This window comes from Macrosteles quadrilineatus, unplaced genomic scaffold (genome assembly GCF_028750875.1).
Source record: "Macrosteles quadrilineatus isolate MER2022 unplaced genomic scaffold, UCM_ALF_1.0 Scaffold_1__1_contigs__length_201487025, whole genome shotgun sequence".
NCBI classification, from domain to species: domain Eukaryota; kingdom Metazoa; phylum Arthropoda; class Insecta; order Hemiptera; family Cicadellidae; genus Macrosteles; species Macrosteles quadrilineatus.
Window position 1 is genome coordinate 66,833,728 of NW_026542594.1, and position 268,701 is coordinate 67,102,428.

At 36.1% G+C, this 268,701-nt stretch overlaps 3 protein-coding genes across 3 annotated transcripts; 1 reads left to right on the plus strand and 2 right to left on the minus strand.

Moving 5' to 3' along the window:
- Window positions 1-14,437: 14,437 nt before the first annotated feature.
- Window positions 14,438-90,069, plus strand: LOC128983467 (cell division cycle 5-like protein). Its single transcript, XM_054402764.1, has 15 exons — window positions 14,438-14,769; window positions 22,550-22,815; window positions 23,226-23,356; window positions 37,206-37,534; window positions 37,694-37,828; window positions 38,618-38,791; window positions 39,112-39,280; window positions 40,295-40,437; window positions 42,582-42,756; window positions 43,822-43,940; window positions 44,890-45,054; window positions 50,603-50,710; window positions 52,605-52,778; window positions 86,326-86,454; window positions 89,595-90,069. Exons 1-15 carry the CDS (start codon window positions 14,725-14,727, stop codon window positions 89,715-89,717), a joined length of 2,385 nt encoding a protein of 794 aa, XP_054258739.1. The 5' UTR covers window positions 14,438-14,724; the 3' UTR covers window positions 89,718-90,069.
- A 15,515-nt stretch (window positions 90,070-105,584) lies between these two features.
- On the minus strand, window positions 105,585-132,957 carry LOC128983472 (dnaJ homolog subfamily C member 8). The gene is made up of 6 exons (XM_054402770.1): window positions 132,804-132,957; window positions 127,621-127,779; window positions 125,874-125,940; window positions 115,480-115,574; window positions 112,011-112,250; window positions 105,585-106,416 (listed from the first exon to the last, which is right to left on the minus strand). Exons 1-6 carry the CDS (start codon window positions 132,870-132,872, stop codon window positions 106,288-106,290), a joined length of 759 nt encoding a protein of 252 aa, XP_054258745.1. The 5' UTR covers window positions 132,873-132,957; the 3' UTR covers window positions 105,585-106,287.
- A 26,459-nt stretch (window positions 132,958-159,416) lies between these two features.
- LOC128983475 (forkhead box protein O) lies at window positions 159,417-266,015 on the minus strand. The gene is made up of 5 exons (XM_054402771.1): window positions 265,245-266,015; window positions 185,110-185,399; window positions 181,379-181,655; window positions 180,814-181,082; window positions 159,417-161,784 (listed from the first exon to the last, which is right to left on the minus strand). Exons 1-4 carry the CDS (start codon window positions 265,620-265,622, stop codon window positions 180,816-180,818), a joined length of 1,212 nt encoding a protein of 403 aa, XP_054258746.1. The 5' UTR covers window positions 265,623-266,015; the 3' UTR covers window positions 159,417-161,784; window positions 180,814-180,815.
- Between the last annotated feature and the right edge of the window lie 2,686 nt (window positions 266,016-268,701).

A 268,701-nucleotide genomic window follows, 5' to 3' on the forward strand; every position in this document is an offset into this window, starting at 1 on the left:
ATTTTCTTTTTGCATCTATACCATAGATAAAACATACTCCCTTTAGTAGATTTCTTATTCTTATAGAACAGCTGAAGCACATTTTATTGTTAGTTCTGTCCAAGAAGCGAGCTGGTGTAGTGATTTGAGCTTGGCACTTCGGTCCCTGAGGTCCCGGGTTCAAATCCTGCCAAATCACCAATAATTGGATTTGATCTAGAAGTGATATTGCCGCAACCCCTATGTCTAGCCTGAAGTAATGTGAAAAACAATCCCGGGCTCGTGCTTAGCGTCCTAGGAAAAAAACAACAACAAAAAACTGATCTAATCATAAATAAGAACTCGTCCTTTAGTTATATAACCGAACAGTAAAGCACAAATCATAAAATTAACCCTAAAATAATATAAACAAAATTTCATCACTAATGATCAGTGTCACTAGACAATCAACATTTACAATGGAATGAGAAGTCTACTTGTTTGAGTAGGCCTACTTCACTGATCTACTTCTTCTAATTGCATGAGAAGCTCATGCATTGAAATTTACAGTTCTCTCAAGTTAAGTGGCTGTGCCCATTTAAGAAATGAATACAATCGCCTTAGGCGCATGTATAAGTTTAAACTGCAAATTCTATCATTATGGGTATTACGAATAGCCAATCTTTAGATGTACATGGTTATTTGAATGCAATGAATTTTTTCTCAAACAGACATCTCAGTTCATATATGTGAACCCTTAGCCTATGTTATTTACTTATGGGATGTATGCATATGTTTTCCCAAGATCATTAAAATATGTGAAAGTAGTAAACCTGTATTTAAGAAAGGGAAAAAAGACAATTATGACAACTATAGGCCTATAGTATTGTATCTTAAAAGGTCTTTGAGATTGTTCTCAACCAACAAATCGTAGCCTACTTTGAATCAAATAAGATATTTTCTTCTTGTCAGTTTGGTTCAAGAGATTTGAGAGAGGTTGGATTTTGAGCCAAAAATAGTACATTCTTGTCAGTTTGGACCTAGAGCCAAACATAGTACCGGTACAATTGAGGCAGTGCTGTCACTTGTTCAGAATTGTTCTGAGGGTCTTGGAAAAAAAACAAAGTGTTGGTTGTAGATTGTTTGAACTCACCAATGCGTTCGACACAGTGTCCCATTCCATACTACCAAGTAAACTTTCCTTCTATGATGTCCAAAACCTGAGCCTATCTCTCATTGAATGCTATCTTATATCTTAGTGATAGACATCAGGCTGTAGTTGTAAATGGGATTACAGCAAGACATACTGTAATCCCATTTACAACTACAGCCTGATGTCTATCACTAAGATATAGAGATGTAAGATATAGAGTTTTAAGTTAGTTGAGTATGGCCATGGTGGAAGTAAGACAGGTGTGCTACTGCGCATCGTAGCTGTGCGATGTCGGTGCGGGGCGGGGTATCGTGACGTCACCTTGGGGACAAACAGCCTCACGACCATATCGAGCAGTGACGCTGCTCTAATAATATCGTAATTTTAAATATTTAGAATCGATACAAAAATCCTGAAACTTTGCATAGTCATGGACCATTATCATATGGTGCTTATGATTTAAATGTGATTAATTTATTTCAAATTAAACCCATTAAACCACAAACCACCGAACAAATTTTAAATTTTTTATACTAACACGAAAAAGTTAGTTGGCTACCAAATCACGTATTATTTGGTCAGGTTTGTCGGATCTGTGGGAAAGGTTCTAATTTAACTGTAGTATCAATTAGATTCCATAAAAGAATGACTTAGCTACGAAGAAGTACATCAAGCGGCAACGGAGCGCGCGCTCAGCCGAGGCTGCCATTTATTGGATAATAATTCATAAATAAAAAACTTGTTTAAAACAAAACGTTTTTAAACGCACCAAAAAGTAGAAAATTATTTATAATTATGTGGAGAGTATAAATACTTGTAAGATTTAAAACAAAAAACGTGGGGTGCATGCAATAGATCATTTACAATTACCTTCACCTATTGAACTAATGTATAATTATCAATTGCATGCACCCCACGTATTTCATTTTAAACTTACAAGTATTTATACTCTCCACATATTTATAAATTATTTTCTACTTTTTAGTGCGTTTAAAAACGTTTTGCTTTTAAAAAGTTTTTTATTTATAAATCTTACTAATATTATAAATGTGAAAGTTTGTGTGTTTGTTTGTTTGTGTGTTTGAAGGTCAGTCACGCATAAAACATTGGATGGATTGGGCTGAAATTTGGCATGATGATAGCTCACATTCCCGATTAACATATAGGCACATTCTTATCTCAAAAATCCCTTCGGGCTCCGCCCCAGTGGCTCTGTAGTTCCCCATGTTAACCTTATGAGTATTCATATTTAAAGGGAATTAAAGAATTTAGTTAGCTGTTTCAACTAAAAAAGTTGGTTCTATGATATACAAAAGCATTAAAAAGTTATAAGATTTACCAACAGGGTGCAGCACTATATTTTTTTTGCATTTATGTTTTAAACAGCTAATTTGAACTAAGCAGCAACAAACAACTGTGATACGCAATGAGAACTGCCAAAGTAGGATTGTTTACAGTTATGTTTATGCTTTTAATGTCATGAATAATTTGTGATTTTAGCGAATTTCCCTATAGGAAAGTAGCTATTACCGTATATATATATATATGTATATATTTATATATGTGTCCGTTAGCGCGATAACTCAAGCAAAAATGATCCGATTTTGATGAAATTTGGTACGAACATGTAAACCTACGTTTATTCGAACGAGTTCGCGAACCAGCACGATCGGACTATGGGAACGGGGGTTTATGGGGTAAAAATGGGGTTTTCCCATTTTTGACCCTAAAAACAAAATATTTTGCAATTTCTTTTTAAACCGTTTTGTAGAGCATAAAAAAGTAAATAATTTAGTATATTGAAGCGCTGTTGTATGCCTAACAGTCACGGAGAAAATTCAAAAATAGTGTAATTTAAAATTCCCATGTTATTCTTATGGAGAAAATGAAAATTGTTGTAGTTTACTTGTTTATGGATATATATTGATAAAATTTGGCAAATTTATTTATTTCATCCTATACTATTGACATATGGTCAAAAAACACTTTTTACCTTCCCCGTAGCAGCAAACCTAAGCACTCGTTAAATCTAATGTTATTTAAATCTTACTAATATTATAAATGTGAAAGTTTGTTTGTTTGAAGTTCAATCACGCATTAATTACTGGACGGATTGGGCTGAAATTTGGCATGATGATAGCTTACGTTCCCGATTAACATATAGGCATATTCTTATCTTAAAACTCCTTTCGGGCTCTGCCCCAGTGGCTCTAGAGTTTCCCATGTTAACCTTATGAGTACTCATATTTAAATGGAATTAAAGAATTTAGTCAACTGTTGCAACTAAAATTTTTAGTTCTATGGTATGCAAAAGCATTAAAAGTTATAAGATTTACCAACAGGGCGCAGCCCAATTTTTTTTAATTTATGAAACAGCTAAATTGAATTAAGCAGCAACAAAAAACTGTGATACCCAATGAGAACCTTCTGTTTACAGTTTTGTTTATATTTTTAATTTCACGAATAATTTGTGATATTTTGTGAATCTTTAATAATTAATGTTTTTCTATTGTTTGGGTGAAGTGGTAAAACATTATAGCTATGGTAGGCCTAGATGTGTAATACTATAGTATACCGTAAATTTAAAGAAGCAAATTTTTATAATATTGTGTCCTCCCCCATTGCAAACACAAATGTTGAGTATAACTGTACTAAGCATTTTATACTTATATGCCGATTCCGTACGAAGGACGGGTGCTCTGCTAGTAGGGAATAAAAATATATCTTATTTATGGAAATATTTGAGCAAAAATGTAATAAGACAAGTTGAAATTCGCTTAGTCTGCAGGTTTGCTGCGGCGGGGGTATTTTAAATTTGTAATACTTTATTTTTATTTATTGTTTAGGTGAAGAGGTAGAACATTATGGCTATGGTAGATGTGTAATACCATAGTATACCGTCAATTTAAAGAAGCAAATTTCATCAAACTTTGTCCTCCCCCATTGCAAACGCAAAGCTTGAGTATAACTGCAATAAGCAATTTAAACTTATATGCCAACCCCGTATGAAGGACGGGTACTCTGCTAGTTATTTTATACTTTTTAGTTTTTAATGTGTGTGGATGTTCAATCTATTTCAAGCATCTATCAGATTAAGACAGAGGCTAGGCATTTGGGAAATCTAAGGTTTTTATTATAATTATGTATTTGATTGAATGCATGGCCTACCTACTAACTTTATATCAATCTATTTAATTTATTGTTTAGGTACTTTTTAGAATACTAAATAAATAACAATTGACATTATTAACAAACACCTTAATATCTGCAATCAGATTGTTTATCTTTATTTTGAAATGTTTGTTTGTACCTCTTTTTTTTTACAGCATTTATTTCTGGTTCAATGTAGACATTATACCTATATTGTATAGATATTGTACCTCTTAACCACTGCTCTTTGAACTGTCAAATTTAAGTATTTACAGCTGACTTAATTTTTTTTTTCTTCACAATTTTATTTACAATCTGTTCATTTTTAGAACAATTTAGCAAATACAATAACAACTTTTAATAAAACGTTAGTTAAATCTCTGTCCATTGACAGAGCTAACTTAAAAGTATTTCAATGAAAAAATAAATATGTAAATAAACAAGGGAAAATTAAATTGTTCAAACAAAACGTGTGCTTAGATCCAAAACATGAATCCTTTTTAGCCTGTATATACTGGTACTGTTGTCCAAGAGGTTTAGAGCCAGGTGATTAGGGTGATTTTCAAGTTTCTTTAGATATTTTGCACTAAATTTGGTTATTTCCTCTTCAACCGTAGGAATTCCACTGTCCTTGTGAAGGATATTGTTTTATATATATTTACATTTTTTCAAAATGTAAACATGGAAAATTTTGAAGCCCATAGGGCGTAGCCCAAGGAAAATATGAAAATTAAATTATATAATATTGCATGTCATCCATTTGTCATAATGAAATTCGTTTAAAATTGATATAAAAATTTGTAGGTGTAGGAAAGGGAGTTAATAAAAACAAGCCAATGGGGCGTAGCCCAAGGGAAATATGAAAATACTAAAAGCATAGTTTACATCAAAATTTACGACCTGGGGCCCATTTCATAATAAACTACAAGTTACAAGTTACAACTTGTAACTTGTAATTTCCATTAGATTTGCATTGGGTGATCAGCTGATTTACTAATAATATTAGTTTGTACTTTATTATGAAATAGGCCCCAGAAAGTAAACATGTAAAACATTTTATCAGCTCTGGATTTGTTTAAACCTTTTTAAGTTACTTCAGAAATTTTCTTTTTTCACCACTCGCAAAATTACGTTGTTTTAGATTTCTGTTTATTTGCTTGATTTTGAGGTTCCTACCCATTGCAAAACGGATACAGTACAGTATCTACTGACAAGCGTCTAGGCATCCAGCGCAACTCCGAGGATCGTGGATCAGGACATCCCCTGCCACCGCACCATGTCGTACGCTTCTGAATCATACCGGCGCATCAGCATAGCCTAACTTTTTGTGGAAAATTGTTATCTCTATCACTATCGCTGTCAAAACTATGCCGTTATACCGTTACCGTATTTTAACTATGCCGTTAGAGGCGTTATTTCCTGAGATATGCGTAGCTATATGAGCGTGTGATCGGAGCGCGCGCTGCGAGTCGAGTCAGTTGCGATGTATTAAGTTTGTTACTAACTTATTTTTTCACAACACGCATCGTCCACTTATAATTGAGAAATAAAAACCACGAGTCACTTATGAGAGAACAGGAATAAGTCTTTGATAAGAGAAAGGTCTAAAGATGAAAAAATAAAACATGATGAGTGACAAGGAAACAATTGAGACGTTTATGAAAGTAGCTAGGGAAATAGGAAAAACTAGGGATACATACAGGCTTTTAAATTAAAAAAAAAAGAAACAAACAAAAACTAAGAAAGAAAAGGAATGAAAACTTGCCCATGATCAGGGGAGAGCGATCTCAATGATCCCTATATCTCAGGGTGGTATGGGGAAGGGAGTCGTGATGTTCGGCTTTTGGACACATAATGTGTCTGGAAACCTAATGCGGCTATGAGTAAGGCTATTTGTACAAAATACTATTTACAAGAAATGTTTATTACATCGATCTGTTATGTACATCTTGAGTATTTCCATAATCTTTAAATTGAGTAGAATCTTTTAAAGCCATTAGAAATTATGACTTATTCGTTTTAAAATAATGCCTGTAATACTTCGCAATTGCTCGAATTCGAGCAACAGGTACACTAGTTTTTAGCGAATTTCCCCTATAGGGAACAAGCTATTACCGTTGTACTCATGGAGAGACCTGGACCCGGGACCGATTTACTGTTTCGTTTTGAGGTCCCTAGAGGCCAAAAACACCATCTGTTCAAATTCCGGAGCGAGCGAAGCTCTTATACGTCGACTTTTATGCATATCGTAATACGCAAACTCCTCCTAGACGGCTGAATCAATCGTTTTCAAATTTTGCATGGTGATAAAGACCATATCGGTGAGTGCCAACATCTATATGGCGTTAAAAAAGTCTCTCAGGAATCCGCCCCACTGGGTCTCAAAGTTTCAATGTAATCCTTATGGAAGCAGTATTTGACACATAAAAAAAGACATATAAGCTGTTGACTTTTGAATGCAGTAGATAAATAAATAGCTGATAGCATTATTCCACAGATATAAGAACATAAACGGTGGTATGGATCATAAATATAATCAAATGACGACACTAGCTTGAGGTCCGTGACGTAGGAAGTGGTGAAGGAAGTAGTAAAGGTGAGCAGTCTGAAGTGTGGAAACTGTTTAAGACGATTAGATTTAGGTAGGTATCTGCATTCCTAAAATTCTATGGGAAGGGAGGAAAACGGGTCCGTGATGTAGGAAGTGGTGAAGGAAGTAGTCAAGGCGAGCTGCCCGGAGTGTGGGAACTGTTTATGACGATTAGATTAAGGTATCTGCATTCCTAAAATTCTATGGGAAGGGAGGAAAACGGGTCCGCGACGTAGGAAGTGGTGAAGGAAGTAGTCAAGGTGAGCTGTCCGGAGTGTGGAAACTGTTTATGACGATTAGATTTTGGTATCTGCATTCCTAAAATTCTATGGGAAGGGAAGAAAACGGGTCCGTGACGTAGGAAGTGGTGAAGGAAGTAGTCAAGGCAAGCTGTCCGGAGTTAGCTCGCCACCCAGGGTTCGGTCCTGGGTCCACTTTTGTTTTTAATATGCATTAATGATCTCCCAAATTCAGTTAATTCCTCAACTATTCTTTATGCAGATGATACAACCTTTTTCCACAGTAATGATGATTTTGAACAGCTAAATTTATTATCAAAAAATACCCTCACCACATCATCAGACTGGTTCAAAGCAAATGGGTTTCTCTTAAATGAAAGTAAAACACAGAATGTTGTTTTCAGCCTAAGACCCCTCCCTAATAGCGGGACTGATATTAATATCGCAGTTAATTCGGTGAAATTTTTGGGCATAAAAATAGATAGTACTCTTACCTGGGGATCTCACATTGATTATATAACACCAAAACTATCAAGAACAATATTTCTCCTAAGACGCCTGGTTCATTGCTTGGAAACAAATTCTGTTAGAACTGCCTATTTTGCCTACTTTCAATCAATAATTAGATATGGATTAATTCTCTGGGGTAACTGCAGTAGAGTGGATGAAATCTTAATTCTCCAAAAAAGAGCCGTTAGGGTTATCGCTGAAACTGAACTTGATGAACATTGTAAACCTCTTTTTGTTTCAATGAAAATTCCTACTATTATTAATCTGTATATCTTTGATTTAACTGTATATGTAATAAATAACACACAAATACTAAAATTCCATGAACACAGATATAATACTAGAAATAAAAATCATACTTCCATTGACTACCACAGGCTCTCAAAATCTATAAATAGCCATGTTGTTGTAGCTCCAAAGGTTTACAATAAACTCATTGGCCTTATCTCAAAATATGATGTCAAACAATTCAAGAGAAAGTTTTATAACTGGTTATTAATAAACCCACTTTATTCACTTAATGAGTTTTTTTCTTGCCAAATTGCTTTCTAGATCGTTCTATACACTTAAATACAAATCCCCACGCTCTATTAATTAATAGTCTCTATAAATCATTCTACACATTAAAACTATTATTGAAAACTAATCCTCTCTTTTTTTTATTAAGATATGATGTTATCAGAAATTATTTTTTATTTTATCTGTTATTGATGTTCCAGGCCAGCTTGAAGGAGAAATTGTTTGTTTAATTGTTTTGTTCTATATACTATATAATTTAAGTTTAATTTTATATTTACATCTACTTTAATTTGCTTCATGACAATTTGTAAAATGCAATCTGACCTATCCTATTGTACTTTATTGTACCGAATGGAAATAAATATATTTGATTTGATTTGATTTGAGTGTGGGAACTGCTTATGACAATTTAGATTAAGGTATCTGCAATCCTAATAAAATGCTATTGGAAGGGAGGAAAACAGATCCGCGATGTACGAAGTGGTGAAGGATGTAGTCAAGGCGAGCTGTCCGGAGTGTGGGATCTGTTTATGACCAATAGATTAAGGTATTTGCATTCCAATAATGCTAAGAGAAGGGAGGTAAACAGGTCCGTGACGTAGGAAGTGATGAAGGAAGCAGTAAAGAAGAGTTTTTCGGAGTGTGGGAACTGTTTATGACGATTAGATTAAGGTATCTGCAATCCTAAAATGCTTTGGAAAGGGAGGGAAACAGGTCCGCGACGTAGGAAGTGGTGAAGGAAGTAGTAAAGGCGAGTTGTCCGGAGTGTGGGATCTGTTTATGACCAATAGATTAAGGTATTTGCAATCAAATAATGCTAAGGTAAAGGAGGTAAACAGGTCCGTGACGTAGGAAGAGATAAAGGAAGTAGTAAAGGCGAGTTTTTCGGAGTGCGGGAACTGTTTATGACGATTAGATTAAGGTATCTTGGCATCTACAATCTTAAAATTCTATGGGAAGAGAGGGAAACAGGTCTGCGACGTAAGAAGAGGTGAAGGAAGTAGTAAGGTGAGCAGTGTGGAGTTTGGGAACTGGAAACCATTTGTAGCAGTTAGATTAATGTATCTGCAATGCTGAAATGCTATGAGAAGGGATGGAAGCATGCCCACGACATAGAAAATGGTGAAAGAAGTATTAAAGGCTAGCAGTGCGGAGTGTGGGCAATGTCCTATATACAGGGTGATCAACTCAAGGAGGCCACCATTGGGATATCGGAAACGGTAAGAATTAGAGAAAACTTTAAAAGGGGGACATTCCTTTATTTTTTGTGGTAGTTAAAAATATAATTTTATTTTTTTTTAATTCAGCCTCCATTTTCCAAAATGGCGGCCAACTTTGAAATTTCTTATGGAACACCTTATATTTTATCATGTTTTTGGATAGAACAGGCAATTTAAAAACTTTTTTATTCTTGACATTTTTTCGATAAACCCACTCGTTTAGGAGTTACAGCCTATGGAAAAATGACTTCCGGTGTACATTTTACATCATGTAGCTCCTAAACAAGTAGGTTTATAGCGAAAATTCGAAAAGTAAATAAGTCAAATAAGTCTTAAAATTGCATCCACATTCCAAAAGGACCATAAAATTCGTTAAAACTATTAATTCTATTATTTTAAAAATGGCGGCCATTTTCCAAAATGGCGGAAAACCTGAAAAGTGGAAAACTGTGTATTTTATGGTCTTTATGGAATGTGGATGCAATATTAAGACTTCTTTGACTTATTTACTCATCGCATTTTCACTATAAACCTACTTGTATAGGAGCTACATGATGTAAAATGTACACCGGAAGTCATTTTTCCATAGGCTGTAACTCCTAAACGAGTGGGTTTATCGAAAAAATGTCAAGAATAAAAAAGTTTTTAAATTGCCTGTTCTATCCGAAAACATGATAAAATATAGGGTGTTCCATAAGAAATTTCAAAGTTGGCCACCATTTTGGAAAATGGAGGCTGAATTTAAAAAAAATAAAATCATATTTTTAACTGCCACAAAAAATAAAGGAATGTCCCGCATTTAAAGTTTTCTCTAATTCTTACCGTTTTCGATATCCCAATGGTGGCATCCTTGAGTTGATCACCCTGTATACCGTCACTACTCACTAACTATGGGATCGTTGTCGTAGTATTTATCTTATTAGATTTTTCATATTTAAAGGCCTATCTGCCAACTTCCCATCTCGAGGTCAAAAAATTAATTTAAAATGTTAATTCAGTATGAATTTTAGTTTGTTGAATGTTAAAATTTATTTTCAGTTTTATTTAAACAAAAATTAAAATACTCGATAGAATATAATGTGCCTTAGCCATACTGAAAAATGAATCCTAGATCTCCTTTAACATGTTGACTATTACCGAGTCATAAGAAAAGGTTGTATTACCAAATTACTTATATTTATGTTATGTTCATATAATTAGTACACCAATAAACTGTTTACTATTACTATGGGCCTAGCTTGTTTGTTTCTTTGTATTTATGTTATGTTCATATAATTAGTTCATCAATAAAATTGTTACTGTTGCGAAGTATAACTTGTTTGTTTCTTTGTACACCATAGTAATAAAATTACACATAATTTTAAGCTACAATAATAATTGGGATAGGCCTACCAAAATATAAATATTTTTGGTTCAGAATGATTGTTCTTTATTTGTGACAGTTTGCTGGTAATTAACTTATTTCAGGTTACAAATTAACATTGTTCTTAGAAGTCCTAATATAATTGGAGATGGGGAGTGAGCTGGTCTAGTGGTTAGAGTGCGAGACTTCATTCCCTGAGTTCCGGGTTCAAATCCCGCCAAATTACCATAATGGATGTTATCCAAGAGATAATGCCGCAACGCGTAGGTCTAACCTGAAGTAATGTGAAAAACAATCTCAGGCTCTTGCCTAGCATCTTAGCAAAAAATATATATTATTGGAGGGTGATTGTACCTTTTATAGTAGTAGTCGCTTAATTATGGGCGTCTATGATTCTCACTTATTTGTACCTAATTTTCAATACGCATTTTGGCTTGCCATTGTCAAATATTTTTACTATTGAAATAGGTAGATGGGCGATAACACAGTAATGGGTATAAAGTTACTTGTTTAATTATAAAAACAAAGGAGGATTAAATTATCTCACTAAGTTTAATATATTAAACTTAGTGAGATAATTTAATCCTACCTACACTATAGTGAATAGGTATGTTAATTACTGTATTGAAACAGGTCTATCGGTAGTCGGTCTAAGTTATTTATTTGTGTATAAGCAAGATAACTAATATTGGCAACGTATAAGAAATTTTAAATGTTCAACAAGGAAAGGCCAATAAAATAATTTGTTTTATTCACTAGCGCTTTTGAATGGAAACCTAGTTTCTGAAAGCGCTAGTGAATAAAATTAATTATTATGTATTAGCCTTGTAGAACATTTACATTTAGTTATAATTTCATTATAAGCAAGATGCCAATAATTATTCTCAAAAAGCTTAGACCATTAAAAATTAAATGAGAATTGGGATCTTCTCTTTTGGAAAACATGTTTGGGTACAATTGAAGATAGATAAATAGATGATAACGGTAACGTAGCCCACAGAAGTTACTTAAAATTTATTTTATAAAATAAAGGAGGTGCCAGAGGTTACAGTAAGTAAAGTAACACATACATGAACATAATCTGTAAAATTCTTCATTCAGTTACAGTAAAGTTTAGCGCGGGAGAACCGTTCCAGTTTCAAGTAGATTGTTGCAAGAGTTGCAGTGAAGATACTATAGGTCGGCCGCTTAGAAAGCGTCCTCCTCGTAGCATTGGTGCGAGAGAGAGATACCGAGCTGTGGGAGTGAGACAGAATATGGCTCTTCCCCCACTCCGCTACCACCCCACCATCACCCATTATTTTATTTTAACAAATCATATGTTTTCTTGTAATTTTCCAAAGACTTTCGAATGACAATCATTAGGAATCAGCATTGAATATATAACACTATTTAGTTTTATATATCCAATATAGCGTTGTATTCAACATTGAATGAATATACTGTAGTAGTGTTATACAATATAACACTACTATAGTTAGTTGTATTGTACAGTTATATGGTACCATTTAACCGAAAAACAGTAAAGCAGTAAATACTTGATTGGCTGATTGGAGCCCATTGGAGGGGTGGGGGATGTGCGTGCACACACCTTCTTCTATACGCCTAGCCATCCTGGGTCCAGAGGTATTACCGTACTACGGTAATAGCTTATACCCTTTATAGGAAATTCACTAAAAGGCCGTCACTAAGATGTGTGATCGTTGGTGGCAACGCCATTATAATTGCAATCACGTTATATGCGTCTTACACAATCGTGGCAACATCAGCGATAATCTCCTGCGATTATCTCAGCTTTCATGACTCTTTGTGATTGCGGCCATATCTTAATCGCGGCGAGATTCGTGATGATTGTCCCTATCGCGGCAACAGCCATTGCGGTGGGTCCTGTATTCGTGATTGTTTGCTGTGGTCATGATTTTCCACTTCTTAAAGCGAAGAGAAGCTTCTTATTCGGTAAGCGTCTAGTAAATCTTTGAAGTTATTAAGAAAAACCATAGTCCGAGGGGATCCTATGGGTTTAGTAGTTTAGTGCTTGGGTTTAGTGTATGTCATTTTAGTGTAATAAAATCTCGACAACTTACGCTATATGTCGTTTTGTGCTGTTTTTGTTAAATATTTGTAACTATTTATTTTCCACTAAGGCTACTTAAATGAGAGATTTTCAATTATATAAAACATAAGTAGGAGCTGCAAAAAAGGTTCCGTCGTGATTATCTGTATGGATAACACCATTAAACAGATTATTATTCTAACTAATCTGTAGGGATGAAAATTAACCTTAAAATTCGTGTAACTGAGCAGTCAGACATTTTCGGCAAGCCTCTTGTTTTCGGGCGGGCCTGCGAGGGACTGTTTTCCACAGCAGTACGAACTCTGTCGAATGTTCATTGTCTGGCATCCGATCTGACTTTGGTCGGCCTTTCAGCTTCCTTTTCAACGCAGAAGCCGTTGTTCTAAAGTTAGTAACCCACCGCATTATTGTTATACGCAACGGAACTTCTCCATGTCGCCTTACGTTCCCTACCGACCGTCACACTACTCTGTTACTGAGGGATGAGTATAGTTGGTATACTAGTGTATAGTAGTGTTAATTGAAAGAACGCACGAAACTGCTTATGCTGCTGAGTTGCAATGAATGAATTCAATACTTTTTAAAAACAACTCCATAACAACCTCACGTAGCTCAGGCGACCACTGCTCTGTGACTAGAAAAAATGGCAAATAGTGTTATATATTCAATGCTAGTTCGTAATGATTGTCATTCGAAAGTCTTTGGGAAACTACAAGAAAACATATGATTTGGTAAAATAAAACACGTTCAGCTAGCACGTGACGTCACTATGCACACATTTTGTGAAAACAGCAATTGGCGGAGAGGGGGAACGTACCCTCCCTCGCCATTACCTCCAAAAATTTCGCGCAGGTCGTTTTCTAAACGGCCGACCTATAGTGTGATTTTCTGAAACAGCTGCAGCTGTTACAAGTGCTACGAATAACGCTTACTTGCGCATGCGCAAACGCGCGACATTTTCCGGTCTTGAAAGGCTGCACAATTTGTTTTTCAGGATTAATTTTGCCAACAGTGTCATTTAGAGGCTTCTGATTGACTATAATATATGTTTACTAATTGAAAAATTAGTTTTGTTCATAGAATAAAATTATAAATGCCTCAAATTCAATTTTATATATTTTTTTTTGTGAAATTAAATCGTCATAACCTAACCAAACCAACCAAACGTGCTGACAATGAAAAAATCTAATGAAGGTTTATTAATCGAAAAAAATAGTTGTGTTCATAAAATAAAATTATAAATGCCTCAAATCCTATTTTATAATTTTTTAATTTAAAATTAAAATATCATAACCTAACCAAACCAACCAAACGTGTTGATAATGAAAAAGTCCAATACAAAAAATAGTGCTACGGGTGGGATTCGAACCCAGGTACTTCGGATTTTCAGCCCAGCACTCTATCCACTACACCACCGAGGCCGATGACATCAATCGTATCGTCGCGGTAATGATGTTCCCTCAGCCAATCAGAAGCCTCAAAATAATACTGTAGGCAACACTAAACCTGAAATAAAAATTCAGCTGAAAGGCTCGCTGCTTGACGTGTTTTAAAAGAGTCAGTAAACGGAGTGAGAGTGACTATTGAACTGAACTGACTCTGACTCAATGAATCACTGACTGACGACTGGACTGACTGTTATGTCAGTGTGAGTGGTGAGTCGTTTTGTTTGAGGTTAATTTTGCGAAACTCAATTTATTATCGTAGGTTTAATGTTAGTTTCATATTTTATTGTTAAGATTATCTTCAGCATTTAATTTAGGTGTAAGAATGAATGTATTCGAAATTTTCAAGCGATTTTATACGCTTATAATTGCCTAAATCTAGGCCAAAGTGAAAGTGATAGCAAGAAGTAAAGCCTACTCGTCCTATCTAGGCTTAGGCCAGTCTGTTTCCAGGTCCTTAAAACATTGCATATTTCCAATTAGTGTCCACATAACTTGCCATCATGCCGAGGATTATGATAAAAGGTGGTGTTTGGAGAAACACAGAGGTAAGTACCTAGTTTTTATTAGCCCTAGGTACTGTTAGTATATTTAAACTCGGTTCGTCTGCAATTAGGCCTAAGTTAAGTGTTGATTGAGCTATGGGGGGTACAGTTTCTTATCTGGGCTACGTTAATATCGATTGAAACTATCGATCGATTAAGTTAGTAAACCTTCATGCGATTTTTTCACCATCAGCAAGTTTGGTTGGTTAGGTTAGGTTATGATAGTTTTAATTTTATAATAGATATATTTTAAAATATCAATTATTAATCAATATTTTCAATTCAATAGTTTCAATCGATATTAGCGTAGCCCAGTTAAGAAACTGTACCCAGTTATTGGTTGCACTTTAGTTTACCTCTTTACCTTTTACCTTCGATCGATGTCTTCACCACAATCCATAGATCAGGCAATCATCATAGTTCTTCAGTCTGGACACCCTTTCGCTATATTTTCACGAAGTGAGCTGACATAACGTATGTGTGTGTATGAATGTTCTTCATGTACTCATTGATATTGTAATAAGTTATGGTCTAAACTTCATTTGTGCAACTAGTGAGCAAAGTGAGCAATTGACTCACTCAAGAGAAATACTTACTCTCGAGCCATAGGCGAGTGAGGAATGGTTTCTCGAGTGAGGCAATTGCAATTTGCACTCGAGTTGCACATTATATTTTTCCTACAGATAAGTTACCATAAAACAAATAATTTGGTAAAAAAAAACATAACATATTTTTACACAGAAATGAACTTTTATGACATTTAATGATACAACAGTACAATAGCTGACCAGCAGATTTACAGCCAGTGCTGCCAACGTATTTCGCGCGCATAAAAACTTGTCTGCACGTTACGCCCTCACTATTTCGTTCCTTCACAAATTTTTCACAAAAGATGATTCCGACTGAGATTCTGAATGGAAAAGACGGCAAGGGCCTCAAAAAACTGCACATTTGCTTTCAGAGTAGAAGAGCCATGCTCTATTTTGATTTTCCCCATTTTCTAAATGTCTATAAAAATGTGCACTTGAAAGACTCCAAAAACGGTTGCCATATTCCTTCTTTGCCTTTGAGAAATTTCCTTCTTTATTTTGAATTATCCCATGTTGAGACACGTAATCACGTAGGCCTAGTTCATTATTTACAACCCAGTTTGCTGGATCGGGATCAAAACAAAATGGTTCTAGTGGTGTTGGCTTATCAATGCTATTGGAAGGGCTCTCAGGGTCGGGGTCTCTCTGTGGTTCGGATTCAAATGTTAAAGATCTTGTGTCCGGTTCCGTTTCTGTTCCTGTAGTAAAATACTGCATATGAACAGAGGTACTAGTAGTACTAGGAGTACTGGTACCTATCCAAAAATAAACCGTCATCTTTTTTGGTTTGGATCTTATCTTGTTCTTTAGATAGCCAATTTTTCATTGTCCCAGAGAACTTCTTGCTCTCTTCTGTTTTCAATTTAGCTCTTTTTCTGAATTCAGCCCCAGATGGGCGTTTTTTTGGTTGGCTCATTTTAATACCTGCATAAAAACCACAACATTATTAGTACCACATATAACAAGGAATTGGATGTGATTTGGCTTTAATTTATTCTTTGATTCAATGATTTTTTTAAACTAGGTATAGACTACGGTAAGCAATAAAATGCTTAAACATACGCTTGTAAATTTAGTTACACATACTTCGTGATGTAATGACATATTTAATGTGTATAATAATACTTAAATGCCAGAAACTCAGTATCTAAATCCCGTAAACTGATGCCTATTATAGCTGGCCAGCCCCTTGCGCCAATGCCGCGCCAAGCGATTTTAGGCCTATTTTTAATCGCTTAAAAATTATACAAGCAAACTCCGTATGAAAAAAAAACTTCAAATAAAAATAAAATTCATACTTTAATCTAAAACTTTGCCACAGGAATTTTTTCCTGACCAAAAAATAAAAAAGTTCCTCGCTTACTACATTTTTAATGTTTTTAGTGGTGTTAAAAAACGATCATCAGTTTTAATTTGCCTAAATAAATTATAAAAATATGTTAAATAAGGTTAAAACTAACTACATAGTAATAATCACTGGGTTTTCCAGAAAAATAACATATCAATTTGAAATTTTTATGTTAACAAATAAGTGTAGGAGAGCAGGTTGAGTGAATGTATGTTTGTGCAAAACAGATAGGTTCATTCGGCCCGTCCGCCTCAGTATCCCGCCAATTCGACTGGTGGGCACGGACCGTTTATCCACCACACTCCATGCAGCACGCTATCCAGTAGAGTATTATACATCGAACTTCGATCTCATCACTCAATAACCAAATTATATTGGGTATTTTTTTAATTGTTTTACAAACTTACCTTAGCGGTTTGGAAATGGGTAGAATCCAACAAGAAGAATACTTCGTAATGCACAACAAAATTACACGATAACCTAACCTCACACCACGTCACCACACGCACTTGATAGCTTGTTACTGTTCACACTCACAGAGGGCGCGGGTTCGGCGGTGTGATGTGTACCTGTACTAAAGGAGGGAGGGACGATCTATTATTAGCAGTGACTTGTGATCGTGAGTCATTCACCGGGCACCCCCCCCCCCCTCCCCCCACCTACACTTCACTTATCTTTCGAGGCAGCGCCCGACGCTCGCTACTGACGCTCGTCTAGGAAAATAAAAATATACAAAATTTTTTTTGCCATCCCTTGCCCTGCGCCCCCCGCAAGCTTGCGCCCTAGGCCATGGCCTAGGTTGGCCTTATGGGTAATCCGGGCCTGAGAACCCCATGCTGCAATGCCATATCTCAAGTGTGCGAAGATGGAGTGGTAGGCTATCATTGTAGTGTCCAGATCGGTGGTGTTTCGGATTCTACGGAGTAGGCTACAAAGAGTGCGGTAGACAGTTGTTTACTAAGGTAAGTTTATCAGTATGGATCTGTCAGCTTAGGTTTTCATCAATGTAGATTCCCAGGAATTTTTGTGAGTTGAGCGTGGGAATGCACAGTCCGGACCAATCTTCTGTTCTTTTATCGTTATTATTTATTCGAAAGTTGATATGTGTACTGTTTTGTTCTTATTAATTCTGAGGTTTATTATCTTCACAGGCTGTTGTTGCTTGATCCATTGTTGATTTTACTAGATTAATATTGTCCGCTTGACTATTTGTTGGAACAACAATAGTGGTGTCGTCGGCAAAAAGTATGCCCTGTCAAAACTGGAGGGGAGGCTGATAATGTAACCTATATGATGAAGAGGAGGGGGCCCAATATAGTTTTAGTGATGTGTCAAAACCGAATCTCTAATCTCAAAACCATCAAAACTTAGGAAAAGTTTCGGTTTCGAGATTCGATCACCAAGTTTCGAGATTCAAAAGTTTCGAAATTGAAGATTTTGGCAGTTTTATTTTTGAAACTGCTGACATTTTTTTGTTCCATTGTTATTGTTTTTAACACTGTTTCCAAACAAGCTGGTAGCAACAGAGCAAACATCACCATTAACAGTAATGAAACATATTTTATCCTGAACTTCAAAAGGTATCTTAAATACTATAACTGGTACAATTCAGTTTCACATCAATATTTACTAAACGCAAAGAAATATTGACCTTTAAATGTTCTAATTAATCTAATTCATGTTTATGTTGGTGTTAGAAGTTTAATTTATTTTTTTTGTTGGTTGTTTATGAAAAATTATGTTGTATTGGGTTTTAAGATTATCAGTCACATTCACATATTTATGTTATGTCACGGTCAGGAGTCAATCTCTTTTAGTTTTGATTGCATACTTAACATTTTATGATTATGTGTATTTTTTGTAACCTTGACCTTTGTAACCAGCTAAGTAAAAAAGTTTCGCGTTTAGGTTTTGAGATTCGAGATTCGGGATTCGATTTTTAAAGTTTCAGTTTTGGTTTTGAGATTCGAAATTTCTGGTTTTGACCATCACTACAATATAGACCCTTGGGGAATTCCTCTTGATGTGTTTCTAAGAGATGATTTGGTGGTGTAGGCCTAAATGGTGTTGTTGTGTTGACTTTCAATTTCTCAAGCAGCATAACCTATGTTATTTAATGATGAATAAAGATTTGATTTGATAACTGCCGATCCATTCCAGGGCATTGCCTTGGATATTTATGCTGATTAATTTTATTCTGAGGATATCCCAGTCAAGTGTGTCGAATGCTTTCTGTAGATCAAGGAAGATTCCAGAGGCATTTTTTCTTTCTTCCCAGATATCGGTGATATGAGTGACTAATTTTGAGATTGCAGTAGTGGTGCTGAGGGTCTTCCTGGAGCCATGTTGGCATACGGAGAGGAGGTTGTTGGAGTCCAGGTGCGTGATGATTTGGTTGTATATTGCTCTCTCCAGGAGTTTGGAGATAACCGGCAGATTAGAAATGAGTCTGTAATTGTTTGGGTCTCTAGCTTCACCTTTCTTATATATAATGGATAAATTTTAGAAATTTTGAGTTTTTTAGGGATTTTAGCCAGTAGGCCTACCGTACGGTAGGCCTACTTTTAATATTGTCTCATTTATTATGTAGGTATCTAATTGGTTTCTTTAATTCTTCCTAATAAAACTTCAACATTTTTCCTGTTATTGTGTCAAAGCCTGATGAGTTATTTGCCTTTAGGCTCTTGAAGAGATTGTCCAGTTCTTTTTCAGTTATGGGCCGAAAGGAATGCAATGCTGGTATTTTGTTGGTGTGGTCAGGTATTTGTGTTAGATCTGGTGTTCTATCCAGGTTTGGAGTGGAGAGGGCAAACTGTTTGTTTAAAAATGTTACTATTATTTGTTAAAATATGGTAATGATCAGAAATGGTTTCATTGTTAATATGTAGGTTGATGTTGCTTTTTCATGCAGTCGTTTAAGGCGCTCTGTATTGAGTATTGATGATTCCAGATTTCTTTGCTCTTATTATCACTACTATTTGTTGTTAACATCTTCTTTAGTATCTTAGGCATGGTTTCATCAATAATAAGTTGAAAAGTTGTTAGAAAATTGTTGTCTATTGTTGTTTCCCTCGTCATACTGCTCTAATAAATCTTATGCAGCTTGGTTTTTAGTCTATTTAAATTTTGATTTGAATAACTGTGTATAGGCCTAGATTTGTATGTGGCACCTGAGTATTCCAATTTACTATTAATTTCACCGGTTAGGAGGTAGTGATCTGATATAGGCTATCATGTTATGTGCGTTTACTTTGATGTCCGCTCTTTGGATATTTGTATAACATCCGTCAATGCTAGTGACTGTAGTAGGGGTGACTCGTGTGGCTGCAAGGGGATAGACATAGCATCCATGTTGAAGTAGGCCCTAATAAGTCGTTGAGTTCCTTTACGTGTGGGTCGTCAGCTCTCAGAATATTAAAACTTGTATCACCTAAAATGACAATTTAGCTTTTTTTTTACTATAAGAATGCAGAAAATTTTCAAGTTTGTTGAGGAAGCTATAAGTGCTTGAGGCAGGGGATCTGTAGGCACTCAATCTTACTAATATTGCTCTTTTTATTTTAATTTTGACTGCAATTGTTTCTAATTCCAATTCTGTTGGCCGGCAGAGGCCCAGCTCGAATAAGTTTGTCTCTTCTATTTCAGTCTTAAGGTTATTCTTTCTAAAAAGCGCTATACCCCCCCCCCCACATATAATGGGTTCGACAGAAGCTGCCACACAAAGTGTAGCCCCTAATATTTACAACAGTAATTTCATTAGCTTTTAGCACATACTCCGATATGATAAGGAGATCATGTGCATGCGTGTGAAGTTCTACCATTAGAAGGTCAATTTTGTTTAGAAGACCTCTTTGTATGTTTAAATGTAGTATTTTGAGATTGCCTGTTTGCTTGAGTCTATTCTGGTTTTCTATTGTAATAGGATGGTGGGTGGGGTAGTGGACTGTTGGTTTGGTCTATTGATATGACTATATTCAATGTTCAGATGAGGAGCTGCTACACCGTTTGGGTGGAGGTCTTAGTCTTGTTGGGCAAGTCCCTATGTTAAGAATTCCTTTTATTTTTGTGCGCCATCTTTGTTTAGGGGAAATCCGTCCTAGTCCAAATGTGTTTTTTTATCAATGGCTTTTGTATTATGAATTTAAGTTTGAGTTGGTTACACTTGAATTTGATCGCTTTGTTGGTCTTGACAATGAATAGCTTACAGCCATCCCTGTGCCATTCAGTAGTTGGGAAACATTTTTGAGCTACCCCCTACCCCCGCTTCCCCTAAGGGCAAAATTTTCAAAACTGACCATGCAGCCCTTCATATCCAAACTAAGTTAGTTGCCGCAAACCGATTTCAAATATCTCAAATAGTTAAAAAGTTAAAGGGGGTGCAAGTTAGTTTTGAGCCACCCTCATGGTTATTTGGATTTGAAACGTTTTAGGGCGCCATTTCGTTAATAGTGGGCCGATTTTGGTTTTCTTTATGTCAATGTTTATGTTTCATCAAGACCTGTAAAATTATACCAAACTCGACTATACTTGTTATTTGAAAATTTTGAGCTACCCCCTACCCCCACCCCAAGGGCAAAATTTTCAAAATTGACCATAATTTATTATTGTAGCCCCTCATATCTAAGAAGGTTGCCGCAAACAGATTTCAAATATCTCAAATGGTTGAAAAGTTAAGGGGGGGTGTAAGTTACTTTTCAGCCACCCTGTATATATGTATAGATATACAGGGTGACAAAAAAGTCTGGAAATGGCTAGATATCTTTTTAACTAAATTCGTTAGAAAATTCAAACCTTTCACATCAACTTATATGTATGAAAACTACTTTTTGCAAGCATTTACCATTTTTTTACCTTCACCAGGGGACGACCCATGAGGAGCAGGTACATAATCTTTAATGTAAGCATAGGTTGATATGCACATAATTTTAAAGGGTTAGTCAAGTAGAGTTCATTGCCGGAAACCGCGTCAAAAAGGTTCATCCGTTACAAAATGGCGGCAGTCCAAAGTTCTTGCGGAGTATACCTGCACAGGCCTTAGTATTGGTAAATACTCTTAGTCAAAATTAGCCGGGAAATCTGAAACCCGGTTAAATTTGTTTTGAAGATTGAATAAACTTAGTCTATGAGCTAGTTGACTTTAAAATACAGTTTCAGCTCTCAATCTAATGTTAAATTAGATCTAATGTTAAGGGTTTCAGATTTCCCGGCTAATTTTGACTATGAGTTTTTACCAATACTAAGGCCTGTGCAGGTATATTCCGCAAGAACTTTGGACTGCCGCCATTTTGTAGCGGATGAACCTTTTTTGACGCGGTTTCCGGCAATGAACTCTACTTGACTAACCCTTTAAAATTATGTGCATATCAACCTATGCTTACATTAAAGATTATGTACCTACTCCTCATGGGCCGTCCCCTGGTGAAGGTAAAAAAATGGTAATGCTTGCAAAAAGAAGTTTTCATACATATAAGTTGATGTGAACGGTTTGAATTTTCTAACGAATTTAGTTAAAAAGATATAAAGCTGTTTCCAGACTTTTGTCACCCTGTATATATATAGCCGTGAACACGATGATAACTTGAGTCATTTTTGTCCGATTTTGATGAAATTTGGTCTGAAGGTGTAAGGCGGGATAAACTTGAATGAGTTCGCGAATCAGCATGATCGGACCATGAGAGCGGGGTTTTATGGGGTATAAATTGATTTTTCTAATTTTTTACCCTTTATACACAAAATTTCCCAATTTCTCTCCAGACCTTTTTGAAGAGCTTAAAAAGCAAATAATTTAGTATATCAAAGTGTTTTTGTACAATTATTGGTACAAATCCTCATGCTTCTCTTTCAGGATGAAATACTCAAGGCTGCTGTTATGAAATATGGCAAAAATCAGTGGTCGCGTATCGCTTCCCTGCTACACAGAAAATCAGCCAAGCAGTGCAAGGCCCGTTGGTTTGAGTGGCTTGACCCAAGTATCAAGAAAACTGAGTGGAGTCGAGAAGAAGATGAAAAATTGTTGCATTTAGCCAAACTGATGCCCACACAATGGCGCACCATTGCACCAATTATTGGTAGAACTGCAGCTCAGTGTTTGGAACGCTATGAGTATTTACTGTAAGTCTTGTTCTTTGAATTTCAGTTTTAACATATGAGTACCTACGTTTTAAAAATATTGGCAAGATGATCAACAAAATCTAAAGTAGCCTAATTAAAATCCTTTTTCTTCTATAGGCCTAGAGGTAGTTTACAATTATATTTACAGTCTGTTCTTAAAATTAATTAAATTTGGTTTATTGTTGTTTATGATATTTTATTTATTAATTTGTTATGAGTAAGGATTTATTGTTATATAAAAGCCTAAATATTTGTAAAAAAATATATATAGGCCTATATTTATAATATTTTTTCTATATTTGTTTTAGCTTTAAACAATTTATCCTTAAAAATAAGTGGGTATAAAACTTGTTTAGTTGGTCAACCGATGATGTGTATAATATCTATTTAGGTCTACTGTGTTGTTACAGAGATCAAGCTCAGAAGAAGGAAGAAGGAGAAGATGGTGCTGATGATCCTAGAAAACTTAAGCCTGGAGAAATTGATCCAAACCCAGAAACCAAACCTGCACGTCCAGATCCCAAGGATATGGATGAAGACGGTAGGCCTAAAATGGAATACTTTAAGGTTTCATTTTTTTTTTTCAAGATGACTTTTGTTGTTGGCTAACAATTTACACTTAAATACTGAATCATTAAAATAGTAGCCTCTCTAAGTTTTTAGTGTTCCGTATCTGGGACAAGTAGGGCAATGGTCATTGTAGAAGTAAGCAAATTTTATTTTTTTAATCGTTGTGATTTGAATACAAATAAAAGGTTTGTTCCATTCATTAAATCAATAAATCCATTAATCTATACATAATCATTGACAAAAATAATTAAATATAGGCCGAGAGCCGTGCTGCGGTTAGCATACGTTCTGGCATCCACCACTAGGAGTGCCGTGTAGTTACGGCACACACTGCTGTAGCGCCTGCTGGTAGCATACGCCGAGGAGCCGACGACGGCAGCGAATCAAACCCTGAGCACGCTCTAGTGGTCGACAGTCTATATATTTATTCTATTTGTCTATGACATTAACTATTTGGAAAGGGTTATTTTGTAAACAAAACTTCTACACTTTTTAACAAATTTTGGAGTTTTTGGTGTAATTTTAAAGAAATTACTCTGAAATTATGCAACCCTTAAAATGAGCTAAATGTGTGGTAAGGTCTTTGCCTCATTGGCGACAAAGTTGCCGTGTTAATCATATGGAATAACCAGCTTTTTTGCACGCTCTTTGCTTAGGTAGAATTTTTAATAAAAAAATATATTTACCACTTTTGAAATAGCCTATAGCAGTAAAAATTTTGATTTAAAATTCAATGAGGAAAATTAACTACCAAGTAAATGGTATTCTGTATATACTTTTTTGTCCTAATGCCTTTAAAGGTGGAAATGAAACCATAGGTGGGGTAATGGGTAGGGGGGGGGGGGTAATGGGTAGGGGGGGGGGCAATGCCAAGATTTGTCCTATGATTTATTTTTTCACCTGATGGTAAAATAGCTATTTAAATTACAAGTATAGTAAGAGCGTTTTTACATCACGCAGGTGAATGTTGAATTCTCCTAAGTGATGTAAACAAGCTCTTGCGTAACGTGTAATGTACAAGATTTTACCTGACCCGGCAATATACAGGAGGTTACGAAAAATATTTTTCACTATCCATTTCACTCATCTTCTAACAGTAACGTTAATTTACAAACAAAAGCTAGGTTAGGAAAATTCTTCAAAGCATAACAATAAAATTTAAGCGCACAGCTGGTTTCTAGCGTTGAACGTCGTTGACTCCATCATAGAGGTATATTTTTTTAAGTTAAGCACTCAATGTTATTTAAATGGGTTTTATTACCTCACCGAGTGAGTTTTTTCAACTTTACATCACTCGTGAAGTAAAGAAGTAGTATACATCACGCTTGGGATAGGGAAGTTTAACATGGGTTAGGTAAAGAATATTTTTATTCACAAATCAAAAAATAAATTAATTGTCAAAATATAAAGTAAGGTTAAATCACATTTTTGAAGGAGTGTGTTGGGCCTTTTTGGTTTTGTTTCATATTCTGGTTAAGAGAGTAGAATGACTGTTCCATGCATGACTTATAACTTTTGCGTCCTATGTGAGTCCTAGTTGTTGTAAGAAGCACAGCACCGTCTGGCCAATGATAACGCACTGTGGTTGCTATACAACCATTTAAGTTACTTACAACGTACAGTAATCCGATAGCCGGTCCCATCATCCTACCACTGTGTCTCCGTTACTTCATCTGTCTTCATTACATCATTGACGTAGTGTTTATATTGGAGCACATACTAAATTATACTGTTTGAGTTTGATGGATAACTGTAGGATGGTTAGATTTCACTTGTTGTATTAATGAAGTTTATAAAATGGAATGTGATAGGCTATAAATTGAATTGAATTTCAGAATTGATAAAGTCAAGAAAGGTTGGAACACGTAATCCATCTCCACCAAACAGGATAACTAACTGGATCTCTCTTTGTCTATAAGAGGCCAAAACTTGTTGACAATTACTCATTTGGTCTCACTCAATTAAAAGAAACTTTCCACAAAATTATGGTTAGGATGAAAAATCATAGTATTGCCACCAATTATAAGAAATAGAGCTACCCGCCATATAAGAACTTATCATCGTTCCTATATGAGAAACTAGATTGTGTAACATCTATATAAACCTATATATGTAACAGATTGTGTCTAACAGAAGCTAACCAAATCTTACGTACCGGTATTGAAAGAAAGGTTAAAAATCCTTCTCTCGTCATTTATAGGACCACCACAACCTAAGAACCCAAACTACCAGGATGCAACGGTTTGTAAAACTCTTTATTCATGGCAAATACATGTTATCCTGGGTGATACAACCAAGAATTTCAATTTGTCACCTGAAGAGTCGGCATATTTCAGACTTGATCTATATAATTAATATGCAAACACGAAGTTTGTCGGTTGAACTCCTCCGCCATTTCCTAACCGATTTTATCCATTGTCGTCTCATTGGAAAGAGCGTGTCGCATAGATTTGCAAACTGACCTCACATTTTTGAAAAAGACCCTTGGGCTCTGCCCCGGTGGCTTTTAAATTTCCCATGTTATCCTTATGAAGAACATATTTGTTTACATTATGATCAGCTGGACATTTAATTGCTGTTAATATTTCAGCTGCAATTCAAAGAAATGCGTCCTACGAAAATTAAATCTTTAAACATTAAATCATTGAAAGAACCCACTTGCAAATTATGGAAACATAAAAAGTCATAGAACACCACCAAGTAGAAGAAATAGAGATAATATTTTTTAAAGAACTTATATTGTTGTACAGTGATACAGACAGCTTTGTGTTAGTAAACAAATCGGGGTTGTACAGTGATACAGACTCCTTTGTGTTAGTAAAAAAATCGGGGGGAAATCGGTCCCTTACATGGATACAGACAGCTTTGTGTTAGGAAAAAAATCGGGGTTGTACAGTGATAGACTCCTTTGTGTTAGTAAACAAATCGGGGTTTTACAGTGATACAGACTCCTTTGTGTTAGTAAAAAATCGGTGTTGTACAGTGATACAGACTCCTTTGTGTTAGTAAAAAAATCGGTCTCTTACATGGATACAGGCAGCTTTGTGTTAGGAAAAAAATTTGAAAAAATCGGATCCATCAAAACCGGATCCAGCCCAAGATCCGGAATGTTTTGGATCCGATCTGGTGCTGGTTCTAGCTCGGATCTGGCGGATCCGGTAGTCCGATATCCGGATCCGACTATCACTAGTTATTAGCCTTTATATTGTAGAACACCTACAAGATTCAAATTCCTACAAACAATGAATGAGGATGTTACCCGAAGTGCTACAATTTTAAGGATGAAACATGGACTTAACTTTGTGATCATTGCAGAGGAAAGCCCTCTAAGGGCAAATAAATCTGGTATGTCAATGACATCAATCAATGTTTCCATAAAAGTAAAGTGATTTTAGAATAATAGCTATAATAGCCTATGAAAATATCCAAGAAACCCTGACTAACATTTTTATTGAAGGCACTAGCAGAGTACCCGTCCTTCGAGGGGTTGCAATATAAGTATAAAATGCTTATTGCAGTTATACTCAAGCTTTGCGTTTTCAATAAGGGAGGACACAGTTTGATAAAATTTGCTTTTTTAAATTTACAGTATTCTATAGTATTAAGCTATGGTTCCACAGAATGCGGAATCTCCGCCATGCGGTGCGATTTTTTCCACTGCGGAATTAAAACGACACTGGTTTAATGGAGTTCCTATGTGTGCGGTTCCACTGACGTGCGTTTCCGCATCCATTTTTGTTGTAATGTCTAACTTACATATTCACATTGCCTGCCTAATTTGTTGTAACATATGGTTTATGTTATATTTCTATATTGTTATGAGTTTGTTTATAGTTGACCTGTTTACATTCAGTATTCTATCTTATTCCCAATTAAATTAGTTTCATGTTAACTAAACTAATTATTTTATATAATCAGAGTAATTACCGCTGCAGCTCAACTCTGCTATTTCTACAACATCAGGTTATGGGCCTCCTGTTTGCTGAATTTTAATTTCTCTGATTATTTTGTCCAAGTTCACCAACTTTGAAAATGTATCAACCTCCTTCAATAGAGAAATTGAAAGGCCGTGAAAACTATGATACATGGAAAGTTGCCGTTCAAGCATATTTGGAAGATTGTGAGCTCTGGGACTGTATTTTGGGAACTGAAGAAGATGGAAAGAAAGTGACAAAATATAAATCCAAAATTATCTTGCTAATTGATTCAGCTAACTATATCCATGTTCAATCAGCAGAAACAACCAAGGAATCCTGGGAAAATTTTGAAAAGGCATTTTCTGACAGGGGTTTGACCCGAAGAGTTGGTTTGCTGCGATTGTTAACAACAACAAGGCTAGAAAATTTGTAAGTCCATAGAAGATTATGTTAATCAAATTGTGTCAACGGCCCACAAGCTAACCAACATTGGACTGAAAGTGGATGATGAGTGGGTAGGAACAATTTTACTTGCTGGACTACTGGATCAATTCCAACCAATGATCATGGGTATTGAAAGCTCTGGTGTCAAGATAACGGCCGATTCAATCAAAACTAAACTACTTCAAGATGTATCCGTGGAAAATGAATCTTCCAAATGCATTGCGATGTACGGTTATGGTCGAAGAGAAAATTCAAAACCAAGTTTTCAGAACAGCCAAAGACACAACACTTCAAGTCAAAAGAAACCCACTGATGACAAGAAACGTCAAGATAGCAAAGGTTACAAGGGTCCTCGATGTTTCTAATGCAACGGTTATGGTCACATATCAAGGAACTGTGACAAATCCAGGAACATCAGCACGAGAAATGAAAGAGACAGTTGTAAGTCTAAACAGGACAATTCACTCTTTGCTGCCTTCTAAATGCAAACAGATGTAAGTAGTGATTGGTATCTAGATTCAGGAGCTAGTGCTCATTTATGTGTTGACAGTGTGATACTTGAAAATAAAAGGAAATCTCCACAATTGAGTACTACCACCGCTAATCATTCCAGTATGGTAACTGACACAATTGGAGATACAAACATTTCTGTACATATTTCAGGTATTTCATCAGATGTTAAAGTTCAAAATGTATATTATGTTCCTCAGTTGAATGTAAATTTACTATCTGTCAGTCAAATTGTGAGCAAAGGGAACACTGTGATTTTTGACAACGAAGGAGATCAGATTTTCAATAGTGACAATGAAGTAATTGCCACAGCTTCTAAGGTCAACAACTTGTTTAAATTAGATGTTCAATCCTCTTCAGGCACAGCCATGACTGCAAAATGCAATGATCAAATTCTCTGGCATAAACGTATGGCTCACCTAAACTATGATGATCTGACAAAATTGTCGAATGGCTTGGTGCATGGAATTAATCTTTCTGATAAAAAGCCTAATATTCCTTGTGAATCATGTGTACAGACCGTTTCAATGTGCTTGGCGTGTAGGGGAGGCACTGCGAGAGAGACAGAAAAATAAAAAAAACGTAAACATAAAGCAAACTAATTTGACAGCTGATGCTAGTTCACAACTTCAGTATTTGAACGTGACTGTACCGTACATCGAGGCGTAGTGGGGGAAAGCTCTCAGTGCGCATGCTCCAGCGAGGCGCCACGCACCGTGACACTATCTGTACTTGGCAAAAGCCACCGACTACCTTTCCAACCAAGTAGCAGTAAAAGTAGTGAACTGCTAGAATTGGTACACTCTGACTTGGTTGGACCGATGGAAGTAAATTCTCTTGCTGGTTCTAAGTATATTCTTACTTTCCTAGATGATTTTAGCCATAAAACATTTGTTTATTTCTTGAAGACAAAGGATCAGGTTTATGAAACATTCAAATCTTTCAAACATCTGGTAGAAAATCAAACTGGGAAGAAAATCAAAACTCTGAGGACAGATGGAGGTGGTGAGTATTGTAACAAGAAGTTTTCTGAGTTCTATGAGAAAACAGGTATTGTGCATCAGACTAGCTGCAGTTATACGCCACAACAAAATGGTAAAGCTGAGCGATTGAACTTGATAATGGTTGAGAATAACTAATGGATCGTGCCCGATGTTTATTGCTCGACTCCGAGCTGCCTAAATGTTTTTGGGCTGAAGCAGTTAATACTGTAACTTACCTGTTAAATCGCTCACCAAGTAGGACAATTTCTTTGACTCCTGAAGAATTATGGTCAGGCCGAAAACCAACCCTCTCTCATGTGAAGACATTTGGTTGCAAAGCTTATGCACATGTTCCAGCACCAAATCGTAGGAAACTTGATGCAAGATCGACACCATGTATTTTAGTAGGATATTGCTCTACAACAAAAGGCTACCGTCTCTATAATCCGAGGACAAAAACAGTACTAATTTCAAGAGACGTTACATTTTCTGTACGTGAAAAAGGCAGTATTTTGCTGAAAAATGACCAGGAACAAGAGGATTACATGTTTTACATTCCTCCAGAAGATTTAGATTTTCCTGCAGTAGTACCCGAAGAATCTGAATATGACTCAGCAGATTCTGACTTTGAAGTCAATGAAAGTTCTGAACTTCAAGAAAATCCGCTGCCAGTATCCAGTGATTGACCTCAGAGAGTCCGTCAACCTCCCAAATCTCTTTAGGATTATGTAACTTTTTATGTTGAGAATGAAGAATCTAGCAACGATCCAACAACCCTGAAAGAAGCGATGGAAAGCCCTGATAGGGAATTGTGGGTACAAGCCATGAATCAAGAACTTTCATCCCAGATACAAAATAATAGTTGGGAGCTTACAGACCTTCCACCAGGAAGGAAGGCTTTAAACTCTAAATGGGTATTTAAAACCAAGAGAGATGCAGATGGAAACATCATATGCCACAAAGCAAGACTCGTTGTAAAAGGATGTGCTCAACGCAAAGGCATAGAGTATGATGAAGTATACTCTCCTGTTGTGCGTTTCAGCTCTGTACGCTATTTATTAGCATTAGCTGCTGAAAATGACCTTGAAATAGACCAAGTGGATGCTGTCTCTGCATTTCTTCAAGGAGATCTCACCGAAGAAATATATATGAATCAACCTGAAGGATCTAATCAAGAACCAAACAAAGTTTGCCGATTAAGAAAAAGCATATATGGTCTAAAACAAGCCAGTCGTGTGTGGAATAAGAAACTTCACTCATGTTTGACAAAAATAGGACTGGCTCAGTCAAACTTTGTGACACACATGTGACACACATGGTGAAAAATGGGAGGATGTTAATCGCTACAGCCTGGGAGGACAATTTAGTAGTTTTTTACAATGATAAACATCTCAAAGAAATCCTTAAGACACGACTAATAAAAGAATTCAAAATAAAAGATATGGGGACAACCAAAGTTTATTCTGGGATTTAGAATAACCCGGGATAGGAAAAACAAGAAGATTTTCATCGATCAACGAGCCTACCTTGAAAGTGTATTGAAACGATTCAACATGGATCAATGCAACCCTGTTTCTATTCCAATAAATGTTGGAGAAAGACTTTCCAAAGAGCAATCATCCAAAACTGTAGAAGAAGCGGAAAAAATGAAGAATGTACCATATCAAGAAGCAGTTGGAAGTTTATTATTTGCTGCTCAAGTTTCCCGTCCAGATCTCTCATATGCCGTCAGCTGTGTGAGTAGGTTTAACAAGAATCCTGGAGTGCCTCACTGGGAAGCAGTAAAAAGAATTCTTTGATACTTGAAAGGAACGTTGGACAAAGGTATAACGTTTGATGGCAACGAACATGAAGATATAATTGGTTATAGTGATTCGGACTGGGCTAGTGACTCTGATGATAGAAGATCAACTACAGGCTACGTTTTTGTCAAATGTAAAGGTGCTATTTCCTGGTGTACAAAAAAGCAACCTACAATAGCTTTGTCAACAACTGAGGCTGAGTACATGGCTATGTCAGCAGCAACTCAAGAAGCTCTATGGCTTAAAGGATTGTCTAATGAAATAATCTCATTATCAAGTTCTATCACAATTTATTTGGACAATCAAGCAGCAAAAAACCTCGCTATGAACGGTGCTTATCAGTCAAGAACAAAACACATTGATGTGCGTCATCATTTTATACGTGAAAAGGTTCAAATGAAGAAAGTTAAGTTTGTTTACACATCCACAACTAGTATGGTGGCTGATTCTCTGACTAAGGCACTCAATAAAGACAAGCTCATGAAATGTATCAAGGAGCAAGGAATATGCAAGTTGGGAGGATGTTGTAATGTTTAACTTACATATTCACATTGCCTGCCTAATTTGTTATAACATATGGTTTATGTTATATTTCTATATTGTTATGAGTTTGTTTATAGTTGACCTGTTTACATTCAGTATTCTATCTTATTCCCAATTAAATTAGTTTCATGTTGTAAGATATCATGAGTAAGATATCTAGTTGACTTCCCTACCAGAGTCACAAAAACTAGTGTTAGTGCAATAGATAATTGCATAACAAACATTGTAAAAAGTAAAATTGCGGTATCAGGTATTATTACAGAGATATCTGATCATGATGGACAGATAATTACACTGTTAGATTCAAAATCACAGAAAGAAAAAACAGTTAAAAAAGAGGTAAGAAAATTATCAGATCAAAATATAAAGGCATTTAAAAGAGATCTAATGTTGGAAAATTGGGCTGATATTTATAACGCATCTCCTGAATATAAATTTGATACTTTTCACTCAATTTTTATGTTTTATTTTAATGTTCACTTTCCAAAATTAATCATACCTTGCAAAAAAAAACTACTCTGGCTGGATTTCTCAGGATATTAAAAATAAAAATAATGAAATTATAAAGAATGGCAAAATATCAAGGGAAGGCAACTATGTATCACAAGAAAATGTATCACAAGAAAATGCATCACAAGAAAATGTAAATAGTATTAAATCTAGTTTTAGAAAAATGATTATTCAGGCAAAAAGTAAATATTTCAATGATAAAGTAAAAACCTCTGACAATGTAATCAAAACAACTTGGAGTTTAATTAACAGTGAAGTAGGTGGTAGGCCTACTGCTATAGCTCATGTCCCAAAAATTGAACTAACAAATAAATCAGGGAAACTGGTTAGAGAACCATTGGAAGTAGTGATGTAAAATACCCAGGTATTTAAAACTCGGGGTAAATACCCTGGGTATTTACCCGGGTAAATACCCAAAATCCATAAATACCCGGGTATTTTGGGTATTTATGAAATCAATTGAAATTCATTTATATATACCCCTAAATATGTTATTATTATCATTACATGATAAATTAGGATAGTCTATAACACCTTTTAGGCCTACAGTAGCTTGAAGCTTTGCTAGTACCTTTTATTTAATGATTTAGCACCTTTTTTTGAAGAATACATACATTTTCTAAATAAGCATGGGGTTTCGTGTCTTAAATCAAGTAACATCAGTTAAAATTTAACTTACTAAAAAATAGCCCATTAAAAAAGGCTGTGGCTATTTCAATTTTTATCATTTTATAAATTTATAACCAATTAAATAACATAAACATAATTATTTTAATTTATAAATATCCAGAAATTGTTGAAAGATTTACTGGGCCTATAGATTCAAATGTTTTGTATCACAAGTTTATGAAATTAGTTTTTTTTATTTTGATACCATTGATACCAACAAAAGATCTAGAACAAAAATATTATTAAATTCTGCCATCCTACAGATTGAATTTTAATTATTTTCTTAAGTTGTTTACACATAGGCCACTACTATGTTAAATTTTCCTGTCTTTCTAAATAATAATTATTACTTTAAAAATCATTTTTTATTCATTTTCAATATAATTTTTTTTGTAAAAAAATACAACCGACTTCAAACGCTCTAAAAAGAATGAAATAATTTCAATAAAGTAAACTTTGTATTAGGCAAGCTCACGTATTTTAAGTCGGCGCGGCTTTATGATGATTTTTTATACAAAATTGAAAGAGGGTGTCCATATTGCAGGTGACTATCTATAACTAAAGGTGTTAATCTGCATGTCTTTTTCATAGTTATGCGTTAAGTGTTATTTTATTACCGTAATCAGAGATCGGCTTTATAGTTGTATTAACGTGTATCTTTAAAAAGATTATAACGCATTGAAATTTTTCTAACTTGGAAAAGTAACGTTTTAATACTAAACTAGCTTCTTTTCCCTATCATAATATCAAACTAAATTATTTTCCTATTCATATAGAACATTTGTGTGTGTTATTTTCATAATGCATTTATTCTGAAGTAAACATAAAATACAAGAAAATATTCCCTTTAATATATCAACAAAACAGTTCAGTATGTTTTTGATATATTTATGTTATCCAGCTACAATTTATTGATTTTCAAAATACACACACAATATTTAATTTCAATCATATTTGCAGTTTGAGCCGCGCCGACTTAAAAAATCATAAGTAGTCAGGACCAGTGCAACCATGCGACCAGGGTATTTATGCCGATTATGCTTTATGCTCAGACGGGTATTTATGGCGAGTATACACAGAAGTAAAATGCTAGTAGTGACCATATGAAATTTTGTTTAACACATTTTATCATCATTTTACTATCCTTACAGGGTAATAATTGCAAAAAAACATCTCAATCTTCTCTAACTTTAATAAAAATTATAAATACCCAGTTTTTGGGTATTTACCCAGGCCTGGGGTAAATACCCGGGTAAATACCCAATTTATATTTACCTACCCACTGGGTATTTACCCGGCCCACATCACTAATTGGAAGTATCTAATATTTTTAATGACATTTTTATTAATGCTGTTGAAAGTCAAGTTATTCCTCACTTATCTCAAAACACAATTTATTCAACTCCTACTTCTTTTTCTGACAGTACTTTCAAGTTTAGGACAGTGACTGAAGATGAAATAATTAAAGTAATTTCAAGTAGGCCAAATAAAACTTCTTCAGGATTTGATGAGGTCCCAATGTCTTTGTTAAAATCAATCAAACATGAAATTTCAAAACCGTTAACACATCTAGTAAATTCTTCTTTAATCTGCGGTATATTTCCCAACAAATAAAAATAGCAAAAGTTATTCCAATTTTTAAAAAAAGGGTTAGAAACCAATCCTCTCAATTATCGTCCAGTTTCCCTACTATCAAATTTTTCTAAAATTTTAGAAAAAGTTGTGTACGATCAATTAGTGGATTTTTTAGAGAAAAATAAATTATTTGATGAAGATCAGCATGGGTTTAGAGCTGGAAGGTCAACGACAACCGCTAGTGTAGATTTTGTGACATCAATAATTGAAAGCATAGATAAAAAAAATAAAACTTTGGGGATCTTTCTAGATCTTACTCGCGCTTTTGATAGTGTAAATCATTCAGAATTAATAAAAACATTACAATCCTTAGGAATAAAAAATCGCCAGATAGATTGGTTTAAATCATATCTTAATGATAGGAAACAATATACTGTCACAAAAGGGCTTAGTACAAAAAATGTTATACAATTTCATAATTCAACAATACAATCTATCAAATACGGAGTACCCCAAGGATCTATCCTAGGACCGCTTCTGTTTTTGTGCTATATCAAGGGGTTACCTAGTATTATTTCAGGAACAGATGGCAAAGTTTGCCTATATGCAGACGATACAAGCCTTTTGGTGACAGGTAAAACTCTCGAGGCTGTACAAAATTCTTATTCTCACTCTATTAACAAGATTAAAAACTTTTTTAACAGCAAAAATTTACTTTTAAATGAAAATAAAAGTAGTTACATTTCTTTCTGTACAAATAAAAATAAAAATAATGAGACAATTTTAAAGACTAATGCTAAAATTAATAAAGTAAATGATTTAAAATTTTTAGGAATTATTATTGATAACAATTTAAGTTGGGACTCTCATGTCCAGCATTTTGTAGGCAAAATTTCATCAGGCTTGTATGCTCTTCGAAGGATGTCATATGTCTGTGATCTTTCGGCTCTAAAACTGGTGTATTATGCTTTTGTACATTCATTTATATCATACGGAATTAGTGTGTACGGAGGGACCTCAAAATCAAACCTTAATCAAATACTTCTGTTACAAAAGAAAGCTATTAGATTAATGCTAAGTTTAAATTGGATTGAAAGTGTAAAGTATCATTTTTCTAATTTGGAAATCCTAACAGTGTTTGGAATTTATATATACGAGACAATAAAATATACTAAGCAGCACCATTTACCAAAAATACAGTTAGAACTAAGTAGGCCTACCAGTAATATATATAATACCAGAAATGCACAATATGTTATACAAAACAGACATAATTTAGAATTTTATAAAAAAAACACAGTGTATAGAGGCCTTAGATATATAAGTTTTTTACCAAAAGATATAAAAAATGAATGTAATAGTAGGAAATTTTACTTTAAACTAAAAAAAAAACCTAGTAGAAAAAGCAATTTACTCCTTTGAGGAATTTTACAATTTAAAATATTGTGAATAGACAATAAGTACTCACTGACTCTATTCTTTGTACTTGTACATTCATGAATAAAGGAGATTTTGATTTGATTTGATTTGATTTGATTTGATTTGATGTTAACTAACTGTCTAATTATTTTATATAATCAGAGTAATTACCGCTGCAGCTCAACTCTGCTATTTCTACAACATCAATTTTCGGTTCCGCATGGTGGACAAATCATACTGGTCTGAGAGCAGTGGCAGTGCGGATTCCGCCAGCGAAGAGCCATAAATTAATTATTGTGAGCTATCCTATAAGTTATTGTGATAATTTAGTTTCCTAATATTATTTCAATAACCTTATTCTTTTCGGGGCTTGTATTTTTTATTCGTGAATCAATGAAACTACAATTTAAGTTCAAATTGTTATTTTATTAATGTTTACTACCACCATCCTCATAAAAATTAATAAGGCGATTTTTAAGAACAGCTCTAACATCAGTTGACAATAAAAGTAACCACAATTAAAAATAATTAAGTCTGAATATTACCTAATATTGTTTTATGGTATTATATTTGTGCTCCATACTCGTCGCTAGTTTGGACAGAACTGAATTTCCGCAACGTTATTTCCGCAGTCAGTGGAACCACCCCTCCAGATTTACGCTACATATTTTTCCGCAGTGGAAAATTACGCACCGCACAGCGGAAGTTCCGCAGTCTGTGGAACCATAGCTTTACACATCTGCCATAGCCATAATGTTCTACCACTTCACCTAAACAATATAGAAAAATAAACTATCAACAATTCGCAAAATATCACAAACTATTCATGAAATGAAAAACATAAACATAACTGTAAACAATCCTCCTATATGAGTTGCTTATCTGATTTAAGTAATTAGCTCTTAGTTAACTATTCATATGACAAATTAAATCAATTGGAAGACAACAAATAATTTTAATAATTATGTTTTGCCTCACAAATTACTATATCTTATTTGTAGAACACGTACAATAAGACTACTAAGGGGTCTGGGAATTTTTTACAACAGGCTAAAGAAAAATATTTTTCCCTAATATTTTGATAATTTGCTACTGAAATGGGTTTTTTAAAGCTAAGTAGTCCTAATCTGTGGGACAAATTACAACAACAAATGGTTTAAATGACCTGTATCCGTCAAGTGATCCTAGATTGTAGTTGGTTGACGGATACAGGTAATTTAAACCTTTTGTTGTAAAAATCAGAGATCCAGAGGCTATACCATAAAAATAAAATTACAACACTATTCATGTTCAACTAATGTGTTCTGAAAAATAAAACTTTGAATCTTGTTTACAGATAATATACACTAACCCATTAAGTACCTTGAAATATTGAGATTCTACCAAACTGTCCTGTCACTTACTTAATGTAAGTTTACCATGATTTTATATAAATAAACATTTTTTAGAGTTGGAAATGCTCTCCGAGGCCAGGGCGCGTCTTGCTAATACACAAGGCAAGAAAGCCAAGCGCAAGGCAAGGGAGAAGCAGCTAGAGGAGGCCAGACGGTTGGCAGCTCTGCAGAAACGAAGGGAGCTGAGAGCTGCCGGCATTGAGCTTGCGCCTCGGCACAAACGCAAGCGAGGGGTGGACTACAACGCTGAGATACCGTTTGAGAAGCGACCTGCCGCAGGCTTCTACGATACCTCTCAAGAGGTCATTGACCCCCTGGCTCCAGATTTTGGCCGCCTCAGGCAGCAACATCTGGACGGAGAACTGAGAAGTGAAAAAGAAGAGGTAGGCTACGATCTAAACTGTTTACTCTTGATATAAAAGCTCAAAGTTAACTAGCCTAGTAATAGGCTGAATAAACTACGCTTTGTTTTTTTAAATGTATAGTAATTTTAAAAGAAACTAATAACGCCTACTTACATGTCTATATTTGAATATTTTCAGAAAGAAAGACGAAAAGACAAACAGAAGCTGAAGCAGAGGAAGGAGAATGACGTTCCAACGGCAATGCTACAGAATCAGGAACCTGCAAAGAAGCGAAGTAAACTAGTACTCCCTGAACCTCAGATTTCTGATGCTGTAAGTATGAATGCTAAGTTTTGTAAAAATTATTCTTTATGTTCTTTCTTTACATGTTTGTTTACGGTAGTGTAATAGTAATTTTAAGCTATTCTGGATTTTATGTTGGTTCATATTTTATGATATTTTTCAATATAGACAATTTTTATTCAGCTTATTCTAAATTCATAAAAATTTTAAAATAATAATTTACCTGATTGTAACAAATCTTAATTTGTTTACGATGGTATTATAGACCTGATAGTTGTTCTGGATATTCCTCCCGTCAGAGCTATCTTAAATTGTTGTTGTATTCATTGGGGTACAATTAATATATAATGATATAATTGACTTTGAACTGGAAGTTAAATGAATGGGATTTGTACTTTATGTTTGGGAAAGGATTTTTATTTCCTTCCTTATTTTCAAGACAGGAACTGGAAGGCAATTTTCTTCCCATTCAACAAGGGAAACTTAAGTTTTTTCCCCCTTAGGCAAAAGTGTGAACATCTGTGATTATGGCAAAAGTGGTAACATCTTGAATGATCATAACGAAAGTCTGAACATCTCCCACGATCACAGTGAAAGTGTGAACATCTCCCACTATCCTGGCAAAATCGTGAACATCTCCCGTGGTCATGGAGACGCCTGTGGTCACACAGACATCATCATTGTCTTCCTTGTTTGAGCGCCATCTTGAACATCTTGAAAGTGGTTACAGTACAACTTGAACATAAAAATAGAATGTCTAGATCTATTCATATTTAAAGTTTTATTATTAACTTGATAGTGAGTATTTATGTGTTGCAGGAACTACAACAAGTGGTCAAGTTAGGCAGAGCCAGTGAAGCAGCGAGGGAGGCAGCCACTGAGGGAGGTGTACAAGGAGCGTCAGACGCATTGTTAGCTGACTACTCAGTAGCTCCCAACATAGCTGGACGCACACCTCGCACACCTGCCCCTACCACTGACAGAGTACTGCAGGTAAACTGCACCAAGGGCTAGTTGTCAAATATTTCAAACATACTGTAGTAGGTATCTTGAAAATATCATTGTGTTTCACAGGACAAAAAGTTTTTTTTTACAGCCACATCTCATCCATACTCAGTCTATTCATCATTATAAGATTGTTAAACTTAGGACATGTTTTGACAAACATACAACACACATTAAATAAAAATTAAATATACAAGCCGCAAGGACAGGCAGTCTGAAATATATAATCATAATATGATCTCTGTCCTCTCTTCTTTCTGTCCCTAAAGAATTCATTTTCGTTGTAGACATTGTTTGTTGTGTTTCAGGAAGCACAAAATATGATGGCCTTGAGTCACGTGGATACACCACTCAAGGGAGGTCTGAACACTCCTTTGCACAACTCAGACTTCAGTGGCGTAACACCACAGCGAGAGGCTATCTCCACGCCCAATACTGTTCTGACTACCCCGTACTCACTGCGGGCTATTACTGATGGTAAGCATCGTAATGTTGTTGCCACTAGTGGCTGCACACAATGGTTACAAACTACTTGTAGGTTGTCTTTTAAAAAAAGGTTTTATTGTACAGAAACGATTGATTACTTAATCACTATTATGTCAATTGTATACAGTGTATTATTTGGTTATGTTGGACCTACCAATAATATAATTGTATAATCAGACTGTTGTCACCTGAAGTTGTAAAACTGGTAGCCCTGATTGCTTGAAGAGGGACAAAAGTATTTGATTATGCATGCACAATGAGGCCTGGTTGTTGATGTTTGGTATTGTATAGGTAGCACGCCTGGGTTCCAGACCCCCAGGACAGGTAGTCCAATGGCTACTCCAATCCCACTGAGAGACAAACTCAGTATCAATCCTAAGGACTGGTTGTTGATGTTTGGTATTGTATAGGTAGCACGCCTGGGTTCTAGACCCCCAGGACAGGTAGTCCAATGGCTACTCCAATCCCACTGAGAGACAAACTCAGTATCAATCCTAAGGACTGGTTGTTGATGTTTGGTATTGTATAGGTAGCACGCCTGGGTTCTAGACCCCCAGGACAGGTAGTCCAATGGCTACTCCAATCCCACTGAGAGACAAACTCAGTATCAATCCTAAGGACTGGTTGTTGATGTTTGGTATTGTATAGGTAGCACGCCTGGGTTCTAGACCCCCAGGACAGGTAGTCCAATGGCTACTCCAATCCCACTGAGAGACAAACTCAGTATCAATCCTAAGGACTGGTTGTTGATGTTTGGTATTGTATAGAAAGTATGCCTGGGTTCCAGACCCCCAGGACAGGTAGTCCAATGGCTACTCCAATCCCACTGAGAGACAAACTCAGTATCAACCCTAAGGACTGGTTGTTGATGTTTGGTATTGTATAGGTAGCACGCCTGGGTTCCAGACCCCCAGGACAGGTAGTCCAATGGCTACTCCAATCCCACTGAGAGACAAACTCAGTATCAACCCTAAGGACTGGTTGTTGATGTTTGGTATTGTATAGGTAGCACGCCTGGTTTCCAGACCCCCAGGACAGGCAGTGCAATGGCTACTCCAACCCCACTGAGAGACAAACTCAGTATCAACCCTGAGGAGCAACTGGATGTACCTGACACTCCTGCAGCAATGCGCAACTACCAGCACCTGGTAAGTACACTGGAGAACTGCCCATTTGTAGGATCTTAATTAATGAAAATATATATTTCTTAGTTATGACTGTTAATGTATGTAGATGAAATCTTTAAAAAACTTAGATTTAAAGCCCTATTTTATGTTTGAACTGTTATTGATCTGGTAAGGATCTTGCTAAAGTATAAGGATGTATGTTGGGTATCTGCGTTGCGTTGAATTAAAGGTTGAAAATAAACTTATAATAAAAAAATGACTAAAGAGCTTTGTGGACTGTAAAATTGTGTATATTTTATTTTCATAAGAAACAATGAATATAGGTAACAGATGTTAATTAAATCAGCACAAAACAAATGTTATAGAGAAAACAAGCAATATGATAATTTGACAAAGAGTATCAAACAATGTATATAAATAATTCTGGCCAACAAGTTAGGTCTCGTTCATAAGAAAGTGGAAAATGCCGATTGTCGTGCCTTTGGAACAAGGATGTGGTATGGTGTCATAAAAACTATTTTGCATTGGCATATATGGGGGCCTACTTGGTCCTCAGCCTGGCTCTACAGCTTATACAAACATCTTGGTAAGAGACTATTGTAATAATTTTTTTGCCAAAATACGCTATTTTAATGTACTTTAATGAGTTTTACCAGACACCAATCAGCTGGTTATTATATTTTTAGTTATTGAGAAGGCCTAGTGTTTGTTGCAATTGTCAGTGACTTATAAGGTGTACGTCATTAAGTAAGTGTTACAATGAGCTAATTAATGGCCTAAAATGCATTTTGATGAGTTAGAAATAGACATACAAGAGGAAGCAAATCTAGTTACGCTAAACCTACTGCCTGAAAAATCTAAGGATAGGTATGAAAAGGAGTAAATTTTTGTAAGGAAAACAACGTGAGGATAGTAAATGACGATTGCATGCTAGTTTATATATCTCATCAAAATCTATGAATCCTTCAAGTCTTTGGTCAAAATTTTCCATGATAAAAAGCTCTTTGTTAATTAAAGATAATTTAGACTGTGATAAATTCTCTAAAACAATCGCTTTCCTTAAGCGTGTTTCTACTGGTTACAAACCTAAAAAGTCCAAAACATTACCTTATTACCATCTTCTTGGCCGTTGACCCATCGTATAATGGGAATAGGCTGTGTCTGCGTAAAAACTACTTATTTTATTTCCGCACATATGTATATGACTCACAAGTTTAAAATATGTAAAAAAACATAATTTTAGTATGTACTCATGGCGGTCGCTATGTTCTACTTCAGCTCATCCAAACTACCTTCCAGGAATTCCTTTATTGAGAAGTAGGGATTTTTACGGAAAAAATTTCCTGTGGTGGTTTTAAACTTTCTGCTGGCGAGGGTCTTAATGGCAGCTGGGAGTTTGTTGAAGAAACGGATGGCGCTTCCAGGGAATGAGTCCCTATTTCTACTGAGGCGAGTGCGAGGTACATCGAGTTGATTTCGGCCTCTTGTATTGAATGTCAGCCCTGTCCACCAGGCCCAGTTCATTGTTCTTGATTTCCTGCATGCATGCCCATATGCAGTGGCTATAGATGTTCAAGATGCCCAGGTTTTTGAAGATGGGTTTGCTATGCTCATGGCGATGGCTGCTTGTTATAATGCGCACAGCTTTCTTCTGGAGCTTCAAAACTCTAGCTGCTCCAGCAGCGTGTCCCCAGAGATGTATGCCATAAGAGATATGACAATGAAACATAGCATAGTACACCATAACCAGGTAGGAACCTGTAACACACTTCTTCAATCTCCTCAGTAGAAATATGACACGAGCCAGCTTAGTGCATACATGTTTGACGTGATCGCTCCAGTCCAGTGTTGAGTCAAGGTAGAAACCCAATAGTTTAACACTCCCACCGATGTTGTTTGGGGTGCGTGACAGAGTGCAAGTCAACCAGTTTGTCTTGGTCTCATTTAGTTGCAGTTTGTTTGCCCTGAACCACAGCTCCACATCTTTCAGATTATTTTTCACTAGTTCCTCTGCAAGGAGCGGTGTTTTTCCTCTGATATACAAGGTAGTATCGTCAGCAAACAGCACAAGATTTCCATGCTACCCCAAGTCGTTAATGGCAATCAGGAAGAGAAGTGGCCCGAGAACTGAGCCCTGAGGGACACTGATGTTGATGTATTTTCAGGTAAAGGAGCAGCTAAGGGTAGGACTGAGCACTTTGCCAGTGCCTAGGAATGACTATGAGATTGTAGTGCCAGAGGATGACATGGACACTGATGCTAAGCCTCAGAGTAGCCAACTCTCTATTGAGGACCAGGCGGATGTTGATCTAAGAGCACTACAGACTCTCCAAGCTCAGAGTATGTACATACTTAAAGTAGAAAATAATTTTGTTTATCTATGAAGGGATATTTTGACTTGTTTGGTATGTTTTTTTTTTTAGTTTGGCAGGTCTTATATATTAATAGGCATGCATGTTTTCTTTAAAACTTTTTTCTCAGCTTGTGTGCACTGCAGGGAAAATCTACGCATACTGTTAGAAAGATATTTTCCCCTAGATGTGCAGAATCCCTTTATAAATTGAAATAGGCTAAAAAAAAAACACAAAATATGAATAAAAAATAACATGGGCCTTATGGGTTGCCTTGCTGGTGACAAAATAACAACAAAATATTAACAGAAAATCAAACAAATGGAAGAAATCCCAATCACATATTTTATTTACAGCGTGGAGTGAAAATAGATAAGTCTGTACAGTACATATTTTTGGTCGAGTTTTCAACCACTGGACGACCTCTACTCAATATAAATTTTAGGTACCTACTGTTTACGCAATTCATATTTGTAATTGCACTACAGCCGTTTCGTAGATTACATCATCGTCGGATGCGTAGTGGTACACTAAAGTATTAAAATTTTTCCTGAGATTTCTTGATTTTCATTGCATTAACGGTTAATAAATAATACATACACAAGACACAACATGAAAACATTAACACGTGCACACCTTAAAAGATAAGTCTTCTAGTCTTCCACCTCACTGCAAGAGTTAGGTGGAAGACTGGAACAGATAATAACACATGTACCAACATAGCTGCTCAAATTATTCCGTGTCCTGTTTAATTTAATTATTTTCTGAAAACATTGATATGGCTGCTGAATTTGTCTGGGAGTTAGTTAATGATCAAGCAGGGTTCTTTGGCTGTACTGGTATCTATGTGAAATTTTCCATACAAGTTTGTGACATTTTCTGCCAATTTGAAGTATTTCTAAACAGTTGATTTTGGAATAGTGTAACTTTTAAACTGTTTAGAGTGTTAATACACAGTCAATTTGTCATGAGATTAGTGTAAGATTTGTTTTGCTCAAATTAAATCGATCAATGCTCCTAGAAATAGGAATTACCAACGTAATGTTATTTACAGAAGAAGAAGAGCTACGAAGGAGATCACAAGTTATCCAACGTAGTCTACCCAGGCCATCAGAGATAAATATTGTGCTTCGTCCTCCCAACACTGATCCTCCCCTCACAGAACTACAGAAGGTTTTACATGTCTTATCTATATATATATTATAATATAATTTAACTTAATAGCAAAAATTACAACAGATAAAATTATCTTACAAATAGGAGTTGTTAACAATGATACTATTTTTACTACTACTTAGTGTATGTATACCTTACCCCTAACAAGGCTATCTGTGACTTCCATGAGAAGATAGAACCCAGCTAATGACACAAGATTATTTTCATAGGCATTAAAGGTTTTTGCATTGCTGTAGCGGTTTTAGTTAAAATTGCCATCTTAAGGGTGTAGTAAATGTGTAATTGTTTAATCAGTGTGATGTTGTTAAATATAGCATTGTTTTAAACTTTTTAAATTGATTTTATTTCTATTCTTATTTTTGTAAGTTAAATCTCTTTTTTTATAGGTCTACATATTTTTTGTAGTTTACTGCCTGCCAAGTAAGAAAAAAAATCTTGTTTATTTGACCACACTTGTGTTATTGTGAGCGGCAATCTGATAACAAATATAATTTATACCTACTATTATATAAAAAAAGTCTTATCTTGAAAAAAGTATATTTCATAAGATTTTCAGATGTATGAGGAACTCAAATGTTTCATGTTACTTGTAACCACTTAGCTTAATTATTTCTTGATTTCTTTGTATAAAAAATAAAAATAGTACAACAATCCTTACTTTTTCTCCGTGTCATCTGCATCTCAACAACAACTTATTTGCTGTGTAGTGATTGTAAAGGGGGGAGTGAGAATCACGGGCTCAGGCGGTATTTATTACTAGTGTGGCATGATCAAACCGCTTCATATGTTCTGTCCGTCATAAACCTAGGAAATATGTTCACTTATCCCGTAAGTTGGCCAACTACAAGTGTATTCCTGGCCTTAGATTTTCTTCTAGTGTTATTCTGTGTCATTTATATTTTATTTAAATAGAATTAAAGATGGTTGAATCAGTAAAATATTGCAGGCTGAAGAGCTAATCAAGCAAGAGATGATCACGATGCTGCATTACGATGCTCTACACAACCCCACAGATGTGAAGAAACAGGCTAGTGTGGTAGGCCAGGCTCAGCACATGGCTTACCTGGAGCAGAGGCCATACCAAGTGTACACTCCTGAGGATATGGCCAAGGTATTGATAGCATATACATTGTAAGAGTATACATTGGAAGAGGGGTTTAATTACCTTTGCAACTTGTAGATCTTTCAATCTAAGGTGAATTGTTGTCAGTCAGTTATGCAGCTATACTGTGTGTCTCACTAACATGTCGGCACTTGTTTTTCTTGTACCCACAGGTAGTTAGTTTTTGCTACTTTGTGATGGTTACCTTCTTAAAAAAATGTAATAAACATTTAATTTGAATAGAAAGTTTATAAAAAGGGTATTTTGTTGAAACCGACAATGTCATAGCAATTAGAGATTTGTCGATTTCTCAATACCACCGATACTTGGCGGCCATAGATATCGGTATCTGGTCAAAAGTTAATGCCAAAACCTCACACGCCTGCTCGTACAATTGAAAAATTGCTGTGACTCTGCATGACAATGATGACTTTTCCATGACTGCGGGAGAGGATGAATATGTCAAGATGATCAAAATGTTGCTGTGATAGCAGAAGACGACTGCGGTAGATGATCACTATATTACCCCGAGTTTAGTTTGATCCAACATCTCAGGCTGGCACACCTCTAGTTATGCTAACAAAATTTGATATTTTTTGTAATATCTTCATTTATTTTTATATGGTTTTTTTATTATGTGTTTAGAAGATTTTTAACTTAAATTGGCTAGTAATAATATTTTGTTAATGCGTTAATTTTTTTCTTTACTTGAAAAACATCTCATTACTCCAAAATTACTTTATAGAAGGGTATAAAGAGAGGGGTTGGTGTAGTTGTAGTATAACAAATACAGAAATACTAAAATATCATACAGAAATATTGGTAAAATAAAATAAATGGCCTCGAGAATTGGTTTTCCAGTTATCGGTGTAGAGAATCCATAAGTTTTGGTATCGGCAAATCCCTAATTGCAATGTTTAATCTATAATTTCCAGGCAAATTAGTTGTATCTTTTGGCCATGATTTAAAATTTGCAATCCACATTGATGCAAAATTACATTTAAACATGGTCCACGTTTAGCAAGACTGCCAGTGCAACTCCAAGGAACGAGGATCAGAGGCGCTAAAATTGTTATCTCTATCACTGTTGCTGTCAAAACGTATCATTTGTAGGTTAAATTTAAATTAAATATAATTAAACTGTCATAACCTAACCAAACTAACCAAACTTGCTAATAATGAAAAACTCGGATGAAGGTTTACTAATCGAAAAAATAGTTCTGTTCTAAAAATAAAATTATAAAATAAATGTCTCAAATTCAATTTTATAATTTTTAAATTATAAAATTAAACTGTCATAACCTAACCAAACCAACCAAACTTGCTGATATGAAAAAAAATTGTTGACAAAAAGTTAGTGCTATCAGTGGGATTCGAACCCGGCACCTTCCGATTATCAGCCCGACACGCTATCCACTACACCACCAAGGCTCATGACTCAGTTCCGTATCGTTGCGGTAATGGTTGACGTCACGCCATCGGCACGGAGCAGTGGTGGGGGGTTTTCTGATCTGATCCTCGTTCCTAGAAGTTGCACTGGCAGTCTAGACGCTTATGCCACATACTGTTTGCAGGCAAGATCAAAACAACAGCTGATACAAATTTATACACCCAAATTTTAGTCATAAACTTTTGATTCGAACAGTTCCTTCTCAGTATTTAATTTAATCTTAACCCATTGACAACGATTTTTTTATTCCTCTATTAATAGTTTTTTTTAGGTTATAACCTTTGAAGTTCTTCACCATAATATATCTATTTTTAAAACCTTGCTAATACCATTGTGACCTCGCAAATATAACATTGTAACAGCTTTTAAATCACATAACACCGTAAGACAATTCGTTTGAAAAAAAAACCAACGAACCAAGAACAAGCCTCTAAAAATGTTATTTACAGTACTGTATCCAATTGGCCAATGTGAGTGTGATAGGGAATATATAGGTGGAACTAAATGCCCACTTCAGGTGCACATAAAACTAGCATAAGAACAACACCAAAAAAGGAGACACGGCCAACTCTAGACTAGTTAAACATGGGAGCGTTTCATAATCTCCAAATTCCATAAGCTCCAAAACTATAACATCCAAATAATCACTGTTCACAATGTCCAAATTTCACAAACTCCAACGATTATTTCACAAAGTCCAACGTTAATAATAAATAAACAGAGCGTTTCACAATGTCCAAATTTCACAAACTCCAACGTTTAAATATCAAATAAACAGAGCGGTTCATAATGTCCATATTTCATAATCTCCAACTGTACAATCTGGGTCAGAAGTCTCTACAGTGGTTGCCACGGTCAGATAGCAGGCACCGTCCGCCGGGGCTTAACTACTGATTATACGTGCATTTTAATGACTGAAGAACACTTAGCTGTGTGACTCAACTATGTGTTAACACATAATGTGCAAATCAAATTTACTTTTTTATATTTTTAATAGCACACAAAAATATTCTCTGTTTATATATATTCACAAATATATATTTCTGTTTGAAATTCAAGCATTCAGCTGAGTTTCTTAACTGTTCCGTCTCTCAATTAACACGTTGACTGCTGAAAACTGATGTGAAACTTCTGTTTATTTGATGTTTAAACGTTGGAGTTTGTGAAATTTGGACATTGTGAATCAGTGATTATTTGAAAGTAGGGATGGACGAGATTGGATTTTTAGTTCGAGACGAGACGAGACGAGATTTTTTATTTCTCATAAAATTTCGAGACGAGATCGAGACGGGATTTCCCTTCTCATACACAACGGGAAATGCACGTTCAAAATTTTTACCTGATTTTGTAACATTGTTAGATGACTGTTTAAATACAAAAATAATGATAATAGGCAAGAATATTTACAATCTTTTATTAAAAAACATCAGCATGATATTTTTTTACTAATCACGCCTAACTTATTAAAAATGCCTACGATTAGGAAACATAGTGATATCAGTTAGGATAGAGTTCAACTTATCCTAAAATAAAATAAATCATAAAATAAAAGCAATATTAATTTTTATAAAATAGTTACTTGTTTTGACTTTTTATAGTAATAAAACATTCCTCACACTGCTTACACTTAACAAAACTTCTCAAATGTTATTAAAGTAATATTATTAAAATAATTAAAGTAATATTTACATTTAAAGAATTAATTAAATAAGAACGCCTTCGCAAAGGAAACGCAACTACAACACGCTCCTGTATTGCGGGTATTGCATTGACTTTCTGCAGGCGTTTTTAATTTTTTTTTTTATTCTTGTCTTGATAAAAATCTCGGCCAAAAAGAAATCTCGTCTCGTGTAACGAGATTTAAAATTTCCCGAAAATTTCCCGAAATTTCGAGACTTGACCATCCCTATTTGAAAGTTATAGTTTTGGAGCTTATGAAATTTGGACATTATGAAACACACTGTTAATTTAATATTTTAACAGTTGGAGTATGTGAAATTTGGACATTATGAACCTCACCCCTAAACATGCTTGGGATAATTATCACAAATTAAAATTCACAGAAGCAGCTCTTATTAAAATAAATAAAGATCCAATCAGTTTAAACAGCATAGAAGTTAGGCCCCTATGGCTTCCTTTTCTATCTGAACATTTTAAAAATAAAAATAAAAATCCCGCCCCAACAACTAATATTTTAGATAGGATAGGAACCTGCAAGAACCCATCACATGACGCTACGCTGCTAGTGCTCCTAGTGGGCGCTTGTAGGAAGTTTCACTTTGCATGGCCAGGGGCGGGTCAGTACTGGCCTTGCCTCTTTGACGTCAAGTTGTTACCTGGTTCCTGGGCCGGCTAGCTTGGTGGCGGAGTGTAGCGTCAGTTCAGTGTTTTGATTGTGTCTGTGTTTAGCTGTAAGGTTGTAAGTATAGCAATATATTAACAGTTCTTCTTTTCAGCGTGTTTATTTTTTTCAACTCTTGTTTCATTATGTACTTGATCTTTTTATTGTTGCATATATGTTGTAAACAGTTGTTTTTTCAGCAAGAAGTTTTTGTGACTGGCCACCTTTTGAAGGTCAATTTAATTTAGTTTAATGTAACATTAGTATACTTTCACTTGATAACGGGAGAAGTGTATCCACCTCCAGAAACGTTGTGTAGTTTAAAACACAAGACACATTGGAAAAGTCCAATTAAATAATATAACATGTTAAAACTAACATCATTATGAATTTTTAAAACTCTGCAATACCATCAACTTCCACCCAAGCCGTACACTGTTTATTTAAGTTGAACACTCCTCTCCAACTAAGCCACACATTACCGAGCTCAATATGGATTGCATATTTACGAGATTTGAACCTGGGCATGTAGAAAGGCCACAAGACTACACTTGTCAGTACAACGCCCTAGCCAACTGAGCTACCATGCCACCGTTGGTTGAACAAGTCGATTGCCAATATAAGCATCTTATGACACTACCGCTCGTAGGTTGGATTCAACTTACTACTTGAGGGCCAGTGGATTAGCTGTACGACTATCCAGTGGTAAAATGCTACACTTGTGAGTCGTTGTCAATGGGTTAAACAATTCTTAATGATAAAACATAATTTAAGATGATAACGCCACTATAATTATTATTAGTCAAACTCATAACATGGAATTTATTTGCCCCTTTCTTAGACCCCTTTTTAACCGACCTCGTATCAACCAATGATCAGATTATACACCCTCGCTCGTAAAATATTACAGTTTGTTTTAACCGACCTTGTTTTGAGAGCAGTTTGGTTTAACCGCTGATTTCTATAAATCTCGGCATTTTCGCTCCCACGCTCGGTAAACGGCGATGGGAACAACTCGCTTAACTCTGCAGGATGTTACAGGCTATAAATAAACATCCTGTTTCGTAAAAAAATGGTTGCTTGTATCTTTAATTTCCACGATAAGTTCTGTACTGTATTACAATGGATTTGAAAAGCATCAATTAATATTACTAGACAAATTAAAATAAGAATATTTATAGACTCTTGACTACGACTGTAATTTATTCCACTTAAAGTATTTGTGACCATTACCGTGATTTGGGTTTATTTGTGACTTTTCTATTGTCAATACTTAAAAAATAAAGGAGATAAGTTTAGATTCTTTTGTACATAATGCACACACAACTTTAGAATAATGATTATATCATTCTAAATGAAAAGCACTTCATTTTTTTTTTTAAGTTATTTTTCGGATTGCCCGTTTTAACCAACCTTTTGAGTTGTTTGACCTAGGTCCGGAACCGTTATGGTCGGTTAAGAGGGGCTCTACTGTATTTGGAATATGGAGTTTATCTGTGTAATTTAGATCACCTTTATAAACCTTTACAGATGACTTTGATAAGCACTTGATCCCTCCTTTCCTCCCCCCTCACATTGCCCATAACATTACTTTAAATGTTTGTGTGTTGGATGAGAGCTTGTTTTTTCCGTTGCTAAATTTTTAGCTAAACTGATTCGTGGATAGCAACAAATCAGGTAACCTTTGCTATGAACATTCAATTTTTTGTTCTTTCAATTTATTGTCAATACACTGAGTTGAATATCACTAGCAATGTTTGTGTCAGGCTGAAGAACTGCTGAAGAAGGAGATGGATGTGGTAAAGCAAGGAATGGGCCATGGGGATCTCTCCTTAGAGTCGTTCACACAAGTATGGGAAGAATGTTTGAGTCAAGTGAGTTTATTTTTTACCCAATTTATGCTAATGAGATTATGGAAAGTATTTAAAATTCAAATTATGGAAGTTTGTGTGTTTAGATCCTCTCACAATATGTCGGCTTGATGAGAAACATTTAGCTAAATGAATATAATTATTGTTAAACTTACATTCAGTGTAAGATGTCTAACACCTTGGTTGAAAGCACTGACAAGTTTAATTCTAACGGTTTGGCTCTTAACAATAATAAAACTCAAAGTTTGCTTTTATCTTTGTGTAAAGTTACCCCCAGCTTTGAACACTGTAACATAGGCCATGCTAAACGTTTAGGCATTGTTCTTGAGTCCACGTTAAACTGGAGCCCACACATCCAATGCGTCTGTATTAGGCTTAATAGGGTAATTTGCTTGTTGAGGCATTTACGATATTTGTTACCTAAACGCTTTCTCAGGAGTGCCTACTTTGCTTTTTTCACAGTATTTTGTTGTATGGAATTAGTTTGTGGGGTAATTGTGGTCATGTTTCATGTGTCTTAAAACTGCAAAAAAAGGCTATTAGAGTTATGAACAGACCATCTCGCAATGCACACTGTAGACCTATATTTGTTGTTGAGTAAATCTTGACTGTTGTAAATGTATACTTCTATGTTCCTAAAATTTTGTAAATCATCAGGGCAAGATTACATTTGATTTTGGATTTTCTCGAAACAGGATTCGTTCTGATCGTCCCCAATTTTACCTTGTCGCAACTCGTGAGAGTGACAATGATGACGTCTCCTTAATCGCGGGAAATGTAACCGATATGGCAGGTGAGGTTGATGATGATCTCTCTGCAATTGCGAGAGATATTCACTATGGTCCCGGGAACCCAGGAGACGATGATAATGTCTCCGTGATCTGGGAGATCTTCACGCTGGCACCGTGTCTACAATACATGTCGATGATGGTGCCGTGTCTACAATACATGTTGATGATGGGGCCGTGAATGTGGGGTTAACGATGATTGAGGGAGATGTTAACAATGGTGCCGCTATCGCGGATTATAGTCATTATAATAATGTGATAGGTACAAATTAGAAAAGTTATGACTACTAAAGCTTGCACTGCTTATGTACAGGTATATCACACCATATCAGGCCTCAAACAATCCCAACTCAGTTTTTTAAAAGTAGTTATGGTTGGCTTAAATTCCTGATTGTGGTTTGCTAGCACTGTTTTATTATTAATTAGATTGGTGTTTTACAGTTAAATTGCACCAAAATATGAAAATGTTTGAGTCAATAGTTTTTGTTATCGTACATGTGTACTTTTACCCATTGTTGTATTTTTTTTAAGAACACTGCAAATTTATTTTATTTGTCATTATTGCTATCTGCAAGAATATTTGATCAATATTATTATAGAAACAATCCCTTTTATGTTAGGGGGGAGGGGGAAATTCTGATTTTGTCTCGTCTCATAATGAACTAAAATACAATCCTGTCCATCTATTCCTAGCATACTACTTATGGTATAAAAATTAAATCTTTAAGCAATAAATCTTAGAAAGAGAGAAAATGTTGTAGGAACGTATTCAAATTAATTGTTATATTAATTAATTTAAAGAAAGTTAATTAAGTCTATTAAATTTGTTTCTTCCTATTGAACATCAAAGTTAAAAGAGCACTAACAGCCCATCTGCTTCATATGGATTCTGACCCCCAAGCTATTAAAAGTTTAATAGCTTTTGGGAGAGGGGAAAAATAGTTATAGAAAGGCACCAAGTCCACTTGGAAATTGTAAAGTGTTATGTGGGGTGGGTTTTCACAAATGCTTATGAGGGCAGTGAGCTTGTATTTTATTCCCGACATGCAAGCGTAAAATATTTTTATACAGGTTTCTTTTTTACTAATATATTTAAAATTCTGTTTCAGGTATTGTTTCTTGCAAATCAAAACAGGTACACCAGAGCTAATCTGGCTAGTAAGAAAGATAGATTGGAGTCCTTAGAAAAGCGATTAGAGCAAAATAGAACTCACATGACAAAAGAAGCTAAAAGAGCAGCAAAAATGGAACGGAAAATCAAAATCATAACAGGAGGTTATCAGGTTTGTGTTTGATTTATTTTTAGCCTATTGTTGCTAATAAAACCCGCGCCGCAGCAAACTTGCAGACCTAAAGAATTAAATTTGCATTTTTTCCTAATTTGATTTTCAATTAATTCTATTTAAATAACATTAGGTTAAACGAGTACCTATGTTCACTGCTACAGGGAGGCTAATAATATTTTTTGTAGAATATTAATAGCTTAATATAAAATAAATAAATTTATGAGTTTTATCAAAATAATATCCATAAACAAGCAAACTTAAACAGTTTACAATATCAGGGTTCCCAAAAACATATTTTAATTGAATTCTCACAGTTTTCTGTTAATTTCCCTGACCATACAGCATATTTTAGGTACTGTGAGTTTTCTTGATATTTATGTTAAGTATTTATTGCTTAAAAACATAATTTTCTATTTAACACGGCCTCAGGGGCGGACTGGGTACTCCATTAGGGCGTAAACCTTGACCAGCCTGAGGGCGCATACCGGGGGGTCTCGCATACCCCCCAGGACACGGGGGGGGGTCCGCCCCCGGAAAATTTTTTAAAAATTATACCTGTAAACTCGCATTTTTAGGCAATCTAGATGCATTAACAGTGGAAAATCAGAAATCAGATAACTGACACTTGACCCATGTTTGGATTACAAAATTTAGACTATTTACCCACACGACTTGGTGCTACTCTGACAGTAAATATCCAAACAAAATCACAAATGATTTTCTAAGGTTCTTTTGTATTATATTTGCGTATTTTCACTATTTTCCCTCGCATGATTTGGCTGCATACATAGGCCTACAATATAAATCATGTGCTTCCTGTTTACAACCTGAACCTGCAGCTGCTGTACAATGGCACTCTAAATAACAGAAGTTACATATTTTAGATTTCTATGATATTATTTTAACCCAAACAATATGCTTTTATCGTTAACAAAACAAATGTATTGACTGAAACTGTTTTAGCATGACATTAAGTCAAAACTGTAACCCTAAAAAGGTGTTTTATTATTTTGATTTAACTGCCAACTACAAAAATGAAATAAACTATAATTTGTTAATTTGTTTTAAATTTATATTTGTTCTCATCATGTTTAAGATTAACTTTATTAAGGTTGGTTTTGTTTAGGCTTATAACTTAGTCAGATTTTGTATTGACGAGACGGAAATGAAAGTATGAGTTAGTTTTGAAAAAAGTCAATTTTATTAACAACTAAACTAATTACACAAAAATTACAGTCTATTCAACTATTCAATAGATCAAGAGCCTCTTCATTTCATCGCTCTTTTCACATAGCTTAGCTATTACAACATCGTTGTCTATGGAAGTGACCCTCTCTCTTTCTATTTGCATCATAATAAGAGCCTCTAAATTATCTTGGTTCAATGTTGCCCGAAGTCTTGATTTTACAAATTTGAGTGTTGAGAATGTTCTCTCACAGCTAACTTGTGTCAAAGGGATGGTCAAGATAAATTTATAGACTTTGTATAGTTCAGGAAATGATACTGAGTACATGTTGTACTCATATATCACATTGAAAACACACTTGATACACTGCTTGCATTCTGATGTGTAAGAGCAAGTCTTATATTCCTCCTCATCTTCGCATGTCTTAGTTTCATCTTCATCTTCAGTGGATTCATCATTGCTCGACTCACTTTTAGATTTCAACTCTGAAAATCTTTCTTCGATTGTCAAGTTTAAATCAGACCATACTCTGAACAAGTATTGGAGTTCTTCTTTCAGTTTTTCTCTGTCTACATCTTGCACCAACGTGCAAATTTTCTCCAAGGCATTTGGGGGCAGTCCATTTTTCTTAAACTCGGGAAATCTTCTAGGGTCGAAGCAAGACAGGTCCAAATATAAGTGTTTTTGGTCAGAAAATCTTGAGTTCAACGTTCCATTTATTTTGTCCATTATGACATTATAAACTTTTATCCTGAACTGGTCTTCTTCAGTTGATTTGACAAAGGCATCTTCAGTTGAGTCACCATGTACTCTCTTGGCGGTTCGTTTCCTTTTTTTGGGCAATTCTGTCTCAATGCACAGTTTGTCTGCATCTAAAGAAGGGTCTTCATCTAACTTTTTGTCGATGGATGCAGTCATGTAAGACACAAATCTGTCAGCAGCCTTCTTAACATTTTCAAATTCAAACTCGTTACGAAGTTTTCCCAAAGACTTTTGTGCTGCGGCAACTAATGCCCATGCTTGGGTGAAGTCAAGATTTTGGGTTTGTAAGTAGTCCGACAATGGCGTGGTGGAACTGAAGATTTTAAGAAAAGTCATAGAAATCAAAATGGTTTCATAGGAAAGGAACTTTGACAGAAGTGCGTTGGCCTCATTTCTAGTCTTTGGATTGAATTCAGATGAATTGCTGATTATACAGAGAGTGATAACGAGGTCAGGATAAACCAGTTTTGTCATATCTTTGTTTTCTGTTCCATCATCTGAGAACCAGCAAGAAGAGAACCCAAAAATCTTAGTTGCAGCATCACTTCTTGATCGCCATCTTGTTGCTCCAATTGATGTCAATCGAATCTTTGGATTTCTCTCCAAGTAAACGTTCAGCCTCTTACAAGATTCCTTTATGAAAACTTGGGTCTCTTGTAAAAGTCCAAAAAATGAGATGGTTACTGGTAAACATTGAACAGTATCTGTCATAACTAGGTTTAAAACATGTGCGTAACACCATGTGTGTGTGTGGTTGGGAACCAGTTGTTTCAATTTAGCGGCAAGTCCATTATACTCTCCACTCATGTTAGATGCTCCATCAAAGGCATCAGCAACACAGTGCTTTACATTCAGTCCATTAGCCTCCAACAGAGTCAGCAAAGTTTGTAATAGTCCTTCTGCAGTAGTTGACTGTACAGTAACCAATCCTAACAGCTTTTCTTTCACTTCTTTTCCATGAACATACCTCAATACAATTGCACATTGGTCATACCCTGATACGTCTATGGTTGTATCCATGAGAACAGAAAAGATTACAGATTGCTTTATTTCCTTCACGAGGTCAGCTACCATAACTTCTTTGATAATTGAAACAATATTCATTACTGTAGTCTTACTTAAAAATGTTGTTTGACTCCCTCTTCCACCTCTTTGTCTTGCTCCCTTTCTCCCTTTTTCTCTTTCTTTATCTTTTTCTTGTTCCCTTTTGTTTTGCCTCTTCTCTAAAGCAGCGGTACTAGTACTGATAACATTTTTAACATGTTTTCCTAATGAATCATCATAGCTAGAAAGTAAAAGAAAGATTTCTAGAAAATTTCCATGATTGAAAGAGGGGTTACCAAGGCTATAACCTTCTTCGTGCCTTTTACCTCTCAAAGCAAGGCCCTGTTTACCAATCAACTTAATCACATCAATGACTCCATTCACAACCTTTCTTCTTTCGGCCACTTCATGTTTTCGTTTATCCAACTGTTTTTCAAACAACAAAAAATCTATAGACCTTTTTTGATTATGAGCTACAAAACATTTTACAGACTCTAAATGAGACTTGGACTTCTCATGTTCTCCTACTGTTTGCATTACATGTCTATACCTGTCAAATCCTTTACAAAAAATAGAGGAATTGTCAGAGAAAGCCAGACATACACTACAATACAACTTTTTATCTTTTTGATTGTATGAGAGCCAATTGCGTTTGAACCATTCATTAGAATTGCTTTTAAACTTATATACACATTTGTCAAATGGCAAAGGTGATGAGTTTTCATCTTCTGTAAGTTGTTGAGGATGATATTTAAAAAACGCACTGACATCTCTTGGTGTGGGCTTTTGGAAAAAATTTAATGCATTGCATTCATCGTCTTGACTAGGAGTGGCAACTATTTGAGTTGAAGTAATGTGAGAGTGAGAATCTGCTTTCTCGGACTCTTCATTGTCATCATGTCCATCAATAGTCAAAATGTTGGAAGTTGCAACTGAGGTTTTATCTTTGATGGTGACAACAGTTGGAGTTGGACAGTTTTCTTCATTTTCATCAATAGTCAAAATGTTGGAAGTTGCAACTGAGGTTTTATCTTTGATGGTGACAACAGTTGGAGTTGGACAGTTTTCTTCATTTTCATCAATAGTCAAAATGTTGGAAGCTGCAACTGAGGTTTTATCTTTGATGGTGACAACAGTTGGAGTTGGACAGTTTTCTTCATTTTCATCAATAGTCAAAATGTTGGATGTTGCAACTGACGTTTCATCACTGATGGTGACAGCAGTTGTAGTTGGACAGTTTTCTTCATTTTCATTAGGCTTCCTTTGAGAAGTCTGGACCCAAAATGATGTAAGTTTTGTGCAAGATGATGCAGCCTCTTTCCGCTGAGAAGCCTCTTTCTCTTTTTTATACTCATGGCCAGACTTCCGCTTTTTTCTTGGTTTGTCATCCATATCAATCCAACAAATATCTGTAACAACTTATATTGATAGCTCTAATACAGATACATTTTACGTAGGTTGATTTTGTGTGCTGTTAAAACTAGGGATGGACGGGTCCCGAAATTTCGGGAATTTTTCGGGAAAAAAATATTCCCGATTATCGGGACGGGATTACATTTGACTCGGGAATTTTTCGGGACGGGATTTGGTCCGATCGTCGGCGATTTTTCCGCTTCGCGAGTGCCGATAACGCCGTTATTGCAAGCGATAGGTCCGCGAACGCAGGAGACGAAGTCATACCGACGATCGCGCCGTGACCGCGGAGTCCTACGGACGATCGCGCCGTGACCGCGAGTCATACCGACGATCGCGCCGTGACCGCGAGTCATGACGACGATCGCGCCGTGACCGCGGAGTCATACCGACGATCGCGCCATGACCGCGAGGTCCTACCGACGATCGCGCCGTGACCGCAAGTCATACCGACGATCATGCCGTGACCGCGAGTCATAACGACGATCGCGCCGTGATCGCGGAGTCATACCGACGATCATGCCGTGACCGCGAGTCATACCAACGATAACCCCGTGACCGCGGAGTCATACCGACGATCGCGCCGTGACCGCGGAGTCCTACCGACGATCGCGCCGTGACCGCGAGTCATGACGACGATCGCGTCGTGACCGCGAGTCATACCGACGATCGCGCCGTGATCGCGAGTCATGACGACGATCTCGCCGTGACCGTGAGTCATACAGACGATAACCCCGTGACCCGCGAGTCACAAGTTACTATAGGTACCTGGAAATTGTTACCCATTTTTTGGTTTTTATAGATCAGTGCCACAAATGGTAAAAATTGATTTCGTATGTCTTTTTTTGGTAACTGCAATACAGTACTTTCTTTTTATGCACGGAAAAAAATCCCGTCCCGTCCCGTCCCGAAAATCGGGAAGGAAATAAAAATCCCGTCCCGTCCCGTCCCGAACTAAAAATTCAATCCCGTCCATCCCTAGTTAAAACCAATTGCGCGTTACTTTTTTTAAGTAAATTGGTGAAGATTGATAGATATATATTCAACGGTACATAATCAAACTAGCCAATGAAAGACATAATGAAAAAGCATAAATGACTGACTCAATGGATTACTAGCTGTAATAATGAAAAAATAAATTTACTACCAGTGTTAAATCAATAATAAATGATAAATCGAGTTTACAATCAACGCTTAAACAGATAATATAGCTTGGAGGAAAAATCTTACTTCAACAAAACAGGAGTTTTTGACAATCCATATGACGTAGTCGGCCTTAGTCACTAACAAGACTACAAGATCGCGCCACTCATCCTACACTCATCTCCATTCATACTTGGCTTAAAATACTTACTTTGTATGGTCGCCATTTCATAGAACAGTATGAACAGTATTAACAGTATTAACAGACGGCTGAAGTGGTCAATTTCATATTGGGAGAGTTTAACAAGCTCATCCCTAGGCGCTCTGTCATTGGCACAGTTGAAGGCTACGATAAACTGTACCAATCACTAGCCGCCAGTTCAGTGCCCATTTTCAACTTTAATTACTAATTGTAACATAATTAAGATCCATAGGCCTGCGGTAAGAGAAAACTATTCAAACTTGTTTATGAACTAAGTATCCAAAACATTCCACCATAAGTTTGAACACCATCAATAACTTATTTGCTGGGACGAAACGAACATTCGCAAGAATTAAGGTTAATACGGTAAGCCCAATAAATAGTTAATAAACCTTATCTGCTAAGCAATATAAAGTGGCTTCTGAGACTTGTTTTACCAAAGGCTAAAAAATAAAAGATCGCTGATACTTTTTATCTCAAAAATAACATTAGGTCTTCAAATTATTTTATTTCACTAATCAAAATGCTTAAGTGTAATGCATAAAAGGTATTGGTAGGGCAAGCACCAGGGGCAATTAGCACTATCCAGGCTTTAGTATAACTAAAGAAATAAGTTACTTGGCCTAACTTACAAATAAGGGTGATGTTTTAAATTGTTATTTAAAAACAATTTAAAGTTCAGGATATTTTCGGCAGTGAAGTAGGCCTACCTAACCTATTTCTACAAACGAAAAGGAAACTATAGCCTAGATAGAACTGGGAAGATATTTTTGGCTGGCTAAGTGTACCAAAATATAACAAATTTGATCCAATTAATAGTTCATATAGATCCTATTTAAATCATTAATTAATAGGCCTTAGCCACAAATAAAATACTGTTTAACTCATATAATGTAATAGTAAAGTCTACAAATACACGAGAATAGGGTAGGCTTACCTAACCTATTTTTACAAACGATATGAAATTATAGCCTAGATCTAGATAGAACTACGAAGAAATTTAGGGCTGGCTATATGAACTTAAAAATATGAAAGTTTACCCAATTATTGCCATAGTGCATATTAAAATCATCAATTAATAGGCGGTAGCAACATATTAAAATACTGTTTAACCTTCACTGTGTACTGGTTAAGTCTACAAATACACTAAATCTAGTTTAAATTTTGTAAGAGTAGTGATTCTACAAAACTACTTACGTTCATGTATCCTGTGTAGGTAATGAATATAAAACTAAACTGAAGCTTTCGACACAGAGACAAAAATCAGACACTAAACAGAGACACAATTGGCAGCTCACACTCTTCACTAGTTGTTTACAACAGACGACGACACCGTGAGTCGCCGACAGATGCCGGTTGCAGCGCAGTTTTTTCGGGTTCGGCGTAAAATTACGCGGGAAGCGGACAGCTGTTTTTAAGTCGCTCGACCACAGAGCAATGTGTCATCCACTCGGAGTATGCCTACACGTACGAGAGAGAACAGTTGCTTTGCTCTCGCTTGTCGACAGTGTCTATTCAGGTCTCACCACACCCGACTTATGTTTTGCTATTCACTGCTGAAACTATTACTCCTAAGTTTTTCCTCTTGCTTTCTAGAAATACATCTCGGCTCATTGTTTTTAATTTAAAAAAATTTTTCCTTAAACGAGGGCGCAAATATTGGAACGTTGAGAAGGCGCATCGGCCCACCGGCCGGTGGGCCGGCGGGCCAGTCCGCCCCTGCACGGCCTCCACCATCCCAATAGCCGCCCTTACAACTCATTTTAGCAAATTTCCCATATAAGAAATAAGCTATTACCGCAGGTCTCATGGTAAGACCTAGACCCAGGACCTGTTTATTTTTTTACTCTTGTTTTAGCGAATTTGTTTATTTCATACTAAGCTATTAAGATTTCAATAAAAAACACTCTCCTTATTACATTCCCTGTAGCAGCAAACCAAAGTAATTATTAAAATTAATGTTTTTTTAATAGGAAATAAATCTGAAAATTATAAAGGAATATTTTAGTAGAAATCCTTTCAGGTAAATGGAAGTTTGGTTAGTCTGTGAGTTTGCCGTAGCAGGGGTAGGCCATTTATTAATACAATACCAAATCAAATTCTAAATACTTACAGCTCAAAGTAAAACAAAAAGATTGTTATAAAATGACACACCACAGATTTTCAGAACTTTAGTAACTATCTCATTTCATAAACTATAAAAGTTTTTAGTAAATTTCCCTGACTAAGCATTATTTTAAAAACTTTCCCTAAACTTCCCTGGCCCTATCCGTTTCCCTGAGTTTCCAGGTCTGTAGGAACCCTGAATATTCTTTATAAGAATAACATAAGAATTTTGAATTCTTTATAAGAATAACATAAGAATTTTGAATTTACAATTTTTTGAATTTTCTTTGTAACCTATAAGCATACAAAAAAAAAACTGATATACTAAATTATTGGGTTTTAACTCTTCAAAAAGGTATAGAGAAAAATTGGGAAATTTTGTGTTATGAGGGTCAAAAATAATGAAAACCAATTTTTACCCCTTAATACCCCTGCTGCAGCAAACCTGCTGACTAAATGAATTTCCATTTGTAAAATGAATAAATTTGACAAGTTTTATCAAAAGATATCCATTATGAACCAAACTACATTTCACATAATAGAAATAGGGCCGTTTACAGGAGCCCTAATTCTAATCTTCAATTGTTTCTTGATGGTGTTTATAACTATTATAATTCCACTTCCCATCCAGAGTATGTACGTATTTTCTCTGGTGATATAAATTGCAATATTTTAAACCCATCACTTAACTCAGCTGAAGAAAAATATGTTGACATCCTTAGTGATTTTGATTTAATACAATGCATTGACAAAGTAACTCGCCCTGATAGTAATGCATGTCTTGACCACTTCTTTTTGAAATTAAAACCATGTCATTCAGCATATCCGGCGGTTATTGAAACTAATATAACGGACCACTATCCTATTGTTCTAGAAATTTCTAAACCTAGTAAACGACATCCTATCTCGAAAGATTCATTTAAAATAAAAATTGATTGGAATAAAATTGATGTAAAACTAAAAGAATCTGATTGGCAGAATATTACCAATTGTAGAGAAATCAATACCTGTACTTCTAATCTAATTGAAACTATCCAAACTATTATTCATGATGCTTCCAAGGAAGTCAAAGTAAACGCAAAAAGTAGAAAACTTAAACCTTGGATTACGGCAGGATTGCTGACATCAATAAGGAGACGGGATATACTCTTTAATACAGTAAAAAAGAATCCATACAACAGGCAATTAAAAAATAGATATAACCAATACCGCAACATGCTGCATTCACTAATTAAACGCACCAAATTCAATTATTACAAGAATAAAATCGAAGAAGCAGCCGGAGATGCTAGGAAATTTTGGACAACTATCAAAGAGGTGTCAGGTAGACCTCACATTCCCGCACCGTTCCCGGTGGAGGCCTTCTGTGACGGAGGCACTGCTGCTCCTGACATAAAAAATATCAGCCAACAATTCAATGACTACTTTGCTAATGTAGGCTACAACCTAGCTAGCGCTATTAATCCAGTGGGGCCACCCGAGGTGGAGGATCATCACCATGCCTGTCATTCTGTATTTGAGCTGAAGCCGATCAATCAAGAACAACTAATAAATATAATTAATAGTATAAAAGGATGCTCTGCTCCAGGATGGGATAACATCCCTGCAAAACTTGTTAAGACCTTCTCAAATTATCTTGTTCAACCCCTATTACATCTGATAAACCTAAGTATCCGTTCAGGAGTGTTTCCTGACCTATTCAAAATTGCAAAAGTCATCCCTATCTACAAATCTGGTGTCAAAGCTGAAATGAGTAATTTTAGACCAATATCTTTACGTACCACCATAGATAAAATTCTAGTAAAATGTGTAAAGATCCAATTAACTAATTATCTTGAAACAAATAAAATTTTATCTGAATCACAATATGGATTTAGGAAAGGGAAAAATACTTCCGATGTTTTATTTGACTTAACCAAATTAGTAAATGAGAAAATCAATGGAAAAATAAAATTATTTTAACTTTCCTAGACTTAGCAAAAGCATTTGATTCTGTAAATAGATCCAAATTATTACAAAAACTTGAATTAATAGGGGCAAAAAATAACACACTAAATTGGTTTTCTTCCTATTTCAAAAATCGTAAACAATATGTTTGTATTAAGGGAATAAATTGTGACCCAACGATTGTTGACTATGGCGTGGTTCAAGGAAGTACACTTGGACCTCTGCTTTTTCTGGTATACATTAACAACATATCCAAATTAAATATAAATGGAAGCATATTTCTGTTTGCTGACGACACGGCTTTGGTATCATACGGAAGCACCTGGAATGAGGTTTACAATAAGGCATCCTCTGACCTCATCAAAATAAAAAACTGGTTTGATCACAATCTACTTTCTGTTAACGTACAAAAAACTAAAAGTTTACCAATTATCCTTAGAGATAATTATGGTCCAGGACAGAGGATCCTAAAAATGCACTCTTGTGGCGATCCGGAGTCCGTCAACTGTGGATGTGAAATAATTGAAAAGGTTTTAACTTATAAATATCTAGGCGTAGTCATAGATCAAAAATATCATGGGTACCACACATACAGTATTTAAAACAAAAATTAAGAAAAATGATATATGCTTTTGGGCAGTTGAGCCATGTGCTCACTCCGGATCACTGCAGGAGTGTGTACCTCGCCTATGTGCAATCTATAATGCAATACGGGGTTCTGGCGTGGGGTGGTGCCTCCTCCGCCGTGCTGGAGCCACTGGGGGTGACACAGCGCTCGATAATAAAAACCATTCTAAAAAAAGGACAAAGATATTCTACTGATCTGCTATTCCACGATTTTCCTGTACTCAATATTAGACAATTATTTATTAAAACCCTTCTAATCTACATTAAAGACAACAAACACAAAATTTTCACACAGCCAACTCACACATATATAACAAGAAACCGATTAAACTTTGGATACACAATACCCAGATTAGGTTACAGAATAGAGCTTTCTAATCCATTTTATATTGCACATCAATTATACCGAAATCTTCCAAATAATATCATTCAGGCAGAGAGTAGCAGTGCAGCCGTTTTCGGGAGAATAGTTGGAGAGTGGCTGTTACACGTCGGCCCCACGGCTGCTGAAAATTTAATTCATTCACCATACGTTTGAATAAAAAAATAATAAAAAATCTATCAAATCTCCAACTTATCAGCCAACCCATGCCTATGTCAAAATTTTTAGACCGGATTGATTTTTGTTTTTAATTTGTAATTATTATTTTATTTTATTTTGAGGGGTATTTTTAATGTTTAATTTGCTTTAACTTAACAAGTGTTTAGAACGTATATTCTGATGGTTCTATGTTGGCCAGGACTAAGATATTTGATTTTATTTTTAATTTTAATGAATAAGTTATATTATTGTTAACTAGAAAAGTTGTTTTATGTAATTGTATATATTTTTTAAGAGTGACCAGCGAGTGCCATGGACTCTTCCTCACGCACAGACGTGTAGTCTTGTGAGGAATATTTTTTCCCTTTATAAAATATGTCACTTTTATGTATTGTACATTATTGGAAAATAAAGAATCTTGAATCTTGAATCTTGAACAATATTCTCCATAAGAATAAACAGGGGAATTTAAATTAAATGCACTATTGTTTGGATTTTTTCCGTTACCAATAACCGTACAAAAACACTTTGACATACTAAATTATTTGTTTTTAAGCTCTTTTAAAAGGTCTAGAGAGAAATTGGGAAATTTTATGTTTTGAGGGTCAAAAATGAGAAAAACCAATTTTTACCCCATAAAAACCCTGCTGCAGCAAACCTGCTGACTAAGCTAATTTCCATTTGTCTAAATTGATTTTAAAATCTATTTAAATAACATTAGATTTAACGAATACCTAGGTTTGCTGCTACAAGGAAACTAATAAAGTGTGTTTTTTAGTAATATAATAATAGCTTAGCATAAAATGAAAATGAATGTATATAAAATAATGTTTTTATAATTTAGCGGTTTTGTGAGAAAAGAAAATTCACAGTATTTGGTATACAACTTTTGTAGCAAATTTTTTTACTTCAAACCAACATAATAATCTTGTAGTGTATTCAATTACCTACATAAAAATGTATAACATGTCAACCAGGACGTGTGAGCGCAGCGAACGTGCTCCAACCTAAAGGTGAGTGAGCGTAGCGAACGAACTTCAACCAGGACGTGATTGAGCCATGCGAACGAGCTCACATATGAAGTTAAACGGGGCAAAGCCCGCGGGTACAGCTAGTAATCCAATAACCGCAAATCCGCAAAACAGTGTAAACTATACAGTGTTTGTTTTTGTTGTGAAACATCATGTAATATATGTATAAACTAATGATGATATGTACATATTTCTAAAGCTAATGAAGTAAGGAATCCAAAAAAGTTATAAGTATAATGGTAAAAAGTTATTTTCACCTATGATTATGTGTCAATTTGAGAATGTTTTAAACTTTTTGCGCATTTTGAGAAAATGGAGTGTACAGTATTTAGTATATAACTTTTTTACCAAATTTTTTACCCCCAAACCAATATAAACATGTTGTAGTGTATTCATTTACCTTTATAAAAATGTATATATCATTATATACAGTGTTGGGAAGTAGCGCGCTACAAGTAGCGACGCTACAGTAGCGCGCTACTTTTTTTGTAGCGTTAGCTGTAGCTACGCTACTTTTAAGATTTTGTAGCTTTAGCTGTAGCTAGCTACATTTTTAAAGTAGTTGTAGCGGAATTTTAGCTACTTTTCTCGCTACATTAACATTTGTTTGAGATAGTGATTTTTATCATAACCTCAACCTTACGTGCAACAACCTCTTTCAAACTGAGATAAAAAAAAAAATACGCCTACTTTCTTGGCTTCAAACAGCTGGTTGCAGCCGTTTCATTCCCTATTACAACGTTGTGTGGACATAGAGGTCATTAAATTAGTGTTATCCACATTTTTGGCTCTCATTTCCTTAATTTACTACTCTATGATTACTGTCAGATAAAATAAAATCGCTAGATGCAGACGACGTTTAAACGGTACCGGTGACAAGAGAAGCTATTGAATTGAATGCTTGCAAGTGATTGACAGGACAGGGGAATTAGTAATCAATTTAGTTTCTTTATTATATCGATAATGCTTCAACTTGGGGTTTAATGGAATCCAACACACCTTGAAATAATGAGAAAGCTGGTCTATCAACATTTGCTTCAGCTGTTGATTGTGGTTTATCACAAGCCCTTCCTTGGTTAGATTACGAAGATTTTTCAAAGGTTTACTAAATTAGCAAAGAGGAAATTACCTGATGAGATTTAAGATATGCCTAGACTACATGATAATTGTAATGAAAAAATCTCCATATAACATGAAACTTACATTGAAAAAATAGCATAGTTTGCTCCTGCTAACAGCTCTTGTATAGGACTGAGGCTATGGTTTTATTATTTACTAGCTGTACCCGCGGGCTTTGCCCCGTTTAACTTCTTAATTTTGAAGATGAGCTCGTTCGCATGGCTCAATCACGTCCTGGTTGAAGTTTGTTCGCTACGCTCACTCACTTTTAGGTTGGAGCTCGTTCGCTGCGCTCACTTGCCTTCAGGTTAGCTCGTTCGCTTCGCTAACTCGCCTCCAGGTTGAAGTTCGTTCGCTACGCTCACTCACCTTTTGGTTGCAAATTAGCTGTTGTCATAAATTTAAAAAAATAATAGTGCTGCACCCTGTTGGTAATCCTTGTAACTTTAATTCTTTTGCACATCATAGAACAGAACCAACTTGTTTAATTGAAACAGCTGTTAAGATTCATTAATTCCATTTAAATATGAGTACTCATAAGGTTAACATGGGAAACTCCAGAGCCACTTGGGCGGAGCCCGAGGGTCCGATCAGAATAAAAACAACTTAGTTTTCCTATTTAATGCCTAAAGAATCAGTGTACAAAATTTCAGCCTCCTAGGTAATGGGAAGTGGGAGAATTAGTGATGAGTGAGTGAGTGAGTCAGTCAGTCAGTCAGTCAGTGAGGGCTTTGCCTTTTATATATATAGATTTTATTATTTTGCTTCCAACGGTCCAAACAAACCAATTTACAATTATTTTTTTTATATAATGTTTAAGACGAATACCAAGTTCAATTATTATGAATATATCTGTTTAGTCCTTGCAAGAACAAGCCTACTATAGCCAACTTGTTACATAGCCAAGTAGGCCTACATGTTATTTTTACTTTACAAATTTCATCATGTTTAAATTAAAAGCCGATTTCAGGATAAGTTGCTGAATACTGTTTTCTCTACCAACTTAGGTTGAAGCACAATTTGCCCTATGCATAATGACAATAAAGGACGATTTCTTGACATTGAAAAGTGTTATTCGTAGAATAAGTAATTTATCACTTTAAAAGTTATAGCATAGATAAAACATACTCCCTTTGTAGATTTCTCATCCTCATGGAACAGCTGAAGACAATTTTATTGTTAGTTCTGTACGGTTTTCTGTAGAGGTCGTGTTTTGTTTACAATTTGTTTCCCGTTATTACAGCCATTTAAAACCTCTTTTAACCAAATAATACGATCTAATCATAAACAATAACCTGTCCCCTAGTTATATAACCAAACAGTAAAGCACAAATCAAGAAATTAACCCTAAAATAATAGAAACAAAGTTTCGTCGACACTAGCGCCCATGTGTCACGTACATGAACTAGACACGAAAAACGTGCTTCAAAATTTACAATGGGATGAGAAGTCTACTTGTGTTGGTTAGTCTATGGTTATATCAATGTTGTTTTTAACATTAAAAGAAAGGCAATAAACTCCAATTTCAGTAGGCTAGGCTCTGTAACACAAAAAGTATTTTTAAATAATCTTTTTGCAGTTTTATTGATCTTAATTGTTGATATAAAACATCTATAAATGAATCTATATTTAATTAATAAAATTAGCTTTTAAAATATAGTTTGGTTGTATGTCCTTTGAACTTAATGAAAATTACATTTTAAGATGCTTAAAAATAATGCAATATTTAAAAATAATTACTAAATATGATGGGACATCCAACTATTTGGTTCTGTTGTTGTAATGTTATGTTTATAATGCCAACAAATTAAATACAATCTAGGAATAATTTGTTTTCCAAGTAATGTTAGATACAATACTGATATTTTTTTTATGTTTGTTCAATAAAAATGTAGTTGCAATTAATTTTACATTTGCCTAATGTGCGTGGAATAAAAATTAACGTCTTTGGAAAAGTAGCTAAAATTGCAGCTGTAGCTACATTTCATTGTAGTTGTAGTTGTAGCTAGCTACTTTTTCGGAACTGTAGCTGTAGCTGTAGCTAAGCTACTTTTTTGGAAATGTAGCAGTAGTTGTAGCTAGCTACATTTTAAAAGTAGCTTCCCCAACACTGAAATAGCATATATAGCACGGCGAACTAAGGTCCGTCTCGTAGGCCTACAACAATCTCGGAATGTCAGAACCGTCAATTTTGGACATGATGCTAACAAAATACAACCTTTTATGAACACTATTTCACACAATTCAGTAATATTTATGCATAATAAAATGCATGAAGATTACTGTTATACATACACACAAACTTCACTAACACTAACACTACGAACTAATAACGTATTTAGTAATAAATTGCGGATAACACGAGAACGTACACTTACCGGCAACAACACAAACAAACAATGGCGAATACAAGACAGCTGACAGACTGTAGCAGTAATGACTTACTTCCGTCGTCTTCATGCGAGCATACAGAAATAACCCTGAGTGCAGGGCTGCCACTCTCTGAATCTATATTTCTTCCCCTTCAAAATGACATACTATATGACTAGTAATAATAAATTACACTGTATGTAATTCGTATTTTCCACATCGTCACCTGACGACCATTGGCCATTTGTTAAAAATTTCAAAAACAGCTGTTTTCATAAAATCGTACCGGTTGTGCAATCAATATTTCGTTCTAAATATTACTACCACAATGAAGATAAAATCAATGGCTATCCAGTGGTACCACCCGCAACATCCCACGACGAAAATTACCTGAGCAGGGTAATGCCAAACAAGACGTGTTTTGCCAGTTCCCAAGTGTCGGCTGCAAAAGTCGTGCCGCGCGAAAAATTAATTTGATTTCTAATCGTTGTGACATTGTTATATACCTGCTACAGGGTTTGTTTATGTAATAAAATGAAAGTTCAGAATGTGATCTTTCGAATGGTATATATATAATTCAATTCTCATCTGAGTTGATTGTAAGTGTTTTTTTTAACGCTAAAAAAATTTCGGCCCAGATCGTCACCAGACGACTTTGGCCATTCTAAGCATCAACGACAGATCGTCACCAGACGACGATCGGCCACAGCTAGGGTTAAGGCAATTTAATTACATATCGATTGACATCTTATTTTTGAAGATTGCACGAATATTAACTGAAATATGGCAGCTTTAGTGATAAGTGCCCGCTGGAGGTTAGTTGCAGTGCATGCCGAGGCATGCGGCTCAAGTCTTCCACAACAATGCAACAGTCTCCGTCCACAATGCAAAATATTTTTAAGCGATTTTAGATAATTTCAATCAATAATAAAATATTACATAACCCTAAAAATATCTTTTTGATCAATTATCTAGAGGATGGCTTAACAATTACACACATTTTTACTATCTTTAAAATTTACACTAAACACCCAAACTTTTTATAAAGTGTACACTCAGTGTCAAAAATTTGAGGAACTGACTACTATACATTGAATAAATTCATATGGCGTCCATCCATGTTAAGATACATATCTATGAGATTGGATTTTTAGTTCAAGACGAGACGAGACGAGATTTTTTATTTCTCATAAAATTTCGAGACGAGATCGAGACGGGATTTCCCTTCTCATACACAACAGGAAATGCACGTTCAAAACTTTTACCTGATTTTGTAACATTGTTAGATGACTGTTTAAATACAAAAATAATGATATTAGGCAAGAATATTTACAATCTTTTATTAAAAAACATCAGCATAACATTTTTTTATTAATCACGCCTAACTTATTAAAAATGCCTACGATAAGAAAAACATAGTGATATCAGTTAGGATAGACTTAAACTTATCCTAAAATAAAATAAATCATAAAATAAAGCAATATTAATTTTTATAAAATAGTTAAGTACTTGTTTTGGCTTTTTATAGTATTAAAACATTCCTCACACTGCTTACACTTAACAAAACTTCTCAAATGTTTTAAAGTAATATTATAAAAATAATAAAAGTAATATTTACATTTAAAGAATTAATTAAATAAGAAAGCCTTCGCAAAGGAAACGCAACTTTAACACGCTCCTGTATTGCGGGTATTGCATTGACTTTCTGCAGGGGTTTTAATTTTTTTTTTTTTTTTTATTCTCGTCCCGATAAAAATCTCGGCCAAAAAGAAATCTCGACTCGTGTAACGAGATTTAAAATTTCCCGAAATTTCGAGACTTGACCATCCCTAATATATATGAATTTGAACGAATAGTGTTTTTGGCCTTTTGGGACATCAAGACAAGAAAAGTAAATCAGTGTCTGTTTTTTAGTTTGCTGGAGTGTTGGTTTTAAATCAAATTATTGTTATTTATATTCAACTAGCTGTAACCTGCGGGCTTTGCCCCGTTTAACTTCTTAATTTTCAAGATGATCTCGTTGGCATGGCTCAATCACATCCTGGTTGAAGTTCGTTTGATCACAATCTACTTTCTGTTAACGTACAAAAAACTAAAAGTTTACCAATTATCCTTAGAGATAATTATGGTCCAGGACAGAGGATCCTAAAAATGCACTCTTGTGGCGATCCGGAGTCCGTCAACTGTGGATGTGAAATAATTGAAAAGGTTTTAACTTATAAATATCTAGGCGTAGTCATAGATCAAAAATATCATGGGTACCACACATACAGTATTTAAAACAAAAATTAAGAAAAATGATATATGCTTTTGGGCAGTTGAGCCATGTGCTCACTCCGGATCACTGCAGGAGTGTGTACCTCGCCTATGTGCAATCTATAATGCAATACGGGGTTCTGGCGTGGGGTGGTGCCTCCTCCGCCGTGCTGGAGCCACTGGGGGTGACACAGCGCTCGATAATAAAAACCATTCTAAAAAAAGGACAAAGATATTCTACTGATCTGCTATTCCACGATTTTCCTGTACTCAATATTAGACAATTATTTATTAAAACCCTTCTAATCTACATTAAAGACAACAAACACAAAATTTTCACACAGCCAACTCACACATATATAACAAGAAACCGATTAAACTTTGGATACACAATACCCAGATTAGGTTACAGAATAGAGCTTTCTAATCCATTTTATATTGCACATCAATTATACCGAAATCTTCCAAATAATATCATTCAGGCAGAGAGTAGCAGTGCAGCCGTTTTCGGGAGAATAGTTGGAGAGTGGCTGTTACACGTCGGCCCCACGGCTGCTGAAAATTTAATTCATTCACCATACGTTTGAATAAAAAAATAATAAAAAATCTATCAAATCTCCAACTTATCAGCCAACCCATGCCTATGTCAAAATTTTTAGACCGGATTGATTTTTGTTTTTAATTTGTAATTATTATTTTATTTTATTTTGAGGGGTATTTTTAATGTTTAATTTGCTTTAACTTAACAAGTGTTTAGAACGTATATTCTGATGGTTCTATGTTGGCCAGGACTAAGATATTTGATTTTATTTTTAATTTTAATGAATAAGTTATATTATTGTTAACTAGAAAAGTTGTTTTATGTAATTGTATATATTTTTTAAGAGTGACCAGCGAGTGCCATGGACTCTTCCTCACGCACAGACGTGTAGTCTTGTGAGGAATATTTTTTCCCTTTATAAAATATGTCACTTTTATGTATTGTACATTATTGGAAAATAAAGAATCTTGAATCTTGAATCTTGAACAATATTCTCCATAAGAATAAACAGGGGAATTTAAATTAAATGCACTATTGTTTGGATTTTTTCCGTTACCAATAACCGTACAAAAACACTTTGACATACTAAATTATTTGTTTTTAAGCTCTTTTAAAAGGTCTAGAGAGAAATTGGGAAATTTTATGTTTTGAGGGTCAAAAATGAGAAAAACCAATTTTTACCCCATAAAAACCCTGCTGCAGCAAACCTGCTGACTAAGCTAATTTCCATTTGTCTAAATTGATTTTAAAATCTATTTAAATAACATTAGATTTAACGAATACCTAGGTTTGCTGCTACAAGGAAACTAATAAAGTGTGTTTTTTAGTAATATAATAATAGCTTAGCATAAAATGAAAATGAATGTATATAAAATAATGTTTTTATAATTTAGCGGTTTTGTGAGAAAAGAAAATTCACAGTATTTGGTATACAACTTTTGTAGCAAATTTTTTTACTTCAAACCAACATAATAATCTTGTAGTGTATTCAATTACCTACATAAAAATGTATAACATGTCAACCAGGACGTGTGAGCGCAGCGAACGTGCTCCAACCTAAAGGTGAGTGAGCGTAGCGAACGAACTTCAACCAGGACGTGATTGAGCCATGCGAACGAGCTCACATATGAAGTTAAACGGGGCAAAGCCCGCGGGTACAGCTAGTAATCCAATAACCGCAAATCCGCAAAACAGTGTAAACTATACAGTGTTTGTTTTTGTTGTGAAACATCATGTAATATATGTATAAACTAATGATGATATGTACATATTTCTAAAGCTAATGAAGTAAGGAATCCAAAAAAGTTATAAGTATAATGGTAAAAAGTTATTTTCACCTATGATTATGTGTCAATTTGAGAATGTTTTAAACTTTTTGCGCATTTTGAGAAAATGGAGTGTACAGTATTTAGTATATAACTTTTTTACCAAATTTTTTACCCCCAAACCAATATAAACATGTTGTAGTGTATTCATTTACCTTTATAAAAATGTATATATCATTATATACAGTGTTGGGAAGTAGCGCGCTACAAGTAGCGACGCTACAGTAGCGCGCTACTTTTTTTGTAGCGTTAGCTGTAGCTACGCTACTTTTAAGATTTTGTAGCTTTAGCTGTAGCTAGCTACATTTTTAAAGTAGTTGTAGCGGAATTTTAGCTACTTTTCTCGCTACATTAACATTTGTTTGAGATAGTGATTTTTATCATAACCTCAACCTTACGTGCAACAACCTCTTTCAAACTGAGATAAAAAAAAAAATACGCCTACTTTCTTGGCTTCAAACAGCTGGTTGCAGCCGTTTCATTCCCTATTACAACGTTGTGTGGACATAGAGGTCATTAAATTAGTGTTATCCACATTTTTGGCTCTCATTTCCTTAATTTACTACTCTATGATTACTGTCAGATAAAATAAAATCGCTAGATGCAGACGACGTTTAAACGGTACCGGTGACAAGAGAAGCTATTGAATTGAATGCTTGCAAGTGATTGACAGGACAGGGGAATTAGTAATCAATTTAGTTTCTTTATTATATCGATAATGCTTCAACTTGGGGTTTAATGGAATCCAACACACCTTGAAATAATGAGAAAGCTGGTCTATCAACATTTGCTTCAGCTGTTGATTGTGGTTTATCACAAGCCCTTCCTTGGTTAGATTACGAAGATTTTTCAAAGGTTTACTAAATTAGCAAAGAGGAAATTACCTGATGAGATTTAAGATATGCCTAGACTACATGATAATTGTAATGAAAAAATCTCCATATAACATGAAACTTACATTGAAAAAATAGCATAGTTTGCTCCTGCTAACAGCTCTTGTATAGGACTGAGGCTATGGTTTTATTATTTACTAGCTGTACCCGCGGGCTTTGCCCCGTTTAACTTCTTAATTTTGAAGATGAGCTCGTTCGCATGGCTCAATCACGTCCTGGTTGAAGTTTGTTCGCTACGCTCACTCACTTTTAGGTTGGAGCTCGTTCGCTGCGCTCACTTGCCTTCAGGTTAGCTCGTTCGCTTCGCTAACTCGCCTCCAGGTTGAAGTTCGTTCGCTACGCTCACTCACCTTTTGGTTGCAAATTAGCTGTTGTCATAAATTTAAAAAAATAATAGTGCTGCACCCTGTTGGTAATCCTTGTAACTTTAATTCTTTTGCACATCATAGAACAGAACCAACTTGTTTAATTGAAACAGCTGTTAAGATTCATTAATTCCATTTAAATATGAGTACTCATAAGGTTAACATGGGAAACTCCAGAGCCACTTGGGCGGAGCCCGAGGGTCCGATCAGAATAAAAACAACTTAGTTTTCCTATTTAATGCCTAAAGAATCAGTGTACAAAATTTCAGCCTCCTAGGTAATGGGAAGTGGGAGAATTAGTGATGAGTGAGTGAGTGAGTCAGTCAGTCAGTCAGTCAGTGAGGGCTTTGCCTTTTATATATATAGATTTTATTATTTTGCTTCCAACGGTCCAAACAAACCAATTTACAATTATTTTTTTTATATAATGTTTAAGACGAATACCAAGTTCAATTATTATGAATATATCTGTTTAGTCCTTGCAAGAACAAGCCTACTATAGCCAACTTGTTACATAGCCAAGTAGGCCTACATGTTATTTTTACTTTACAAATTTCATCATGTTTAAATTAAAAGCCGATTTCAGGATAAGTTGCTGAATACTGTTTTCTCTACCAACTTAGGTTGAAGCACAATTTGCCCTATGCATAATGACAATAAAGGACGATTTCTTGACATTGAAAAGTGTTATTCGTAGAATAAGTAATTTATCACTTTAAAAGTTATAGCATAGATAAAACATACTCCCTTTGTAGATTTCTCATCCTCATGGAACAGCTGAAGACAATTTTATTGTTAGTTCTGTACGGTTTTCTGTAGAGGTCGTGTTTTGTTTACAATTTGTTTCCCGTTATTACAGCCATTTAAAACCTCTTTTAACCAAATAATACGATCTAATCATAAACAATAACCTGTCCCCTAGTTATATAACCAAACAGTAAAGCACAAATCAAGAAATTAACCCTAAAATAATAGAAACAAAGTTTCGTCGACACTAGCGCCCATGTGTCACGTACATGAACTAGACACGAAAAACGTGCTTCAAAATTTACAATGGGATGAGAAGTCTACTTGTGTTGGTTAGTCTATGGTTATATCAATGTTGTTTTTAACATTAAAAGAAAGGCAATAAACTCCAATTTCAGTAGGCTAGGCTCTGTAACACAAAAAGTATTTTTAAATAATCTTTTTGCAGTTTTATTGATCTTAATTGTTGATATAAAACATCTATAAATGAATCTATATTTAATTAATAAAATTAGCTTTTAAAATATAGTTTGGTTGTATGTCCTTTGAACTTAATGAAAATTACATTTTAAGATGCTTAAAAATAATGCAATATTTAAAAATAATTACTAAATATGATGGGACATCCAACTATTTGGTTCTGTTGTTGTAATGTTATGTTTATAATGCCAACAAATTAAATACAATCTAGGAATAATTTGTTTTCCAAGTAATGTTAGATACAATACTGATATTTTTTTTATGTTTGTTCAATAAAAATGTAGTTGCAATTAATTTTACATTTGCCTAATGTGCGTGGAATAAAAATTAACGTCTTTGGAAAAGTAGCTAAAATTGCAGCTGTAGCTACATTTCATTGTAGTTGTAGTTGTAGCTAGCTACTTTTTCGGAACTGTAGCTGTAGCTGTAGCTAAGCTACTTTTTTGGAAATGTAGCAGTAGTTGTAGCTAGCTACATTTTAAAAGTAGCTTCCCCAACACTGAAATAGCATATATAGCACGGCGAACTAAGGTCCGTCTCGTAGGCCTACAACAATCTCGGAATGTCAGAACCGTCAATTTTGGACATGATGCTAACAAAATACAACCTTTTATGAACACTATTTCACACAATTCAGTAATATTTATGCATAATAAAATGCATGAAGATTACTGTTATACATACACACAAACTTCACTAACACTAACACTACGAACTAATAACGTATTTAGTAATAAATTGCGGATAACACGAGAACGTACACTTACCGGCAACAACACAAACAAACAATGGCGAATACAAGACAGCTGACAGACTGTAGCAGTAATGACTTACTTCCGTCGTCTTCATGCGAGCATACAGAAATAACCCTGAGTGCAGGGCTGCCACTCTCTGAATCTATATTTCTTCCCCTTCAAAATGACATACTATATGACTAGTAATAATAAATTACACTGTATGTAATTCGTATTTTCCACATCGTCACCTGACGACCATTGGCCATTTGTTAAAAATTTCAAAAACAGCTGTTTTCATAAAATCGTACCGGTTGTGCAATCAATATTTCGTTCTAAATATTACTACCACAATGAAGATAAAATCAATGGCTATCCAGTGGTACCACCCGCAACATCCCACGACGAAAATTACCTGAGCAGGGTAATGCCAAACAAGACGTGTTTTGCCAGTTCCCAAGTGTCGGCTGCAAAAGTCGTGCCGCGCGAAAAATTAATTTGATTTCTAATCGTTGTGACATTGTTATATACCTGCTACAGGGTTTGTTTATGTAATAAAATGAAAGTTCAGAATGTGATCTTTCGAATGGTATATATATAATTCAATTCTCATCTGAGTTGATTGTAAGTGTTTTTTTTAACGCTAAAAAAATTTCGGCCCAGATCGTCACCAGACGACTTTGGCCATTCTAAGCATCAACGACAGATCGTCACCAGACGACGATCGGCCACAGCTAGGGTTAAGGCAATTTAATTACATATCGATTGACATCTTATTTTTGAAGATTGCACGAATATTAACTGAAATATGGCAGCTTTAGTGATAAGTGCCCGCTGGAGGTTAGTTGCAGTGCATGCCGAGGCATGCGGCTCAAGTCTTCCACAACAATGCAACAGTCTCCGTCCACAATGCAAAATATTTTTAAGCGATTTTAGATAATTTCAATCAATAATAAAATATTACATAACCCTAAAAATATCTTTTTGATCAATTATCTAGAGGATGGCTTAACAATTACACACATTTTTACTATCTTTAAAATTTACACTAAACACCCAAACTTTTTATAAAGTGTACACTCAGTGTCAAAAATTTGAGGAACTGACTACTATACATTGAATAAATTCATATGGCGTCCATCCATGTTAAGATACATATCTATGAGATTGGATTTTTAGTTCAAGACGAGACGAGACGAGATTTTTTATTTCTCATAAAATTTCGAGACGAGATCGAGACGGGATTTCCCTTCTCATACACAACAGGAAATGCACGTTCAAAACTTTTACCTGATTTTGTAACATTGTTAGATGACTGTTTAAATACAAAAATAATGATATTAGGCAAGAATATTTACAATCTTTTATTAAAAAACATCAGCATAACATTTTTTTATTAATCACGCCTAACTTATTAAAAATGCCTACGATAAGAAAAACATAGTGATATCAGTTAGGATAGACTTAAACTTATCCTAAAATAAAATAAATCATAAAATAAAGCAATATTAATTTTTATAAAATAGTTAAGTACTTGTTTTGGCTTTTTATAGTATTAAAACATTCCTCACACTGCTTACACTTAACAAAACTTCTCAAATGTTTTAAAGTAATATTATAAAAATAATAAAAGTAATATTTACATTTAAAGAATTAATTAAATAAGAAAGCCTTCGCAAAGGAAACGCAACTTTAACACGCTCCTGTATTGCGGGTATTGCATTGACTTTCTGCAGGGGTTTTAATTTTTTTTTTTTTTTTTATTCTCGTCCCGATAAAAATCTCGGCCAAAAAGAAATCTCGACTCGTGTAACGAGATTTAAAATTTCCCGAAATTTCGAGACTTGACCATCCCTAATATATATGAATTTGAACGAATAGTGTTTTTGGCCTTTTGGGACATCAAGACAAGAAAAGTAAATCAGTGTCTGTTTTTTAGTTTGCTGGAGTGTTGGTTTTAAATCAAATTATTGTTATTTATATTCAACTAGCTGTAACCTGCGGGCTTTGCCCCGTTTAACTTCTTAATTTTCAAGATGATCTCGTTGGCATGGCTCAATCACATCCTGGTTGAAGTTCGTTTGATCACAATCTACTTTCTGTTAACGTACAAAAAACTAAAAGTTTACCAATTATCCTTAGAGATAATTATGGTCCAGGACAGAGGATCCTAAAAATGCACTCTTGTGGCGATCCGGAGTCCGTCAACTGTGGATGTGAAATAATTGAAAAGGTTTTAACTTATAAATATCTAGGCGTAGTCATAGATCAAAAATATCATGGGTACCACACATACAGTATTTAAAACAAAAATTAAGAAAAATGATATATGCTTTTGGGCAGTTGAGCCATGTGCTCACTCCGGATCACTGCAGGAGTGTGTACCTCGCCTATGTGCAATCTATAATGCAATACGGGGTTCTGGCGTGGGGTGGTGCCTCCTCCGCCGTGCTGGAGCCACTGGGGGTGACACAGCGCTCGATAATAAAAACCATTCTAAAAAAAGGACAAAGATATTCTACTGATCTGCTATTCCACGATTTTCCTGTACTCAATATTAGACAATTATTTATTAAAACCCTTCTAATCTACATTAAAGACAACAAACACAAAATTTTCACACAGCCAACTCACACATATATAACAAGAAACCGATTAAACTTTGGATACACAATACCCAGATTAGGTTACAGAATAGAGCTTTCTAATCCATTTTATATTGCACATCAATTATACCGAAATCTTCCAAATAATATCATTCAGGCAGAGAGTAGCAGTGCAGCCGTTTTCGGGAGAATAGTTGGAGAGTGGCTGTTACACGTCGGCCCCACGGCTGCTGAAAATTTAATTCATTCACCATACGTTTGAATAAAAAAATAATAAAAAATCTATCAAATCTCCAACTTATCAGCCAACCCATGCCTATGTCAAAATTTTTAGACCGGATTGATTTTTGTTTTTAATTTGTAATTATTATTTTATTTTATTTTGAGGGGTATTTTTAATGTTTAATTTGCTTTAACTTAACAAGTGTTTAGAACGTATATTCTGATGGTTCTATGTTGGCCAGGACTAAGATATTTGATTTTATTTTTAATTTTAATGAATAAGTTATATTATTGTTAACTAGAAAAGTTGTTTTATGTAATTGTATATATTTTTTAAGAGTGACCAGCGAGTGCCATGGACTCTTCCTCACGCACAGACGTGTAGTCTTGTGAGGAATATTTTTTCCCTTTATAAAATATGTCACTTTTATGTATTGTACATTATTGGAAAATAAAGAATCTTGAATCTTGAATCTTGAACAATATTCTCCATAAGAATAAACAGGGGAATTTAAATTAAATGCACTATTGTTTGGATTTTTTCCGTTACCAATAACCGTACAAAAACACTTTGACATACTAAATTATTTGTTTTTAAGCTCTTTTAAAAGGTCTAGAGAGAAATTGGGAAATTTTATGTTTTGAGGGTCAAAAATGAGAAAAACCAATTTTTACCCCATAAAAACCCTGCTGCAGCAAACCTGCTGACTAAGCTAATTTCCATTTGTCTAAATTGATTTTAAAATCTATTTAAATAACATTAGATTTAACGAATACCTAGGTTTGCTGCTACAAGGAAACTAATAAAGTGTGTTTTTTAGTAATATAATAATAGCTTAGCATAAAATGAAAATGAATGTATATAAAATAATGTTTTTATAATTTAGCGGTTTTGTGAGAAAAGAAAATTCACAGTATTTGGTATACAACTTTTGTAGCAAATTTTTTTTCTTCAAACCAACATAATAATCTTGTAGTGTATTCAATTACCTACATAAAAATGTATAACATGTCAACCAGGACGTGTGAGCGCAGCGAACGTGCTCCAACCTAAAGGTGAGTGAGCGTAGCGAACGAACTTCAACCAGGACGTGATTGAGCCATGCGAACGAGCTCACATATGAAGTTAAACGGGGCAAAGCCCGCGGGTACAGCTAGTAATCCAATAACCGCAAATCCGCAAAACAGTGTAAACTATACAGTGTTTGTTTTTGTTGTGAAACATCATGTAATATATGTATAAACTAATGATGATATGTACATATTTCTAAAGCTAATGAAGTAAGGAATCCAAAAAAGTTATAAGTATAATGGTAAAAAGTTATTTTCACCTATGATTATGTGTCAATTTGAGAATGTTTTAAACTTTTTGCGCATTTTGAGAAAATGGAGTGTACAGTATTTAGTATATAACTTTTTTACCAAATTTTTTACCCCCAAACCAATATAAACATGTTGTAGTGTATTCATTTACCTTTATAAAAATGTATATATCATTATATACAGTGTTGGGAAGTAGCGCGCTACAAGTAGCGACGCTACAGTAGCGCGCTACTTTTTTTGTAGCGTTAGCTGTAGCTACGCTACTTTTAAGATTTTGTAGCTTTAGCTGTAGCTAGCTACATTTTTAAAGTAGTTGTAGCGGAATTTTAGCTACTTTTCTCGCTACATTAACATTTGTTTGAGATAGTGATTTTTATCATAACCTCAACCTTACGTGCAACAACCTCTTTCAAACTGAGATAAAAAAAAAAATACGCCTACTTTCTTGGCTTCAAACAGCTGGTTGCAGCCGTTTCATTCCCTATTACAACGTTGTGTGGACATAGAGGTCATTAAATTAGTGTTATCCACATTTTTGGCTCTCATTTCCTTAATTTACTACTCTATGATTACTGTCAGATAAAATAAAATCGCTAGATGCAGACGACGTTTAAACGGTACCGGTGACAAGAGAAGCTATTGAATTGAATGCTTGCAAGTGATTGACAGGACAGGGGAATTAGTAATCAATTTAGTTTCTTTATTATATCGATAATGCTTCAACTTGGGGTTTAATGGAATCCAACACACCTTGAAATAATGAGAAAGCTGGTCTATCAACATTTGCTTCAGCTGTTGATTGTGGTTTATCACAAGCCCTTCCTTGGTTAGATTACGAAGATTTTTCAAAGGTTTACTAAATTAGCAAAGAGGAAATTACCTGATGAGATTTAAGATATGCCTAGACTACATGATAATTGTAATGAAAAAATCTCCATATAACATGAAACTTACATTGAAAAAATAGCATAGTTTGCTCCTGCTAACAGCTCTTGTATAGGACTGAGGCTATGGTTTTATTATTTACTAGCTGTACCCGCGGGCTTTGCCCCGTTTAACTTCTTAATTTTGAAGATGAGCTCGTTCGCATGGCTCAATCACGTCCTGGTTGAAGTTTGTTCGCTACGCTCACTCACTTTTAGGTTGGAGCTCGTTCGCTGCGCTCACTTGCCTTCAGGTTAGCTCGTTCGCTTCGCTAACTCGCCTCCAGGTTGAAGTTCGTTCGCTACGCTCACTCACCTTTTGGTTGCAAATTAGCTGTTGTCATAAATTTAAAAAAATAATAGTGCTGCACCCTGTTGGTAATCCTTGTAACTTTAATTCTTTTGCACATCATAGAACAGAACCAACTTGTTTAATTGAAACAGCTGTTAAGATTCATTAATTCCATTTAAATATGAGTACTCATAAGGTTAACATGGGAAACTCCAGAGCCACTTGGGCGGAGCCCGAGGGTCCGATCAGAATAAAAACAACTTAGTTTTCCTATTTAATGCCTAAAGAATCAGTGTACAAAATTTCAGCCTCCTAGGTAATGGGAAGTGGGAGAATTAGTGATGAGTGAGTGAGTGAGTCAGTCAGTCAGTCAGTCAGTGAGGGCTTTGCCTTTTATATATATAGATTTTATTATTTTGCTTCCAACGGTCCAAACAAACCAATTTACAATTATTTTTTTTATATAATGTTTAAGACGAATACCAAGTTCAATTATTATGAATATATCTGTTTAGTCCTTGCAAGAACAAGCCTACTATAGCCAACTTGTTACATAGCCAAGTAGGCCTACATGTTATTTTTACTTTACAAATTTCATCATGTTTAAATTAAAAGCCGATTTCAGGATAAGTTGCTGAATACTGTTTTCTCTACCAACTTAGGTTGAAGCACAATTTGCCCTATGCATAATGACAATAAAGGACGATTTCTTGACATTGAAAAGTGTTATTCGTAGAATAAGTAATTTATCACTTTAAAAGTTATAGCATAGATAAAACATACTCCCTTTGTAGATTTCTCATCCTCATGGAACAGCTGAAGACAATTTTATTGTTAGTTCTGTACGGTTTTCTGTAGAGGTCGTGTTTTGTTTACAATTTGTTTCCCGTTATTACAGCCATTTAAAACCTCTTTTAACCAAATAATACGATCTAATCATAAACAATAACCTGTCCCCTAGTTATATAACCAAACAGTAAAGCACAAATCAAGAAATTAACCCTAAAATAATAGAAACAAAGTTTCGTCGACACTAGCGCCCATGTGTCACGTACATGAACTAGACACGAAAAACGTGCTTCAAAATTTACAATGGGATGAGAAGTCTACTTGTGTTGGTTAGTCTATGGTTATATCAATGTTGTTTTTAACATTAAAAGAAAGGCAATAAACTCCAATTTCAGTAGGCTAGGCTCTGTAACACAAAAAGTATTTTTAAATAATCTTTTTGCAGTTTTATTGATCTTAATTGTTGATATAAAACATCTATAAATGAATCTATATTTAATTAATAAAATTAGCTTTTAAAATATAGTTTGGTTGTATGTCCTTTGAACTTAATGAAAATTACATTTTAAGATGCTTAAAAATAATGCAATATTTAAAAATAATTACTAAATATGATGGGACATCCAACTATTTGGTTCTGTTGTTGTAATGTTATGTTTATAATGCCAACAAATTAAATACAATCTAGGAATAATTTGTTTTCCAAGTAATGTTAGATACAATACTGATATTTTTTTTATGTTTGTTCAATAAAAATGTAGTTGCAATTAATTTTACATTTGCCTAATGTGCGTGGAATAAAAATTAACGTCTTTGGAAAAGTAGCTAAAATTGCAGCTGTAGCTACATTTCATTGTAGTTGTAGTTGTAGCTAGCTACTTTTTCGGAACTGTAGCTGTAGCTGTAGCTAAGCTACTTTTTTGGAAATGTAGCAGTAGTTGTAGCTAGCTACATTTTAAAAGTAGCTTCCCCAACACTGAAATAGCATATATAGCACGGCGAACTAAGGTCCGTCTCGTAGGCCTACAACAATCTCGGAATGTCAGAACCGTCAATTTTGGACATGATGCTAACAAAATACAACCTTTTATGAACACTATTTCACACAATTCAGTAATATTTATGCATAATAAAATGCATGAAGATTACTGTTATACATACACACAAACTTCACTAACACTAACACTACGAACTAATAACGTATTTAGTAATAAATTGCGGATAACACGAGAACGTACACTTACCGGCAACAACACAAACAAACAATGGCGAATACAAGACAGCTGACAGACTGTAGCAGTAATGACTTACTTCCGTCGTCTTCATGCGAGCATACAGAAATAACCCTGAGTGCAGGGCTGCCACTCTCTGAATCTATATTTCTTCCCCTTCAAAATGACATACTATATGACTAGTAATAATAAATTACACTGTATGTAATTCGTATTTTCCACATCGTCACCTGACGACCATTGGCCATTTGTTAAAAATTTCAAAAACAGCTGTTTTCATAAAATCGTACCGGTTGTGCAATCAATATTTCGTTCTAAATATTACTACCACAATGAAGATAAAATCAATGGCTATCCAGTGGTACCACCCGCAACATCCCACGACGAAAATTACCTGAGCAGGGTAATGCCAAACAAGACGTGTTTTGCCAGTTCCCAAGTGTCGGCTGCAAAAGTCGTGCCGCGCGAAAAATTAATTTGATTTCTAATCGTTGTGACATTGTTATATACCTGCTACAGGGTTTGTTTATGTAATAAAATGAAAGTTCAGAATGTGATCTTTCGAATGGTATATATATAATTCAATTCTCATCTGAGTTGATTGTAAGTGTTTTTTTTAACGCTAAAAAAATTTCGGCCCAGATCGTCACCAGACGACTTTGGCCATTCTAAGCATCAACGACAGATCGTCACCAGACGACGATCGGCCACAGCTAGGGTTAAGGCAATTTAATTACATATCGATTGACATCTTATTTTTGAAGATTGCACGAATATTAACTGAAATATGGCAGCTTTAGTGATAAGTGCCCGCTGGAGGTTAGTTGCAGTGCATGCCGAGGCATGCGGCTCAAGTCTTCCACAACAATGCAACAGTCTCCGTCCACAATGCAAAATATTTTTAAGCGATTTTAGATAATTTCAATCAATAATAAAATATTACATAACCCTAAAAATATCTTTTTGATCAATTATCTAGAGGATGGCTTAACAATTACACACATTTTTACTATCTTTAAAATTTACACTAAACACCCAAACTTTTTATAAAGTGTACACTCAGTGTCAAAAATTTGAGGAACTGACTACTATACATTGAATAAATTCATATGGCGTCCATCCATGTTAAGATACATATCTATGAGATTGGATTTTTAGTTCAAGACGAGACGAGACGAGATTTTTTATTTCTCATAAAATTTCGAGACGAGATCGAGACGGGATTTCCCTTCTCATACACAACAGGAAATGCACGTTCAAAACTTTTACCTGATTTTGTAACATTGTTAGATGACTGTTTAAATACAAAAATAATGATATTAGGCAAGAATATTTACAATCTTTTATTAAAAAACATCAGCATAACATTTTTTTATTAATCACGCCTAACTTATTAAAAATGCCTACGATAAGAAAAACATAGTGATATCAGTTAGGATAGACTTAAACTTATCCTAAAATAAAATAAATCATAAAATAAAGCAATATTAATTTTTATAAAATAGTTAAGTACTTGTTTTGGCTTTTTATAGTATTAAAACATTCCTCACACTGCTTACACTTAACAAAACTTCTCAAATGTTTTAAAGTAATATTATAAAAATAATAAAAGTAATATTTACATTTAAAGAATTAATTAAATAAGAAAGCCTTCGCAAAGGAAACGCAACTTTAACACGCTCCTGTATTGCGGGTATTGCATTGACTTTCTGCAGGGGTTTTAATTTTTTTTTTTTTTTTTATTCTCGTCCCGATAAAAATCTCGGCCAAAAAGAAATCTCGACTCGTGTAACGAGATTTAAAATTTCCCGAAATTTCGAGACTTGACCATCCCTAATATATATGAATTTGAACGAATAGTGTTTTTGGCCTTTTGGGACATCAAGACAAGAAAAGTAAATCAGTGTCTGTTTTTTAGTTTGCTGGAGTGTTGGTTTTAAATCAAATTATTGTTATTTATATTCAACTAGCTGTAACCTGCGGGCTTTGCCCCGTTTAACTTCTTAATTTTCAAGATGATCTCGTTGGCATGGCTCAATCACATCCTGGTTGAAGTTCGTTCGCTACGCTCACTCACCTTTGGGTTGGAGTTCGTTCGCTACGCTCACTCACCTTTGGGTTGGAGCTCGTTCGCTACGCTCACTCACCTTTAGGTTGGAGCTTGTTCGCTGCGCTCACTTGCCTTCAGGTTAGCTCGTTCGCTACGCTCACTAGCCTTCAGGGTAGCTCGTTAGCTACGCTAACTCGCCTACAGGTTAAAGTTCGTTCGCTACGCTCACTCATCTTTTGGTTGCAAATTAGCTGTTGTCATAAATGTAAAAGAAATAATAATGCTGCACCCTGTTGGTAATCCTTGTAACTTTAATGCTATTGAACATCATAGAACAGAACCAAATTGTTTAATTGAAACAGCTGTTAAGATTCATTAATTCCATTTCTCATAAGGTTAACATGGGAAACCCCAGAGCCACTGGGGCGGAGCCGATTGGACGAATCACGAAATTGATGGTGTATAAACCTATTCCATGAAATTCTACACGTATGTACCAAGTTTCGTGGCAATCGGTTCAGCGGTGTCTGAGTTTATCACTGCCAAACAAATATATATATATATATATATATATATATATATATATATATATATATACAAACATCCTCTTTTATACTTATAGATGAATTTGTAGCCCTGTGCTCGTTTGTGCTATGGTCTCTGAAGCTTTTGTTATTCAGTATGGTTCAGTATTGTCACAGTAGTTAATCACTAAATAAATATCTTTTTTTACAAATTTTAGAATTCAAACTGTTGGAATGGGAAATGGTAAAATTAAGATTATAAAAAAGAAACCATGTTGACTTGAGCAATAAAAACAATGTAATAAAAAAATAAACAGAAAGAAATAATAACATATGATAAATAAATTTACACATGTTAAATGCAGATCACGATTACTAGAAAAATACTGGTATGGATCATAAACATCAACAAATGACGTTTTTGGCCCGAAAATAAACATTATTTAACATTGGTTAGATGGAACTGCTAAAACATATGTTCAATGCTATTAGTATAGGATTCGGGCCAACAACGTCATTTTGTTTACGTTTATGATCCATACCGGGTATTTTTCTAGTAATCGTGATGCAAAACAAGGGGGAAAAAGTCTTGAACACAAACCAAACATTAAATGATTTCATCTACACAGTGTGTACATTACGTTTGTGGACCACTAATTGTTAAGAAAGATAAAATCTCAAAGAGAAATACGTTCATTTACTACAGATAAGCTTGAATGTATATAACAAATGTGTATTCTGCTCTCTGTAGACGAGAGCGGCAGCAGTGATCAAGCAGCTGCAGGACTTACATGACCAGATAGAGCAAGCCTGCATGGAGCTGTCCACATTTAAGTTCCTCAAGGAGCAGGAGGAGGCGGCCATACCTCGCAGAATTGAGGTCAGTAGGGGATGGTTAATCTTGCCAAAATTGTGCTTTGGTTATCAAGTAAAAAAGGAAAGGAAAATGTTCAACCATAATGTAAAAGGTTTTCATAACACATTTTGGTTTCTTTATAAAAGGACCTTTTCCGTTATACTACTACCATTTTGTTTTTATTGGTTGTAATGTTATAATTATCTACAGTGGATATTTATAGGTATGCACTGTGGATGGGATACTCCCTGGTGTGGATTAACGTCCGCACTAGTGAGTATTACGACTATCCGCAGTACTATCCTGATAATTAGACCAATTCGTTTATACCAAGGAAAAAATGTGGTTCGGATTCCACTATAAATTGTAGGTCCCTTAGTTGCCATTAGCTGTTTGGGCTATTAATTAACAGCTGTGTCTAAGGAATGTCGGCCTTAGTCACTAACAAGACTACAAGATCGCGCCACTCATCCTACACTCATCTCCATTCATACTTGGCTTAAAATACCTACATTGTATGGTCGCCATTTCATAAGAAAGTATTAAAGTATCCTGTTTGTTTACTAAATAAACATCAGTGATAGAATAATATTGTATAGTCCAGGACCTGACTAGGGTTCTGTGTGCATGTCGTGTATAGTGAATTTTACTTTTGCATTTCAATATAGGTGTCTTAGGAAGTGTTTTCCACTCGGGTGTCAAGTTCGCACCTGGTACGTTTTCGAGCTATGACGTCATCAAAATGGCGGCCATTGATTTTTTTAAATTGTATATTTCGCAAACTATTTGTCGGATCGGAATGAATGTTTTTTTGTTTGAAAGATAATTTTAAATGCTACCTGTTTTACATTTACACATTTGTTGTATGTTTAGTACATTCTTCGTAATTTTGCAAAAACCTGTATTTTAAAATATTTTTGAGTTATTTTTGTTTGTAACGTTTTATTGATACAATATATCAGAAATAACTTATAGACAAAGTTGTAGCACGTTAAAATAGCTTTACAAAAATACCAAATTCGATATGCTTTACTCAAAAGATCACGTCAAGAAACTAGAAAATCGTACAAAACAACCTAATTTTGCGCAAAAACGCATATAAATCCGACATCGATGGCTGTGTTCGAGTCATATATAGACAGTTTTACCATTCAATGTTGATGTATGTGTCTAAAGAAGTGTTTTTAACTCGGGTGTCACGTCTGGACCCACTGCAGTTTCCGGTTATGATGTCTTAAAAATTGCTACATGTTACGATTTCACCAGCTATTTTACTTAAAATAAGACCATTACCCTCTTTTATGCAAATAAAAGCACAACAAATCAATGTAATTAGTCCATAGGAATGTTTCCACTATATAAATACCCCCGGTGCAGCAATCCTTTCGACTAAGCGAATTTCCATTTGCATGGATTGAGATTTATATGCGTTTTTGCGCAAAATTAGGTTGTTTTGTACGATTTTCTAGTTTCTTGACGTGATCTTTTGAGTAAAGCATATCGAATTTGGTATTTTTGTAAAGCTCTTTTAACGTGCTACAACTTTGTTTTTAAGTTATTTCTGATATATTGTATCAATAAAACGTTATCGACAAAAATAACACAAAAATGTTTAAAAATATAGGTTTTTGCAAAATTACGAAAAATGTACTAAACATAAAACAAAAGTGCAAAAGTAAGAAAGATAGCATGTAAACTTATCTTTCAAACAAAAAAAAGTTCATTCCGATCCAATACATGGTATGTAAAATATCGTTATTTTTAATATAGCCCTTTCCGCCATTTTAATGACGTCATAACCGGAAACTGCAGTGGGTGCAGACGTGACACCCGAGTTGAAAACCCTTATTTAGACACGTACATCAACATTGAATGGCGAAACTGTTTTTATAAGACTTGCGAACTGCCCTAGAGGCCGGACTAATAGGCGTTTTTGCGCCAAAATTGGTGTTTTTATGAGATTTATCTAGTTTCTTGACGTAATCTTTTGAGTAAAACATATCGAATTTGGTATTTTTGTAAAGATTTTTAAATGTTCTACAACTTTTTTCATTGGTGGTTTTTGATAAATTGTATCAATAAAACGTTACAAACAAAAACAACTCAAAAATATTTAAAAATACAGGTTTTTGCAAAATTACGAAGAATGTACTAAACATACAACAAATGTGTAAATGTAAAACAGGTAGCATTTAAAATTATCTTTCAAACAAAAAAACATTCATTCCGATCCGACAAATAGTTTGCGAAATATACGATTTAAAAAAATCAATGGCCGCCATTTTGATGACGTCATAGCTCGAAAACGTACCAGGTGCGAACTTGACACCCGAGTGGAAAACACTTCCTAAGACACCTATATTGAAATGCAAAAGCAAAATTCTCTATACACGACATGCACACAGAATTCTAGTCATGTCCAGGACTAAATCTTTCCCGGAACGTACACCACTTTCAGTGTTCGTTTACGATTTATTCAATCTCTTTGCTTTATCTTTAGGTCTAATCACATATTGTTTGGTATCATTGGAAAGGGTATAGAATCATCTGCAACTTTTGCAATGGGTGGTATTTGATTTTATCAGCGGTTAAGAAGTTATAAGCAAAACAATAAATATAATAATAATAAAAAACACGTTTTTTAATATAGTGAGATAAATATTAAGTTTACAACAAAAGTGTAAATACAAGAAAGATAGGGTGTAAAAATATATTTCAAACAAAAAATAAATCATCCTGATCCATTAAACGGTTCGCGAAATATACGCATTCAAAAATTGCTGAGCCGCCATCTTGATGACGTCATAGCTCGAAAACGTACCAGGTGCGAACTTGACACCCGAGTGGAAAACACTTCCTAAGACACCTATATTGAAATGCAAAAGTAAAATTCACTATACACGACATGCACACAGAACCCTAGTCAGGTCCTGGACTAGTAGGCCTTGTAGGCCCTTTGCCCTGCCCATGCTACATCTTAACTAAATTGTTTGTAATTTTACGCTGATAAAAATGGGGAAAAAGTTTAAAGTAATGATATGTAGGAAATCTACAGAATATGATATGTCTAAAGTACAGAAATGTTGCTTGTAGTAACCTGTTAAAAATCATGGCTTGTTTTCCTAAAACTTAAGATATTATTATAACTGGTAAAAATTTTTCAGTCTCTCACTGATGATGTTAGTCGGCAAATGGAACGAGAAAGAACTCTTCAGAAAAAGTATGGCGAGTTGCAGGAGCTATTGGAGGAACTGAAGCTAAAAGATGAAGGAAGCAAACAAGTTTAACTACTCCTTTACTGTGCTATTTATCTTTAGTACACACATTTCCTAACAGTTTTTATGTGTGATTTGATGTTTCTGAGCTATTTAGTTGTGATCTTCTCCTAAAGGGTGATCAACTGTAATGCCCTTTCTATATATTATTTTAGTTTAAAATTTCTTTAGTTAGTAATATAATATTCATTACATAGTCTATTAAAAAAATATAAAAAACATTACTTGCTTATTTTTTCATAGCTTTTTCTTGTAAAAAAATAACTCACCTCTTCAAATTCTGTGCTAGATCGTGGATCATACTTTTAATTACCTTTAACATATTATAGTATAGGGGGAGAGAGTAAAAATTATTTTTCCTACAGTCACCAGACAAAGTGGGCTATCTTGCACAGATTATAGTACAGAAAGCATTACTTTGGCGCAAAGTTTTTACTTTGGCGCACATCAGTATACCAACCAAACAACACAAAACAGCGCGCTTTTATTATGCACGTAATCCGTTTACACTTGAAAATAAGTTGGTAACAAACACTTAAAGATATCATAACTACGATCAGCTGGTGCAGCGTTTCCCATTTGCACAATTTTTATTTCACTATTAGTTTGGCCAACAGTGTCATTTGGTCATACTTAATTAATTATAAAATTAAACTTATAATTTTTTAATTATAAAATTAAACTGTCATAACTCATAACCTAACCAAACTTGCTGATAATGAAAAATTGAAAGAAGGTTTACTAATCGGAAAAATAGTTCTGTTCATAAAATAAAATTATAAATGCCTCAAATTCAATTTTATAGTTTTTTAATCATAAAATTAAATTGTCATAACCTAACAAAAAAAAAAAAAAAAAACGAATTTTGCTGATAGTAAAAAAATTGAATAAAGGTTTACTAAAAAAAAAGTTCTGTTCATAAAATAAAAAGATAAATGCCTCAAATTCTAACAAAAAATGTACAGTTAAGAAGTAATCACATTCTAAGCTAAATGGTTTACAGAAAGTTAGTGCAATCGGTGGAATTCGATCCGGCTATCTTCAGTTTATCAGGCAGGTACGCTATCCACTACACCACCGAGGCCAATGGCTCTAAACCGTATCGTTGCGGTAATGGTGTTCCCTCAAGAGAAGAGAGTGACAACAGCCAATCAGAAGCCTCCAAATGACACTGTTGGCAAAACTATTAGTGAAATAAAAATTGTGCTTCGCATTTTGTTCAATGTTTCGATTTAACCTAACCTAAAAGCGTGTTGTACAGTGTTTAAAAAATAGTTCATAGTTAGTGTTTGAAAGACTAACTATTTATATGATTTATTAGTAACTGTAGGAAAAATATAATGTGTAACACGAGTGCAAACTGCTCGAGAAACTTTCCACACTCGCCTACAGCTTGTGCATAAACATTTCTCTCGTGTGCAGCAAAGTGCCACTTCGCCCACTAGTTACACAAATAACTATTTCCTACCACTGCATGGACATAATCACATTGCCATACCTGTAAAGCAAAGTAGCTCATCAGCTGATTTCACAGTTGGCGTTTCTACACCAATCACAGCCGCAAATCCGATACGTTATGTTCAGTAAAAGGCCAGCTGACCATATGAGCATATTAAAATAATCCCCACATGTCAACAACAATAAAATAATAAAATTTTGAAAATGTTAACATTCTGGTTCAAAAAGTGCAATTTTTCTCTCTCGTAATATCGTTTCTTTGTGTAACATCATTCATTTCTCTCTCCTTTTATTTTGACTTGTTTCATTTACCTTTTCCTTTTGTGTGCATTAAATAATAGTATATTTCATTACTAGGACCGAAAGTGGCATTTTCCGGCGCGCGCTCAAGTTTTTGTGTGAGGCGAAGCCGAACACAGGGAACACCAATTTCACGTGCGAGGCGAAGCCGAGTACGTGAGAGCTATTTTCACGTACGAGGCGAAGCCGAGGACGGGAATAATGGAGCAAGTGCCGGATAATAACTTTCGGTACGAGTTATGAACGATACTTTTCATCACGACGCAAAAATACACAAACACAGAATAGCAGACCTCATCAGTAATATTACAATAATTATCCATCAAACAATTTGTTTAAACATAAAAATAAAATAAAATCTTCTAAAAGTAAACCTATGTTCATTTTTGTTTGATTTTTAAAACACAAAATAAAATAAAATATTCTAAAGGAAACCTTAGTATATTTCTTAATAATTCAAACATCAAAATAAAAGATTAAAACGACTTTGAACAATACATACAGCTGATTAGAATCATTAAATTAAACCGTAACAAAACACTAGCGCGCGTAGTGAATAAATGGAAAACTAATTGAGAGCGAGGGAAAGTAAATTTAGAGCGAGGGAAAATCAGCTGATTGATTTTCCCTCGCCCTAAATTAGAGCTTGGGAAACGACTACTTTCATTGATGTCAGCTGTTATCGAAAATAGTTACTTTCGGTGAGGAGTGATGAAAACCCTTTTTAATTTGACTCTAAATTCTGTGTACTGTGAGAACATTTGGACATTCATGAAACATATCTTCTCAACTAGAGACAACATTCGACCAGATCTTCTTTCAAGACCTTAATAACGTCAAAGTGGTAACATAACTATAGTTCAGTGTTAAAAATTAAACCAAAAGTCCATCATAATTATTTTCTGTGGTCAAAATTAAATTAATAACCCATATACAGTCCACTTTATTATTTCTACAATAACCTTTTGATTACGCTACATCTTTGGTCCGTTCGCGTCGGATTGTTGATTAACCAATTGATTGAACTAATTAAGTGGACTTTTGGTGAATATTTAAAGACGGACATAACCTCATAAAGTCGCTTCTGCTCAACCAGAAATGTCGCTCTCGATTTCTCAGCCTGCAACTACGGTACTTCTAGGCACCGCTCTCATTAAAATTACCGCTACTAATGGAATCTCTCATGTCTGCTCGACAGTGGAAGTCAACTCAACTTCATGACAGAGAGGGCAGCACAGCTATTAAACGTCTCTCGTCACCGCTCTACTCACACAATCGTGGGAATCTCTGCATCGCAATCCTCGACAAAGGGACATGCACTCCTAGAACTATCCACACTAGGCAGTGAATTATTTGCATCAAATCAACCTTTCCATATTCTAGATAGAATTTCCGCTCCTTTGCCTCGTACTCAACTCTCTTTAGAGGTTTACGAACTCGTAAAACCTTTTGTCCTCGCAGATCCGACCTTTCATATTCCTCAGAATATTGACATTCTCATAGGAGGTGCTTTGTTTCCAGAACTTCTTACTCATCAATCCTACCCATTGGGCTCAAACCTTCCATTCGTTATTGGAACACGATTGGGATTTGTGTTAATGGACAATGCACCAACTTTGTCTAACTCTTCTCCCACCTCATGCCATTCTTCTCTACTCTCCACTACGGACGAGCTACACAATACTCTACTTCGCTTTTGGCAACAAGAAGAGGTACCGCAGTGCAATCTTATCTCTGAAGATGATCACCTCGCTGAAGATCACTTCAAATCAACTCACTCCCGCTCTCCAGATGGAACATATGTGGTTCGACTCCCTTTCAAAGACCAACATCAACCACTGGGCACTTCAAAATCTGTTGCTGAACATAGACTTCACTCAATTGAACGAAAGTTTGAATCCAACTCTAATTTCAAGGAGTTGTATACACAGTTTATGACTGAATATGAACATCTCGGACACATGGTCAAAGCATCCCCTTCCGATCTTTCGCAACCACACTACTATCTGCCTCATCACGGTGTACTGAAGGAAACCAGTAGTACAACCAAACTTCGTACAGTTTTTGATGGTAGTTGCAAAACCAGTACCGGTGTCGCACTAAATGATATTCTTTTAACCGGTCGCAAACTTCAAATTGACATTTGTGACATTTTGTTGAATTTTCATTCACGTAATTTATGTGTTCAGTTGCGATATAAGGAAAATGTATCGTTGCATTCAAGTTCATCCTGACGACCAGAAGTATCAGTTAATTCTATGGCGTGATCCAAAGACTCAAGAAATCTCCACATACAAATTAACGACAGTTACATACGGTCTTAGCAGTTCACCTTTCCATGCCATCAGAGCGTTACATCAACTTGCTGACGACGAAGGAGGGTCCTTCCCAACAGCAGCCAAAGTTTCACAGGATCATACGTATGTGGATGACGTCATCTGTGGAGCTAATACTCTCAACGAAGCTAAAGAACTACGAGATCAGCTGATTGAACTTCTTGCACGTGGTGGTTTTGAGCTAAGAAAATGGGCATCCAATTGCCCAGAAATACTCCAAGATTTGCCTCAAGATCATCTAGAAATACCAGTCTTTTTGGAAGCCACTAATCACCCTCATTTTGCCATTCTTGGACTACATTGGTCACCCATTTCAGATTGTTTCACTTACAACTTAAGTCTCCCTGATGGTCCTCCTACAAAACGATCAGTGCTGAGCATTATAGCACGCATTTTTGACCCTACCGGTTTTTTGTCACCCGTGACCATGTGGGCAAAAACCCTCATGCAAATACTCTGGTCACAGGGTATCCAATGGGATGACACTCTTCCAAATGAACTTGCCGAAAAATGGCACATTTTCGTTGATGAAACCTCTCTCCTTTCAAGTATTAAGATCCCTCGCTCGTTCCATTTCACTACCACATGTTTCTTACAACTCCATGGATTTTCAGATGCCTCCGAAGTAGGATACTCAGCAGTCTTATACTTCCGCTGTGAGTTTTCAACTGGAGAAATCATCACTCGTCAGATTCTCGTAAAAACACGTGTAGCTCCTTTGAAACGTGTTACTCTACCCCGCTTGGAACTATGTGGTGCACACTTGCTTGCAAAACTCACAACCTACTGTTGTACAATTTTCAAAGAAAAGATTGACCTTTCTCAAACTACATTGTGGTGTGATTCATCAGTAACCCTCACTTGGTTACACACCCCATCATATCGACTAAAAACGTATGTTGCCAACAGAGTTGCTCAAGCCCAAGAATTGATCCCCTCTCACTCCTGGCGCTACGTTCCCTCAACGGACAATCCCGCTGATTGTGCGTCACGTGGTTTGCTTCCCACTCAACTCATTGATCATCCTCTATGGTGGAATGGCCCTCCATGGTTAACTCTTTCAGATGATCATTGGCCATCTAATCGCTTCGTTCCCATAAACTTGCAAGACACTCAAGAATGTAAAACTACTCCTCTAAATGTCCTAGTTTCAACCCAACCTCCAGAATGGGATCTTCTCTCCAAAGTACTCATCGTGGTCCAAACTACTTAGAGTAACAAGCTATGTCTTGCGGTTTATCCACAATACACGTAGCTCTGACCGAAGACATGGGCATCTCACCGTCTCTGAACTTAAGAACTCAGAGCGTACGATCATCAAGTGTGTACAAGCTACATGTTTTACGAACGAATTGACTCTACTTTACAAAAACAAACCCAGTACCTCTAATCTTCAACGTTTAGACCCTTTTCTGGATGCTTCCGGCATAATTCGTGTGGGAGGCCGGCTAAAGAAGCTATCGCTGAAATTCAACGTCAAACACCCAATAGTACTTCCAAAGAAGAACCATATCGTTGATCTCCTCATAGACTTTGTCCACACTACTCACTTACATTCCGGACGACAACTGACTCAAGCAATCCTTTGCCAAAACTATTGGATTCTTTCGGCTCGTCGAGTCATACGGACACGTATTCATAAATGTGTAAAATGTTTCAAAGTGAAACCAAAGAACATCACTCCACTCATGAGAGCAAGAGTAACTCCAGCTCGACCATTCACTACCAGTGGCATTGACTATTGTGGCCCTTTTGACATGAAAGTTGCCAATCTCCGCGGAATGCGTCATATCAAAACCTACATCTGTGTTTTTGTTTGTTTTGTGACAAAGGCAGTGCACTTAGAAGTTGTAGAAGAGTTAACAACTGAGGGATTCATCGCTGCACTCACACGATTCATCTCCCGAAGAGGATTCTGTAAAGATATCTATTCCGTCTGTGGCACGAACTTCATAGGCTCTGATTCTGCACTGCGTCGAACAATCAAAAACACCCTGCGCACCAAAGAATCTGAAGAACACCTATTGCATTTCACTTCATCCAGGAAAATAAATTTCCTCTTCAATCCTCCTGCTTCGCCCCATCAAGGTGGTCTTTGGGAAGCAGCAGTGAAAAGTGTCAAATACCATCTGCGCCGTGTCATGGGTGACCACATTCTTACTCTCCTAGAATTCATGACTCTGACTACACAAATAGAGGCAATCCTCAATTCCCGTCCTTTGACACCATTATCTAACGACCCTAATGACTGTTCAGCACTCACTCCAGGACATTTCCTCATAGGATCTCCGCTGGCATCAATTCCAGAAGAAGACCATGCTGATATTCCACTAACTCGGCTCAAAAGATGGCATCTAGTACAAGCTCGCCGCCAAAGGATTTGGAAGCGCTGGCAACTAGAGTACCTTCATACACTCCAGCAACGATCCAAATGGACTCATAAAACAGAAAAAATAAAAGTTGGAGATCTAGTCTTGATTCACTCTTCATCGCCTCCTTTGTCCTGGCCCTTAGCCCGTGTCACACAGTTGCATCCTGGCACAGATGGACAAGTCAGGGTTGTTGATCTGAAGACTCAACGCGGTTACCTTACTAGACCAGTTGTTAAAGTGTTCCCTCTCCCTCAAAACTAAGCCATAAAACTTAAAGACCTGTAAATAGTTGTAAATAATATCCAAAATATTCTTCAGTGCTCCGTTTTTTTGCACAATTTGGTGTTCATTGTTATTAAACTATCGTTTTATGGAGGACTGTATGTTCAGTAAAAGGCCAGCTGACCATATGAGCATATTAAAATAATCCCCACATGTCAACAACAATAAAATAATAAAATTTTGAAAATGTTAACATTCTGGTTCAAAAAGTGCAATTTTTCTCTCTCGTAATATCGTTTCTTTGTGTAACATCATTCATTTCTCTCTCCTTTTATTTTGACTTGTTTCATTTACCTTTTCCTTTTGTGTGCATTAAAAAAACCCTTTTTAATTTGACTCTAAATTCTGTGTACTGTGAGAACATTTGGACATTCATGAAACATATCTTCTCAACTAGAGACAACATTCGACCAGATCTTCTTTCAAGACCTTAATAACGTCAAAGTGGTAACATAACTATAGTTCAGTGTTAAAAATTAAACCAAAAGTCCATCATAATTATTTTCTGTGGTCAAAATTAAATTAATAACCCATATACAGTCCACTTTATTATTTCTACAATAACCTTTTGATTACGCTACATCTTTGGTCCGTTCGCGTCGGATTGTTGATTAACCAATTGATTGAACTAATTAAGTGGACTTTTGGTGAATATTTAAAGACGGACATAACCTCATAAAGTCGCTTCTGCTCAACCAGAAAAATTCAACCAAAAGTCCATAATTATTTTCTGTTGTCAAAATTAAATTAATAACCCATATACAGTCCACTTTATTATTTCTACAATAACCTTTTGATTACGCTACACGTTAGTTAACAACCAGTAAGCAAATAACATTACCTTAAAAAAGCTAACAACCTAAATTACATGTTATGTTCATCTAAAAAGTTAACCTGTGTGTTATCATAAGTTAATTATGGTGGTAAAGAAATGCCTTGGTCTGTGGATGAGCTATCAAAAAAGAAACAAGGTAAATTCCCTTGGGGCTCTGCCTCAGTGGCCTTTAAAATTCCCATTTCATGTTATTCTTATGAAGGAAAAACGGGGTTTTGTCAAAGCTAATTTTTAGAGAACAGCTGGGCGTAGATACTTGGTAGGGGTGTCTTAAGAGAGGCCTTGGCCTGTAGATGAGCCATCAAAAGAGAAACGAGGTAAGTGGTCTTTAAAGTTTCTCCCCCAGATTTTTTACATTACGACCATATGGATAACATTACACTACTTTTTAATGAAACAGCTGATAATACTTTAAGAGTTTACTGAATCTGTCAAAATAATATATATACATAGTTGGAAACGTAATAATTTGCATTATTACGATATTTTTTATTGTGTACTAACATGTTGTGCAGTTTTACAGTTTTTATTTAATTTACCCCATCCCCCGTTAGGATTTATTTCTCTATACCAAAGATTCAAACTCCAAGTACGTTGAAACGTCGCAAGAAAAGCCATACTGGAAAACAAGAGCGATCCGGTAAGAGTGATGATGGATAATTAGAGGACATGCACTTGGATTTGGATTGGACATTCCGGTTATTGCTTTCGAGCCAACAGATTCCCACTGCGTAGAAGAAGTTGTTGTGTTCCAATCAAGAATCTTGTGTTACTCAAACTCCGAGTACGTTGAAACGTCGCAACAAAGCGGAAAACGAGAGCCATCCAGTAAGCTTCACTTTTTCTATAGTATGAATGCTACAGTAAGCTGGATTGGCGTTATTTAAACAAAAAAGTAACCGTTGATTTGGACGGGTTTCACCTAGTCTATATAAATAAAATTAGAGTTTTGTCTGTACATTGCTTAGAATAATGAACTTTTTGGTTATTTTTACATTTCATAGGTCAGAGAAACCGAATCAAACCTTATCTCAATTTCTGTCTGTCTGTCTGTCTGTCTGTCTGTCTGTCTATCTGTCATTCTCTTGGTAACGCTAAAATACGCACTTTATTACAACTACTCCTCAATAACTATAGCACTGTCCCGCCTGAAACTTATTTTCCAAATACTATACATATATGAGATGGTTTTAGACGTATTTCATCGAATATGAGACAGTTAGATATTTAACAGTAAACCCTTGAAAATCAAGTTTTTGTCGATTTTTGACGTGGAATTTCTGGAAGCCCATGTTAACCTTATGAGAAATGAAATTATTGAATCTTAACAGCTGTTTCAATTAAACAAGTTGGTTCTGTTCTGTGATGTTCAATAGCATTAAAGTTACAAGGATTACCAACAGGGTGCAGCACTAGCACTATTATTTCTTTTACATTTATGACAACAGCTAATTTGCAACCTGGAGGCGAGTGAGCGTAGCGAACGAGCTAACCTGAAGGCAAGTGAGCGTAGCGAACGAGCTAACCTGAAGGAAAGTGAGCGCAGCGAACGAGCTCCAACATACAGGTGAGTGAGCGTAGCGAACGAACTTCAACCAGGACGTGATTGAGCCATGCAAACGAGATCAGATAGTAAAAATAAAAGTAAGCCTACCGTTATAGGATCGACCGGCAGACACAGAGGTAATTTAACCTTTTATTGATTGTCATACCGATCCGGAACAACAAAAAACAACATAAAATGAAGCTATGTATAATAGTTTGGCCAGCATATCTTAAAATATGCAAACCAACTGCTGTTCGTTATATAAGAAGGTTTCAACTGAATATTATAAGATCCCCGTGCGTAGAACGGGTACACAGCTAGTATGTTTATAAATTTGAACGGATGGTGTTTTTGGCCTCTAGGGTCCTCAAAACGAAAAAGTAAATCGGTCCCAGGTCCAGGTCTTACCATGAGTACTACGGTAATAGTACGGTATTATGTGGGAAATTCGCTAAAAAATGGGTAATTCAGTTTTAACAGGTATTTATTATTTTACTAATAAAATTTGCTTCATACAACAAACTTTTAACTTTAACCAAAGTCATGTATTTGTTTGGTTGGAGTACCAAATAAAACAAGCACCTAAATGCATATGAACGAAAAATATTATATACAAATCAAACCATTTATTCATAACAATAATATTTAAATACAATAAAACTATGTTAATTCCTTCCGGTATGTTTTTTTTCGTGACTGCATTATCAATGTTATCCTTGGTTTGTTGGTTACTCATCACTATTATATTTAGAGTTTTCATCAAAACCCATCTTCAGCCTCTGGTAACAACATATCAGGTAAATAAACTATGATTTATAATGTTTGTTTATAAATTAACATATGTTTGAATTATTTTTAAAATTAAGTTGGTGGGAAAAACTTTTCTTGTATATGTATACTAGATGGCCCGATAGACGTCGTCCTGTCCTAATGTGGTTTTATGTCAAATGCTCGTTCATTTTCAAGATGAGCTCGTTCACATCGCTCAATCACGCACTGGTTGAAGTTCGTTTGCTACGCTTACCTTTAGGTTGGAGCTTGTTCGCTGCGCTCACTTGCCTTCAGGTTTAGCTCGTTTGCTACGCTAACTCACTTCCAGGTTGAAGTTCGTTTGCTACGTGCAAATTATTAGCTGTTGTCATAAATTTGAAAAAATAAACTTTTTAATGCTATTGAACATCACAGAATCAAATCGAGTTAGTGAGTCGGTGGCTCAGTCGGTAGCGTCGCGGACTTCAGGACCAAGGCAGCGATGTCGTGGGTTCGGATCCTGGTCACTGCCGATAACATTTTATCAGTACAGTTCACCTTTGTACTGTACCGGCTCACTCCTTGCGTTGATGTAAACGATCCACGCACGGGCGCTTAGTCTATGTGGACGGGCAAATGCAAAGTTAATAGAGGCCGCCAACCTCTTAAAAAAAAAAAAAAATTGTTTAGTTGAACCAGCTGTTAAGATTCTTTAATTCCATTTAAATATAAGTACTCATAAGGTTAACATGGGGAAACTCCAGAGCCACTGGGGCGGATCACGAAATTGATGGTGTATATGAAATTCTACACGTATGTTCCAAGTTTCGTGGCAATAGGTCCAACGGTGTCCGAGCTCATAACGTTCAAACATACAAACTTCCTCTTTTATAAATATAGAAGATACAGGGTGGCTGAAAAGTAACTTACACCCCCCCTTAACTTTTCAACCATTTGAGATATCTGTTTGCGGCAACCTTCTTAGATATGAGGGGCTACAATAATTATGGTCAATTTTGAAAATGTTGTCCTTAGAGGGTAGCTCAAGATTTTCAAATGACAAGTATAGTCGAGTTTGGTATAATTTTACTGGTCTTGACGAAACATAAAAATTGACATAAAGAAAACTAAAATCGGCCTACTAATAACAAAATAGCGCCCTAAAACGTTTCAAATCCAAATAACCATGATGGTGGCTGAAAATTAACTTGCAACCTCTTTAACTTTTTAACTATTTGAGATATTTGAAATCGGTTTGCAGTAACTTGTTTGGATATGAAGGGGTACAATAATAATTATGGTCAGTTTTGAAAATTTTGCCCTTAGGGTTAGCGGGGGTAGTGGGTGGCTCAAAGTTTTCAAATGACAAGTATAGTCGAGTTTGGTATCATTTTACAGGTTGACGAAACATAACAGTTAACATAAAGAAAATAGAAATCGGACCATTAGTAACAAAATTGTAGTTCAAAGTTACTTTTAATAACCATTGTCTTAATAATTTTTAGCTGCCATTTTGTTATTAATGGTCCGATTTCTATTTTATTTATGTTAATTGTTATGTTTCATCAATACCTAGAAAATGATACCAAACTCGACTATACTTGCTAATTGAAAATTTTGAACTACTTGTACCCCCGCTACCCCTAAAGGCAAAATTTTCAAAACTGACCATAATTATTGTAGCCCTTCATATCCAAACAAGTTACTGCAAACCGATTTCAAATATCTCGTTATCTCAAATACCTATAGTAACAATTTTGTAGATTACCTCACCAGCCATCGGACTATAGAGTGATGTACAAGTGATATACGATGTATTCTCGACGATGCCATACATGTGATTACTTGTGTAAAAAAGGAAATAAAGATTTTGATTTGATTTGAAAGAAGCCATGAAATCCATGTATGCAAGGTTGGGACTGTGTTGATCCTTGTTTCACTCAAAAGTTCAAACAGTCTTTACAATTGGTGTTATCCTTAATTTTCTTTGCTATATATATAGCCAGAAATGTAGTAGCCTACATACATCTCCTGGTAATTCGAAGAAGTGGTTGAACATAGTCCTATAATAATTAAGTCTTTGCCGTCCACTTCGTCATCATTGACATTAAGTGTTGACAAATCCTTTGCCTACATTTAAAGTCAAGGACGATTCCTGTCCGGGTTGAAATCAATACAATTTGATTGGGCACTGGCCTGAACAAAAGCGACTGTTTGACTGTTTTGAAACATTAACTTTCTTAGAGCATGGAAAGTTGTACGCATTATCCAATTGTTACAGCAGTAAACTGTTGACATGCTAGGGCAAAGGCGAGCGCCAAGCGCGCGAGCGAGGACGGGGAAACAGCTGATTTCCTGATGTTCCTAAGTCAGTTGTCAAATTGTCTGCTAGCCACTAACTTTACACAGGCATCAATCAGCAATCAGCGGTAGCACCAGTAGCCTATATTGCCTATATAAACAGTATTGTTAAAGTTTATAGTAAATGCTATTACTGAATTCGATACTATACATATTGTGACAGATCTATGAAATGGAGAAAACGTAAGGTTAAAAAACGTGTCTACTTGCTTGCATGACATATAACAGGTGAAATGGAAGGTTTTAGGACAATTGGGCACAGTTCTAGCCGTAAGAAATTACTTTATAAAGTCACCAAACAGCTTTTAGGAGATATATGGCTTCAGGCTTGGTAGTCTACAGTAGGCCTATGTTTTGAAATTCATGAATACAAGTTCGTCATAGTTTGATTTTTAAAATGTCTACTTGCTCATGACAAAGATAAATAACAGGTGAAATGGGAGGTTTTTGGACATTTGGACACAGATATAGACATTAATAATTGCTTTAGAAAGTCAGTAAACAGCTTTTAGGAGGATATGGCCGTAGCCTACAATATGTTTTGAGATTTATGAATGCAATCGTCATAGTTAGTTTTAAAATTGTCTACTTATTCATGACAAATAAATGGGGAAATGGGAGGTTTTGCACACAGTTCTAGATGTTAAAACTGGCTGTAGAAAGCCACCCAACGGCTTTTAGAAGGATATGGCCGTAGTCTACAGTGTATTTTGAAATTAATGAATGCAATCGTCATAGTTTAATTTTTAAAATGTCTATTTCTTCATGACAAACAACAGGTGAAATGGGAGTTTATGGACAATTGGGCACGGTTTTAGGTGTTAAAAATGGCTTTAGAAAGTCACCAAACGGCTTTGAAAATTCCAAATTTTCGGGGGGGAGCACACCCCCCTGCTTTATTGGGGGGTGCTCCACACCCCCCAAGCCCCCCCTTGACAAGGTCCTAGAACCGCCACTGATCATATGCACGAGAAAAATAACTCTAAATGATCTTGTGACATGTTATGTAAGAATGTATTCAAACTTTTCTTCATCAAGCAATCTGTTTTACGAGTTTCTGAATAGTATTTATGTTTGTCAGAAATCCAAGCAAGAAGATCTTTCGTGGGTGTTCCAACAATGGAATGTTTTCAGCTCTGGAGTGATTTGAGATACTTGTATGCTTTTTGAAGGAATGTATCATTGTATACTTATTTAGACGGTTTTATAGGAGCTTTGAAATTCTTGCTAAAAGGGTTTCTAGTGTTTGAAAAATCAAAACAACCTGTCTATGGTTCTTGGTTCACAACCAACAAAATCTGGATGTCTCTTTTTTGATAAAACTCCAGTGCATCTGCAACACCAGAACTCAAGCTAATAGAACATTCATCTTTTTGTTCAAAAACTTTACAGTATGTGTTTGTTGACAACTTATTTGTAAACTGTACCCTTCCGAATTTTGCAGATTGTTCAGGGATTCAATGTACTTAAATTTTTAACTAGACCATCCTCAGATTCAATCGTTCCTTTTCATATTATTGTATTGACATAATTTTAACATATGATACATATCCAGCGGTGACAAGGACATCATGGTTCATGGTTGGTAGACGAAACCAAGGTTTTTCTGGAAGTACACATCCAAGTTTGGACAGGACGCTAATGTTTGTTGAAGGTCCATCTCACGTTATGTTATGAACTTTGATTTTAACTTTGTGTAGTTTCAAAACAATAGTTTTTAACTGGCTTAAAATACTTAACCCATTGGGTTTAGAGAGAAATGATAGTAACCAAAAATGTGTACTTTTAGATGGACTACATTTTGTATACAAGGCTTTTTCCTGCATCTCTAATAATTAGCCACTATAGCCAAAAATACAGAAATATGCACCATTTTCCAATATGGCGGCTGTAGCACAGCTTCAATTTTAGGGGACTTTGAGTATGTTCAAAATAAAGGTACACACAACATCTGTACCAAACTTCTTGATGTGCTATTTTTTTTTTTTAGTTTTATCTATATAAATAAAATTGTTCTATAAAGCTTAAAAACAATTACAGTAGACCCCTTCTTCACCGACCTCGCATTAACCAATTATCCGCCCTCGATCGTAAAATATTAAGTTTGTTTTAACCGACCCTGCTTGAGAACAGTTCGGTTTAACAGCCACTTTCTGGCATTTCCGCTCCCACGCTTTGCAATGGGAACCATACGTTCATCTCCACAGGTTTTATTTATATTTATCCCAAAAAATTATGTTGCTAAAAACAGCAGCTATTTTTGTAATATAATCTAGAATTATCTTATCGCTAGAGTAAACAAACAACTTGTAGGGTGGGCAGGGAGGGAGGTTAACGAAACCAAGGTGTGACTCAGGTCTCCAGTGAGAGGCTATAAATAACTATTCTGTCTTTTAACAAAATGGTTGCTATAATCTTTGATCTTGACAAAAAGTTCTATAATGTATTACAATAGATTTGGAATGTCAATGCATCAATTTATTAAAGTACTAAAGTTATTAAAATAAAGAGTTTTTATTGACTCTTGCCTAACTATAATTTATTCCACTGAAAGTAATTGACTTAACCGTGTTTTGTGTTTGTTTGTGACTTTTCTATCTATACGGAAAAAAAAGAATATGAGTGTTGTTTGTTTTTTTAAATAATGGTGATATTATTCTAAATGAATAGCACTTCATTTTGGTAGGTTTAATAGGGATTGCCCGTTTCAACAAATCTTTTGAGTTATCCGACCTAGGTCTGGTCCCATTAGGGTCGGTTAAGACGGGGTCTACTGTAATTTGAATTCACTTAATTTAACTGATGCTTTTGTCATCAAAATATTTTAATCGGGTTTAAAGGGATTTATTTTTAAGTATAATGTAGTATCCATTTAGTATATAAGGTAGCCTTAGACCTCTGTATTTTAAAATGGGGCTTCATAATAACAATTTAACAAAAAATAAAAGCCAGGAATTTTTCTTGCTTTAATAATAGTACAACGGGGTTTTTACTGACGTAAAACTAAATCAAAACCTTCGTACTTTTATGACGAATACAATGGTGGGACCCACATTGAAATCGAATAAATATCAACAAAGATATGACAGTTTATATCAATGAAAACACAGTGGCCCATATCAAGCATTTGGCAGCAGAGGCGCAGTACACAATTTAGGTGATGGGGGGAGCGCGGGACCGATACAAATGTATCTCTGAGCTGTACGGCGTGCGATCCAGTTGTAGAAATAGATATCGAAGGAAAAACCGTGTGTGTATTACGAGCACAAACAGTCATGTGAAATGTAGCCACACTCAGCTAAGCCTTCATGTGGCCATCTACATTCTCTAGCCACAATGACACACTTTGTGCTCTTAATACACAAAAATAGCTATTTAAACCAGTCAAAACCAGTACTAAAGTAAGTTTGGTTGACTGTTTGGAAAATAAAATAACCTTTTAAACTTTAAAAGTTCTGTTGAAAAACATGATTATTAATGGTTCTGTAAGACAAAAGAAATTCAATTGAATGGTATGAAATTGCAAACAACATGAATAGTAATTTCATTGGCATGTTTATTTTTTTTTAACTACATAGATCTTACAAAATGACAATTATGTAATCAAAATTCTATGATTGTATGGAAATGAAAAACTAGTTTCCGGCATACAGTTTTAAAATTTATATTTGTACTTTATGGGTAATATAATTATATGCATGCTTATATACAACAAAATCAGCACTGTAATTTTGAAACCAGTAAATGATATTTTACCAGTAATTATTATTTACTTATAACACACATTTTGTTTAATTTACAAAACACATTATGATACATAGTTCATATTTCAGTTGTTCTCAATTTTTGGCTCTTGATTTTTTTTTTTTTTTATAGATAGGTATTAAAAAAAAAAAATTACACCGTTATTACTCCTGTAAACCAGTCACCAACAGCATTTGATCAGATGCACATGGATTCAAGTAGCCACCGTTCAGATTCAGTAGGGGAACCCAAAAATACTGTTTAACTAGACCATCTTGTGTTCTTGAATGTAAAAAATATTCAAAAACAGTATGATATCTAGTTAATAAATGTTACCTTATTTAATTATTTACCTGCCAAGTTTACAGGCTTATTAACAAACAAGGCCTACTTTAAAGTTGCATTCTGACACTAGAAAGGTTATTCCTCAAGTCCTTTGCAGTCAAAAAATTCAATTGCCGCATAGGTCCATTCAAGAAAGTCTGGCACCCTAACAAACCTTTAGGTGAATGGCCCTGGTGCTCTGTTTCATACTACTATAAATCAACCAAGTTATTTACAAAAAAAAAACAACACATTTTTACATCAGTTACAATTCTTATCTTGACTCAGCCTTGTGCTTTGGTGGCTTGAAGGTTTTCAGTTTCTTTGTCTTTGGGCCTGAGGAGCCTTTTTTGGAGCCAGCCTGAAAGGCTTTCCAACTATTTACTCGGTTCTGTTGAGACTCCTGAAACAAAATAATTACGTTTGTATCGAGCATTAACATATCTAGGGTGAAAATTGTATAGAGATTAGGTTAGATTTTGCACTATTGAGTTTGCTAGGCACCAGTTAAATGCTCCTGGCCACATTGTCGCAGTTATGACTTTATGCAGTAGTGGTGTGCAATGCATCAAAATATCGAATCCGATTCGATTTAACATGCAGCAAAATACCGTGTCCAAATCGATGCATCGGGAAAACAGATGCATCAATTACGTCCTGATGCATATATAAAAGTAATTTATAAAGAGTTTTAGACTATTTATAAATGTATTATTTCAGAATTAATTTATCTAGTAATGTTTTATCGTTTTACTAGCAGTTACCCGGCGCCCGTTGCTGCGCTTAATAACTATTATTTTAAATGGTAATTTGTTCTTTACGATGAATAATAAAAGTGTATACCAAAAATAAAAATGGAATATTTTACTTAATTGCCAGTACATGACAATGTTTTTTTTTGTTTTTTTCATTAGGTGAATAAATATATATTTATTTATAAATAGGCCTATATAAAACTTATATATTTAAGTTTTAGGCATACCTACCACCATGTGGGCACACAACATACAGCTGTCCGTGTGAAAAGCATGACTTTTCTAAATTTAAATCGACGATAGTGAGGGATTGCCCTAGTGCTTTATAATGGTGATTGCAAAAGCAAGACAAGGAAATTGTAGTTGCTTAAATTCAGAGGGTAATTCGGATGAAATCATCAGTATTCTTGGGATTAAGACTAATTCTCCTTTAAACTTACAACTGATTTTTGCTTCAATCAATTTTGGTGTAATTTTTGAAATCGTCAGTCTGATAACATTGCACAGCTTGGTGGATTTAATTTCACATTAGTATTATTGGAGTTCCTTCTTTTAATGACAGTAATGTGGTGGGTTAACCCTAGCAGTGGCCAATGTTAGAAGCCGGGAATGGCAAACCCCTTTGGGCGATTTTGCAGATCTTTTTTTGAAAATTCGTAAAAATTCAACCGTACAAGTAAACCTAGCCAACCTCATATTCATTTTGTTCGGAAAGAACAGTAGAATCTAGAAATAGTAAATATAATAATTATTTAGATAGTGTATTTATTCTGTAAAGTGAAAAAAATATAAAATTTTGTTTGAAATTTAAAAAGTGGCCTCCGTATTTTTTATTCTACGGATTTTTTATGGGAAATTCATTATATACATTTTATAGACAATCTAATACCCTAGATTGAAAAATATAACATGTTAGGAATAATATTTTTTTATAAGTTTTTGGGGCGAAATATAATAAATAACAAACGGAGAACCGAAAAAATTGAAAACCGTACAGTGTTAGTTTGTGTTGTAAAAAGTTGTATAATATATTTGTATACTAATAATGATATATACATGTTTGTAAAGCTAATGAAGTAAGGAATAAAAAAAAGTCATAAAGTTGATGGTAAAAATATTTTTTGTTTATAATCAAAATAATGTTTTTGTATTTTAGCGATTTTGTGAGAAAAGAAAATCATGGTATTTAGTATAAAACATTTGTACCAAATGTTTTTACTTCAAACCAACATAAACATCTTGTAGTGTATTCAATTACCTTCATAAAAATGTATAACATGTTGGGTGAAAATTTTTGGTATTACGTGCTAGCAGTGGCGGCGATAAGAGCCCACCGTGGGCCCCCCGCAAGTTTGTTTGCCGGGCCCACCTCTCCCAATAATCCTTAAAAAATTATCACATATATTACCGCCTAAACTTGCACTTTAGCTTGTCACGGCATCCCCCGAGGCATCATCGTCGTCTTCCATGATCGCGGCAAAATCGTGAATACTTCCCGTAGTCATGGAAGAAACATTAGCCTAGCATAGTCTACTGTTATTGCAACCAAACCTATGACATCGTCTCCCGCGTTCACGGTCCACCCTAATATCTCCCGCGAACCGTGGTGATGGGGAAATCATTTTTTCCGCAATCGCGGCAAAATCCTAGATATATCTCTCGCGGAAAAAGAAACGTCTTTATCGTCTTCCGCAATCACGGCAAAGTATTGAACATTTCCTATGGCAGCTGAGACATCGTCATCGTCACCCGTGGAGAAATGTTCTCGTCGTTATCCGTGATCGCGGCAAAAGAGTATGCCTAATCTTTCAATTTCGTGATCGTGATCCTCGCGAACATAAAAGCTTTTACTTTTAATTGGGCATTATTGTATTGAGTACTGAGAAAATCTGATTGAGCTTGATTTTTTGACTATGTGCTTGATCTCTCAAGCTAGGCTAGGCTCTGCTCGGTTCGAACGTCAAAATTAAAAATCAGCATTTCCCAAAGCAACCTGATTTTGAACCGATCTGATTTGGCCTGAGGCCCATAGGTACTAACATTTTTTACCTGACTCGAAGTAAACAAATCTAAAGGGCAGCCTTCTAATAGTTAGAAATGAAATGAAATGAAAATCCTTCTTTAGCATCAATGAAAGAATGGAATTATTTATTAGCTAGTGCCCTAGACAGCTAGGTTAATTCGCCGATTTGATCGTAAAAAAATTGCCAAGTTAATTTAGTTGAATCAGCATAGAGGGTGTGATCCGCCGGGGGCAAGGAGGATTAACATTAATGTTTAATCCTCCTAGGCTGGGAGCCACATTGGTTCTAAATACGGCCCTATTATAGCGCCTTCACACAGTCCACGAGGATAGTTGATACAACCTGCATTACTGATGACAATTCTTTTACTTAGGTTGGTAGAGAATTTATATTGATCGGTCAAGTAATAGTGTCAGTTTAGCTGTTGTAATTAAACTACTCGTCCTAGTGCTCTTACAGGTTTTAACACATTTTCATCATAAAAAACGTATGGTAGTTCTTATACAAATATTGTTATGATAGGGGGCCCGTGTGGCTGAGCCTGTCGCACAATCACGAGCCCTTGTCCTGGTAAACTTCCCGAAAAATCCCAGTCAAGGCTCACGGGCCCCCTAAGCTCGCGGGCCCGCTGTCGCCACCACTGCATGCTAGGGGCATAATAATATAAATAAACGGAAAACCTCAAAATACAACCAAAAGAAAAATACAACCTTTTATAAACACAATTTGACACTATTCAGTAAATATTCATGCATAATAAAATACATGAAGATTACTGTTATATACACATACACATTTCTCAAAAAATACGAAATAATAATGAGTTTAGTAACGCAATGGTTAATACAAGGCACTTTGTGTATGAGATCTTGACAGTAGTGACAAACTTTCGTCATCTTACAGAGAGAAACCGAAAATGACCCTGAGCGCAGGGCTGCCACTATCACAAGCTACATTTCTTCCTCTTCAAAATGACATATTATTTGACTAGTAACAATAACTTACACTGTATGTAATTTGAATTCAATCCAAGCTAAATGCTTTTTCCTAAAAACATAACTGTATGTAATTTGTATTTTCCATACAGTCACCTGACGACGGTTGGCCATTTGTTATAAATTTCGAAAACAGCTGTTTTGATAAAATCGTACCGATTGTCCAATCAATATTTAGTTCTAAAATATCACTACCACAATGAAGATAAAATCAATGGCTATCCAGTGGTACCACCCGCAACATCCCAAGACGAAAATTACCCGAGCTGGGTAATGCCTAACAAGACGTGTTTGGCCAGTTCCCAAGGGTCGGCTGCTAAAGTCGTGCCGTGCCAAGAATTCATTTGATTTTTTTGACTTTGTTATATACCTGCTACAGGGTTTGTTTATGTAATAAAACAAAAGTTCAGAATGTTATCTTTCGAATGGTATATATATTATTCTCATCTGAGTTGATTATAAGTGTTTTTTTTTTTTACCGTTAAAGTCATTTCGGCCCATACCGTCACCAGACGACGGCTGGCCATTCTAAGCATCAACGTCAAACCGTCACCAGACGACAGTTGGCCACTGCTAGGGTTAATGACAAATTGAGAGGCATTTGAAAAACTGAGGTAGCACGCACGATTATTATTCACTTAATAATTTATGTTAGATTGTGTGGGTACAGAACAAAACATAAAAATATTAAGGCATTGCCGTCCCTTTTATTGTTTATAGTACTTTGATAAAGGTTTTTATGTTTAGCCTACATATTTAACATTGGAGAATTTAAAATGTTGTTGAGTGCACAGGTGTGCTGCGATTCTGTGCTGCACTCTGTGGCAAAATTGTGCCTCTATTTCAAATTTTAACTAATAGAGCACATGTTGTGACTATTCAACCTACAAAACAGTTGCCAGGTAACAGCTAGTCATATTTATTTGTAAACATTGTACTTCAAAAAATCTGACATTGGTCCACTGAAAACCCTCTGCGGCGGAGCCCTTTTGACGGATCTGCACCAAACTTCACACAAACCATCCTTGAAAGATGCTTAATAATGCCTGAAAGTTTCATTACAATCTGTCGAGCGGTTTTGGAGTCCATAACGTATATACATATATATATATCTATAAAAGAGGAACTATGTATATTAGTCCATTTTTTCCCTAAGAGAGTAAAAACGAACTTCCTATATAATGACAGTTTCTCACTGAGTATTGAAGGTCGTTTTTACTCTCTTAGGGAAATAACTTGCAGAGTATTTGTAGGCCAAGATGTACGTAATTTTTTTTAAATTTATAGCTTAATGAGTTAACTAAAACAATTGATGCAATTTCAAATAAATACAAAAACTGACAAATGACAGATAAATACTTATATAAGCCTATTTATAAATTAGAGGAAACTTTATTAGATCTGATGCTTTGGTCAAATTCAAACATTTATAGTAGGCCTCTTTTAAAATAAACACTTAGTTCCATATTTTTGCAATTGTTTTTTGCAATTAATAATAAACCTTTAACACTAAAATATAAGTTTTATACACATACATACTGTGTTTTTTTTATGGTATAATAGTTTATAATATTATTAGTGGAAGAAACTGTGCAAAAAAGATAGGTATCGGAAGTATCGGTATCGATAGGTATCGAGAGTACTTTGGTGGTATCGGTATCGACAATTTTTGGTATCGGCCCATCTCTAGTTATTTTCCCATAAAAAAAACCCATAAAATAACAGAATATCAGATTTTTGGAAAAAGCCGGTTTTGTAAAATTAGTATGCTATGGTTCTTAGTTCTAAACAAATTAGTGCAACCCCCCATTGCTTTAAAAATTACGGTTTAAATTTAATGCAGGTTTTGTGATTTTTTCTATGAAATATCAAACTCCCAACGCGTAGGCCTACCCATGATAATGGTTGTTGACAAGCTAATGGGAGTAAGTATGTGTCAGTTTGCTGATTACGTTTATCTCCTTTTAGTCCACAAATTAAAGAAACAAAAGCGAACCCACAAGCTTCTTCCACATCCATCACGATCAACAAAAAACAAGGACCTAATGTGATCACTGATGAAGTGCCACACCTCTCAAGGTTACTAGCCACCAAATAGCCCTTCCATGGTATCCATTCCATCTTAAGTAATAAAAAAACTCCAAAACATTTCACTTTGTATTCAAAACTATGAAACCAGTGAAAATTGCTCATTGAGATAATCAGATTTGGTAAGAAACTTACCTCAAAATTCTTTTGCCACTCCTTTTCGAGAGCGACCTTTTCCTCTTCAGCAATTTCTTGTTCACGTTTACGTTTACGCTCCTCAGTATCCCTTATCTCGAGTTCTCTGCGTCTACGCTCCATGTCTGCAAACAGTTTCATTGTCATGACGTAAACAGCATGACGATAAGCAGCCGGATCGTCTTCTTCCACTTGGCTATCTCTACCTTCTCTCTTCTGCCGTTTCCGCTTTTCTGCAATCTACCACATCTTATGAATTTTGTTGCTCACTAACACTATGGTGCAGATATCAAAATGGCTAGTTTTAACAAACACGCCCCAACATGAAGTGTACCAGGGTTGGTACCGATTTTGGAAAATGAAATTCCCTGACTTTTCCAGGTTTTCCAGACTGATATTATACTTTTTCCAGGTATACCGTAAGACGATATCGAATAGTCAGAATCAAGAATTATTAGAAAAAATGTAGGCCTAAATAGTTTACTCATAAAACCAATAAGAAAAGAATTAAACATCTGGAATCTGGAAAATTAAGAGTACCAACTAACTTAACCTCACACTTTATGTTCTATTTGGCCTTGACTTGACACTAGCAGATAGACGATACGGTGCTTCTGATACTGATATACAGACTGTCCCAAAAGTCCCGGATCGGTTTAATATTTTCTAAACGACAACAGATAAATCAATAAGATTTTGCACATCAACACCACACTTAAAAATCTACTTTTTTAAGGGACTATCAATTTTCTGTCATATCATGGGGACGTCCCGCAAGGAGTCAGAAGGAAATCTTAAATAGAAGCATAGGTTGACATGCACATCAAATTAAAGACCTTTACTAGTAGATTACAATGCCGTAAATTCAAGCTCAAAAGAACGCCTGAGTAAAAAATGGCAGCCGTTCAAAGATTTCTTGAACCTGCCATTTTGAATCTTTGAACGACTGCCATTTTTTACTCAGGCGTTCTTTTGAGCTTGAATTTACGGCATTGTTATCTACTAGTGAAGACATTTAATTTGATGTGCATATCGACATATGCTTACGTTAACAATTTTTTCCCGATTCCTAGGGCTGTGCCCCCAAATGCAAATTAAATGAATCTTTGAACCACTGTCATTCTTGACTTGGTTGTCCGTTTGAGTTCAAATTTGCAGCATTATATTCTGCTAGTAAAGACCTTTAATTTGATGTACATGTCAATCTATGCTTCTATTTAAGATTTCCTTCTGACTCCTTGCGGGACGTCCCCATAATGTGACAGAAAATTGATATTTCCTTAAAAAATTAGATTTTTAGGTGTGGTGTTGATGTACCAAATCTTATTGATTTATCTGTTGTCGTTTTGAAAATATTAAACCGGTCCGGGACTTTTGGGACAGTCTGTATATCGATATTTTGCTTGCGATATCATCGGCTTATATCGGAAGAAACATGTGATATTGGAAAAATAACTACCATGCTTGTACCGGAGAGAAAAAGTAGTTCCAAACTAAACTATTAAATATTTCCACAGGAAAAAATTTTTTTATAAACTCCTACAAGTGCAGTTTTTTTTTAGTTTATTAAAGGTTGAATCAGTATTGGTATAAATTCAATGAGGAATTGTATTCAGTATCGTATTGAAATTGAAACGATGAATGTAGGCCTATCCTTCCGCGCATCGCGGTACTAGCAGTGTTTCCATACGTGGGATTATTATCCCGATAACAGGATTTTTAGAGCATGAGCGGGATTTGAAGGGGATGTGGGATAAAACAGGAGTTTTGGCTATGACGTCCGTTTTCATTTACTATGCTTTATTTTAGTGAAAAACTAACCCCAATCGAAAAAATTACCTTAACAAAATATAATAGCAATGTTAAAACAACTATTTAAACACAATATGTCTAATTTAACATTCAGAATGTATTTAACATCAAAAATCTTAAGGGATTAAACGGGATTTCTTAACCCAGTGAACAGGATTATATTCTTTTGGTCGTGTAGAAACACTAGGAGCTCGGTGCGTTCAATTAAAGCCAGTAATCAGAGGATGATGATAGAATGTCTGTCGATGTTCGATGTTTTTTATATCGATGGTAGGTTCCTGATGTTTTTGTTACATCGATGTTTTCGTCAAACTTCGATATTTTTGACCAAGTATTGAGATGTAGATGCAAAATGTAGCATATCTGTAAAAAATGTAGTCTTTCAAGAGAAATTCCAGATTTTTTCCAAAATTCCCTGACTTTTCCCTGACTTTTCCAGACCAACAAAATTCCCTGACATTTCCAGGTTTTCCCTGACCGTACCAACCCTGGTAACAACATAAAAAACTCAATATTAAAAAAAAAATCATCCACGGTAGTTTGAAAATGCATTATTGAGTAAGTATAGTGTAACTTATTAGAGTAATTTTTTAATTCACGCTAAAAAAAAATATGTACAATTAGTACAATACATTTTTAGACATGACTACAAATGCAGGTGCTATTATTTGATATCTGCACAATGAAAGGATGGATGATGGACCTAAATTAATGGTTCCATAATTTAGCAGACATGCAATAATCCTAGCTATTATACTAGATGCAAAATGGGATTCATAAATCATGAAAACAGATACATATACAAAAAAAAAGTTGTGGGGAAGTTACACTTATAGAGAAGTAGCAGTCTTGTGCATCTGTTTATTCGGCTCAGTTGATTGATTTTATCACCTGTGGCATAGGACTTCAGGTTAAGAGTCCTTGGAGGCTAGCGGCCATCGTGGGTAATTTCAAACAGCTGCTGAAGAGTTTATTATCATCCAAAAATAGTTTTTCAACCACAGAAGTGATTATAATTTAAATATCTAAGATACTGTGAGATTAGAAACTGTCTTTGTAGTTTTTAATTGTTTTCCTACCCATGGAAGCCAACGGCCATTTTGGATTTGCCCATCAGGGCAATTTAAATTTTGTTAGTTTCATATATGAAGAGTTATTAACCATATTAAATTATTTTTTCTAATGCCAAAGTGATTGTAATTTAAATATCCAGTATACTGTGAGATTAGAAATTCGTTCTTTTTTAATTGTTTTATGAGTTAGAATGTCCAGGCTCCAAGGACTCTTAGATCAATTTATCTTGTATTTTGTGTGGGTTGATTAAAAAAAAAATGAGTTCACTGCAAAAGAAAATTGATGTAATTCCTCAATTCAATTATGTTGGAATTTAAAATATTCAAAACTTAACAATCAGAATGAGCCTATTCCTGATAAGTGTTAACGGTTTTTTGGCTATGATAAACACTTCTAACATGGAAGACAAAAACCATAGCTGATACACCATATAGGATGCATTTTTTATAGCCTAATTCGATAAGTTGTATTTTGTCAGATATGTGCAATAGATTTGTTCTAAGCCAAAATATAAAACATCTCGTCTCTCATATTCTGTAGGCTACATTAAAATGATAATATTTATAGAATTGGATTTGAATACCATGTAATCAGTTTTGGCTCTTGCTTCTTCAATAACATCCATACATTTTGCTTTTGTTTCCGGATTTTCCAACGTCTTCCAAGCTTTGTTGATAACTGAAAAAAATTTTAAGTTAACATATTTAGACATAAGTTAGTTAAGAACATTTAGAAGTAAATTAACGTTCTTAACGTAATTATTAACTTTTACCTTAATAAACTCATACAAACCTTCAAAAAATTAACATGGGCCTTATGGGATGTCATGTCACCATGAGTGGCCGTTTAGTTTGGCATGATCCTAATTAAAATAACAATCCAGAAAAGAACAATCAGATTACAGTAGAACCTCTCATATCCGACCTCGGAATAACCGACTCCTCAGGATATCCGACCTAGTGTTCGAACCTAGGTTTAAAGTATTCCACTTTTTCCTGTCTGGGGCGATAACGCAGAGCGGGATCGGTTAAACAAATCACATAGGTTGTCGTAATCGCTGGAGACAATTACTTAACACTAATACCGAAACCCTACCTAGGCTGACGTTAACCGAAACCCCCGGTCTGTGAGACCCCATTTGAAAAATAATGGACCCCGCTTAGACACACACAAACCGAAACCCTCGGCCTGTGAGACTCCGCTTTAAAATACACTAACGATGGGCTTCTGAGACGGGCATGTTATGAACAGACAACCTGTCAAGGTCACGGCACCCATGCAAAATGAACAAACAATATATCAATAGGTAGGGGAGGAAAAGGGGGGAAGGTATTGGGGGAATAGAATCTCCCAAGTACACAGTGTTGCCAACATGCATTTTTGAAAATTCCCGTGGGCCTGTCAGACCGGGGTTTCGGTAGTAGTGTTAAGTCGCAGAGACTGCAAGTTAAGCTCAAGGGTGTTGCCATTGTTGCAGGAGACGATTACCAATGTCGTGGAGACTGCAAGTTACACTCAAGGGTGTTGCCGCGGTCGCTCGAGACGATAATGTTGCGGAGCCTGCAAATTATGCTCCTTCCGATATCCGACCTTTTGGCCGTTTCGACCATGGCCCGGTACCGTCATGCTCGAATATGAAGGGTTCTACTATAATACTATTTAGGTCAATGTCAAGTGGTCAAATTAGTGAGAATATGAAACGGAATACCCTAACTCTAACTCATACCTGTTTTTAGATTTATCAGGCAGCAGATTTGAGCTACTTTATATCAGCTTCGCTATTATTTCATGTGGAATTTCATAACATTCCCTATTGTAATGCATCTTCTAATAACGTTAATAGTAAATTATCACAACACACTTCGAATGCTGTTGCTTATCAATTGAAGTGATTTACAAGCTGTATTTGTATTTTTGTGGTGAACGTGTCTATTGGCTGAGGAGGGGGGAGTTAGCTTTGTCGACAGCACATATAGCATTATTGTAGTCAATTGCAAAACTTGTGCAAAGCTGTGTAAAGCTTTGCCATCTTTACAGGTTGCCATTTCATTGAAAAGTATTAAAGTATTACAGACGTCGTGGAGGAGAGCGGCGAGTTCAGGTACAACCGTACCCACCTCGGCCACCTCAGGACGTACGGTATGAAGGTTCCACTGCTTTTAACATCCTTTAAGACGACAATTTCTCGAGCTTGGGCCCTTTAAATGAAATATAAAGTCAAAGTTGATTAAATTAATTTAATGGTGGCTTCTGTACACCCGTGAATTCGTGGGTAGAACCTCTTGTATATGTATATATGTGGGTCTGTGAGATGTTTTGATTTGATTTAATTTGATTATTTAGTTTGGTTTATTAGGTACAATTCATACATAAGAACTAACAGGTGTTTCGTAATTAGGTGATATACTTTAAAATAAAACTAATAGTTCAAAGGTGTGGGTTTATACAATATCTGATCATCCCATTTTGTTTTTTAATCTTATAATTAAAAATATAGCACCAAATGTACTCAAATAAATTTATTTCCGTAAACTTAATGAGGAGAACCTTGGCATGTTAGCATTGAGCTTGTGTAATGCAAATTGGGAGCCTATTTTTCATACACTAGATGTAAAGTGTGCTTTTGAAAATTTCTTAAATACTATTGTTTATTATTTCAATTTGAACTGTCCAAGAATATCTAAGAAAATCAGGCATGATTATAAGAATAAATTAAAGAATAAATGGTTTGATGAATCTTAAAAAAAAATGTGAGATACTGTTATTTTTCTTGCAGATTTAACAAAAATGCCTAATTTAGCAAAGCATGATGATTTAAAGAGAACTCTGTCAGTTTATAGGGAAAAATACAAGACAATTTTATGACGTTTACACAACAATTTTTTGACAAAATTATGATTAAATTGTTTTAAGATTAAGGGTGCGCTCTACCTCAGCTCAGATTTCTCAATACGAAGTTGCCGAACGCCGATGTTCCTATACCATTGCATTGAACAGCGCCTGGAAGAGTGCTTGCAAGCCTTTCGAGTCTGCGTGATTACATAGTTATTCTTCAACTTTTTAGTTAACTAACGGTAGGTTCTTGCTTTTAAGAATCTATTTCACTTTTCCCGTTTTTTATTTTTTCTTTAAAAATTATTTGTATGCGTTAAAACTTATGATAAAAACCATGTATTTTAATATTTCTACCAACCTCTGAGCCCAACATTTTTTAAATTATCAAAATATTAAAAAAACCGCAAAACTACGATAATATTTAACAAAAAATATGACACCAAGATCTTTTAAATCGGTTCATAATTGGGGCTACAATCAGTAAGAACCCTTTGCATTCGCGCACGCCAGACGGGTAGAGCGCACCCTTAATTATAATGAGAAATTTGTTAGCAGTTCAAGGAATACATGTAAGGCTGCTTAGCAAATAGTAAAATCAAGTGGGGATTTTTTCTAACATAATAATACCGTTCCACCTTTTTCAGCAGATGATTTTAATAACCATTACATAGATGTTGGAAAAAAGGTAGTAGAGAAGGCTCATGTTGAACAAGGTAGGAGTTTAGATTTCTCTAATTTTCTAAATAATGCTAATTGTTATAGAAATAAATTTTTGTGGAAATTGGAAACAGAGAATGATATGAAGAAAATAATAAGATCTCTTAATCTATCAGTGAAGATGCTTAGGGGTTTTCAAACAAAATTGTAAAATTCATAGCTCCTTACATTATGGAACCACTGATTCAACTTGTTAATATGGTGTTTTCTAGTTCAACCTTTCCAAATTGCTTAAAAATCAGTTAAACAATCCCTCTTTATAAGAAGGGAGATAAATTTCTTATTTCAAATTACAGACCAATTTCAATGGTTCCAGTGTTTTCAAAAATAGTTGAATCCTGTGCTAAAGCCCAGATCTTTGATTTTCTTAACTTAAATAATATTTTAAACAATAACCCATTTGGTTTCAGATAGGGCCGTTTAACTACTTTGTCTATAGAATCTGTGGTGTCTGATATTTTGGATGATTTTGAATCTGGTGGTTATCTTAGTGTGGTACTTTTGGATCTCAGTAAGGCCTTCAATTCGGTCTTACAAACGATTCTTTTGCAGAAATTAGAATTTTATGGAATAATGGAGCAAGAATTAATTTTTTTTTTAAGGCCTGTGCACACCGAACGCGGGAAGCGGGAGCGACGCGAATGTTCTAGTTCCAAGAAATTAAGTCGCGGGAACTGTTCGCGCGGGATCTATGGTGGCGCACACACGACGCGGGAATTTTCACGGTGAACCCGAACTTAGTTGGTAAGGTGACAGTGTTGTGGTCAGTTGTCAAACCTTCTCATCGTTTGTCGCTAGCCATGTCATAAACGAAGACGAACGATTCGCGTTGGTGTGCACTCTCTCATATCCCGCCGTTGTTTTACAGTCCCGTGCGGAAACTTCCTAGAACTAAATTCGCGTCACTCCCGCTTCCCGCGTTCGGTGTGCGCGGGCCTCTAATCATACCTCTGTAGAAGACTACAATTTGTTAATTTAGGAAAACATAGGTCAAATTTTAAGGTGGTCCTTGCTGGGGTTCCTCAAGGGTCGGTGCTGGGTCCGGTTTTGTTTATCCTCTATATTAATGATTTGCCTAACTCTATACCTTACAAAACAATTTTATATGCTGACGACACAACCTTCATTTCATCAGCTGACAACTTTCACTCTGCAAACCAAAATATAGAAAACGCCATTGAATTGGATAAGCTGTGGTTTGAAGGTAATTTTCTTTAAAAATCATGATAAAACAGAAAAAATTTGTTTTACTTTGCGTAATCTTGAAGCAGACAATGCGGTTTCTGTTAAACTACTTGGAATATCCATAGACTCTAAACTCACTCGGGAAATTCATACCAATAATATCATTTCAAAATTGTCAAGAGTATGTTGTTTGATAAGAAAACTTAAAAATTGTGTTTCTAAACCAACACTTCTAATTGTTTACCACAGTTTATTTCACTCACACTTGCTGTATGGCAATATACTGTGGGGTAATAGCTCAGGAGCTCACCGGGTCTTTACATGGCAAAAGAAGGCTCTCAGAATTATGTTTGAAATTCCAGATAGGGTTAGTTGCAAAGCATTTTTTGCTGAAAATAGAATCATGACACTCTCTAATATTTTCATTTTTAACAATTTAGTTTCCGTTAAAGAGAATCTAAATAAATTTGTTCCTTGCAACTCAATCCATGGGTATATCACCAGACAATCAAAAGATTTATATATTCTCAAGCCAGGCTAACAAAATTTATGAAAAGTTATAAATATTTTCAAATAAAAACTATTTATTAAACATCAAATATATTTTAGAAATCAGGAAAGCATTCATTTTTTTAGGTCAAAATTATCAGATTGGCTTACAAGTCGTGCTTTTTATTCAGTCGAGGAGTTTTTGCAGAATGTAGATTTTTCAACTCTTAAATGTGAGGCCAAGCAGTCTTGATGATTCTTTGTTCTTGTTATGGTTTTCCCTGTTAATTTCAAAGTTTTTTATTATTACTGATGCTTTATCCGTTTAAGATTCATTTAACTTTATTTTAACATTTTCTGTAGCCTATTTATGTAATAAATGTGACCTTGTCTATTGTAATTTTTATATTACCAAATGCCAATAAAGATTTATTATTATTATTATTAATTATTTGAACTATTAGTTTTTTTTTTTAAAGTACATCACTAAATTACAAAACACCTGTTAGTCCTTTTGTATGAATTGTACTTTATAAAAACGGTTTTGTGTTAATACAATAAAAATAAAAATCAGATCCAGCCCCAGATCCGATTTTTTGTGGATCCGATCGGGCGTCGGTTCTAGCTCAGATCCGATGGATCCGGTAATCCGATATCCGGATCCGACCATCACTATTGGATTGCAATATGTATTCATAAAGGTGTATCAAAAATGTTTTACTTTAATCATCTAAAAATTGTTCATATTGTTTACATGATAAATATATTTTTTAAATTTAGCTATTTAACTTATCTAATAAATGTTTTATTTTTATTCAATCCGAGCTAGCTCAGTCTTCAGGTACTGTAACATTAATTGTTGTGCACACCTTGACAACAATTAATTACCAAATAATTAGGCATATGTGGGGTCGAGAAGATAAAACAAGTTTGTCCGCCAAAAAAACACAACAAAATAATTTTTACAAAACAAAATCACAATGCCCTCGATTTACAGGTCAGTTAAAAAATTCATGTCTATGTATATAGTTTTTCCAGTGGTATGTCTTTTATGGTTTAGGGCCCTATTTCTGGGAATTCGACCACAATATAATTTGTTACTTCAAACTTCTGATGAAAATATATGCCTAGGTCTTTTTTATTTTATAAATTGACTAGCCGATATACCCATTGAAAAGGAGACATGGAAGAGAAAACATTAGTTCTTCCTTCAAATCTACCATATGAAATTGATACTCATCCATTATAGATAGGGATGGTCAAGTCTCGAAATTTCGGGAAATTTTCGGGAAATTTTAAATCTCGTTACACGAGACGAGATTTCTTTTTGGCTGAGATTTTTATCGAGACAAGAATAAGAAAAAAAAAAAAAAAAAAAAATTAAAAACGCCTGCAGAAAGTGAATGCAATACCCGCAATACAGGAGCGTGTTGTAGTTGCGTTTCCTTTGCGAAGGCGTTCTTATTTAATTAATTCTTTAAATGTAAATATTACTTTAATTATTTTAATAATATTACTTTAATAACATTTGAGAAGTTTTGTTAAGTGTAAGCAGTGTGAGGAATGTTTTATTACTATAAAAAGTCAAAACAAGTAACTATTTTATAAAAATTAATATTGCTTTTATTTTATGATTTATTTTTTTAACTATTAATTATTATTAATGATTTATTTTATTAATAAAATAAATTATAAAATAAAAGCAATATTAATTTTTATAAAATAGTTACTTGTTTTGACTTTTTATAGTAATAAAACATTCCTCACACTACTTACACTTAGCAAAACTTCTCAAATGTTATTAAAGTAATATTATTAAAATAATTAAAGTAATATTTACATTTAAAGAATTAATTAAATAAGAACACCTTATTTAATTAATAAATATATATATATATATATATATATATTTGAACAAATCATAAAATAAAAGCAATATTAATTTTTATAGGATAGAGTTATTATAGGATACGAGTTCAACTTATCCTTTAGGATAAGTTGAACTCTGTCCTAACTGATATCACTATGTTTCCTAATCGTAGGCATTTTTAATAAGTTAGGCGTGATTAATAAAAAAATGTTATGCTGATTTTTTAAAATAAAAGATTGTAAATATTCTTGCCTATTATCATTATTTTTGTATTTAAACAGTCATCTAACAATGTTACAAAATCAGGTAAAAATTTTGAACGTGCATTTCCCGTTGTGTATGAGAAGGGAAATCCCGTCTCGATCTCGTCTCGAAATTTTATGAGAAATAAAAAATCTCGTCTCGTCCCGTCTCGAACTAAAAATCCAATCTCGTCCATCCCTAATTATAGATAATAGAAACAAAATTAAACTGCACCAATTTATTGAATAATAATAAACAATTGAATAATAAAAGAATTATTTTTTTATTGAGGTAAGTAGGCTAATGGATATTTATCAGGCTACCTAGTATGAAGCACTGATGCACATATGAAAGAACATTTGGATGAATGACATTTACCAAAGAATACTCTGAATACTAATTATCTTCTCTGAACAAAGCTCGGTCCCCCAGGTACTGCATGTGAGTAAATATATGACGTTTTTGGTCAATATTTCTTATTTCTTAACAGCAGGTTTACCTTACTGACGAAAATAGATGAAAATGAACAAATGAGACATTGAATTTTTTTAGCTGCTAATTTCCTTCTTCAAAAGTAGAGTCTTTCCATGTTGTTGTAGGTTAGGAGGGTGGAAGCATCGATATATAACTACTACTGGATTGCGCGCTGTCCATAAGAGCTGTGTAGAGAAATTCGGTCGCATACAGGTGTGAGTGGCAGGACGTATCGCGGTGTTGCAGGCGCCCGGTAGGGGCAAAACAGCAACTCGCGCCGCCGCCCGCTGCTATTCCCGCCAACGAACTATCCCGCCAAAAAATTATTCCGCCACTAGCAACCCCGCCAAAAGTTTTTTTTAACAATTCGAGATCATGTATGAAGAAGCAAAAGTAAACCACCTATGAATGAATCATCCTGCCAGTTATTAGTGGACGGATAGCACTTGCACGTGGTAGTTTGGTTAGCAATGTATGAATTAATGAAATATGAAATAATGATTTATTCCACCATAATTACATTACATACAAATGAAATAAAAACTTAGAATTACGTTGCCACAGCATCCAGTTAATGTGACAACGTTCAATAAAAATTAACAATATAAAGTACATTCTATAAACTTTCAGTCCAGTCCACACATGAAAAACACCTTGCCGCTCTCTGTGGCGTCTTGATGACAGTTGTTAAATTAAACAAAATAACAATATTATTACAATAATAGATATTTACAATAAAAATATATTAAAAAATGAATCCTATATAAGCAGTATAAAATAATGTAAATCGAAAATTTAAAACAAGATATGCAGATTTGATAATTACAATACAAAACGTTAAATTTGCAAAGATTTAGAAAAAAATTCTTTATGTTACAACACTATTTTAAAAATCTATATTTGGCGTCTCAATTAACCACTTTTTTATTTGAATAGAAAATGACTTTAAAATTGCACTGCTTTTGATATTGTGAGGTAATTGGTTGAAATATTTTGGACCACTGTACTGATAAGACTGTCTTAATATTGATTTGTTTACTTTGGGCAATCTAAATAATCTTTGACTGTTGCTTCTTGTGTTGTATGAAAGATTGTTTGTTCCATTATTCCCACTTCGAATATAAAAAAGTCTGAATACTTTATAAAAGAACAGGTGTTGAATTGAAAGTATTTTTAAATGGACAAATAATGGATAGGAGCTATCTCTCTTCTGAGACGGAAGGTCAAAATTCTTCAACCGCGGATAAACAGAAGAGATGCTAGGATAAAATCCATGCGTGAAATGATTGTAGTGTTTAAGAAAAAAACTTAAAGCACCTGATAGGTTAATAGAGGTTTTAGAGGAAAAGTTGTCAGGATTTCCGTTAGATTTAATTGCCCATTCTATGAAAAATAGCAACACCAGTAAATTCAGGACCGTGTATTCAGAAAAAATGAAAGAATTTGCACTCACTCTATTTTTACAGTCCTAAGGCATTCAAATACAGAGACAAAGGTGATTGTTAATTGCGATATTGATGACTGTGAAGAAAACGATGTACCTGAATAAATAAATAATTTTTCATTTAATTTATTTATTTTTTCATTTCTTTTCATTTACATATTTTTGGTCGAGTTTCGACCATTGGACGGCCTCTAGTCAATATTATATGTCTGGTTTTATTGTTAGAAAAATATTAGGTACAGTAACATCCTTGCAGTAACATGTGAAGAATGTGTTAGTCTTTTGACAGCTGACGAATGCAATTTAAGTAGCTACACCCATATGTCTAACGTTGACTTTGCAGAGGACACACATGAAATTAAGCTGATAAAATCGGAAATTTGTTTTTTTTAATAATTTGCTACAGTCATGCTAAAGAGCAAACCATTGCACTGTCAAAAGTTGGTATTCGTCAAAAGCTAACAAAATTAGTACTTTTTAATCATGCGTGAAATGTAGGCTACTCTTTGTGGTACTGTATTCAAATACAGTAAATGGTTTTTATACAACTGTGCTGTATTTTTATTGTTTAATTTATCAACCTTTTTATAAAACCTATAACCCAAACCATCCAAGAATTTTTTTAAAAATACAAATACTATGTTATCGCCCAACTTTATAACAATGTAACTACACGTTGTACTGTATAGCAATTAATTGATTACCGGTACTAACTTATATACTTTCGGTTTTTAAATAACTATATAAGTGAGTCAAAATATCCCCCGATGAACATTTTTCGTGAATCAATATTTAAAATAGGGTAAACAAATGCTATCACAGCGTCAGTGCGATGTAAAACCCAAGCACCGTGCGGGTTTCTTGCCCCTACCCGACGCCTTCAAGTGCAGAACGCAACCACTGATTTCGGCTCGGGCTAGCGAGCTCAGCCAGCAATCCAGTAGTAGTTATATATCGATGGGTGGAAGAAGAATACACTCTCCAGTCTATGGGTTTTTGTCACTATCACTAAATCATCACTGAATTATACTATACAATCTATATTTACAAAAGCCTACTGTTTACCTATGTTAGTAAATCATTTGCAAATTAAAAGATGAATTGAACGGCAGCAAATTAAATGTTTTGTTTTCCTTACATCTTGGCAGTTAAATAAAATAGTATCATTTTGGCCAACAGTTGGGTTGCAAGAGGGGGGAGGGGAGATGGCCAAGAATTGGAAAAAGTAAAAGTGCTTTGAGATTGGTGTGCATAAATAAATTTTAGAAACTAGAGACGTGCAAGCAGTTTCAAAATCGAGCTGAGCAGAGCTTATATTCTAAAAGCTCGAGTGATAGAACCAATTGAGATCAAATTGAAATTTTATCCTCACCATTGCAGAAAATGTCTGTAAAGATAGTGCAATCCAAAATAAACTATGTTGCCACAATCGCAGGAGATGATGATACCTCTAACTGCAACTGCCAGAGATGATTAAGGTTTTGCGGTAAAACACAATGAAGTCAGTTAATGAGTTTTAGAAAATTAAAAATCTAAAATCTCTCTGGTAATCTCTCTGTCCCAGGTACAATCGGACCTTGCTACACCACTATTGACCAAAAAGATGTTGTTTATGGTAAATATGACAATGTGTTGTTAAGTTAAGGTATAACTGGGATGAAATATGAACTTCACAAACATTAAAAACTCCATTATCTAATGCTAGAAAATTAAAACTTACTTTCAAATGCTTGCTGTGCTCTTTCAGGATCATCTTGATTTTTATCAGGATGGACCAAAATTGAAAGCTGAAAATAAAATAAAATGAAAAGTATGCATACAACCTATTTAAAACTAGGCATAATAATTCATATATAAATGAACATACATGCTATTTTTTTAATAGGCAAGATGTCTGGCAAGCATACAAAAACATTTTAATTTACTTAATTTGGGCCTAGTTTATTTTAACTCTAAAAATTAGTGTAGGGAGAAATTGGGGAATTTTATATCTTAAAGGTTTAAAATGAGAAAAGCACAAATTTTCGCCCCAGAAAACCCTGTTCTCATAGTGCTATCAATCAAGCTGGTTCGCAATATTGTTGGAATAAATGTAGATTTACATGGGTTTAAAATACAAATTTCATCAAAATAGGATAATTTTTCCTAGAGTCATTGTGCTAATGGATCGTGTATATAAATTTGAAAGGATGGTTTTATTGGACTCTCAGGACCTCAAAATGACAAAGTAAATCGGTCCCAGGTCTTGGTTTTACCATGAGACCTACAATATTAGTTTTAAACTCCCTACATGGGAAATTTACTAACAGATGACTTGAACAGTACGACATGAAACTTCAAGTAATTGACTATTGTGAACAAGAAACTTTCAGTAATAGAGGTTAAATATTTTTCGATCACAAAAGGTCAAAATTATACTTAGGCCTATCAAGGTTAAATATAAAGCCTTCCACTTTTAAGGTACTAGCTGCTTTACCCATGCTTCGCAACGGGAAGATGTACTATAGGTACCGCCTAATCCAAACCTTTGTTTAGTAAAGTAGATTGAATTTATAAACAAAGAACCACCAAATTTTTACAAAAATGTATGACTTACTGTATGCTAATTGTCCTACTGTTTACATTAAAATATATCAATAACATAATTTTCATAACTTATGGTTATAGAATCTTTCTTAATTTCCATAATCAATAACATAGCCTTTAAATAAATCTAGGCTGCCACATAGTTGTGTAAAATATTTTATTTTATTTGTTTGGATCAGCGGTCTGAAATTGTCAAACGAGAATTCAACAGTTCTGATTGTTTACATTGAAATGTCAATACAATTTAGGTAAACAAAGGTTGTGAATTTTCTCATGCTCCCATGGAGACCAATTAATATTTTAGTTTTGAAAACCTCACCTCAAAACTTTGGTCATCCAAGGGACGAAGCCCCAGAGGAACTCAGGGAAGTGAATAGGCCTATGACATTCCTATATGTGGACTATTGGTGTGTTTAATTTTGGCTGTATTGGTTAAGTATTATAGTCCTCAGGGCAGCCGGACAGACAGACACCACCTAAATTTTATAATAATATAGATTTTTAACATTTCAGATTTAGGTACCGGGTTTTAAAGAGGAAATTAACAAATCATAAAATATTCGAGACATGAAGGTTCGAGTTTATATTAGGTGCTACAGAAATATGTATGTTTATTTTTATTTTTAGACATCACTGTCTTTATTTCAGTCACACAATTGACTGAGCCACCAACTCATTCTACACTTACTTTCCAACCCTTTTTTGATATATGCAGAAAATGGAAGCCAGTGTTTGTGCGAGTAGCAGAAAGAGCTGATTTTGAAGTAATTCTGCGATGATTTAAGTTGATATTTTAGTTTTATTCTATATTGTCAGTCAGGAGTCGGAGGTTTGAATAGTTTTCTTAATAAATAAATAATTATGATATAGTAAGTATTTACTCTTTTATATTTTTTCTTCGCTTCCTCCAGTGATGTCTCTGGTTCAAGCTGCAAGACTTCAAATGGATTGAGATTAAAGTAAGTTGATCCTGGACGCAACAGGCGGTCAATCTGCTGTTTGGGAGTTAAAACAGAATCTCTCTTTTCAATTTCTTTGACCTAAAACATAAAATCTGTCTTTAAATTGATCAATATTAAAGATGTTTAATTTAAAACACACACTATGAATTAGTTACCTGATTTTTTAGCCTTCAACCTTAAAGCTGATCGTTGTTTAAAACTAACTTATTTTACCAATGTTACCTTATACACAACCTGATACACTATTTTTTTAAGCTTACATTGATATAATACGAGAAAAGGAGATTGAGAAGATCTAAACGTTCCTTTCTGCAGGCTTAGTAAAAAAAAACTGTTATCCGGTCCTTGGTATCAGACTTTATAACCACCTGCACCAGGACATAAAGTCACTCCCTCTTAAAAGCTTTAAAAAGAGAGTAGAGGAGCTACTCAAGGCCCTGTACTCCATGAAGGAATATTTCACAGAGGAAAATGGTGAATGGACCTTGTAATCTACAGCATACAACCCTTGTTAACCGCATAAATATATAAAGTATTAAAACTAAAATGTTTTAAAATGTTTTTTCTTTGGCGGAATCTATCCAGTCACTACTGGTCATCGATGGATACATGGTATAAGGTGTTAGGTATAAGGTTCCGATTGTTACAATTTAAGGGTAATCCAATGGTAGTGGATGCGGTGGACAGCCTGATCCAGCATGTCTTGAGCTCCTTTGAGTTGGGTGGCTTTGCTGGGGCCACCTTGTGTGACCTCAGTAAGGCTTTCGATACTGTGGATCATGACGTGCTACTCTGTAAGTTAAATCATTACGGTTAATCGGAGGTGTCGAACTGCAACTGCTCCGGTCATACTTGGGGGGACGTGAGCAGCTGGTTGTTGTGAATGGCCAGTGCTCTCGGTCTCGTCCTGTAGCCCATGGTGTTTCGCAGGGGTCTGTCCTCGGGCCTCTGCTATTTATTATGATGAATGATTTGCCCAGTCATGTTGAAGGTGGTGTGGTCTGTTATGCAGATGACACAACACTGGTTCATAGCTCAACAAATTTTCAAAATCTTGAGGAACTCATGGAGTAATCCCTTGTACAGGCATCGGTTTGGTTCCATGCTAACTTTTTGTCTCTCAATGAAACCACACAACACAATCTTTGGTCTTTACGTTGAAAAACACTAAAAGAAAAACACAAGATGTGACCTCTGTTCTAAAAGCTCTTGGGTATTTGCATTGATACAAAACTGACTTGGAGCCCTCATATAACCTTGGTTTGCAGTAAACTTTCCAGAGTTATCTTCCTTTTGAGAATTCTAAAAAGTTGTCTAAACAAAAACTGTTTAAAAAAGCCTACCGTAGCTTTTTTTCAAAGAAGTTCTTTTGTATGGGCTCAGACTCTGGGGTGGGTCTGCTGAAATTAATGATGTACTGCTAATACAAAAAAGAGCTGTAAGAATCCTAGCAAACGCTGAGTATGATGCCCCTTGCAGACCTCTCTTTGTAAATGAGGAAATCATGACTGTTTGTAGTTTGTATGTTTTTGTTTCAGTTGAGCATGTAAAAAATGATCTCCAGTCACTTAGTCGTAGGGGTGATTATCATGTACAATACCAGAAATAAGAACATTATTGATGTAGCCTACCTTATGTTAGGTTTAAGTAAAACAAAAAGAAATTCCAGTCAGTTATGCATAAGGCTTCTTAACCACATTTCTTGTACAGCTTGGAACGAAACCAACAGAAAATTCAAAAACAACCTCCGGGCACTTTTATTGGCTTTCCCACTTTATAAGACCAGCGATTTCTTCGACATTCCCAAGGAGACTGTGAGAGAGTTTTTCCTATGTACGTAAGTAACAGATTGTTTTGTTTTGACAGTAGTTTTGTGCATGGTTTGTTTTTGGTTTTGTTTGCTGTGTGATTTTTGCATTTTAGTTTTAATTTTTATGAAAATTGTATATTTTTACCGTATGTGTTCTGACAATGCCTAAGTACCTATTGCAGTACTAAGCAATAGTACCCTATTTACACTGGGATTTTATGTAATTTTTATATGTCTACTTACAGTATTTTTAACGCTGAATCCAAAAATGCAATCAGTTTTGGACGGAGAGATTCCTAAGTGGCCGTACAGTTATATAATTAATATTAAGCTTCAGTTTTGTTGATTTATTAACATATTTGTGGTATGGACGAGTCCAAAATCTAGTGGCGACTAAACTAAAAGGGGTGGAAGGTTTGTGGAGTGGAAACAGCTGTCAGTTGTTAACATTCTATACTAAACAGACAAAACCACAGACGACGCCATGAGAGCAAAATCAGAGTTACAATATACAATAACTAGATAAAAAAGAAAATGCACTTTGGTGCTGTTTATAAAATACAATAAATCAACTACCATACATAAACTATTAATCACATGAACATAAATTATAAAACAAAATAGAATTTATTCACGTAAAATATCAGTACCTAATAGAAGCTAGGCCACTGCCGACATGATCATCGTCCTCATTCCAATCCTCAACCCATTGACTAATGCCTCAACGTCTGGTAATGAACGTGCCATAGTGCATAATCCCATAGTACATAATCCCATTGTGTCTAAAAGTGAAAACGTGCCACAGTGCATAATTTAATGTATCAGCAACTAATAAATGATGTTACATAATCTAATCTAATCCAACCTAACCCAACCCAACCTTAATATTAAAGTTTAAATCACATTTTATGTCAGAAAAGGCATGTGAGGAAGATAGGTCGGACTTTATGCGGATTCGTGACTATATTAAGTCCTTTGAAGTGAGGTTAGATTAGGTAAGTTAACCCTCCGAGTGTCCATAGTTTAGGCCTTAATGTCCGCCTATTTTTGGCGCATTTGCAAGGTTTTATTAAAACGGATCTGAGAAGCTTAAAACAATGTTAATTCTACTGTTCTATATACCATTTTGTTTGGAAAATCATGGGCTTCAATATTATACATAAAACATAAGGAACATTTGTTTCAAAAAAATTTTTTAGGTAAAAAAAAATATTTTGGAAAATTTTCAAAAAAAAAATAAGTTCGCGCTCAATGAAATTGTATAAAAATTATAGGCCTAGCCTATAAATATTTGAAAATAGCCACTTTGCTCTAAATTTTATGAGGATTACAAATATATCATAATATAAGGAAGTAGATTTGCAAATAAATAGCCTAAGTTATGGGCAAAAAACAGATTTCAGTACATAGCGTTTAGCTAAGAATGCATAGCCTAACCATAGCTAGGAATCTGGCTGATAATTTACATCAATATCACTACCTACTTCTTCAGGATCATCAACCAGCCCTTCAAAATCACTTAAATCTTCTTATAATGCACCACGTAGGCCTATATCACTACTTTTGATTTTTAACACTAAAACAATGATAAACGTAATAAAACACATCAGTCATCGGTCCGAGGGTAACCTAGCTGTTTACAAATATGCACGTCAGCTGTCTGCTACAATTACGATCGGCTCGGAGAACATAAAGCGCTTAGAGACAGACCTCTGGAGAAAGCGTAGAATATAACGAAAAGAACGATACCTAACTCGATCCAGTTCAATCCGATTCAGTCAGTCATAGAGCCTTCGCCGTAAACGATGTTCGTGCGTCGAAAAATCGACGCGTGACACTACACAAAGTGTGTCGCGCGTCGATTTTTCGACGAGTGACGCTCGGAGGGTTAAAGGTTAGGTTATAATGAACCGACTCATAATTTATGCAACTTCCAGACTGTTTTTGCACAATTGAAATAGTGGGTGAAACACAATGAAATAACAATATCAAAAATGCTGGCGCATTTTTGATATCGTTATTTCATTGTGTTTCACCCAAACTACTTATTTAATTGTGCAAAAACAGTCTGGAAGTTGCATAAATTAATGAGTCGGTTCATTATAACCTAACCTTTAAGACCTTCCTAATCTAACCTCACTTCAAAACACTTAATACAGTCACGAATCCGCATAAAAAACCCGATCTACCTTCCTCACATGCCTAAATAAGAACTGATCATTTGGTTTCAAAACTAATTGATTTGATTTCATTCCGCATTAGATCAAGTATAAACAGTTGTTTGCTCTTCTCACTCAGTCCTTACTCCTCACTCTTCACTCAGTACGGACCCGTCCAGACCACGCCATATTACCATTACCTTCAGTACCGCTAAATTTTCCTTGTTAGATTCGTAATCCTAACCTTCGTTTTACGGCCGCTACCGCCACTTAGGAATCTCTCCGACCAAAACTGATTGCATTTTTGGATTCAGCGTTAAAAATACTGTTAAGTAGACATATAAAAATTACATCATATCCCAGTACGGTAAATTTTTGCCCTATTGCTTAATGGAAAATAAAGCATTTCATTTAATTTCATAGTACAGTTTCTTAACTGGGCTAAGTTAAGCTTACCGGGTACTCTAATATCGATTGAAACTAGGCCTATCAATTTGATTAGTAACTTAAACCTTCATTTGATTTGTTCATCCTCAGCAAGTTTGGTTGATTTGGTTGGTTTAGTTAGGATAGGTTATGATAGTTTCATTTTATAACTGATAACTTAGGCTATATAAATAGGCCTAAGTTAACTTAGGCCTCTAAGTTTAAAATATTGATTAGGCCTAAGTTTTAAACTTTTTAATCAATAACTTACGCATAGTTTCAATTGATAGTTAGCGTAGCCCAGTTAAAAACCCGTACCCTGCAATGGAGTCAGATATCAAAGTTTTTTTTCAATTTTATTAAAATTCTATTTAGGAGCTTAGCCTAGTTGCCTAGGCCTAATTCTGGGCACTAAGTTACAGCTTTGCCTGTACCATTTTAATCAACATAGGTCCTTAGGCTAACTAATAGGCTATCGTTTAGTACATATGCAAATGAAATTTTTGTCAATCATTCTAGTGAGAGCCATTTTGCCTAAATATGTCATCTAAAAACCTAAAAATTGAGGGTATAAACCAGGCCTAAGACTCCTAGGGCCCTAGCTGAAACGCATCGTCAATAACAACAGGCAACGATCATTTAAAAAACTATAAATTTTAGATGGTTCGACAAATTTTATATTTAATAGATTATACAGCTTAACTTACTTCGGTGTAAAACTCCTTAAATTCGACTTCTTTGGCAGGTGGAGGGACGCCTGTGGCGAGGGACGCCATTTTGATTAAGATTATTTCTTGTTTTTGTTTACGATTTTAATTTTGATTTTTCCGATTCTCTTCGCGCAAAAAAAGCAGGCTTGGATATTTTCCATGCGACTCGGATGTTAGCCTAACTTCATTGGTTCATCGGTTTTCATTCAATTTTAACCGTTCATAAATCATATGGAGTTAACTGAAGCTAAACTGAAGCGAGCATTTCATGACAGGAAAATGCCGCACTTTAGTCCAGTCAAGGAATGAGGTGTAGAGTGCGTGAGCAGGTAACTAAGCGATTCCTTCAGAAACTTATTCAGGGGGCTTAGGGTATTAACATACCAAAAGTCCTGACTCCTAGGTGGTGAGCCAGGGGGTAGAGAGGGGAAAAAGGGGGGGAGAAAGGTACGCATTTTGGGTTTTTTATTATATCTCGAAAACTATCAACTTTTTGTATACTATAGTAAATTATAAAATTGAAGAAGATTAAATTTTCTACAAGAAAAGTATATAATGTGTTTATTTTGGTTCAACAGATTACGAGTTATAACTTATTTAATTGATATCTTATTAAAATCTTCTTCCATAAGAAATACATGTAAATTAGTATGCGAAATGGGGCGAATCCTATCCGCCCAAAGGAAATATAAATGATATTCTGGAAATCTTGACAAAATTTCTAGTAATTTGACACTTTAATCATTAAAATTGATCCAAAATTAAGGCGAGGGCGAGGTAACAAAATTTCGAGTTTTGGTGTTTTTTTATTGGAAATATAAAAAAAAACCTTAAATCATCCCATTTTTAAACGCTCACCCTCGCTTTAATTTTTGACAAAATTTCATGATTAAAGTGTCAAATTACTGGAAATTTTGTCAATATTTCCAGAATATCAGTTATATTTCCTTTGGGCGGATAGGATTCGCCCCATTTCGCATACTAATTTACATGTATTTCTTATGGAAGGAGTATTTTAATAAGATATCAATTAAATAAGTTATAACTCGTAATCTGTTGAACCAAAATAAACACATTATATACTTTTCTTGTAGAAAATTTAATCTTCTTCAATTTTATAATTTACTATAGTATACAAAAAGTTGATAGTTTTCGAGATATAATAAAAAAACCCAAAATGCGTACCTTTCCCCCCCCCCTTTTCCCCCCTCCACCCCCTGGCTCACCACCTAGGAGTCAGGACTTTTGGTATGTTAACACCCTAAGCCCCCTGAACAAGTTTCTGAAGGAATCGCTTAGTTACCTGCTCACGCACTCTACACCTACTTTTGGATCATTCATTGACTGGACTACTTATGCACATGCGCTAGTAACTGAACTGTCATAGCCTATGTCGCATCTGTAGCAGCTGCAGCATTTTCAGAAAATCAAACAAACTACTGTAGTATCTTCACTGCAACTGTTGCAACAATCTACTTGAAACTGGAACGGTTCACCAGTAGCGCTTCGCTATAAACTCCAAACCATTAAATTTACTGATAAATTTTACAAATTATGCGTTTATGTTTTTATTACTTTACTTACTGTAGCCTCTGGCATCTCCTTTATTTTATAAAATATATATTAAGTAACTTGGGTGGGATTAGCTACCGTTATCTATAGTTTCGATTGTACCCAAACATATTTTCCTAAAGAGATGATGCCAATCCTCAAAAAGCTTAGACATTTAATGGTAACCTAACCAACAGAGGCCAGCTCGCTCCCCACCTCAATTATATTAAGACTTCTGACTTCTTTTAAGTGCAATGTTAATTTTTAACCTCAAATAAGTTAATTACCAGCAAACTGTCACAAATAAAGACCAATCGTTCGTGGTAGACCTATCCTAGGAATTATTGTAGCTTAAAATGGTGTGTCATTTACTACTATGGTGTAGAAGGAAAGAAAGAAGTTATACTTAGCAACAGTAACAATTTTATTGATGTATTGTTGTTATGTGTAATTGGTTTATTGCCATTTATACATGATTTGTAGTTGTTTGAGCAATGTTAAACTCACCCAACAAAATAAATTTGTTTTAATATCCTTATTAACAGTTTTTAAACAGGCTTCAATGTATTATTCAATATAGGACCGATTTAGTCATCATTTAGGTATTAATTACACAAAATATTAATTAAATAGCAATTGTATATATACAAATTTTTTTTTACAATTTTATTTACAATCTGTTCATTTTTAGAACATTTAGCAAATACAATAACAACTTTTAATAAAACGTTAGTTAATCTCTGTCCATTGACAGAGCTAACTTAAAAATATTTCAATGAAAAAATAAATATGTAAATAAACAAGGGAAAATTAAATTGTTCAAACAAAACGTGTGCTTAGATCCAAAACATGAATCCTTTTTAGCCTGTATATACTGGTACTGTTGTCCAAGAGGTTTAGAGCCAGGTGATTAGGGTGATTTTCAAGTTTCTTTAGATATTTTGCACTAAATTTGGTTATTTCCTCTTCAACCGTAGGAATTCCACTGTCCTTGTGAAGGATATTGTTATTAACATACCACGAGGCTTGCAGAATGAACCTTAAAACTTTTGACTGAAATCGTTGGATGATGTTTATGTTCGACATACTGGATGTTCCCCACAGTTGGATTCCATAAGTCCAAATTGGCTTCAGGATTACTTTGTATAGTAATAATTTGTTTGCAATGGTCAATTTTGATTTACTATTTAGGAGCCAGGAAAGATTTTTAAATTTTGAATTTAGGTACATTCTTTTATTGAGTCCAGATATGGTTTTTCCATGTTAATCTTTTGTCAATCGTCATGCCGAGGTATTTCACTTCGTGGGATTGCGGAATTTGGATATTATTTAAGGTTACAGGAGGACAAGTACCTAATCTGGTAGTGAAGGTCACATGAGTAGATTTGCTCTCATTCACTTTTATTTTCCATGTTTGCAACCATTCTTCTAAGTCATCTAGGGAATTTTGAAGATTAAGTGAAGCTACCACTGGATCAGGATGGGACGCTAAGGCCTACCATACACGTTCCGGTTTTCCTTCAGTCCCGGACTGTACAGTCCTGGACTGAAGGAAAAACTGAACGTGTATGTCGATTCCTTCAGGCAGATCGTTGGCCGGACGGCCAGATGTGAAACACGTCCGGCCAGGCCCGGCCTTGAGGCCGATTTGAACGTGTATGGCGAATCCCGCAGTCCAAGACAGTGCTGCTTCCCCCCTCCCCCTATAAATTTTAAGCATTATCGCATTCGCATCCTTTCTTCATCGTCAGTCAACTACTGGTGAAAACATAATCGGAGTTGTGTTGTTTGTTGTTTTGTTGGTATAGTTTTCGCATTTTGGCGCTGTAGTGTTGTGTAGTGATTTCGTTAAGTACTTCACATTAATCATGTCTACCTGGTCAAGAGACTTGACACTCGAATTCATAGAGAAATAATACCAAGGTCACGAATGCATCTGGAAAATAAAAAAACAAAGAAATCCACAACAGGGAAATGAGGGCAGCAACCTATCAAGAATTATTGGATTTTGTGAAGAAGGCGGACCCAAAAGTCACAAAAGACACTGTGGTTAAAAAAAAAATTAAGAAGTGCGTTTAGAAAAGAGTTGAAAAAAAAATAAAATCGTCTCAAAAACTCCAAACTGTACAGTTCCGGACTGAGCGTGTGTGGAGAGGTCACGACTCTGGCCAAACTGTGCAGTTCCGGCCTAAAGGCCAGGCCTTGAGGCCGGGACGGAACGTGTATGGCAGGCCTTCAATAGCTGTATAGTCAGCAAAAGTGGCCACAGAAGTATTCACATTTTCAGGTAGATCGGCTGTAAACAGCGTATATAGTACAGGTCCGAGAACACTTCCTTGGGGAACGCCAGCTTGAATTGGGTACAATTTTGTAATGCTATCTCCAAATTTAACTCTGAAATATCTGTCGGTTAGGTATGATTTGATTGTCATATAAAATGTATGAGGAAGATTCAGTTTGAGTTTATAAAGTAGGCCTGTGTGCCAAACTTTGTCAAAGGCTTGACTTACATCGATAAAGACAGCTGTACAATAGTTCTTTTTCTCAAGGTCTTCTTTAATTGTATTAACCAATCTATGTGCTTGTTCAACTGTGGAATGCTCCCGTCGAAACCCAAACTGATGATTTGGAATCAAGTTTCTGTCCTCTACTTCTTCAAGTAGACGATTCAAGAAGAGCCTCTCAAACAATTTGGATGTTATTGGAAGTAGACTGATAGGTCGATATGAACTTGCTTGTTGGGGTGGTTTTCCTGGCTTTGCTATCATGATTATTTCTGAAACTTTCCATTGTGACGGGAAATACTCAGTCCGTATAATTGAATTAAAAATGAGTGTCAGGTATATAAATGCTTTTCTATGAAGCTCTTTCATTACTTTTCCCGTGATAAAGTCGTATCCAGGGGCTTTAAACAGTTTTAATACCGTTCTTACATTATAAATGTATAAATTAGAATGAATATTGAATGCATCAATCACTGTGTGCGTAGTAGGGTAGTATAGTGAGAGACGTGTAGTCGCAAGGCTGCGCCCGAGCGTCGGCGGGTCCCAAATTTTGCTTCCTCTTCTACCTGATTTATTTCCAAAACTACTCATCATTAATTAAAATACCCCCGCCGCAGCAAACCTGCCGACTAAGCGAATTTCCATTTGTCTGAATTGATTTTCAGTTAAATATATTTTAATAACATTAGGTTTAACCAGTACCTAGGTTTGCTGCTACAAGGAAACTAATAAAGTGTGTTTTTGAGTAAAATATTGATAGCTTAGTACAAAATAAATAAATTTGCCAAGTTTGATCAAAATATATCCATAAACAAGCAAACTACAACATTTGACAATATTCTCCATAAAAATAACATGGGAATTTTAAATTTACAATTTTTTAAATTTTCTCCGTTACTAATAATTGAACAAAAAAACTTTTATATACTAAATTATTTGTTTTTTTAAGCTCTTTAAAAAGGTCTAAAGAGAAATCGGGAAATTTTGTGTTTTGAGGGTCAAAAGTGAGAAAAACCAATTTTTACCCCCTAAAACCCCCCATAAAGCCCCGTTCCCATGGTCCGATCGTGCTGGTTCGCGAACTCATTCCAGTTTATCCCGCTTTACACCTTTAAACCAAATTTCATCAAAATCGGACAAAAATTACTTAAGTTATCGCGTTCACGGACGTATATATATATATATATGTCTATATATATATGTCTATATATATATATATATATATATATATATATATATACATATATAAAAATTTTAACGAATGGTGTTTTTGGCCTCTGGGGACATCAAAATGAAAAAGTAAATCGGTCCTGGGTCTATTCTCTGTATACACTAACTTGGCGTCTGGACCCTTGACTACCTGCGACCGGGCCGGGACCGTCCCTTGCTCGCTCACTTCTTGAGCAGCTGTTTCCATAATAAGTCACCTAGTCACACCCCCAATGCACTTATTAACTTTTTTGCGCGGGGCGGAATTTTACATGTTTATCTGTACGAGCAAAAAGTCCATGAATAAATAAGTAAAATGATACCAAACTTGACCATATTCTTATTACGTTTGTAGAACCTACAGGCATATGTACAGTAGCTACTGAGGAATAGAAACTTTATTAGGGATAGAAATAAAACTGTAATATCGTTATGTATGAATTATTTTTCATTAAATCAGACGTGCACCGCGAATCTGCAAACACAAAAAAGGAATAGTGATTTATATATTTACATTTCCTAATATTGTTAGGGGAATAAAGTTTAAGAAGTAAAAACATGTAAAACTTGTTGAGGTGATGTAATTTACAACCTAATTCATATGTTTCTTTGAGTAGATCTAACCAATCACATTTAAGATTATTGTAAACGTGAAACACTTTTAAACCGTACGTTTCATTAAGTATACGTAATGTTATGTGTTAAAAGGTAAAAAAAAAAAAAAACTAATCGTAAATGCGAGCGAAAGTAGCATTTGGCATGAAAAGTCAAAATTGCGTCATTTTGTACGGGCCAAATGAAACTTAAAATAATCATACAATCATCATGTCTCTAAGGATATGGCAATTGTCGATAAAAAATTACAGATTTATGTGTATGTGTTGAGTACATTTTTTTAAGCTAATTAAATTTCTGTATAAAGCGTAGGCCTACGACGGGCCTACCGTAGTTTTTCGGCAGATTAGACATATTTCATCAATAGCATTTCAATACGCGAATAATCTAATGACGATTGACGATACCCCAACGTCAGAATCGTCAGAGGTCTTAGGACGTGAATCACTCATAACCCGGAAAACATGGGGGTTGGTTTAAAGATATAAATAACAATATCAACGGTATGCATAATATGAATATTTTACCCCTCCCCCCCACCCACTCGACATATTTTTAATATGAATAAAATTGTTAGGTATTTTGGTAAATTAAATTTAAATACAAATTTATCAACCATCAACCAGATAAAGATAAATAGCTAATTTAAACGATAGATAATTTAAACGTAAGCTTAACTTAACGATATGGTCGAATATGGTCAAGTTTAGTATAATTTTTTTTTAAATTTCATGAACTTTTTGCTTGTGCAGAAAAAAAATTAAAATTCCGTCACACACAAAAAAGTTTATAATTGCAGTGGAGGTGCTACTAGGTGACTAATTATGGAAACAGCTGCTCAACAGTGGGCGAGAAAGGTTTCGGCCCCGGTCCGTCCGCAGGTAGACTAGGGTTCAGACGCCAAGTTAGTGTATACAGAGAATAGGTCTTACCGTGCCACCTACGGTAATAGCTACTTCCCTATAGGGAAATTCGCTAAAAAACAAATATATATGTTATGATTCAACTCAAGCTCTGAAACTTTGCCGCTGACAAAACTTTCCTGACCAAAAAATAAAAAAAAACTCTAGATCACTTACTTTTTCATGTTCTAATTCATAATTAATTTAATAATATTCTTTGGGTTTTAACGGCTGTTAAAATTACAATAAAATTATTTGTTATATTCCAACCTTACTGTCAGTGAGAAGCACTAATTTATAGTAGCTGTGCCAAATTTAGTAATTTTAGGTCTACTCTAAGTGTGTCAAATCATCGTACATTTGGAAAAGGTGATCTACCGCTATATGCAGCAGTTGCCGCCACTTGCCCGTATAAGTGGTGGGGGATTGGCTACACTGCCCGCAATGCTTGCTGGATATACGTAGCCCCTCTATTTCTATTCTGTGCTCTCTGGGTTGTACCCTCTCATGCGAAAGAATCAAGAATATGTTCTAAATAATTAATAGGTCTTAGGTTATATATTAGACTAACCAACACTAAGGGAGTATGTTTTATCATGGTAATATTATGTATTTGACAATCCACAATGCGATACATTGAATGTTCATAATCTATGTAGTCTTGATGCGAGCAAAAACGAAAACAAGACAATCTGGTCTATATACCATACTGAACACAGGCTCTCAGAGTTAATCTTCTTCCTAAAATAACTTGCCAACTATTTAGACGAACTACAATTTCGCGATCTTATCTAAATGGGAGGGATTGGCGAGGTTTGGGTAACTTAATTAAACTAGCCTGGGTCCGTAGGCAAGAGCTAATAAATTAATTTAATTTAAACAAATCATAACTTGATGGGAATATTCTGTTCTAAAGGTACTCTAATCAAGGGTAATCTTCTGAAAGACATGTGACAAAAAGCATACATGAATTAAGCAGTTTAAAACATTATATAATTGGCTATTTGATGATAAATCACATTTGGAGAAATAGCCTCTGGATCGTTATTAATCATTATTATAATCTAAGGCTTACCTTACGATCCAATTAATTGGATCGTAAGGTAAGCCTTAGATTATAATAATGATAAATCACAATAATCATATAATATTTTTTTTTCCTTTCATGTTATTAGAGCAGTATTTTTATGTTTCGGCATTCTTACAGTACAAGGAAAAAATATTTCTTTTATGTACAAAGTAACAGATTATGAATGAATAGTTAGTTTTAAACGGTAGGATCATGATATTTTTTTGTTTACTGTATAAGGAAATTCTTGGTTTAACTCTAAATATATCTGTATGTTTGTATGTGTGTATGTATTTATTTACAGTATAGCCTAGGTATGATGTGTATGTGTGTTAGTATGTGTCGAGGTATGCGTAGGCAATAGATTAGATTCCTCGGTGTAGTTCAAAAATAGGAATGAATGTAGATTAGTTTAATTTTTTCTTCTTTTAAGTGAGTTTAAGCTTTTATGTTTGTTATTTTTTATATGAGTGCAGTGTTGATTGTAATTATGTAGTGGAAGGGGACTTTGCTAACCAGACAGACGGTCGAATGACTATTGTCTTTTGTGCATAAAAAGAATACAATTTGTTAATTTGTTAACTATTTAGCAAAATACAGCACTGTTATCTATCTATCTATCTATCTATCTATCTATCTATCTATAATTTCGTGAACAAAGTGAGGAGGAATTTCTGACTTTTAATTAACCAACATTAACTCCGTTGATAAAACCGTTGATTTATGAATTTAATTACATTCACGTCCACAATTGTGTTCGTTTAACATAGCTAAAACACCTTAGAATTAATTGTAGCACACATTGTAGAAATTCTAATGTTTAAACTATAGTCAAATATTCGTTCACCAGTACCTAAACAGTTTTAAATAATGGATATACATAATAAGCTACTTTGCACAATATACAAATGAGAATTTCATTAGCAACTACAGTTAGTAAAACAAATAAATGGCTATTTCATAGATTCGAATTCAGTAATGAGGTCATAAATATAAACCAAATTATGCTAAACTTAAAGACGGGGCAAAATTAAAAACTGCCAGAGTTGTCGCTGCATTATGCAGGAGAAGCGAGCGTATTATCATAATTTGACGTCTCTGAGAGGGAGAGGGGAATAGCGAGAATTAAAATTTCCCATGGTTAAGTCGCGTCAAGTGGAGTGTAAACTGAATTTGCCACCTTCCCTTCATCTTTGACTTTTACGACATGAGTCAATAACGTTAAGCGGACAGGAGCAGGAGGTGCTATTCCATATAACTGTTGAATACACACAGATGTATACTCTACCTAAATAAAAATATTATATATTAAGACCGTTGTCAAAGTTCATTTTTTGGTATGATACCTAGTCGTAGTAGTATGATACTTAAAATGAGGAATAAGTAATGTACTCACTATTTTCTAAACTAGAATAAACATATTAAATAGATGAAATATTATAATTAAATTTAATTTATTAGTTTTTTGTATTCAATTAAATGATAATATATATATATATATATATATATATATATATATATATATATATATATACAATTATTAATGCTTTAATCTAGTAGATTATTGGCCGAATTCAAATTTTGTACTAGCCATACATAATGCGACCAAAGTAGCCGAGCCGACTGTGCATAACAGCAAGCAATATCTGTCAAATCAGTTCTCGTAAATGAGTTAATCGTGGGAGATTTAAAATCAATTAAAAATCATGTTGATTACAAAACCCCTTAGCAAAAATATTAAGCGGAGGTCTAAGTAACTGTTAACGAAAACTTTCCAAAAGTTTTTTGTGTGAATTATTTAGTAAAAAAAATACGCAGACAGCAAAACTTTTGGAAAGTTTTCGTTAACTATATATATATATATATATATATATATATATATATATATATATATATCGCTATAGTCCATAGTTAAAGTAGGCTAACGTGGCTAATAATGTATTAGTATAACCATTGACTATGATATAGTCAATAGTTTAATATAACCGGACACAGTTTGCGTTCAACTGAAATAATAAATTTAGCATCTCTTAAAACGTTATCATTATTACACCGTTTGCGAACCGGTACATTTGGTAAAGTACGAGTTTGTCTCCTTGCCGCGCGTGACCGGTTAATACCTACTTTAAATGTAAAAGGTTTTTTCGTGCTTTATTTCCTTTGTGTATTTATTTAAATATAATTTGAGGAAGGATGAAACATGTAAAAGGAAAAAAAAAAACCTTTGACTACTAATAGCATTGACTAATAGTCAATCCAAAAGACTTTCATGGGGTCCATAAAAAAAATCACCTGATTAACATCAGACCATTTAACACTGAATTTTTACAGGTAATTATAATTGCGCCATTACGGACAACTTGATGCTGCCATGGGTAAGTCGGGGCCCATTTGTAGTAAGCACTAAAAAGAAAAATCAGCTTCTGAATAATGATAAGATATTTCAAAGACATTTTTATTATATCGGATTGTTATGTTATTATTATCGATTTCGAGCAACAGGTACACTAGTTTGGGTAAAATAGACTGTAGTTACTTTGGACCGCAAACTTATAATTCATTGCTTCTTAAATTAAGGAACAATTGTTACGCTAGGTTTACGAAACATGTAACTGCACTTTTTATCTGATATATATTTGATTGTATGCCCACTCCGTGATTGTATTGTAGACAAGAGTTGTCATGTAAAACAGAGTTGTACTTTGATGAACGCTTGCTAAATAAAGTCAATATTTATTTATTTACAGTATTAACAAAGACTTTGGAACATACCGTATAAACACCGCGCGGAGTTGGACAGTCGGTTTTGACAGATTTCTGACAACCGCGCAAGTTGGTATAAACTCATCAGATCTTGAGACAACATTAGGCTAAATGGGGAACTTCAGTTATTTTCTTATGTCATTCAAAAATTTGGATTTCACTTGTTCAAAAATGGCCATTTTCCAATATGGTGGCTAACTTTAAATTTTAATGGGAAAACCCTGTATTTTATGATTTTTGCAATTTAAAAACGTTTTTAATTTCAAATTTTTTCGCTAAAATACTTGTTTAGGTTCTACAGTGTTTTAAATTTTGGAAAAGGGTCTTTCTCTTTACATTCTTCATCCTGTAACTTACAACCGAGTACGTTTAGAGAGGAAATGCAAAGAATAAATTCGTCTTAAAACTGCATTTACATTTAAAAAATATCATTAAATATATTGAAAATGAATTTTATTTTTTTCCAAAAATGGCTGTCAAATTTAGCAGCTAACTTATAAATTTCATAAGAAACTCCCAGAGGGTTATGATATTTTTTGAATTTAGATGCAATTTTAAGACCAATTTATACTTTGCACTTCCTCTCTAAACGTAGGCCTACGTCTTTAGGAGCTACAGGATGAAGAATGTACAGAGAAAGTCACTTTTTCCAAAACTTAACACGCTGTAGCTGCTAAACGAGTGGTTTTAGAGGAATAACTTAATGTGCAAAATAAAAACTTTTTAAAATTGCATTTACATTCTAAAAACATCACAAAACACAATCGCTTTCCAAGCAAGGTTTCCAAGTGACATTTGAAAGTTAGCCATCATATTGGACAATGGCGGTCATATTTGAAAAAGTGGAATCCATATTTTTAAATGACAAAAAAAATAGTTTAAGTCCCCCATTTTGATCCACGTGTTTCAATTCGAAGAAAGTTGACGTGTTTACACGGTAATACATACAACTTTTTAAATAATAGTGTCTTAGTTAATATTGTGTTTTTTAATGCGATAGAATTCCTTAAAAAAAAAACTGAATTTTTGATATTACCGATTATTTTTTTTTTAGTTATAGGTTAGTTTGAATAAAAACCACACACGTAAACAAAGTTTACAAGTTTTACACCGGTTCCCTTGAATAAATATGGATTTAATTATGTGTTTGAAATGCCACTACGTAGCAAATAGTTCGATCTTCTCAAGATCAACAGGAACCACTACGGAGCACAACAATTTTAGCCAAAACTCAGCGCCTCTTTGTCTTAATCACTTTCCGATTGATTATACAAGTTATTAACGAGTAACACATGGGCTATGGATTAAACGCTGGATATAGCTTTTGTATTTTTTTTTTTATTTTAAAATGTTCAAATTCATCAAAATCAAAATAAAGTCAAATTAGAATTCATTTAAGCCAATCTATAAATTTTATATTGTAAAAAACATGTTAAATTGTTTTACTGAGTATATTGAAATAGCTTGATGGTTAGTTATGTTTTAGTAATTATGAATGTCTCAGATTTAAGAGAATGCCTTATATTCCGTGTTTTCACTTTATATTATCACCATCACATGAAATCCTCTTATGCAGTTATCAGTAGCCAAAATGGTAGAATCCGAAACTGTTAGGGTTGGTTTCTAGGTTATCACTAGCTGGAACGGGACCACCCTATTTGAGAAAAAGTTTATGAACAACCCAGAGGTTTTAAACTTAAAATGTAGCTAAATGCAGGTCTCCGGAAAGGACTGAAGTGATATCTCTGTGTTTTTGGCCCTTCACTACAAAACAATGTGTAGCCAATCTAATTACCCCAATATTCATCTCTACACAAATGTTGTCTTTACATAAAATTGAAGAAAAAAATATGAAGCTCGATGGACAAGGTCAATAACAATATAATATAAACCCTGAGGACTCCGCTCAATTTTATGGATGCCTCTGCGAACGCTGCCTAGTATAGAAGAGTCCGAGAGAAAAACGGGCTAACCCCGCGAAAGTATATTTTCAAGGAGAACCGAAAGAAGGGGGTTCAAGGAACTAATTGATAGCCCATTGCTTGAAAATTTTAACGGGGTTTGCCCCGGTTCTTGCCCACGCTCATTGTGGATTGCCCCGTTCTTCCCCTGGATGCGTTTGTTTCAAAGGTAATTTACTCGTATTATGAAGCCCGTTTTGTCAATTTTCTTTGGCAAACTGTTTGGATTTAATACTGTTTTAACTGTATTAACTATTTAACTGTCTTAGGTGTATTCAAAACAGTTCATAACTAAATTTTTCATTGTTTTAGGGTTAGCCCGTTTTTTCCTTGGAATCTTCTAAAAATTGTTTGACTTTATAACAAATAATAAAAACTACCATTCTATGTATCATAGCATGTGTCATCATGTCATAATGCAATCATTATGCATTACTCGATGGATTAAACACGCCTCCTTGTGTCGTTAGTCTATGATTACGCTTTCTAGCATTAGGTTGACTTTATAAGACCAGAATTAGAATCTTTCAACGCCGTTGAACTACTACTATGTATAAAATTAGTTTTTCTCACAGAGAAGATGGGTTACAATAATATGATTGTTCGTGATTATGAGATGGAGAAAGAATAAATCGTTCCTAAGCTTAGATTATGTTAGATTTATTATAGACTTGTGATCTAACAACCGTCCATTAAAAGGATTAAATTATTCTATAATTTCACGGGTTACACACAAATATTGACTTAACCTGTACACAGTTAAAAACTTTTATCATCTGAATGTTATTCTGATCACCAAAAAGTAAATATTGTCATAGTGGTTTACCTAATCGTTATGAATATACTAGCAGAGTACCCGTCCTTCGTACGGGGTTAAGTTTAAAATGCTCATTGCAGTTATACCCAAGCCTTGCATTTGCAATGGGGGGAGGAAAAAGTTTGAAAAAATTTGCTTCTTTAAATTGACAGTATACTAATGGTATTACACATCTACCATAGCCATAATTTTCTACCACTGCAACTTAACAATAGAGCCTAAACAATATTTTGGTAGATTCGCAAAAAATCACAAATTATTCAATAAAAAAAATAAAAAAAACATAAACATAACTGTAAACAATCCTACTTTGACAGTTCTCATTGCATATTACAGTTTTTTGTTGCTGCTTAGTTCAAATTAGCTGTTTTCATAAATGAAAAAAATAATAGTGCTGCACCCTGTTGGTAAATCTTATAACTTTTAATGCTTTTGAATATCATAGAACCAACTTTTTTAGTTGAAACAGCTGAAAAAACTCTTTAATTCCCTTTAAATATGAATACTTATAAGTTTACCATGGGGAATCACAGAGCCTTTGGGGCGGAGCCCGAAAGGATATTTGAGATGAGAATATGCCTATATGTTAATAGGGAATGTGAGCTATCATCATGCCAAATTTCAGCCCAATCCGCCCAGTAGTTAATGTGTGATTGAACTTCAAACAAACAAACAAACAAATAAACAAACAAACACACAAACTTTCACATTTATAATATTAGTAAGATGTTATTTAATTAAATAATTTAATATTTATTCCCTGACAGAACAGACTGCTGCAAGAATATTAACTGAAACAATGCACATACCGGTAAACGTAAAATACGTACAAGACATATTTTAAACATCCTTCGGGACTGACACAATATGTAATCCGCGTTATTCTTGAAAATGTAACCTCCTTTAAGAAAGATTCCTCCGAGTTTAAAGACGCTCATGTGGGGATTTAAAAGCATTATCTCCGAGAAAGACATCAATTTAAACCTGGAGGGGGTCGAACGTTTGTCGAACAATCCTCCGCGGAGGACAAATTGCATTATACATTTTAAGCTGTCTAAAAACTTCCGTCGGGAAAATCGCAGGACGTAAGAAATCATTTTAATATTTTAGCGAAGGAAATAAGGTTAACATTCCCGACAGTGTTGACAGGCTGGAATAAATTAGCTGTAGAAGCAGCAGAGGCTGGGGTCTGTCGCCCACTTGATTACGTCATTACGTGGACTGGTAAGTCAATGGGTAAACAATTTGTCACCTTTGATTTTTTATACCAGCAGGTTTCTGTCAGACAAGCATCACAGGTTTGAAAGAAAGGCGATGTGGTAAAACTGATGATCTAGTTTCGGCGTGTAACTCTAATGTATACTTGTTGTGTTGTATGTATATATATATATATATATATATATATAACTCCCAATATGCATTGTCAGGGAACCAGGGGGCTCAGCGGAGTCGTTTTGTGGTTTTATTCCCAGTAACGCACGTGTGTACTGTTAGAGGAACAGTAAATTGAAACATTCTGTTTTAATAAACTGTTGAATATTTTTAATGGGGGAAAACCCCGGGAAACTATTGAATGGATTTTTTACAATGGCCAATAGCCTTCTACGTCAATTTAAACGTACCAAATGTGGTTTAATTGGAATTGGTGATAGGATTTTACATTTGAAGAATTAGATTAGAAATAGCATCATCATAAGTCAGCCGTAAATCCTTCCTAATAACATGAACATCCTTATTTGATCAAATCGTAACTAAAACCGAATCCTGCCGAGTCCTGCCGAACAGCGAGGAAGGTGGTTCAGCTTACGTTCTCCCAACGATTTCCTTTATACTCAAAACATTTATAATGTAATGCTTAATAATGTAATCTATACTATTATATGAAAATATAATAGTCTCTGTCTGTGTGTATCACTCAATATCGTAAAAAGTACCAGACTGACTAAGCTTAAATTTTACAAAAATATAGCTACTATACCAAGAATGGTAATGGGAATATTCACTTTGATACTGTCCGTAGGCTTTGCCCATTTGGCTTTAAAAGTTTTGAGGTGAGGATTTTAAAAGTAAATACTGATTGGTCTCCATGGCTGCAATAAGAATACTTACAATCTTTATATTTTGCCATTGACTTATTGGATACGGAAGTATTTGTTGAGCGGAGCGAGCGAAGCTTTTTGAGATCGGACCTTATGCAAACTATGTAATCAATTAACTCAATAACAGCTGAACATATTTAATCCAAACTTACCAGGGGTATTTCGACAAATATTTTTGATGTTACTAAACAAACAAATTTCAATTTGATAATACCTGTACACTTTTAGACTGACATCAAATTTGCAATGTTTAACATTAGTCTTATGGGTTGCCATGATGGTTACGAGATAACAACGTAGATGTAAACAAAGAATCGTAGCTTATGCGACTCGACATTGTGTACCCATGGGCACCTCGGCTTGCACATGCGCAGATGGCCTAGGTACAGTTCCTGGGATAACTGCTTGTAATTACAAAAGACAGTACAAAAGAAAAGGACAGTCCGATGAATACCATTAAGCATTGATTAATAATGCAGTACACAGATTCGCATAACTAATTACTGTCGGCCTTATACAAGCAAATTATTTCTTTTGGTGATTCTTATTTCTATTCGTTTTGTAGCAAATATTGCTTTATAACAGCAAAAGAAAATCTTCATTATTGAAAATTATAGAAACTGCATTTCCGAAGCAGGTATTCAGTATTTTCAAATGTTGATAACAGTAGCCTATCCTATATAAATACAGTTGCTAGGCCTGTACAGAAGTCAAGTTGCGACTATAGTAATCATTAAATAAATACCTAGGCTTATATAGAAGTCCACTTTTAACTAAGGTGTGCAAATACCTAGGCATGTACAGTTACGATTACGATGCGTAGGCGTGGCGTACTAGCCTAGACTACTAGGCCTGTGCGGAAGTTGAGTAGTGAACTTACAACTATTTAAGTAAATATTTAACCAAGTTTGTATAGAAGTCCACTTTTAACTAAGGTGTGTAAATAATTGGCAAGGCCTGTACAGTTACGATTACGATACTTGGGCATACTGGCATTGACTTTATATCTACTACTGTAGATATAAAGTCAATGATTCTAGCCTAGACTGCTAGGCCTGTACAGAAGTTCAGTAGTTAAAACTATTTAAGTAAATATTTAACTAAGCTTGTATTGAAGTCTATTTTTAGCTTTAATGAATAAATGGTCGTCTGTAAAGAAATACAGTTACGACTAGAAAAGTAGGCCATTAATTAATTAGGCTAGACTGCTTGGCCTGTACGGGAGTACAGTTATAACTAAGCGTCATATGATAATCGATATTCCTCCTTTTTCCCGTAATAAGATTAATTATTGCAGCCAATAGAACCAGCATGTTGGCATTTTGATGTCAGGTTGGATATTTACTACAATCCAACAGGTTTTACATAAACACAACAAGTCAACTACTTCCTTTAAACTGAATGGTGTCAAATGTTCTTGAGGGCAATTTCCACTAAATCTTGACTGTGCGATTTCGGTACATCGCAGCCAAGCTGCATACTGGTACTGTATATCAGGCTGTGGTGGACCTCGGAAAGTCAGAATTTTCCCTCGGCTTGACTTATGTAGCATTAGGAGTTATAACCATCGAGGGCTTGTTGATCGATCCATTTTCTATAGAGAGGCGAAAGCATTAATAAGAGCAGCAAATGGCAAGCAAAGAAAAAGAGATTGAAAGACTCAAGAAAATTGCTTATAACTGTAGGCTTGAATAATTGAGGTTTGTATTGATCAATAAAATTCACTTTTGTTTTTATGTTGTAATCCATAATATATTTGGAAATAACAAAATTGTATTTTTAAAGAAGGTTACTTGTTTATATCGATGCTTTACTCCGCTCAATTGGCGGACCTGAGGCCGCATGCCTACTTCAGACAGCTGGTCCAAATAAATTAAATATAATATTTTACACAACAATGAGACAGGTTTATTTAATCAATAACTTTATCATAAATTATTTTAAAACTTTGTAAATGAGTATAGAAATAAAAAGTTCTATAATCATTGCTGTATCATCCCAGGCTCTGCTTTCAATTTTTTTTTAAGTATTCAAGTTATGAAAATAATGTTATTGGTATGTTTTTATCGAAAAGTATATAAATTAAATTGTAAAGATGTTTTATGTGAATTTGGAGGCTTTTAAATTCAATCTGCTTAACGTGGGTTGGATTAACTTAACATAAATTTAATATTTGTGTTCTGCCACACCACTAATTAAATTAAACCAAGGAAAATATCATAAAACTAAGCTGTATACAGTGTTCTTTTGTTTCTAAAATCTATGAAATATCTGTTACTATGTTTACTTAAGCAATGGTAAGTGTGAAAATGTAAAAGCAATGGACTATGGAACTGATTAAAATACCCCCGCTGCAGCAAACCTGCGGACTAAGCGAATTTCCATTTGACTGATTGGATTTACACTGAAATGTCTACTTAAAAATATAACATTTATTCCCTATTTAAATAGAATTAGTTTAACAAGTACTTAGGTTTGCTGCACCAGGGAGGGTAAAACTGTTTTTTTTTTTTTGTAAAATGTTAATAGTTAGTAAGAAATAAAAACATTTTCCAAATTTGATAAAAAAATATGTTCATAAACAAGCAAACTACAACAGTTTCCTTATTCTCCATAAGAATAACATGGGAATTTTAAATTTACAATTTTTTGGAATTTTCTTTGTAACCATTAGGCGCATAATAACGCTTCAATATACTAAATTATTTTTTTTTTAAGCTCTACAAAATGGTTTGAAAAGAAATTGCTAAATTTTAAGTTTTTTTGGTCAAAAATGGGAAAACCCTATTTTTACCCCATAAAATACCCCGTAAACCCCCGTTCCCATGGTTCGATCATGCTGGATTGCGAACTCGTTCGAATAAACGTAGGTTTACACGTTTGTACCAAATTTCATCAAAATCGGATCATTTTTGCTCGAGTTATCGTGCTAACGGACACACATCTTACTAATAAATTTGAATGTTTGTGAGTTTGTGAGTGTGTGTTTGTGTGTTGCTCAATCACGCATAAACTACTGGACGGATTGGGCTGAAATTTGGTATGAAGGTAGCTCACATTCCCGATTAACATTTAGGCATATTCTTATCTCAAAAATCTTTTCGGGCTCCGCCCCAGTGGCTCTGTAGTTCTCCATGTTAACCTTATGAGTATTCATATTTAAAGGGAATAAAAAATGTAGTCAGCTGTTTCGACTTTACCAGTTGGTTCTATAATATGCAATAGCATTAAAAAGTTGTAAGGTTTCCCAACAGGGTACAGCACTATTATTATTTTGTTTTTGCATATAACAGCTAATTTGAACCAAGCAGCAACAAAAAGCTGTGATACACCATGAGAAATGGCAAAGTAGGATTGTTTACAGTTAGGTTTGAGTTTTTAATTTAATGAATAATTTGTGATATTGTGCGAATGTTTGATAATTATTTTTTCCTATTGTTTTGGTGCAGTGGTAGAACATTATGGCAATGATAGATGTGTAATACTATATCATAATGTAAATTTATGAACCAAATTTTATCAAACTGTGTCCTCCCATTGCAAACGCAAAGCTTGAGTATAACTGTAATACGCATTTTATACTTACATGCTAACCCCGTACGAAGGACGGTTGCTCTGCTAGTATATATGTATATATATATATATATATATATATTAATAAATATATATATATGAATTTGAACGGATGGTGTTTTTATGGCCTCTAGGGACCTCAAAACGAAAACAAAATCGGTCCCGCGTCCAGGTCTTACCATGAGTACTACGGTAATAGCTTATTCCCTATATGGGAAATTCGCTAAAAACTGGTTTGTTGTTGTTCACTGATATTTTTGTAGAGTAGAATCATAGAAGCCATGTAACGTATAGGCCTACTGTATTTACCATCACATTTTTTAGTCCTTGGTGTTTTGATAATCATATTAGTTTTGTCTGCCGTATTTAATGCTCAATTTCAATTGTAAATTAAATATTATGTACTAAAGATATAGAAATTGAAGTTTTCTTAATAATTTCATGAAAACTACTAGGATTACTACTTATAAGAGCTTAATTAATGTTATAACAGCTAATGATTTAGTGCGAGTGAAGATAGAAGGATTTGTGACTTAATTTGAAGAAGATTGGCCTAACAAATTTGTTCATTTAAATTGAAACTTCAAGATTGAAATTTAAAATTTCAAAAATAAAGAAAAAAGATATATAAATACGGTTGATCGGAAAATCGGATGATATTTGCTCCAGTTATCGCGCTAACGGACACACACACATATATATATACAGGGTGTTTTTTTTTAAACTTGCATCTTTATTTATGTAAAAACCGCAATAGATAGAAATATGCAGTTTGCGGGAATCATCTATTGACGTAGGGGGCCCAATTTTTTTTAATTCTACGTTATATTCACATTCCCCCCTTTCCCCCCCTTCCACCAACTTAATTTTTTTAAATAGCAAGGTACCCCTTGTGACATGTCAAATAAAAGAGCACGAAAAAAGAAAATTTTTGGTGAAATTTATTTTTCATTTGATATGTCACAAATGGGGGTACCTTGCTATTTAAAAAAAAGTCATGGGTAGGGGAAAAGGAGGGGGGGGGGTATCTCACAAATTCATGAGCCGATTTTCAATTTTTTTTTTCACGAAACATTTTCTTTTTTCATGCTCTTTTATTTGATATGTCACAAGGGGTACCTTGCTATAAAAAAAATTAAGTTCCGAATTGGGAGGGGGGGGAATATCTCGCAAATTTATGAACCGATTTTCAATTTTTTTTTCATAAAACATTTTATTTTTTCATGCTCTTTCATTTGATATGTCACAAGGGGTACCTTGCTATTTAAAAAAATCAAGTTGGGAGCCAAGGGGGAAAGGGGAGAATGTGAATGTAACGTTGAATTCAAAACAATTGGGCCTCGTACGTCAATAGATGATTCCCGCAAACTGCATATTTCTATCTATTGTGGTTTTTACATAAATAAAGATGCAAGTTAAAAAAACAACAAAAAAAAAACACCCTGTATATATGAATTTGAACGGATGGTGTTTTTGGTCTCTAGGGACCTCAAAAAGAAAAAGTAAATCGGTCCCGGGTCCAGGTCTTACCATGAGTACTACGGTAATAGCTTATTCCCTATAGGGGAAATTCGCTAAAAACAAAAACGGATGCAATACAAATGATATTTATGTTATTGCCGTGTTATTTTAATATTTTTCAACCCTAAGGTTTTTAAAACCAGTTTACTAAAAAAATCTTTAGTAGGGAACAATTTGTTTTCAACAGTGGATAGGATTTTATTATTGAGCGGTGCGAAGCGAAGATCTTTGGGTTAAACTTCAATGCAATCTTTATAACACTTAATCTCACTAACGGCTGAACATATTTTAGCCAAACTTACCGAGGTTGTTTTGTCAAATCTTTGGATGGTATAGACGGAACCAATTTCAATTTTTGATAATGCCTATATAATTTAAAAGTAACTCAAAGTTTTTAAATTTTAACATTGGCCTTACGGATTGCCAGGATGGTTACAAAATAACGACGTAAATGTAAACAAAACAAAGAATCATAGCATAGCCTATGTTAAAATGAAGCCACGACCACACAGTACAAAAGACGATTAATTCATATAATGACAACTGATCAAATAATACAGATAAAGTCTTTAAGTTTACATTTAAGTTGCAATTTGGAAACGACCATTGATCAAATAGGTACAGTCATAGATCAAACCTAGGTACAGTATTTTACCGATTTGATTTACGTAGCTAAATAAGGTTATAACAAACCACATTTTGTTTTAAACAATTCGTCGGCTACTCACATTCATGGATCCATATCATAAATGGCAAACTTAAACAGGTCCACGACGTACGAAGGGGTGAGGGAAGTAGTAAAGGCGAGAAGTGCTGAGTGTGGGAAACGTTTGTGGCAGTAATTGTATCTAAAATACTAAAATGCATTGGGAAGGGGTGGGGGAACAAGTCCACGGACGTAAGAAGTTGTGAAGGAAGTAGTATCGGCTGGCAGTGCGGAGTGTGGGAACCGTTTGTGGCAGTTACATTAATGTATCTGCAATCCTAAAATGCTATGAGAAAGGAGAGAAACAGGTCCACGCGTTGGAAGTGGTGAAGGAAATAGTATAGGTTACAAAAAATATATAAATTTATAAATATATATATAAATATACACACACACATATATATATGAATTTGAACGGATGGTGTTTATGGCCTCTGGGGACCTCAAAATGGAAAAGTAAATCGGTCCCGGGTCCAGGCCTTACCATGAGACCTACGGTAATAGCTTATTCCCTATATGGGAAATTCGCTAAAAAAATAGTGCTGCACCCTGTTGGTAAACCTATTAACTTTATATCAAATAGAATCAAATAGTTTAGTTGAACCAGCTGTTAAGATTCTTTAATTCCATTTAAATATGAGTACTCTTAAGGTTAACATGGGAAACTCCAGAGCCACTTGGGGGAGCCCTTTTGACGGATCTGCACCAAACTTCACACAAACCATCCTTGAATAATTCTTAATAAAGCCTGAAAGTTTCATTACAATCCGTCGAGCGGTTTCAGAGTCCATAAAGGACAAACAAACAAACATACATTGGATTTTATATTGACAAGCTCAATAAGGTTGTATTTTTAATTATTGACTATTTGTATTGAACCCACTCAGAGACAGGGACGCGGATGACTACTTGATATTGAAGGCTATCCCACTGTACTAGAGAAGGATAGCTCCACAATACTGTATTTGTATTGAACCCACTCAGAGACAGAGACGCGGCTGACTACTTGATATTGAAGGCTATCCCACTGTACTAGAGAAGGATAGCTCCACAATACTGTATTTGTATTGAACCCACTCAGAGACAGAGACGCGGCTGACTACTTGATATTGAAGGCTATCCCACTGTACTAGAGAAGGATAGCTCCACAATACTGTATTTGTATTGAACCCACTCAGAGACAGAGACGCGGCTGACTACTTGATATTGAAGGCTATCCCACTGTACTAGAGAAGGATAGCTCCACAATACTGTATTTGTATTGAACCCACTCAGAGACAGAGACGCGGCTGACTACTTGATATTGAAGGCTATCCCACTGTACTAGAGAAGGATAGCTCCACAATACTGTATTTGTATTGAACCCACTCAGAGACAGAGACGCGGCTGACTACTTGATATTGAAGGCTATCCCACTGTACTAGAGAAGGATAGCTCAACAATACTGTATTTGTATTGAACCCACTCAGAGATAGAGACGCGGCTGACTACTTGATATTGAAGGCTATCCCACTGTACTAGAGAAGGATAGCTCCACAATACTGTGTTTGTATTGAACCTACTCAGAGACAGAGACGCGGCTGACTACTTGATATTGAAGGCTATCCCACTGTACTAGAGAAGGATAGCTCCACAATACTGTATTTGTATTGAACCTACTCAGAGACAGAGACGCGGATGACTACTTGATATTGAAGGCTATCCCACTGTACTAGAGAAGGATAGCTCCACAATACTGTGTTTGTATTGAACCTACTCAGAGACAGAGACGCGGCTGACTACTTGATATTGAAGGCTATCCCACTGTACTAGAGAAGGATAGCTCCACAATACTGTATTTGTATTGAACCCACTCAGAGACAGAGACGCGGCTGACTACTTGATATTGAAGGCTATCCCACTGTACTAGAGAAGGATAGCTCCACAATACTGTATTTGTATTGAACCCACTCAGAGACAGAGACGCGGCTGACTACTTGATATTGAAGGCTATCCCACTGTACTAGAGAAGGATAGCTCCACAATACTGTATTTGTATTGAACCCACTCAGAGACAGAGACGCGGCTGACTACTTGATATTGAAGGCTATCCCACTGTACTAGAGAAGGATAGCTCCACAATACTGTATTTGTATTGAACCCACTCAGAGACAGAGACGCGGCTGACTACTTGATATTGAAGGCTATCCCACTGTACTAGAGAAGGATAGCTCCACAATACTGTATTTGTATTGAACCCACTCAGAGACAGAGACGCGGCTGACTACTTGATATTGAAGGCTATCCCACTGTACTAGAGAAGGATAGCTCCACAATACTGTGTTTGTATTGAACCTACTCAGAGACAGAGACGCGGATGACTACTTGATATTGAAGGCTATCCCACTGTACTAGAGAAGGATAGCTCCACAATACTGTATTTGTATTGAACCCACTCAGACACAGAGACGCGGCTGACTACTTGATATTGAAGGCTACCCCACTGTACTAGAGAAGGATAGCTCCACAATACTGTATTTGTATTGAACCCACTCAGAGACAGAGACGCGGCTGACTACTTGATATTGAAGGCTATCCCACTGTACTAGAGAAGGATAGCTCCACAATACTGTATTTGTATTGAACCTACTCAGAGACAGAGACGCGGCTGACTACTTGATATTGAAGGCTATCCCACTGTACTAGAGAAGGATAGCTCCACAATACTGTGTTTGTATTGAACCCACTCAGAGACAGAGACGCGGCTGACTACTTGATATTGAAGGCTATCCCACTGTACTAGAGAAGGATAGCTCCACAATACTGTATTTGTATTGAACCCACTCAGACACAGAGACGCGGCTGACTACTTGATATTGAAGGCTATCCCACTGTACTAGAGAAGGATAGCTCCACAATACTGTATTTGAATACTATTGATGTGTACATTTTTACTTGCGCTTTCAATGACGTTCCAGAGAATTATCTCGATGAGTTTATTTAGGCCAGTAGCATGGCCATATAATTCACCAATACCTCCTTTCAGTACCTCATTTTCTGAATGGGAAGCACAAGGTGTTTCTATACAATCAGCCAGTCACCTCTATCGATTGTAGTCTAATAGTAGGTTTGCATTACATCAATGTACCAACTTTAAATGATTAGAAGATGCAAACAGCATTAAACTCTGTGGCAGGAAGAAAGATTTTGTGTATATTTGTCCATAATGACGTTGTAGATGCTAGCATGGATGAACTAGTATAATAATAATATTATACTATTACTAGTGGCTTGTAGGGGCAATAGCCCCTATATATATTCTAGTAATTATTTTGTTCAAATTATTAGTCTCATGGGTTACCCTACTTATTACGGGTTACCCTAATTATCGTTTAATATTTTTGTATATTCTCCTATAATATTTATAATAGTTATTACATACCTGCATTATGCATCTTCATGTCTGCTCTGTTAAAATTAAAATTCCAAAGGACTGTTAATGAGGTGTGTTTATAATATAAACTTTCTAATCATAATACAACTAAGGAATTTTTTTAATAATAATCTTTATTGCTTATTAATTACATGTATATACATTTCTTTGAATATAGGCACAAATTCACTTAGATAAAACACATGGAGATTTTTTTTAATAAATGCAAATTTTTGTGAAAATTTTATCTTTGTAAACCTAAACGGCATATTAGGATCTGTAGATAATCGTTTTATTTTTGGCATGAAAAATATGTTCCCTTTGCCTACTCCAGTAATTACTTCTAACTTTACACTTTTTCGGACATACCTAACACAATCAATCGTACTCCATTAGCTAATCCAGACCCTAGGTTCATATTTCTTTATAAGGATCACTATTGAACCAACTTTTAAAAATAATTTGTGTGGTGGCATTCCAGATGGTGTAATTGAATTTATACAGTCAATTGGTATGATCAACCTCTCTGTAGGGTTAGTATACATATTACAGTACATATTACCATATGCTTTAAATAAAGTTAAACCACATGTTTCAAAGTAAACAAAGCAGACACGAGCTAGATTCCCATGTTATTTAAATGTGAATTATTTTATTCCGTATCAACCTTTAGGTGCATAATTGAGAAAAATGAATAATTTTCCCCAAAATTTCGTGCCCAGACCTTTAAAATGAGACCTCTCCCAGCTTTCTACGGCCTCCCGTTCGCTCACAATTTCATTGTAAAATTTTGGGCTTACAGAATTAGATATATAGATTATTATTATAGTTATATCATTTAATATAATATGTTGCTATTAAGAAAGGTGGTAAAACCAAGTAGTACTGTATTTCTCTTAAACACACTCATCTTAAAATGTATGTTGATCTAGTTTCAGACAGGGGTTTTCTCCTTTCAAAAGTGTACAGCGGCCTACACACTACACGTGCATTGCACGCCGTGCCATTTTTTATATTGGCACGACGTGCTTTGCACGGCACACTTTGCCCACACACTTGATCTTCAGTGTAGCCTGCAACGTGCTAAATTACATCGTCCGTTCGTACAAATGAAATGCAGAACAGAACACACACATGTTTTAAGGACATTGGACATGATTAATTGATTAATCATTAAAAATAGACACAAGGCAGAAGCACTAAGCCACCTTAGTGCCTAGGTTAGTCCAGACCTTGCACCTCGCTTCCGTACAGATATATGCCGGCAGGGCACTTGGTTCACAATACTGTGGTGGAGGATGTATGCTCTATGATATATTATATATAGATCTAACTGCGTCTCGGCTCACGCATCACATACAGCGCGCGATCCATTGTGTTATAATCTCGATGGTCGTGCCAATGATCAATGATCAATTATTTAAGATGGGGACGCCACTATGTGCGTATTTAATATGTGTTGCAAATGGCCAAGACAAAATGCCGTTGATTCACTAATAAGAAAGTACTATTATAGGGTCAAACCCTGTCAAAAGTGGTTGAACTACCAGCACGTGGCACGGTGACCGCCTACACACTAGCACGTCAGAATGGCGTGCTTTGGCACGGCACGCCAAAAATCAAACTCGTCTTGATTTCCACCGTGCCATGCCAATGCACGCCGTGCTTGCACGGTGTTCACCACACACTTGCACGTTTCGTCAGTTTTTGGCACGACGTGCTTGCACGGCGTGCAATGCACGTGTAGTGTGTGGGCCGCTTACTGTACAGTGTACATACAGCAGCCTATGTAACTAGACCTAATACTGTACTACATACGGTACAACAATTCAAGCAAACCTACATAGGTACCAACTTTTAAGGGAATGATCATTTTCGAATGGGGTTAAGTATATGAAAGAAATGAACTAGTTTCATAAATGTACACAATTTATTCTTACAATTCAAATATTCTATACAGTTATAACCTAAAATATCCACCTTCTGGCAGGAAATCTATATACACTTAGACTATAACACTGTTATCCTTGTTATCCTTAAAAAAATGTTTTTTGCATATTTTCTAAAACAGATTTATAATTCTTAAATTTCTTGAGTTCTTCAACAAAAGTTATCAAGAAAGGTAATAATGAGCATTTAAGTACAATTTTAAGTCACTTTTCACTTAGCCGTAAAAAAAAAACTATAAAATTTGTCATAGTTGCAAATCTTGACTTGACCATATCAATTTATTTTCAAAACTTAACAAAGTTTAAAGAACCTAAATAGGCATATTTATTTTATCCACAACTATTTCTTAAAAGTTAGCGTTAAAATCAACTGACTGGTCATAAAATATGTTCAATACTGAAATGGATTTTAAAGTTGTTTGAAAAAAAAACACTGTTTAATAACATAATGACAGGGTGAAAGCCTTTGTAACTTAGGTATAAACATTCAAGTAACACATATGCGCTTATATAGCAACCATCATGATTTAAAAGGCACTTAAAATTATTAAAACTAAGCTGGAATAGGTTTTTGAATGACGCTGAAACATGGAAAGATACAATTCCGGGTTATGGTTTCAGTTTATTTTTGTTAACTACACGTTAGCACACAAACCCGTGCTACGAGGCAGCGAACACATAGATTCTGAGCTACCACTATACATCGACCATCGATATTAACGTCAAGTTCAACAACGATAGCTACACCCTAAACATGACCGCTCGACATCAAACTGAAAAAATACAACCAAGCTCCGACAGAGGATAATGAACATCGACCTAAAGCTTGTACTGTAATTCTAAAACAACACAAGTAACAGTATCACAGAGAATGCTCTGTGCAGAATGTGGATTGAACCAGGCTACCTAACCCTAGAGTGGTTTGTACAAAAAATTACTTAACAAACATATGTACACATGGTGGCGAACATTAGCTTTCAGTCAAAACACATCTTGACTCTAGGTAACTATGCTTTGACTTATTTTATTTGCCATGTAAAGTGAAGTTTACCGCTCAAATTTTGTCTCCTTTGATGTTTTTCAAACAATACATAGATTATGCTGAGATAATAGGTATCGAATAGCTACCTCTAAAAAAAACTCATTGCTCTTTCCAAAATGGCCTTCAAAATTAAAATTACACGTTTAATCGTGCTTCATAGCCTGGTTTGTAATTACATGTTGAGTAATATAGGAAATACTTATTTCCTTCATCTTTGAAGTTTATAATAACACTCATCTGTTGATGTTGACATGTACAACTCCACTTTACAGGACCATCACAACACATTCGACAACTGCACCCTTTAAACTAAACCTATGTTCTGTTATAAAACATACCTTCTCTCCGACATACAAATAGATTTTATCTGTAAGATGTTTGAAAATCTTGAGCTTTCTCAGTTACGTATAATTTGAACAATTAAAATAGTTCTGTCTTGAAAATGGCACACGGCACCACAACTCTAGACAATGCAGAATAACATACTGCTGTGGGAATTAAGAGACTAGATCAGTAGGCCAACAGTAAATCTGTATACTTGTATATATTTACTGTATATTCAACTATAGTTTTGGTACAGTTTATAGATAACTATTGATATTAAAAATATATTGTCCTGCTAAAAATGTGTGGGTTGCATCTTGATCTACAACACAAAAAAGATAAAATGTTTAACATCCAATAATTATGAGTAATGCATTTCAGTTCAGTACTTCTAAAATGTCCAGCATTTTAACAATATTCGATTCTTTTCTGCTACATTCTCTAATAATATTTGAAAATATTTCTGTGCATTGAGTATAGTTGTGCATAAAATGTCAATCAGTTCTGGGATTGTCAAAACCTTATATCTACATATTGACTGTAGTTGAACAATGAAAGCCCGGATAAACGTTTGGTTCAGTCGTTTACTTAGAACTCTTGAAGCTCGATAAACAACATCTGAGGTAACAGTAATTTTGTTGTTACAACGAAAATTACAAGGTCATTTGGCACAGTTTTCACAAGAAAAGTTAGACCGTGAAGTGACAACACCCGCCACAGTCACGTCCTCTCACTGCCTCAACTGAGATCATGAACTAGCTGATCCGACCATAAATCAATTAATCTAACAACAATTTGTACATGAGTCAAAAATAAAATTTTTAAACTTAAAAAAATATACTATGAAATGAGAAAATGACACTAAGAGTAACAAAGAAGAGTGAGGGTGTGTTGCCTGATGACGCAGCATGCTGCCATGGGGGTGACATTGTGTCACTGAGGGAAGACAACATTACAGGCCCTGCAACAAAGAGAGAGTAACTTATTAGACTCTGGTACAAACTACACACAAACGAGTGCGATGATTAAATAGGAAGAAAATATTATAATACAAGATAGTTGAGGTATATATTTAGCTCTCAATTATTTACCAATTCAAGTACAGTACAAATGTGAATTTTACTGTTTATGATTTTTTAAACTTTTAGTGAATTTCCCATATATTACTATAGTTTTTTTGCTAATTGTCATTATTTATTTTGCTATCATCTAGATTAATTGAAAAAAGTGTGTAGACGAGTTTTATGCTATTTAGTCAAGTTATATAATACCCGCAATACCTAAATCTTAAGAAAATTGAACAACGGCGCTGTACCATATTATTTTACAAAGATAACTGAACAATAAAAACGGTTTCTACCATGAGTTATTTCACTTTTAGTTCGACTTCAAAACCCAGCCAATACAGGTTTTATGTCGGAAGTAATTCTGGGAAAGCTGGATTTTCTATGCTATTAGACCATGTTAAGATGAGTATTTTCCCAAAAGTACCCACTCCCCCCCTTGTGTTTTCCTCTCACCCCCCTTTTGAGCGAATTTCCTTGTATAGGGAATAAGCTATTACCGTAGTACTCGTGGTAAGACCTGGACCCGGGACCGATTTACTTTTTCGTTTTGAGGTCCCTAGAGGCCAAAAATACCATCCGTTCAAATTCATATATATATATGTATATATATATATATGTATATATATATGTCCGTTAGAACGATAACTCGAGCAAAAATGATCCGATTTTGATGAAATTTGGTATAAACGTGTAAACCTGCATTTATTCGAAAGAGTTCGCTAACCAGCATGATCGGACTATGGGAACAGGGTTTATGGGGGTTTTTAAGGGGTAAAAATGGGGTTTCCCATTTTTGACCCAAAAACATAAAATTTTGCAATTTCTTTCCAAAACATTTTGTAGACCTTAAAAAACAAATAAATTAGTATATTGAAGCGTTATTATGCGCCTAATGGTTACGGAGAAAATTTACAACAATTTTAAATTTAAATTTCCTATTTTTATTTTTCTGGAGAATAAATAAACTGTTGTAGTTTGCTTGTTTATGAACATATTTTGATCAAATTTGGAAAATGCATCTATTTCTTACTAATCTATCAACATTTTACAAAAAAGGAGGTTTTCACCCTCCCTGTTGCAGCAAACCTAAGTACTCGTTAAATTAATTATATTCAAACAGGGAATAAATGTGATATTTTTAAGGAAACATTTTAGTGTAAATCCAATCAGACAAATGGAAATTTGTTTAGTCTACAGGTTTGCTGCGGCGGGGGTATTAGATAAATTTACAGTCTCTTAGAAAATTAGCTATAACTTTGAGACGGGTAAGGATAACGATGCAATCTTTTGTTAATTATTTTTGCGACAAGATTTTCTACACAAATTGTATTTACCATGTTTGATAGTATCGTCAAAAAATGACTTAAACGTAAAAAAAAATGAATTTTTACGGATTATTTTATGAACCTTTTCCTTGTAAATGTTTTATATGAGGTCGCACGACAAAATGTTTCCTGTAAAAGTTGTAGTACATAATTTAAGTTTTAAAATTATATATAGTTGGTAACAGTTTGTTCTCGTACAGTGCAATAGATAGTACAGTAAATTGATTTCATAGGACTCTGGTTTTTCACGCGCCGCAACTACAATGAAAACAATTGCGTATATAATGTTTGTTGCATTTGAATTTTATACCATCGCTATGTCAAGCGATCGACCACAATAGGCTAAAACCTCACCTAATAAATCAATCAATAAATAATTTCGATCGATACAATAGCCACAATTGAAATTTACAACTGGTTACAACAGCTGATTTTTACTCCCTAGGGACTAAATATGATGTTTACTCCCTAGAGAGTAAAAGTGCTACTTAAGACCTACAACACATGCATTAAAAACGGCTGTTTATTTTTTGCTGAAGTATATGACGAAAACGGTTAAACGTAATTTCATTTCTCGATGAGAAAATATATCTTGGGCTATAATGTACGAACCTAAAAAAGTTAAACTAATTATTCGATATCTTAAATGCGAGAAAAGGTTAGACAGTGTGAGCAGGAGCTCACCCGGGATAATCTTGGGACGGAGACAAAAACGCGGCAGATAAAACGCGGGATTAGAGGGCAATTGGCAATCTTGGAGACGCAAACAGGTGAATCCTCCAAGAGCAGCTTGAGGCACGATCTCTGGACATACAAGAAACTGAGAGGATCAACTCGAGGAGTGACACACACCTGGCAAACATGGGACACCATCGACAGAATTACACACACTTGGTACAGTCCTTGCAACGCAAAAACCCGAAACTGCGATGAAATATGACAAGTAAGGAAAGACTAAGCCAAGTCTCTTGTCTTTGTGATACTTTTATCTCTGAACGTGTGAATGATCCCTTGTGTAACTACTGAGTGTATCCAATGTTCTAAACTTTGTGTAAGTATTAATTTTATATAAAAATAAAATTATTTCCTCACATTACTAATTATGTAATAGATACTGGAAGTTATTTGTGAAATTAATTTAATTCAAAACCGCAACAGCACAAAATAGTTCACATAGTTTAAATAATTTCAGATAAATAATACATAATATAATTAATAATTATTTATTATTACTCTGAGATATAACTAACTAAATTTAAAGTCAGACGATTAAATATTGCAATTTGTTAGGATAAGTCACCAAATTACTGCCAACGTTGATGTAATAATATAAAAATCCAAAGTCAATTGAGGACAACGATAAAATTTTACTCTCTCATTGTATGATAAAAGTTTTGTCATATGTGAGTGTAATATAACCCTTGCAAACGGTTCGAAATATGCAGCTTCATTTTATGACACTGACTACACAAAGTTTGACAGAATGGCTCTCCTTGGCTATAAATGTCACATAAAGTAGAGAGACATGAATTAGCCAGGCATTACATGCACGTCTCTGAACCAATCGTTGAATCGTTAAGTAGCTGCATGCATATCTCTTAAGTATTGTATCATGAACGGCAAACCTAATGATCAGCGATAGGTCGTATTTCCTTTCATAACTAAACGAGATTAAAATAAATGATGTTATTGTATCTTTGATTGTATTTAGATAAAACAATATATTGGTTTGTATTACCTTATATATTAAAACGTTTTAGGGGTTTTATTTATTTCAATATTCTGAATAAACTACTTGATGGGTTTACATGAATTTTCTGTTAAAGAAAGATAGTTTTGAAAAAGAAGGGATTGACTAATCCATAACTTAATTATTTAAAGGTGTCAGTTTTTTAGAAATTGTTTAGTTTTTAAAAAGTTTAGTAGCCGACTCCATAACCTTAAGTTTGTTTCAGTGCAATTTTGTTCAGCTAGTTTCAAACCGTCGCTAAAATGTCAACGTTAAAAGTTGTTTAAAAATATTGATCGTCGGTATTGTATATTTTTAAGATGTTACTAAATATAGTTTTTTTTTAATTATATAGAAAAGAATTTAGCGTTTTCAGGAAAAGTGTAATTTAGAGCTATATGTCCCTAACACTTGCATATAATGAAGTTTTGTCATGAAGATAATTTAGGTTTATGCTAGGAAATATAAACTCGTGTAAGGGAAATATTTTTTCAGTAAACTATCGCTTGGTTAAAATTGGTTTGGGTCTTGGTAGTTGTTTCTCTATTTATGTTCGAGCTTCTGTCTATCAGGATACCAAAATTTTGGTTAGTTAGGAAAATGTCAACCGGAACAAGAATGTATGCACAGTATTTAATACTACTAGTGCTCCTGTTGCTCGAATTCGATCAATTGCAAAGTATTACAGGCGCTATTTCAAGACGAACAACAGTCATAATTTCCGATGAGTTAAAAAGAGTCGACTCAAAATCAATCACTCCACTCCAGTTATCGAAACCGAAAACGAACTCGCTCTGAACACGAACGCTTTTGTGTGTATTATGTGTTTACTATGAACAGCTGTAATTAATACAAATTATTAGTTTGTTTGAGTAAACAAAATCCTTTCTTCATAAGAAATACATTGGGATTTTGATGGCCTGTGGGGCAAAGCCCGACGAGGACTTTTATTACAGGAAATGGTGAAAAGGGGCGTCTACACAAAAAAAAACTTAATTTTGACACATCGTTTTTAAAAATCCGTCCATTAATAACGGAGGAGTAGTGTTTCGTAGAAATCGCCTTCACATATTATATATAAGGATACCAGCTGTTTTGAATTATATACCGTATTGTCAATGGACTAACCAACCCAGAAGTATGTTCAATCTATTTGTTTAACCACACTATGCGGAGGACGGGTCCACAACAGCTTGTTTTAAAAGTTCTTTCTGAAATTCAAACAACAAAGGATTTCCCGCTACTGTAACTGTTGCTCATTGCTCAGTTAACAACCATACCCTAATGTAAAAATTCATTAGCATCTAGATAACGGGGGATGTAAACGATATGCATAACACTTTTCTATACATATAATTACGAAAAAATAAAATCAACTCCATTCAATACAGACCTACTCCATTGAATATATTGGGTACTAACTCAACATTTGGATATAACCACATATTTTTAATTTAGTAATTATCATTGTAATTATGTATGTAATTAAGTTAATTACATGTAATCACGGTAGGTTGAGTGAGTTGACGCCGGAGCCTGACTAACACTAAATCTGTCTATAACTGGCATGACTCATTACATTATGATTAGCAGCCCAATTGAAGGCGAAGTCTAACTAACTGAGGAGCTGTGTTGGTATGTGTGTGATACGAGCGAACGTGCACTGAACGGTTAGTAGAGCTTATTCTAATCTGCAGATAGCTGTACAAAGTTTAGTGATAATTTAGCGTATAGATGGGCAGGGGGCGGGCGGTGGCGGGGGTGTGGCGCCAGGCGGGTGGCGCCGGTCTTGTCTGCCGGGGGCGGCGCGCCACGACACTGGGCGGCTCAGTAGTGGTGACGCTGCCGACGCCGCCACCCGCCACCCGACCAACCCTTCCGTCACATTGAATACGTCACAGCTAATATGGAAATATACCTCCACATCCACATCACCACACATTTCACCCAATCTTCTAAATGTGGGTTACGGCTCGAGCTCCACAACTTTCAACAGATATTAAACATACTCTAAATGATGCGGAAAGATAAGTTATAAACTATGTATTCAACCTCAAACGATATAACAGTGCTATTTTATTTTTGCCGACTTTACTCAGGAACGACGACTTAATTAAAATAATCCTACAGTCGAGATTTGCTCGTCTTTGCACCCCTGGTGTGACGGCATCGTAGCCCGCCAATCACTCAACATGTTGGTTTTGTAATTACTGTAGACTCAATGAAGCTGGTACGTTTGTACCGTGCGGTACTGTACATACTGTCAAAACATTCCAATCCCAACTTTTTACTAATTGATTTTTTATTTAAGATATTTAGGTAAAAGGGGGTACATAGTCTATTTATTGAACAATTAAAAGTTAAACAGTGGTGCGCTTAAAAAAATAAGCTATTTTATAAATGACAATAATCATTCTCTACTAAAAATATTGGGGTTACTTTGGTAAAGACTATGTAAATAAGTAAACAAGTAATCCTATGACAAGCTGTAGACAAACCATTCTTGAAGGATAGCTCTACTGTATATCTTAAATCTATTTATACACATATAAAGCTTCTATGTATAAAGCCAATAAGGATCATCCAAAATTTTAGAAACCCTATCAACCGCTTAGTTGTATGTAGGCCTTGATGTGAAACTTATAAACCCTCTCCTAAGGGCATGAACCTCAATCATTATCAAAGGGCTGTATTTAATTAAATTTACATTTTTGGGTACTTTCCTGTTAAAGGGAACATTCATTATTATCGATGATTTCTTTTCGATGTATTGATATTTTATTTTTTGATCCTATATATCGATATTGACGAATTGAAACATATCAGCTGACAACTACGATATATAAATATTGTTCAGTATCTACAAACATCTATTATATTATTAAAGTGATACAATCAAATTTTATGTAAACGGTTAAGGGCATTTACCAAATAAAAATATAGGCATATGGCATATCAAAATGAAGCTTAGAGTGTGTAGATTTCCTGAAAAGTATTGATATGGACGAAATCCCTAAGGGCTCTGCTCCACAGGCTGATTCCCAAAGGGCTACGCCTTGCATGTTTTGGAAATTAACGTCATTCGATTAATTTAGTGCTGGCCATGCAATTTACAATATAGTTTGTTTGTTTACATTTTTGTTTACTTATTTTATTATTTACTTTTATGTTCTTAAAAGAGGTGCGGTGAATAGACAGTGAAGCTATTTCTAGCTGTTTGATACAAGTGAGTGATTAAAGGTGTTCGAAACACGATGAATATGAGATTAACAAACCATGTATGTTCGTTCCAAGAGGTTGTCACCGATCTTTAACAGGTCGCCATTTCATTGAAAAGTATTTAAGTAAAGTATCAAAGACGTGAAAGAGAGCGGCGAGTTCAGGTACAAACCTTAAAGCTGCGTTGTCCAAGGCGCGTCTGTTGCGTCTGACGCAGAGCGATGATCGCCGAGCGATGATCGCTGAGCGTCGATCGCTTGGAGGCCCGTTGTCCAAGAACCCGGTCTATTCAGTTCAACAGTTGGTTGCTGACTGTGTAAAAATTTATTTTGCTCTCACTATTAGCGTTAAGAGCCAAGTGTTGAAAATCCTATTCATCGAAGAGATAGAAAACGAGGAAATTCTGGACCTTTAGTGAACCTCGATTGTGTACCCACAGTGTTTTCAAAAAGAGAAGTGAGGAAGGATATTTTAGAATACCTATCAAAAACCACTTTAATGCAGACAAGAGTGCATTAATTGATTTTTTTTACTTTTAATGGCAACAGTTTAAGTTCCGTTAAATCCTTTAAAGTTTAAGTTGTAATAATTTAATTTAACACTAATTTATTATTATTTTGAAATTTTTTTACTTAAATACAGATATCTCCTATTCTAAATAACTCCCAATATGTAATCCATAGCTAAAATAAAAGTCAATATTTTGGTGAATTATTTTAGACTATAACTTTAATTTAATTTTGTGTTTTTGTTCGTAGCGGGTCTCTAACTCGTCTGATTTCAATTATCAATAACTCAAATGGAAGCCCTTACATTACTGAATATTTTAAGGTTGAAACGAACTGCAAGCGTTAATAAGAACTGGAGATATTTAAAAAAATGATAAAAGTACGAAACGTCTATAAGAAATGTATGGGGAAGAGTTTTTGTTTGAATTTCTTTAAAACGAAAAATGAATAAAAACGGATTGGCAACCTTTAGTATATCAATCAGCAGACTCAACACTACAAAATAAAACCCTAAAACATTATCTTGCAATCTTTTTAGGTACTATTCTATATTTCTTTGACTATAGCCATTACATTAAGATACTGTATATTATGGAGTATACGGGAGAACACAGAAACAACAATGCAATAGACGCAATAGACGCTGGCCGTCAGCGATCCCGTCTGCTCCCGGAGCAGTGCCCCGCGTCAGACGCTCAGCGTCTCAGCGTCCCTTGGACAACGGGTCCATTGAAATCAATGCTTATTAGTATATATTAATATTAAATATATTAGCAGTCACTGAGCGACCATCGCTAGCGTCTACTACTCACCGTCAGACGCAACAGACGCGTTCTTGGACAACGGGCCTTTAGGACGTAAGGTTTGACGGCTCCTATGTTTTTACCATCCTTTCAGATGACAATTTATCGAACTTGGGCGCTTTAAATGAAATATATAGTCAAAGTTGATTAAATTAATTTAATGGTGGCTTCTGTACACCCGTGAATTCGCGGGTAGAACCTCTTGTTAAAACATAAATTGGAATGAAACTGTTCTAAACAAACCTAACTAAGAACCAAACTTGCTATACAATTTCAAAATTCCGTTTGATAACCTATTTCTCTTCCCAAATGCCTTTAATGTTATCAAATAAAATTTTAAGTTTAGTTAGTTATGTTAGGTTAGTTTAGAATAGTTTCATTTCTTAATCCATATGGACAGTTCTCAATTCATAGTTTAAATGCGTTTGAATATATTAAACAGAAACAATATGGATCGTAAATAAAAACAAAAACATCGATATATCGAAAAGAAATCATCGATAATCATGAATGTTCACTTTAACAGGAAAGTACCCATTTTAGCGAATTTCCCTATAGGGAAGTAGCTATTACCGTAGGTGGCACGGTAAGACCTAGACCCGGGACCGATTTACTTTTTCATTTTGATGTCCCCAGAGGCCAAAAACACCATTCGTTCAAATTTTTATATATGTATATATATATAGAGAGAGATATATATATATATATACGTCCGTGAACGCGATAACTTGAGTAATTTTGGTCCGATTTTGATGAAATTTGGTTTAAAGGTGTACAGCGAGATAAACTTGAATGAGTTCGCGAACCAGCATGATCGGACCATGGGAACGGGGCTTTAGGGGGGGGGGGGGGGGGTTTATGGGGTAAAAATTGGGTTTTCTCACTTTTGACCCTCAAAACACAAAATTTACCAATTTCTCTTTAGACCTTTTTAAAGAGCTTAAAAAAACAAATAATTTAGTACATAAAAGTATTTTTGTTCGATTATTAGTAACGGAGAAAATTAAAAAGATTGTAAATTTAAAATTCCCATGTTATTCTTATGGAGAATATTGTCAAATGTTGTAATTTGCTTGTTTATGGATATATTTTGATCAAACTTGGCAAATTTATTTATTTTGTACTAAGCTATCAATATTTTACTCAAAAACACACTTTATTAGGTTCCTTGTAGCAGCAAACCTAGGTACTCGTTAAACCTAATGTTATTAAAATATATTTAATTGAAAATCAATTCAGACAAATGGAAATTCGCTTAGTCGGCAGGTTTGCTGCGGCGGGGGTATTTGAAGATGTATCAGCTAATAATTATTTTTAACCACACTGCTGCAAAAACAGTCGTTTTTAATACATGCGTTGCAGGTCTAAAGTAGCCCTTATAAGTCCCTAGAGAGTAAAAGTCAGCTATTATTATACTCAGTTCTTCAACTAAGCAATCGTATGAGTCGAAATTGTGTATCGATTGATTTAATCAGTTGTATGTTGTATCTTATTGTTGCATTCTTGTCAATAGTTCGACCTATCGATAGTATTATGTACACCAACACAATCGTAGTAGACGAAAAGATTGAATCACTTACCTAACAGCTGCTTATTTGTATTGGCAAAATTGAAAACAAGTTGGGAGTTGTTTTGAGAGGTTATCTATACAGGGTGAGTTTTAATTGTCCCCCCCCCCCCAACTTTTTTCTACATTTTTTCAAATATCAATCCCAGACCACTTCCAAACATTGTTGGGTAGTAAGTACTTCATTTTGACAAGGTGGTCATTTCCGGCCGCCATCTTGGATCCGCCATATTGGATGCAAAATATTTTTTTCAAATGTAAAGGTGGGGTTGTGACCCATTATTTCGAACTAGATTTTTACCCTGATTACAATGCCGCAAACTGTTTTTAAAAATTTTGATTCATTCTAAAGTTATGAGGCCTTTTTAAAACTTTATTTTTAGCCGATTTTAACATTGTGCTTGTACAAACTAAGATCATAATCTCAAAATAGTGCTAGATAAAGATAAGTATACACTACCAGTCATTGCCAACCTATTTCCACTTGGTTATGAATGATGTATTTTTTTCGGCCGCCATCTTGGATCCGCCATTTTGAAATGTGATAAATTATTTTAAGTATAAAAGGGGGGTTGTGACCCATCATGTCGGACTACTTTTTTAAGCTGAACTCAATTCCATGGTCAATTTTTCATTTTCATATTTTGATTTTGAAATATTAACATTTTTAACAAAAATATTGCAATGTTTCATAAACAAAACTTGATAACAAAAAATGGATTGCGGCATTGAGTTTAGCTTAAAAAAGTAGTTCAAAATGATGGGTCACAACACACCCTTCATATTTAAAATAATTTATCACATTTCAAAATGGCGGATCCAAGATGGCGGCCGAAAAAAATACATCAGTCATAAATAAGTGTAAATAGGTTTACAATAACTGGTAGTGTATACTTATCTTTATCTAGCACTATTTTGAGATTATGGTCTTAGTTTGTAAATGAACAATGTTAAAATGGGCTAAAAATAAAGTTTTAAAAAGGCCTCACAACTTTAGAATGAATCAAGATTTTTAAAAACAGTTTGCGGCATTGTAATCAGAGTAAAAATCTAGTTCGAAATAATGGGTCACAACCCCACCTTTACATTTGAAAAAAATATTTTGCATCCAATATGGCGGATCCAAGATGGCGGCCGGAAATGACCACCTTGTCAAAATGAAGTACTTACTACCCAACAATGTTTGGAAGTGGTCTGGGATTGATATTTGAAAAAATGTAGAAAAAAGTTGGGGGGGGGACAATTAAAACTCACCCTGTATATGAAAGGTATTGTCGTGTTCTATCTTAGTTTAATATGGTTCATCACCATTTCATCACACGGGCAAAAGGCGAAGCAGTCTTTTCAGCCTTTGCTCATTTCCCGACCTCTGCTTCACCTCGGCCGTGACACTTGAGCTCGGGTCGAAAAGAGTCACTTTACGCGTAGTAATTTACGCGTAGAGTAAGTGCGCCTAGTGGTGGAATATTGTACTATTATTTGTTCGGGTTTTTGTTTACTTTTCCCTGAGTTAATCTTTTGTTTCGCATTATAGATGTTAACATTATAATATAGTTATAAGTTTTTATTCTGCCACACAGTTTAATTCATAAACTAAGAGATGTTCAATATAAGTAAGAAGTCCGATTGAGATTTGACTGTATAATTTCCATGGTAATTGTGTGTAATTGTTTTTTACAGTAGATTTAGAGACCTACATTATTCTCTTAAGTATTCTTGCGAAGCACGGACAGGACGACTAGTAACATTTAAACCTCGAACTGCACAGTAACATTTGGCATTTAAATGAACAAATAAAACATTCGTAGTTATCATACAAGTAATTCACTTGTGAATTAAACGTTCATCTAAGTTCGACGCTTTTGAATCGCAGATAAAGAAACATTGAAAAGCTCCGGCGGATATCTTGCTACGAGAGAGTATATGTAAGTAATGGAGACAGCTAGAACCGTGAGTTTGCCCAAGAATCGCCGTCAGTGGAGATTTGCATCAGAAAACCTCCGTTGGCGGAAACATGTATTCATGCGGAACTCTCGTTTCTCAGACGAAGCTGGGGTGTAGGAGTGGTGAATAGTACCCTATATATATATATATATATATATATATATACTGTAGCATGGTAACTATGCCAATGTTCACGTTTAACATTACTTTTCGTTCAGGGATTCTAAGCATAACGATGTATATACAGTATCATAATAATATTGTTAATTTTGAGAACAAACTAGTCTTTGAAGGATATAATAGTAATCATGATCTTAATCAAATTAGTCTAACTTCATAAGAATGGATGGAACAATGTCTATCCTAGTAAATAGATTCAATATGTAGAGACAAATTTAAATAAGTATCCAATATGTCTGATCGTAAGACGCCCCCAATCCGCTATAATTATTTAACGACAACTTAAACACCCACCCAAACAAAGTTTCTGAAACTTAAATACTATTAATTCTATTCTTTAATTTACAATGAAATAAGCTCATATACAACGATTAATGAAACATCGTGTCCATTTTCCGGGTCGTTTCACAAAGAAACTATTCGCCAAAAAATAGGTATTTGTTGCTGATAAAACATTTGTTTACTAGGCAAGTATATTTAGTTAGTACTGTATTGGCCATGTAACGTAAATTACTCCAGTACTTCAGAGGTGTCACAAAGTAAAGAAACTGATTCATTCTGTCCATGGAACTTGCAGGATTATTTTCCGTACACGATCTAGGCCCGTTTTGCCGAGTAAGAATGGATTAAATTCAGCAAGGAAAGGCTGTATTTAGTACGATTATGTCAAGCCATCAGAGATTTGATTCTTGGCTAAGAGTCCAAAGTTTTGGTTTTTACTATCAGTACTACAGTCGTGTATTTCTGTCACGGTACAAACAACGTCTGTCCGAGACTCAGATAATTGGCGACAAGTAGTAAGTGTAAGGTCACTACGACGTGGCAGAGGCAGCGTACGCGACGTCTAATGAGTGTAAGCGACATAACAGTTGGGCAATTACTGTACAGGGGTCACCTGAGAGGGGTATCAATTCTCGTTATCACTAGAGGGGGGGGGGGGGTTACCTCCCCTACTGAGATAACGAGGCGATCGCTCACACAGAATAATGCGATTGTTATTTTACTTCACAAGACTACGGTCCAACCGTCTCGGACAAAAATATCTAATTATTGTTTGACCTGTTGTTCTCAACTACTTAACACAACTCCGGCAACCCCTTTTGTTCTACTTCTCGCTTATACTTTTGTAATCAACTGTTGAAAAAGTTCTAATAAGAATTCGAAGGTAATTGCGAGGTTTTGTTGATAAGAAGATTTGATTTCACTGTTGAACTAATAGGAACTTTACTAATTCTATTAAAGCTTTATTGATATAAATATGACTGTCTTAATCTCAAACTTTCTGATTTGTTAATCAAATTTGAATTTACATGAATATATTTAACTCATCGTTTTACCTCAGTCTTTCGCGTTTGCTTACTTATACATATTGGTAAAGTAAAAAAAAAACATAAATGATCAATTAATTATCAATTAGTTGAGACGGGGGCGCCCTACGATTCAGGCGCCTGCAAGTGTCAAACACTAGACTACACTACTGTGTTAGATGAGCGGAACAGGTTTTGAAGGGGTTTATGTAAACGGGCTTATCGCTGCAGTAGCTGTCTGTATTTCTCGATAGTTAAACAATCCAAACAACAATATGTTTTAATTTTACATCTCTAGAAAAGATCAATTTTATGAAATATAAATTTCCCAACAATATTTTTGCAATAACTTTGTTGGGTAAAACAATTTGTTCCACACAATTTTACCTGATAAGTTACATATTTACTACGGGGTGGCTGAAAAATCTGTACCTAATTTTACATGTCCATCACCAAAACACCATATGGTTTTCGTAGCTCATATTGTCAGCTGATTGAATCAACGCCATTGTTAGTTCATATTGTAAACTGCCTGAAGCTTTTAAGTCCGCTATTATGACAAAAATGCCTCACGATATGAAGTGTAGAAGTCTATTGTTCAGGTCCAGAGGTGGTGGAGAGTACACAATAATAAATTAATGCATGAACGGTAAAAAATTGTCATAATAAACTGTTTGAAAGTGGCAGTGTGAATAATGAATATATTATTTGAGATTGGCTCAAAGTAACATTCCTCAATAAATTGATTTAATAGTCTACATCACTGGCCTGCAGCGTAGCCCTGACTTACTTACGCCCTGTGATTTATTTTTGTGGGGATGGGCAAAAGAAGAGGTTAACAGGAATCCAAAGACTCTACATGAATTGGAAGTTTCTATTTTAGAATTTCTTTGTAATGTTCCACAAGACTTTATTTGAAAATCTGTCAAAAATGTATCTGTTAGATTAAGAAAATATGTTAACACTGCGAATGCATGGGTCGAGGTTTAACTTGTTCCATAATTAATGCCATTAATCTATGTTTAAATGTACATAATTATTTGTTCTCTAGCACCATAACAAGTCATAACAATTATTATTAATTGTCATTCGCCTATTGGGTATGATGATGATTGGAGTGTCCAATCGAAATCGATCACTAATTGCCATCTTTTATGTATATTTACCGTCTTGTGAGTAACAGTATAAGCGTAAATATATGTTTCAAGAGTTATAAGACGTTTCTTTTATTTACTTTCCGTAATTATTAATTAAAATAGGTCCTTTCAACCTACCTATAGCTACTTACCAACCTATAGGTACTTTGTAGGACCTTTCAACCACCCTGGGTGGAAAGAATCCTAACGTTTGAGGTTCGGAAATCCAGGAACTATTAAACTCAATCTATTGCTTGAATCTATTAAAATAAAAGATTCATAATGAGGGGTTGACATCGTGACCTACCACAACAAAAGAGAACATTGTGGGTTGCTGCCAAGACAACAAATACAGCTGCACCATGCACTTGTGGCACAGTTGCATGGTCGCATCGTGTAGCCACCTGTTGTGACGTAGCCATGGCAACAAGAAACACAATATGTCCAATAAACTGTGTCTCGTGGCCTAACTACTACAGTACTATTCTACAAGTATCTGAGGACGACAAATACAGCAGCAACTCTATATTCGCAACAAGGTTGCATAGTTTAGCCACCTGTTGTGACGTAGCCGTGGCAACAAGAAGTACAGTATGTCCAATAAACTGTGTCTCGTGGCCTTACTACTACTGTACAACCTGAGGACAACAAATACAGCAGCAACTCTATATTCGCAACAATGTTGCATAGTTTAGCCACCTGTTGTGACGTAGCCATGGCAACAAGAAGCACAGTATGTCCAATAAACTGTGTCTCGTGGCCTTACTACTACCCTACTACTGTACAACCTGAGGACAACAAATACAGCAGCAACTCTATATTCGCAACAAGGTTGCATAGTTTAGCCACCTGTTGTGACGTAGCCGTGGCAACAAGAAGCACAGTATGTCCAATAAACTGTGTCTCGTGGCCTAACTACTACAGTACTATTCTACAAGTATCTGAGGACGACAAATACAGCAGCAACTCTATATTCGCAACAAGGTTGCATAGTTTAGCCACCTGTTGTGACGTAGCCGTGGCAACAAGAAGTACAGTATGTCCAATAAACTGTGTCTCGTGGTCTTACTACTACTGTACAACCTGAGGACAACAAATACAGCAGCAACTCTATATTCGCAACAAGGTTGCATAGTTTAGCCACCTGTTGTGACGTAGCCGTGGCAACAAGAAGCACAGTATGTCCAATAAACTGTGTCTCGTGGCCTAACTACTACAGTACTATTCTACAAGTATCTGAGGACGACAAATACAGCAGCAACTCTATATTCGCAACAAGGTTGCATAGTTTAGCCACCTGTTGTGACGTAGCCGTGGCAACAAGAAGTACAGTATGTCCAATAAACTGTGTCTCGTGGTCTTACTACTACTGTACAACCTGAGGACAACAAATACAGCAGCAACTCTATATTCGCAACAAGGTTGCATAGTTTAGCCACCTGTTGTGACGTAGCCGTGGCAACAAGAAGCACAGTATATGTCCAATTAAATGTGTCTCGTGGCCTAACTACTATGTTGCATCGTAGTGGCCACCTGGCTTAGTAAAATAAATCCAAATTGAGTGAGTTAAAACTTTGCAAAATACTAAAATACGTAATTACGTTTGCTTTACACATCTTATACATCTAATAATACACATCTTACATTATCAATTTCCTATACTTCACTGGAAATCTCTAGGAATTGAAATATTACTACTGTATAATTTTAAGGCATAAGCATAAAATCACGGAAATTTTGGTATGCAAAACACATGTAGGAAACGGCAATGGGTACGTGTGAGGTTTCTACGTAGTAGGAGCAGGTCGTGGTGACGTCATACATATCAAACCGGTCATCGACGACCATCGGCTGCAACGCAAAAACCTTGCGAGAGTTAACCTACACATCACATCACAGCCACAGCGAGCTGAACATTTTATATCTGACTTTTAGCACTCACTGTAATACTGGGAGCGTTCACGATCATATTTTTAAAAGGTTGATTTTTTTCAGAAATCACACAATAATCAAAATTGTGTTAGTTCAGCATACAGAATACGATGTCTGTGAGTTGACCCTTTGTATATTTGAATGGGTTGTAAGACAAACACTAATCAACCCAGAGTCTGCAGCCCTACAAGTGACAGAGGATTTGATTGGTCAATGGCCACTCTCACTCTTCTGTTGAAAGTGTTCGGGGTATTTTGAGAACCGAGGGTAGCTATTTTCATAACACAAATTTAGCTCAATTTGTTATCTAATCCTTTTCGATCCACATCCTCTACATAATGTATTAATATCCACAGTTGAATCTCGGGTAACAACAAAGGAAAATCGCAAAAATTAAGTAATTTTGTTAAAGGCTCAGTAGGAAATGGGATTTGTAAAGACGATGTTTATAAAAGAAATTAATTACTGGCTCCAACATGAGCTGTACGGACCACTGACTGTCTTATTAAACCTCTTCTTGCCAACCGATTTAACTTATTATTTTTCAGCGACTCAAGCAAGCCACTTTTATTAAAGCATTTATTCAACAATGGTTTCGGATATGGCGATGATTGCTTCCTTGCCGAATATTAAAAGCATCTCAACCCTTTACAAAAGGCTCATTTGTTAACGTTTTGCAACTTTTAATAAAAAACCTTTGGAATAAATAAACAATATTACGACGCCTTTGAATTACTCGCGTACATCTAAATAATTTCCTTTAGAAATTGTAAAATTAAGATTATAAGAGGGTTTAACAAGAGTATTCTGTGGAACTACGATGTAAATAGTTATACTATTTGTAAAAAAATATTGATGTTAATAAATACAAATAAGCTCAATTGTATAGGTGTAACTGGAAACTACATACAACTGACCAATGTGGAAATACTTTTCATAAAACGAAACATAAATCTTAAGTGTGTGTTTATAAGATCATCATTTTATCTTATCTCACTAATGTTAGATCTATAAATGTAAAAGTTTGTTATATGAATTACCATTTAAAACAAAATTTCAGAAAAAACCACCTGATGATACATACATACCAAATTTCATCAAAATCGGTCTATGGGTGTGGTCTGTAGCTCGCTGTACACATCCATGCATACAGACAGACAGACACACATATACACGCGGACAGACGCGAAAACCCCTTTTTTGGGTTCAGGGGGACCCAAAAAGGGTATATCCACTCAAAACTCTAACTCGAAAATTTTGACGAAAACAATACTGCCTCAATATACTATGTAGGCATACAGCATACAGCAAACAACAGCATACAGCTACAACATACAGCTATAGCGGTTAGCATACAGATTTTCAAATATTGTTTTATGAGTTCTACGATAATAGCTTATTCCCTATATGGGAAATTCACTAAAACGTGATAAAACTTGTTTAAACTGTAAATGCTGGCCATCATTGTTCTATCACTGTCACTGACTAAATAAAACTGCTGACTAGTTTTGACTATTGTGATTTTGACACAATTTTAAAGAATCTTTTGACATACCACAATGTATTAATACATTGATGATGTGGTTGCATACAATGACCTGACGATGTTCTAAGGAACCAAACTAGTTGTCATACCAGAAACTGTGGTTGGATAAGGTAATCCTTTTTTTATCAATAGAAAGTAAAAGTTGGACGACAATTGGTATAATATCTTCGGTTAAAATGAAAAGGCTCAAAACAGTTTAATAGTGAGTACAAAACTGTTATTACACGCTAAAACGATCTCCGTCCACGAATATCATTTGTGAACATCAATGTAGAATGAGTTGTAAGACTAAGAAGTCGTAAAAGATATGCCGTAAGGAGAAAATAATAAAAGCAGAACCAGAAACAGATTAAGTGACAAGAAGGCTGTAATAAGGTGCTGTGCTAATGTCTGGAATACGTTGGATCCTAAATGATAAATTCATAAGCATTTACATGAAGAGATGAAGAAAGGGGAAGACGAGTCGAGAAGACATTAATAGTGGTTGACTGACAGCCGAGCAATAAAAAGACAATTTTATACACCTCCCCCCTCCACCAACCCTCACCGGCACCGTTGTCAAGAAATTACACTCTAACCGCCGCTAATTTGTCCAGACATTGTTAAAAAGACGTGACGTTTTTACAAGTCCTGTCTTGTCCTGATTAAGACAAAATATCAGCCCTTTAATTTTTGGAACTATAGTTAATGCATTCGTGTACGAAATGTAAAGTAAATTTAGTTCGTTTTCGTGGAAACAGATTTTTCTCTACTTAAAATTTCAAACATGTTACAAATTTCATTTTTATTACAAATTTAAATACAGGGTGATTCTTAATTATTGTTACACTTTTAAAACTCTATAAATGAAAAACCATAGTGAGAACCAGGGTGAGAATCAATTGAAAGAGAAGATTCTAAAGTTTTGATTGGCTTCACTTTGGTAAATATAGTTGCAAAATTAGCCTTTACAGACATTTTTATATTTTAACCACGATTTTAAATTAAATACACACTTTTAACTCTCTGAATCTCAAAACTTCAAAATCTATGTTAAATTATCAACATTTTTTATAATTAATGCCACTATAAATCAATTAGTTCTACAATTTACCGCTCAGTTATTGTTGTTCACCAGTTCACCATGATTATAAGCTGCGACGAACATGACCTCGAAAGAGCAAAAAGTCTGCTGTGTCTTATAGTTTCATTGACTTTAAATTTTGTAATTAATTTAAAATCGTAACTAAAATCTAAAAATATCTGTAGAGGCTAATTTTACAACTATATTTACCAAAGTGGAGTCAAACAAAACTTTAGAATCTTCTCTTTCAATTGATTCTCATCCCGTGATGATAGGTTGTATAGAGTTTAAAAAGTGTAACAATAATTTAGAATCACCCTGTACAATAGTTACAAAATCAATACGGTGACTGAACGTATAGTGTAATATAATGTTCTTATTCTTAGTGCTTTTGGTATTTTTTTCTGACAAAAAAAAAGTGTTTATAATAGGAATAATAAAGAGAAAAATTGTTTAAAGGACAATTTTAAAAGATGTAAAGAAATAGGTGTAGAACGTAATCTAGTTTCACTCTTACAAAGAAAGTTTTTGAAGACGAATTTATGGTGAAATAGACGCGAGCTACTTACAACTCCTCAAATCACTCTCTCAACTCTTAACATCATAAAGTAGATAGGCTAATTTCAACATTTCCAGCAATCGTTAACACATGGCAGTACTGACCGCTAATGCACCCAGGATCTGCCAGCGTAGGGGTCCGCAGTCTGCGCCGTCTGCTGCTGCTGGGAGAAGTTGAAGTCAAGGTTGCCGTCCATGGACAGCTCGTGTCGGATGACCTCCTCCACGTTACATTCGAAGCCCCCGGGGATGGTCTCGATGTTGAGGTTCAGGTCGTCCAGCAACGTGGGGTGGTTGAGAGCTCCCATCAGCTGTCCCATCATGGTGGCCGGGGGACTGGGACTGGGGGACTGAGGATACGACGGCGAGATGCTCTGAAAAAAGACAACAAGAGGCTTTGATATTTTTTGGGGGTTATAATCTTCGACTCTATATCGAATGTTGGTTTTTTGAAGATGGACCACGTCGTTGTATTTGCGATATAGATAGGGGCCAACGGTTCGGATGGTTCACAGTAATCCATCATTGGGGCAAACAATTCAGCAGAATTTTAGTACAATTGTAGTCTGACCCAAGGATAGAGCGCTGCAACATATCCGACAGGTCGGTCACTATCTCCGCCAATCCTACGACGCGGTCATCTCCCGTCAGTCTACTTTGACCGGCTCACCTGCTTAGCCGTGGGGTGGTGTTGGCAGTTGCACGGCTGGCCGCGGTGCAGCGGACAGGGCGGGTACGACGAGAAGGCCGGCGCGGGTGCGGGGGGGTGGTACGGCGGAGGTGTAGGGTACATGAACTGCGGCTGGTCGAGCCTCATGGTGGACTCCAGGTTGCCGGCCAGCTGCTCCGGACCGTAGTAGGGTGTCCAGTCCGGCTCCAGGGCGGGGATGGGCGACAGACGACCACACGACGACGCGTTGGACGACGCTCGTGTACGGAAGTCAGGGCTGTGGACAAACACAAAACTGTACAACAGTAAACACTGCTTCTGTCCTCTCCGCCACAGGTTAGTGCACTGTACATGGGATTAGTGCGGAGAGTTAATAGTTAGTGCGAGGAGACTAGAGTGCCAATGATTGATTTGCATTGTGACATAAAATATGAAAAGTAATGATGTGATGTATAACAAGTATCTACTAGCCTACATTTTGGCATAATGTTTTAATGATTTTTAATCCAGCATTTAATAAAGTAAATATTCGAGTAAATTTTAAATGATGATACATAATGATTTAAAAAGAGTATTCGGGCTCTAGGAATATTTATGGACAAAACTTAGTACAACTGAGGCCACCTTAATATTTCCTTTGTAATCCACAAATCTATCTTTACTGTACCACTAATCTGAACTATGTAAAATCTACTAAACATTACCTTCAAACTACAATACAATATTTCAATATAAATGTCGACCTAAGATCGTATAGTTTACTGTATATTATGTTACGCTACATTGTTCTGCAGCTACAGTATACTAATACCGTTGGTCTTACACACACACACACACACACGCACACCCACCACCAACCAACTCTCCATACACACGATATTATCATGCAAGTCATTCAACAAGACTCGTCAAAATAATAGTTGTAATATTTCAGACTACTGTATGATCAGGATGAACGCCTGATATATTTATTGTGATTCCAAAATTAGTTATAGCGATCAGTTAATTAATAATGACAACGCATAACTGGGAGTGATACAATTTACTGGTTGAAGTGTTACATACCATCAAATACTGTGTTACAGTTAATAAAGGGAAATTAAAAAATTAAGAAAATCCATTAGTGATTATAAAAACTAAACATTTTTATAGAGGTGATTAGGATATGACGATGCTAGTTTTGAAATAGTAAACCGATTGAATATTATTTTGTTTGTTTCGGTGTTTTAATTAATTGAATTTGATTATTATTGTTTTACCTTGTTATGCATATGAAAAACGTGACCAAGTAATTGTTATTTGACCTATTATAGTAAGGTAGACTCCTTATAATAAGGAGGTGTCTACCGATACTGTAGCCCTGTTGCATGATAGTTCCCCCCATATCAACAGATCAATGCATTCCTCCTCAACCACCACCTGAAGTTCTCCACACTTTTGTCAACAATACACACACCATACACCTTCACCATACACACAGCATACACCATACACCATACACCATACCGGCACACGTAATAGTAATGAATGATGATGCGTACCACATATTACACATATGGACAGACCTGCAGACAAAACATAGGGTCAGCACAAGCATACGTGTTAGCAACAACACAATAAACACAACATAGCTGTGAGTTGTGAGAGTGACAAAGGCAAACAGCTCAACACTGCTTGTATGGTAATGAAAAGTTGCTGGATTTACGCTTTAAAACTAATTAAAATATTTAACAAACGGTAATCGACATGGTTAAAATCATGAAGCAAAAGAGAAACTAACCTCAAGTCCAGGTCTGAACTCGAAAGATGTAAAAAGGTGTAACAGTTATGTGTTTATAACAAACAATTCTAAGCGATGAAAGTTACAAACACCATTATCCGAACAAACCCCGTAATTTATATAGGATGGCTAGGTATGTGAAATTTAAACCCTACCAATCTTGTTTTGAGTGAAAAAATCGTAATCGTAAAAAAAGAAAATATTCGACACCCAAACGGCACGCGCAGACCCAGACGCGTGCCATTACACAAAAAAACGGGCCTTTTAATCGGTTCTCTTCCGAGGCATCAATGCCGCCCCTCCGATAAATCTTGACTCCAAGATCTTAGGGAAGGACAATGAACTCCGACAGTGCTCCGAATTATCTAACATGTATCATTGTAGGCCTATTACACTTGAGCCGAAACAGGATACGAAAATGCTACAACAAATAACTATACAATGTTATTAGTATTAGTATGAGAGAAGAATCAACAGTGCGATAGTGAAATGTGAATCAACAGTATAGTATAGTATAAAGTTTATAAGCCAAAAGTTGAAGCGTTTGTTCTAGCATCAGCTTGTTAACAAGTATTGCGTTATAGTTCTAAAGTGATTTAAAAGCATTATAGAGATTTAATATGTTAATGACAGTCAAGTCTAATCTACAGAGGTAATTATTGTTAATATGTTAAAATATCAACAGTGGACAGTGGAAGCTATCACACGAAATTATTCTAAGAGTAACTTTAATACATTATTCAAAGTTTGTGTATGCTTGTCTATTTAACACTTGACATTTGTTTACACTTAGGTGCGTACATCTAAATAAAAATGAAAAAAAAATCTGTTCAGGGCCTTGGTCTTAGCACTAGACCTAATATGATAATACCTATAAGGGGATAGGTACCCTGTACGGGAAAACCGCTAAACCGCTAAGCACATTCACCTATTGGGTATTTTACTATTAAAGTGAAATGTTTAGATATACTTTCGTTATCAGAATATTACAAACTGAATAGACAAGATAGATTAATTTTAAATACGCAATTCGCCTATGATTCTTGTCCTGTGTACAGAGCATACATTTACAGCTTCGGAAATATAAATTCTAACGAGTATCCCTTAAAACATCCACAATATTTCTCCCCAATGTCGAAAATACATACCTAATAATAATTAACAGCATAGAAAAAAATACGTTGGTTAGCATAAAAAAGTGTTGGTTGGTGCAGAGACCTGTGATGATACGAGGTCATTAAAAGATATACATATTTTAGATCACGGGCCGGTGTAATTGAGGCTGTTTGAGAACACAGCTATCATCTTATGTCCAGCAATGCAAGTAGATATAAACATTCCATTTCAACGTCTGAAATCTGACAAAGAATTGGTAAGTTGAAAGACACATGCCAGGGAAGCTAATAGTGTTTAAAAATAAATAATTTTTGTAAAAAAAAATAAAACGAAACAGGTGGGTAAACGTGTTTTTAGAATACGGTCTGTAAAGAACATTTGAATTACACTTATTTGTAGTCGTGATTTCTATAGATGGCTAGGCCACAAATTATGACTGTGGGTACTCTATTGTACTGAAATGTCATCCCATCCATGATCCACTGTATAACATTGTTGACTGAGCCATTCGCGAGTGTGCCACAGTCAAGATACGTGATTATCTCTATTAGTTTTTGTTACTGTCATAGTTGATGTGACATAAAAAATTATATAGTTTAAAATATATCATCCTTCCTGTTTTGGCTTCGTCAAAAAGTTGGCGTATTCGTCATATATCAGCAATTGCTATCAGCGCACTTTGTCCGTAGTTCTATTTTGAAAACTGGCTAATGTTTTACAATTGAATATGTTGGATACTGAAGTAGACATTCCATCTATAGTTTTACCATAGGGATTACAAGCAGTAAACTGTAAACCCGACAATGATATGATGAGATTGTTGAATGGTGGTTACCTCAGCTGAAAGCCGGGTAGAGGAGACTCCGGGAACAGGTCTAGGCTCTCAGAGATAGACGAGGAAGGGGAAGGAGTAGCGTCTAGACCGTTCCTCAGAGCTTCCACCTTCTTCTTGACCCTCCCTCGCTTCCTCTCGAACTTGGACGTCTCCATGGAGGTGGCGCGGCGACGGGCGGACTTGCCAGGCTTGGCGTCCGGGTTGATCATCCACCAGGAGGACTTGCCCGTGCCTTCGTTCTGCACCCTCATGAAGCGGTTGTGGAGTGATAGGTTGTGTCGTATCGAGTTCTGCAACAATACATAAGATGCTGTGAATACAGTAGGTCCAGGGCTTGCAGCTGGTACTCGATTGTGTCATAGGACTTTGACCAACCTGACCTGACAATATTTGATTTGTAAAAGAAATAGACAAATCTACTAGATTGTTGTACTTTTAGGTGTACTAATAGGCAGTGCGCATAGTTGATATTGATAGGTGAAGAGTTTCAGGGTTTTTAGTCCTTTTAATGGATACAATTTTGCCATCGAACCGACAACGACTAAGCTGTTTAAATGTTTGCATTTCTTTAAATAAATTAATTGAAAAACTGTCCTTATACTTTCTCATGGTGGATAAACTCTAATTCCTGACAATAAATCTAAGCCCAACGCGGCCAAGGACTTTGCACAACAATATATAAGTTTAATTGTCAATATCCTAAAAGAATAGTACGCAAAATCAAATTTTAGCATCAGCCGTTTAGTGCTTTATAACATAAATTTGTATAGAAAGTCACGAATGTTACACAAAGCAATATATTTGCCATACCGTCCACCGAACTTTCTGAAGTGTAGCCTATACAAGACCCATTACTTTCTAAGTTGGGTTCTCGTCAATCCATAAAACATAAAATATCTTGTTAGGAAGAAGCCTCGCCGAGTTAAAGTTTCAACTGAAATAAATGGACTTTCACTCAATAAAGGACTCTTCAGCTATAAGTACAACTTGCTGAAGTTTCCAAGATGTTCCAGAAAAAATGGACTCGTCGTGTCTTAAATGTTTCCATTCCTCATAGTGTGATTGTTGATTTACTTTGCTCGGTTTTGAGATACTGGCTTACCTTTACTGATGAACATATCAATATAATTTTAAGTAAAAATACAATTCGGTTTTGACAGTTTCAATTCAGTTATGTTCATATGCCTAAGTTATAGATACTACCTTTTAAGATACCGCATGATATAATAATCACTTTCATTTTCACACACATGCAATCAAGTACGAGTAACAACGTCACTATCTGAATGCATTTTTAAATTTTCCGTTGGACTTTCGCAACACTCGAACTGATAAAAGTATGATGAGTAGGACTGACGCATTCATTAAATAATCTAATTAGAAAACTTAATTTTGTAACGCACTGTTGTGAAATAACAGAGGTTACCGAAATAGTAATCAGGAGACGTTAAGGTTTAGGATTATCATAGGTTACCAGAGGTCGAAGTGATACAGGGGGTATCGGGGTCGGGGGCGGTCCCCTTGTGTAACACTATGATAACAATCAAATGACCGATGTTAATAATTAACATCAGTAGTGAAATTATACATTATTTTTATCAAGAGAGTTTTAATAGTTTTTTACAAGTAGAATAAGACTTCGAACAACTCTTGAATTCATATGAAATTCAACAGTGTTCTTATTATAATTTTTTTCAAATAACTCGGTAGATAAAAAAGTAATATTAGAACTTTTTAAGTTTTATAAGTAAAGAAAGTCACATATTTTTACTGATGATTGCATAAAGGGAAAATAGTTTGTAAACATGAAGTTTATATGTTGTACATGTAGTTGAAATTTATACATTTCGTTAAATAATTTTTAAGCAACATTACAAATCCATAATGGATTTAATAATATAAATAATATATAATAATAAATAATAAATAATTTAATATAAAACAAGTTAACGATGTTAGGTTTCAAAACCACGAAGACTGTTAAACGAAGAATTAAATCGAAATCTGAACAACTCCATTGATGATTTACCACAAACTACTTTATTCAAAACTGAATAAAAACATCATCCAATTATTTTCCAGTTGCAATAAAAATCCGTGCAACTGAAGACAAAAAGTCAGCAGAGGATTTACAACAGTCATATAACAAGCCAAACTTTTATGTCGGTGGTTGAAAAAGTACGAAAATAACTTGCGCCTCGGTGAGGCAAGATTTGACAATGCATCTGCGCGCTGTAGGCCTACGTCATCATGGTGGTGGGCGCCACACTGGACCGGGCTTATATGCCGTTTCACCAAAACTACTCTAAAAAGAAAACTTTCCGATTGGTTTCCAGCAGATAAAATCCAGTGAGCCATTTTCTGGGTTAAGTGCTTCGCGACTAACTGCCACCTCTACTTAACGGCGAGTTGTGGCTACTTTATTGATAACGTTAGTCGAGAATCACTGTAGACTTCTTCTAAAACACAATAGTCTGTTCTCTTGCTATCAAATTTTATTTAGCAGTACTTCCATGGTTGAAGGAAATGCGATACTATGAACACGATGGAGTAAATGCTATTTTAGGACTATTCTCGTTATTTTCCATCATTATTAATTGAAAATAAATTATCCCACAGAAACAAAATACAGTTATATATGACAATAATTGAACCTATTCTATTATATGGTAGTGAAACATGGGTATTGTCCAAGAAAAATTAAAAACGACTCATGGTGTTTGAAAATAAAGTTCTAAGAAAAATATTTGGACGAGTGCAGGAGGGAGAAATGTGAAGAAAAAGGAAAAAATAGAGCGCTAAGATCACTATACACAGACCCAGATATTGTTGCAAAGGTTAAAGGAAGATTTGATAGGGCATGTTCTAAGAAGAGAGAAAGGAACAAGACTTTATGAAGTTTGGAGAGCCACACCTGGAGGTAAATGTCCATTGGGAAGGCCGAAGTTGAGATGGGTGAAAATGTCAACTTGGCAGAAGACAGAGAAGGGTGGACGAGGCTGGTATACGAAACGAAGAATCAACTGAGATTTGTGGAGCCACGGCAGTAAGTTTGTATTAATTTAAAACAAAAATGAAAATAAAACAAAATATGTATGTGAAAATTAGTCTTTTACTATGTGATAGAATAGTTCCTAAAAATGAACTTGAAACAAAGAATCGGTGAAATATTTTATTAGACTAATTTTGATTTAAAAGATTTATGATTTGAGTATGATAGAGATGTTTAGGCATTTAAAGTAAAACCTTTTCAGAATAAAGTCAAGCGAAATATAGGTACCACATCAACCTATTATTTTGTGTTATAAAAATACACACACGGATGACATCAGTGACATGATGGATGATATCAGAACCACCTAAACATAGAAGTGAAGACGATTGGCTAAATGAGAATCATGGTCTGCGCTTGGATGGCGAGTGATAGGTTTTTTTTTAGCATTAGCGATAACGATATCTACGTATATCAGCATAGCGATAACGATAGCTACATGTATCAGGATCAACAACAACGACTGCTACGCTGAAATAAAAATCGATGATTACGACAATCTATCACAATTAGCGACAACGTTGCTATGTCTTTTAGTATCAACGATGACGATGGCCACGTCTATCAGTATCAATGATAACATTGGTTATAAGTCTATCAGCAGAAGGGATGACGATAGTTACCTAAAACGATGACGATGGCCACGTCTATCAGTATCAATGATAACATTGGTATTGTTAAAAATACCATTAAATGACAACAAGGTATTGTTAGTTAATAAGTCATTTATTGTTTTTGTAATATTTCTTTTGTATGTATTGACTTGAGTAGTTTTGAAAAACAGTATTGTTACTGAAAACCGCTTTAAATAAAAGAAGTTTTATTATTATTATTATTATCATTATTATAAGTCTATCAGCAGAAGGGATGGTGATAGTTACCTAAATCAGCAACTGCGATAACGATAGCTAGGTCTATCAGGATCAACAACAACGACTGCTACGCTGAAATAAAAATCTATGATTACGACAATCTATCACAATTAGCGACAACGATTGCTATGTCTTTAGTATCAACGATGACGATGGCCACGTCTATCAGTATCAATGATAACATTGGTTATATGTCTGTCAGCATAAGGGATGACGATAGTTACCTAAATCAGCAACTGCGATAACGATAGCTACGTCTATCAGGATAACGATGGCGACGCATAAAACGACATCAGCGACAGTGACTCACTGAACTGTCACAGTTTTCGCATATCTGCCGGTGAAAAATTACTGTCTTTTCCTGTCTCCTCAACGTATAAATCTCAAATGTCTTTTATATTTCATTAGAATTTATTCGCCACCGATCGTTAGCGACGGTGGCGCTGCCAATCGGTTATTAATCGCTTAGTCGGTTCTTTCCGCGGAAAACTACAATAAATCGTGACGCGATAAAATGTAACGTACGATTGATTTGTGTCTCTCTTAGTGATTACTTCGTTGACTTTAAATTCACTAAACCTATTTTTTTAGAGCAGTCACACTACATTATTCGTAAATAGGCTCCAGGTAATTTTTTTACACTCTGTTTTCTGTTTTTTTATTTATTTAATTTTTAAACAAAGATATCGCTTATCAAAACAATAAATGGATTGGCTCTTATCAATAGTGTTTAATATAAAATTACGTTAAAACTTAGTAAAATAAAATTCAATCCACTGCGTGTTGCGAATTAGTCGTATTTTATAAGCGAACTGTAGGCCTAATCTAAGATAATTTTTTAAATTGAATGATTCAATTCATTGAAAGCTATTCCGTAGTGGGTAGCTAATGTGCACGCTATATCTATTATTTTCATAACAGAAGGCCATCGAGTCATGATAAGGTAACGTCATTTATTGTCAACCGCACGTGGACGCGACATAAGACACGATAAATTGAATGGACCAGTAAACGTAAAAGTTGTGACTTTATGGATCCAGATATCCTGTGAAAGATGAAAGTTAGAGTTTGGCGGCGACGCTGTCTTGTCTGATTAGTTTACGGCGGATCTTTCCTTCTCTCTCACACAGTCACAGTGTCACAGTCACACCCCTCTCCACCTCTCTATATGATACACTCCAGACATAATTCGCATTAGGTATTGGATTTGTTGAGAAGACAATTATTACGTGACGGTGGCAAAAGACTCTAGTACTTATAAATCTGATCGGAAATTCAGATTGGGTACGACTTTTGGGGAAGAAACGGAGGTGGTGTGGATATTTTCTTGTTTAACTTATTATTAGGTTTTCCTAGTTAGACCAAATAAAGAATTTATCTGCAATGCAAAGGATCCAAACACACTGAAATAATACAGCGACTCACACTTGGCCTTAGTATTATCATGTACACCAGTATACAACATTAGGCTATATATCGTCAATTTGTAGATAGTTATTTCCGGATAGTTATTTCATCAACTTCGCTACCACACTGAGACCAAATCACATTTCCTGTTTCAGGATTTTGATTAGTACTGAAGACAGCAACGTAGGTATAAGATCTCAACAAAATGGATGGCATATGTGCAGTAAGATGAAATATGTGATGTATTTGTTGAAGTACTTGATTTATGCCAACTCAAAGTTTTAAAATCAAACGCAAGATCGAACACCATCAACAAAATGTCAGAATAAGCAGAACCACTAAGTGGGAAGCTAACTCTGCGAGCACTTAACCCAGAAAAGGTCCGACTTGGGTTTTATCTACTGGAAACCAATCTGTAAAGTTTCTTTTTAAAGTCTTTTGAGTCGGAACGGCAGAGATGTCCAGACTTTACACTTCAATATCGAGATTCTGTCTTTCGCTTTTGTATCTAATGGTTGGAGGGAGGGACGGGCGTCGCAAAGTCTGACCTTTATACTTGGTCCAACAGTCGAGTTGTCATCAGGGAAGCTTATCGGACTTTACTTTGGCGTCCCAATTAGTTTCATCCCTATTCATAGATACTGTATTCATTTCATTATCATAGAAGCATTTGGTTACATGTAACACACAACTTCAATATTAACTTGCATAAAAAAAAAACTTGTGAATCATTGCTAAATTAGGTTATTACTAAAATTATAATGGCGATCCTTACCTGTATCAAAACTGAACGTTAAAATTGTTCGTTAAATAAAACTTATAAGTCTACATTGTTGTTTAGTTATAGACCAGTTCATTAATTGTCATTAAAATTTGTATCGAATTGGTGTAGAAATCAGTCTGTTATAATCAAATATTTACAAAAAGTGTAAGAATATTTAAAAGCATTTTATAAGTTGACAGCGAGAGTTTCTGGGCTGAGTGAGATCAGTTTCTTACTTGAGAAGTTTCACTGAAACAATAAAAGGTTGTCTCCTAAGACTCTTTAATAAGTAAATACTGGCCGCTAAACTTCGCAGCTTCAAACACCACTTTATTACTTTGAATTTCATTTCTTAAAAACGTAATTAAATTTTCATCGCTGAATTATTTCATTATCTCATTAAATTGAATTAAATCACGTCTCTACATTTTCCTAATTAAACTTTTTCTTGAAACCTTTTTGGAAAAAGTATTTAAAGAGTGTAATTATTATGCTTAAAGTTTACTGCAAATGATAAATCCTCAAAGAAAAATCAGTCTATAAGTAATGCAGTAGTAGGCCTATTTTAGGCAAAAACTTGATTAAAGGTATATTTCTTTGTTGTTTAAAAAAATAACGAATAACGCAGTCTAAAACTAAAATAAATCAAACTCGTTTTGTACCAAAAACTGTTTACGAGTATTGCTATAAAGCAAATGCTATTAACTAAGTGAACAAAGTGACAGACTACGCATTGGTTTGGATTCATAATACATTATAAATAAATATTTTACTCTTAAAGGAAATCAATGACCAGAGTAAGCTATGACGGCGTGAAAACTCTCAAAACGGTACGTGACTTAACTCTCTAACAGCTTGTTAAAAATGTAATTTTATGGTTATTGTTGGTAAAACTGATACGGTCTGCTTACTACATAGCTCTGTGTGACATTGTTTTGTTACGGTTATATATTTATCAGAGATTTGTTATCAATTTATAATCATGGGGAGATTAACACAGATGTGTCAATATTTTCATTTTCTTTTTTTTTTTGCCATAACTGCATGGTTTGCTGTTTTGTTTGCTGTGAAGATTAATTAACCATTTTTTTCAGCATGGTTTGTAATGATGAACATTTCATTATTTATATGCATTGGTTTGTTTATTTTAGAATAGTTTGACGTTACCTATTGTATTTATTACTTAATGGTATAATAAATCTCTTGAATCTCTCTTGAACAAGTAAATTTACAAGATATTAATATTCGCTCAAATTTCCAAAGTGTAGGAGGCAACTACAGCAACAGCAGTCCACAGTAGCTTATTATATGTATTGGTAAAGGTATTAAGTAATTGAAACAGCGTCTCTTCAAGGGATCCAACCCTCAGTGGTTGCTGGTTATATAATGGTTACGACCAGGTTATAACACAACCCCCACCCCAGCAAACCTGCATACTAAGCAAATTTCAATTTGTTTAGTTTGATCCATACTAAAATATTTCCATAAACAAGACATAGTATTTCACATTTAAATAACATTAGATTTAACGAGTACCTAGGTTTGCTGCTACGGGTAAGGTAAAAAGTGTTTCCGGCAAATATTAATATTATAAGGTAAAATAAATAAATGTGCCAAATTTGATCAACATAACTATAAAGAGCAAAATACAAAAGTTTACTTAATTTAAATTAAATTAACTTGGGAATGTTCAATTTAAAAATTTACCAACAATTGTACAAACTACTTCAATATAGTAAATTATTTGTTTATGTTTATTTATTATTTATTGTTTTGAGGATCAAAATGGGGAAATAAATTCATCCCATTAAACCCCCCATAAACCCCTGTTCTCATGGTCCGATCATGCTGGTTTGCGAACTCATTTCAGTTTATTCCGCTCGACACCTTCAACCCAAATCTCACGAAAATTGGACCAAAATTACTTGAGTCATCGCGTTGATGTGGACAGTAACAGTTTAAAGATTTCTAATTAGTTTGGCTAAACAACCATCAACTATTTCAATCCACTTTTAATGTAAACTATGGAAGCTACATACTAATTATGACACAGAAACATTAAGTGAAATATTACAAATCGAAATCAGATGCGAAATCTCAATTTAAATAATTAGCGACGAAACTTAACAAAGGGGGACATACAATTTTAAACGTGAACCAAAAACTAAAGCAACTCTTTCGTTTGTCCTCATGTAAACGCTTAAAAAACCCGTGAATACAGTACTGCCAAACCTACTAAATTATAGTAGCGCTAAACCTGGCCCGGCGAAACTTAATTAGAATGATGTAAGAGCAGTCTTTTCTCAATTGCAACTATCTACGTGTTCATATAAGCTATCCATTTGTAACCCTTACAATATTGTACACTCAGATTCAAGTTGACTTGTTACTGATATTTAAGTTAAATTATCGCGTAGTTTTTCATAGAAGATCTGCAATACGGTCACTTTCCTCCAAGTCTTAAGACCTAACCTTTTTCCTTGATAGAGGAAGAGGGGCCAACACAGATCCACTGGGGATTGGCCGGAGTCCCCTAGGCGGCAAATGACTGGGTATATTACGATGCTAGGTTTGCCGGTTACCGGATTTGTAATTTCAATCTAAAAGCGGCGGACACTGCAGCATAGGTACAGTTGGTAGCGGGAGTACCACTAGCAGGCGCGTGGCAATCAGCTGATTCAAGGTCACGTGACCAGGTGGCACTCCCGCGCTATTTACACTGTGACGTTTGTTTACGTTTACACACTACTACACATCCATTCCACTAGACTGCCATGAATGGACCGCAACGGCAGCGGCACGTCTGACCGCACACATCGCGTATGTGCGGTTGTGTCGTACCACAGTCCTCAATTGTTAACTGAACATGAGAGAAGTATCAAGTATTTATCAAAGATCGAAATTACCACAAAAACTTAATAAATAACACCTAATTTTAGTTAATTTTCTTTACAGTATAGGGAATAAGCTAGTACCGCAGGTTTCATCGTAGACCTACTGCAGTTAGATCCAGGACCTAAATTGTGTGTGTCTGTTACACGATAACTCGAGTAAAAATGACCCGCTTTCCACGAAATTTTGTACAAACGTGTAAATTGGGTTTCCTCAATAATTTCGAACCTCAAACCATAAAATTTCCCGATTTATCTTTTAACAATTTTGTAGAGCTTAAGAAAACAAATTATGTTGTATATTTGTATGTATGTATGGTTTTATTCGCAGTCACATTTTCTAACACTTCTGTTCTCGACAGCATTTAAAATGTTCGAGGACAAATGTTGTAAAAACGGTACAATACACATAGGCTTTCTACAGAGCCAATCTGACCCTTGGATCATGTACGTAGAGGCGAGACCAGTGTATGCATCATGCTGACTGTAACCTTCTCAGTGCTGTAACTGTAAATCTGTATTAGAGTTTTTAATGCACTGTATTTCAATTTTATGGATAAAAGGTACAAAATATTCTAACTGTGCAAAAGTATAATTTATTTCATAAACTCAATATAATATTTATCGTGTGTTGTGTTACACGGTTACACTGATGCGACCATGCGGCTCAAATCGATGGCTGGAGGGAGGCATGGTGCAGCACGTGGAATGAACACTGTTATTACCCACTTGTTAAGCTGCTTTGAAATTTGGCGACGCGCCACCTCCTGACCATCACTTCCCTACTTACCCCCATGTACCACCCTCAAAGACATTTCCCCTTTCTCCTCTACTTACTCCCATGATACCTTACTTGACCATCACATCTCTACTTACCCCCATGTACCACCATCACAGTCATTTCCCCTTTCTCATCTACTTACTCCCATGATACCTTACTTGACCATCACATCTCTACTTACCCCCATGTACCACCCTCACAGCCATTTCCCCTTTCTCCTCTACTTACTCCCATGATACCTTACTTGACCATCACATCTCTACTTACCCCCATGTACCACCCTCACAGCCATTTCCCCTTTCTCCTCTACTTACTCCCGTGATACCTTTAACTTGACCACCACTTCTCTACTTACCCCCATGTACCACCCTCAAAGACATTTCCCCTTTCTCCTCTACTTACTCCCATGATACCTTACTTGACCATCACATCTCTACTTACCCCCATGTACCACCCTCACAGCCATTTCCCCTTTCTCCTCTACTTACTCCCGTGATACCTTTAACTTGACCATCACTTCTCTACTTACCCCCATGTACCACCCTCACAGACATTTCCCCTTTCTCCTCTACTTACTCCCATGATACCTTACTTGACCATCACATATCTACTTACCCCCATGTACCACCCTCACAGCCATTTCCCCTTTCTCCTCTACTTACTCCCGTGATACCTTTAACTTGACCATCACTTCTCTACTTACCCCCATGTACCACCCTCAAAGACATTTCCCCTTTCTCCTCTACTTACTCCCGTGATACCTTTTACTTGACCATCACTTCTCTACTTACCCCCATGTACCACCCTCACAGCCATTCCACTTTCTCCTCTACTTACTCCCGTGATACCTTTTACTTGACCATCACTTCTCTACTTACCCCCATGTACCACCCTCACAGCCATTTCCCCTTTCTACTCTACTTACTCCCGTGATACCTTTAACTTGACCATCACTTCTCTACTTACCCCCATGTACCACCCTCACAGCCATTTCCCCTTTTTCCTCTACTTACTCCCGTGATACCTTTTACTTGACCATCACTTCTCTACTTACCCCCATATACCACCCTCACAGACATTTCCCCTTTCTCCTCTACTTACTCCCGTGATACCTTTTACTTGACCATCACTTCTCTACTTACACCCATGTACCACCCTCACAGCCATCTCCCCTTTCTCCTCTACTTACTCCCGTGATACCTTTTACTTGACCATTACACCTCTACCTACACCTGTGTTACCCTCCCTTGACATTACTCATAACTACCAGCCGTTCTAACAAGCTTTGCACTCTCAGGTTCAAACCTAGTACATCGCTACTTTACAAAAATTCCATTTCAGGTATTGTATTCGATTCATAACTACGATAAAAGTTTAAATTTAATTAGTGCATCACAGGTAAGATTAATTGATTAATTTCCATTTTTGCCTTACAAATCTATGTTATGTTTGTTTATCAAACTTATGTTCGTATGACTGTATCGAATATTGAGTAAAACTCGAACTATAATAAATACATTTGGGGTGAGTTGTGCATATATGGCATGTGCTATAATAAATTATTTTCATGACGTGGAGAGAGTTTATCTAGTGGTACAGCGGCGGCGAGGTTCCGGGTTTAAATCCCACCAATTATCAGTACATTTTTTCTAATTGATAATAGCAACCCTGTTGGCCTAGTTTGAAGTAATGTGTTATACGGTTCCGAGGTAGAGCCTACGAGGTGGGATATGAATGGCAGTGGTGTATGTAAGTGTCGGTGTCAGTGGCGCCACTCAGCGGCACTGACACCGACCTACATCCACACCCCTAGCAACCCCCTCTCATCTCCTGCCGACCACGGCAAAAATCCCTCTTTGAATATTCGCAAATATTTTACTGATCAACCCTAATTGTTTCATACAATGAGTGTTGCAACTTGAATTTTCATTAATTATAGTACGAATTGATACGCCCTATACTAATTTGTCAACAATTACTAAATTTCATACAAGTAATAATGTTAGAGCTTATTGAGCGGTATAAGTGGAAATTCCGTTTTATAATTGATCATGTAAAGAAGATGAGAAGGTGACAGCCCGGGGTAGCGGCAACGACCTTGGCCGGCACGTGGACAAGTCATTACAATGTCGAGTGTAATGATAGTCATTACAATGATGTAATGAATAGATCCGACAATGACAGCGCGGCTCGCGGCCTTGCTCACAAAGCATTGTTGGCGATTGGCTGTCTCTCCCCCCACCCACCCCCACCCCCCAGCACGCGACCCATCATAGTGACCAGGCTGTTTCGGCAAATATTTGATTTTATGCAAAAAAATATTTAATTTTAGTTAGCTTTTTCGTAAATACATAAGAATTTCATGAAGTTTCAAGTAGCCTACAAAAGTGCACGTTATTGTGGAAATTCAAGAGGAGACAATAAACTAATTACCATAAACACTTTATTGGAAGACATAATTCAATAGGCTTGCCAGCTTGATTTAAATGCGAATTATATGTAAAATCATTAAAATGTGACTCCGCAAAACTAAGTCTCCAAGTTTTAGGACCTGGAACATTGTCGAGTATTACAGTGAAATATTTTATGGTCAAAATCAATTGAAGCGTTTTAAAATTTAGTGATTCTAATACAGACTTCTTGTGTATACAAACTTTTACTTAATACATTATTATCTTTTTATTTAAAACCAACTGAACATGGGTGTTGGTGACGAACGACTTTCATAACAGTATCCTTTACTACAAAATCAATAATAATTAACTCTTTTATACTGAATAGAATCAAACGCGTCGAGGGATGGCCTCAGTCATCTGCCACGAGTAAGGGACAAGACATATGCCCATCTGGGTTTGAATATCCAAACTTTTTACAGTGAAAGAAAGAATCGTTTTGGCACCGGTGGACCCCGGAGCGGTGGCGGCTGCCAAAATCTGCAACTGTGACCCCATTTCCACAATCGCCGATACCTGCCCCTTGAGTTGCAGCCCTTTGGTGCCCGTGCAGCCGGCCCTTGGTCCACAATCCTACAGGATGACAGGGCGAATAGAATAGACATTCACCAGCTTGGGCAGTTCTGACTACGTAACTATCGCTTCATTGAGAAATATTAAACGTATTAATAGAAACCATTCTTATGTATTGAATTAAAATGAATAAACTCATGACCCTAGATCCTCATTATGTTAAGTCGTTAAACCGCGTTGTAAAGGGAAGAACTATATCAGAACTTTTAGTCCCTAAAATGAGGAAAACTCCATAACAAATGGAATATCTATCGTCAAGGGTAAACCTACCCTTGCGTGTACCGTAAACAATGTTTTACAAAAGAAAAGCTTACATAGAATGCCATGATCACTTCAGCATTCTTGTTGTTTCTAAAATCTTCTCGAGTAAGATGATTGGAATTGAATGTAAGAACAATTGTCAAATACATTCTACACACATTTCCATCCCTACGACGGGGTTTTACTTCGCCCCGAGCAACAAGATACAGCCCTGGCAAAGATCGACCTTGTACACGATGGAAAACTATCCAAGGACGAATCACCGAGTTATCTTTCACGCGACTATTAGAGGAGTTGTCCTTGCCTCCCCGGAACTCCTGAGGCCATCCATGTTTGTCAAGGGATGTTTTCCTCAGACAGTCATTAGGCCGCTTTCACTGTTACGTCACTTCACTTCACTCCAATCCACTCCACTCCACTCTGATCCCCGTGCCCATGACACGTCTTGTTTTCGTCGATAAATTCTACGTTGCGTAGCTGCAGACCGGGTCAGTAGGCCGCGGCCCTAGTCTGATCTCGTTTTTGTTTATATACGTCACCGGGTATCTCGTATCGAGAATCGGACCTTCCTTGAATCACCTACGTAGAGCTATTAATAATTATTATATTGATTTGAAACTTTATAATCCGATCTTTCAGGGAAGCGTTTCCCTTTTTAGGGTCAATTAAATACACCAAGACGGCGCAATTTGAAGTACGAAATGTAGTTATAAAATCGTAACAAACTGAGACAAAAGGCAGCAACGATGTAAGAAGGATACCCAACATTCAATGCTTCACTGACGGGACAGTACCCCAGACTGTAAGCACTTCCATGCGTCGCTCCTACCTAGGTCGTACGCAGAATCAGGTAATATTACGAGTACGAGAAACTAGTGTCATCAGCTCTGCAGGATAGTAACTATGTATTTTAAGCGTTTTAACCTTGACAGAATCGAAAATTCGTCTGGAAAATGTACAGTAAAACTCCGCTGAACCTGTATCTAAAATTCTGGCAACTATCACAAAGATTTTAAATGTACATCTCGTTCAGCAGAGATCGCGGGCAATTGAGGTCGGGCGAAATGAAAACCCTCAAAAGAGCACGGAAAATGTCGTAAAAGGTAAAAGGTCTTTTATTCAGTATTTTAGTGATTTATATCCTATTCCTGCAGTTACTGCTATATTTTGCATATTTTAATCAATTTTCTTACAATTTAGATGTCCAGTAATCCGGCACTGTCCCATTTGACATGATTATTGGCATGATTATATGTTAGTAACCTTCTTCATTTTCCTTAAAACTATTGAAAATCTCACTCTTGCGCAGTACATTTTATTTCATGGTGTGTACAAGCTTTTACTTGGTCTTCTATTTTGAACGATGCACGCACCTCGGACATTCCGGACATGTAATATTCGGAAGTGGATATTCTTTCGATACCGATTGGGATTTTCCAAACCGATGAGTAAATTTGGGAATCTCCAGAGATGCGTTCGTCGGGTGGAAACTGTCACCAGAGATACCATTAGTCCAATGGCGGACACAACGAGGGTCAAATAAAGGGTCAAATGCTGCTATATAGTCCGTCCCAGCTACGGTTGTGCTGGCGTACATTTCGATTGGCGCAAGTGATTCGATAGCTGAAGCCATTGTGAGAGGGCATAATGGTTTGGTATCGTAAATTGTATTTTTTTTTATACAAGGCTGCTCTGAGATTGTTCAGGTGAATTTATAAAGCTCCCCAGTCATACCTTGAAAGCGCAATGAAATTACATAAAGTGAAACTGTCATTTAATTTGTTTTAGATTCATAATCAGGAGGACTCAATGCGGAAACCATAATAATTTAGTGAATTGACAATCTTCTCCTTAAGTCCATATAAGACAGCGTGTTAAACTATGACTTTTTATACCCGTACTTAAAATTTCACCTTTTACACGCGTTTGTTTAACTAAATTCAAACATTAGATAAGAGAAAAGTAATAATTTTCTAAAATTACCTTTGGAAATTTTTAGCCGAATCAACTTAACCGTTCCATAATGGATTTTCATCGACAATTATTTCTTCAAGCGAAGAATCAAATAGGTGTAATAACCTATTGCAATTAATTTCAACCAGTGTGTACACTCCTATTATAGTTTATATTCCATTAGGCGAGGGGAGGCAAGATAGCGACTGCGGCACGAGGGTTATTTAGAACTGATTGGAACATAATCATGTGGTCGACAGTCCCATTAAAACTAGCATTAATTGAGGAAGAATGATTTTCGGACCTGGAGCAATGATGGTGAAGCCGCTCTGTTATGTCGACGCCTATATGGGAGTCATCCTCGTGATCATGGAGCAATGATGGTGAAGCCGCTCTGTTATGTCGACGCCTATATGGGAGTCATCCTCGTGATCATGGAGCAATGATGGTGAAGCCGCTCTGTTATGTCGACGCCTATATGGGAGTCATCCTCGTGATCATGGAGCAATGATGGTGAAGCCGCTCTGTTAAGTCGACGCCTATATGGGAGTCATCCTCGTGATCATGGAGCAATGATGGTGAAGCCACTCTGTTATGTCGACGCCTATATGGGAGTCATCCTCGTGATCATGGAGCAATGATGGTGAAGCCACTCTGTTACGTCGACGCCTATATGGGAGTCATCCTCGTGATCATGGAGCAATGATGGCGAAGCCGCTCTGTTATGTCGACGCCTAAATGGGAGTCATCCTCGTGATCATGGAGCAATGATGGTGAAGCCGCTCTGTTATGTCGACGCCTATATGGGAGTCATCCTCGTGATCATGGAGCAATGATGGTGAAGCCGCTCTGTTATGTCGACGCCTATATGGGAGTCATCCTCGTGATCATGGAGCAATGATGGTGAAGCCACTCTGTTACGTCGACGCCTATATGGGAGTCATCCTCGTGATCATGGAGCAATGATGGTGAAGCCGCTCTGTTATGTCGACGCCTAAATGGGAGTCATCCTCGTGATCATGGAGCAATGATGGTGAAGCCGCTCTGTTATGTCGACGCCTATATGGGAGTCATCCTCGTGATCATGGAGCAATGATGGTGAAGCCACTCTGTTACGTCGACGCCTATATGGGAGTCATCCTCGTGATCATGGAGCAATGATGGCAAAGCCGCTCTGTTATGTCGACGCCTAAATGGGAGTCATCCTCGTGATCATGGAGCAATGATGGTGAAGCCGCTCTGTTATGTCGACGCCTATATGGGAGTCATCCTCGTGATCATGGAGCAATGATGGTGAAGCCGCTCTGTTATGTCGACGCCTATATGGGAGTCATCCTCGTGATCATGGAGCAATGATGGTGAAGCCGCTCTGTTATGTCGACGCCTATATGGGAGTCATCCTCGTGATCATGGAGCAATGATGGTGAAGCCGCTCTGTTATGTCGACGCCTATATGGGAGTCATCCTCGTGATCATGGAGCAATGATGGCGAAGCCGCTCTGTTATGTCGACGCCTATATGGGAGTCATCCTCGTGATCATGGAGCAATGATGGTGAAGCCGCTCTGTTATGTCGACGCCTATATGGGAGTCATCCTCGTGATCATGGAGCAATGATGGGGAGGCCGCTCTGTTATGTCGACGCCTATATGGGAGTCATCCTCGTGATCATGGAGCAATGATGGCGAAGCCGCTCTGTTATGTCGACGCCTATATGGGAGTCATCCTCGTGATCATGGAGCAATGATGGTGAAGCCGCTCTGTTATGTCGACGCCTATATGGGAGTCATCCTCGTGATCATGGAGCAATGATGGGGAGGCCGCTCTGTTATGTCGACGCCTATATGGGAGTCATCCTCGTGATCATGGAGCAATGATGGTGAAGCCGCTCTGTTATGTCGACGCCTATATGGGAGTCATCCTCGTGATCATGGAGCAATGATGGTGAAGCCACTCTGTTACGTCGACGCCTATATGGGAGTCATCCTCGTGATCATGGAGCAATGATGGTGAAGCCACTCTGTTATGTCGACGCCTATATGGGAGTCATCCTCGTGATCATGGAGCAATGATGGTGAAGCCACTCTGTTATGTCGACGCCTATATTGGAGTCATCCTCGTGATCATGGAGCAATGATGGTGAAGCCGCTCTGTTATGTCGACGCCTATATGTGGGAGTCATCCTCGTGATCATGAAGCAATGTTGGGGAGGCCGCTCTGTTATGTCGACGCCTATATGGGAGTCATCCTCGTGATCATGGTCAATGAGGTCGCTAGCATTATACTCTTGGTGCTGCATGTGCTATATCTCTAGATGCGGGGGGGGGGGGTATACAGTTCAACTTGTTCCTACATACCTCTGCTAGAGGTTAGCCCCCAAAGTATCAAAATATAGAAATCACTTTGAGATGGTGGTTTAAATAGTTTAAAAATTTAAAGATACGTGAACATTAAATACATATTAATATTACATATGAAATGCGAAGTTAACAGTTGTAGGCCGTACTACATAACACAGCTTATTATTTTTGTAATCGATCAATACTGTAATAATATTTTAACATTAGGGCAGGCCCAGCTTTGAAGATGTGTAAGTATAACATAACGTACTGTACAAGCTGTGATTCATGATACGTGTGACACCGAGGTACTCCATCAACACAACATGCGTGGAAATGAGCCGGTGTATGTATCACAGCCGGCGAGCGCTACTGCTACAGTGCATTGCGACTGATCAGATGCTTTCAAGAGTGGGGCTGTTTCTAAACAATTTAAAATAGCATTTCAGATAAATTAATGCAAAGTTGTTTCTTAAATTCTAACCTAAATCATTTCCAAATAAATAATTTTTACTCTCACTAAATTCACCAATAAAGTCAGTTTCAATCACGTAAGTAACATTTCGGAATGTTTTATCACAATCCCAATACTTATAACACACACATAGAGTTGTTGTAGCAGTGAGTTAAAATTAAATCTGTCCTTAAGTCAACCATACGATAAGACTATTTATAGCCTAGATATGCACTATCTATAACGCAGTTAACAAAATTCGATTGTTTAAGAGAGAATGGTCGCGATATGAAGACCGACGGACTGCAGAATCACACGTAAGCATGAGTAGAAGTAGTTACTTAATAGTGCGATGTAAGTAGCACTGATGCACGTACGAAAATAATCTAACCACCAATACGACTTAAACCTACCTTATAATGAAACTTACGAAATTAAGTAAAAAAAAGAAAAGAAAACAGCAATTTCGCTACCATACGTTATCCCAAAATTTTTCAATACCGACCATCATTGACTTGTTTAAACCACGATGTGTACATGTTTAACACTGAACCCGAGCTACAGACTATGATGATCATTATGTAAATGTTTATATAATCTGTAGTCTTAAAAATAATGGGCTACCGGATCAATTTCTTTTTTATTTACTTTATTATTTTATTATGAAACCCGTGAGGTTCAGTAGCACTACAATGAGATGCACCTAGTCAGTAGTCACTATGAAGCGCTACAATGAGCTACACGTAGTCAGTAGTCACTATGTAGCACTACAATGAGCTGCACGTAGTCAGTAGTCACTATGTAGCGCAACAATGAGCTGCACGTAGTCAGTGGTCACTATGTAGCGCTACAATGAGCTGCACGTAGTCAGTAGTCACTATGTAGCGCAACAATGAGCTGCACGTAGTCAGTGGTCACTATGTAGCGCTACAATGAGCTACACGTAGTCAGTAGTCACTATGAAGCGCTACAATGAGCTACACGTAGTCAGTAGTCACTATGTAGCACTACAATGAGCTACACGTAGTCAGTAGTCACTATGTAGCGCTACAATGAGCTACACGTAGTCAGTAGTCACTATGTAGCACTACAATGAGCTACACGTAGTCAGTAGTCACTATGTAGCGCTACAATGAGCTGCACGTAGTCAGTAGTCACTATGTAGCGCAACAATGAGCTGCACGTAGTCAGTGGTCACTATGTAGCGCTACAATGAGCTACACGTAGTCAGTAGTCACTATGAAGCGCTACAATGAGCTACACGTAGTCAGTAGTCACTATGTAGCACTACAATGAGCTGCACGTAGTCAGTAGTCACTATGTAGCGCAACAATGAGCTGCACGTAGTCAGTGGTCACTATGTAGCGCTACAATGAGCTGCACGTAGTCAGTAGTCACTATGAAGCGCTACAATGAGCTACACGTAGTCAGTAGTCACTATGTAGCACTACAATGAGCTACACGTAGACAGTAGTCACTATGTAGCGCTACAATGAGCTACACGTAGACAGTAGTCACTATGTAGCGCTACAATGAGCTACACGTAGACAGTAGTCACTATGTAGCGCTACAATGAGCTACACGTAGTCAGTAGTCACTATGTAGCGCTACAATGAGCTACACGTAGACAGTAGTCACTATGAAGCGCTACAATGAGCTACACGTAGTCAGTAGTCACTATGTAGCGCTACAATGAGCTACACGTAGACAGTAGTCACTATGTAGCGCTACAATGAGCTACACGTAGTCAGTAGTCACTATGGAGCGCTACAATGAGCTACACGTAGTCAGTAGTCACTATGTAGCGCTACAATGAGCTACACGTAGACAGTAGTCACTATGTAGCGCTACAATGAGCTACACGTAGTCAGTAGTCACTATGTAGTGCTACAATGAGCTACACGTAGACAGTAGTCACTATGTAGCGCTACAATGAGCTACACGTAGACAGTAGTCACTATGTAGCGCTACAATGAGCTACACGTAGACAGTAGTCACTATGTAGCGCTACAATGAGCTACACGTAGACAGTAGTCACTATGTAGCGCTACAATGAGCTACACGTAGTCATTAGTCACTGTGTAGCACTACAATGAGCTACACGTAGACAGTAGTCACTATGTAGCGCTACAATGAGCTACACGTAGTCAGTAGTCACTATGGAGCGCTACAATGAGCTGCACGTAGTCAGTAGTCACTATGGAGCGCTACAATGAGCTACACGTAGTAAGTAGTCACTATGGAGCGCTACAATGAGCTGCACGTAGTCAGTAGTCACTATGAAGCGCTACAATGAGCTACACGTAGACAGTAGTCACTATGAAGCGCTACAATGAGCTACACGTAGACAGTAGTCACTATGTAGCACTACAATGAGCTGCACGTAGTCAGTAGTCACTATGTAGCACTACAATGAGCTACACGTAGACAGTAGTCACTATGAAGCGCTACAATGAGCTACACGTAGACAGTAGTCACTATGTAGCGCTACAATGAGCTACACGTAGTCAGTAGTCACTATGGAGCGCTACAATGAGCTACACGTAGTAAGTAGTCACTATGAAGCGCTACAATGAGCTACACGTAGTCAGTAGTCACTATGTAGCGCTACAATGAGCTACACGTAGACAGTAGTCACTATGAAGCGCTACAATGAGCTGCACGTAGTAAGTAGTCACTATGGAGCGCTACAATGAGCTACACGTAGACAGTAGTCACTATGAAGCGCTACAATGAGCTACACGTAGACAGTAGTCACTATGTAGCGCTACAATGAGCTACACGTAGTCAGTAGTCACTATGGAGCGCTACAATGAGCTACACGTAGTAAGTAGTCACTATGAAGCGCTACAATGAGCTGCACGTAGTAAGTAGTCACTATGTAGCGCTACAGTCGGGCGCGGCGCCGGCTCTACCAGGTTGGGTTGCCGCCACCCCGGCGCCCCAGCCTACTTCCACCCTGGATTAATGGAACATTTTTCTTCATCCTCTCTCATCCCTTTACTTTCTTTCAGCCGCCCGATATCGCTACTCTCGTGCTAGCTGATGAATAAAACAAGCGTGAGTGGCACCGCGCAACAAGTCTCGCTGATTCTCCTAATATGTCTGAGCACTTACTGCTGGTTATTGTCACAGTTATGACTCGTCGCTCCGTTTCTTTCATTACCGATAAAGCGAAATAAAAGTTTAACTCCCGAAATAAAAGACTTACTACTGCGTTTCGTGCACATCAAACTTGCATCAAACGAATCGCTACCAGTGTGTCACCTGTTACTTACCGCTATGCAACGCGTCCACTACTTTACTCATTTCATAATTGATGCAATCGAATTTAATAAGTTGTAACTAATTAAAAATCCACCGATAATTTTCTGAAAATATTATATAAAGAGATGACTGCAATAATAATATTGAGTATCTGGGGACCGAGCCGTGCTTCGGTGTAGTCTATTTTCATTTTAAAAGCAATATAAATAAACTCACGTTTTATTTCCAACTAATTTTGGATTTTATTATTTACGTTTCGGTAGAATTTCATTTTATTATGATGGGAATTTTAACCTGGCAATTTTACAGGCGATGGCAAAAATCACTCGTTTATAGTAGCATTAAAAAGCCTATACTTGCATAAACATTGTTTTGACAGTTTGTTTAAATTAAGACAGCTGATTGAAATTTTGTGTTTGAAATTAATAAAGTATTATTAAATATTTATTCCACTGTTAAATCTAAAGTTTGCTGAAAATTGCCACAGTACTTCGGGGATTAAGTTGTGGCACGAGAGAGCCAAGTAAAATGATTAGCATTTGATCGGAACTATTTTCACATATATTGAGTAATCTTCAGTGTAATCTTTGCTCAGTAGTAACAAGAGATGGTTTTCCTTTGTACTTTAATTTGTAATTTGCTAGAAGAATGTGGATGGCTATAAACACATGTTAAAAGTCTTTTGTTTACTTTTTCCTTGTTATTTTGTTCAACCAACATGGTTACTTGAAAACCCATAAGGCCAATGTAAAAAATCTTAAATTGTAATTGATCTTTTTACGTAATTAGATATATGTCGGCAGTTATAACTGCAGTGAACACGGTTTTAGGCCGGAAATAAGTTATTTACATTTGAAGGAAATAGTCGAAGCCGTTTACGAGATCTTTGTGCAAGCATACATACATACAAGCAAACATCGCTCATAAGGAGGATAGGATAATCAATTGAAAGATTTAATTGGAAGATAACAAATTATCTTGTGAGTAATAGGCTACATTAAATTGAACGTAAACTGCACCACTTAATTCTTGTATACTTGTCTACTGCCGCAAAGGTATACAGTATCAAAACGAATATATTAATATAGAGAATGAGTTACATGATATATGGACAGAAATAACATTGCGATGTTATTCTGAACTGACCGAAGCGGCTATAAATAAGAGATCAATCATCATTGGACAGTGTGTGAGATGAGAGCGCCGAGCCGTCGGCTACATCGGGACATAGTCAAAGTTACAAGTAGAGAATAGGAAAAAGGAACGTCATAAATGAGACGGATAAATTAGGCTTTTAACTAAGGATTGCTCACACCTTCGAGTAAAACACGGCTCGTGTGGACACGCACCCTTCTGAATGTAATCTTCAGACAATGCATAGATAGACAGGTCTGGAACTTGTAATCCAGTTAGTAAAAACAAACATTCTCGGCTTTAGTAAAACATCATCTTGCCCTTTAGAAATCGTAAGTACTGTACGTATACTGAAAAAAAGTTAAAACCGCTTAATGGAATCAAAGGCGAACCCACTTAAATATATTAATTCGCTCATAAATAGCAAAGTACTACATGACATACTAACCGAAATATGAAACCGAAATACATAGCTAGGTTATGCCATTGGAGTACAGGTGAGCGGGGCAACACTTGTGTGACGTTACTGCTACTGTATATCACCTGTATATTCATCAGCACATCGCTCCCACCACACCAAGCCCTCGCAGTCTCTTGGTCTCGGACAGATAACAGGTGATTTGTATAAAGAGTAGACAGATGATTTATTCACATTATGCAAAATAGTAGGCGTTAGACTAACGATCGCTCACATTGTACTCACAAACCATCTTAAACAGTAATTTTATAGCCCAGTGATGCTGATAGTGGAATAAATATTTTTTATATAGGTAATCAAGACTGCATACTTCAAAAATGTTATACAATGTACTATCACCTAAATCAGTATATCTTTTATAAAAAGCTACATTTATGGCGTTTTGATAGCATAATTTAGTATAGTGACGTTTTACATCCAATCACGTTTAGGCTAGGTTTAACATAATGTGTTTCTGTGGGCAGCTCGTAGGGTTTGTATCATGTGATGATGATGTGTGTGTGTGTGTGAGAGAGAGAGAGAGAGAGAGAGGTAGGGGGGGGATTTATTGAGTGAGAATGTTGGACTTGGACAAGTGATCAGTGCCCAGCTCTCTAATTAGACGTCATATTCGTGACGGCCTTGACCGCGCTAACAGTAGTTAGCCGTCTCTTATCTGGGGTAACCCCTAACATAGTGATCTACCCTCTCGATACTGCAGTGGTAAAGGCACATTTGCTTACGGAAGTATCGTCTCACGAACTACTTGTTGAACTAAAGCTCGTGTGGGAAAGATTCACTTTGAGCTCTAGTTATAAAATTTACTACTATTTACTTGCCTTGCAATTTCAGAACACTTTAAATATCAAACCAACCATTAATCTAACGCAGACCTGACGATAATTGTTACATTTTAATATTTCTGAAAAAGTGGTTTTATTTGATGGCACTGCTACGAAGGGTGTACATTGAACCGTACCGGGAGTATACAGTGATACAGTAGTGTCCGCTGTCCACTGTCCACTGTCCAGGGTGTACATTGAACCGTACCGGGAGTATACAGTGATACAGTAGTGTCCGCTGTCCACTGTCCACTGTCCACTGTCCAGGGTGTACATTGAACCGTACCGGGAGTATACAGTGATACAGTAGTGTCCGCTGTCCACTGTCCACTGTCCAGGGTGTACATTGAACCGTACCGGGAGTATACAGTGATACAGTAGTGTCCGCTGTCCACTGTCCACTGTCCAGGGTGTACATTGAACCGTACCGGGAGTATACAGTGATACAGTAGTGTCCGCTGTCCACTGTCCACTGTCCAGGGTGTACATTGAACCGTACCGGGAGTATACAGTGATACAGTAGTGTCCGCTGTCCACTGTCCACTGTCCAGGGTGTACATTGAACCGTACCGGGAGTATACAGTGATACAGTAGTGTCCGCTGTCCACTGTCCACTGTCCAGGGTGTACATTGAACCGTACCGGGAGTATACAGTGATACAGTAGTGTCCGCTGTCCACTGTCCACTGTCCAGGGTGTACATTGAACCGTACCGGGAGTATACAGTGATACAGTAGTGTCCGCTGTCCGCTGTCCACTGTCCAGGGTGTACATTGAACCGTACCGGGAGTATACAGTGATACAGTAGTGTCCACTGTCCACTGTCCACTGTCCAGGGTGTCGGAACTTTCCACACAATTACTGCACTCGGACACGGCGATTATGTAACTAAATTCATGTATTATTTATTTCCGCTGGCAGCCATTTTGAATTCACTTAGAAGAATATGACGCACAGCACACTACACGACTCGTTGGCGCTTATCATTTACTGAAATCCGAAACACTCACATGACTTGACGTATACTTGACATCAAGTCGCGGACAGAGCTGCTAAAGAGCAACAAATACTAAACTATGAATATCACGATACACGTTCAAATAATCAATAATTTATAAATAAAAAACTTTTTAAATGACACGTTTTTAAACGCACTAAAAAGTAGTAAATATGTGGAGTGAATAAGTACTTGTAAGATTAAAAACGTAAAAAGTGGGGAGCGTGAAATAGCTGATAATAATTCAATAGGTTGATAATCGTAAATTAGCTATTGCATGCGCCCCACGTTTTTCGTTTTTAATCTTACAAGTATTTATTCACCCCACATATTTATAAATTATTTTCTACTTTTTAGTGCGTTTAAAAACATGGTATTTAAAAAAGTTTTTTATTTATAAATTATTTTATACTTTTTAGTTTTTAATGTGTAAGTATGTTAAATCTATTTGTTATGGCTTATTAATACATAACCGAACCATTTTAACTCTAATCACATTTTGTTGCAACTATTCTAATAATCATTAAACTTAAGAATCTCTCGGGAGCAAAACCTGTACTTCAACCTCTGCTCTTTGAACAAACTGTAAAATTTAAGTATTTGCAACTGACTTTAAATGATATATTTACATTCATCAAAAAGTAAACATTAAAAATTTGGAAGCCCAAGGGGCGTAGCCCAAGGGAAATGGTTTCAAGTCTCTAGCTCATCGGGAAATTAACTTAAAACCGATTGCAAAATTTGTACCGAACAGACAAGAAAGCGAGCTAATAAAAACTAGTAAAATTATATATTAGTAAAGTTAATTTAAACTCAAACCGTTTCTAACCAGCCTATTCCACGCGTAAAAATATTCGACGTATTTTACATGCTATGTTCACAGCCTGCATGATTAATTGACAATAGTCTTACTGCGCCCATGGTGCACCTGTAAGAGACTTCTAATCATATACTATAGTATGTAAATAATATGCATGAATGTTCGCATTTCGGCTATCCTACGTTTAAAATACTAAACCAAGAGCTGGAAGTATAATCATAATCAGTGATTAGTGAAAGTGGTAATCAAGGAAGGGGTGGAGGATATAAATGTTTTACAGCTGTCATAAAACAATAAAATGGCAGAGAACATTAATGGGGTAATGTTAACGCTCGATACAAGTTGGGGTTGGGTCGTTTGATTAAAACGAACAGCTTTAATAATCTTTTTATTTTTATAGATCCATCCTTTGCAGTAATAGTTTGATGTGAGTGATTAAATAATTTATGTAAAGCATATTTCATAGCAAACTCTACTGTCAATGCACATAAATTGATAGTACAGTTTTCTCTGTCGTAGGACGCTAGGCACGAGCCCGGGATTGGTTTCATTTTCACATCACTTCAGGCTAGGCCTAGGGGTTGTGGCATTATCACTTGAATAAGGTACACTGGTTATTTGGTGGAATTTGAGATAAATTAATAGTTCAGTATATAAGAAAAACCCGACGAAACTGATGAGAAAAACTAGGTTACATTAAACAAGCTTGATCGGCATACTTTTTTATACAAATTTAAAACAAAACTAAACAGTAAAACACACTCAAAAGTTGCTAGTTGAAAGGAAAAATATTTTAATAACGGCATACAAAGGAAACATATTTAAGCTATGCATCTGTTATGTAAATATCTCTTACAACCGATAAACAGATAAGTGAATGTTACTGTCTTAAAAGCATAATTTCAATAATCATATTTTAGATTCTTCACGTTACGGTTACAATTCACTTTAACTATTATATTATCAATTAAGGTAGACAATTTTGAACTGATTTAAAAATGACAATAACCAAAAAAGGCTTCTGACAAATTTGAGGTTGATTCTCCGATACAAATTTGTGTGTAGACCTTGGTAGTACAAGACTATTGTATGCAGAGGAACTACTAGGGCTATCTCAACTGCCATTCGTGTAGGTCAGCTACAGCTTCATCAGCAGTAAGTTTGACAGGTGATCACGTGTCAAAGGTCACGTGTGACCGAGTCACGTGGTCAACTACGACCAGCGATGACGGACCGATGCGCGGGTAACACACACAAATGTGGCGGGAGAATGGCGACACTGATCAAAGGCTAGGTACTGCGTAATGCTCATAAATGAGTAGTAGTGATGATTGGTGTCGATTCTATAACAAATTTAGGTTTCATAAGGAAACTATTCAAATCTCTACTACTAGCCTTCAACCCTTGATTTGTATTGGTAGCACCGATAGTGAATCAATAATCTCATTTAAAAGTTTCGCGTTCATTTTCATGCAGTTTAAAATAGTATTGTAGTCAGTTATTAACTGTTTACCTAGGTAGTGGCGGTGTTTATTTGTAAACAATTGCCTCCATTACGGAAGTACTCATGAATTGGAAAAACGAACACCTAAATATTATGAGTTGGCTGTCTGTTGTCTGGTTCGCTGTAAAGATATGTCACCACAGAGAATGAAGCCTATTACGTGAATTAAATAAGAGACTTAGATAGGTTTCTTTCTATGGTAGATAGCATGGAAATATGATGGAATTTTTGTTGACAAATTTCTATGGTAATTTCTGCGATGTTCCTACCGGCCCTTTTGGCGCCATAGCTACTGCAGAAGTTGTAAACAGCTGTTCGTGCTCTTATCTATTATCAGCTGGATAAGGGATCACCTGATGGTTGGATAGTTCTTATCACAGGTGTTAGCTGATAGCACCTGTTTATGACTGCAGGAATTAATCCCGGGTTAACACTTCACAGTCTAGAGTAGAGACCTAAGAAGTGGATGACGTATGAGTGTTGTTGCATGTTAAGAAAAAAGTTACTACACACTTGAATATGTGTGTCTATGTAGTTTGATTAGTTTGTTGTTTAATAACATATTGTTAAAGTTTATTTTAAAGTTTGAATGTTTTATTTATCATTTATAATGAACGTAAAATGTTTACAAATTCATTAAAAACTATTAACCTTCTTTGAACTTTGGGCAGTCTCACTGCAACTAGAAAATTATTTTATTGTAAAACCACGTTGAAGTAAAATGTTGCTAAACTAAAATAATATATAAAAACTTAAATTGAAAATAAGCCCTACGGCGAAAGCAGTCGCTTATTTATCTTTGAGCTTGATGCATAATGGAAAAGAAATTCAAACGGATCACAAGATTTCAATCTTGATATAATTTTTCCAAAATCTGAGTGAAATTAGCAAATGGAAAACTCTAGAATGGATTCAAATAGCAAAGGCGTCGCCATATATTGCAAACCTCATAAACTTATCATGTCAATTGATTGCAGTATAGCTTTCTGCGCTAACATATATTGTGTGACTTAGCCGTTTTTCCTCTCTTTGCTCGAGGACATATTTAAATAGAAAGATAAATTTATCAGATGTTATTTAAATATGATTGCAACATTTTTGAACAATAATCGGTTGATGTACATAGACTAACAAACCAATAAAATGCTGTACTTTTCCAATCACTTTGAAAGTAGATATGAAGCCGTTTTCAACAATTTTCTTTCTACCTAAACGAAGTCATCTTGTGAGCACTGATGTATTTATTAAATGTAAAAAATGCTCTGTGAGTGATCACCGACAATGAAATTGTGATGGAAATCGGACAGCTTCTCAAGATGGTTAAGTAAGACAATTTTCCGTTGCTGCAATTTAAGAACATTGATTAAACTTCCCATCTTATGGCATTCTGTTGATCACAAACATTGACCATGGACACTTTGAACCAGCAGAAAAAAATCACACGCTGCAATCGATTAACAAGTTGATCCTAATATTGACGGCTTGGGCAATTATTGTTTTTTAATGAATGGCAGGTATACAGTTTTGTATCATGTATCAATGTGAGTTCATGATTACAGACTTTCAAAGTTTTTCAAAACGTGGTCAACATCTCTTTGTCTGACTTACTTGTTACAATCAAAACTAACTTCCATAGATCAAATGACCACAAGAATCAAAAAGGCATGGGACACCATAAAAAATGTGAAGGTACTTTGTGTATCAACGAAAATCAAGTTGAAAACTTTTCAAAGAAAGGAAAAATAAAACTACACAAATAAAATGGACAATATTGAAGTGTGTAGCACAAAAAGAAAGAACTGTAGTAAAAATAGAAATAAAATCTGTCACAGGTCTTGGTCAGTAGGCGCGGCACCTACTGTAATAGCTTCTTCCCTATAGGAAATTTGACTAAAACATACAGTAGCCCACACATTGTAAGACGTGTATTGTTTTACAAAACAGGTTAAAATTGGCATTTAATAAAAAAACCTTTAAAATATATGGTATAAAAACAGATTTGAAAAATAGATGGTCCACAAGATTGACATTGGAACTTTTAGGACTTTCATGACGCAGCCCTTTGACATTTCCTATTTTTAACCTCAATATAACAAAGGTCAGTCTTTTGGCTAATAGGGAAGTTTAAAAATTAGTGAGTGTCTCTGTTAAAATTATTGTATAATCATTATTTATTGCAATTTTTATTGCGGACTGCGGCGTAAACGTGTGTGCGAGTTGGATGGTTCGAATACGCAATATCGCGTCAGTGTCAGTGTAACTGGAGAGACTCGCCAGTCAAGCCATACAAGTGTGTAGGCCTATGGTATGGGGGGACAGTTTACACCAGGCGACCATACACACACCTTCTGTATACTGTATACTGTGCTGTCTAGGTTACGACTGATGTTGATTATTTGACATACTCGTACAGCAGCTAATTTAGCCAAACGAGCCTTAAGCTTCCTATGTACTACTGTATAACAAAACGAATACATTTCAACGATTTAGTTCAGTGATTGTTGATATTGACTATACAATTTAGTACGATCTTATGTTGGTTTAATACATTAATTAAAATGCATATTTATGTGCACAAATACCTCCTATTTGCCTGCCGTATTGCAAAGGCATGTTTAAATATTATGAAAATGATCATAATTGCATACAAGTTTAAATTTAGTTTCGAACAAAATGGTAAATATTTGCAGTCTTGTTAAAAAGTTCACAAGTTAACTAACAAAGTCAAGTACCTATGAAGTAAACGGGAGAACTTTACATGGAACTTCCTAACATGACTGAGCTTACTGCATCGTGAAATCAATGTTGAGCAAGTGTTAAATTTGTCAATGATGACGTAACACGCTAGCTTTACGTGCAGACTCCACGGGCTGCCAGCGATCAAATTAATAATGGCATTCTTGTATATTTCTATTGTAATTTTTAGAGTTCCTAGAGAGGATGTCTGATTTGAAATGACTGTTAGTGTGAGTGTGAGAGTCCGTAGCCATGGGACAGAAGGCTCAGGCAGACGATGGCGGTGGTCAAGAGCGCAGTAACCTATGGAAATGTGCAGAGAAGGGCAGACATCTACTGCCATCTTTTATTTATTTACTCCACGATGCAATCAATCTCAGAGCGTATTGCATAGTGTAGCCAGGTCATGGTGAATAAGGTAGGTCAACACATGAACACAGTCTGGCTGGAACATATTCTGCTTCCTCAAACGCATCACATTAGTAGGGAACGGTAAAACATACGAAACACTACACACAATTAGATCCAGTTCTGCTTAAAGAAAACTGTAGGTTGAACATGCGAATAAATTTGTTTACTACTAATGTTGTAAATTGGCGATGAAGAAATATTATCGGCAAATACGCGAAACAGATGTTAATGATGTGGTAATGAACGATAGTGGATTACTTAAAATTATACTGTCATGACGTTAATTTTGGATAACTACACAAGTTCACAGTCATTAGCAGTTCTACTTCTAACATACATCGTTGAAATAAAAATCCCCTTACATTGTATTATAAAATTTATTTTATTTAACTATAATTGTAATGACCGTTACAATCTACCAGTAACAGTTGCTGTCGTTGAAGGTAAACAATTAATTGTATACAGGGTGTCCCGTAACTCTCTGGATACATGTATATAGGGTTATTGCTTAGGTCAAGACAAACACATTTCACCATAGGAACATGGGTCTGTGGTGTCTAGTTAACCGACTGTCGGCATTTATGTGTTTTTTACAAAAACATTAATTACTCCTAAACGGTTTGTGATACAGCGTTAACATTTTGCAGAAATGTTAATCTTATTAAGGCTTATTTTTGTTTAAAATTATACTAAAAAATCATTAACAGTTTCAAAATGGCAGCCATTTAAAATGTTTGATGCCAAATTTCACGAAATTTTAACTTAACGAAAAAATTGCAAGAGACAAAAACGTCAGTAAATTTTATGTAGTTTTCAATGATACCTTATTTGCTAAGAATGAATAAATAATAACAGAGAAATGTCTTATTTTCCAAATGCATGACCACTTTTCTCCATTTAAACAATGTTAATACTCCTTTTGCGTTGTTTAGCATTTTTGACCTAAGAAATAACGCTATAAACATGTGTCCAGAGAGTTACGGGACACCCTGTATATAAACGTAGCCTACCGGTGATCAACATACATCACTCCGAGGGACAGGCGGGCGCTTCCTGGCGGTAATTTATACCTTAAATCTTTGAAATCAACCGTCAGCCTATCTGACACCTATAACGGAGAATCACACACCTCCTGCGTCTGCGCCTGTTGAGGGTGGGAGGGGGGTGGGTGGTGACACTTGTCGCGGCAATTAAGGTAAAAGTGCTCCGGGGAATCTTAGCGGCGATTTACAGCACAGCAGTGCGAATTAAGTGCGATCTGTCTACAGTGGCTAATGTAGATTTATTCTCGTTTGGCCACTTAGATAATTGTATCAGGATGTAATGAACGGGCCACGTAACTGAGTTAGGCCCGAGACTAACCGAGCACCTAATCGGATAAACTCGGCTTTTTTCGCTCCCCCGGTTCGTTCCCGCTAATCAATTCGGTGAATTCCTTAGAAGCATCTAATTACTGTGAGTTACTGGGACCCTGGGGTATCTTGGTTATCTGATTTGCATTATGGAGTTACTATCCGATTTGTGTTCCATTGGGGGAATGATTAAAAAAGGTTTTATGAGAAAATTACCTAAAAGAACGTATCTTATAAACACGTTAAAACTAGTAGAGTTTGTTATTCATTTTACATTTATTAAATATTAACTGAATAAAATCCCAAAAACTACAGAAGTACTATGTGTTAAACAATTTTATTCTTTTGGGATTACATCTACTTAATTGGAATATTGAACCAAGTATTTCGTTGATAACAACAAGGGTACAAGATTGTATTATGTATTAAAGATATTTTTTATCTATATTTTGACTATTTAATTTACATGTTACATTTTATTTATAACAAAAAGCTATATAGTTAATGACGTCAAAATCTACATTAAAAAACTGGTGCGTAAATTAAACTTGCACTCTAATCATGCTAAAAATGCTGCAATAATTCTCGTTTCAATAAAACAAGCGGCAATTGCTCTTGTGTAGTTTTAATTTCTGAACTCACCCGACGAGTCACCAGATTATGATTGGTTTTACAGGGTTCTAATTCGGTTGGACACGATAATTCGATTGGCACTCGTTCGATATTTTTGGATAATTACATCGATGCTGTGATTCACGACAAACGTTAGCGAAAGTGAAGTGAAAAACTCGTTTTGTTGAACGTTCTCGGTTACAAAGTATTGTTTTGGTGCATCGTCCAATGAAATACAGTACAGCGTACTAGTCAACCGGATAGTTTATCCAGCAAGTATATTAATTATTGTATGATATGATAGCTAGTGCCTCTCACTACGGTAAAGGTCTGTAAGCGTTACGTTATATAAAATAACGTCCAATTGCTAGTCATAATTTGTGCATAGCTAGCAAACTCAATACAAGAACTATATACATATTACTGTAGTTTTATTATTGTCTTAATTATACGATTGTATGTTTAACTTGGTATTTTTAACGAAAAATGCCTTTTGGAATATGTTTTGGCATGGAATAAAGACAGTTGTATATATAAATACAGTATATTACTATACAGACAGTTTAAATATAGTTTTCTTGACGAATGTTTTACGAAATCAATACAATTTACATCTTCGTTAAATAAATATATAGGTAGTAAATATGCAACTAATTAAAAATATGTTCGTACTTTTGATTAAAAAAGATAGGCTAGTCATTTTGGGAAATTGCTTGCAGAGTTTTTGATGGTCCTAAATAAGTATTATATGATGGAATTGTATATAAGTTATTGTTTCCCTTAATTAATAAACCTAATCAAGAATCATGTCGTACATGTCAGCCAATAGTCATTTAAAACACAATCAATTGAGGAAATTCCTTGGATATTACAACAAACGTAACAATGGACAAAAGACATCCAAGTGTTACACTTAGACAGCGGTAGAGGGTAGCGGGTAGAGCGTAGCGAGCAGTGAAGGGCACGGGCCGAGGGTTCATTGATGATCGGCTTCCAAGAAAGCCCGGGGCCGAAGGGGCGGTCGCTCTTTCATTTCTCGAGTGTCCGAAATTAACCATTGTGGCAGCGGCGATTGTGGGGCAGCCACCGGGCTTACCTGCTGCTTAATGGACTTGAGCTACAACACTGGGCAGTGCACTGGGCGAGACACGGGGATACTTCTACAACTACTAACTATGTACAAGCATTGACCATCACATGTCAAAGCTGCAAGGCTCACAAACACGTGATGAGTTCCTTGGTATCACCTCCTCACTCTGTTATCTATGAGTGGCAACATTTTAAAGAGTATTTCACATTTTGCGTCTTAACTGGATCTCGTGCCTCGTGCCGTTATTGCCATGTGTTCAGTAATCTTTAACTCAAGTGGCGCTCCATCCGATTATAAATACAGCAAAAGAAATATGTTCGAGTTATTTTTTATGAGCATTATTCACAATTACTTTTGAGGAGAATTTGTTAAACTGTTAAGGAATAAGTGGATATCCTGGTAATCTTCTGCCTTTTGCATTTAATACTAAGATGATCATTTTGCTCGTCTAGAGACATCAAGAATTTTATAAGAGTAGAGTTTTCATACGCAGTTTTGTTAATAGCACTTCTCTCTAAAATTGCATAATGTCAAACTGTAAAAGAATAAGCATTAACCAATGCGCAAACAGTAAACAGCACATAACATATTCTCCGGAATATGTCCACGACATGGTGTGATATATGTTGACAAATAAGTTGAACCCTTTTAGCAACGGCCTTTGGTAAAAGATAATTAATTGTCAACATTGTGTTCAGTCACGAAGATGAAACCACTTTGGTTCCTACCAAAACTAGTTGCCGAGTGCAATGTGCGGATTAACCGATATTTAAACTTTTTCCCAATAGATTCGAAGACATTTTCAGCAACAAAGTATAGGTTTGATCGTGTTGATAACGAATTAGTTCTGATACATAATGATTTATTCAATGTTTACATGTTTGATCCCAGTTTTATCGAGGGAACCAAAACAAAATAGATATGTGCAGTGATGACCTATAATATAAAACAATGGATTTTGTTTGAGCGGTGGTTTCGGACTTAGTTCTTATCGTGGCGGCTACAGCACTAACAACTTTACTCTTTTTCAGTAGATTCGCTAAAACCAAGCCCAATAGAACTTTACTCGAAAGATGCGAAGGTATCATATGTTTCATTTAAAGCTCGAGTGTTCAGTATCGCTCTCTAAGTACGACGTGATACTCGTTATCACTGATAAGACATTATATAAACCTGATAACAGCAGGAGGCGTGGCTGAAACGACCTTGCAAACGTAAAATATAAACAGGAGAAAGGTGCAGTGCTTTTTAAACTTTTAAACTACTTTCCTTCGACTCGAATTGAAACGTATTCATCAAGTGGAAAGCAAACACGTTCTGAAATTTGCATCGTCATAGAAGGGAATCATATTAAATTTTTAAGCCGGGTAGTTGTGTTTTTAGACAATTCTCTATAATATAAAATTTATTCTTTATGTGATTTATTTTTAATTTACTTATCCAAACCTAACAACGACCAGTAAATTGCAAATATTACCTTCTAAGCTCTTTTAACACCTAACACAGTAACAGATAAGAACTGTTGTGTGGCCCATGATCCGAATTGCGTTTGTCTATCATGCTGTTTTTAACATTAATTTAAGTATACTTTCATTTGAGTTATTTGAATCGATGAAAATTTATTTTGTGAATACCAAACACGGACATGTTTTTACATTCCATTTGATTGGATGTTCGTACTTATGTGAAAAGAGTGTCGTTTACAGATACTAAAATCACCCTAGTAAAACCAGAGCTACTCCTTTAGTACGGTAGGGGTGTGGTAGTGTGTAGACATTCGGGAATTCAGCCAGGGAACTAATTCTCGAGAATTTGTTTTAATACTCGCTAGGTACATTGTAATGTGATTCTGGTTTAGTGGTTTTAATTAATAACAAATATATATTCACGGTATCTAGGAAACAACATAGACCTGGTTGACCATAGGATTTGTTTCAGTTTGAGGCGGCACGGGCGTCACCTACATACAATGACGGTGGTATGTGTTAACTCCTCGTACCGCTACGTCATAGCACCAAGGACCTTGGTCGGGTGGCTAGGTCGCTCTCAAGTCAACGACCTCTTCCAGCATCACACCTCGAACTTTGGACCATGATTAGATAACTTGGACAAACCACTGCACTAGGTACAAGACACACACACAGTCATGGCCAATGTCTGTAGGTCGTATGTAATACATATTACTGTTGGTGCAATACGATTTGGATATTTCCAAATATCAACATGAGTAATAATATATACAACCCGTAAAGGGTAATAGAACGGTGGATCCAAAAACCGAAAACTTGTCACAATCATGACGTGACCTCAAGTCATTTGTTATGAAGACGTCTAGTCACACATTATTGAACTTTGCTCCGAGCAATAGATCGTATCAAGCTTAACACTTAAACTGTGATAATGTGTGGGGGTTTTATATGCCGTAGATATTGCATACATGATACAAGCAGAACATTATTGACTGAGAGTATGAAAAATGACTAGTTAATACAGAATATATCTGCCACTTTGTGACACAACATGAGAAAATACTTGGAGCGTTTGAAGTAATAACGATTGTAATTCACATAATACGAAACTGTGCGGTAAATGAGTCAATAGATTGACACAAATTGTGTAAGCCTGATCGACAATTTTTCCAACAATGGCAGGATAATTAAATATACGGGATGAAAAGAGTGACGTAACCCGTCAGGGAAGGGTTTGACGGTTAGACGATCTTGCTGGTCGAGGAAGCGATAAGAAGAATACTCACTCTTGTTGTGAGAAACAAACCGTAAGAGCTTAATTTGATCTTAATTTTGGATACAGTTCCGCAGAGAACCTACGATATAATAATAATTATAGGATAAAATATTAGTGCGATTTTTATATCATATCGGATGTAGCTTTTACGCGATATAAATAAGTATACCATGTTTTTTAAGAACACTTTTTTTCAGACTGTGCTGCTTAGTTTATTTCAATTTGGTTTAGTTTAGTTCATAACAAAAAAGGTAGGCCTAACATTTATAATGACCTTGCCGCAGTACACTTTCAGACTAAGAGAATTTTAATTTGTCTGATTGGGTTTTTCTAAAACATTTCCATAAAAAAGACATATTTATTCCCCTTTTGAATAACATTAGATAAAACGATCACCTAGGTTTGCTGCTATGGGGGAGGTAAAAAGTATTTTTTCACCTAATTTTAATAGCATTGCAAAATTTGATCAACATAGTCCTACATTCATAAACAAGCAAACTACAACCGTTTTATTTTGCTCCATAAGAATAACATATAACATGGGGATCTTATACGTAGGGCCTACAGTTTTGGGAAAATTTCTCCATAGGCTAATGTTTAATTTTACTACACTGTTTCAATTTACAAAATACCTGTAATTGTTTTTTAACTCTACAAGATGGCTGTAAGGGAAATTGAACACTTTCATGTTGTACGGGTAAATATTTTTGGGAAAATCTAAAAAAAATAAAAAAACCCATAACACCCCGTGCTTATGACCCGATCATGGTGTTTTGTAAACTCATTTTAGTTTATCCAGTCCTACACCAAATTTCATCAAAATCAGACCAAAATTACTCGAGTCATCGCGTTTATGGGCGTATATAATAACATAAAAATGTAAACGAATAGTGTTTCTGGCCTCTGGGGACATCAAAATGAAAAAGTAAATCGGTCGCGGGCATAGGCCTTACCGTGACATCTACGGTAATAGCTACTATAGGAAAATTCGCTAAAAACAAAAGTCGATATATTGTGTAGTTTTTTAAAGAGGTAAATTTATAAATAGGTCAAACTTTATTTATACAATATTTTATGAGTTTAATAAACTTAACTACACTTTTCGTAACCTGAACGCCACAGCAGCACACTGTAAAATAGTGGCGGGCGGTACTTTTATTGAAAAGACCCATAACAGAAATTCAATAACCTTCAATAAATATATCTATTGAAATATTTTAATGGATATTTATATCGAGCGAATATTTCATCTTATAATATTTCGTAGGTTCTCTGCAGAGCTGTAACCTTATAATTTAGTAGGCCTACTGTATCTAAAATTTGATTTACTGTAGTTTCACACATTGTAGCAGTTTACAGTTTATACATTTGTATAAGAAATGTTAAAATTACTTGTGTGTACTCAAAGAGATTGACTAAATGATGCAATTCGTCGTGAAAGGGTTTCCTTACATATTGTCATGGTTTCATCTTATTTTTTAATTTGAAACGAGTCTATCTTGTTGTAGTTCACTTCAAAAGATAATACCCACCCCAATCAATGTTCTTGAATTTAAAGTGAAACAAAATTTATATGACTTATACAAGTGGTTATATATCAAACACAGTTTTATAAGGAGGGTTAGCTGGCAATCATATGGATGTTTAATTGAGGTTGAGGTATTACAGGTAAACCTTACACAGCAGCCTAGTCTACACCACAGACAGAGAGTCTATGAAGATTCCTCCTTCTTTTGATCAGTAATACGTGGAAATACATGTCTCCGAATACAAGAAAATTATGTTTTCAAGTTTTATTTTCTTGTAGGCCTAAATGTTTTAATAGAGCAAAGGCATCTAGGCCTGCAATAGGTAATTCACTTTTTCAGTTTGAGTGGAGATCGTATTTTCCTAACGATTCAGAGGAGACAATATGAACCACATTTTGAGTCATGACGTTATCAATATGGTTCGTTCGTTGGAAATGTACAATCAGTTCTGATTGAGCATTACAATACCTCGGCGAGATGACAGATCGAGCGACCTTTGCCCACCACACGCCGTGGATTATGAGGGCTGCAATGCAACCCTTGACAGTCCAATAATAATTGTAATTCCCCCTTTGTCCTTCAGAGCCAATCCGCCACTCTGCACAGAGGGTAATTTCCGCCCAATCATGCCTACATCTGATTAAAATGAGGTCTACTTACAGTCTACAGTGTAGGTGGTACTGAACTGTAATGGCTTCTGTAAGCTCACCTGAAACAAGATAGAGGCATTGAATGGCGAACTTCAATTAATATAAATAAAAGTTACTACAACATAATGTGTTACCTTTATGAGAAAGGTGGACGACTTAAAGAAATAAGAGTTGTTAAAAGCAAATTAATACATAACATGTATATTTTAAGACCATGAAAAAAATATTGTGTAAAACTAATAAAACATAAGCATATATTACTAACAGCAATGTGAAATTATCTATGTACTTTTTTGTAAACTAATATAAACAAATTAGGTACGTAAATTTTAAAAAGTTTCGTAGCTAGGAAGACAAATCTCCGATCCCCCAAAACGGGTGATAGTTTTCAGTTACATGTTTTCACTAACAAATAACTAACCCCCCCCCCATGTAGTATACCACTAGCCCTCATGTACCAATACCCCCATATAACAATACCCCGCATATACCATTGCCCCCCGTGTACCAACAGCCTCCCTGAGACACGCGGGTCGCTCCTGGGTACAGGATGCGAATAACGGTAACGAGGATTTCCAAAAGCCGCTGCTGTTGGAATCCTATCTCACGCAGATCCACAATCTGACCCGAGCTTATTGTATTCAGATTGGACCCAAAAAGGGCTGCATTCATTTATTTTGGGGGACAAAGGGTTGCAGAGACGGGCCAAGGTTGGGCATTGAGCGGACATCTGCGGCCGTCCTTTGTCCGCAAAAAAGATCCTTTTTCCATTTTAGGGTGAAATCTTCATTTTTGCAAATGCCGCGTGGAAGGGTGGGTGCGGAAGGCTTGACCAGACACCCCCGCAGTTGGGGGGGGGGGGGGAAGCCGGCTGGCTGACAATTCACGTGGGAACCGAACCCCTAGCCTACCGAATATTGGTCGTATTGAACTACAAATATAACACTATCGAGAGGTTCACGTTTGTTCATAATATAGGGGAGCCTTAGTTCGCACCCAATTTAGTTTAGACGAAATGATTAGATACCATCTTTGAGGATTATTAAACGACAATTACATCTGTTTACGTACTCATATTTGATTTGCCAAACATCCGTTCATTTTACGACACATCAGCTATAGACTACAACCTTGGTTTTCTTCAAATAAAATAACATTTGTCAAGAACAGCATTAGTTATTAGGGGCATGACTTGCTTACATTTTCGAAGAACCTAAGTCATAACTAGTAATCATTACCACTAGCAAGAGAAAGAGCCGAGATATAAGAAGATTAGCTTATCACAGACGTAAAACCTAAGCAGATTGTCGTCACCTTGGACAATCCATCCCATCAACCGTCACAAACAAGTACCAAAGATCTGAGCAGGGTGATTAGTGCGATGTACATTCACCGTTATGTTTAAATATACTGATCGAAAATGCAATCAAAACAATCCTAGGGAGTATATTTGTCAGCCGATCATTGACTTAGTTTGTTACGACTTATGTGTTCACCCATTCACGGTCATCTGGTGTTCATTATCTCCCTAGAATGCTGACAAAGTCATAGGCATGCGTCTCTGTGTAAGTACTGAACCACACGGTGCAGTCAAGACACACACCATACTTGATCACCATTCAGCACTTGATAGTAGAGAGCCGGGCCTATTCTCCTGACGATCCAGCCAGTACACACGCCATACTTGACCCCCATACAGCACTTGATAGTAGCGAGCCGAGCCGATTCTCCTGATGCTGTCCTATTCCTGGAACCACTTTCGCGGATAAATTTAGTAATAGACCAAAACGGAATCAACTCCGCATTTGAGATCAAGTATGAGTCATGTAGAACCGTGACATAGTTTTGATTCCGTACATTTATTTAATATAAATTATAAATGCTTTTTACAATAAGAACTTCTGTATTAACAAATTTGTTTTTAGTTTTGTCTTTTTATAACATTTTATTCAAAAACTAGATTCAGCAGTTTATATTATGTTCTCATTTTATTATAGTTTTCCGACAGTCATCTAACCTTAGCCCCGTATTTGTCCAAAGATAAATATTTTTAAGTTTACATAGTTTGATCACCTTTTACTACTAGCCAATATGATGAGGACCGACAATAGCCAACCATTACTATATAACTTGTATATAGTTAGTTAGTTGAGCTTGCACGGGTCTACATCTACCTGATCTCCTTGAAATAGCCAAGGCCGACCTTGCCTCGTCACCGAGAATACCCTGCCTCAACCTCTACCGTTCAAACTATTCTAATTTTACGTGGACATTAACATTATAGCTATTCTGAACTTTGACTATCACAACACAACATTATATCCATCCACAGATCAAACAAGTCCTGCAAAAATGCACTAAATCTCCCTGTCATCGCACACACATTAACGAATAAATATTACTCTAGAACCTTTTCAATATTATTTTTTCATCTTGCGAAAACATTGTTAGCAATCAAAACCGATTATAAGATAGATTTGAGTGGTTGTTGTCAATATTAATGTGCTATTTTGTGAAATAAGTAACAAATAGATTTTGTTATACATGATTTTAACTTGTAATTATACAGCTGTGTAAGTTACAATACCATTCATATTCATATTTTTTTCATATTCATTTCTCCTTTCAACTTTTGGAAACAATCAATCAACAGCATGCATGTAGTCTGCACAGAGCCCAGATTTATATAACACAGCGTCAGGAGATTTAGATACCCAATTTCAAATGATGCCATCACTATACTAGTATCTTGTCAGTGTAAAACAATCTTAATCAAAGTTGAAGTTAAAATTCTGCAATATAAAAAATACATAAAACAAATGTATCTAGAATGGATTGTCATACAGTAAGTACGAAGTATCTACGAACACTGAACACACATTTTACTAAAATTACATTGCCGTATGTTACCATTCAGATGAGGACGCAATTGGCTATATTTTAACCCAAATACTATGAATGAAGAGTGGCTGTGAATGGATGGAGAAGCCTTGTGTAATGTTGTTACCATAGATAAAATAACAACTGTTATATTCATACCAGATGGTTGTTACTGTTGTTATTATTATTATTATTGTTATTTAGCCAGATGAGAAGTCCAATGATCAAGAAAATTCGGGTCCAGTTTTTAACCAACAAAAGGTTTCTGACTTATCTCAGGATCGAACTGGTCACCTTGTGATTGTCAGGCGAGCGCTATAACTATTCAGCTTCCCAGCTTTTTAACATTATTGTACAATTTTTGGACAAGCGATTTAAAAGAGTGATTTATTTGCTAAAATGTTACAATTTGAAAGCGATGTTACCGATTAGGGGATTAGTGGTGCCATTTTAAAGGAAACTTATAGAAATGTAATACCTTTGGCTCGGGCACTAAAGCAGTGTCGGCTTGTGATTCATTCACAGACAGCCTAGAGTTTCAGTTTCAGTTGGTGAGCGCCGCGGCGCTATTCCTGACCGGGCGCGTCGATGCCGCCGCAGATGAGAAATAGCGGATTGCTTGGCGAGCTATTTCAGCGCGTCGTGTTTAGATCTGTGACGTCAGCTGGTTGGGGGGGGGGTCACTGGGGCCCAATTATGATCCGAGGACGTCTCCATCGGGGGCTCGGTAGCAGAATCCCACATCACACACCACACACCATTCTGGACACAGTTCTAGGCCTACTGTATGGAGGGGGTTGGTAATGAATCTAAAGCTTGAGAAAGAAAAGGGAAATGCTAATGTACATTAGTTATGAGAAACAAGTTGTTGCTACTTGTATTGATATAGATCATAAACCTTACGGTACCAAACGTTTTGTAAAATAATAATAGTCGTGATGATTCCTGTGCTTATGTAAAATAATATCGTGAAAAATACAATACATAAAATTAAAATTTAATTGACATAGCTTTATGAAAAGTTTTAGAAAGCCACTTCCTTGTAGGCTTATCTCATATGCACGCTGTTGCAAGCCTCCGTGTAGATTTGCGGATACTGAGTAAACAAATAAAAATTATCATAAGCAGGACTTTCTAGATCTCTAGATCATGAGACAGAGAATGGTACGTTGCAAAAGCACCATATAACTATGATTTTATTTGTTCGGTACAAAAACATACGTTGAACGTTGTACCTTAAGTCAACCCCAGTCGCTTCCCCGCATGTCTGCAAGCCTATAGTAGTTACTTGTTACTCCGCAGTTTTATGAGAAAAACAAGTATTAAAAATTTACTTTATAGTTAAGACGTTTACACTTAACGATAACATACGTTTGCGTCATTGAATTTATCGGAAGGCCAAGAACAACAAATTATACGATAAAACGCTTGGAAAATAGATCTGAAATAGTTTTACATTCGATGATATGATAAAAATGCCAAAAATAGAATGAAGATAATTAGTAATAATGACGATGAGGTTGTTTTTGACGATGCATTTTGACCCTATTGTTCATCCAATTTATATGCTTTGAATTTGAACTTACGTAAAATAAAAGATTTTAGTGAATGATGAGATACATTCCACATAGACTATTTAGACGAGCATAGGAAACACTACCGAGCCATGAAACGCGACTTTCTGACGAGTATTCAACGATACTATTTCGCTACACTACCTTTTTTCGTTGTATGTTTATCAACTGCAAAAACTCATTATTACATTGTTACAACGCAATAGTTATTTGTGTAACTAGTGGTGAAAGTGGCACTTTGCTGCACACGAGAGCAATGTTTACGCATGAGCCGCAGGCGAGTGCGGAATGATCTCGAGTGCAGCAAAGGCCTTTTTCACTCGTGTTACACATTATATTTTTCCTACAGTCACTATAAAACATAAATAATTAGTCTTTCAAACACTATACAACACGTTTTTAGGTTCAGCTAGCAACACAATTACACAAATGGTGCCCTGGAGAAAGTAGTACCCGTGGTCCGTATCACTCCGCTATTTTTCCTCGGCAAGAAATGTGCTCCGTCTTTTGAGAATATAGTTCCGTATGTTTTTGTAATTTGAAGTGGTTTCCGCGCCTAAAAAAAATGCTTTAAAGGTATTTTCTTGTTTATTAAGATCGTAGGAATGTTTTAAAAACGTTTAAAAGAAAAGTCCAGAAAGTTCAGAAATACCAAAACTATAAACACGAAATGACAGGTTAAATCGTAGTTATAATAGTCAATCAGCTGTTCATAGTATTATTATCTTTAAGTGTTGCCAACCTATTTCCAAGCGTACACGGATTACGTGCATAATAAAACCACGCTGTTTTGTGTTGTTTGGTTGGAATCCTGATGTGCGGCAAAGTATAAACCGTGCGGCAAAGTATAAACCGTACGGCAAAGTATAAATATGCAGCAATTAGCAGCTTTCTGTACTATAAACAGTACAGGGAAGCCAACTTTGTCGGGTGACTGTAGGAAAAATGAATGTTTACTATATTTTTGGATTTCGCCGACGTAAACAAAGGTTGGTGATTGTTGTCTCAACTGGTTCAATTTGCAACAACCCAAACTGTATAACCAATGTAACTTTGAACTTTTGCCTAAATAAAAGGCCTATCATACAAATTCTATTAGTTTTAAAATTGTCCTAACTATAATAAAGAAATATTCTAAAGGTCTATTTTAAGTTTTATATAATAATTAGTCTTTGTGTAGTGAAAAGTAACGTTCAAAACACGAGTGAAAGTGGGTCATTGCGTATTTGAGACCGTATGTTTAAAGTGGGGGATTGATCTAGAACTTTCTACCCTTATTATGAAAATATACTATTATGAAATATACTAGGACATCTATTTGTCAATCAATATCTTTACAAGGTTCAAGTATTCATTTATTACTGTTATTTAGAAAAACAAATACAAATGTTAGATTACGCATGATAAAAATAAAACATTCCCAATATAAACTCGGATTACGCTTAACAATAATCCAACCAGCTAAGCTAACTATAATTTGAGTTATTAGTTAAGAACTAGAAGTATTAAAAATTAAATTTCGGAAGACCAATGTTTTACCCCATACCAAATAACAAAACCATTTATCTCGGGAATGTTGGAGATTTTTGGAATGGTTTTCGTAAACTATCTCAATTTGACCACTGCTAAGAATGTACATGAGAACGATTTATGAGATATTTCTAATCAATCGGTGTGTGTCATTTGAACTTAATATATTTAAATAACACAGGTTTAGTTGTTGTAGAGTATGTGGTTGGGAGACCGCCAGTCTTTGTAGCCAACTGCGCAGCGCCGCTGCCCTCACCGCCTCCGTCATCTCACAACCACACCACACCACACGAGTTCAACTGACTCAAACACAGGCAGAGCTACAACAATCATGTTATGAACAAATCTACAACAGCAACACCAATCGATCTAAAGATTCACATAAATGGAAGTCGAATCACTATGTTTGATTTGGTACATAGTGATAACAAACAAACAATGACCCCGCCGCAGCAAACCTGCAGTCTAAGCAAATTTCCATTTTCCCGTCTGATTTTCTACAAAAATATTCCCTAAAAATTGTCAGATTTATTGCGTATTTAAATAACTAACATTAGTTTTAGTGAGTACTTAGCTTTGCTGCTACGGGGAAGATATTGAGGTGTTTTTTATTTTTTTTATGGAAATGTTGATAGCTTAGTATGGAATAAACAGAATTGCCAAATTTGATTAAAATATATCCATAAACAAGCAAACTACAACATTTTATTTATTCTCCATAAGAATAACATGAGAATTTCAATTGTTTTAATCATATCCGTAACCGTTGGCCATACGACAACGCTTCAATATAGAACATTATTTCTTTTTTTAAGCTCTACAAAATGGTTTTGGAGATAAATTATGAAATTTTGACTTTTAGCGTCAAAAATTGGAAAAATCAATTTTTACCCCATAAAACCCCCTATGAACCCCCTTTCCCATAGTCTGATTATGCTGGTTCACGAACTAGTTCGAATACACGTTCATAGGTTCACACGTTTGTACCAAGTTTCATAAATATTGTTAACGATAACGATCATATATTATAACGATCATTGTTGCTCAAGTTATCGCGCTAACGGACTCACACATATATGAATTTGAACGGATGGTGTTTTTTGAACGGCCTCTAGGGACCTAACGAAAAAGTAAATCGGTCCCGGGTCTAGATTTTACTAAGAGACCTACGGTAATAGCTTATTCCCTATATGGTAAATTCGCTAAAACGTATAAGTAATTGTTTATGTACACATTTCTTTAGAGTTTTACATATCAGGGGTCGATTCCGTCCCTCTCGCACCGAGATCGGATAGCCTACGTTAATCTCTAGCTAAGGGTAGCATCACACCAAAACACTTTATATATATATATCTTGTCAATACTGTACAATTTATCATTATTATTATCATGAAGACAAAATTAATATAAATGTTAAGCTGTATAAACAATATTTATAAACGATGTACTTGTTGATACAGTTTCCAAACGCTTAGTCTTCCTACTTGAAATATGCAGATGTACATAAATAATAGGTCAAATGTGTTAGGAGTTCAAACTGCAAAAAGTTTCATTTACAGTAATTGTGCGGACTGTATTCATTTCTGGAATTGGTAATCCCACCAACTTTATTCTTCTAAACCTTTCCACTATCTCTCACCTTTAGTTTCATGGGTGAGATCAATTGTCTCCAAGCACTACCAGCAGCTGTGGTCTTAGCAAGGTCAAGGTCACGTTATCACCTGAGTGACAAGAGGTGATAACACATAACCAGCTGGTAGTGGTTCTCTACCTCCCCCCCCCACCCGCTCCCACAACAATCACCTTCCTTGCTTGACAAGCTCCTGAGCTACAGACAACCACACGGAATACCCAGATCCACAAGTGTTAATATTTCAATCTATAAGTTGATTCGCTGAGTTTTGATGTTTTTTTGATCATAGTTCTACATATACACGAACAGTCCAAACAGCCAACCAATAAATCAAAGTAAAGATAAGTTATACTTCTTGCAATAAAAAAACTGTAAATTTGTAAGCGAACGGGTAAAAGTTACATAGAGTGCAAAATCCAAAATAATCAACAATGTGTTTAAAAAAAAAAAAAAAACAACTAGTGTAGTAAAATGGAAACAAGACTAATATTTCAAACATGAGAATAAACATTGCTTAACAGTTTGGAAGTATATTCGTTAGTAAACTAGTGAATACGTAGCTGTAGAGTGTAGAGCAAACTGTATTTACCTTTGGGACAGTTGTAAGTTGGGACAGGTGCTAAGACACGGGTTCCTACCTGAGTGCGTGTTTACACTGTAAGAGGAGAACACAATCGTAGAACGTATAATAGTAATGAGTCCATGGTATTGGCATATTGACGGAGATGACTTTTTACCTCAAACATCAAACCAAAATGTTACGAGACAATAATTAGCAACCATTAAAGCCATACTTACAGTAGTTGCGTGATGATGGTTTGTTGCAGGTTAATTCCCAAGAGATCTTTTCCACTATGAAGGTTGCTGGTTGTGGCATCTGTGTTTCTGGCTTGCTTAAATTTGTATCATAAGTAGACTGGGACTAGATGGTTCGCAGAGAGTACGGAATAAGGTCGAACCATCGATGTATAATACTCTACCCTCATATGAAAGTGAACAGTTCCAAGAGATGATCCGAATCTTCAACAGTACACAATAATACTGCATGATTTATTTATATCTCTTACGTAAATTGATGACATGCGTAAATTAACAGGACAAAATAAATCGTCTGTTTCCCCAATATACTAAACTTGAATACAGTTATGTATTCTAAAAGTTTTAACTGCAAATGTTTAATGAAATACAGTCATAAACCGCAAAACTAACCTGTATCCTCAACTTATGTATCTTGAAGGAGCAAAACGAGTTATTTCGTAGATGATTAATTACATTTTTTGTAACGCCAGAGTCCATTGTGATGATCACTGTTCAAAAGTTAAAATTCAATATATTTTGTAACTTCATCTTCAGAGGTTTACGAGTATCTGAGTAGCTGCTACCAAAAGGGAGGAGGTAGCTGGTTCAATTCTAAAAAATATCAGAAGGCTTTAGATCTAAAATAAAATTACGGACATAGCTAACATCTCATCCACTCAAAATTCACCCTATAGCTCTGTAGTACACAACCCTGGTTAGGTTAGTAGGCTTCTCGCAGATAATAGTATACATTTTATCTAACGAACATTTTGCACATTCTTATAATCTAAAAGAAACAAATCAAATGATTATAGGGTAGCTAATTTCACAAAATATCTGCAGATTGAGTCAAACACAATAATATACTGTAAACAATTCTGTCTAGCCACAGGTGTCAAAAGTGCCATCAGTTGAGTTAATCACCATTTAAAACATTCCGACTATTAGTTACGTTGGTAAACAATACGCCACAAGGACACCGTCAGTGGATGGCGACTGACACATGTAGTAGTACTGTGTGTAGTACCGTACCTTGCCACAACAATGCAATCTGTACCTACCAGTTGGAGCAATTGACCACGGATACTGAAGTAAACAACAAACACACAATATACTGACCATTGACCTGCGTTTAATGATATAGGATCAATATTAATATTAGTTTGACGACGCCCAAAACTGATTGTAAATAGTATTATACAACAACTAGTGGCTCGGTTACCAGACAATGGATACATATGTTGTATTCACAATTACCTGTCTCTTCTACGGTACAACAAAGACACTATTCTACCTGTATGGAATTTGGTAATTATTTATATTATATTGGCCTGGGAAAAGCCACAAATTTATTTAAATATTATTATAAGAATCCAGACACTATTTGAACGAGAATGCGCCTCTTTATTACTTCAATATTTTCTTATTGTTTAATGAACGTAGAACACATGCTGGAGAGCGTCTTAAAGAATGTTTGAACGCATTATAGAGGATTACGAGGGAATATATCGATCGTTGTTACCATAACAGCGCCGAGAGACAACTTTCCGGGCAAAGTGTTAAGTGTGCAAAGTGTTGAATCCTTCTCATGAGGGAATTTTTTGATCGAGTTGCAAGAACCAAATAAAATTCATAATGATTCAAACAAATTGCATTACTTTTCAGCATTAGGGTAGGTACACGCGAAGAGTTTGCAAAGAGTTTACAAACCGTTAAAAGAAATAATTGGACAAAACCTGCATCTACGAGTGTATATAGATGACACTCCCGTGTTGACATTTTTAAACTACACAGTATTATAAATTGATTAAGCAGGTCTATTAACGTACTGCTTGGATGAATTTGCTCTATATTTGTGTAATGATAGCCTCTAGTTGACAAAGTCAGATTGACAGTTCGAAGTTCACCGACAGCGTGTCGTCGCTGGCTGAAGTGACTACCCCTACAGTTCAGGTTGCATAACCAACACGCTACACAAGCTATACCTACTAACCATGCAGCATGTACCAGACACGGACAGAAGGCGTAATCTCATCCTGTCCTATCACAGTTATGTTACTAGAGTTCATTCATAACTAGGTGGCGTCTGATAGTCAACAAGATCACAAACTAAAAACGCATTGACGTCAACACAATTCGGAGATAGCGACCCTAACCTACACTACCCAGGATCCTAATGACTCACACATGTTTGTTTACTACAATAGTTAATGACGCCGGCGCGCGTGCGTGAGCGTGAGTGTACTACAGTGACGTCACAGTCACGTGACAGACCACGCCCCCCATGTCACGTGGTCGCGGTATTTCGGTGCTGGCCTCAGGCCAAAGTCGCAGCTTGGCGACTGGCAAGGCAAGGCCGTCCAGGCGTCCACTTGCCACGCTCTTCCCCACCATCACCATCATCTCCCGGGAATCGATTCAATTTCTGTCCCTTTTTTCCGACATTGAAGTGAAAAAAGTCAATGCTGGTAGATTACAACTTAATAACTTCTTGATCAGCATTGTACGTGTTATTAAATTTACGGAAAGTAAATAAAAGAAACGTCTTAAACACTTAAAATGTTAAGGATTACAACTTGTACACAGAGCGAGCTTTTACGGTGGCTCCACTTGACAATTGTCTCTGTGCGATAAGAAATATATGCTGCATGTTGAGAAAGTATTTTAATTAATAATATTGCTAAGGCAACTCTTTACATAATCAATAAATTTTATATAAGCAATCCAGAGACTAAAATTATTGAAAGTATTTAATAATATATAAGCCCCCGCAATACCGATGAAATCCCCAACTTACATTAGGTTAGATGAAATTAATTCGACGCCGACAACCCAGAGTTCTTATTTTAAGGAAAATACGAGTAAAGGGTGAGTGCTTAATGCCTTTCTTACTATCAGCAAAATCTTTAGCCATGATCGTTTATTAGAAGCCTAATGATGAAGTCGGGTCCACGAGGCTCGTCTACAATAAGTACAGAGTCAGGGGAAAATATATTTCGTCGAAAGTTAACGTCAGGTCACTCCCGGAGCCGCGCAACTGCGGCAGGTACTAGGACCATAGGACTGCTAGGTGCTGCTCGGGGGCTCTCGATCGCCGACTATTACCAATCCAATCAAGTACTTGCGACACCTGTGAAGTTTAGTAGACACCGGTCCCGGTTATGTCACAGGCGCCACCCTAGATATCTACATCTCCAGGTCACCTATATACCTTGACACCAGCTCGTCAGATCTCTTATTGCTGTGCGATTTCCCCACCGACTTTCCTACGACGCGACTACAACATCGCGAAAGAAGCGATTTACGGCAAAACCTTCGTACGACCCTATGAGAAAAATGTTATAACAAATATTTTAATTATGTTATTTGTATTTGTGTGTTTTACATTTTTCAAATCAACCAATCAAACAATTAGATGTAATACCAAGGGTTTATGTTTTACTATCTGTAAAATAATTTTTGAACGAAATATACCTAAACTTGGGGGTTTAGTTCTGATTAAAAATATAGCACTAAGCCCTAACCGAATTATTACTGAATGTAAGTTTCAGTACATTGGATTTATGATGTACTGTATGCCTTTTTAAAGAGAAACACACGGAACTATACTACATACTTTGTCAAATAACATTTTAGGATATTATATTTCCTATCAAACATGGCAACGAAGTGCAGAGAATGTGAAATTTTTATTAATTGTAATTAGTAATTTAAGATGACAAGTTTTTAAATTTTTTTAAATCCCCTTATCAAAATAAATTTGAAAATATTGAACTGAATTAATAACAGTTTGAAAGCAAAAATTTTCAGATAACTGCACAGACTAAAATGCCGAGTAAATATACTATCTATGTTAATATCGCGAAAGTATGTATATTACGAAATGACGCAGCAGCATTCTGTTGGCGTTATCTAGAGTGAGGCCCGCCACTCTCTTATCAGTGACTTTGATAACGGAATTATTTGCCCCTATCACTCAAGTGGGAGGTAAAATCAGGAAGTACTCAAAACTAACATTCACGTAACACTAGGGGAATATTGTTTACTCTAAACTGGTAATACTTTGCGTCGTTCATTAGAGTTTAATCGTACCAAGAAGATTAGGTTGAAAACAAAAATTGTGCGTCACTGTATCATCATAAACATGTTTATATCACTACGTAATAAGTAGAGATTACAAGGTGAAACAATGGGAATCTATACCAATGTCCCTTTGAAACGCAATCCTTTGCTAAATTCAAACAGATATAAACATAGCTAGTAAGATTCAAGATATAAAGATTGATGGTTTAGTAACTTATCTAGAAATAAGATATTCGACAAAAAATTAAGAAACATCTATAAAAGAGAATGATGCAATTATAATACAAATTATGTATTCATATGCGATGAACGAATTCTACCTTAACGAAACAATTTCTGTAACTTTGTGTGACAGAGGGGTTCGTCGAATATAGCTCAGATCGTGACCTAAATTTGCAATTCAAACTTGTATACAAAGTATTGAGTGAACGTATGAGAGACCGACTGAGAGGAATGTAGGCTCTGTAGCAGAGCGGCAGTGTAGCGGTGGACGGTGGCGCTATTGGCTAATTAGACGATCACTTGTATACAAAGTATTGAGTGAACGTATGAGAGACCGACTGAGAGGAATGTAGGCTCTGCAGCAGAGTGGCAGTGTAGCGGTGGACGGTGGCGCTACAGGCTAATTAGACGATCACTTGTATACAAAGTATTGAGTGAACGTATGAGAGACCGACTGAGAGGAATGTAGGCTCTGTAGCAGAGTGGCAGTGTAGCGGTGGACGGTGGCGCTACAGGCTAATTAGACGATCACTTGTATACAAAGTATTGAGTGAACGTATGAGAGACCGACTGAGAGGAATGTAGGCTCTGTAGCAGAGTGGCAGTGTAGCGGTGGACGGTGGCGCTATAGGCTAATTAGCCGATCACTTGTATACAAAGTATTGAGTGAACGTATGAGAGACCGACTGAGAGGAATGTAGGCTCTGTAGCAGAGTGGCAGTGTAGCGGTGGACGGTGGCGCTACAGGCTAATTAGACGATCACTTGTATACAAAGTATTGAGTGAACGTATGAGAGACCGACTGAGAGGAATGTAGGCTCTGTAGCAGAGTGGCAGTGTAGCGGTGGACGGTGGCGCTATAGGCTAATTAGCCGATCACTTGTATACAAAGTATTGAGTGAACGTATGAGAGACCGACTGAGAGGAATGTAGGCTCTGTAGCAGAGTGGCAGTGTAGCGGTGGACGGTGGCGCTACAGGCTAATTAGACGATCACTTGTATACAAAGTATTGAGTGAACGTATGAGAGACCGACTGAGAGGAATGTAGGCTCTGCAGCAGAGTGGCAGTGTAGCGGTGGACGGTGGCGCTACAGGCTAATTAGACGATCACTTGTATACAAAGTATTGAGTGAACGTATGAGAGACCGACTGAGAGGAATGTAGGCTCTGTAGCAGAGTGGCAGTGTAGCGGTGGACGGTGGCGCTACAGGCTAATTAGACGATCACTTGTATACAAAGTATTGAGTGAACGTATGAGAGACCGACTGAGAGGAATGTAGGCTCTGCAGCAGAGTGGCAGTGTAGCGTTGGACGGTGGCGCTAAAGGCTAATTAGACGATCACTTGTATACAAAGTATTGAGTGAACGTATGGGAGACCGACTGAGAGGAATGTAGGCTCTGCAGCAGAGTGACAGTGTAGCGGTGGACGGTGGCGCTATTGGCTAATTAGACGATCACTTGTATACAAAGTATTGAGTGAACGTATGAGAGACCGACTGAGAGGAATGTAGGCTCTGTAGCAGAGTGGCAGTGTAGCGGTGGACGGTGGCGCTATAGGCTAATTAGACGATCACTTGTATACAAAGTATTGAGTGAACGTATGAGAGACCGACTGAGAGGAATGTAGGCTCTGTAGCAGAGTGGCAGTGTAGCGGTGGACGGTGGCGCTATAGGCTAATTAGACGGTCACTTGTTTACAAAGTATTGAGTGAACGTATGAGAGACCGACTGAGAGGAATGTAGGCTCTGCAGCAGAGTGACAGTGTAGCGGTGGACGGTGGCGCTATTGGCTAATTAGACGATCACTTGTATACAAAGTATTGAGTGAACGTATGAGAGACCGACTGAGAGGAATGTAGGCTCTTTAGCAGAGTGGCAGTGTAGCGGTGGACGGTGGCGCTATAGGCTAATTAGACGATCACTTGTATACAAAGTATTGAGTGAACGTATGAGAGACCGACTGAGAGGAATGTAGGCTCTGCAGCAGAGTGGCAGTGTAGCGGTGGACGGTGGCGCTATTGGCTAATTAGACGATCACTTGTATACAAAGTATTGAGTGAACGTATGAGAGACCGACTGAGAGGAATGTAGGCTCTGCAGCAGAGTGACAGTGTAGCGGTGGACGGTGGCGCTATAGGCTAATTAGACGATCACTTGTATACAAAGTATTGAGTGAACGTATGAGAGACCGACTGAGAGGAATGTAGGCTCTGTAGCAGAGTGGCAGTGTAGCGGTGGACGGTGGCGCTATAGGCTAATTAGACGATCACTTGTATACAAAGTATTGAGTGAACGTATGAGAGACCGACTGAGAGGAATGTAGGCTCTGCAGCAGAGTGACAGTGTAGCGGTGGACGGTGGCGCTATAGGCTAATTAGACGATCACTTGTATACAAAGTATTGAGTGAACGTATGAGAGACCGACTGAGAGGAATGTAGGCTCTGCAGCAGAGTGGCAGTGTAGCGGTGGACGGTGGCGCTATAGGCTAATTAGACGATCACTTGTATACAAAGTATTGAGTGAACGTATGAGAGACCGACTGAGAGGAATGTAGGCTCTGCAGCAGAGTGACAGTGTAGCGGTGGACGGTGGCGCTATTGGCGCTAATTAGCCGATCACCTTGAGTAGTTGGCGCACACACGCACACACGCACACTCACGACGTCACTCTACACACACATACACGCCAAGGCTGTCTTTAAATTTGAATACTTCCAGGACGAAGGTTTATTCTGATTTATTATAAAAGCACAGCCGGTCTGAAATTGGACAAGTGATTTAATCCATAACGTTATTTACTGGATACTAAATAAACGTGTTCATTTGCAAAAACTGAAATAAGTTAACTTTTCCCAATAATAAAGCTCACACAGTATTGTTGTCTTTCTCTTGTCTGCATTGTACTGATTAACAGGTTCCATGCGTTCAGGATCTTTAATTGTCTGATAGAGTTCAGTACACTGTGTCAACATTAATTTATTTCAATAACGCGCTTTGTCTATTCTATTCTGGCCTATCGTACATCATCTGATATTAGTACCGGTAGTATTTAATGGTTTTATTTACATCGCAACGTCTAATGCGATAAATTGCTTAGTCAAATACAGTTTAGGCGCGTATTTGTAAACTACCTTTCCGCTCAAATGCTTTATTATTGGGATCGATCTTTCTTGGGGAACTATTACATCCTAATATTGACACAACCTGATATCTTTCGTCTAAGTAGCTTTTAAACCAATTATAAGATATACTATTCACACCTAAGCAGCATAACTTCTTTAGAAGTAGCGACCGGTCAATAGTATCTTTGTAGTAGCTAGGTAGTAGCTAGGTAGTAGCTAGGTAGTAGCTAGGTAGTAGCTAGGTAGTAGCTAGGTAGTAGCTTGGTAGTAGCTTTGGCTAGGTCAATAAAAATTAGTATGTTTTCTTCTTACTACCGACAGCTGCATGAATATTTTTAGTTAATGAAAAAATAGTACACACTGTAAACAGAATCGCGAAAGACTAGCCGAAAGAAGGAGGGCACATACTTAGTCAGCCAGATGGACGATACTCTAAAGAGAAATTCAGTTTCCCAATAAAGCAAAATTAAAAATGAACACATATCGAATGAAATATTAAACATTAAAATTATTGGAGATCCGGAAGCGACAGAACCAAGGTGGGCTCGTGCGTTTGACCTATTCTGGCCTCGCCGCCAAGGTCATAGTTGTACAGTATACAATAATCCAGGGGACCATCACACACACACACACTACACACAGTACTCACATAGCTAGCAATATTAATTCAATGAGTGTTTTGAATAGGTGTCAACCGATTTCGTGGTGTTTTGAAATTGCGTACGCTTTACTCGTTATCTTGTTGGCATCTCGCGTTAAATAGTTTCAGTACTGAAAAATAATCCAACAAATATTGAGTTCCTCTTTTCTTTCTAGAAGTTTCAGCACGTGATGAGCCCACTATGCTGGTCTAGGACTGTGTCCTCTTCGACGCACTATAGTAACCTAATTATAACCTAACGAATTATAACCTAATTATTCAACCATAACAAGATTTAATGTTAAAAGACAGATTTTATTAATGTTTCGTCATTAGGGGTCTCAATCCCGGGCCTTCAATCCATTCCCGGGATTTCGGGATCCAACTTAGCTGATCCTGGGATCCCGGGGTCAATCCCGGGATTATATTATTTTATGATTTTAACTATTTTAGCTATTTTAAATTAGCGTGAAGTTCCAACTGAGCGAATTTCCATTTGTCTGAATTGATTTTCAATTAAATCGATTTGAATAACTTTAGGTTTAACGAGTACCTAGGTTTGCTGCTACAAGGAAACTAATAAAGTGTGGTTTTTAAGTAAAAGATTAATAGCTTAGTATAATATAAATAAATTTGCCAAGTTTGAACAAAATATATCCATAAACAACAAGCAACCAAAACATTTTATAATATTCTACATAAGAAAAACATGGGAATTTAAAACTTTCAATTTTTTTACTTTCTCCGATACCAATAACCATTCAAAACACTTTTGTATACCAAATTTATTGTTTTTAAGATCTTTAAAAAGGTCTAGAGAGAAATTAGAAAATTTTGTGTTTTGAGGGGCGTCAAAAATTAGAAAAACCAACTTTCCCCATAAAACCCCGTTCCCGTGATCCGATCATGCTGGTTTGCGAAATCATTTCCTAAGTTTGTCTTGCCTTGCACGGATACATATACAAACTCTATATAATACATATATGCATACATACAAATTTGAACGAATGGTGTTTTTGGCCTCTGGGGACATCAAAATGAAAAAGTAAATCAGTCCCGGGCCTAAGCCTTACCGTACCGCCTGCGGTAATAGCTACTTCCCTAGGGGAATTCGCTAAAAACTACAACAACAAAAAAATATTCAAAACTGATTAACAGAACGTTGAAGTATGTGTTGCATTGGTCACGACTATCGTAACAGGGTATCAGTTAATTATATACAAAGCAATGAAAGCAGGTGATACCCTATGTCGGTGGCTTTGGCCGCCATCCCCAGACTTGTCACTTACACGCGTGTTTAAAAACAACCAACATCCATTAGACTGCTCACTGCTCACTGCTCGGCGAGCACTGCATTGCAATGTCTGTTAATCACTTGTTAAGTGTCGTTAATGATTTTAGGAGCAAATACCATAAATCCACTTATGGACATTTTAGTTTAACTTTAGATTGAAGACGTACAGTTTATTAGTGCCTTGTGGTAGTCCAGTTGATATTAGGAGAGGAAGAGTTTAGATTGCCTTAGGACTCAAAGCAGTATAGCAACATGATTCATACTATCTATATTGTGTTTCGTAATGATTCCTTGATTTTTAACATGTTTAGACGTTAAAAAACGTAACTAATTAACTTACAAATTAGTTTAATTACACCGTTATAATATACATATACCTAATACAAGGTGTAAAAGAGTTATGTTCCGTATCGATGTATACTAACTGAATTGGTATTTTATATAAAATGAGGTTTAACAACATACGCATTACACATACACACATTTTAGTAATTAAAAACTCATTCTGAACACTATACTACACTCAGCGACGACGTGGTCGCTGACTACACTGCTTAAGGACTACGAGTCGGCTGTGTGCTGATATGTTTATTAATAATTTATTAATCAATAATTGATAATTTATGATTGAATTGATAATTGATAATAATCAGCTTAAACACACTTTACCTCGCACAAACTCTATTAAGAATATTGTAATGCAAATATCTGGTTGTTAAAAATACTGCGTTCCCCGGCAGCCAATCAAGACAAGCCCTTAAATTTTAATTAATACCTGATTACAGTTTTGATGACCTGTCAGGATAAGGACTAATTTCGAAAAAAATCTGTTGATAAACACTCCCCAGGTAATGATTTCTCCTTGGATAATCAGGGTGTGAATGATTCTGTAGATTAATTAACGCAAAAATTACTTTATTAAAGTCCCGTCATAACTACTATTTAGTCTTCGCCATGTTACGACAATGTTTATTTACTTTTCTGAGAAAAGTGATTACATTTTTAAAAAAATTGGAGAGCCAAGACATGTCTTCTTTACCTTGTAATTTTACTGGCGTTTTAAATCGCCTAGACCTACCTAAAATCCTCATGAGATCAAGATGTGCACGGTAGAGTATGATGTATGCTGTACATTATGATGTACGCCAGGTGAGCCTCACAGAAGGCGGTAAGTACAATCTTCATGAGATCAAGTTGCGTACCGTAGAATATGATTTGTGCTGTACAGTATGATGTACGCCAGATGTACCTCACAGTAGGCGGCAAGTACAATCCTCATGAGATCAAGTTGTGTAGGGTAGAGTGTGATGTATGCTGTACATTATGATGTACGGCAGATGTACCTCACAGTAGGCGTCAAGTACAATCTTCATGAGATCAAGTTGTGTACGGTAAGAGTGTTATGTATGCTGTACATTACGATGTACGCCAGGTGAGCCTCACAGAAGGCGGCAAGTACAATCCTCATGAGATCAAGATGTGCACGGTAGAGTGTTATGTATGCTGTACATTATGATGTACGCCAGGTGAGCCTCACAGAAGGCGGCAAGTACAATCCTCATGAGATCAAGATGTGCACGGTAGAGTGTTATGTATGCTGTACATTATGATGTACGCCAGGTGAGCCTCACAGAAGGCGTCAAGTTCAATCTTCATGAGATCAAGATGTGCACGGTAGAGTGTTATGTATGCTGTACATTATGATGTACGCCAGGTGAGCCTCACAGAAGGCGGCAAGTACAATCTTCATGAGATCAAGTTGTGTACGGTAGAGTGTGATGTATGCTGTACATTATGATGTACGCCAGGTGAGCCTCACAGAAGGCGACAAGTACAATCTTTATGAGATCAAGTTGTGTACGGTAGAGTGTGATGTATGCTGTACAGCTCGGACGCCAGGTGAGCCTCACAGAAGGCGGCGAGTACAATCCTCATGAGATCAAGTTGTGCACGGTAGAGTGTGATGTATGCTGTACAGCTCGGACGCCAGGTGAGCATCACAGAAGGCGGCGAGTACAATCCTCATGAGATCAAGTTGTGCACGGTAGAGTGTGATGTATGCTGTACATTATGATGTACGCCAGGTGAGCATCACAGAAGGCGGCAAGTACAATCTTCACGAGATCAAGATGTGCGCGGTAGAGTGTTATGTATGCTGTACATTATGATGTACGCCAGGTGAGCCTCACAGAAGGCGGCAAGTACAATCTTCACGAGATCAAGATGTGCACGGTAGAGTGTGATGTATGCTGTACATTATGATGTACGCCAGGTGAGCCTCACAGAAGGCGTCAAGTTCAATCTTCATGAGATCAAGATGTGCACGGTAGAGTGTTATGTATGCTGTACATTATGATGTACGCCAGGTGAGCCTCACAGAAGGCGGCAAGTACAATCCTCATGAGATTAAGTTGTGCACGGTAGAGTGTGATGTATGCTGTACATTATGATGTACGCCAGGTGAGCCTCACAGAAGGCGGCAAGTACAATCTTTATGAGATCAAGTTGTGTACGGTAGAGTGTGATGTATGCTGTACAGCTCGGACGCCAGGTGAGCCTCACAGAAGGCGGCGAGTACAATCCTCATGAGATCAAGTTGTGCACGGTAGAGTGTGATGTATGCTGTACAGCTCGGAAGCCAGGTGAGCCTCACAGAAGGCGGCGAGTACAATCCTCATGAGATCAAGTTGTGCACGGTAGAGTGTGATGTATGCTGTACAGCTCGGACGCCAGGTGAGCCTCACCGAAGGCGGCGAGTACACTCCTCATGAGATCAAGTTGTGCACGGTAGAGTTTGATGTATGCTGTACAGCTCGGAAGCCAGGTGAGCCTCACAGAAGGCGGCGAGTACAATCCTCATGAGATCAAGTTGTGCACGGTAGAGTGTGATGTATGCTGTACAGCTCGGAAGCCAGGTGAGCCTCACAGAAGGCGGCGAGTACAATCCTCATGAGATCAAGTTGTGCACGGTAGAGTTTGATGTATGCTGTACAGCTCGGAAGCCAGGTGAGCCTCACAGAAGGCGGCGAGTACAATCCTCATGAGATCAAGTTGTGCACGGTAGAGTGTGATGTATGCTGTACAGCTCGGACGCCAGGTGAGCCTCACCGAAGGCGGCGAGTACACTCCTCATGAGATCAAGTTGTGCACGGTAGAGTTTGATGTATGCTGTACAGCTCGGAAGCCAGGTGAGCCTCACAGAAGGCGGCGAGTACAATCCTCATGAGATCAAGTTGTGCACGGTAGAGTGTGATGTATGCTGTACAGCTCGGAAGCCAGGTGAGCCTCACAGAAGGCGGCGAGTACAATCCTCATGAGATCAAGTTGTGCACGGTAGAGTGTGATGTATGCTGTACAGCTCGGACGCCAGGTGAGCTTCACCGAAGGCGGCGAGTACAATCCTCATGAGATCAAGTTGTGCACGGTAGAGTGTGATGTATGCTGTACAGCTCGGAAGCCAGGTGAGCCTCACAGAAGGCGGCGAGTACAATCCTCATGAGATCAAGTTGTGCACGGTAGAGTGTGATGTATGCTGTACAGCTCGGACGCCAGGTGAGCCTCACAGAAGGCGGCGAGTACAATCCTCATGAGATCAAGTTGTGCACGGTAGAGTGTGATGTATGATGTACAGCTAGGACGCCAGGTGAGCCTCACAGAAGGCGGCGAGTACAATCCTCATGAGATCAAGTTGTGCACGGTAGAGTGTGATGTATGATGTACAGCTCAGACGCCAGGTGAGCCTCACAGAAGGCGGCGAGTACAATCCTCATGAGATCAAGTTGTGCACGGTAGAGTGTGATGTATGATGTACAGCTCGGAAGCCAGGTGAGCCTCACAGAAGGCGGCGACTCAATTAAATCCCTATTAGTAACTTGTCCGTATGCTAATACAGTGATGACGTCAGTTGAACACCGAACACTGCCGAGAGTTGCCGAGCAGTTGCGACATCGCTGCCTTGGTCTCGTCTCGTCTTGGTGTTGGTATTCTCGGGCAGCGAGCCAGCAAGCCAGCCACGAGCCTCGGATCGGCCTGATGCGGAAATACGGCTATGATGATGATGCAATTATTCTGCGACCCGCGTCATTATAATATGAAAGATATTATTACATGTAATGAAATTTGCGTTAAAATCAAACCAATTGGCCTTGAATATGCTACATGTATAGATTAGACATTTTCCAAGAGGATCTTTCCAGTTAGGCGTTACAGTATAGTTATAGTGGACAATGTAATATAATAACGAGGAACGACCAAATATTGTACAGGAGGATTGCCGAAAAGTCTGGAAGGTACAAATGTGGGGAAGATTTGGGGCCCATTCATAAAACGTTAGCAAATTAAACGCCAAAAATGTGGTTTTAATGTACTGTACTTATTTTAGTAAAGAGATTGAATTAATTATAATTAAATTACACGTTTAGTAGTACATTTGTTTACAGTAATAATCTCTGAATAATGCAGCGAATAAAAATAGGAACGTAATGATCGATATTCTAAGGGGTTTTACATTTTACTGCATTGCAAGGTATAATGGCGAGTAAATTATGAAACAAATCAGTGGACAGCTGGGGTCACGATGTAGAATGTGTATGCCTAGTGGTCCAAGCGATAAAGGTAAATCTTGAGAAACAGTATATTTCCACTAAAGCCGGCTAGATTTGGTGATAATGAATAACCAAGTCGCAGACATTGGCCTACTTGTAGGTTTCATCAGACACCCGGGGTTGGCGGGATGGTCGCCATCGTAGGTGGAACACTCTAACTACCTAGGAATGGTCAACTACTGTAATAGGATAATTGTAGAAACAAACGCTCATCAGTAGGTGATGTAACAAGTCGTTGAGCATCGGGCTCTTGGTAAAGTTGTAAGTAACGCTTGGTTACATCTTGTGAACAACGCCTGACGTTTCATTAACAGACTATTAGACATGCAGTTCTAAAATTAAAATAAAGCAACATTAGCAACGTAAATTTATGAGTTATTTAATTACGTTTGTTCAAGTAAAACCGAGCTAAATTTTCTTGAAAAGTGTTGGCTTTGTTTCCATTTACTACCAAATAATCTTTAGCTAAGTGTATACTAAACACCATAATCCATCAACACACTTGACGAAAGTACTTGCTCCTTCTGTCAGTCATTTTCCTGGACTGCAGAGTCCCGCTAAGCGGTTCCCCACGGGTCCATCTTAACGAGAGGGAAATTCCCAAGGATTGTTTTTTCGAATAAGCAGTTACGCAAGGGGTGAAAGTATAACGCTGAACACTGGACAGAGGACAGGGGCACAAATACGCTCAAGGCCGACTATTCGGGGGTGACTTTCCCTCTTACTTCACGACCCTTGCGCCACGGACCCTGAGGCGATAGGGAAAGTGATGGACATTTGAATATTGCGGTTACAGAACAAATAAAGGTCATCACTGTGAAGACCTGTCTGTCAGGAAACGTTAGAAAATAAGAACATCAACCTTGGTCTAAACCAAACAAACATTTAAGCTATTTGGGCTAAACTGATTAAAGAATATTTTAAGAGGAGTTTTACTTATCCTGATGATGGCCTGTATCTACTCGTAAACAAAACTTATTATTTTTCCCAACAAAGTTATCATAACTGGTGAAAACTAACATGAGTGAGTGAGTGAGGTTCCATGGACACTCGTGGCCTTCATAGTTAAAACAAGAGCCAAGTTTGAGTTTTACTAACACTATTAGCGAGATCCTAATTACAATAAAACGGTTTAAACGTAATGTGTACAAATTATAGTATTTTATGCCGTTATAGATACACGTTTGGTAGTAAAATAAAACCTGACTTTATTGGTAACAAAGCTACTCTTCGTATTACACTCATCATTCATTAATTGCGTTATAATAATCCTTATTAGCATCCCTACATCAATTGAAAATAAAGAAATCAATTAATAATCTGAGTCAAAAAACTAAAGAAAATATAAACGTTTGCTGACATTGATAAACAAATTTAACTAAAATTCACACTGTGGAATGCAATATTCTGACCAGTACCAAGTTCAATGCTGTTTATAACCATTGCATAATCGTGCTGGCAATGTATACCGTGCATACTGCATAGTGGACCGCTTCTGCGTCAACCCGTGCAATAAATATAAAAAATATATCTTGTAACAAGGAAGTACGATGATTGAGCTCAATCGACCGTGTAAGTTCTTAAACTTCACTTTTATGCGATTTTTGTTGTATCCTTCCAGTAGAGAAGGTGTATCTGAAATACATCTTACAGTTTTTAAGAAATTAACAGCGGTTAGGGCAAAATTTCGGTAGTTGAGGAGTCTAGTAAAATCGGAAGTCAACGAGTTACAAACAGAATTAGGAGCCCAGCATAACACTTTGTCCTTTAAAATACTTAACTATCTGCACATTCAACTGTAGACGACTTTAGAAAAAATTATTCCGTTCAAAATAAAACCTATGGCCGACAATCTGTTGATGCCTAATTCAAAGAGACTATAATTGGTATTTTTCTTAGACACAGAAAATATTCTCAATCGTGTTAAAATTTTAGTTGGGACAACACCGAATGGGGAAAACAAATCACTCTTATCACATGACCAAGAGTGTTGGAGCGAGGCCAGAGTATGACGTGGGATCATCATAAATGCCGACTGGCATCAGCATCAGTGCGTCAGAGGAGTTGTGACCCGGGCACATGGTAGTGGAACTGTTTATACCATGCTGATTGCTGATGTCGGTGCTCATCGTCAGATCGTCACAACACAGGTGCCATGTGACTCGGGATACTATGATAAAACTGTTTATACCATGCTGATTGCTGATGTCGGTGCTCATCGTCAGATCGTCACAACGCAGGAGCCATGTGACTCGGGATACTATGATGAAACTGTTTATACCATGCTGATTGCTGACGTCGGTGCTCATCGTCAGATCGTCACAACGCAGGAGCCATGTGACTCGGGATACTATGATAAAACTGTTTATACCATGCTGATTGCTGATGTCGGTGCTCATCGTCAGATCGTCACAACGCAGGAGCCATGTGACTCGGGATACTATGATAAAACTGTTTATACCATGCTGATTGCTGATGTCGGTGCTCATCGTCAGATCGTCACAACGCAGGAGCCATGTGACTCGGGATACTATGATGAAACTGTTTATACCATGCTGATTGCTGATGTCGGTGCTCATCGTCAGATCGTCACAACGCAGGAGCCATGTGACTCGGGATACTATGATAAAACTGTTTATACCATGCTGATTGCTGATGTCGGTGCTCATCGTCAGATCGTCACAACGCAGGAGCCATGTGACTCGGGATACTATGATAAAACTGTTTATACCATGCTGATTGCTGATGTCGGTGCTCATCGTCAGATCGTCACAACGCAGGAGCCATGTGACTCGGGATACTATGATGAAACTGTTTATACCATGCTGATTGCTGATGTCGGTGCTCATCGTCAGATCGTCACAACGCAGGAGCCATGTGACTCGGGATACTATGATAAAACTGTTTATACCATGCTGATTGCTGATGTCGGTGTTCATCAGCAATCAACATGGTATAAACAGTTTCACCATGATACCCCGGGTCACATGGCTCCTGCGTTGGAAACTGTGTATACCATGATGATTGCTGATGACGTTGCTCATCATCAGATAACGAATACATAAACACAACGAATACATAATGGTTTTAACTTTAAACGTGTTTTATGGCATTGATGAATAGTGTTAATTACTATTTTTTTATGTAATTTTGTATTTAAGGAGAAGGAAAATCTATCAGTACGACGGCAGCAGCTCCTTCTCGAAATTTAATTTTGACATTTAGGTTAAAATTTGAATATAGGTTTTGTCAATTTAATTAAAATTAAAAAGTATTTAGGTACGGAGAAGAAATAAAAAAAACAAACTTTGATTAATTATACATATACAGAAAAAGGCGTAAAAACCCAAAAAGTTAGTGGGGACAAACCAAATTACACCATAAGACAATACATGTTGAAAATATTAATGAAACAAATGTTGAACACATTCTTGACTCTAAATGAAAAATTCATAGTAATAACACGAACAGTTGATTGAAAATTTTCAAAATCATTACCAAACACAAAGCCTAACGAATAATGACAGAGATTAGTTTGTAGTTGGAGGTGTCTCGGTTGGGGACGCCAAGTTAATTTTAATATGATGCGACAATTTTACATCGACATCATACGATCTCTTGAGCGTTATCACAAATGACCTATGTTATCATCAACTCCAAGAAATCTATTCATTAAACCAATCACAAGGAGGCCGTTCTTTGTCTTATCAAACTAAACCAAGCATCGTCTTAATGCCAGTCTTGTACTCGAGAATTTGGCGAAGACTCAATTGGAATTCTCATAAATAATAAGATAACTTCAAACATAAAATTGACAGTAGATGAATACTTTGGCAATTATTTCCCTTAGTTCCCAAATAAACTATTATTATAATTTGAATGTGGATAATTCACCTACTGCACTGCTCTTACTTGAAACATAGTTAACAAATTACATTAACCTTAGGCCTCAAAAGTATACACATGGAGAATCTCACTTACGTTGATAAGTAGAATCAACAGCAACATACCTAAACAGAACAGAAACATGCAATTAGAGTTTGCCAAATCAAATAGGAACTAATACTAAGCAGATACGGTAATTATTTCTTTATACTAAACGTATATACTAATGTTTAACACCAATTATTAAAAAAAAACGTATTCCATTGATAAAACGACGCAGGAACCTTACAGCATACAACAAAGGTATACGCTTAAAAAGTCGAAAATACAATCTTGTTTAGCAAGTGTATAAAGATAAAGAATAAACAATTGGGAATTTATATTGTCCGGCACATAATACGAGTAAAAACAGTTTACCAAGGTATCTTAGATCATGAACATTAATGGGTAAAAGCCTCCCTCTCCAACAAGGTAATGTAGATATAGAACTATGGAATGATTCCTGTCAGTACACGGAATCCTTTCCACTGTCGTAGTATAGTCCATATACAGAACAGTACTGTCATTACAGTCAGCCATTACAGTATTTACATATGTTTCAACTAGGAGGTATTATGCTCCCAATCGTTATATTTAAAACTTTCCAGACGTATAATTTATTTCTGTCGCGGGTGAAATATGTGACTGATGAGATGGAAGGCCGAGATAGAGTCTGTTTGATGCACTCAGATTAACTCTTGACTGCATATTTAACGTCTATAAAGATTGATAGTAAGAACCGCTAGAAAGATTAAATGTATTTTGTTAATAAAGAAGTGCCTATTAACCCGTAGCCTACATAGCAATGCTATCTGGTGTAGGGAATAAACATGCGTGAAACTTCTATCAGAGGATAAACTGTACATCTGGAAGACTACCCGAAGACCGGCGGATCCAGGTACCCACATTTTGCCATTCAAAGAAAAACTGATTCGAGTTGTTTGCAAACAACATGTTATAAAAGAGAGCCATCAAGTTTGACGGATAACGTAGTGTGTGGTGTCGTAGTGCTGATCATTATTATTACGAAAGTGGACAAAATTACAGAAACTCAGGAGTAGGGTATCCTGGAGTAACCAAAACATTACCACCTCCTGTTACATTTCTTTGTTTCGTTATATCATTCTGAAAATGGAAATATCAGAATATATGTTTATGTAGGTAGTATTTTTATCGGTACGAATGTTTTTGCGTTCAATTTGCAAACATTGATAATTGAATGAAACTGAGACTCCAAAGCGAGAGTACGTGCTAGTTGCTGAGAGTGAAGCGCGGGGGGAGGGAGGAGGTTTGTGATAACGTTGGGACTTTGGTCCTGATAAGATACTCGAGAGGAGGTCGGGGCAGTCACTCATCCAACGCTGGCAAACTTTCCACCATCCACACAATGCAATACCTGGTTACTAGTTCTAACACTGTTGAAATTGTTGGTGATCAGAGGAAAAATCTCCAAAATAAACAAAGCTGTGCCTACACATTTTTGTACTTATTATATTAATAAAATACGTGATTTTATTTATTTGTAGCTAGTAACAAGACGATACAAGATAGTTAGTAAAAAAGCCTTTAAATTGATGTTGTTTATTTTCTTGAAGTACTGATTAAACATAATTGGAGTGGACGGACATTGTTTGCGGTAGGAAAATTGGTAAACACAAAGTAATATCGGCTGTACAGTTGTAATACACGACGAATGCCTCAGCAGTACATGAGCAGCGAGCCAGCGACGCTTGGCACGTCAGCAGCGGCAGCGTAGCGGATGGTAGATGGATCACGCTCACACCGGGTATTATAACTGTATCTACTTGCGGGACCGGGATAGAAGAACAGAACTGTCTAAAATCGCGGCAACCAGTAAAACGCCCAAAATGTTTGATATCTTAACGTAAAACTATTTTAAATTTGTTGTTAATTTAAGTTTGTAAAAGTTTTACTAGCTAAAGAAAGAGTTGATCGATGCAATTGCGTTTTAGAGGGATTTCAATGAGAAAATGATCATAATTATTTCATTTTACCTAACAGCCGTAAATTTCGTTTAGCTTATTTACAGCGATGTTACGGCAGAGTTATTTCATTTCATGGCCAAATACAAATTTCCAGCAAATGTACATTCTTACATTATTTAAAAACTTAAACCTCGAGAAGCGTCTGCTGCTTTTGACCTTACGGTAATAATAGCTGAGGTCTAGTGGCATTGCCGCTATGTATGTGAAGTTTGGCAACGTCGAGACTGTAGTACACATAACCCCCTCCCATTGATGATATATGCTGTCCACATAGCGATAGACGATCGCAGTTATAGTGGCACTAACCAAGTCAATGTGCAGTCAAGGTCGTAGCTGTGTAACTGAACCAAGCAGATCATTGCCATCAGTAGCATGCATACTGTAGTACACATAATCCCCTCCCATTGATATATGCTGTCCACATAGCGATAGACGATCGCAGTGATAGTGGCACTAACCAAGTCAATGTGCAGTCAAGGTCGTAGCTGTGTAACAGAACCAAGCAGATCATTGCCATCAGTAGCATGCATACTGTAGTACACATAATCCCCTCCCATTGATATATGCTGTCCACATAGCGATAGACGATCGCAGTGATAGTGGCACTAACCAAGTCAATGTGCAGTCAAGGTCGTAGCTGTGTAACTGAACCAAGCAGATCATTGCCATCAGTAGCATGCATACTGTAGTACACATAATCCCCTCCCATTGATATATGCTGTCCACATAGCGATAGACGATCGCAGTGATAGTGGCACTAACCAAGTCAATGTGCAGTCAAGGTCGTAGCTGTGTAACAGAACCAAGCAGATCATTGCCATAATGTAGCATGCATACTGTAGTTAGTCATGTATGTAATATACAGTGACAGATGAGCTGTAACGTAACATAACCTTGTCAAGCCAAGCCGAAGCCGCTGATGTGAGGTGTGAAGTAACTTCCGCAGAACGCATCTCTGTAGGTGTAGTAGACCTTGACTTGAAAACTTCGCATTACACAATATGTCACTTCACACTCCTATCACCTTGAAAATCACTAATTATAGATACTAAATATCGTAGTACAGCCAAGCATCGTTGTGTTACCTTCTGTATCCAACAGTCAATGGTGATACCTTCGACTAAGGATAGAATTAGGCACTTAATTCCATGGTTGTAGCGATTTTTATTACTAAAATGAACGAGCGACCGGTACGTATATCCTATTGATGCTTTGCTGATTTTTGTTTTATATACTACTGGACTAACATTTTGGCTGAGCCATACAGAATTGTCAAGTTTTTTTAAGCTATAGAATAGTATATATATCTTAGCTAAGAAAAATAAATAAGGTAGTAGGCATGATTTTGACAGTAGCTCACACTGTGAGCGGCCCATTCAACAAAATTGCCTTTCTGTTAATTGGCTACAGCTGTTTCATATTGACGGGACGACTTTAGGCGACACATTTGACAGTACAATTAAACATCATTGCTACTAGCGAGGCTATAGTGCTTGAACTAACTCGGATATCTCCCCACACAAATAACAATCTATCTCTACAATGCCTAACCGATAGTTTGGAGGGCAGCCCGTGTGTGACCTCCCTGTTCGACAAACTGGAACGTGATTTCATTATCCTCGAGACGATTTTGGGGCAAAAACCGGAGGAAGATGACACTTGAGCCAGAAGCGGACTGGTTTAACAGGAAGTGCAAAAGTGAGCGAAGCGAGTGGACGGGTCTAATTACCTGGGTATCTCCGAGCCGCGGGCGGCAAGAGGGTGAACACAGTCGCAGTCGCGTACACGGGAACACGGGAGTGGTTCAGTGTATTACCTGGGTATCTCCGAGCCACGGGCGGCAAGAGGGTGAACACAGTCGCAGTCGCGTACACGGGGACACGGGAGTGGTTCAGTGTATTACCTGGGTATCTCCGAGCCGCGGGCGGCAAGAGGGTGAACACAGTCGCAGTCGCGTACACGGGAACACGGGAGTGGTTCAGTGTATTACCTGGGTATCTCCGAGCCGCGGGCGGCAAGAGGGTAAACACAGTCACAGTCGCGTACACGGGAACACGGGAACGCTTCAGAGCATTACCTGGGTATCTCCGAGCCGCGGGCGACAAGAGGGTGAACACAGTCGCAGTCGCGTACACGGGGACACGGGAGTGGTTCAGTGTATTACCTGGGTATCTCCGAGCCGCGGGCGGCAAGAGGGTGAACACAGTCGCAGTCGCGTACACGGGGACACGGGAGTGGTTCAGTGTATTACCTGGGTATCTCCGAGCCGCGGGCGGCAAGAGGGTGAACACAGTCGCAGTCGCGTACACGGGAACACGGGAGTGGTTCAGTGTATTACCTGGGTATCTCCGAGCCGCGGGCGGCAAGAGGGTGAACACAGTCGCAGTCGCGTACACGGGAACACGGGAACGCTTCAGAGCATTACCTGGGTATCTCCGAGCCGCGGGCGGCAAGAGGGTAAACACAGTCACAGTACACGGGAGTGATTCAGAGCATTACCCTACACAATCACGCTGCAGTCATCGACATACACATACAGACAAAAGACACATATACACCAATACACCCGTGGACGATATGTCAGAGGGTAGATAATGTCAATGTTTGTATACGTGGTATAATGCAAGCGTTCCAAAAGTATAAGTACACCTGGAGATTTTACGACCGCAAGATGTTGCATTGAGCCTCGGATGACAGATATTGGGGCCGGGCCACCAGCCACCACCAGCCAATATCTCAATACCGGGTCAAAGCGCTTATTAACTCTGCCCAATCTAAGATGTTTGCGCGGCACCTGATGTTTCATATCTCCTCCCCCCCCCCCCTGGGGACCCCGAGAGAGGCAATATTGAATAATTGTTTGAAACAATTCTCCGTTGGCAATTCATTCAGATTCGTTTTTAAATATTGAAATTTACATTTAAGGAAATTCCTATTTAGCCTATATATTTTTGTATATTTATAAGGGTACGCGTTTATTTATTAGTTTTTATGCTCATTTTTTCTTTTTTTGTGTAAACAAGACGATGAAATCTGTTATAAAATGCATATTGAAATAAAATGTTGTATTCAACTTCTAATTGTCGATGTATTCAAATGTCTTTGCGACTGTTCAACGACTCGACCTCAGAGTTAGCTGTAAGTGGCTGTAAGTAGTCCTAAACGTGTACATTTAAATATTTACTCTGTTTTCCTACATCCAGCATTAAACAAGCTTTAAAGACTATAATTTAAAATTCTAAACAAAACACAATTAATTTATAATTTTGTAAAGCTTAGAGTACCGGTACGCAGTTTGAACAAAGTTTGTATACAAATAACACTTGGGATTAAATATATATCAATGCTCAAAATAGAACAAGCAGGAATATTACCAAGAATGACAAGAGAAATGATATCTAAAGGCTATCTACAGACTACGCAGTGAAGCCGAGTGAGAAGTTACGTAACAGAATATTGAGGAAACTAGTGCAGTGAATTACAGTTTCGGTCATGGCTTAGAACTAGGAGGAAATACTCGCAGCAACCGATAGAGGATGGATGGAAATATAAAACATCACTGGTAGTGATTAATGTACACCATGAACAAACCATTGGAACAGTACTCCAGACTCCAGTATGAGTCCGAACGTTGTCTAAAGACTTGCAGGTAGATTGCGAATGTGCTTGAGCGATGAGGTGGTGGAAGACCTGAGAAAATTTAACTTGAACTCAATACACCAGAAGATTGTATGTAGAAGGTGGGGCGTTGACGAGACAAATTATTAATACGTTTAAAGACGACAGAAACATAGGAGCAAGTCAGAGTTTGTTTACATACATTATATGTAAACAGCTAGTACAGTACACAAGTTTAACTACTACTTATATGACCAACTCAAATACTTGTTACACTGTATACAAAGAGCAGTCTACTTTCTTATTATTTTTATAGTTTTAAAATTATTATTGGTGAAGGTAAACGTTGGTGTTGTAAATTTAACGCTTAAGAAAAAAAATTTACGTGGTTATTGCAACTAAAACTGGTATTAAAACCAACAAAAATGTTAAAAGTGTATTTGCTTAAGTTATTTTCCTTCAATGATAAGATTAATTCCAATATTATCAACTCGGCATTAATGAAGAATGCAACGGTTTCTCTAACATTTAAATAGCGATAGTACGCTATTGGTCGGTCCCTACAACGCAAAATTATAAACAAATAGGTTATTAATGTGTAGTAATTAGGTATTAATCGTATAGGCTATATCGAATTAGCTTTTCTAAATTGTGGCGGTAAATTAGTATTCACGCAAATATTATGACTTATAATTTAAAAGAATTTATCAAACCCAATCATATAATATGCTATATCATTATTGTAAATGGGAAAACTCTAAGATTACAGATCTGGACTAATTTGGATGACAGTTTGTTGTAAAAAATCAATTACTGAGACAAGTAAAAATTAAGTAGCACCTTTATTTAACAAAGCTACAAAAATGATTTCGTATGAAACAATACCACTGCATTGAGTTGTATCACGAACTTGAGCGGTCAAAAGTTGAAGGTAAATGCGTGATTTACAACAAATTATAATTTATATTGTGTTTACGTCGATTGAAAACGTATAAAACCAAACAAACTCTTGTCTGAATGAGAATCCCTCGAATTATTATTCAAAAAGGGTAAACATAACATTAGTCGGACAGCAACAGATCCGATTTAAGCCAAAGTGGTTAGTTTAATATGCATGCCAAAGTAAACAGACGACCACAGAAATACGTGAGAAATTGGCTACACAGGAGAAATCATAAAAATTAAAATGTCCGTTGGTCGCGAGCTAATTTAGCATGCGTCCCCTACAACGGAGCTGATGAGTTAATCCTATATTGTTGTAATGTCTCTATCAGCATGCGATGTTTCATTGTTTGGCGTTGAAGAAAATTGCATAATTTAAATCTGTCATACAACATAGATTGATTTTACATCATCAACACCTCAATTATCCTGGAAGTGTACCTCATAGGCTTGGCAAGGTAAGTTGAGGTTTTGTTAGTAAGATTACTTTGTGTTAAAATAGGATTTAATTAGGCTACTATTTCCAACATATCTCATATAGTAATTGACAGGTTTCTGAGTTTAAAAAATCAGAACTTCAAAAACGTTAAAACTTAAGAACTTTAAAAAGATTAGACTTCATGCTACGGGTATTATTACAGGTTAAGACAAGAGCAATGGAGATTTTAAAAGAACACGATTTTTTAGATAAACCTAGAATATCCAAATCATTACGGTAATAATTATTTTAGATTCATAATCCCTCATACAGTATTTACATTTACAATCACGAGGAAATGACCTGCTTAAATTACCAGTCAAATCGTATGAGATCCCGGTATAATGCGGCGAGAATACGATTGGCCCACATGTAGATCAAGTGTGAATGTCTGGAGAAGAGCGCAGCTAGATGCTGGACCAAATATGACAATGGCAACAAAATGTCAACAAAATCATTCGGGGTTGTAAATACTGTGTCAGTAAGTGCCGGTAGTAGACACTGCTACACACTCACTGTCTATGTTGTACATACTGTGTCAGTAAGTGCCGGTAGTAGACACAGCGACACTCATTGTCTATGTCGTATGTTCTGTGTCAGTAAGTGCCGGTAGTAGACACTGCTACACACTCACTGTCTATGTTGTACATACTGTGTCAGTAAGTGCCGGTAGTAGACACAGCGACACTCATTGTCTATGTCGTATGTTCTGTGTCAGTAAGTGCCGGTAGTAGACACTGTTATACTCATTGTCTATGTCGTATGTTCTGTGTCAGTAAGTGCCGGTAGTAGACACTGCTACACACTCACTGTCTATGTTGTACATACTGTGTCAGTAAGTGCCGGTAGTAGACACAGCGACACTCATTGTCTATGTCGTATGTTCTGTGTCAGTAAGTGCCGGTAGTAGACACTGTTATACTCATTGTCTATGTCGTATGTTCTGTGTCAGTAAGTGCCGGTAGTAGACACAGCGACACTCATTGTCTATGTTGTATGTACTGTGTCAGTAAGTGCCGGTAGTAGACACTGTTATATTCATTGTCTATGTTGTATATACTGTGTCAGTAAGTGCCGGTAGTAGACACTGCTACACTCATTGTCTATGTTGTACACACTGTGTCAGTAAGTGCCGGCAGTGGACACTGCTACACTCATTGTCTATGTTGTATATACTGTGTCAGTAAGTGCCGGTAGTAGACACTGCTACACTCATTGTCTATGTTGTACACACTGTGTCAGTAAGTGCCGGCAGTGGACACTGCTACACTCATTGTCTATGTTGTATATACTGTGTCAGTAAGTGCCGGTAGTAGACACTGCTACACTCATTGTCTATGTTGTATATACTGTGTCAGTAAGTGCCGGTAGTAGACACAGCGACACTCATTGTCTATGTTGTATATACTGTGTCAGTAAGTGCCGGTAGTAGACACTGTTATATTCATTGTCTATGTTGTATATACTGTGTCGGTAAGTGCCGGTAGTAGACACTGCTACACTCATTGTCTATGTTGTACACACTGTGTCAGTAAGTGCCGGCAGTGGACACTGCTACACTCATTGTCTATGTTGTACACACTGTGTCAGTAAGTGCCGGTAGTAGACACAGCTACACTCATTGTCTATGTTGTACACACTGTGTCAGTAAGTGCCGGCAGTGGACACTGCTACACTCATTGTCTATGTTGTACACACTGTGTCAGTAAGTGCCGGCAGTGGACACTGCTACACTCATTGTCTATGTTGTACACACTGTGTCAGTAAGTGCCGGTAGTAGACACTGCTACACTCATTGTCTATGTTGTACACACTGTGTCAGTAAGTGCCGGCAGTGGACACTGCTACACTCATTGTCTATGTTGTACACACTGTGTCAGTAAGTGCCGGTAGTAGACACAGCTACACTCATTGTCTATGTTGTATATACTGTGTCAGTAAGTGCCGGTAGTAGACACTGTTATATTCATTGTCTATGTTGTATATACTGTGTCAGTAAGTGCCGGTAGTAGACACTGCTACACTCATTGTCTATGTTGTACACACTGTGTCAGTAAGTGCCGGCAGTGGACACTGCTACACTCATTGTCTATGTTGTATATACTGTGTCAGTAAGTGCCGGTAGTAGACACTGCGACACTAGTTGTCTATGTTGTACACACTGTGTCAGTAAGTGCCGGCAGTAGACACTGCTACACTCATTGTCTATGTTGTATATACTGTGTCAGTAAGTGCCGGTAGTAGACACTGCGACACTAGTTGTCTATGTTGTACACACTGTGTCAGTAAGTGCCGGCAGTAGACACTGCTACACTCATTGTCTATGTTGTATATACTGTGTCAGTAAGTGCCGGTAGTAGACACAGCGACACTCATTGTCTATGTTGTAGGTACTGCACAGTACAGTGTGTAGTCAGTTGTCCATGGCCAGGGATGTGCAGGAATGTGCAAGTCGCGAGCAGCAGCATCAGCAGCAGACTGTCGGCTCAGCACGCTGACCACTACAGTTCCGCCTACCAGGTGTTCGTTCAACCGTTCTACATATTACTCGGATGTAAGTTTATAAATTAACCCATGTCACACTTTAATATCACGCATAAGACAGCTGCACTCACCGTGCAGATAGCTTCAGGTAGATTTCACAGTTAGGTACTGATGTTTTCCATAGGGCTACATAAAGAAGATTTTACTGGTCAATGTGCGAAGTTACTTTGTGATTAGAATTGAAATAGTTTGTCTATTCTGTTTCGATGTATGTAAACGTTTATGCCTAACCATAGTAACAATATGTAAATGAGTACATTAATTTGTTGAATTTAATGATTTTATTTGTATAAGCCCCCCTAATATACAATCTCTACATTCATATAGCTTCGCTGTAGTACGGAGGATTTATATGAATAATTTAAGATTTGCTCAAGTACCTATATACAGTTTAAATTTGTTAATCTGTGATCTATGATGACAATGAACGCGCTGCCCAAGTCCTAAAAAGCATTTTTCTACTTATCTCTTTACAACAACTTTGGATGTGAAATATCCTGAGTTGTGATATAACTTATGCTCTTGAGCAATTACATAAATTATAAAAAAAAAATAGCCTACTTGAAATGCATTTATTGAGTTTGCTATTACATAGGCCTACGACAACATTTTTAACATGGACTTAACATTTTTCGGAATTTTCAACGAGCTGCCGCCGATATTATATGATTTACTGGGTAAAATGTCACATAATAGTAGTCCAAGACGATTAGATACAAATTGTACAACAATAACAGATTATCTCAAACTATGAGTGTATTCAAGATTATGTTTGAGAGATTCTACTGTGGTTAAAATTGAACATGTACCAATTTTTGAGAGATGATTTTAATTTTGTTAGACACCTACTATTGCAACTCGAGTAATGTAAGATCAACAAATCTTAATATAGGGAGGAGTGAACGGGTAAATCAAATAAGTTGTCTACACAGAATTAATTTTCTGTACATATTCATCGAACAACTTGCATCTCAAATTCGCAATACTCCAGAATGCTTCGATAGTTTGTACAGCTGGCCTGTAATTACCATTGCCGGGTATGCAATCGTAAATAGATAATATTTCATGCAGGGTAACATTCGTAATTTAGTACTCATCATTCTGGAGTTTGTGTACAAAATCATTCTTAGGACACAACTTCAATTTTAAACTATGCTGCATACTTTCACTGGTAAATCTTACTTCGCCTGCTCGGAAATGACGGCATTGTGTAATGAGTTCGACTACAACACTAACAGTACACTCATACTTCAAACTTATGACTACAGAAGGAGATGTTAAGGTGACAGTGAAAGCACTACACAAGTCCGAACTAGCTTTCCTCTACTTACCTCTTTACAACAACTGTGGGTCCGAAATATCCCAAGTTGTGATAACTAATGCTCTTGAGCAATTGTGATGTAGAAACTGAAGCTATAGTAAGACGGACGAGTTACGCGAAATTTAATCTCACATTGGTTTACATCATTAATCCAAAGGTTATATAAGACTGTGAAAAAGGTTCTATACAAATTAGTTGATTGGTAGTAAAATAACTTGATGGAATATTTCGCAGTAGATTATCAGCACTCCTTTACAAATCTTCAATGCTGTGATTGCTATACAGCTTCATTTAAAAGGTGGGTATAATATAACAGTGTGTAAATTAACTCGTTTTAATATATTTTCTCTTGCAGCTTACAGTATGTTACAATTATTTCATTCAACAGTAAGAAAAATCGTTTATATGCTAATCTAACTTGCTTAGGAAGTTTACATCTACAGCTTCAATTAAGTGCAATTTAAGTATCAGGCTTCTAAACTATTAAAGTAATAATACGTATTATCCTTAACTCTGGATAGTGTAGAATATTAGACATATTCCCGAGTTAACTTTGATCTAGCTTTGAAGCTTTGTATTTTAACTGCATTTTGATTTTTTTATCTCCAAATGTGCATGGTTTTAATCTGATTTATTTAACTTTTTATTTTGTCTGCTGTTTGACTTAAACTAAGAATGGTTTGATTTTATTGTTAACCAATCTCTGATGGTTGTATTTTTATTTAATCGAATTATGTGTATTAGACATATCACTGTTATGGCCAAATAAAGAATTTGAATTTGAAGTGGAAAATGTAGGCCTAGTACATTTGAGCCATCGGCATTGGGCTGCTGTCAGTTACTGAATTCTGTCTTGCCAAATTTCTAACCATGCCAATCTGAAAGGACAACGATGAAGAATATTGCATATTTTATGCTAAATGTATGTTTTTAATATGGGGAAACTGTACGTATTTTTAATGTTGCATTCTGCGAACCGATCATTCAACTACTTTAGAGAAAATTTGGATACAGTTAATGGTAGGCCTATCGTACACAGCATCCCACGTCTCTGAGATTATAGATAATCTTAATGATGACGGGGGACGCCATGATCAAACTGCTATTTATAATGTTACGTAGTCTAGGTTTGAATGAGAAAAGGAAAACAATGCCTATTCAGTTACCGATTAAAATCTGAATATTTACTTTTCGGATTGACACCAATTAATATTATAAATTGTGATTGTACCTAAGACTAGTGTTATGTTTCTGCGGGCACGCCCACCGAGGCCTGTACCAGGAGCCAGCCACGTGACCAGGGCGAAGCCTTATCACGGCGTTTATGGTGATATCTCGGTGATAAGCAAGGTCGCGTCACGTTTATAGGGCTGCAGACGAGGCTATAAACCTACAAACTGCCTCCAGTGCGGCCTCGGCCTCTCGACAGCGATAAATACAATAACAACTAACCAGTGAGTGATGAAAATAAAATACAATTATGTGGACAAAACGAACAAATTGACAGATAAATAATGTCACATGTTTAACATTTACAAATTATTTACTTTCGTACGAAAAATGGTTTCGAAGTTTGTTTTTAATTAGGAAACAATAATGAAATTTTGATTTGATACCGGTACTCAATTCTAAACTCTCAATTTTAAACTGGATATCATACTACAAATTGTAAATTACTTCTCTTAAATAATGTAGCCGACTAATAAAATAACTTAAACCGACATACAATAAATATAATCCCTCAAGAGGAATTCCCGGTAATGACGGATTAGTATCTTTGCCTTAAACTATTGCTATTGCTTTTTACTGTTACCGTACGATATTATAAATTAAATAAATCAATTTAATTTGAGTTAAGCACAAAGACTATGAAAGGCCAATAACTAAACTCCAATTTAAAAATAACGGTTGGTAATAAATTAATAATATTTCTGGTACTGTATTTGTAATAACGGCAGCCTTCTTCAATCTTCAATTGAAATTAATACTACTTTGAGAGCTAAACAATTGGCTACATGGCTCATTGAATGTACAACTATGAAAGCTTGGCCAACTTTCGGTTTCGAGTGGCCAAGAAATGGTTTGAGAGCGTCCGATAAGTGATTTAGCGCAGGCTCTAGTGGCGTAACTAGAAGTGTTATTCATCACTTTTAATTTTAACATGGGTTTAACTTTTTAGGTAGGACTACGTATATTAATATAATAGTTAATGAGTTAAACATATTAAATCGTGCACGTACAAGTTATGTTCAACGATATAAACAACTCAACGTACAGTAGTTATTAACATCGTTGGTTATGTTATGATGATATCAAATAAATTTCAGCGCTACCGGAAATTATTAGTAGGCTAAATAAAAGAGGATACAACATGCATTTTTCATTCTCATACAACATATTAATAGGCCTACATGCAAATGGAAGAAAACAACATGTTTAAAAATATTATTGTAATTAGTTAATTTGATAATCAATTTTTCCGTCATATATTTGTATTAATATATATATATATATATACTAAAATATTTATAGACCAACACGAGTTCTTGACAGAAAAAGTCTTTTCCAAAAAAATTTCTAAAATAAAGACGGGCAATATTACTTAATAGGCCTACATTATTTTTTTTAAAGTAGCCTATCATTTTAAAATCCGTTATGAAATAATTTAAAACAGTAGGGTACGGTACTATGTAATTTTAACACTTTATATTAGGCCTACACTACAACCAATTGACATTTAAAACTGTGCAGTTTATTTTTAGAAAAAACGTTGTGACGTAGGTCTAACGAGCCAAACCTTGCATATAAAATAAAATTATTGACTGAGTTTTGTCAAAGACTAAATTAGTTAACCTGTTCGAATTGAAATTTTCGGTTGGTGAATAAATCGGTTAGAATAAGTTCTCTTAATTACTAGTAAATTAACTTGTTTCACACCTTAATAAAACGAATAAATTGGACTTATTTAATAAGTAGGCCTAACTGATAAGGGCGGTTAACTTATCAAAATAACATTAGCTTAAATGATATAACTCATAAACTATTACTGTAATTATGACACAATACGTTCTTTCAGAGTCTATCAAGATTTATTACCCTTAATAAAGCATATTAAAAATAATAGTTGGTAATCTATATATATAATACGCTAAGCCGATTTTTGTAAACAGAACTCCTCCCTCATTTTTAGACCGATTTTGATGATTAAAGTGTCAAATGAATGGCCCTGATCTGTAGTTTTGCAAAGTCTTTTTCGTTTTTTGAAATCTTTATTAGTTTGGGCAGGATCCTCCACCAAAGTTGGATTTTCTCCCATAAGATTAACATGGGGGAATCTAAATATTTAATTGGAAACTTTGTCTCCATGAATTTGAGAGAACGACTGGGCGTAGAAACTTGGTAGAGGTGTCCAAAGAAAGGTCTTGGTCCCTAGATGAGTTACCAAAATAAAAACTAAGTGAATCCCGTTAGGGCTCTGCCCCAGAAGCCCTTAAAGATCCCTCCACAGATTTGTTTACATTTTGTCCATGTGGATAATACTTTTTAATGAAACAGCTGTTAATTTAAAATTGTATTTTAAACAACACACATTTATTGGGAGTTACTGAATTGTCCAAAAGAAGTATTTGCAATGTTATTTTCTGATTTTAAAATTGATTTTCTTCTGTATCATGTCATATTTTGCAATATAACGTTCCATTACGAAATCAGTGGAAAATCCTTTTATCACAGTAACTGTTATTTAACAATTATTTCTTATTGAACTATCTTATATCTATTGTACGGGTTGGTGTCTGTCTTTTTCACCACTTTTGGCTATATTTTGTCATACTATAAGATTATTGCCATACATGTTTTAAATCATTGGAAAAATCTTCGATTGTGTAATAAAATGCAAAATAATACAAGTGCAGAAGTGTCTTATTAGCTTCAACATCCCCCCAACCAATTTCCCAAAACTATGCTTGAGGGTTATTTATTGGCACAGAAGTACGATATGAACTGACGTGACGTGACGAAGGAAAAATCAAACTTGCACTGCAACGGATGGACCTCCCTTTTAAAGTCAGAACGTGTCTTTTCAATAAACAGATATTTTTCTCCAATAAAATCATAGATTAATCTTTATTAGACAGATGAAATCGCGGAAGTTTTAACTACAAAAGATCCACCAATATGATTTTAATACTATTTAAAGGTTCTTCTAAAAGAAGATGTACCAGTTAACATACTAATAATAACTCCGATGATGTACAGTATGGGAAATATTTTATTCATTGAATGATCAACCATATTTGGCAACTAACGCAATTAATATCATTATTGTTTTTACACTTATTACTCTTTAAACAATGCTAAATGCTCAAAATATGTATAATTTCACTCAATTTGTCGCAGTTATATCAGTTGCAAGCCTTGAAAGTAACCGTCGATTTCGACGGGTTTCACCTAGTAAATTAATAAAAGACCTATTTATGGCTAAACAAAATCACCATTGGTTGTGTAAACAATAAAATTGTTCCTTACTTGACTAGTCCTACATATTGTGCTCTTTTTTAAATGAAAGGGTGTAGCTATTACTGTGTATCCAGAAATGTTCGGTTTAATCATGACTAATACTGTAGTTCTAACTGTCACTGTACACAGCTGACGAAGAGTGCAATGCACATGTTGACAGTAAACATTGCAGATAAGGTTTCCATGAGACGACTTTGACGTGGTTTAAACTGACAATCGAGGCGCCAGCGAGTCGCGGTCTGAGATACGCGGCGGCAACGGCGCTCTACATTCTACACTCTCAACTACGCTATTTTATAGTTAAAAACCTTTTTTTAATCTTCAATTTAAGAAATATTTTTGGTGCCAGGCGTACCGCGAGGTTTAGCTACAATTACTTCTACTTCTACACACACTGATATAGGCATACACTAACGAAGAAAGTATTAAGTATATAGTATTAATAGAATCAAATGTTACCTTCCATCCAGCAGAGCTGTTGCTGTCCCCCTTGTCCTTGAAATAGGGCACGTTCTGCACCATCCACTCGTATATCTGTGACAACGTGAGCCTCTTTTCCGGCGCCGAGCTGATGGCCTGGGTGATGAGGTCCGCGTACGACAGGTTGCCCCAAGCGTTCCTCCTGCTGGAGTTCTTTTTGAGCGCGGCGGTGGCCGACGGCACCACGGGTCCTCCGATGCCCAGGATCTTCTGGTCCAAGCCGTCACCTACCTCGCACTTGATGTTGGTCGGCTCCTCTACGTAGTTCTCCGGTCTAGGCAGAGGCCACGTGTTGGACCTCGCCCTGGTTTGAGGCTCGAAGCCCATGTCTATCTCGCTCATAGGCGGCTCCATCATCTTACACTAGAATCACTCGGTCACAATCACAGCCGACGATTCCTTCAATTTCACTACAATTGGAATAATAAATGTCTCCCACGTTAACACACCGACGCGCGTTCGCCGTCTAATATTCTAATAGAGTCGAAGGAGAGCGCCAAAGTGTTATCCGTCATCACAAGGTCACCCGCTCGTAGTCTACTGCGACGGCACCAGGCACCACGTGAGTCCAGCAAACTGCGCGGAAATAAACAATGTTTTATTATACGTATCAATTGACGCACCACGGCTTGATTCACCCCGAGTTACATAATTAGTACCATGTCACAGATCGTACTCGCCGACGTGGGTTATGCGTGAAATACGTCGTAGACCGGAGAACAAACTGACGCGACCTACCCGAACCGAGTGTTGCCACCTTCTGAGCTCCGCGAGCGACGCAGTTAACAGCTGACCGTGACGTCATGCGGCCGCGCATGCGCATATTGCCTACTACACTACTACACCATTGTTGTACTCCGCCGCGCCGCGCCGCTGCCGAACAGTTTAAATGCTAATATAATTGCACGCAATTCTCATTCTTATTCTTTCTTCTTCCACGTGTTTGAATGGTTAAAAAAAGAAACTCCGGTTCAATTCAACAACTGTATTAATTGATATGTTTCTTCAGATTACTTTCCTCACCATTACGTCCATACACATCAGAAGTTAGTCAATGATGGATAATGAATTTAAACAAAAATCCACCAATAAACAAATAAGTAAACAACATAACCGACGATAGTTGCTTTGAGTGTATCAATTAAAAAATCTATATACGGGTATGTATACACACACATATTTAATGCGCCATTGGCTTTGAGTGAAAAATCCATCAATGTAACCTCCCTATTCTTACTGTGGTTTATCACTAATTGGCTACTGTCACAGTTAGTTATAAAGTTTTTTGTGTTATTTTGTACATTAAACTTACAATAAATGTGTAAGAGTGGTCGTTATCTTAAATGACTCTTATTACAAACTTTTAGACTTTACAACACTCTTTTAACAACTATTTTTTATCTCTCTCCTTTAAACGCTATCGCATGAGTCTTATTACATTCAAATGTGATTACCAAAATAAAAGTCTAGTTTATGTCATTCTGAAAACTGTTTTCTTCGAGGCATTGATATATTCATTGTAATAGTTTAGCTCATTCTGTTTATAAACATATAGCTATTTATTTGACTGCAATTTACACGAATAGCTCTACACGTTTAATTTATATCAAAGGCTTATATTATTTATACAATGAAAATGTTTAAACGCTGTCGGTGCATAAATGAGCTCGTAATTTCAAACGAAACACCTACAGTCTACTTCCTCGTTGGACACTCTGTATGTTTAATATTAGAATAAGTATTATTGGTTTTAGCTGTGTTGAAACTTTAAACACTTTCAACGTTTAAATTGAAAACAGCTAAAAGTACAAAGTGTTGCGTGTCTTTATACTGGACACTTCACCTAGGTTAAAACACACAATTTAAATGTACTAGCTTATTAAAACACAGTTTTACTTAACACAATGAGTCTGTTAACCTCACTATAAAACATGCCACATTCCATTTGATTGATATCAAAAAACCGGAACGTTTATTTTTGAGTTGTTTGTGTTACAACGCAGTGTTGCCATCTGGTCAAAACATAATTATAACGAAACTTGATTAAATAATATATATATAACACTTCCCTCTTTAAACATTTTGATCAGGCTGCTTCACCATGAGTGCTTTTATCTTACAAGAATGTGAAAGTATCGGAGGACCGAGCCATGCACAGAGGAGGTTTAATTGTTTGGTTGGTTAAAACAATTTATAAAACGGACTTTCGATCCGTTCTATTAGTCCTACTAACGCAACATATTTTTTCAAATATTTTTCATCTGAATTTATTTAAAACACATCACTCGCATTAGAGTATAGGGAAATTAATGGCGTACAAAACTGACAATTTAAATCATTAAAAAACTAAGCCTATCTATCTGAGGAAAATGAATGAAAATGTACAAATTACTTTCAATTAAAATTTAAAAAAACTACTTATTGTTAGATCTATTACTAAGAAAAATGATCATTAGCTACTGATTTATTTTGTGCGTTATTTCGACTACGTAATTGTGAACAACGTATCCTGATTTTTATTTTATAAAAGTACACATTTATATAAAATCAAATCCAATCAAAATATACTTTATAAAAAAATAGAACAGTATAAAATATAAACATACACTTCCAGTGAAACAGACAGACACCTTACTTGCTATTGCATAAAATAAAATAATAGTAATAATAATAATACATGTAAACTTAATAATAATGTCAAATAATAATATGTTTCATAGAAAGCGATGTTAATAAACATTTAGGAAATAAGCCTACTTGGGCTGGAAGCCTGTGCGTAGGCTCAGTCGTTATCAGTGACTTGTAGCATTCTTATGGTCAAAGGCGCTAGACCATGTCCACTGTCCAGTGTGCACTTATAATATGTCCCATAAGTTTTGTTGCGGGCCTTTGTTTAACACCTATGAGAGCTAAAAACAACAATAGTCGCCGAATCGCTAAATCATTTGCTAACTATTGTATCTGTTGTTTGAAATCGAGCAATTAATTGTCAACTACCTGTATTACCGTGAGTTATATTAAAACTAATAACAGTCATAATTTTCAATGAGTTTTAAATGCTCAACTAAAAGCTTATGTAAATAATGGAAATAATCACGCTATTCATAACAGTTCGATATAATCAACATTTCTTGAAAACCTTGTTTTTAGTGTTTTCCAATGATGCACCCTATATAACCTGGTGTTTTCCGACTCACCGCATAAAGTTGTACATGTTTATCTTCATAATTGATACAGTAGCTTACATGGTTCCACCATTGTCCCCAGTATGTTTACAAAATGCAGACTTTTTTTTAAGTGATAACAATTTTTCAAATTACTACCCGATGTCCTGCATAATCTGTCCGTCACAATTTCCTTCAAATGACAGTGTTTTGGTTAGTTGACTTTTAACTTTAAAATCACTTCACTTTTATAGAAACAAAGATTAAATATC

What these genes read in the sequence shown, in the direction of transcription:
- LOC128983467 (XM_054402764.1), top strand. Translation starts at nt 14,725, where the DNA reads ATGCCGAGGATTATGATAAAAGGTGGTGTTTGGAGAAACACAGAG. An exon ending in CAAGGATATGGATGAAGACG is followed by an intron (nt 23,357 to 37,205) that starts GTAGGCCTAAAA and finishes AACATTTTTTAG; the next exon opens with AGTTGGAAATGCTCTCCGAG. An exon ending in TCATAACAGGAGGTTATCAG is followed by an intron (nt 52,779 to 86,325) that starts GTTTGTGTTTGA and finishes TGCTCTCTGTAG; the next exon opens with ACGAGAGCGGCAGCAGTGAT.
- LOC128983472 (XM_054402770.1), bottom strand. Translation starts at nt 132,872, where the DNA reads ATGGCGTCCCTCGCCACAGGCGTCCCTCCACCTGCCAAAGAAGTCGAA. An exon ending in GAGCCAAAACTGATTACATG is followed by an intron (nt 112,251 to 115,479) that starts GTATTCAAATCC and finishes AAGATGTGGTAG; the next exon opens with ATTGCAGAAAAGCGGAAACG. An exon ending in AGTGGCAAAAGAATTTTGAG is followed by an intron (nt 106,417 to 112,010) that starts GTAAGTTTCTTA and finishes ATTTTGTTTCAG; the next exon opens with GAGTCTCAACAGAACCGAGT.
- LOC128983475 (XM_054402771.1), bottom strand. Translation starts at nt 265,622, where the DNA reads ATGATGGAGCCGCCTATGAGCGAGATAGACATGGGCTTCGAGCCTCAA. An exon ending in CTACCCGGCTTTCAGCTGAG is followed by an intron (nt 181,656 to 185,109) that starts GTAACCACCATT and finishes GTTTGTCCACAG; the next exon opens with CCCTGACTTCCGTACACGAG. An exon ending in ACCACCCCACGGCTAAGCAG is followed by an intron (nt 181,083 to 181,378) that starts GTGAGCCGGTCA and finishes GTCTTTTTTCAG; the next exon opens with AGCATCTCGCCGTCGTATCC.